At 37.2% G+C, this 288,358-nt stretch overlaps 1 protein-coding gene and 1 non-coding gene across 3 annotated transcripts; both read left to right on the top strand.

Annotated features, from left to right (window-relative positions):
- Positions 1-70,738: 70,738 nt before the first annotated feature.
- On the top strand, positions 70,739-256,731 carry SPTA1 (spectrin alpha, erythrocytic 1). 2 transcript variants are annotated; one of them, XM_036015014.1, is made up of 52 exons: positions 70,739-70,954; positions 72,107-72,346; positions 73,437-73,562; positions 75,198-75,338; positions 76,160-76,306; positions 78,705-78,838; positions 79,593-79,737; positions 83,193-83,347; positions 84,279-84,414; positions 84,515-84,616; positions 86,290-86,427; positions 87,058-87,168; positions 119,987-120,064; positions 120,204-120,359; positions 123,988-124,192; positions 126,635-126,816; positions 129,005-129,248; positions 130,490-130,612; positions 136,279-136,496; positions 148,466-148,558; positions 150,492-150,629; positions 169,759-169,910; positions 170,698-170,884; positions 173,106-173,207; positions 174,207-174,298; positions 175,381-175,525; positions 176,333-176,514; positions 178,223-178,322; positions 178,410-178,607; positions 180,626-180,769; positions 182,463-182,566; positions 182,830-182,992; positions 183,248-183,379; positions 183,875-184,012; positions 184,197-184,301; positions 187,266-187,474; positions 210,957-211,077; positions 211,865-211,986; positions 213,049-213,181; positions 213,593-213,691; positions 214,683-214,845; positions 215,431-215,507; positions 229,770-229,979; positions 231,150-231,287; positions 232,189-232,301; positions 233,445-233,462; positions 233,944-233,995; positions 252,760-252,947; positions 254,113-254,166; positions 254,866-255,012; positions 255,763-255,907; positions 256,527-256,731. In XM_036015014.1, exons 1-52 carry the CDS (start codon positions 70,952-70,954, stop codon positions 256,650-256,652), a joined length of 7,074 nt encoding a protein of 2,357 aa, XP_035870907.1. In that variant the 5' UTR covers positions 70,739-70,951; the 3' UTR covers positions 256,653-256,731. The 2 variants fall into 2 exon arrangements, with proteins under 2 accessions (XP_035870907.1, XP_035870906.1); XM_036015013.1 differs by having other exon boundaries at positions 231,150-231,446.
- Positions 131,757-131,858, top strand: LOC114512199. Its single transcript, XR_003685778.1, has one exon. It is a non-coding gene; the product is annotated as a U6 spliceosomal RNA (small nuclear RNA).
- Positions 256,732-288,358: the final 31,627 nt, after the last annotated feature.

Genomic DNA, 288,358 nt, shown 5'->3' with positions numbered 1-288,358 from the left:
TGTGCAGATCTTTTATCCTGAGGTGGGCCTCTTGTAGACAGCATATGTGTGGGTCATGTTTTCTTATCCAATCAGCTATTCTATGTCTTTTGATTGGAGCGTTTAATCCATTTACATTTAACGTTATTATTGATAGGTACTTATTCATTGCCTTTTATGTACATGTGATCCTGTCTCACTCTCTCTTTTCCTTTCTTTCCTTAAAGCAGTCCCTTTAGCATCTCTTGCAGAGCTGGTTTAGTGGAGGTGTATTCTTTTAGACTTCTTTTGTCTGAGAAGCTTCTTATTTGGCCTTCTATCTTAATTGAGAGCCTTGCTGGGTAAAGTAGCTGTGGTTGCAGGCCTCTGGTTCTCATTACTTGGATTATTTCTTGCCATTCTCTTCTGGCTTGGAGTGTTTCCATTCAGAAGTCAGCTGTTAGCCTTATTGGGGCCCCCTTGTATGTTACTTCCTGTTTCTCCCTTGCTGCCTTTAAGATTCTCTCTTTGTCTTGAAATTTTGCCATTTTAATTATGATGTGTCTTGAGGTGGGCCTCTTTGGGTTCCTCTTGATTGGGACTCTCTGTGTTTCCTGTATTTGTGTGACTTTTTGTCTCATCAAATTAGGGAAGTTTTCCATCATCACTTGTTCAACTAGGTTTTCTATCCCTTGTTCTTCTTCTTCTCCTTCTGGTATCCCTATTATATGGATATTATTACGTTTCATATTGTCTTGCATTTCTCTCAATCCCTCTTCATTCTTTCTGAGACTCTTTTCCTTTTCTTGCTCTTTCTGGGTGTTTTCTTCTAGTTTGTCCTCTAGCTCGCTGATCCGATCTTCTTCTTCATCGATCCTGCTTTTCATTCCTTCTACTGTGTTCTTCAGTTCAGAAATTGTATTCTTCATTTCCTCTTGGCCCTTGTTGAGAGTTTCTATTTCCTTTTTTATGCTGATGTTGTTTTCATTGAGTTCGTTGTAGCTTCCCTGTAGTTTCTCGTAGCTCATTGTGAGCTCATTGAGCTTCCTGACAATCACTGCTTTGAATTCAATATCTGATAGTTGAATTGCCTCTATTTCGTTTAGCATTCTTTTTGAGGCTTCCTCCTTTCCTTTCATTTGGGGATTATTTCTTTGTCTTCCCATTGTTTGTGATACTCTTCTTGTTCGCCTCAGCTTCTTATATTGATCTGTTCTGGCTCCCTGGGTTTATGTTGTGAACTTCTTTAGTAGAATAGCAGTGAGTTTCAATGGTGCTGTTTCCTTGATCCCCCAAGCTCACTGGTCTTGGGCTGTGGTTTAAGTTGGCTTGGTGTTTGCCTTTGGGTTTTGATTGTTGTTGAGTCTTTCTTTGGTGGTTCCTTCCCACCAGCTGGTTAAATGAGGGTCACTCTGTCCACCACCTTCTGTATTTTGTTGTGCTGGTGAGGGCAGGTTGTGTTGAAGCTGGATCTTTTGTGTGTACAAGGTTTAAAGAAATCTTGTTCAGTTGTTTGTATTGGGTACTGTCTCTACTGTTTAGTTGTATTTTCAGATAAGTCCTGGATTGTGGTTTGTGTGGTTACTACTCCCTCCTTCACCTTCTTCTGCTGTTATCTGTTAGTGGTTCCTTTGTTGTTGGGTTTCCTCTTCCAGTGGGTATCCTGGTGTTCACCTCCTCCACCTATTCTTTTTTGTCATCAGTTGGAGGGGGAAGGTAACATGGTTTAAGACAACAACAGAGAATTCTATGCTATTTACAGTAGTAGCAAGTAGGGAAGATAAAGGAGATCCTTTCACTATGTATAGTGCTAACCATGGTCTTCCACCCAGCTAGCTGATTTTTAGAAAGGATGGAAAGAAGATAAGACTCTTGTTGGGGGAGGAAGGATTGTGAGTTGGATCTGTAAAGCAGGGAGGTTGTGGGAGGTCAGATTCTGGGGTAAGGTGAGAGTAAAGGATAGTAAATAGGTGTAGTGTGTGAGAGAATAGAGTTAACCAGTACAGTAATAGAGTTCAGGAAACTTTGAAATGGGCTAAGATCTGGGGGCGGGGGTGTTGTGAAGTAATTACAATTGCATGGAACAGCAGTTATTTACAATACTATTATGGCAACATTCATATGGCAGAGTCTATGAGATCTAGGTAACAAGAATAGGGAGTACAGAACATCGAGTAGTGTGCTGATGGGACACAGGTGAGTTAAAGGACAGTAGATTAGTAATACAGCATAGAAAGAGATATCAGGGGAAAGCTGTCAGGTTATACAATATATCCAGCCTAGCAAAGCAGGCTATACAAAAAGAAGAGGGATATAAAAATACTGTTAAAAAAAGGATGTAGGAACACTGGAAAAAAAATAATGATACAAATATGCAATAACTTGCGGGTTCTTTGTAATAGCAGAGTGACTTTTATCTCACTGTCCCAGCTGTTGTGATGCCCCTTCTTTGGGTTCAACTTTGGTGTTTTCACAGATCCAGGATTTTGTCTCACTTGTAGGTATTTAGGAAAAAATTTAAAAAAGTAAAAAATAGAAAAGGCAGATGAAGGAAGGAAGAAGAGACAAAATTGGAGGACAGGAAGTAGGAAGGAATAAAACAAGAAATCAGGTAAGAGAGGAAAAAGAAATCAAAAGAGAATAAAAACAATAAAACTTAAAAAATTAAAAATTGTTAAAAAAATAGAATCAAATTAAAAAGTCTCTTGATTTCAAAGTGGCCAAACCGGTTTTTCTGCTCTTGCTGGTTTAGGCAGACTGAAGGGTGATTTGTTTGGCTTTTCTTCCTTGGCCAGTGGAGTTCGCACTGGCTCCTCAGCTTTGGGCCCTGGGTGTGGGAATCAGGTCTTTCCCCAGGGTTACTGCTGTGGGCTGGTATGCAGGGATGCTCTCCTTGCAGGCGTGCTCCCGTGCGTGGGTGTGGCCCATCCGCTGGTGGGCTGGTGTGCGGGTGGGCCAGTTCCCCTGTGCCTGCACACTCACAGCTGGGTAGCAGACAGGCTGGAGCCACTGATCACTTTAGGAGAATTCCCCAAATAGTGTCTGTGTCTATTCACTCCTTCCTCTTGGGAAATTCCTCCTGTTCGAGCCCGCAGCTCCTCACAGTGGCCTGGCTTCTCCCACCGCCAATGCTCCAGCCAGACCGGTGACCGTGGGAGGGTCCGCCGCGCGACTCGGCTCTGGTGTCCACTGCCTCCAAAGCTGCTCACCACCCCGGTGTGTTTGCCAGCACCTGGATTCCTCCGCTCAGACCTTGCTCAGCTGGGGAGGGAGCAGTTCACCTGGCTCTCTCCCAAGAACCCTATGGTAAACCCAGCAGCGGCCCCCGGGCCTGGGGCTGCAGCCCCGGGACCACACACTTGTCCTGGGACCCTACCTTGTTGCAGCACTCCCCTTAGGATCCGTTCTTTGTTCTTTCGGTTCTGCCACAATCCTTGGTCCTCTGTTTTCAAAAATTCTGAAATATGTTGGTTGCTTGCCTTTCTACTCCATAGATCGGTCAGGATTCTCTCCCCTGAGCAGAGGAAAGCCGAATCTGCTCCTTCCTACTCTGACACCATCTTCCATTTCTGATCAAAACAATTAAGCTTGATCATGCTTTATGGGATACAGTTAGCTCTGGCAAAGAAGGCCTGAAAAGAGGGCTTTTGTTTTATTATTTCCCCTTCTAGTTTTTGAGATAGCTTTATTCTTAATGACCTGGTCCCATTCTTGTTCTGTGGAATAGGGACAAAACTCTCATGTGGAACTCCTTCAGATGGGTTATGGACATAGAGTTGTCCCTGCCTATGGGTTATGAAGGAGAGGGTAGAACTGAGCAGCCCAAATAGTGAGAGCTGTGGCCAGAGGCAATTTGTGGAGAAAATCTCCTAGAGTCTGGATGCTCAGTTGAATGAAGAACATGAGATATTTGAGAAGACATGACTCAAAAGCAAGAATAAAAAATGGTTGTTGTAGGTTTTAAGAAGGGAATTAGCCAAGAGAAACCAGGTGTAGATATTGTTCTAAAATTTCAAAAAGGGAGAGGAGGGAGAGAAGGTACATTCTTTAAGGCTGACCCTGCATCAGTAGCTCTCAATAATTTCAAGTCAAGAGAAGAAAGCAAAAATAAACATTAGCTTGAAAGAAAAGGAAAAAAGGTAGGATTCAATTCAGTTTTATTGGTGACAACTGGACTTTGTGATTTCCATTCAAACACAGTTTCTCTCCCTAAAATCACCCTCATTTTATTAAAGAGACTGTATTAAGTCCAGTGTCAATTTGGCCTGGTTATTTACATGAACACAACAAGCATAGTAATTGATCATATGAGCCACAGATGGCAAACACAAGGCCCATGGGCCAAATCTGGCCCTCCACCTTGTTTTATCTGGCAGCAGCACTGAGTTCTCGCTTAACTGTTAAGGGTAGTTACATTTATACAGTCCTAAAATTACATTCAGCCTTTTGAAGGCAACCACAAGGCTGATGTGGCCACCGGTGAAAATGAATTTGACACCCCTGATGTAGGCTCTTTCAAATTTACTTTGCTGGAATTTTACAAGTACCCTTCACAGTGAGTTTTAGACAGCTTCTCAGGAAAAAGAAACAAAGCCACACAGTTGCCATATGGCTTTACCTCGAATCCCTAAAAGTTTGGGTGGATTTCTCAAGTTCTTGAGATCCCCAAAATGTCTTTAGGCCCATTCCTTGACATCTTTCAGGAAAGCAACCACTGTTCCTTACCTGGAAAGACTTCCATGAACCACATGACTAAGCAAGATACAAGGCCATTTCTCCAAGGGGCTCTTATGGGCCTCAAAAGTCAATCTTAGTTCCTTAAGACTTTCTGGTGACATCCAGAGTACAAGCATGACTCTTTCAATCATGACATTCTGGACAAAGACTTCACTAATAAAACCACATTTGCAAACATGCTATTGTAAACAGAATAGATTCTTACTGGATTTATGAAAACAAACATATTGCCATGAAAATAATAGTATTCAGAGTTGTTGAATTCTGGAGGGGTTAGGTAGGGAGAAAAACATAAATGCTTCAATTATTGCTTATAAGAGTGCAATTTACTAATTGTTCAAAGAAAAAATAAGTTTCTGTATTTATAGAAAATAAAAAAAATTAAAATTAACAATATTTTAATCAATTTTCTTTGTCTTGATTATTTGCCTGTATTTACATGAATCCAGTTATTCCTTAGGGTTCCCAAAATTTTTACTTCAAATATATGACTTGTTTAGAACCTGTAATTTGAAGTAAGTCAGAGTTCTTTCCATGAACCTTTCCAAAGATATATTTGCAAATGCATTAGCATAAAAAATGAGTATTTATGACAAAAATAAAAGTGATATGGTTGTAGATTTGATTATAATGCAATTACAAAGTTCATACAAAAACTTTGCTTCTTTTTACAATATAACATTTCCAAGATAACATTTCCTTGGTAAGTAATAATTACTATGTAATGACATAAAAGAATAGTGGGTCCATATTTTTATATTTAACACAAAATCTCAGTATATGTAAAGACCAAAGAGTATGCAAGATTTTAAAATGCTGTACAGAACTTATCAGAAGTGTACACTGAACACTGGAAACAATAAATTCTCAATGTTTGGTTTAGAAATATCCAGAGTACCATGCCTTGATGTACACACAGAGAACCAACACCTTTGTTTGTCTGGTGTCACTGACAGGACACCTGTTACCCCAGAGAGTTTCCCATTTGAACCTGGCTTTAAATTTTTGCAAATTTCTTTCCAGTGCAGGTTGAAATGTCTAGAACATCTATTTTGTTAAAAATATATACATATACACAAATAGAACATAGTTATTATTATTCTGCTTGGTAAACCTTCCCATGTAATTTAGGCTTATTAAATAGGCCTAATTAGTTCAAAACCTTCTCTTTTTTATGTATTTTTAAATTTTATTTAAATTGTTGTTGCACTACAATTTTCTATCTTTTACTCCCATCCCAACCCACCCACCCAACCCTCCCCTCCTCCCTCCCATTTCCACCCACCCCTAGTTTTTATCCATGTGTCCTTATACTTGTTCCTGTAAACCCTTCCCCTTTTCCCCTGAAATTCCCCTGAAATTCCCTCTCCTCTCCCCTCTGAACTCTGTCAGTCTGTTCTTTATTTCAGTGTCTTTGGTTATATTTTGCATGTTTCTTTGTTTTGTTGTTTAGGTTACTGTCAAAGGTGAGATCATATGGTATTTGTTTTTCACTGCCTGGCTTATTTCGCTTAGCATAATACTTTCCAATTGCATCCATGCTGTTGCAAAGGGTAGGAGCTCCTTCTTTCTTTCTGCTCTATAGAATTCCATTGTGTAAATGTACCATAGTTTTTTGATCCATTCATTTACTGATGGGTATCTAGGTTGCTTCCAACAGTTGGCTATTGTAAATTGTGCTGCTATGAACATTGGGATGCATAGATTCTTTTGAATTGGTGTTTCAGGGTTCTCAGGATATAATCCTAGCAGTGGAATTGCTGGTCAAAAGGAGGATCCATTTTTAGTTTTCTGAGAAAATTCCATACTGTTTTCCACAGTGGTTGTACCAGTCTGCAGCCCCACTAACAGTGCACTAGGATCCCCTTTTACCACAACCTCTCCAACACTTGCTGTTTGTTGCTTTGTTTATGATTGCCATTCTGACTGGTGTGAAGTGGTATCTCATTGTGGTTTTAATTTGCATCTCTCTGATAGCTAGACATATGGAGCATCTTTTCACGTGTTTCTGGATCCTCTGTATTTCCTCCTTGGAGAAGTGTCTGTTCAAGGGCTTTGCCCATTTTTTAATTGGGTTCCTTGTCTTTTTAGAGAGGAGTCATGAAAGTTCTTTATATATTTTGGAGATTAAACCCTTGTCTGAGGTATCATTGGCAAATATGTTTTCCCATATGGTTGATTCCCTTTTTGTTTTGGAACTGTTTTCTTTAGCTGAGCAGAATCTTTTTATTTTGATGAGATCCCATTTGTTTATTCTTTCCTTTGTGTCTCTTGCTCTGGGGGATGTATCAGTAAAAATGTTGCTGTGTGAAATATCTGAGATTTTCCTGCCTATGTTCTCCTCTAGGACTTTAATGGTGACATGGCTTATATTTAAGTCTTTTATCCACCTTAATTTATTTTTGTGTATATGTAAGTTGGTGCTCGAGTTTCATTTTTTTTTGCATATAGCTGCCCAGTTTTCTCAAAACCCTTTGTTGAAGAGACTGTTTTTACTCCATTTTATGTTGCTGCCCCTTTTGCCAAATATTAATTGACTGTAGAGACTTGGGCTGATTTCTGGGTTCTCCATTTGTCCATGTGTCTGTTTTTATGCCAGTACCAGGCTGTTTTGATTACAGTGGCCTTGTAATAATACAGTTTGGTATCAGGTATTGTGATCCTTCCTACTTTGCTTTTCTTTCTCAAAATTGCAGCAGCTATTTGGGGTCATTTATGATTCCATATAAATTTTTGAAGTGTTTGTTCTATGTCTGTGAAATATGCCATTGGTACTTTAATAGGTATTGCATTGAATCTGTACATTGCTTTGGGTAGTGTGGACATTTTGATGATGTTAATTCTTCCAGTCCATGAACATGGTATCAAAAACCTCTCTTTTATATGAAGAGAGGATAAATCATTGAGGTATTCTGGGAACCATCAGAAAAACACAAAGTCATTTCTCAGTTAAAAGTTCTTTTAAATTTTAAACTTTGGGAAGATTGTCAAACAAGCTTAACTAAATGATTATAACATGACCTTGTTGTAAAAAAATTAATAAAATTTAAGACCTTTTTTATTACTTTTTCTTTGTTCAATTAAAGTTGTCTGCATTTTGCAGACACCGCTCCCACCCACCCCAGACAAACCCATCTCCCTCCCTTCTTCCACCCTCCCCCTTGGTTTTGTCCATGTGTCCTTTATAGCGCTTCCTGAAAACCCTTCTCCCGACTGTTCCTGCACCCCTCAATTCTGGCTGTTGTTAGATTGCTCTTAATTTCAAGGTCTCTAGTTCTATTTTGTTTGCTTTTTTCTTTTGTTGATTATGTTACAGTTAAAGGTGAGATCATATGGTATTTGTCTTTCACTGCCTGGACTATTTCACTTACCATAATGCTCTTCAGCTCCATAGATGCTGTAGCAACAGGTATAAACTCCTTCCTTCTCTCTGCTTCACTGAATTCCATTGCATAAATGTACCAGTCCTTTGATCCACTTATTTGCTGATAGGCGCTTAGGTTGCTTCCAGCACTTGGTTATGGTAAATTGTGCTGCTATGAACATTGGGGTGCATAGGGTATTTTGGATTCCTGTTTAAAGGCTCTTAGGGTATAATCCCAGCAATGGAATTCCTGGGTCAAAAGGCAGTTCCGTTTTTAGTTTCTGGAGGGAATTCCATAATGTTTTCCACAGTGGCTAAACCAATTTGCATTCCCACCAACAGCGCACTAGGATTCCCTTTTCTTCTCAACCTTTCCAACACTTGTTTGTTGATTTGTTCATGTTGGCCATTCTGGCCAGTGTGAGGTAGTAACTCATCTGGTTTTGATTTGCATCTCTATGATGGCTAGTGATGCTGAGCATCTAATCATATGTATCTGGGCCCTCTGTATGTCCTCCTTGGCGAAGTGTCTGTTCAAGTCTTCTGCTCATTTTTTAATTGTTTATTCTTGTCTTCCTGGAGTAGAGTCATGTGAGTTCTTTGCATATTTTGGAGATTAAAATCTTATCTGAGGTATGACTGGCAGATATGTTTTCCCATATAGTCAATTCTCTTCTCATTTTAATGCTGTTTTCTTTAGCCATGCAGAAGCTTTTTCAATGAACTAGGTCCCGTTTGTTTACTCTTTCCTTTATGTCCCTTGCATTAGGAGACATATCTGTGAAGATGCTGTGTGGAATGTCTGAGATTTTCTTGCCAATTTTTTCTTCTAGGACTTTTATGGTGTTATGATTTATATTTACGTCTTTTATCCACCTTGGATTTATTTTTGTGTACGGTGTAAGTTGGTGATCGAGTTTCACTTTTTTTTTTTGCATGTAGCTATCCATGTCTCCCAACATCATTTGTTGAAGAGGCTATTTTTGCTCCATTTTATGCTTCTTCCCCATTTGTCAAATATTAATTGACCATAGAGACTTGGGTTTATTTCTGGGCTCTCCGTTCTGTTGATTGGTTTACGTGCCTGTTTTTATGCCATTACCAGGCTGTTTTGATTATAGTGACCTTGTAATAGAGTTTATTGGCAGATATTGTGATGCCTCCTGCTTTGTTCTTCTTTCTCCAAATTGCCACAGATATTTGGGGTGGTTTATAGTTCCATATAAATTTCTGAAATGTTTGAAGTGTTTGTTCTATATCTGTAAAATGTATCATGATACTTTAATAAGGATTACAGTGAATTCATAAATCGCTTTTAGTAGTACGGCCATTTTGATGATGTTAATTCTTCCAATCCATGAACATGTTATATGTTTTCATTTGTTTGTGTCTCTCTTGATTTCTTTCTTCAGTGTTGTATAGTTTTCTGAGTACAGGTCTTTTACCTCCTTGGTTAGGTTTATTCTTAGATATTTTGTTTTTCTTGTAGATACGTCAAATGGGTTTTTTTCTTGAATTCTTCTTCTGCTGTTTCCTTGTTGGTATACAAAAATGCCTTTGATTTCTGGATATTGACTTTGTATCCCCCTGTTTTGCCAAATTTGTTTATTAGGTTGAGCAGTGTTTTGGGAGAGTCTCGACTCCCTCCTGCTTCATTGCCATCTCAATTGAATTTCTTTAAATTTTTTGAAATAATATTTGAAGCATAGGGGTTAGCTCTCCCTTGAATGCATTGTAAAATTATTCTGTGAAATCATCTGGTCCAGGGTTTTTATGTTTCAGAAGCTTTTTGAATACTGTTTCAATTTCATCAGGTGTTATTTGTTCAGGTTTTCTGCTTCTTCTTCATTGAGTTTTGGAACATTTTATTTTTGTAGAAATTTGTCCATTTTTTCTGTTTATAAATTTTTTGGCATATAGTTCTTCATAGTAATTTCTTACAATTCTTTGTATTTCTGTGGTATCAGTTGTAATCTCTCCTGTTTCATTTCTGATTGTGTTTATTTGGGTCTTCTCTTTTTCTCTCAATGAGCCTGCTTACAAGCTAGTCAATTTTGTCTATCTTTTCAATGAACAGCCTCCTGGATTTATTAATACTTAGAATTGTGCTTTTTGTCTCAATGTCATTTAATTCTGCTCTGATCTCGGTTATTTCCTTCCTTCTACTTGCTCTGGGTTTTCTTTTTGTTGTTCCTTCACTTGTAGGCATAAGGTTAGAAAGTTTACTTGAAATATTTCTATGTTTTTTAGGCAGGCCTGTTTCACTATGAACTTCCATCTCAGGACTCCCTTCAGTGTGTCCTATAAGTTTTGAATTGTTGTGAGTTCATTTTTGTTTGTTTCTAGAAACTTTTTGATTTCTTCCCTAATTTCATTCTTGACCGATTCATTGTTTAATAGAATGCTATTCAATCTCCATGAGTTTGAGTGTTTTGGGGGTTTTTCCTTGACGTTGGTTTCTAGTTTCATTCCCTTGTGGTCAGATAAAATGCTTGATATGATTTGAATTTTCTTGGATTTACTGAGGCGTGTTTTGTGTCCTATTATGTAGTCTATCTTTGAAAATGTTTTGTGTGCATTTGAAAAGAATGTGTATTTTGCCTCTTTGGGATGAAAGGCTGTATATATTTCAGTTAAGTCCATTTCATCTAGAGCATTGTTCAATGCCACAATATCAACAAATATCCTTGTTGATATTTTGCTTGGAAGATCTGTCCATTTTTGACAGTGGGGCTTTATAATCTCCTACTATAATCATGTTTCTGTCGATATCTTTCTTGAAATCCTCCAACATTTTATGTATTTGGGTGCTCCTGTGTTCGATGCATATATATTTACAATGTTGATCTCTTCTTGATGGATTCTACCCTTGAGTATTTTGAAATGACATTCTGGGTCTCTTTTTATGGCCCTTTTTTGAAGTCTATTTTGTCTGATTTGAGTATTGCTACCCTGACTTTTTTTTCCTGTCCATTTGCTTGGAATATTTGCTTCCAGCCCTTCACTTTCAGTCTGTGTAGGTGTTTTGTTCTGAGGTGGATCTCCTGTAAGCAGTATATGTGTGGGTCATGTTTTCTTATCCATTCTGCTTTTCTGTGTCTTTTGATTGGGACATTTAATTCATTTACATTTAAGGTTATTATTGATAGGTACTGATTCATTGTTAGTTTTTCATTCCTGTCTTCCCTCTCTTTCACTGTTCTTCTTGTTCTTAAAGCAAACCCTTTAGCTTCTCCTGTAGAGCTGGTTTGGAGGAGGTATGGTGTCTGAGGCTTCTTTTATATAGGAAGCTCTTTATTTGGCCTTCCATTTTAATTGAGAGCCTTGTTGGATAAAGTAGTGTTGGTTGCAGGCCTCTGGTTTTCATTACTTGGAATATTTCTTGCCATTCCTTTCTGGCTTGAAGTGTTTCCACTGAGAAGTCAGCTGCTAGTCTCATTGGGGGGGGGGCCTTGTACATTACTTCTTGTTTCTTTCTGCCTTTGGGATTCTCTCTCTTTTTGGAATTTTGACATTTTAATTATGATGTGTCTTGAAGTTGGCCTCTTTGGGTTCCTCTTGATTGAGACCCTCTGTGTTTTCTGGAATTGTGTGACTTTTTCTTTCATTACATTAGGGAAGTTTTACATTGCTACTTTTTCAAGCAGGTTTTGTATCCCTTGCTGTTCTTCTTCTGCTTCTGGTATCCCTACTAGATGGATATTATTACATTTCATGGTGTCCTGAATTTCCCTTAACCCCTCTTCATTCTTTCTGAGCCCCCCCCTTTTTTTTCTTGTGCATTCTGGGTGTTTTTTTTTCTACCTCATCCTCCAGCTTGCTAATCTGAGCCTCTTCTTCATTGAGCCTGCTTTCATTCCTTCTACTGTGTTCTTCAGTTCATAAAATGTATTCTTCATTTCTTCTTAGCCCTTGTTGATAGTTTCTATTACCTTTTTCATGTTGATATAGTTTTCAGTGGGTTCATGGTAGTTTCTGTGTAGTTTTGGTAATTCTCTGTGAGCTCATTGAACTTCTTCATTACCATTACTTTGAACTCAATATCTGATAGTTGACTTGCCTCTATTTCCTTTAGCATTCTTTCTGAGGCTTCCTTCTTTCTTTTTGGGGGGTGATTATTTCTTTGTCTTCCAAATGTTTGTGAGACTCTTCTTGTTAGCCTCTCCTCTTAAGTTGATCTGTTCTGACTCTTCGGCTCTTTGGGTTTTTGGTCTGAACTTCTTTTTTTTTAAGATTTTTTATTTATTTATTTTTAGAGAGGGAAGGTAGGGAGATAGAGAGATAGATAGATAGAGAGAGAGAGAGAGAGAGAGAAACATCAATGTGCGGTTGCTGGGGGTTATGGCCTGCAACCCAGGCATGTACCCTGGCTGGGAATCGAACCTGGGACACTTTGGTTCCCAGCCCGCGCTCAATCCACTGAGCTATGCCAGCCAGGGCTCTGAACTTCTATAATATAAGATCTGTGAGATTCAGTGGTGCAGTCTTTTTAATCTCCTGAGCTTGCTGGTATTAAGCTGTCATTTTTGTTGGCTCTCTGTATGTCTTTGGATTTTGATTGTTGTTGGGTCTTTCTTTGGTGGGTCCTTTCTATCAGCTGGTTAACTAAGCACCACTCTGTCCACCACCTCTTGTATTCTGTTATGCAGGTGTGGACAGGTTGTTTTGAAGCTGGTTCTCCCGTGTGTACAAGGTTTTGAGGATTCTCTCTCAATCTTGTTCATTTGTTTGATCTGAGTAATTTCTCCACTATTTAGTTGTATTTCCAGATAGGTCCTGGGTTGAATTAGTGTGGCTTCCATGCCCTCCTTCACTTTCCTCTGTAGTTATCTGTTGGTGGTTCTTTCATTGGTGGGTTTCTTCTTCCAGCAGGTAGCCTGGTGTTCACAGCTTCCACCTACTCATATGATTTTTTCAATGTCCTCTACAATTTTCAGTTTCCAATCTTCATATGTGTTGGGGTACTATTGTCTGTTTATTCTGTTCCTCAGTAGATTGGCTAGGTGTTTCACCCATGTGCTGGAGGAAGTAGAATCTGCTCCCACCTATCTTGCCATCAAGATAGCAATATATCAAATAATATGTTCAAATGACAGAATCCTGCTTAATTTGCTTAGGCTAATAAAATATACCCTAGCTGTGCCATATGGAGGGAGAAAACATACCAGATGTAATTCAGAAACATGTTACATAAAGAGTACACACCTGAAGAGTGAACACAGAAAGATCATACTCATAATTTGAATTAATAATTTTTGTAGAGTAAGCACAACATTTAACCCATTTGTTTTTGACAAATTTTAAGAAAACTGGGAAAGGGTTTGGAAGGTTCTAAATACCAATCAAGGAGACCCATCAATACTCTCAATGAAAACTTTAAGGGCTGTGAATGAGTGGTGGAAAGAAAGTAAGTCTTGGCTTCAATCCATGAAATGAAACAGCATGGACGAGCTTGAGCAGTGCTGCTTTGTCCCCCTGAATGGTCAAAAACCTCATGACAGAAGATAAATGTTCCAGACAGAGGACTGAAGGTTATAGTAATGAAAACAACTCCAGGTCCCACCAGAGTAAAAGAATGTCACCAGAGAGAAATTAGGTAAAGGAAGGGGTACTGGTGCCTGACTGAAGCTTTTCTTCTCTTTATAATTTACAAATTTTACAAGCATTCACAAACATTTTTTATCCACTCAAAAATAACTATGTTTAGAATATTTTCAATCCTCATTCTTCAAAATTGCTTCATCATGGCTTATGACTTCTATTACTAAAACCATACAATTCCTTTCCAATTTGATTTGAACTTTTAACTTTTAGAAATCTCAATTTCCAATGATAAAAGGTATACAACTGGCATTCTCTAGATTAACTTTTATGAACACATTTCATGACTTTTAGAAACATGGGTTCCTCAACTATAAAGGACATATGGACGAAACCAAGGGGGGATGGAATCAGGGGAGGGAGGTGGGAATGGCTGGGATGGGGGGAGTGGTAGGGGGAAAGTTCAGACAACTGTGCTTGAACAACAATAAAATAAGAAAAGGAAACAGAGGTTCCTCTATTGGCCCACACACTCTTAGTTTCAAGAAATATACCTCCAACAAAGCACAAGACATTTATCTATAGCTACAAATCCATTTTACAGCCTCATGGTAATAAAAAACCAAAAACAAGTGAACTTAAGACTTGTCTAACAATCAATGTCTCAGTATTTCACGTTATTTGTTAATTACCTAGACACTCAATTACTAATCTGAATTTACTGATTTAGAAAGGAATAGCTAAAATAAATTAAATTGATTTGCTCAGACATAGCTAAGGTCCCCCCCCCCCTTTGATAAGAATTACCTCCCCAAAATTTGTATTTTAGTAGATGACCTAGACAAGAGTTCTTGAAGAAGACAAGGTATTTACATTTCAAAAATGTTAGGGAAAGAAAAGCAAGCTTCTAGAGAGATTTTAGTTTCATAAAACCAATTATCCATAAGATTTTTATAGATGAATAGAGGAAATTTGGGTAAGGTAAAAGGATTTAGTTCTGGAGCCACACCTCTGACCCTGTAAAGACTTTATTCATAAAACAAGCACAGTTATTTTAAATACCTCAACAGGTGGGTAGAGACTCAAATGTCTGTAAATGTTTACCTAGATATGGGCATGTACCCATGTCTGAAATGCTTTTTCTACCTGGGTACATTTTTCCAGTTTACTAACAGCATATAACCTAGAGTCATCTCTGCAAACCATAAAGTCCTAAATATATGGAACATCTGTTCATTTCCTGTGGGAATAGTAAAACAGGGCCAATTGCAAGATAGCATTGAAATTAATGGTGTCGTTGATTGGCTCAACCTTTCCATTGCCCACTTTATATTAGGGCCAGACCATGTCATAAAGAAGATTAGCCTTTTTCTTGAGGAACTCTGAATGAAATTCCTCCCAATCAGTTAAGTATGTACCCCAAAAGGGGATCCTCAAGGCACTGTGGACTGGTTTCCCATCTGTGGAGAGACAGATACATAACAAGCTGAGAGTTAGAGGCTTCCCCGTAAGTCTCTGGGCTGTTTTTTGCTATTCTGAGTAGGGCGAGGTACCCTGTTAAGCTGTCCCTAAAGCTCTCATGGAAGTTAATAATGAAGAAAAGGTTGTTAACAAACATCCAATCAGTCTCAGGATTAGTTTCCTCTTGGAGGTTCCTTTAAAATCATTATTTTCTCATTTGTTCCAATATCTTGCTTGCTTAGTTCTAAATACATTCTGTAAAAAGATTGGAATCACTGGTGTCAAGAAAGTCTCACCTTACCAGGTGATTTGGTGCAGATTTGGTTCATAGAAATATGTGTTGCCCCATAACATTTCCTAGCTGGAAGAAAATATGTTCTGATTTAAAAACAGACATTGGATAATTATCTGTACCATTTGTATAGAAGCTTACTCTGAGGGAGGGTGACATTTGTCAGAGGTAAAGGAAGATTAAGTGAGTAAGGTGAAGGGATTAAGAAGTACAAATTAGTAATCACAAAACAGTCACAAGAATGTCATATGAGAAGGTGGGATATTCAAACTCCTTTGTAAATGTAGCTGAAAAACATTTGAAAAACAAATGAACAAATTAACAAACAAACAAATCCCTGCCAAGTCTGACCTCAATTTGGGAGAGATATGACATTGAAAAAGGATCATGGACCTGAAAAATACATTTTGACCCAACATCCTAAGGGACCAGGAGTTGGATCACAGGTTTAGGGGATTTTTGAGGGGACAATGAGAACAGGAATGGCCAGGAAAAACCCAATCTGAAGGAGGTGAGTGGGAGAGGTCCAAGGAGAGGTATGGGGAAGTGACGAAGGGAGTGTTAAAGAGTCAGGTGAAGAAGGGGCAGAAATGAAGTTTGAGTTTAAAATGCCACTTTTTTTCTCTTCATTGAGAGGCAGGCCCAATTGTTCCCAGGATTTAGCAACTCCCATGTCTCCAGGAGGAGAATTCAGAGTGTTTTAAAGTCTGGGAGAGGAGCTGGTGGTAGAGATAGAAACAGAATGGCTGGGGAAAAAAAAAAACCTTCTGAGGCAAATTTGAACAAAAAAGCCATAGTTAGGAGAAAGATGCCTGGAATCCATCCTGAAGGTTAAAGTCTAATCTCCTCTTGAGAACTAAATCTAAGTAAGGAATCAAGATGGCAACAATAAAGGCTGAGTTTGAGGACAGTATTATAGTTAAGAGATCTAAGCAACAAAACAAACAAGCAAGCAAAATATAACCAGAGACATTGAAATAAGGAACAAACTGGACTTTTTTCCAGGGGGTTCGAAGATGGCAGCTTTACTCTAGGCAGCTTGTTTCTCAGCTTCTGTGAAGAGGAGGGAAACTCACGGTTCGGTGGAGAAAAAGAGCAAGTGGACTAGGTTACCAAACCACTTTTGAAAGCAGGACATCAAAAATTATTGCGATCATTGAAAAATCAGATGGTAAGGAGACTGCTTCAGGACAAAAGGGTCTCAGGGATCAGCGTGGGGACTAGGGGTGTGCAGTCCCCAGGCCCGGTGCTCCCGGGTCTGCCTCAGGGATCCCAGAAGAGGTGAGTTGCTGCTCCCTCCCCCGAATACGGGGGTTGAGCAACTCCAGGGGAGAACTTGTTGCTTGAAGGCACAGATTGGCCAGTTGGACTGGGAAAAAATCGCCCTGGGACTATGAACACCCACCCAGAGACCTGGGAGAAGTGAGGGCCTCCAGCCAGCATGACTAGGGGCAGCCTGGAAGAGCACCCACACCCCTAGCCTGGTGGGAGTGCGTATTGGTGGAAAACCAGAGCCAGGAAGGCCTCGGGCGTTTTCAGGTCTCGGGAGCCAACAATTCTGATATGGGGAAGTGCGCATCCCATCGGTAATCCTGACTCACGCACTGTGATCCTGGAAGGGATGTGGCACTTAGTGCCTTCCTATAGTCCGAAACTCAAAAATTTCCAGCCAGCCCGATCAGGGGCGGCCGGGAAATGTGTCCTCACCCATATCCCAGTGGGAGTGTGGATCGGTGGAAAACCCAGAGCTGGGAAGGACTCGGGCATCCTCAGGTCTCGGGAGCCTGCAGTTCTGATCTGTGGAAGTGCTCGGCCCATCGGGAATCCTGACTCATGCGCTGTGAACCTGGAAAGGTCGTGGTGCTTAGGACATTCCTAGAGCCTGAATCTCAAAAGTTTGGTGGAGGGGTGTGCCCTTTTATGACTCCCAGGAAGGGCGCAGTGAATCCCAAAACTTCACGGGTGCCTCCTGAGATCATAGAGCTGGAACCCTGCAGGGATCCCGGAGTCTGGAAGAATGTGGCAGTGAGCTCCGGAGAGCGAGTGTGCTTGGTAGTGCCTAGGGTTCCTGAGAGACTTGCTGAGATCTGGCTGGGAAGAGAGAGAAGCATTTCAAAGGTCCCTCAGCCAGCTGAAGCCAGCAAGATCAGAAAAACTGGTCTGGCCAGTTAGAAACCAACAAGAGGTTTTTTTTTATTTTGTTTGGTTTGGTTTGGTTTGGTTTTTGTGGCTGTGGTTGGTTGATTGATTTTACCTTGTGTTTTAAGTGACATTTTATTTTTCAATTCTTACTATTTTTGTATCTTGCAATCCCTTATGTTTCTCCTCCATTCATCCTAATATTCTTTCCACTCCAAATTTCTCTCTCCCGCACTCCATCTTCTGCTTTTCTTTCCTTATTTTTTTTTAATCTTGCAAGTTACTGTAAATTTGTATTATCTTTTTTGTTGCACGTGGGTCACCGGCCAGCAGTGACCACAGAACGCTGCGGATGGCTTGCCGAAAACACGCGAGAAACAACACATGCACAGAGACAAACTAGTATCTGTGGGGAAGTAGGGACGAAATGGCCACCCCCCCTAGTGGGGAGCGTGACGATTTACCATCCATACCTGCTTTTATTGGGCTCATTTTGCATAATAATTCAGGTAAAGTACAGTACTCATCGGGGGAAGTAAGGAACTATAGAAAACAAGGAACTCTGCCAGTCTATTGAGTCGGGGTCAAAGAGCTGTAAGACTTTGAGGAACAAACTAACTTCCTCCTTGGACCCCTCTAATTCAACTGAGAGCATTCTAAACAAAGAAGGTTTCACAGTAATTTACATATTCTTTCTTAGGCCTGATCACCTGGGGAATCCGCCCTTTTCAGCACAGAGCTGCACCACCCTGTCATTGTTTCAGGCTTAGGTGGAGCAGGGGAACTAAGGCAACCAAGAGATAAGGAGATTTTCTCCCAGAGGATGAGAACTCAGGCTTTGTCAAAGCCGAGGAGCAAGGGTCCATCACCCCCTTTTGCTGCAGCCCCCCAAGTCCTTTTGGGGGGGCTCCCAAAGTGATCGTGCCTGTCTTAGGTCGTTTCTCCCTAGGGGAATCTTACCCGTCTTTGGCTAACCGACCAAGCTTTTGGGGGTTCAGTTATGAATAAAGCAGCAGAAGCAGCATTCCTGCCAGGGAGATAAGCTGCTGTCTCCTTGCTGGCTTACGGTTCCAAGGGCATTCCCTTAGTCTTAGTCTAGGCGGGGCTTTCAGCTTCTGATACCAGTCAGGGCAGTTCCCAATACTTTTTCTCACCTTTCTCACATTTTTTTATTTTAATAATATTTTGGTATTCTTTTTCTTTCTGTATAATCTTTGCTTGGCTGGTTATACTGTCATTTGATGGGTTACCCCTGCTATCTCAGTCACAGTGTGTTGATAATTTATTATCCTTCATCTGTGTTCCATTAATACACGTCTCAAGGCTCTATACTCTTTATTCTTGTTATCTAGATCTTATCGATTCTGCCACAAGACTGTCAATTTACTATTACTGTTAATAAGACCTAGTCCATACAATTGTAAATACTACTCAATACCCCTACCTGATCTCAGCCCACTTTGCAATTTCCTGACCTATACTATTGGGGGTGTTGTCTTTATTCTTTTACACACTACTCCTATACACTAATCTTTAATCCAACCCTACCTTAGAATCTGACCTCCCACAGCCTCACAGCTTTCTAGATCCAACTCTCAATTCTCTCGTCCCCAATAAGAGTCTTACCCTCTTTCCATCCTTTCTAAAACCTGGATAGTGGGGTGGAGGATCACAGTTAACACTATAAGGAGCCAAAGGATAACCCATCTCTTCTCTACTGGCTGCTAATGTAAATATCATAGTACACTGTCTTGCTGTTTTAAACCATTTTGCCTTACTCCTCCAACTGATCACAAAAAAAGAGTAGGGGGAAGCTGTGATCACCAGGATACACGAAGGAGATTGCACCACTGAATCTCACAGAAGTTCACACCATAATTGATGTGTGGGTCACCGCCCAGCAGTGATCACAGAACGCTGCAGATGGATCCACGAAACGCAAGAAAAAACAGGCACAGAGGCAGACTAGTTTCTGTGGAGAAGTAGGGACAGAATGGCCACGCCCTCTAGTGTGGAGCGCTGATTTACTGTCCAAACCTGCTTTTATTGGGCTCGTTTTGCATAATAATTCAGGTAAAGTACAGTACTTATTAGGGGAACCATAGAAAACAAGGAAGTCTGAGGGTCTATTTTGAGTCAGGGTCAAAGAGCTGTAAAACTTTGAGGAACGAACTGTTACAGGGTGCAGCCAAGAGGGGGGACCCCAAATAGGCATCTTAAAATGGTGTCCAGAACTTAAGGTGTCCAGGAGATTTTAAGATTTCTCCATCCCCCCCCCCCAGGGTGTGGGTTGGGGGAAGGGACAAATGGAGCAGGGCCATTGAGAGCTGTTTAGCATAGCAACAGCCTTGCAGCTGAGCTCTGGCGTGGTCGTTTGGCATATCTATAACCTTTGACTGGTTGCATAGATATGTTAAGTAGCTGTGATCAGCTCTAAGCCAGGGGAATGGAAGTAACTTCCCCACCCAGAAGTAACTTCCCCACCCAGATGTAAATGGAGGGTGGGTCCCCTGAGTTACAGCGCCGGTGTGGGAGCTCAGAGAGGATTGGCTCCAGGACATGGGGCCACACCTGCCCAGACTCAGGATGGCAGCCCACTAAAGCTGGAAGGATATGAGTTCTGGCATGTGAAGCTGAGTGTGGGAGGAGTCGGAAATGGGGCTGCAGAGGAAGATTGGCCGCGGGGATTTAAAACCCAGATTTGGTGGCCATTGAGATGGAGAACCATGCTGCTTTAGGAGGAGAGCCATGAGCAGCCCTGAGAAGGAGAACCATGCTGCTTTAGGGGGAAGAAGCACGCGGACTTGATGGAGTGTAGACTCCTGCAGCCTTGAGAAGAGAACCACGCGGCCTGGCAGAGTGGGGCCCCCTGCAGCTTTAGAAGGGGGAACCACCACCTGGTTTTAGCAGAGATCCCGACGACTCAGCCGAGGGTGTCGGGAACCCAGGGAGGTCTCCCAGTTGAGAGGGAGTACTAACTGAGAAGAACTAGAAGACTACCTAAGCCATGGACTTCTATTTCCTTTCTTGAGATACGGTACTCTGGACTGGGCAAAGGGGGAAGGAAGGAAGGACTGTGTGTTTGTGGGTGTTTTAAGGGACTTTGGGATTTTGGAAAAGACATTAGGTCACTACTTTAAGTTAGTATAGCATTAAATAAACGTTTCCTTTCCTTTTCACAAATCTCTGGCATTGAGAGACGTCTTTCCTCTGGCGGTAGACATAACGGACCTGGGGCCTTCTTTCAATAATAGTATATCATCCCAGGCCCCCCTTGTTGTGTTCTGTAACAAAACTAACTTCCTCCTTGAACCCATCTCATTCAACTGAGAGCATTCTTAACAAAGAAGGTTTCACAGTGATTTCCATGTTCTTTCTTAGGCCTGATCACCCAGGAATCCGCCCTTTTCAGCACATAGATGCACCACCCTGTCATTGTTTCAGGCTTAGGTGGAGCACGGGAACTAAGGCAACCAAGAGATGAGATTTTCTCCCAGATGATGAGAACTCAGGCTATGTCAAAGCCGAGGAGCTAGGGTCCATCACCCCCTTTTGCTGTAGCCCCCAAAGTCCTTCCTTTGGGGGCCCTCCATGTGGTTGTGCATGTCTCAGGTCGTTCCCCCCTTGGGGAATCTTACCCATCTTTGGCTAGCCAACCAAGCTTTGGGGTTCAGTTATGAATGAAGCAGCAGAAGCAGCACTCCTGCCAGGGAGATAAGCTTTTGTCTCCTTGCTGGCATACAGTTCCAAGGGCATTGCCTTAGCCTTAGCCTAGGCGGGGTTCACAGCTTCTGATACCAGGCAGGGTGGTTCCCAGCACATAATTACAGGGAACCAGAACAGATCAATTTAAGAAACAGAGGCTAACAAGAAGAAACCCACGAACAATGAGAAAACAAAGAAACAACCCCCAATTGAAGGGAAATGAGGAAGCCTCAGGAAAATGCTAAATGAAATAGAGGCAACTCAACTATCAGATAGTGAGTTCAAAATAATAATTATCAGGAAGTTCAATGAACTCACAGTGAGCCATCAGAAATTAGAGGGAAACTACATAAATCTCACTGCAAACTATATAAACATGAAAAAGGAAATAGAAACTCTCAACAAAGGCCAAGAGGAAATGAAGAATACAATTTCTGAACTGAAGAACACAGTAGAAGGAATGAAAACCAGGATCAATGAAACAGAAGATTGGATTAGTGAGCTAGAGGACAAAGTAGAAAACAACATCTAGAAAGAGCAAGAAAAGGAAAAGAGGCTCAGAAAGAATGAAGAGGGATTAGGAGAAATGCAAGAAAATATGATACGTAATAATACCATATAATCGGGATACCAGAGGGAGAAGAAGAACAGCAAGGGATCGAAAACCTAGTCGAAAAAGTAATGAAGGAAAACTTCCCTAATTTGATGAGAGAAAAAGTCACACAAATCCAGGAAACACAGATAGTCCCAATCAAGAGGAACCCAAAGAGGCCCACCTCAAGAAACATCATAATTAAAATGGCAAAATACCAAGATGAAGAGGGAATCTTAAAGGCAGCAAGGGAGAAAAAGGAAGTAACATACAAGGGAGCCCCAATAATGCTAACAGCTGACTTCTCAATGGAAACACTCCAAGCCAGAAGAGAATGGCACGAAATACTCCAGGTAATGAGAACCAGAAGGCTGTAACCAAGGCTACTTTATCCAGCAAGGCTCTCAATCAAGACAGAAGGCCAAATAAGAAGCTTATTGTCTTACAGACAAAAGAAGTCTGAAAGAATACACCTCCACCAAACCAGCTCTGCAAGAGATCATAAAGGGACTGCTTTGAGGAAGGGAAGGAGAAGAGAGAGAGAGAAAGGAACACACGTACGTAAAAGACAATGAATAAGACTTATCAATAATAACCTTAAGCGTAAATGGATTAAATGCTCCAATTAAAAGACAGAATAGCTGAATGGATAAGAAAAAATGACCCACATATATGATGTCTACAAGAGACCCACCTCAGGATAAAAGACCTACACAGGCTGAAAGTGAAGGGCTGGAAACAAATCTTCCAAGCAAATGGACAGGAAAAAAAAGCCGGAGTAGCAATACTAATATCAGACAAAATAGACTTCCAAAAAACGTCCATAAAGAGAGACCCAGAAGGTCACTGCATAATACTAAAGGGCAGAATCCACCAAGAAGACATAAATATTGTAAATATATATGCACCCAACATAGGAGCACCCAAATACATAAAGAAAATCTTAGAGGACTTCAAGAAAGATATGGACAGCAAGACAATTATAGTGGGAGATTTTAACACCCCACTATCAAAAATGGACAGATCCTCCAAAAAAAATCTCAACAAAGATATTGTGGCATTGAACAATACCCTTGATGAAATAGACTTTACTGATATATACCGAGCCCTCCATCCAAAAGAAGCTAAATACACATGCTTTTCAAATGTACACAGAACATTTTCAAAGATAGACCACATGATAGGACAGAAAGCAAGCCTCAACAATTTCAAGAAAATTGAAATCATACCAAGCATTTTCTCAGACCACAAGGGACTGAAGGTAGAAACCAACCCCAAGGAAAAAAACCCAAAACACTACAAATCATGGAGATTAAATAGCATGCTATTAAGCAATGAATGAGTCAAGAATGATATTAAGGAAGAAATCAAAAGGTTTCTGGAAACAAATGAAAATGAACTCACAACAACCCAAAACTTATGGGACACAGCCAAGGCAGTCCTGAGAGAGAAGTTCATAGTGATACAGGCTCACCTAAAAAAGTTAGAAACATTTCAAAAAAACACCCTAACCCTATGTCTACACGAAGTCAAGGAACAACAACAAAGACAGCCCAGGGCAAGTAGAAGGAAGGAAATAACCAAGATCAGAGCAGAATTAAATGACATAGAGACTAAAACCACAATTCTAAGGATCAATGAATCCAAAAGCTGGTTGTCCGAAAAGATAAACAAAATTGACGAGCCTTTATGCAGACTCATCAAGAAAAAAAGAGAGAAGACCCAAATAAACACAATCAGAAATAAAAGAGGACAGATTATAACAGACACCACAGAAATACAAAGGATTGTAAGAAATAACTATGAAGAACTGTATGCCAAGAAATTTGAAAACCTAGGTGAAATGGACAAATGTCTAGAAGAAAATAATCTTCCAAAATTCAATGAAAAAAGAAGCAGAAAGCCTGAACAAACCAATAACAGCAAAAGAACTTGAAGCAGTAATCATAAAACTCCCAAAACACAAAAGCCCAGGACCTGATGGTTTCACAGGAGAATTCTACAAAGCATTTAAGGAAGAGCTAACCCCTATCCTTCACAGACTATTCCAAAAAATCTAAAATGATTGAACACTCCCAAACTCTTTTTATGTGGCCAACATCATCCTAATTCCAAAACCAGATAAAGACACAACAAAGAAAGAAAACTTCAGGCCAATATCACTGATGAGCATTGACACTAAAATCCTCAACAAACTACTGGAAAACCACATCCAACAATACATTAAAAAGATCATACACCATGACCAAGTGGGATTCATTCCAGGGCTACAAGGACGGTTCAATATTCGAAATCAGTAAATGTAATACATCATATTAGCAAGAGCAAAGACAAAAACCACATGATCATATCAATTAATGCAGAAAAAGCATTTGATAAGGTACAGCACCCATTCATGATAAAAACACTCTGCAAAGTGGGAATACAGGAAGAAATCCTCAACATAATGAAGGCCATATATGAGAGACCTATAGCCAACATCATACTAAATGGGCAAAAAATAAATCTTGTCCAATAAGATCAGGAACAAGACAAGGCTGTCCACTTTCACCACTTCTATTCAATATAGTACTGGAAGTTTTAGCCAAAGCAATCAGACAAGAAAAAGAAATAAAAGGCATCCAAATCGGAAAGGAGGAAACAAAACCGTCACTGTTTGCAGATGACATGATAGTATAAACAGAAAACCCTATAGACGCCATCAAAAAACTGCTTGACCTAATAAATGAATTTGGCAAAATAGCGGGATACAAGTCAATATCCAGAAATCAAAGGCATTTCTGTACACCAACAATGAAACAGCAGAAGCAGAGATCAAGGAAAAAATCCCATTTGAAATAGCAAAAAGAAAAATAAAATATCTAGGAATAAACCTAACCAAAGAGGTAAAAGACCTGTATATAGAAAAGTACATAACACTCAGGAAAGAAATCAAGGAAGACACAAAGAAATGAATACATAAACTGTGTTCATGGATTGGAAGAATTAATATCATCAAAATGTCCATACTACCCAAAGCAATTTACACATTCAATGCAATTCCTATTAAAGTGCCAATGGCGTACTTCACAGACATAGAACAAACACTTCAAAAATTTATATGGAATGATAAACGACCCCGAATAGCTGCTGCAATTTTGAGAAAGAAGAGTAAAGTAGGAGGGATCACAATACCCAACACTAAACTATACTACAAGGCCACTGTAATCAAAACTGCCTGGTACTGGCATAAAAACAGGCACATAGACCAATGGAACAGCACAGAGAGCCCAGAAATAAGCCCAAGTCTCTATGGTCAATTAATATTTGACAATGGAGGCAGCAACATAAAATGGAATAAAAATAGCCTCTTCAAGAAATGGTGTTGGGAGAACTGGACAGCCACGCACAAAAAAATGAAACTTGAGCACCAACTTACACCATATACAAAAATAAATTCAAGGTGGATAAAAGACTTAAATATAAAATGTGACACCATTAAAGTCCTAGAGGAGAACGTAGGTAGGAAAATGTCAGATATTTCACGCAGAAACTTTTTTACTGACTTGTCCCCTAGAGCAAAGGACATAAAGGAAAGAATAAACAAATGGGACCTCTCAAAATTAAAAGCTTCTGCACAGCTAAAGAAAACAGTATCAAAATTAAAAGAGAACCAACTGTATGGGAAAACATATTTGCCAATGATACCTCAGACAAGGGTTTAATCTCCAAAATATATAAAGAACTTACACGGCTGCACTCTAAGAAGACAAGGAATCCAATTAAAAAGTGGGCAAAGGACTTGAACAGACACTTCTCCAAGGAAGACATACAGAAAATCCAAAGACACATGAAACGATGTTCAATATCACTAGTTATCAGAGAGATGCAAATTAAAACCACAATGAGATACCACTTCACACCAGACAGAATGGTCATCATAAACAAAGCAACAAACAGCAAGTGTTGGACAGGTTGTGGAGAAAAGGGTCCCTAGTGCACTGTAGGTGGGACTGCAGCCTGGTACAACCACTATGGAAAGCAGTATGGAACTTCCTCAGAAAACTAAAAATGGATCTGCTTTTTGACCCTGCGATTCCACTGCTGGGACTCTATCCTAAAAATACTAAAACACCAATCCAAAAGATCCAGTGCATTCCAATGTTTATAGCAGCACAATTTACAATAGCCAGGTGCTGGAAGCAACCTAGATGCCCATCAGTAAATGAATGGATCAAAAAACTATGGTACATTTACACAATGGAATTCTATGCAGCAGAAAGAAAGAAGGACCTCCTACCCTTTGCAATAGCGTGGATGGAGCTGGAAAACATGCTAAGCGAAACAAGCCAGGCAGTGAAAGACAAATACCATATGATCTCACCTTTAACAGGAACCTAAACAACAACAAAAAAGAAACAAGCAAAATATAACCAAAGACACTGAAATAGAGGTCAGGCTGACAGTGACCAGATGGGAGAGAAGAGGGAATTTCAGGGGACATTGGGAAGGGTTCACAGGAATAAACTTAAAGGACACATGGTCAAAAACTAGGGGAAGGATGGTAATGGGAGGGACGTGTGGAGGGGTTGGAAGTGGGGCTGGAGTGGCAGTAAAAAGGAGAAAACTGTATTTGAACAATGATTAAAATAACATTAAAAATAAAAAAAGAGAAGAAACTGATAGTAACTAGATGGCAGGGGAGAGAGATAATGGGGGAGAAAAGGGGATGGGTCATCTAGGAACATATATAAAGGACACATGGACAAAGCCAAATGGGGTAGGATTGAGGGTCGGAGGTAGAGATGGGTGGGGCAGGGGGTGTTGCAGGGGAAGTGGAGATAACTGTACTTGAACAACAATAAAAAATAAATGGTATAATTAAGAGATCTGCACATGGGAAAGACCTCATGCCCACCCAGTTTATATTGGAGCCAGGCTGAGTTGCAATAGAAAGTGAAGCACTTGAGCTTGATTTTGGCAAGTCCCAGAGCCTGCAACTTCTTAAGTAGATATCCCAGTGGGGAGTTCTTGGGTAGGGTCAATTGAGTATTGCCCATGGTAAAAGAGAAGAATATCTACATTCAAGCAATGTAGAAGTGTCTTAACAATAGAGATCACTTTGGTGATCATCATAAGGGAAAATGCAACTTGGATGATTTGGAATAGTTATTTTTATAAAATTATTTTATTTTATTATTTTTTAAAAATTTATTTTAATCATTGTTCAAGTACAGTTTTCTCCCTTTTACTCCCATTCCAGCCCACCCACTCATCCCTCCCCACTTCCCTCCCATTGCCACCCTCCCCCTAGTTTTTGTCCATGTGTCCTTTAAATTTGTTACTGTAAACCCTTCCCATTCTCCCCTGAAGTTCCCTCTTCTCTCCCATCTGGTCACTGTCAGCCTGTCCTCTATTTCAGTGTCTTTGACTATATTTTGCTTATTTCTTTGTTTTGTTGTTTAGGTTCCTGTCAAAGGTGAGATTATATGGTATTTGTCTTTCACTGCCTGGCTTATTTCTCTTAGGATAATGCTTTCCAGTACCATCCATGCTGTCACAAAACATAGGAGCTCCTTCTTTTTTTCTGCTGCATAGAATTCATTGTGTAAATGTACCATAGTTTTTTTATCCATTCATTTACTGATGGGCATCTAGGTTGCTTCCAACATGTGGATATTGGAAATTGTGCTGCTATGAACATCAGGGTGCAAAGGTTCTTCTGTATTGGTGTTTTAGTGTTCTTAGGATATAATCCCAGCAGTGGAATTGCTGGATCAAAAGGCAGATCCATTTTTAGTTTTCTGAACTAAAACCATACTGCTTTCCATAGTGGTTGTACCAGTCTGCAGTCCTACCAACAGTGCACTAGGATTCCTTTTTATCCACAACCTGTTGAACACTTGTTGTTTGTTGCTTTGTTTATGATGGCCATTCTGACCAGTGTGAAGTGGAATTTTATTGTGGTTTTAATTTTAATATTTCTGATAGCTAGCCACACTGAGCACCTATTCATGTGTCTCTGGATACTCTGTATGTCCTCCTTGGAGAAGTGTCTCTTCAAGGCCTTTGCCATTTTTTTTAATTGGGTTGCTTGTCTTCTTAGAGAGGAGTCATGAAAGCTCTTTATATATTTTGGAGATTAAACCCTTGTCTGAAGTATCATTGGCAAATATGTTTTCCCATACAGTTGGTTCTCTTTTTATTTTGATGCTGTTTTCTTTAGCTGTGCAAAAGTTTTTTATTTTGATGAGGTCCCATTTCTTTATTCTTTCCTTTACGTCCTTGCTGTAGGGGACATGTCAGAAAAAAAAAATCTGTATAAAATGTCTGAGACTTTCCTACCTAAGTTCTCCTCTAGGACTTTAATGGTGTTATGGTTTATATTTAGGTCTTTTATCCATCTTGAAATTATTTTTGTATAAGGTGTAATTTGGTGATCGAGTTTCATTTTTTTGCACGTGGCTGTCCAATTCTCCCAACTCTATTTGTTGAAGAGGCTATTTTTACACCACTTTATGTTGCTGTCTCCTTTGTCAAATTTTAATTGACCGTAGAGAATTGCATTTATTTCTGGGCTCTCTGTTCTGTTGATTGGTCTATGTGCCTGTTTTTATGCCAGGACTAGGCTGTTTTCATTACAGTGGCCTTGTAGTATAGTTTAGTGTCAGGTTTTGTGATCCCTCCTACTTTACTCTTCTCAAAATTGCAGCAGCTGTTTGGGGTCATTTATGGCTCCATATAAATATTTGAAGTGTTTGTTCTATGTCTGTGAAATAAGCCATTGGTACTTTAATAGATATTGCATTGAATGTGTAAATTGCTTTGTGTAGTATGGACATTTTGATGACATTAATTCTTCCAATCCATGAACACAGTATATGTGTCCATTTGTTTGTGTCTTCCTTGATTTCTTTCCTGAGTGTTATGTAGTTTTCTAAATACAGGTCTTTTACCTCTTTGGTTAGGTTTATTCCTAGATATTTTATTTTTCTTTTTGCTATTTCAAATGGGATTTTTTTCTTGATTTCTCCATCTGCTATTTCATTGTTGGTGTGCAGAAATGCCTTTGACTTTTGGACATTGAGTTTGTATTCCACTGTTTTGCCAAATCCATTTATTAGGTCAATCAGCTTTTTGCCTGAGTCTATAACATTTTGTATGTCCACTATCATGTCATCTGCAAACAGTGACAGTTTTGTTTCCTCCTTTCTGATTTTGATGCCTTTATTTCTTTTTCTTGTCTTATTGTTGTGGATAAAACTTCCAGTACTATATTGAATAGAAGTGGTGAAAGTGGACAGCCTTGTCTTGTTCCTGATCTTAGTGGAGAACATTTTAATTTTTGCCCATTGAGTATGATGTTGGCTGAAGGTCTCTCATATATGGCCTTTATTATGTTGAGGAATGCTCCCTCTATTCCCACTTTGCAGAGTGTTTTTATCATAAATGGGTGCTGTACCTTATCAAATGCTTTTTCTGCATTAATTGATATGATCATGTGGTTTTTGTCTTTGCTTTTGTTTATGTGATGTATTACATTTACTGATTTGCGAATATTGTACCATCCTTGCATACCTGGAATGAATCCCACTTGGTCATGATGTATGATCTTTTTAATGTACTGTTGGATGCGCTTTACCAGTAGTTTGTTGAGGATTTTAGTGTCAATGTTTATCAGTGATAATGGCCTGAAGTTTTCTTTCTTTGTTGTGTCTTTATCTGGTTGTGGAATTAGTATGATGTTGGCCTCATAAAAAGAGTTTGGGAGTGTTCAATCATTTTAGATTTTTTTGAATAGTCTGTGAAGGATAGGGGTTAGCTCTTCCTTATATTCTTTGTAGAATTCTCCTGTGAAACCATCAGGTCCAGGGCTTTTGTGTTTTGGGAATTTTTTGATTACTGCTTCAGTTTCATCTGTTGTTATTGGTTTGTTCAGGCTTCGTGCTTCTTTTTCATTGAGTTTTGAAAGATTATATTTTTCTAGAAATTTGTCCATTTCACCTAGGTTTTCAAATTTCTTTGCATACAGTTCTTTGTAGTAATTTCTTAGAATCCTTGGTATTTTTGTGGTATCAGTTGTAATCTCTCCTTTTTCATTTCTGATTGTGTTTATTTGGGTCTTCTCTCATTTTTTCTTGATAAGTGTTCTTAAACACTTGTTGATTTTGTTTATCTTTTCAAAGAACCGTCTCTTGGATTCATTGATCCTTAGAATTGTGCTTTTAGTCTGTATGTCATTTAATTCTGCTGTGATCTATGTTATTTCCTTCCTTCTACTTGCCCTGGGCTGTCTTTGTTGTTATTCCTTGTGTTCTTTTAGACATAGGGTTAGGTTGTTTATTTGAAATGTTTCTATTTTTTTACATAGCCTTGTATTGCTATGAACTTCCCTCTCAAGATTGCCTTTGCTGTGTCCCACAAGTTTTGCGTTATTGTGAGGTAATTTTTGTTTGTTTCCAGGAATCTTTTGATTTCTTCCCTAATTTCAATCTTGACCCATTCATTGTTTAGTAGCATGCTATTTAATCTCCATGATTTTTAGTGTTTTGGGTTTTTTTGGGGGGTGGTTGGTTTCTAGCTTCAGTCCCTTGTGGTTCAAGAAAGTGCTTGGTATGATTTCAATTTTTTTGAAATTGTTGAGGCTTGTTTTGTTTCCTATTATGTGGTGTGTCTTTGAAAATGTTCTGTGTACATTTGAAAAGAATGTGTATTTGGCTTCTTTGGGATTGAGGGCTTTGTATCTATCAGTTAAGTTAATTTCATGTAGGGTATTGTTCAATGCCACAATATCTTTTTTGAGATTTTGTTTGGAAGATCTCTGCATTTTTGGCAGTGGGGTGTTAAAATGCCCTACTATAATTGTGTTGCTGTCAATATCTTTCTTGAAGTCCTCTAAGATTTTCCTTATACATTTGGGTGCTCCTATGTTGTGTGCATATATATTTACAATGTTTACGTCCTCTTGGTGGATTCTTCCCTTGAGTGTTATGAAGTGATTTTTCTTGGTCTCTCTTTATGGGCCTTTTTTGGAAGTCTATTTTGTCTGATATGAGTATTGCTATCCTGGCTTTTTTTTTTTCCTTTTCATTTGCTTGGAAAATTTGTTTCTAGCCATTCACTTTTTGCCTGTGCAGGTCTTTTATCCTGAGGTGGGTCTCTTATAGGCAGCATATGTGTGGGTCATTTTTCTTATCCATTCAGCTATTCTATTTCTTTTGATTGGAGCATTTAATCCATTTACGTTTAAAGTTATTAATGATAGGCACTTATTTATTGCCGCTTATGCATGTGTCTTCCTCTCTCTCTCTCTCTCTGTTTTCCTTCCTTTCCTTAAAGCAGTCCCTTTAGAATCTCTTGAAGAGCTGGTTTAGTAGATGTGTATTCTTTTAGACTTCTTTTGTCTGGGAAGCTTCTTATTTGGCCTTCTATCTTGATAGAGAACGTTGCCAGGTGAAGTAGCCTTGGTTGCAGACCTCTGGTTCTCATTACTTGGAATATTTCTTGCCATTCTCTTCTGGTCTGGAGTGTTTCCATTAAGGAGCCTTATTGGGGCTCCCTTGTATGTTACTTCCCTTTTCTCCCTTGCTGCCTTTGATATTCTATCTTTGCCTTGAAATTTTGCCATTTTAATTGTGATGTGTCTTGAGGTGGGCCTCTTTGGGTTCCTCTTGATTGGGACTGTCTGTGTTTCCTGGATTTGTGTGACTTTTTCTCTCATCAGAATGGGGAAGTTTTCCATCATTACTTTTTCAAGTAGGTTTTCTATCCCTTGCTCTTCTTCTTCTCCTCCTGGTATTCCTATTATATGGATATTATTACATTTCATATTGTCTTTTATTTCTCTTAATCCCTCGTCATTCTTTCTGAGCATCTTTTCCTTTTCGTGCTCCTTCTGGGTGTTTTTTTTTTGTTGTTTGTTTGTTTGTTTGGTTTTTTTTTTGTACTTCGTCCTCCAATTCGCTAATCCGGTCTTCTGCTTCATTGATCCTGCTTTTGTTTTCTTCCACTGTGTTCCTCAGTTCAGAAATTGTATTCTTCATTCCCTTTGGCACTTGTTGATAGTTTCTGTTTCCTTTTTCATGTTGATATTGTTTGTAGTGAGTTTGTTGTAGCTTCTCTGTAGTTTCTGGTAGCTCATTGTGAGTTCATTGACCTTCCTGATAATCATTGTTTTGAGCTCAATATGTGATAGTTGAGTTTCCTCTATTTCATTTAGCATTTTTTCTGTGGCTTCCTCCTTTCCCTTCATTTGGGGATTGTTTCTTTTTCTTCTCATTGTTCATGAGACTCTTCTTGTTAGCCTTTGTTTCTGAAATTGATCTGTTCTTGTTCCCTGTGATTATGGTGTGAACTTCTGTGGTAGAATACCTGTGAGATTCAGTGATGTAGTCTCCTCAATGTAACCTGTTGTTCACAGCTTCCCTGTACTCTTTTTAGTGATCAGTTGGAGAAGTAAGGCAAAATTGTTTAAGATAGCAAGACAGTGTTCTATGATATTCACAGTAGCAGCCAATAGAGAAGAGATGGGAGATCCTTTGGCTAAGTATAGTGTTATCCACGATCTTCCACCTCAGTAGCCATGTTTTAGAAAGGATGGAAAGAAGATAAGACTCTTATTGGGGAGGAAAGTATTGTTAGTTGGATCTAGAAAGCTGTCAGGCTGTGGGAGGTCAGATTCTGTGGTAGGGTGGGAATAAAGAATAGTAAATAGGAGTAGTGTGTTAAAAGAATAGAGACAACCCCCACAATAATAGAGTTCAGGAAATTGTGAAGTAGGCTGAGATCTGGGAGCGGTATTGTTTAGTATTTACAATTGTATGAACTAGGTCTTATTTACAGTAACTTTATAGCAACAATCAAGTGGCAGAATCTGTGGGATCTAGATAAGAAGAATAAGGATTATAGAACCTTGAGTGGTGTACTATTGGAACACAAATGAAAGGCAGTAAATTGTCAACAGACTGTGAATGAGATAACAGGGGGAACCTATTAAATGACAGTATAACTGGCCAATCAAATAAGATTACACAGAAAGAGAAAGAATACCAAAATACTATTAAAATAAAAAAATGTCAGAAAAGTGAGAAAAAGGTAATACAAATTTTCAATAACTTGCAGGCTCAGAAGGAAATGGGAAAAGCAGAAGATGGAATACAGGAGAGATAAATTTGGAGTGGAAAGAATATTATTAGGGTGAATGGAAGAGAAACATAAGGAATTGAAAGATATAAAAATAATAAGAGTTAAAAAATAAAAAGTCACTTAAAAAACAAGATAAAATCAAACAATCAAACAACAACAACAGCCAATACAAAAATGAAAGCAAAAACAAAACAAAACAAAAAAACCTTTTGTTGGTTTCTAACTGGCCAAACCAATTTTTCTGGTCTTGCTGGCTTCAGCAGGCTGTGGGGCATTTGGAATGTTTTTCACTCTTCCCAGTCAGAAGTCGGTCAGTCTCTTGAGTACTGTCCCCAGGGCTAGCAGAGCGCTCTCCCAAGAGATGATCTGATGCCTTCCCTCAGGACCCTGGGTGTGGGTATGAGTGCTCCCAAGCCCATTCTCCAGAGCTCACTGCTGCAGTATCCCCAGCTCCGGGGCGCCACAGAGCGCCCTTATCTTTTCTGTGTTCACAGTATAAGCTCCGGATTCATGAAGGGTTGTGCCCTTCCCCCAAATTTCACTGCGGCAGGCTCTATGTTCTCTGGAAGCACCCTCATTGTTTCTGGATTCATGGTGTAAGCTCTGGAGATCGAGAGGGGTTGCGCCCCTCCCCCAGTTTCCCTGCTGTGGGCTCCAGGAACCCTGGAAGCACCATGTCCTTTCCAGGTTCACAGCGTGAGAGTCGGGAATCCCCAAGGGGTGCATGCTCCTCCGAGTTCACCACTGCAGCTCCAGAAACCTGCTAACACCAATGCCCTTCCCTTGTTCAGGGTTGTGGGGTCTGGGTCTTTTACAGAACCACACTCTCACTGGGTTGGGGTCACAGGTGTATGGCCAGGCCGCCCTTGGTCAAGCAGGCTGGGGCGCTCACCTTTCCCAGGGCTATGCGTGGATGCTCACAGCCCCTGTGTGACTATCTTCCAGTCTCACTCCCCTCTCTGTGCTTTCAAGCAACAAGTCCTCCCCTGGTGCTGCTCAATCCTTGTTGTCCCGGGAGGGAGTGGTGACTCAGATCTCTGATCTCCGGGGTGCCCTGAGGCAGACCTGGTGGCACTGGGCCCGGGGGCTGCAACCCCCCTGGTCCCAGTGCTAATCCCTGGGTCCTTATTATCCTGAAGCAGTCTCCTTACCATCTGGTTTTTCAATGTCCACTGTGATTTTTGATGTCCTATTTTCATAAATGTTGCAATACCCTAAGCCCCTTGCTCTGTTCCTCTGCAGATCTGAGTTTCTCTCCCCTGCATAGAGGAAGGGGATTATGCTCCCTCCAACAAAGCCACCATCTTCCCCTCTCTTATAAAATTATTTTAAATATAAATTGCACCCACTATACCTAAATAGCAAATTCTTGTGTACATTCTGGTAATGATCTATCTCAGGATGTTTGCATTTCTGAAGAGTATGAGTATGTTTTTTTTTTTTTAAGATTTGATTTATTTATTTTTAGAGAGGGGAAGGGAGGGAGAAAGAGAGGGAAAGGAACATCAGTGTGGTTGCCTGTCACCCATCCCCTACTGGGGACCTGGCAGGCAACCCAGGCATGTGCCCTGACTGGGAATCCAACCAGCAACTCTTTGATTTGCAGGTGAGCCCTCAATCCACTGAGCCATACCAGCCAGGGCTTATTATGTTTCTTTAGTTTTACTTTTAGTAAGGAACAGGCTAAATTATTTGATGTGTTGAAATGATAAATTAGTTAAAAGCAACAGAATCAATTATGTGACCCCTGAGGGGTGGGGCCTTGCTTTTCCTTAGGGCTCTGTCTGTTTTTGATTCTGAAAAATTCTGCTTCCTGATATCCAGGAGTTAGAGAATGCTCCCTTCATCTTCTTTCTCAAAGCTAATATTTGATGCCATTTTAATGGGAATAGCCACTTTTTTGTTTTATATCTGCAATGCTCTAACCACCAAAAAAGAATGTGGAATGTTCTTGAATGTATTATCTTGCAAGTTACAGTCATTTTTGCCATTCTGGTAGGTATATAAAATGCTAATAAATACACTGTTTTTTATTCTTTTTTCCCATTAAAACTGATGTAAAGTGTATAAAGATTTGTTATTCTAAATAGTCTCTCCTAAAAGTTTCTGGGTTGAAATAGCTTGCTGATGTTTCTAAAGAAATATTTTCAGCTTCAGCTATGGCAGCAGCAAGGAAAGTTTTCCATATTGGCTTTGAAGTTTGAAGAGATAAAAATAGCCAGAAATGGAGGTCTAAATTTTGGGTAGTTGCAGTCATACACGAATTGTTGTTTGGAAAGAATTTTCTGATGATGCTGCTGGATTGTACCCCAGGGTAGCTTTACTTTTATTTAATTGTATGAATTTGTCAGGACATGGTTAAAAATTAGCACTGTATTTTTTAGCTTAATGAAATATTTATGGACTCAACTATTGTGCATGTTTGTGTTCAAAACTAATTGAAATGTTTGTTCTATCTCTGGAAAATATACCATTGGTACTTTAATAGGGATTGTGTTGAATCTATAAATTGCTTTGGGTAATATGGACATTTTGATGACGTTAATTCTTCCAGTTCATGAACATGGTACAAAGTTCCATTTGTTTGTGTCTTCCTTACAAACAAGCAAGCAAAATATAACCAGAGACAGTGAAATTAAGAACAAACTGACAGTAACCAGAGAGAAGGTGGGAGGGGTTAATGGGAGGGAAAGAGGGAAGGGTTTTCAGAAACATGTATGAAGGACACGTGTACAAAACCAAAGCGGGGTACGATCAAGGGTGGGAAGTGAAGATGGCAAGGATGGAGGGGAGTGGAGGGGGAAAATGGAGGCAACTGTACTTGAACAACAATAAAACCTATACTTAAACAAAAAACTAATTGGAACTTATATGGAAACATTTGAAAATGATACTCTAGTGCTTTGCTATGTAAAATATAGCCTTGAGGTCCACCAAATCAACATCACCTGGATGCTTGTTAGAAATGCTCACTCACAGAGGATACAGTGCATTTGACCAAGTACATGTATTCATGCTTTTTTTCTGTGGGAGGGATAACTTTTCAGGCTCTTTTATTCTACTTTAAAGACTCATTACTTGCTTTTATGTGTCTTTAAGGCTCATGGATGTCATTCTGTCTTTTCACAGCACATGCAAAACTATTTTTCAGGACGTTTTAAGGAGGATATTATTTAGGGTGTAGAAGACTTTCAAAAATATTTTTATGCCAATCAGATACTAGGATGTAGTGTCAAATCCAAATAAATATTAACTTATAGCTTTTGTTCTTGCTTTATACCCCAAAACTGGTACCTGCCACAAACATGTGTAAATCAGGTAACAATTGCAACATACAAAATTGATGTCTAAGACTGGGTACTGCTAATTTAGTTTATAAGTTCAAGTCCTTAATGTTATACATAGTACTTGAATTTTTGAAATAGCCTAGTGATTTGGTACCACCTCATTAGTATACTATTGTGGTTCTCAAAGTTTGTTTCCTGGATCAACAGTATCACTTGTCAACTTATAAGAGATGCACATTCTTGGATCCTACCCCAAACATACTGAATCAAACACTAGCTTTGGGGACCAGTGATCTGCTGTTAACAAGCCCTCCTGGTGCTCCCGATGGCACACTAACATTTGGGAACTCCTGGAATTGTGATTCTGGTATATAAATTTGCAGTAAGTTTTCCATCACCAGTTTGAATGCAGTTCCACCTGATCAAGTTTGAAAATCTATGAATACTGGAAATGGAACACTAAAATAATGAAACCCAACTTTTATGCCTAGAATTAAGTGCACCTACAAACTAAGCCTGTGAATACTACAGAAATCATGTCATTTACAGTTGATGTAGTTCAGAGTTGTTCACTGTGTATGTTTGCAAGAATATTTATGAACTTTGTATAACCTCAAACTTTTTATAAAAGTACATTTTTTATAAGTATGCAAACTTGCAAGGTGAAAATAAAAATTGTTTCTCTGATACTTAAAAAAAAGAATATCTCTCACCTATAAGTAGAACCTGATCAAGAAAACAAACAAACCAGCAAAATATAACCAGACACTGAAATAAATAACCAGAGGGGAAGGGGGAGAGAAGAATGGGGGTAAAAGGGAAGGGTCACTCAAACATGTATAAAGGATGCATGGACAAAGCCAAAGGGGGTAGGCTTGAGGGGGAAAGACAGGGATGGGGTGCAGGTGGGGGTGAAAATGGAGATAACTATACTTGAACAACAATAAAAAAAATTTAATTAAAAATTAAAGAATACCTTGGGAATGAGAACAAATGGAGGGAGGAGAAGATTTGTGAAGGGTGTCCCCAACTTAAATGACCTAGAGATCTGCTGCTGGATTGAGTGCCCTCAAGCCTGAGGGCAGACCAACCCCAAAGATCTGTCTCACAGCCAGGCAGGCATCACTGGGCCTGGAGAACAGACCAAACCAGCAGGAAGATGGTAGGAGACATTTCATGGCTGAAACACTGAGAAAGTGATAGACCCAGTACAGGAATTTATGACAATGAGATGGTGGGGTTAAGCTATCACTTTTGATAAAATGAATATTTTCATTCTAAGATTCAGGGAGACTTGCTGATCTTTGGCTATGTTAGGGGGAGAGGAGGAGACTGTCCGCAGAATCAACAACATCAGAAAAGATTTACAGTCCTCTCTCCAAACCTCAGGGTTAGGGGGTTATCCCATGTCAAGCTTCCACTACCCAATACTCCCCTAGTTATAAATCTCAGGAGGCAGAGGAGAGTGAGAATAGAGAATGCCCCCATATGGGCCACCAAAATGTTAGGGTGGTCAGTGAAGCAGGCTGTGAAAAAATTCACAAGAGAAGAAAATGCAGAGAGAATTTTTTTTATTTTACTTTCCTAAGAGGGGAAAAAGGTTAGGTGCAGAGATATGCACCAGCCCTGAGGGGTGGGGGTCTTTTGAGCTTTTATTAGATAATTGGGGTAGTTGTAGAGCAGGATGTTTGTGTTGATCTTGTATAAGTTACATCTTGTTTTGATGTTATCTGTGGGTGCAGACTCTGGTTGTAGTGGTCTAGCATGTCCTATTTCAGAAGTTCCCAGAGCCTCTGAGCCTTCAGAGCACTTCCAGTAATTTTCTAGTCCTGAGGATTAAGGCTCATAAACCAATTGGTCATGAAAATTGATCAAGCTAGCTCTGGCAAAGAGAGCTTTTTGTCCTATTAACAAGAATTCCTTAGATTGACTTTTATAAATATATTTCATGATCTTTAGAAACATAGGTTCCTCTATCAGAAAACACACTTTTACTTTCAAGAAACACACCTCCAATAAAGCACAAGACATTCATCAATAGCTCCAAACAGCTTTTCTACAATAAAAAGCCAAAGGCAGGTGAACTTAAGACTTGTCTAAGCAATATGAGTTCAGCATTTTGAAATATCTAGATAGCCAATAACTTTAATGAAAATTCACTAATTTAGAAAGAAATTTCTGGAATAGAGAAAATTAATATGATCAGATACGGCTAAGGGTTTCCCCCCTCTATTTTCATAAGATTTACCTTACATAAGCTTACATTTTAAAAAATCTATATTGCATTTTTAAAGATAGTCCAGATAAGAGTTTTTGGAGACCAGGTATTTGCATTTCAAAGACAAACTTTGGTTTCTTTAGAAGGGAAAGAATGGAGTGCTGATGTTTATTAGCTTCAGAAAACTTCTTTTTCTTAAGACAGTCTTTAAAATTTCTTATTAACTTAAAAATAATGTAACTGTGTTTCTTGTAGAAGCTTCTAATTTCCAAACAAAGATATGTTTGTTCATATTAAGTTTAATTTTAGAGCCAGCATCTTTTAATTTTTCACACGAAAAAATCAATTTAGGTTCCAAAAGAAAACTGCATTTTGGCTATTTTAAGGTGATGACATTTCCAGTTAAATCTTCCCATTTCTCATCTGTGTACTTGCAAGTCAAGACTTCCTACCAGAAGTAGTAATGAGAACTGGGTCTGGAAGTTTGCAGCTTTGAAGGCATTATTTTCCATGTTAATTTTAATTTTATGTTTAGATCTGTAGAATCTGCACCTCATGCTCTCAGAAAGTGAATTTGATTGAAAAGCCAAAGTTAAAAGCCAGCCACCTATTCCCCCCTCCCCCTGCCCCAGTCTGGCTATAGCCTGGGTTTTGTCAACCCTTAACCTTAGTTTCATCTTGAGGGTTTTTAAACTCAGGGCTTCTTACCTTAAAACAGAAGTTTTGGAATTCTAGTTGAAACTCACTCAAGTTCATTCTTGACTAAACAAGGAACCAATGAGGTACAATGGGCCTCTGCTCATACCTAATATAGGTCCAGGTTTGCAGGGTGGTCCTGAGTGTGCTTCTTTGGAATTCTGCCACACTATGACAAGCAAATGACAATGTAAGAAATATTCAAATCTATTGAAAAATTTTGTAAGTTTATTTGAGTCAAACTGATGACAATTGATGGAAAGGTAAACTTCAACAGATTGAGGCCATGCTCCCCAAAATGGCCATTTTTCTCCTTATTTTATACATTATAATCAAAAGAGAAGACACAAATGGTCTACATTAAGTTCACTGGTTATAGATTAGGGAGGCAGGAGAAAGCAAAGTGGGGAAACCTTGGGGAATGAATAAATTGTAAAATGATAAACACTTCTTTTACATATGTAGGTATACAATAATTAATAGCTAATAAATAACAGGATAGCAATAACAATGTGGGGATTTTTAGTCTACCTTGTTGTAGTATCTGTGCTTCAAGGGGTTTGGAAAAGGAAATTTGACATCCAAAAGGTATGTTAATGCAGATTCGAAAAGGCAATGGATAGGCTTAAGGTAAAGATTGACTTTTGTCAGGGAAGATCCTGGCCTAGGACAGCACTACCTTCTTTGAACTGCTTTTAGTTAATAACTTTTAATTTCAGACCATTCTGCATGGTTACTTTAGGTCTCTGAGTTTGTAAGTCTAACAAACATTAATGTAAGTCTCACAGACATCCCCTGAGCTTGTCAGGTTTTGTATGTGGCTCCTTTTTTTCCCGCAAATATAAGGTCTGTCCATAAAATGTTCAGCCATTGTTAATATAATGAGAACAGTTTGCCCAATGTTGATATAACCTGGCAGCCAAGGACAGTGGACTGGAATATGTATGCATGAACAATGATGACTTCACTGTACTAGTCAATGGGGTGGTAGACATCATTGAGTGAGCATGTGTACTGTGTGGTCAATGCATTCAAAATGACTGAGCGAGAAAAGCAATGAATATGCATCAAATTTTTCATTAAGCTTAAACAATCCACCATGGAAACTATTCAGATGATTTAGAAGGCTGCAGCAATGGGCAACTGGTGATTGGGAACTTTACCATGTCAACATATCCATTCATGCATCATGTCTTACCATAGGCAAAACATCAAATTATCCAGGTGACTCAGCCCTTCTCCAGCCCAGATTTGGTGCCCTGGGACTTCAGGATTTTCCCAAAATTAAAATCACCTTTGAAAGAGAAGAAGTTTCAGACCATTGTTGAGATTCAGGAAGATACATCAGAGAAGCTGATGACAACTGGGAAAACTGTGTGAGGTCTCAAGGTGCCTACTTTGAAGGGGAATAAGGCATCATGGTCCTATGTACAAGTTTCTTGTATCTTGTTTGTTTGTTTTTAAGATTTTATTTATTTATGTTTAGAGAGGGAAGGGAGGGAGAAAGAGAGAGAGAGAGAAACATCAATGTGCGGTTGCTGGGGGTCATGGCCTGCAACCCAGGCATGTACCCTGAAGTTTCTTGTATCTTGTATAAGATACAAGATGCATTCTTTAATAAACGCCTCTATTTTTCATATTACATGGCTGGGGACACCTTCTGGACAGACCTCATAAATTACATGTGATTTAATTATCAATATTTAATATTTTGAAAAAGATACAATATTTATTTTTATTTTACAGTTACATTTAATATTATTTTGTATCATTTTCATGTGTACTACATAGTGACTAGACAATTGTGTTCTTTATGAAGTGTTTTCCCCAATATTTCCAGTATGCACTTGGCACCATACACAGTGATTACAATATTATGGACTATATTCTTTGTGCTGTACTTTACATTCCTCTAACAATTTTGTAACTACCTTTTTGTACTTCTTAATTTCTTTACCTTATTCACATACTTCCCAACAACCCTCCCCTTTGGCAACATTGAGTCTTTTCTTCGTGTCTATTAGTCTGCTTCATTTTTTAAAATTGCTCATTACGTTTCACATATGAGTAAAATCACATGGCATTTGCCTTTCTCCATCTGACTTATTTTACTAATTTTACTCTCTAGGTCTATCCATGCTGTCACAAATGGTAATATTTTATTTTTTACAGTCAAATAATATTCCAGTGTATATACCCACCACTTTTCTATCCACTTAACTATTGATGGGCACTTGGGTTGTTTCTATATACTGGCTATTGTAAATAATTCTGCAGTAAACAAAGGGGTTCATATATTCTTTTTTTTCCTTCAAAATTTTAAAAGATTTTTATTTATTTATTTTTAGACACAGGGGAAGGGAGGAAAAAAGGGAGAGAAACATCAATGTGTGATTGTTTCTTATGCACCCCCTACTGGACACCTGGCCCACAACCCAGGCATGTGCCCTGACTGGGAATTGAACTGGCAACAGTTTGATTCGCAGGCTGGCACTCAATCCACTGAGCCACACCAGCCAGGCCTCTTCAATTTTTACTATGGAAAATTTCAAATACATATAAAATTATATAAAACAATGAAATGATCTCCCATGTAACCACCACCAAACTTGCACAATTACCAACTCATGGGCAGTCTCCACTGCCCCACCCCGGATTATTTTGAAACCAATCCAGTATTATTTCATCCATAAACCAGCATGTTTCTCTAAAAGATAGACATTTTTTAAAAAAAATATCATAACTATAGTACTTTTATCACATCTAAAATATTTAACAATAATTTCTCAATTCTTGGCAGTTTCCTGTAGAGTATTCAAATAAGGTTCCAAGTAATGCCATGAATTGCCATTGGTTGACATGTCACTTAAGTCTCTAAATCCTCTTCTCTTCTTGCTCTTGCATTTTGTTGAAGAAACCAAATTATTTGTCCTGTATAGTTTCCTGCAGTATGGATTTTGTTGATTGTATTACTATGGTATCCTTTTAACATGTTCTGTCCTCTGTATTTATAAGATAAACCTACCCTCAGCCCTGGCTGGCATAGCTCAGTGGATTGAGCGCGGGGTGGGAATCAAAGTGTCCCAGGTTTGATTCCCAGCCAGGGTACATTCCTGGGTTGCAGGCCAGAACCCCCAGCAACTGCACATTGGTGTTTCTGTCTCCCTCTCTCTCTCTCTCTTTCTCTCTCTCTCTCTCTCTCTCTCTCACTTCCCTCTCTAAAAATAAATAAATAAATAAAATCTTAAAAAAAAAAAGATAAACCTACCCTCAAGAACTCTTGGGGTACTCTGAAATAGTTTATATAGGAAGGATGGGATAATTACTTACTTTTTTCTGTTTTATGAGTTTTCAGAATAATGAGCTGGGTTATTTTAGTATCATTATGAACCCAAGCATTCATACATGTTTGATGTTTTCTAATCCATTACATTTAAAATTATTGATGCTCAAATTGGTGTAGCTGTTTTTGTTTGTTTTTAATACTTTATTGATTATGCTATTACAGCTGTCCCATTACCTCCCTCCATCCCCCTCTGCCCTGCAAACCCTCCCCCACCCACATTACCCCCCTCTAGTTCATGTCCATGTGTCATAAGTTTTTTAGCTTCTACATTTCCCATACTATTCTTGCTCTCCCCCTGTCTATTTTCTACCTACCATCTATGTTACTTATTCTCTGTACCTTTTACCCCTCTCTCCTTCTCCCACTTCCCTGTTGCTAACCCTCCATGTGATCTCCATTTCTGTGGTTCTGTTCCTGTTCTAGTTGTTTGCTTAGTTTGTTTTTGTTTTTGTTTTAGGTGTGGTTGTTCATAATTGTGAGTTGGCTGTCATTTTACTATACATGTTTTTTATCTTCTTTTTCTTAGATAAGTCCCTTTAACATTTCATATAATAAGAGCTTGGTGATGATGAACTCCTTTAACTTAACCTTATCTGAGAAGCACTTGATCTGCCCTTCTATTCTAAATGAAAGCTTTGCTGGATAGAGCAATCTTGGATGAAGGTCCTTGCCTTTCATGACTTGGAATACTTTCTTCCAGTCCCTTCTTGCCTGTAAGGTCTCTTTTGAGAAATCAGCTGACAGTCTGATGGGAACTCCTTTGTAGGTGACTGTCTTCTTATCTCTTGCTGCTTCTAGGATTCTCTCCTTCATTTTTACCTTGGCTAATGTAATTATGATGTGCCTTGGTGTGTTCCTTCTTGGGTCCAACTTCTTTGGGACTCTCTGAGCTTCCTGGACTTCCTGGAAGTCTATTTCCTTTGCCAGATTGGGGAAGTTCTCCTTTACTTGCTCAAATAAGTTTTCCACTTGTTGCTCTTCCTCTTCTCCTTCTGGTACTCCTATAATTCGGATGTTGGAACATTTAAAGATGTCCCAGAGGTTCCTAAGTCTCCTCATTTTGTTGAATTCTTATTTCTTCATTCTTTTCTTTGTAGTTGTTTGTTTCTTCCGTCTGGTCCACTCCATTGACGTGATACCCAGCGTTCTTTCCATCACTATTGGTATTTCCATCACCTGTGTATTCTTCTTCATTTCACTTAATGTAGCCTTCATTTTTTTCATCTAATTTGTGACCAAAATCAACCAATTCTGTGAGTTTCCTGATCACCAGTGTTTTGAACTGTGCATCTGATAGGCTGGCTATCTCTCAGTTGCTTAAAAGGGTGGATTCTGGGGCTTTCATTTTTTCTTCTGTTTTAGCCATCTCTTTTTTTGGGTGGGGGGGTCTGTTCACTGTTATGTATGAGGGGCAGAGCCTTAGGTGTTCACCAGGGTGGGGCAACCTAGTTGCTGGGTTGTGATGCTATATGTGGGGATGGGATCTGAGAGAGAACAATGGCACTTGCTCCACTCTCTGCTGATTTCAGTCCCTTCCACAACTTTCCCCAAGCACACTGGACCCTTCTGGTGCTGATTCCCAGGTGGGTGGGTTTGTGCATGTTCTAGGACCCTGTGAGTCTCTCTAGCAAACTCTCCTGTGAAGCTGGGAGTCTCTCCCTGCACCTCAACCCTCACAGGAGTTTTCAATTGGTGCCCCAAGATTCTATTTCTTGGCACTTGGACCCTAGGATCACTTGGTCAGCCAGCCACCTTGTGAGCAGTGCCTTGCTTCACAATCACTGCCTTGCTGGGTCTGCCAGTTGCCACCCCTCGGCCAAGGTCTACCAGCCATGGCTTGCAAGCCCAGAGTCTGCCCCCTGCCGTCTTATGCACCCAGTCCCAATGCTCTTTGTGCCACGTGACCCTCTCTACCCAGCTTCCCAACTCTGCCCCTCCTACTGGGCTGGATGAATATGTCTATTTTAACTCCTTGGTTGTCCGACTTCCATACAGTTCAATTTTCTATCAGTTCTGGTTGTTATTCTGTTTCTAAATCATTGTTGTCCCTATCTTGGTTGTACAAGGAGGCACAGTGTGTTTACCTACACCTCCACCTTGGCCAGAAGTGGTCGGGGTTCATATATTCTTTAAAATTAGTGTTTGGGTTTCTTCTTATATATACCCAGAAGTGGAATCACTTCGTTATAAGGCAGTTTTGTTTTAATTACTTTTAATCTTCCACCAGGGATATGTTTTATTGGTTTTTAGAGATAAGGAAAAAAGGAGAAAGAGAGAAAGAGAGAGAAACTTTGATGTGAGAATCATCAGTCAGTTACCTTCTATAAGCACCTTGACCAGGTGTTGAACCTGCAGCTGAGGCATATGCGCTGATCTGGAACCAAACTTGCCAAGTTTTGGTACATGGGAGGATACTCCAACCAAATGAGCCAACCAGCCAGGGCCCACTTTAATTTTTAAAATACATTTATGCTGTTTATATTCATGTCTTCACCAATCTGCATTCTTATTAACATTAACAAGGGTTCTCTTTTTTTTCACAGTCTCAACAACACTTTGTTGGTTTATTGATAATAGCCATTCTGACAGGTGTGAGATTGTTTTAATTGGCATTTCTCTGGTGACTACTGATGTGGAGAATCTTTTTGTATGTGTATTGGCCATCTGTATGTTCTCTTTGGAGTAGTGTCTGTTCAGGTCCTCTGCCCATTTTTCAATTTGATTGTTTAATTTCTGGTGTCGAATAGTATAAGTTCTTTGTACAATTTATGTAGTAATTTCTTATCAGATAGAGCATTGGCAAACATCTTTCCTCATTCAATATGTTGTCTTTTTGTTTTGTTGGTAGTATTTTCTTTTTTGCTGTGAAAAAACTTGTTTGATGTAGTCTCATTTGTTTATTTTTTGTTTTGTTTCCCTTGCCTGAGGAGATATACCACAAAAAAAATTTCTAAAAAATATCAGAAAGTTTATTGTCTGTGTTTTATTTTTAAGAGTTTTAGAATTTTACATTTAAGAGTTTAGAATCCATTTTTAAAATGCATTACATTTTTAGAAAATGTTTAATTACAGTTGGCATAATATATATTAGTTTCAGGTGTACAACCCAGTAATTAGATATTATATAACTTACTAAATAATCAACCAATAAATCACATACTCATCTGACACCACACATTGTAATTACATTATTATTGACGTACTTTCTATACTGTACTATACATTTCTGTGACTATTGTGCAATGACCAACTTTTATTTTTCATATTTTTTAAAATACTTACCTGAGGATATGTTTATTAATTTTAGACAGAAAGGAAGGAAGAGGGAGAGAAATGAAAAGAAGCATTGATGTAAAATAAATATTTTTTGGTTGCTATCTATATGCATCCTGACCCCAATTTGTTTTCTTTAATTCCTTTACCTTCTTCACCCATCCCTCCAACTCCTTCCCATTGGGCAATTGTCAAAATGTTCCTTGTATATATGAGTGTGTTTCTGTTTTGCTTGTTTGTTTTTATACTAAATTATTGATATATAGTCATTTTATTAATTATTAATTATTTATTATTCATTTTGTCATTTTATTTTTCATATTATTCATTTTATTGTTATTTATTACTCATATTTATTGTTATTTTATTATTCCTATTTTTATCTTTTTTCTTCTTTCTAAAGAACACTTTTTAATATTTTATGTAGTACCAATTTGGTGATAATGAATTCCTTTAGTTTTATATTGTGTGTGAAACTCTTTAGAAGTTTTTTGATTCTAAAAATAGTTTTCCTGCTTTGAGTAATAGTGGCTTGTAGATCTCTACTTTTCATTATTTCAAGTATTTCTTGTCAATCACTTCTGGACTGAAATTATTCTGTTGAAAAATTAGCAGATAGCCTTATGGGAGCTCACTTGTAGGTAACTAACTGCTTTTCTCTTATTGCTTTTAAGATTCTTTGTCTTAACATTTGACATTTAATTATGATGTGTCTTGGTGTGAGCCCCTTTAAGTTTATTTTGTTTGGGACTCTCTGTACTTCCTAGACTGTTATATCTGTTTCCTTCACCAAGTTATGAAAATTTTCTGTTACTATTTTATCATGCACCATATTTTTCGGACTATAAGACACACCTAGGTTTTAGAGTAGAAAAGAAAAATAGGAGGCTCCTGCATCCTGTGGCCTTGATCCACCACTGCCCCCGCCAACAGTGAGCCAGGTAAGCTACATTTGGGTTATAAGACACACCCCCATTTTTCTCCCAAATTTGAGGAGAAAGTGCATCTTATAGTCCAAAAAATACTGTAAGTTTTCAATTCCTTGTTTTCTCTCTTCTCCTTCTGTCACCCCAATGGTGCAAGTGTTGGTATATTTGAAGTTGTCCCAGAGGCTCTTTATACTACATTCTTTTTTTGGGGGGTTATTTTTTTTCCTTTTCCATGTTCTAATTGGGTGTTTTCTTCTTCCTTATCTTCCAAACCTCTGATTTGAGCACCTGTATCATTTACTCTACTGTTGACTCCTTGTAATATATTCTTTATCTCAAATCATATACTTTTCCTTTCTGACTAGTTCTTTTTTGCTTCCTAGTTTTGTTTTTATGTTTTTTAATCTCTTTGTTGAATTTCTCATTAATTTCATCTACTCTTGTCCTAAGTTCATTAAGCATCCTTATAACTCTGCATATAGTCATTTGTTGGTCTCCACTTTGTTTAGCTCTTTTGTTTTTTTTCTGGAGTTTCTGTACTTTTGTTTAGGATATGATTCCTTGTCTTCTTATTTTGGCAGCCTTCTTGTGTTTTTTTTTCTATATATGTGATAAAGTTATTATGTCTCCTGGGTTTGGTAGAGTGACCTTATAGTAGGGTCCAGGGGGCACAGCCTCCTTATTTATCAAATCTGGGCACTCCAGGTTCACTCTCCTCAGTCCTCTGTGAAGGCTATATTCACCCTTCTGTTGCAGTTGAACTTGAGCTTCTGTTGGAATGTCAATGAAAGATATTTACTGCCAGGTCATCAGCTATAAGGACAGGCTGAAATCTCCATGGAAGATCAGTTGTGTAGGGGTCCACCCCACAGAGCAGGATCTACTTCAGAGGGGCTATGGTGCCAGCTGTGTCTGTCCCTTGAGGGTGTCACTCTTGAAGGTGGTTGCTTGGTACTCCAACATAGTCTGAAGTTTTCCACTTGGTGTTCTGGCTCTGGGACCTCCTGAGGAGCAGAATCCAAAGTCAGCCATGGCCTTTATTCTGCCTGGGATATTTGGCATGATTTACAAAGTGATCTGGAGTTGGCTACTACTTGTGCTAGGCTTGGTGCCAAACTGCAAACCAAAGCCAGTTCTTACTAATACTGGGCTAGGGGCCACTTAACAAGAGGTATGAGGCATGCCAAGTTGAAATGCTGCTTGCTCAAGAGATTTTTAGAAAAGTCTAAAACATGAGCCATGATAGGCCATTTGTATAAGAAAGCTACTATAAACTTCTTTGGTGGGCCCACAAACTGGGTGATACAGGGTCTTAGGGAATCACTGAGGTGGAGCAAAGAGTGATAGCCAAGTTGATGGATACTCAGATATGACACCTGCACACACTCAGCCCTCATGGAAGGAGAGCTCAGAAAAGAAACAATGGCCTTTGCCAGTACTTTTGTTTTGTAGAAAATTGTCTCCCCAGCTCTTGCCCTATGCAAGACAACTCAGTTTTCCTCTATACATCCCTGATACTTTTCAAGCTGCTGCTTCAGTGCTGGAGATCACAATGAGTTAGTCTAAGTATGTAAGCCCTTTACAAGTACTACCTGGGACTCCAGAAGCCCTTTGCCTCACTCAACCACAATCTCCCCTGGTTATTACACCCAGAAGTATAAGTGACTTCAGCTAACACTGGAACCCTTGGACGGGGAGCCTGGTATTCAGCTGGGGCACCTTACTTTTAAGGAAGGACCTCGACAGTCAAAATATTTCTCCTAATTTTTATCTGCCACATGTGGGTGTGAAAAGAGCCCATTTGCATTTCTGCCCCTGCTACCAGTCTCAATGTGCCTTGTTCTTTTTATCCTTAGTTATAGGACTTCTACTCAGATAGATTTCAAGTTGTTCTGAGTGATGGTTTTTCTGTAGGTTAGTTGTAATTCTGATGTGGTTGTGGGAGAATGTGAGGACTGCATTTACCTAAGCTACCATCTTGACTGGAAAACCCAAAGTAATCATTTACCTTAGTTCATTTTGAGTTTATTTTGTATATGGTATATTTTCATGCATATATTTAGTTTTCCTAAAAGTTTTTTTATTGTTGTTCAATTACATTTGTTCCAATCCCCCCACATATGGCTTCCTTCCCTGCCGTGCCCAAAGCTTCTTTACCACATTGTATGTTCTTTCCTTCCTTGTCATAGGTTAACTGACCATATAGATGTGAGTTTATTTTTGGGTTCTCTGTACAATTCCATTGATCTATGCGTTGGTTTTTATGTCAGAACCATGCTGACATATTACTACATAATTATCATAGCCTCATAGTATAGTTTGATATCAGGTAACATGATACCTCTGATTTTGCCCTTATCTTTAAGATTGTTGTGGTTATTCAGGGTCTTTTTGGTTTAATATAAATTTTTGGATATTGGTTATAGTTTTATAAAATATACCATTGGTATTTTGATAAGAATTACATTAAATCTATAGATTTATTTCAGGTAGTGTGTGGATTTTAATGATGCTAATTTTCCCTTTTCATGAGCACAGTATATGTTTCTAATAATTGTATCTTCTTCAATTTTCTTCCTTCAGTGTCTTATATCTTTTCCAAAATACAAGTCTTTATTTGTCAAATAAATTAAAATGATTGCACATGAAAAAATTAGAATAAATAACACTAAACAAAAATAAGCTGAAAAAAATGTCAATATAAATTTAGATGTAACGTTTTTACAAAAACTCATGCAATCAGTGTTATGTACACTTGTTTTTTGTGTTGTTTATTTTGAAATTTTGGGGGGATTAATAAACAAACAAATGAATCTCAGGAATGCCTGCCTCCTTATTTGCTCAGTATCTCTGAGTAAGAAGATGGCACATCAGTTCTGGCTCAACCTTTATCTAAAGATGGAGATGTTTGTAAACTAGATTAAGGTGTTTCATCTACAACCTGAGCCATCCCTGGCACTTGACCTCTGTCACCCCTCAACTACAAATGGAATCTCCATTATATAAAACCCCTAGGAAGCCTCCAAAACTACAATAGCTATGAATGGGACCACTTCCTCTGTGACCACAAAGATGCAAGGACCTTAGCCACTTTCCTTGATAGGAACAGAAGAGGGGCAGACACCAGGCAAAATGACTGGGGTTTTTTATAATAAATCTCCAAACTGAACTAGTGTTTAATACCTCTGGTTGCTTCTAGCACTTGGTTATTATAAAGTGGGCTGCTATGATCATTGGGGTGCATAGGTTCTTTTAAACTAGCGTTTCAGTGTCCTTAGGGTATAATTCCAGCAGCGGAGTTGCTGGGTCAAAAGGCAGTTCCCTTTTTAGTTTGCTGAGGAAATTCCATATTCTTTCACAGTGGCTGCACCAGTCTGCATTCCCACCCACAGTGCACGAGGGTTCCCTTTTCTCCATAACTTCTCCAGCACTTGTTTGTTGATTTGTTTATGATGGTTATTCTGACTGGTGTGAAGTAGTATTTCATTGTGACTTTAATTTGTATCTGCCTGATGGCTAGTGATGCTGAGCATCCTTTCATATGTCTCTGGGCCTTCTGTATGTCCTCCTTGGAGAAGTGTCTGTTCAGATCTGCTGCCCATTTTTAAGTTGGGTTGTTTGTCTTCCTGGTGTGGAGTCATGTGAGTTCTTTATATATTTTGGAGTTCAAACCCTTGTCTGAGGTATCACTGGCAAATGTGTTTTCCCAAATTGTTGGTTCCCTTTTCATTTTAATGCTGTTTTCTTTAGCCATGCAGAAGCTTTTTAATTGCATGAGGTCCCATTTGTTTATTTTTTCCATATGTCCCTTGCTTTAGGGGACATATCTGTGAAGATGTTGCTGCATGGAATGTCTGAAATTTTCCTGCCTAGGACTCCTCTAGGAGTTCTCCTCTAGGACTTTATGGTGTTGTGACTTATATTTAAGTCTTTTATACACCTTAAATTTATTTTTGTGTGTGGTGTAAGTTGGTGATCAAGTTTCATTTTTTTCCTTGTAGCTGTCCATATCTCCCAACACTATTTGTTGAAGAGGCTATTTTTCCTTCATTTTATGCTTCTTCCCCCTTTGTCAAATATTAATTGACTGTAGAGACTTGAGTTTATTTCTGGGCTCTCTGTTCTGTTCCATTGCTCTATCGTGTTTGTTTCTTATGCCAAATGCATGAAAACATTTAAAAGAAGAGCTTATTCTATATATGGAGAATGAAACATTCAAAGAAAGAATGGAATATCTTGTATCCTAAAAACAAGATTGCTTTCAAAAATATCTGGAGTAAAATATAAAAGAATAATTGAAAATATAAAAGACAACAATTAAAAATAAGTTTAAAGATCTGTATGTCCATAAGAGCACTAAAAAAATAGAGAAATTCAATGGGAAGGCTTTACAGGAACAAGTATAAAGGACACATGGACAAAAACTAGGGGTAGGTGGAAATGGGAGGGAGGTGGGGAGGGCTGGGGGAATAGGCTGGGATGGGAGTAAAAGACAGAAAATTGTGCTTGAACAACAATTAAAATAAATAAAAACATAGAGAAAATCAATTTAAATTATTTTTCTCTTTTAATGACTAATATAGGTGATTTGAACTTATTCAAACAAATATAACTTTTATAGGTAAATTATATGAAATTTAAATATCTGAGCAAATATCTATCCTTTCCCATTCAGTTTCTGTACTGGAAGGATAGGGAAATAATAGGGGCTTGTATATGGAATTGTAAGTTCACTTTTCATGTAATCTTGTATAATTGGCTAAATTCCAGCTTGTCCCTAAAGTGTATTGGTGACTGGAAAAGGCCTGAAGTTGTATTGGAATGTCCTTCAACAAATCTTTAGTCTCAATCTTATTTTCTTCTTGTGGAAGTTCCTTTAAAATAATTGTTTTCCTAATCATTCCAGTGACCAATTTATTTATTTCTAAATACATTTCACCCTTGTGAAAAAAGAATATGTCGCCATCACTGGTTTCAATTTACTCTTTGAGGTAATTGGGGAAAAATATATTTTTCCCTATAACTAGTTGGAAGTGAGCAGATTCTGATTTAAAAACAGGCATTGATTGATTAGATATCCTTACCCTTTGCTCAGAAGCTATAATCTGAGGGAGGAGGCAATTTAGTTAGGTGGTTAGGAACAAATAAAGAACGTCAGTATTTATAAGGGCTTTAGTAATTTTCCCTTTTTTATGGTAAATTTAATTTCTGTTAAACTACTAGCAGAGAGGAGGGGAAACATTTTGTTTAATCCTCAGAGAGGCCTATGCTTGCTTCTTTTTTTTTTCTCTTTCTAAATCCTATTTCAGTTTCCTGTAATCCTTCTTAAGATGAACAGACTACAGTACAGGAGTTTTTTCTCTAAACCCTATTTAGTAATTCTATTCCTTCCCCCCCCCCCCCCACCCACACACAGAAACTAGTAGGTATATTAACTGGAATAGGTCAGAATAGCCACAATTACATGTTCTAACAGTTAAGTTAATTTTTTTGTAAAACCATCTGGGTCCTGGAAAAAATGGTAGAAATTTTTAGGCAGATTTCTTACTTCTGTTCTAGTCCAAGGAACATATACAACTGCTGGTTTCCCTATGCCTAAAATGAACTTTTCTCCAAAGGAGGCTGCTAAAATTTCTGGATTATCCTTGTCTGAATTCCTGTTCTCATTTTCCCCTAGGTCAGTAGAAAGTGGTAGTAGAGGAGATTGAAAGAAAAGAAAGAAAGAAGGAGCTCCTACCCTTTGCAACAGGAACTGGATGGAACTGGACAGCATTATGCTAAGTGAAATAAGCCAGGTGGTGAAAGACAAATATCATATGATCTCACCTTTAACAGGAACCTAAACAAAAAAACAAATGAACAAGCAAAATATAACCAAAGACACTGAGATAGAGAATAGGCTGACAGTGACTAGAGGTGAGACGGGAGAGAATTTCAGGGGAAAGTGTTTACAGGAACAAGTATAAAGGACACATGGATAAAAACTAAGGGGGCTGGAAATGGGGGGAGGTGGGGAGGGTTAAGGGGTGGGCTGGGATGGGAGTAAAAGACAGAAAACTGTACTTGAACAACAATTAAAATAAAATTTAAAGAATAAAAACAAAAGAAAAAGAAAATAGAAAGGGAAGGAAGAATAGAGGAGGAGGTCAAGTCCAGACAAAGAAGCTCAGAGACCAAAGAATATAGTGGAGGAGCTGTAGAAGGGGGAAAAATGGGGTGGGGGCATACATATAGCTTCAAAAGCTAATTTAGTAGCTTTAAAAGCTAATTTAGTTCAGAGATAGTCTCTAAATTTTTTAACTTGAATTTGAGATTTATTTTTGTGAAATGTTTTATTATTTCCTTTTTTATTGTTGTTCAGTTACAGCTGTCCTGCCTTTTCCCCCATTGCTCTCCCCTGCCTTGCCCTCACTCTTATTAATTGATATTTTTAAATAATTTATTTGTGCTCCTCCTAGAAGTTTCTGGTTTCCAAAGCAAGATATGCTTCTTATTTATTCAGTTTACTTTTAAAGCCAGCATGTTCTAATTTTGCATGGAAATAAATTAATATAGGTGGCCAGCGAACAGGTGAGCCAATTGTTTAATTACAATTGAGTTGGAATTCTCATGGGGTTCCTGCATGTCATGAGGTGTTGTCCCCTGAAACTTCAACACAGATTCATAGTAACCTAAAAATATCTGAGATTCAGACTGGATGGGGGAAGTGCTGTTATAAAGTGGATCTGGTAAATGAGGAGGGACCTCTGAGGCAACACAAGAGCTTTCACAGGCCCCAGGAAAGGAAATAGTGAGAAAGTGCTAGAGGTAGTAGGATTGAAACAGCAGCCTGCATATGATATATTTCTACACATGAGGTAAGGATAAACCAACTAGTTCATCTTGTGATACAGCAGAAGGAGGCTTATACCAAGTATGCACAGGCTGAAAAGGTCACAGCACACATGTATTGTGCAGGTTAACATGGCAGCAGAAGGAGGCACCTGAATGGAACATGCAACAAGCTAGTGAAATGTTTGGACAGAGGAAAATAAGGCCCTCCTTCTTATTTCTGAAGCATATAGAATTTGGGGCTAGGATTTTTAAATGGAGAATTAGTGGAAATTTGAACCCTTTCCTTTCTTGTTTTCCATACTTTCCTGGTCAGGGACCAGAGCACTCCTGGACTGATGTTCCCTGGAGACTGTGTGGTCTGGCAGCATTCCTGGGCCCCACAACATAGCATGAGAAGTGGCAGTAGCATGGGTGACTGGTGTGGCACTATGCTACACAGTCCTGCTTGGCCATGTGTACAGCAAAGCTGACAGCTGGAGGGATGAGGTGCAGATGCTAAGCCAGCAGGCAGGAACAAAGGAAAGGGAAACATGCGGCAAATAGGACTCCAGCATATGCATAGACTACAAAAGATGTCTAAAGCTGGCCTGGATGGCCATGCTGCAGCCACCTGTGTTACTTAAAGGACAGTGTTTAGAAGGGAGAAGAAACTATAGGTGCAGCTTTGAATTAAAATGGCAAATAATGATGGGGTTGTTTGTCTTTGGGTGCTTTAGAGGGAATAGTCTCTGAGGGAAAAGCCTGCCATTCTTCCAAAATTACATAGACTTTGAGTAAAGACTCCTTGGACTTCCAACCAAGATGGAAATGGAAATGTACGTAGATACACATTCTTTCTTGTACAACAAAAAGGACAATGAAAATCTTAAAAACAAAAAATAATCAGAACTGCTAGAAAACCAAACTGTATGGAAATCCAATAACCAAGGAGGTAAGGAAGAAATATTCACTCAGACAGGTAGGAGGGAAGAGATGGGCAGCAAGGGCAGAGAGGGCATGAGGCAAGTGGGGCATTGGAGGACCAGGCAGGAGAGGTGGCAGCTCACAGAGTATATTGGGGAAGATGGCAGCTGCTGGACTTGGTGGTCCCACATTTGGGTGTGGATAAATGGGAAGGAACAACTGGGGAGTGAGATAGACCATGCAACCCAGGGTTCTAGCAGTGAGGAAACAAAGCCTCAAACCTCTGGCTGTAAAAATCGGTGGTTGCAGCAGTGGAAGAAACTCCCAGCCTCATAGTAGAGTTCATTGGGAAGACCCACAGGGTCCTAGAATGTACACAAAGTCACCTACCCAGGAATCAACACTAGAAGGGCCCAATTTGCTTGTGGGTAGCAGGGGAAGTGACTGAAAGCTGCCCCAGAGCTAAGCAAACATCATTACTCCCTCTCTGACCCCTCCTGCCATGTACAAAACCACAATGCAATGAAGTGAGATGTCCTGCCCTGGTGAATACCTAAGGCTCCACCCCTTACAATGTAACAGGTGCACCAAGAAAAAGAAATATGGCCTTAATGAAAGAACAGATCAAAGTTCCAAAAATAGAACTAAGCCATGAAAAGATAGCCAACCTATCAGACACAGAGTTCAAAACACTGATAAACAGGATACTCACAGAAATGGCTATGTATGGTCACAAAATAGAGGAAAAAGTGAAGGCGATGCAAAGTGAAATAAAGCAAAATATACAGGGAACTAACACTGAAGGGAAAGAAACCATCACTCAAATCAATAATTTGAAGCAAAAGGAAGAAATAAACATTCTACCAGAATAGAATGAGAAAACAAGAATTCAAAAAAAATGAGAAGAGGCTTAGGAACCTCCGGGCAACTTTAAAAATTCCAGCATCCAAATCATAGGGGTGCCTGAAGAAGAAGAGGAAGAGGAAGAAATTAAAAACTTATTTGAAAAAATAATGGAGAACTTCCTCAATCTGGTGAGGGAAATAGACTTCCAGGAAATCCAGGAAGCTGAGAGTCCCAAAGAAGTTGAACCCAAGGAATCACTCACCAAGGCACATTGTAATTAAGTTACCCAAGATTAAAGATAAGGAGAGAATCTTATACGCAGCAAGAGGAAAGGAAACAGTTACCTACAAAGGAGTTCTAATAAGACTATCAGCTGATTTCTCAAAAGAAATCTTGAAGGCAAGAAGGGGCTGGGAAGAAGTATACAATATTATGAAAGGCAAGGACTTACTTCCAGGATTAGTCTATCCAGCAAAGCTATCATTTAGAATGGAAGAGCAGATAATGTGCTTCCCAGATAAGATCAAGTTAAAGGAGGTAATCATCACCAAGCCATTATTATATGAAAGGCTAAAGGGACTTATCTAAGAAAATGAAGATCAAAAATATGAATAGTAAAATGACAATAAACACAACTATCAACAATCAAACCTAAAAAAACAAAAAAAACCCCCCAAAAATGTAACCAAAGGCACTGAAATTGAGAATAGGCTGACAGTGACCAGAGGGGAGAGAGGACAGAATTTCAGGGGAAAAGGGTGAGGGGTTTGCAGGAACAATTATAAAGGGTATATTGACAATAATGGGGCAAAGTGGAAATGGGAGGGAGGTGCAGAGGGCTGGCAGGTTGGGCTGGGGTGGGGGGAAAAGGCAGAACACTGTACCTGAACAACAATAAAAAAAATTTAAACAAACTAACTAAACAAACAACTAGAATAGGAACAGAATCACAGAAATGGAGATCACATGGAGGATTATCAGCAGGGAGAGGACATGGGAAGAATGGGTGTAAAGGTACAGGAGATAGGAAATATAAATGGTAGGTACAGAATACACAGGAGTGGTTAAGAATAGTATGGGAAAAATAGAAGCCAGAGAACTTATATGTACAACTCATGGACATATATTACAGTGGGGAAATGCTGGTGGGAGGGCAAGTGCAAAGTGAAAGGAAATAAAAGATAGAGAAAAATGAGACAACTGTAATAGGAAGTCAATAATATATATAAATACATATAGGTATATATTTATATATATTATATGTATAAAATATGTACATATTTATACATATAAATAAATATATTATGTACATAATATATGTATAAAAGATTAGACTCAAATCAGCAGGGGTCAAGAGGCCCAGAGGAAGGAGATTTAATGTTCTTCCAATCTTTGTTGGTGTCCAGATATTTGTGCTCTTCAATTACCTCTTGTGCCACCCGTTTTTCCTTCCTGTGACATAAAAGAAACCTGAACTTTGTTGAAGATGGATTTGAGAAACTGCAAGTGCCCACATCTTCTCAAGCTAGTGACTTACTGATTAATAAACCTTTTCTTTTACTCTTAAATTCTGATATTTTCAATTTTGACCTTTTTGAAGCATCGGGTACATGGACTTGGGATGGATAACAATATGAATCCCAGTCTATCTTACTTCAAAATCTTGTTCTTAACCACCATTCTACATTTCCTAATTTTGTGACTATATTTTTGAGAAAACAGAGAGATAGGGAAAACTTTTTTTTATTTAGCAATTTAAACAGCAGAGACAATCCCTGAAGTTCTTATTAGCACTATTGAAATACTTCATTTATTTCTTCTTTGTTCACTATTTAAACAACTCTGCACTTCACAATTTTTTTTCAGGCACAACTTTTTTGTTTTGTTTTAAATCCAGGAAGAAAAATACTGCATCCCAGTATTAATGGAGAATGGTACCCAATGTTACTAGCAATATTAGATCTGTCTTTGAGTTTGGCTGAGGAAGACTTTAGAGCCAAGAACTCTAATTATAAGAGAAAGCTTATTTAAAAAGTCACACAGGTAGGAAAACTGAGCCAAACAGGTTGTGTGGACTCAGGAAACAAGCTACAAAGGCAAAAGAAAGGCCCTTTGATTTCAGGAGAATTTAAGCAAAAGTACATACCTTGAGGAAAAAGGAAGGAAAGGTGTGGGCATGCAAGAGAGAGAGGAAGGGTGGGGGGAGAAAAGGGGCGCAGACTGAGAGAGAGAGAGAGAGAGAGAGAGAGAGAGAGAGAGAGAGAGAGAGAGAGAGAGAGAGAATGGGTCCTTTTTCTTGAGGGGTTTTAAGTGTTTTCCAAAGGTGGGGATTTTAGGGGAGGCCTCAGGGAGGATAACTTCACAGGTGTGTCCTTTCAGGGTCATTATCTCTCTGACTGGTTGGTGCTAGGGGAGGGAGTCATTAGTGCATCTGGTCCTGATGTCAGCCATGGCTTTATCTGGATTTGCTGCTTTTCTGAGCTTGAAGCTAAAGTAAAACTGAGGCCTAGTTGTTATCTCCAGTTTGACCTAAACTCTATCCCTATGGTTAGAAAATCCCTGGCTTTGTTCTTAAGGTTATTCCATGTGAGCCAGAACCTCATTGTCCTGAGGGCTTAATGCTTAAGGGAGTGGTCTTGCAAGGACTTGTTCGGGAGTCATATGACCTGGCCTTCTTGTTCCTCCTTTATGGGGGTCTATCACATGACTAGTAACAAACCAGGTATGAAAAGGTAGGGGAGAGTCTGAACCACATGACCAGAGATATAAAGGTCACAGGATATAAAATGCATGATTAACAACATGCAAGGGGAGGAAAGGTCACCCTGGGGTTGAGCTCCTACCTTACATTACTTGTTTTTTCAGTTTTGCCCACAGCTAGGCAGACAGGACTTTCTGCCTTGTTGACCTCCTGTACCTACCTGGCCTATCCTTCCTATTTGGCTTATATCTGCCTAACTGCCTACTCTATCACTATAACTTCAGAGATCTAGGCAGCAGCAAGTTGGTGGATTTAGCCTTTTTGTTTGTTTAAAATATCACACTGTTGGCACGTGAAATTAAGTACCATACATATTAATTATAGTAAAGGTAACCTCATCTCATCACAGGGGAAAACATACCTACTCTGGGAGATAATTTGATAATTTTCATTGAAATCTAAGTAAACTTTGTTAAATGGATTGTGACAAGATTATAAATGATATGAAAAATAATATTTTAACACTTTACCATCAACTTAAGGTAGTGGTTTGCCTATATAAATTTTTGTAATGTTTAATATAGTCTGCCCTCAGATTTAAAGCATAATGAGCAGAACAGAAAAGGAAAAAATAATGCAATTGAGTGGTAAGGAAAACATCTTGCCATAAATAGTAAAGGTAGAGTATATTGTAAATATCAGTGCATAATTTTATAGTGCTAACAAGGTTGCCCTTACACAGTGGAAATGGATCTTCTACATAGATTTTTTAATATGTATATCAAAGAAATTTCTAAAAATAGGGTTCCTGGGTCAAAATGAATACATAGTTTAAATTTTTTATGAATTTGAATTAAGAGGAACAGATGTTTAATGCCAGATGGTTGCAGTTAAATACTGATTCATCAGATCTCCTGAGTATGCGTGTATATGACCACCTATGTAGTTGACATATTTAATTAACTAATTAACTAATTAATTAATTACTGTTTGATCCTTTCAACCTATTTCTTCCCAAGGCCCCCCTGCTACTGCTGACAACCACCAATCTGTTCTCTGTATCTATAAACTTTCCTGTTGTTTTTAGTTTCCACATAGAGGAGAAATCACATAGTATTTGCCTTTCTCTATCTGACTTATTTCACTTAGCATAAGGCTCAGGTCCATCCATGTTGTTGCAAACGGAATGATTTTACTTATTTTTGATTTAATAGTATCCCATCATATATATCACATTTTTATTTTATTTTGCATTCTTATTCAACTATATTTTTAACTTTTTAAAATTTTAATTGTTTCTCAAGTACAGTTTTCTGTCTTTTACTCCCACCCCAGCCCACTCCCCCAGTGCTCCCCACCTCCCTCCCATTTCCACCCCCCCTCGTTTTTATCCGTGTGTCCTTTATACTTGTTCCTGTAAACCCTTCCCATTTTCCTCTGAAATTCCCTCCCCTCTCTGTTCTGGTTATTTTTAAATCTATTTTTCCAATGTTAGACACAGGTTGATTCCTTGTTTTGACTATTGTAAATAATGCTGCAGTGAATACAATGGGATGCATATATATTTTGAATTAGTATTTTTATTTTCTTCATATAATTATCCAGATGTGAAACTTCCTGTTTTCACTTATTTCTTCAAGAAACCTTGAAAAATTATTATGTACACAGGACATGTGATAAGTGTTACAATAATATTGGTACAAGTTACATTAACATACACAATGACATACTCCAGAGTCAAAGGAAGATGAATCAAGAATTTACATAGTCAGAAGACTGAAGCAAGAGGTTTCTTCATTCATTGCTCTTTTACTTTTACATATTTCTTTCACTTATTTCTTATTTCTTATTATCACTTATTTCTTTTTTCATTTTTCTTTTACTACTTTCTATTTTGACTCTTTCCCATGTTTTCAAAATCTGGACTATGGTGTGACCTAAGGACTTAATGAGGGAAGTATAGTTTAGACTCTAGAAAACCATTTCTAAATGCAAGTTGTTTTTCTTAACCAATCTTAAAAGGAATGGACTATTTTGTTTTGTTTTCATATTCAAAATATCCATATGGAAACTCTGGAAAAAAACTTTAGTAGAGAGACTCTAGTTACTTATAACCACTAAGAATTCCATGGTGGTGGTATGTGTTCTAATCCATTTGCCAGAAGACAGAAGAGGGTTCTAGACAGATGTGAGTATGAAATTTGATGTCAGAGAGCTCAAAGCAATACCATATACTATAGATAAAAGTTTTGTCCAACTGTAGCTCATCAACTATAAGATCCAGAACACTTTGACTAGGTAAAAAATGGCTTTGGCCAAACATAATGAGAAAGAAAAGAATATATATGTGTATGTGTATTTGGTGGGTGTACAAGATATGTAATAAGAATAAAATAAAATATATTTTTCCCTTTCACTTTGTAGGTTGCACAGTGGACAAATAACCAAAAACCAAACAACCAAAAACAAAGCCACACCTGTTAATATGGGCTTGAAGGTTTGGGGTTCCTCAGTCTTACTAACAAACTAGTATAATCTATATTATCATACCTATTGTGCAGATCAAACAAACTGAGGCAAATAGACATCTAAGGTCATGGAACTGGCTAGGACAAGTAACCAAAATGTGTCCAAACTTTATATTACATGTTTGTCTCACCACAATAACATGTAGTAGTGCTGTTTTATCATTATAGATCATGCTAAGCTTAAATTCATATAATGAACACATATTTTGTATTATTCATTCCTCTAAGGAATGAAGCTAAATAATGATTTTACTTATAACTAACATGAATTGAGTCTATGTGTAGGTATATGGTGTTTTTACACCTATTACTTTACTTCAGTGGTATCCTCATTTCTAGTTTGCAGTTGAAAACACTGAGACAAAGAACAGACAAATAACTTACTCATAAAAGTAATCAAATAAGGACTTGGACCCAAGTACTCTGACTACAGACTATAGGAAGTAACTTTCGTGAAGTGTCATTGCATTTTATCTATACCTCTCTTATGACACTACTTACTTTCTACTTTGAATTTTTTAATTTAAATTTTATTTTTTCAATTACAGCTTACACTCACTATTATTTTCTATTAGTTTCAGGTATATAACATAATGGTTATAAAATTACATGCTTTAGTTTTTGAAGATTTTATTTACTTATTTTTTAATTTTTATTTATTATTTTTTAAATTTTATTTTAATCATTGTTCAAATACAGTTTTCTCCTTCTTACTACCAATCCAGGCCCCCCCACCCCCCCTACTTCCCCCCCATTACCACCCTCCCCTTAGTTTTTGACCATGTGTCCTTTAAGTTTGTTCCCATGAACCCTTCCCACTGTCCCCTGAAATTCCCTCTACTCTCTTCTGTGGGCACAGTCAGCCTGACCTCTATTTCAGTGTCTTTGGCTACATTTTGCTTGTTTCTTTGTTTTCTTATTTAGGTTCCTGTTAAAGGTGAGATAATATGGTATTTGTCTTTCACTGCCTGGCTTGTTTCGCTCAGCATAATGTTTTCCAGCTCCACCCATGCTGCTGCAAAGGGTAGGAGCTCCTTCTTTCTTTCTGCTGCATAGAATTCCATTGTGTAAATGTACCATAGTTTTTTGATCCATTCATTTACTGATGGGCATCTTGGTTGCTTCCAGCATCTAACTATTGTAAATTGTGCTGCTATGAACATTGGGATGCATAGCTTCTTTTGAATTGGTGTTTTAGTATTCTTAGGATAGAGTCCCAGCAGTGGAATCGCAGGGTCAAAAGGCAGATCCATTTTTAGTTTTCTGAGGAAGTTCTATGCTGCTTTCCATAGTGGTTGTACCAGGCTGCAGCCCCACCAACAGTACACTAGGGTCCCCTTTTCTCCACAACCTCTCCAACACTTGTTGTTTGTTGCTTTGTTTATGATGGCCATTCTGCCTAGTGTGAAGTGGTATCTCATTGTGGTTTTAATTTGCATCTCTCTGATAGCTAGCGATATTGAACATCGTTTCATGTGTCTTTGAATTTTCTGTATGTCCTCCTTGGAGAAGTGTCTGTTCAAGTCCTTTGCCCATTTTTTAATTGGATTCCTTGTCTTCTTAGTGTACAGTCTTGTAAGTTCTTTATATATTGGAGATTAAACCCTTGTCTGAGGTATCATTGGCAAATATGTTTTCCCATACAGTTGGTTCTCTTTTAATTTTGATACTGTTTTCTTTAGCTGTGCAGAAGCTTTTAATTTAGATAAAGTCCCATTTGTTTATTCTTTCCTTTATGTCCCTTGCGCTAGGGGACAAGTCAGTAAAAAAGTTTCTGCGTGAAATATCTGACATTTTCCTACCTACGTTCTCCTCTAGGACTTTAACGGTGTCACGTTTTATATTTAAGTCTTTTATCCACCTTGAATTTATTTTTGTATATGGTGTAAGTTGGTGCTCAAGTTTCATTTTTTTGTGCGTGGCTGTCCAGGTCTCCCAACACCATTTGTTGAAGAGGCTATTTTTATTCCATTTTATGTTGCTGCCTCCGTTGTCAAATATTAATTGACCATAGAGACTTGGGCTTATTTCTGGGCTCTCTGTGCTGTTCCTTTGGTCTATGTGCCTGTTTTTATGTCAGTACCAGGCTGTTTTGATTACAGTGGCCTCGTAGTATAGTTTAGTGTCGGGTATTGTGATCCCTCCTACTTTACTCTTCTTTCTCAAAATTGCAGCAGCTATTCGGGGTCGTTTATCATTCCATATAAATTTTTGAAGTGTTTGTTCTATGTCTGTGAAATAAGCCATTGGTACTTTAATAGGAATTGCATTGAATGTGTAAATTGTTTTGGGTAGTATGGACATTTTGATGATATTAATTCTTCCAATCTATGAACACAGTATATGTTTCCATTTCTTTGTGTCTTCCTTGATTTCTTTCCTGAGTGTTATATAATTTTCTGAATACAGGTCTTTTACCTCTTTGGTTAGGTTTATTCCTAGATATTTTATTTTTCTTTTTGCTATTTCAAATGGGATTTTTTCCTTGATCTCTGTTTCTGCTGTTTCATTGTTGGTGTACAGAAATGCCTTTGATTTCTGGATATTGACTTTGTATCCCGCTGTTTTGCCAAATTCATTTATTAGGTCAAGCAGTTTTTTTGTGGAGTCTATAGGATTTTCTATGTCGACTATCATGTCATCTGCAAACAGTGACAGTTTTGTTTTCTCCTTTCTGATTTGGATGCCTTTTATTTCTTTTTCTTGTCTAATCTCTGTGGCTAAACTTCCAGTACTATATTGAATAGAAGTGGTGAAAGTGGACATCCTTGTCTTGTTCCTGTTCTTAGTGGAAAAGATTTTAGTTTTTGGCCATTGAGTATTATGCTGGCTCTAGGTCTCTCATATATGGCCTTTATTATGTTGAGGAATGCTCCCTCTATTCCCACTTTGCTGAGTGTTTTTATCATAAATGGGTGCTGTATCTTATCAAATGCTTTTTCTGCATCTATTGATATAATCATGTGGTTTTTGTCTTTGCTTTTATTTATGTGATGTATTACATTTCCTGATTTACAAATATTGCATCATCCTTGCATCCATGAAATGAATCCCATTTGGTCATGATGTATGATCTTCTTAATGTACTATTGGATGTGGTTTGTCAGTATTTTGTTGAGGATTTTAGCATCTATGTTCATCAACAATATTGGCCTGAAGTTTTCTTTCTTTGTTTTATCTTTATCTGGTTTTGGAATTAGGATAATGTTGGCCTCATAAAAAGAATTTTGGAGCCTCCCATCTTTTTGGATTTTTTGGAATAACCTGTGAAGGGTAGGGGTTAGCTCTTCCTTAAATGCTTTGTGGAATTCTCCTGTGAAACCATCTGGCCAAGGGCTTTTGTGTGTTGGGAGTTTTTTGTTTAATGCTTCAAGTTCTTTTGCTGTTATTGGTTTGTTCAGGCTTTCTGCTTCTTTTTCATTGAGTTTTGGAAGATTATTTTTTTCTAGAAATTTGTCCATTTCACCTAGGTTTTCAAATTTCTTGGCATACAGTTCTTCATAGTAATTTCTTACAATTCTTTGTATTTCTGTGGTGTCTGTTGTAATCTGTCCTCTTTCATTTCTGATTGTGTTTATTTGGGTCTTCTCTCTTTTTTTGTTGATGAAAACTCTTGCAGAGCTGGTTTGGTAGAGGTGTGTTTTTTTAGACTTCTTTTGTCTGGGCAGCTTTTTATTTGGCCTTCTATCTTGATTGAGAGCCTTGCTGGGTAAAGCAGCCTTCGTTGCAGACCTCTGGTTCTCACTACTTGGAATATTTCTTGCCATTCTCTTCTGGCTTGGAGTGTTTCCATTGAGAAGTCAGCTGTTAGCCTTATTGGGGCTCCCTTGTATGTTACTTGCTCTTTCCTTCTTGCTGCCTTTAATATTCTCTCTTTGTCTTGAAATTTTGCCATTTTAATTATGATGTGTCTTGAGGTGGGCCTCTTTGGGTTCCTCTTGATTGGGACTCTCTATGTTTCCTGGATTTGTGTGACTTTTTCCTCTCATCAGAATGGGGAAGTTTTCCATCATTACTTTTTGAAATAGGTTTTCTATCCCTTGCTCTTCTTCTTCTCTTTGTGGCATCCCTATTATATGGATATTATTACATTTCATATCATCTTGCATTTCTCTTAATCCCTCTTCATTCTTTCTGAGCCTCTTTTCCTTTTCTTGCTCTTTCTGGTGTTGTTTTCTACTTTGTCCTCTAGCTCACTAATCCGATCTTTTGCTTCATGAATCCTGCTTTTCATTCCTTCTACTGTGTTCTTCAGTTCAGAAATGGCATTCTTCATTTCTTCTTGGCCCTTGTTGAGAGTTTCTATTTCCTTTTTCATGTTTATATGGTTTTCAGTGAGATCATTGTACCTTCCCTCTAGTTTCTGGTAGCTCATTGTGAGTTCATTGACCTTCCTGATAATCATTGTTTTGAACTCAGTATCTGATAGTTGAGTTGCCTCTATTTCGTTTAGCATTTTTTTCTGAGATTTCCTCCTTTCCCTTAATTTCAGAATTGTTTCTTTGTTTTCTCATTGTTCGTGAGATTATTCTTGTTTGCTTCTGTTTCTTAAATTGATCTGTTCTTGTTCCCTGTGTTTATGATGTGAACTTCTGTGGTAGAATGCCTGTGAGATTCAGTGGTGCAGTCTCCTTCGTGTATTCTGGTGTTCACAACTTCCCCCTTCTCATTTGGTTTTTCAGTGTCCACTATAATTTTTGATGTCCTGTTTTCAAAAATGTTTCAGTAACCTAGGCCACTTGCTCTGTTCCTCCACCGATCCACGAGTTTCTGTCCCCTGCACAGAAGACGGGAATCACGCTCCCTCAAGCAAAGCTGCCATGTTTCTTGCGTCCAACTTTTTTGGGACTCTCTGAGCTTCCTGGACTTCCTGGAAGTCTATTTCCCTTGCCAGATTGGGGAAGTTCTCCTTCATTATATTTTAAAATAAATTTTCAATTTCTTGCTCTTCCTCTTCTCCTTCTGGCACCTTTATGATTCAAATGTTAGATAGTTTAAAGTTGTCCCATAGATTCCTAAGCCTCTCCTCATTGTTTGAATTCTTATTTCACTCTGGCCTAGTTGAATATTTCTTTCTTCCTTCTGCTCCAAACCATTGATTTGAGTCTTGGTTTCCTTCCCTCCACCCTTTGTTCCCTGTAGATTTTCTTTATTTCACATAATGCAACCTTCATTGCTGCCTGGGTATTTTTAATGCTGTTGAAGTATTGAGTGAGTTCGTGGAGCATCCTGACAACCAGTGTTTTGAACTGTGCATCTGATAGGTTGGCTATATCTTTGTCACTTGTTTGTATTTTTCTGGGGCTTTGTTCTGTTCTGTTGTTTGGGCCATTTTTTTTTTTTTATTTTTTGTCTTGGCACATCTGTTACATATTAAGAGGCAGAGCCTTAGGTGTTCACCAGGCTGGGGCACCCCATGTCACTGAGTTGTGATACTGTATGTAGGGAATGGGTCTGAGAGGGAACAGTGCCATGTGCTCTGCTCTCTGCCAGTTTTCAGTCACTTCCCCAGCTACCCACAATCACATCAGGTCCTTCCAGTGCTAATTCTTGGGTGGGTGCGTCTGTGTACATTCAATGACCCTGTGGATCTCTCCAACAAACTCTCCTCTGAGGCTGGGAGCTTCTTCCACTGTCTCCTCAAACCCCATGGGTGTTTTAAGTTAGAAGTTTGTGAGGCTTTATTTCCCCGTACTGGAACCCTGGGTTGCATGGCCTATCTTGCTTCCTAGTTGTTCCTCCTAGTTTACCTGCACTCAAATGTGCGACCACATAGTCCATAAGCCACCACCTTGCCCGGTCCACCAGCTACCACCTTGCCACATGTCCTCCCTGCCCAGCTGCCCATATCTGCCCCTCCTACTGGTATGGATGAATGTTCTTTAACACCTTGGTTATCAGACTTCCATACAGTTCAATTTTCTGTCAGTTCTGGTTGATTTTGTTTTTAAGTTTGTTGTTGTCCCTTTAGTTGTGCGAGGAGGCACAGTGTGTTTACCTATGCTTCCATCTTGGCCAGAAGTCAATATTTTGCTTTATTTCATTTTGGGTATCTTTCATTTTTGGACCAAGCTCCATCAGTTCTGTGAGCATTTTCATTACCAGTGCTTCAAACAGGTTGGCTATATCCTCATCGCTTACCTCTCTTTCTGAGATTTTGCTCTGTTCTTTCATTTTGGCCCCATTACTTTGTTCGATGTGCTTGTTAATTTGTAAGGTGATGGGACATTAGGTATTCACCCAGGCAGGGCAAACCTCCTTGCTGTGCTGTGGCACTGCCTGTTGGAGAGGGGCTAGATAGGGAACAATGCAGCTCTCCTGATCATCTCTAGTACACTTTTCAATGAACTCGTGTCATGCTGGGAGTTTCTCCCACTGTGGAAATCAACGTATTCCACAGCCACCTCTGAATCTCAGTTTCCCCTTAAGTCAGCCCCTCCCACTCAGCCTGCTACCTTACTGAAGCCAGCCCCATCCCTGTGGTCTTCTGCCTCATCGCTGTTTGTCTCCCTCCACTGCCTACTGGTCTGGTTGTTCTGTTTGATGGTATCTTTAATTCTATGGTTGTCAGAGTTTCATGCAGTTTGATTTTCTGGCACTTCTGGTTGTTTAGTGATTTTAGATTGGTTGTTATCCTCCTTTTGGTTGTGTGAGGAAGTGAAGGGTTTCTACCTATGCCTCCATCTTGGCTGGTGAAAGAATTGTTTTAATCAAGTCTATAGACATTGTACATGTTGTATATAGTTTCTTTCCAGGTTGCTGTGCTCAGAGATTATTATTGCATGGGAACATAAAAGAATTTTAAGTAAGATTTTCAATATATCTCTTTCTAATGATACATTGAAAACCATTCTTTAAAATATAAGCATTTAGCTTTGTGAACAATTATCCCATATCAGATGTCTGGTTTTTACATCCTGATTTTCAAAATTAATGAATCAGAATAAAATATATGACTTGAAGTAATTAAAATATGTATTTCTGGCTTTCTACACATCAGTTAACATTTTTTTCTGTTAAATCTGAAGTGTTTTTCAATCAACCATCTAAATTGAGTCATATAACAATTTCCTGGAATAGGTAGATTACTCACTACTATCCCCTGCATATACTCAATAAAATTTAAACAAATTTCCAATGATCACCTGATTATTAAATGGTAGAACTAAGACTTCAAATTACACACATCTGCTTAAAAAATAGCACACTCTCTATTATCTCAAGCTTTCTTTGTATTTCAATTGCATCCTTCACTGTAAAAAAATAATATTATGGGTTTTAGATTCTCTTATTCAATGTAGTAATACTAAATAAATAAAACAAAAACAAATAAAATTATAAAGATACAGTAAAAGAAGATAATGTGGAAAAACAGTTCTATTTTTTATTATAAGTTTGCACAATTTAATAATATATGATTTTTCAAATAGAGGTAGGGGGCAAATAACTTTAGAGAACTTGAAGTGGTAAGAGTTTATATAGATACAATAAACTGCAAAGTGTTTTTCTCACATTTTTGAATAATATTTTCTAATATTCTCACCCATTTAGGAGACAAAAATTAGATATATTTTAAAATAAGAACTAATTATGGAGAAACAAAAATAATATTTTAATAATGAAATAATGATGACCTCTCTTCCAAAAAAATAGTCTTGCATTAAAATTAACATATTGTTCCTGTTGTTAAATGAGCAGAGAAAATTGGTGTCCAGAAAATCTACAGTAAACATGAATTTTAATGATGCAAATTGAAAAGACTACAGAATTTTTTTTATATAAAGCATTTCTTGGAGTTTCCGAGCCCAGGAGAGGAAAATCTGATAACTAAGAAGAGGTTCAGGCAAGCTGGGCAATGCAGATTAAATTAGTGTGTGACAAACATATCTGCCCAGACCTGATAACCATGACCAAATACAGTTACCCTTCAAATTGCTCCCACTCTTGTAAAATTAAATGAAGACTTCTTTTTAGTGAAGCTGCCTGTGCTGAACTGAATCTTCCTCTATAGATTCTCAGTACTCATGGAGTGAAACAACATTGTTTTAACGATTTACATGAATCTAAACTTCCACAGCATCTGTTATGCATTCTTTACCTAACCTCCTCTAACCAGGTTTTCTGTGTCATGAGAGCCAATAAACATTCTTGTAAAACTATAAAAGTGGCAAGAGGTCAGAGGTCCAAGTATTAAGTCTCAAAGGTTTAAAATTTTCTCATTATGCCCTCCCATCTGTCCCAAGTATGCTCCCTGATACTCATACTGATAATGGTAAACAATGCTTAGAGACTGGAAAAACTTTGTCAGTCTAAAAGGACTGAGGAGATAGGGTGGTACTAAATTTTAAGTCAGCAGCTACCAAGATAATAGCCAGAGTGTTGTCAGAGAATTTTTTACCTTGAATCTTTTCTAGATACAATGACTGAAAATTCAAAGGACATTTCTTCATCAGTATAAAACCCCTCTTCTGACTCTGTCCTGTGAATATTTCCATTGTTACCGGCTTTAAAGACTATTATCCTTATCCACTTTTATTTTATTTCAGGATGGCCAGTCCTGATGATTGTACTCCATCTTTCATTTAATCGTAGGTTATCACATGGTTGGCACTCTTGGTAAGAAGATTGTGGAATAAGACACCCAGAAATGTTGATAGACTAAGAGAAGATTGACTAAAACAGGTGAAAAACATAGTGCCATGATGGTCATACTCACATGGATTTGATTTTTTTTTAAAAAACATACAAACCAGGTAACTGTGGAATGAGCTTACCTCTCAGAGACTACTTCTTTGTTGTCATAAAAATGGGAATTATGGCCATGGCTGGTGGGGCTCAATTAATGGAAAGGTTGCTGGTTAGATTCCTAGTCAGGGCACATGGCTGGGTTGTGGGCCAGGTCCCTAGCTGGGGGATGTGTGAGAGCCAATTGTATCTTGCACAAGTTTCTTTCCTTCTCTTTCTCACTCTCTTCCCCTCTCTCTAAAAGTAAATAAATAGAATCTTAAAAACAGGGATTATGGTGCTTGTTTTGAAAATCTTGTAAGGATTACAAACTAATGTAAAATAATCATGATGATATGTACATTATTATGGTAGAGTCTAATTAAAGATGGTTCTTCTTACCTGTTCAATACAGGCCAGGAATATTACCTCCTCACCCCAACTCCAGTCAGAAGTTCCTTGTTGTATGTGATGTAATGCATTCTTTAAGATTTGTGTTCCTGCCTTTAGTACTCAAATTTAACTTGAATATAATAAAACTATATGAAAAAGTAAAGTACTAAACTTATAAGGAAAGAATTTAAAGTTCTCTTGATTTCTTCCAGTGAGGTGATATAGGAATAAGGAAAACCATAAATGTAAAATATTGATACAATCTAGTAGATCATGAAAGCTAGATTGTTCAAATTGGATTTACACTGGAATGGATAGTACCACTGCTTTATAGGAAGATCTGAAACCATTCTACTATTTTTATTTGTTTGTTTGTTTGTTTAATTTTCATAAAGTTGCCTTAAAATCCATGCCTTTGTAAAAGAATTTTTACTTCTTTCACTCTCCATTAAAAATAGTTAATGAAACAGGAGGACTTTTATCTCACATTTTAGATCTCAGTCTTATTTTGAAATGATTTGTAACTTTGTTACTTTGTCAAATGAGGTACCCTAATTTTTGCTTTATGAAATACAAATAAACATATGTGTGTTAAATTCCTTTGTTCCTTCTGTTTAAATTATTAAGGGTAGATCTAAATCAGATTTTAACAATTCAATCTATAAGGACAGTAATTATTTTTTCTCTTTAGGCAAAGGCTCTACAGCAAGAATTAGAATTATCTTGTTGACATCAGGGATGTTAAAAATCTGCCCTGTGGTTTGTATGAAGTTGTTGAGTTGTATTTCCTAGCGATATACTGAAACAAGAACTTATGTATGCACTAAATTCTTGTAATTCTGCACAGAGTCTGAAAAATGGGGAACACAATATTTTTAATTTATGACTTTCATACAAAAATTTGAAACTAATAAAAGAAACAAAACACAACATAATGCAGCCTCTTTATCTTATAGCTATAACTTTTTTCTTTCTAATTTTCATCTAAAAAGAACTTTTCATTTTTTATAAAGTGCTACTGAGAAACTTTAAGAGCCATAATTCCTCAAAACAGCTGAGTCACTCAGCATCTGTGAACGTTTGCAACTGCCTCAGCTGAATCTGTCTCCTGAAGATAATGTAGGTTATAGCTGGTGGGATACTGAGTCCAAGCAAGAGGCTTTTCTTCCTCCCTCTGCCACATATGTAACATTTCTCTAGTCATTCTCTGAATTAGACTAGACAATTCCACTTGAATTCTCTTTCCCTCTCTCTCCATCTCTCTCTGTCTCTCTCCATCTCTCTCGTCTTTCTCTCTCTGATACATTTTATTTTCCCAGGTTTTAAACTTTTAGGAAAACTGGAACACCTTCCAAAGGAAATGGTGAGTACAGTTTGTCCCTAGTATAATTAGAAAAGCTACCTCCTTCGAACATTCTGTACTATCTTTGACAGGAAGAATAAGAACTGTTTTTTTACTCTTATTAAGTAGAGAAGTTAAATTTTAATTCTCACTTTTGTGAATGTCTCACTTTAAACAATGACCTTGAACTTGTGACTATACAGCACTAAAATCCATTATGAGCTATTTACATGGGTTTCCAGAGAATGACTAAGTAATGTGGAATAAAATGATGCACAATAATGATTTGAGTTTCCATAGAATGATTTAATTCTATAGCCAAACTAGTAAAAGCCACTAAGAATAGTAATTGTATTCAGAAAGAAAGAGAAAGAAGGAAGTTTTGAACTTTGTATTGAGTGCTCTGGTTCAGATAAGAGGGGAAACTGTGCCTTTATCCAGATGAATTAAGATGGACTCTGTGGACACTTTGCAGGATACTGTCACAAATGAGATTCCACTACAGAAAGAAAATATTTTATGTTGTTTGAAAGTACACTGTTTTATGTTTTAAAAGACAACTAAGATATTAAAAATGTGAAATTTGTGATAATTGGGTAGAAGAGAGGCTGAACTGGTTTGTGGTACTTATGAATTAGGCAAATAGGAGTAAAAAATATATGGGCTACATTTTTCAAGTAAGAAGCAGAAATATATATTTTTTCAAATATATATTTATTGATTTTTTGTATTTTTCAACATTTTAAAACTTTTTGTGTGTATCATTAGTGAATTTAATTGCAAGCTATTTTTACATCATTCATTAAATTGAGTTCAAAATGATTAGCACTTGTCAACGTTATTAACCTTTGAAAGCAGTAAAATTACATTTTTATCCATCTGAAACTGTGATTTTACTAATTTAAACATAACTTGTATTATTAGTCCAAATTCTATTTGGACTTAATAAATTCTGGCATAAGTTTATCTGAAAAGCCAGAAAGTGTTCAGGCTGATCAAGAATTATTAGCCTAGTGGTGCATATAAATGTACCCAGCCCTTCTAACAAGTTTTATGGGATTAAAAATACCTGAACATAAGTCCAACAAGAGTAAATACCTTGGGACACATAAAAGGGACAGCATACTAGAAATTTGAGAGCCAGAAATGGATACAAGCTATTTTAACTTGCAGGCTATGGACAGCAGTGGGCCAAAGGTGCTAGAAACAGCAGAAGAGATCCAGGAGAGGCGTCAGGAGGTGTTGACTCGGTATCAGAGGTTCAAGAAGTTGGTTGCTGAGAAGGGCCAGAAACTTGAAGAGTCCTATCACTACCAGGTTTTCAGAAGGGATGCAGATGACCTGGAGAAATGGATTTTGGAGAAACTCAAGATTGCAGGAGATAAGAGCTATGAAGATCCAACTAACATACAGGTCACTCAATTCCACTAACTTCCCCAGAACAGAGCAAATGATCTCTAAAAAGGGAAATATTCTTGTAATGTAAATGTGTATATGGTTAACTGTAGGAGGAGGATGTAATAGAAAGATAGACTATCTGTTAGGGACAGTAATTTTGCCCTTAAGTAGTCTATACCTTCAAATTAAAGTATGGGCTACTCAAGCTTCAGTGCCTCATTTACAAAGGAAAATCATTCTAAATAACATTCTATAAATATATTATTCAGCTGATGTTAAAATATGGACAAAGTAGTGACCAAGAATTTATTCATGTGACTTGAATATTTTGTGACATTAAGGATGGAACTGAGGTGAAGAGACATCAACACTTCGGAAACAATTGATTTCCACTCTCCTCAGAAAGACATGAGTTAACCTGGGTTTTTCCTAGTTTTCTGCAAATGGTTATTCATATCTCTAGTTAAGTCCAAATTAACTAGACTGAGATCCCAGGGGTAGAAGTTTAGGAAGGTTCTTACTCTTATATATGTTATAACATATAGCATAATCATGATCAGAAGAGTTACATGCCTAAAAGGGACAATAATTATTATTAATTATTTAATTTATAAATGAAATGTATTAATTTATACATGACAACAATAATATAATTTGATATGTATAATTTATGAAAAAGGCATTATTGTAAGTTATCTTCCTCATCGTTCTCTACTGCACTTAGTTTTTGTTTTCTAAAAAGGAATTTTTTTCTGAAGAGGAAAAACGGTGTTGCACTCTTTTATTTCCCCAGAAAACAATTGAGATTTTAAAATAATAAGGTATTGCATTGCATGGAAATTTCACCCCCCAAAAAAGTACATGAATAAAACCTTTCTCTATGATCACTGACTTTGAACCTGGGACCCTTTAAAAATCTGTGTGCTACCTAGAGTGACCATTTCTTTTAGGATGCAACCATTCCAGCTATGATTATAGGTGATCGCTCACTCTGAGATGAGCAACAAATAGTTCTGACTGAAAGTAAGAAGAGAACAAAGAGACCTCTTTATGGTTCATGTAGAGTAGGCTTCATTAGCTATAAACTCTGATTTCTAAACTTTAGGGAAAATACCAAAAGCATGAATCCTTTGAAGCAGAGATACAAGCAAAATCAAGGGTCATTCCTGAGCTGGAAGAAATCAGGAAGGTCCGATTTGCTGAGGGACATTTTGCCCATGAGGACACCAAGGTAAATATGTGGTGAAGCTCTCAAAAATAAGTTTCTAATTGTTGATTACTTTATCAGGGCTTTAAATGATTAAACTGAATATAAACTTTGATGTAGTTGGTTTGGAATTAGTGCTCTTGCTTCTTATCTTCTGTAAGGATGGAGTAAGAAAAATTATGGGATGTCCTTGTGTTCCTTGAAGCATGGAGAAGAGTTATGATACAAAAGCTGTTATTTTTGGCATCATATTCTTCCTTATGCCACTGCAGAATAAATTAACCCAAGATCAAGCCCACTTCAATCTGGTTCTACATTACTCAGATGAATTGACTTTCCCAAATGTCCTAATTATTTCTTCAGACTTCAGAGTCTTTGTCACCTAAACTTTGCAAAAAAATGATGCTCTCCATTTGAAATCTTTTTTGAAATATCCTTTTATCTATAATCCCTCTTTCTCTTCCTAGTCCACATGCTATGACTAACTATTATAAATCTTCAAACCCTCCTAATCACTTTGAGAAACTCTTAAAATCCCTTTTCTTCAGAAAATCCCCCTTGGAAATTGAAGGCCACTACCACCTTGGAACCCGCTAATAACATATCAGATCTTTTCTGATTTAATCTGTGAGCTCTTCCAACATATTTTTGTTAATATAATCAACTCAGGATCTTTTTATATATGTTTTTTACTGTTTATGCATTTTTTAAACTGCTAAAATATTTGTATCACATATTTAAAAATTAGGGCTGGTCTTCCTATATTTAGCAAAATCTCCCTTATGTTACTTGTCAACAAAATATAGTCAGGAAACACAGACTTTAACCAGAATAGAACCCTGTTGAAATAGAAATCTGTAACCATAAAATCTTAAATGTTATTTATTGATGTAAAATATAAATCATTTCTGCATTACTCACAGTTTTGTTTGCTATCAAGTTACCACATCAATAAAAATATTTGAGAAATGTTTAAAACATCTTATCTACCAAAATCACTAGGGTTTTGTCAGATTATATCATGAAGCATTTAGAGATAAATGTGGTCTACATACTATCTTGAACAGTGGAGTAGTTAGTTGTAAGACACATGATTCTTGAAGATATGACATAGAGGAGAACTTCAATTTTATGAGATATGTGTTATAGATTCTTCCAGTTAATCTTACATCAAAGATCTCAACTCTATGGTCTCAAATTTTCTTATTTCCTTGGTGTTATTGATTTTATTTTTGTAAGCCAGGAAGATATTTTTTTTGGCAAACAGTTCATTCTAAGTTTCTTATGTGACTTTGCACTGATTAGAAAACGCTCTGCCTATTATCTACCTGTTAAAATTTTGTTTCTCATGGTCCAGTTCAAGTAAGCACTCTTCAGTGAATTTCTGCTCCATCCTGTCTTAGTGTTTGTAATCCCTTTATCCTCTAAAACATAAAAGAATATCTCAAAGAAACTGTCTTATGGGAGATAATATCTGATTTAATTTAATATTTACTCCCACACACATCCCATTTTCTCTCTTAAATATTTATTGAGCAATTAATGCACAAGTGAATGGGAAGAAATATTTTTACCTAGGTCCTTCCCTGCACAAATGTCTGAGTCTGTGCCTACTCCACGGCCTCTGAAACTTAGAAGATTTTCCTTTCTTCCCCAAAGGTCCATCTGGAGGAATTACGCCGTCTGTGGGACCTGCTGATAGAGCTGACTCACGAGAAGGGCACACTCCTTCTCCAGGCCCTGAAGCTCCAGCAGTACTTGCAGGAGTGTGCTGACATCTTGGAGTGGATTGGAGATAAGGTATAAAACTAAACAGGTGCATTTAGGGCTTCCCACTTCTCTATCCCAGGTATCTAAACCAATTTAATATAAGCTATTAATTAAAAATAAAGTCAAGGTGTCTGTTTCTGGATTTTGTTCCTTGAAAGATGGATACATTTTGGCAAAGATTTAGAGGTATTCAGGATGTTTTTAACATTGTAGGGGAAGGATAAATCTAAATTATGACTCTGAATATGAAGAAGGAAAGACTTATACAAAAACTGTGCATTGAAGACAATCTAGACTTGTTCCCCTTTCACCTTCCGTGATATTTCACCCCCTTTTCTAGATTTTCCTTCTTACTGTAGGTCTAGGTTGACAGTATTTCCAGTTCTTTCCCTACCCCCTTGTCTATCAGTGCTTATAACTATGAAGTTTTCTTTTTTATAAATACTTAAAGGTTAATACTATAGTTAGAACTAAAGGTTTATACAAACAATGCTTAGCACAATGACTTTGTAAATATTTGTTATGTTGAATTTAGTAGAAACAAGATGAATTTATTTTTGTGCTCCATATTTATGTTTTATGTTCCAAGACATAAAAGGTGCTTCCAGAGGCTCTAACAATACCTGTGATACCTCTGAACAATCACCCCAAAGAGCACTGTCCCTTGGGTCATGGTGACACTTTAGGAAATATACTTCTGCTTCTGGCTTTTTCTAGAAGTGGTTCTCCCAGGCTCCACCTGTATCTTTTTTTTGAGTTATCCTAAGAAGGCAGGAAGGGATTTGAAGCCTTTTACCTGTAGGAATTCCTAAATCTTTTTGGTGATTCAATAGAGTTTTCTGTGTCTACAGGAAGCCATAGTAACATCAGTAGAACTGGGTGAGGATTGGGAACGCACAGAGGTACTGCATAAGAAATTTGAAGAGTTCCAAGTGGACCTGGCAGCTCGAAAGGGGAGAGTGGATGGAGTGAACCAATATGCTAATAAATGTGCTGAGGTAAGGTAGAGAGCAAAACTCAATTCAGGAATAGGGTTCTGATCTTAAAGAAGAATTTTTGGCCATTAATAGGTGGGACATGAGGTATATAGGGCATTCTGAGGAAACAGAAGGATGCATGTCCTTAGAGTAATGTGCTCAAATCAATTTCTTCCCCTATGTGGATCCATCCTTTGCTAGTCCTTGGGAATGGAAATGTGAGTGTGTGAGTATATAGAGAAATGAAATATACAATGAGATAGCTCCTTCACTGTGCAGTACACAAATTACTCTTATTTATGCAGCACTTGTTCTTTATGAAGAAGAATTACAATAAAGCAACAAAGAATATAAAGTAATGGTGGGCTACTATATGTATGTGTGCATATATATATATGATGCACTCACTATAGATGATTTTTATGCTGGGGTGGAGAGAAAGGAGGCAAATTTTACTTCAGTTGCTCAAGGAAATACTTAAATGAGTTTTCAATATCTGAGCAGACACATACTCAGTATAAATATAAAAAAAGCCCTATTATACACAATAAGTAGATAAATAAATAGCCTTATTTGTTTTATGTGTTGCCATATATAATGCACACCCATATTTTTGGCCTCAACTTTCAAGCAAATAATCTTGTTTCAAATTTTTAATTCAATTATTTATTTATTTATATTTAGATACTTATTTTTTTATTATAAATGAATTTTAGCATTTATTTTTGAACATGTTATGGTACAAGAAATTTTATGTAGCAAATAATTACAAAACACAAGATCAGAAACAAGGTCTTTCAGGTACTACCATGTAAAATGCACATCCTTATATTTCCCTAAAATATTTGGGCAAAAAGGTACACAATACATATGGCAAAATACAGGTATATATAAGAGAACTAGGAAGCCAGTCTGATTTTATGTATATAAAAGAAACTAGACACTCTAATAATTAGCTCTTATGCTTTTACATTTATGGTTTCATTATCACTGGAGTTTTATCACGGAAACTATTTTTCTGAGTTAATAGAACCAAAATTTCAGGATGTGTAAGTAGTGGTATGGGGAAAATAACCTGTTTCTCATTTTGTTTCTTCAGGCTACATATCCAACACTTCCTAAATTTTCTATGTTCACCATCCTTCTCTTGTAGAAATTTTTATCTATTGCCATCACAAACTCCAACAAAACGTAAAGCAACAAACATCTTATTTTTTAGATTCAATAACTCAGATTCACTGATTCATGATTCAGCAATTTAGCTGTTCATCTGGGCAGTTTTTGTGATCTCATCTGGTATTTTTAAGTTGCTGTAGTTATTTGGTGGTTCAGTTAAAGTGGAGGATCTAAAATGGTCTTGTTCCCATGTCTGGGACCTCAGCAAGAATAATGAAGGCTTTCTTCATATGATCTGCTATTTCATTATGCTATGCTTTTTTGTGTGTCAGTGTTCCAACAAGGTGAGAACAAAAGCTAAAATGCCTCTTGAGGTCTAAGTCCTGAAGCTAACAGAATACCATTTCTGCCATATTCTATTATTAAGCAAGTCACAGACCAACTCAGATCTAAAGCATGAGCAAATAGGGTCTGTGTCTTGAAAGGAGGATCTCATGGCAAAATAACATGGATACTTTTTCTTCATCTACCATAATAAGGATTAATCCAATACAGAGTTTATTCCTTGCTCTTTTGAAGTGGGGCCCAAACAGCTACGATACAAAGAGTCATACACTCAGACACAAGAATGTAGAAAATTTTGTCTGGAGAAGAGTTGGAATGAAAAAGGAAATTGGAAGAAACAGGGAGATGAGGACTAGGGAGGTGGCCATATGGAAACTACTCAAAATTTTCAAGTATCAAAATAGGCAGGTGCTGCTAAATTAATGTAGTGTTCATAAATCTCATTGCTTCAGATAGTTTGCAAACATGTATGAACTTTTCTGTAAAACTAAATGTGCATGCATTTATGTATAATTCTGAATAGAAGAAAATTTCTGTCATTTGATTTTTAAAGGTGTTAAGATAGATCCCAAAAGTTTTAAGAACTACAGAATTAGTTTTAAAATATTGTTATACTTCACAAAGGGAATATTTTTCTTTTTCTTTGTTTCCAGGATTTTCAGTGTATAGTTAGCAGGCATTGACAAGGTGGAGCTCTGAAAATAAAATCACAGTTGGCCAACTTGTGATGTTTTGCTCACGGCAGTCATGCTAGACAAAATCTGGCAGGTTGGATTTCTAGATTTTGGTGATGTAGATTAGATTAGAGCTAGGTAGCATGACTAACATAAATTTCAGTATCTTGCCATATAGTTATTCTTCACTTCCGACAAAGTATGAACCAGTGTGAAATGAGAGGTGTCTAAATAATGGAAAAATCTCACCTTTGCATAACTCTAGCATTTGTTTCCTGTCAAAGGAAAACCATCCTGAGCTGCCTTTGATTAAGTTAAAGCAGGAAGAGGTAAATGCTGCCTGGGAACGTCTCCATGGTCTGGCTCTCCAGCGACGAAAAACACTGTCCAATGCTGCAGACCTCCAGCGATTCAAAAGGTAGAAGTGACCAGAGGGGAGAGGGGAAGGAATTTCAGGGGAAAGGGGAAGGGTTTACAGGAACAAATATAAAGGACGCATGGACAAAAACTAGGGGAGGGGGATGGGAGGGAGGTTGGGAGGGCTGGGGGGGTGGGCTGAGATGGGAGTAAAAGACAGAAAACTATACTTGAACAACAATTAAAATAAAAAAAAGAATAAAAAAGAATAATCAGTATGAACACACACACACACACACACACACACACACACACCAAAAGGTACAAGTCTGGGCACTGAGTTATAGGAAACTGTAAGAGCATAATTTTCTGTCTACTGTTAGCAATTAGTAGCCAATATCTCAAAGAAAACCATAGGCTTGCCATTAAGGCAAGGCAAAATGTAACCCACTCTATAGCCAATTTTGTGGTGGCTAGAGTCCAAAGCAAAAGTAATGGAAACTCTGGAAAGGCAAGAAGAGCAGATTAAGACTTGGATGAGGGTGGAAGGTAGACTTGGGAAGAATAAAGACATTCATGAAGTGCTGACCCAAACATGGGAAGTATAACTGGAGACTCAATTATCAGGAAGCCCAGCTCTACATGTGAATGGAAACTATGAAAAGCAAGAAATCTTTGCAATACTTTTTTGCTAGGATGTAGGAAATAGGGTAATTTGCAACTGGGTAAACTAGATTGAACCTTTCTGTGTGACTCCTTTTGCCCTTGAATATCTGCTATGTTCTCTTATTGGAGCTCATGTGGATGTCTGGCAGGGATGTGACTGAAGCCATTCAGTGGATCAAGGAGAAGGAGCCTCAACTCACCTCTGAGGACTATGGCAAAGACCTTGTTAGCTCTGAGGCACTGTTTCACAGTCACAAGGGACTTGAGCGAAATCTTGCTGTCATGGATGATAAGGTAAGACATTGATGGAGGAATGATTGGTCTCTTGAACTAGAAGAGATATTTAGTGGCCACCTTACCTTTAAAGGACACAGTATATTTTCTCTTTCAATGAAATAGAAATTTTGTGGTCCTTGAATATACTTCTTCATTCTAGTTCATAACTTTCATTTGAATACTAGGTACACTTTATTTTCTAAAATTATTTTTTAAAAATATATAAAACTTACATTGCTTTAATATATGTAATATATACTATATAAGATATATATTATACATATTACATATAATATGCATGTATATTATATAATATGTACATGCATATAATATATAATATATGTGCACACACATATGCACACATGTATGGATATACGGCACACACCATATACATATATGTGTATATAATATAGACATATATGTTTATACATATAATATATAATGTGTAATATAACATATATAATATATAAAGCACACATATAAACACACATGTGTTTTATAGAAACACACACATATATGTATATATTATATATGCATATATATTATATACATGTGTATACATATGTGTGTGTGTTTTATATGTTATGTGCCATTGAATTGGCTCTAACTCCTGAACATCCTGTAAATGAGTATTGTCCACAACATCCTATCCTAAATATCTCTGCTCAGCTCATATAGACTCATGCATATGGCTTTTTAGTGGAGTCAATCCATTTATTAAATATATTATTTTATTGTTTTTCAATTATAGTTATCTGCATTTACCCCTCACCACTCCCCCCACCCAATCCATTCCATACTATTTTTGTTCTTCCTCTTTTGCTGTTACCTTCCATTTGCCTAGCATTACTGTATTTTCTAAAGAATCCTGCCTTCTAATATCATGTCCAAAGTAGGACATCTTCAGTTGAGTCATTTTTGTCCAGTGGTGTTTAAAGCTTAATTTGCCTACTTATTCATCTTTCTAGCATCCCAGGGTATTTGTAGAGCTCTCCTCCAATGCCATATTTTAAATGAATCAAATTTTCCTTATAAGCCTTCTTTAATATCCAGCTTTTACATCTACACATAGTAATTGGGAATATGAGAGGTGTGGGTGATTTTAGACCTGGTCTCTAGTAACACATCTTTGTTTTTGGTAATCTTATTGAATTTTTTCATTGCTACCCTCCTGAGTATCAGCCTTATCTTAATTTCTTGTTTGCAGTCTCCATTTGAATTGATGACTGAATGAAGATAAGCAAAATCTTACAATTTCAATGTCTTCATTGTCTATGTTAAAGTTGTGTATTTATGCTGTAGTCATGATTTTTTCCTTGTCCAATTCACACACAGTTTCACTTTCACACCTTCTTCATTCACTTTCACCAAAAGTTTTTTCAAATCATTGCCACTTTCCATAAATTAGAGGATGCTATCTTCATATCTTAATATTGATATTCTACCAACTTTCACTCTTGCTTACTCTGAATCCAGCCCTGTTTTTCATATATCTTCTGATCACAGGTTAAACAAATAGGGAGAGAAAATTCACCCTTGTTTGACATCTTTTCTCATAAGTAATCATTCTGACTTTTCATATTCTGTCCTGTCAGTTGCTTTCTGTCCATAATACAGGTTATGCATCAAGACAGTGATGTGCTGAGGCATATCCATTTCTTTCAGAGCAACACATAGCTTCTAATAATCCACACAGTCAATGAAAATAAAATATTTTTTGCATGCTGGATTGATTTGATTTGATTTTTTAATTTATTTTTTAAAATTACTTTATTGGTGAGGGACAAATACCATATGATCTCACCTTTAACTGGAACAAAATCAAACAAAATATAACCAGAGACATTGAAATTAAAATAAAATAATTTTTTAAAATTATATTTTGTTATTTAAAAAAACATGTTACAACCAAGAATATTTGCTTAATTTCACTCAATACCCTGTGGTCCGAGTCTTTTCTTTCATCTAGCCATACTTTTTTTTTGTTGCAGCTGAATACTGTTTCTTTTTGTCCATCACTCAGTAGATAAGGAAAAAAATCTATTTTACCCTTTTTGTAATAAATGCAAAGACACCGGAAGCACATTACTAAATCTACCTTTGGATTCTCTTTTAAAAAATGGAAAACCTCAGCTCCAACACTATGAGAGTAGACATAGGCGTGCTAGATTTTGGAGCACACCTGTAGTCTTCAGTGATTCCCATCTTTACTTCCTTTCCTTGTGACTTTAACCATAACTTAAACCCTTACTCTCAAGTGTCTACAGCAGAGTCAGCTTGCAGAAAGATCCACACTTGCTCTATTTTAGTAATAGATCTGTCCTTGGGTATCATTTCCAGAAAATATTCCATCATTCTTCTTTTTTTATTCCTGTTAATTTTGTTTTTGATATTTTTATAATAATGAATAATAATATTTCATGTTTGGTGAAAAATGAACCAGTGATTTTTAACTTTTTTCATCTCATGGCACACACTAATTATTAAAATTCTGTAGCACAACAAAAATTATGCTTTTTGATGATCTGACAAAAATAGGTATAATTTTAATTGATTTATAAAAATAATAATAGTAATTATGCACCCTTTTTTCTCTACAGTGACTTTTTTAAAAATCAGGTTTCTGTATTTGTATATAAGGATTTCTGTTACCAAGGATTAACTAATCAGACACAATTTTATTATGTGATGTGATCAGGAAGATGCAATTCAATTGTATGACCTATGTATTATGGTGTAATATAGGGCATTCACACTAAACAGCTATTGTGTATGCTGTTTTCATTTTTTTATTTGACAATCTAAAACAAAAGAGGTCAATGCCCCTGACTAAATAGTCAACTATTGTATGTTTTAAAAATTCTTGTGGTATACTGGTTGAAAAATCACTGCCTTAGACAATACTTGATTTTAATTAGGTTTAACTACAGGACTAATAGTAACATGGAGAAATTCATCACATCCACAGTTCTTGCCTGATAACCCTGCTTCTCAGGAATTGTGCTGAAACTGAACTAAAATTATTGGCATTTATTGTCCTCTTAAGCAGAAGTGTCTTTCTGCTTCCCACCATAATAATTATGGAAACAATACAGAGGTTGCTGAAGGACAAACTTAAGTCCAAATCTTGTTTCTGACACTTACTAGCTCAGCGATCTGGAGCAAATAAAATACTAATCTCAGTTTTCACATAAAAGGCTACTAGGAATAGTTTTTAATTTATTTTATTATTAAAGACTAAAACTGGAGAAATGCATGTGAAATATTTTACACAGTGAGAGACAAGAAGTGCTCAGCAAATTATTATTAACATAGTGCATGAATATATTAATATAAATATATCAATAAATATGTATTAATAAATTATTATTATTTATATGGTTGGGGTTTTCTTTTGCTTCACTCCAATAGAACTTTGCCAGGAGAAATCAGAGTGCTTGGATTTCCCATTTGATTTCTTTTTCATCTTAAAGGTTAAGGAGTTATATGCCAAAGCAGACAAGCTGAAGCTTTCCCACCCTTCAGATGCACCTCAGATCCAGCAGATGAAAGAGGATCTAGTCTCTAACTGGGAGCACATTCGTGCCTTGGCTACCAGAAGATATGCAAAGCTGCAGGCTTCTTTTTGGTGAAGAATCCCTTCTCTCTATTATTCTATTTATCTACAGGATCCAGGCATAATACTTAAAGCAGAAATAAAAGCATGAATGTGGTAAAACAATGACTAATCCAGATCTCCTGCCTGCTCAGTAGAGACCAAAAAAGTTTTAATTTGCCAAGGAAAGTCTTTTGTAAGCTGTTATAATACTTAGCATGTCACCTCTGCTCATCTGTGCACCTTTTGTCTACTTCTGTTTGTTCAGTTGTAAGATGCTATGAAATGGCCCGGGGAGCTAGGCCATTTCAAGCAGCTAAAGAAATGTCAAAATCCTGTCTCTAACCAAAGAACACAAAGAAATTTCCAATCTAAATAGCATAAAAATAAATCTAGATTTATTTCCTGAGTATGGGTTGGCTTGTCATAAACTGACATCATTTCAGTAATTAATTTTATGGTTAGTCATTAAATCACCAGAAACTACTATGTCAAAATTAATGGTGAAGATCTAACTTTTTAAATAGTATTGTTGGTTTTTGTTTTTATTAATAGGTTAAGGATGAACTAAGTTACATAAGAACTCCTTACCCTAACTGTAGTCCCCACTTCTCACAAGGTACTTTCTATCATTTATATATTATGTGCTTATTTATTACCCTCATTGGGAGAGCTTTACTTTAAGAATCCCTGGGGTTGACATGACTTTATGGTGTTTGATATGTGATGCCTACATGCCTCATCACAAAATGATATATCTACATAAGAAATACACAACCTAGAATAAAGGACTTTCAAAGCTGCACAATAAAAGGAACCGGAAGTACATGTGGGGGAAGAAGGGGTAGAATCAGGGCAAGAAGCATGTTGTACCTTTAACTCAACCCAACCCTAACTGTTCATCTTTCAAAGTCAATTTACATCTGTTTTCTCCTTCCTGGCCTTTACCTTGCCTTTCCCACAGGTACCAGCGTTTCTTATCTGACTATGATGAACTCTCAGGCTGGATGAAGGAGAAGACTGCTCTGATCAATGCTGATGAGCTGCCCACAGATGTGGCTGGTGGGGAAGCCCTCCTGGACAGGCATCAGCAGCATAAGGTAAAAAAGAAAAGTTCTCACCAATATGAAAAAAAAGAGGTGCCAAAAATGCCAGAATGTTTCTTGCTGCATGTTAAGACATTTTGTCTTGTGACCACAGCATGAGATTGACTCTTACGATGACCGATTTCAATCTGCTGATGAGACTGGTCAAGCCCTGCTGGATGTCAGACATGAAGCCTCTGATGAAATTTGGGAAAAGGTAATCAGTTTAAAAGAATTTTTGAAATTTTGATCACAGTTAGCCCTCACTTAATCTCATAATACAATAATCTCTGAGTGGGAAGAGAATAGACATCATATAAAGATATTAGTAATGTGAACTCAACTTAAACACGGCTTCCTTAACATTGTTTTAGCTACACTGAGTAATTGAAATTCTCAGGACACGATGTGTGCTTTGTTACCTATGAATTTTTATTTCATCAACCTATATAATTTCATCAACATACATTCTACTGAATATGAAACCTCCATACCGTTTTCCCTTGTCACATATAATCTGTTTCATTACTTTCCCATGCTCATCTCTAGACTGTGAATTCTATGAGGATTGACCTCATTTATCCTTGGGTTCCCTAAGGTGACCAGCACAGGGCTTTTTCTTTTCTCCTCCATACAATCTCAAATCAAACTGATTCTCCTCTTTCTGTGTTTTTAAAATTCACATTAAATAACAGAAGCTGAGATTGGGTGACTCAGTTAGTTGGAGTGTTATCCTATACACCAAAAAGGCTGTGGGTTCAATTCCTGTTCAGGACACATATCTAGGTTGCAGGTTCAATCCCCGTTAGAGGTGTGTATGGGAGGGAACTGATCAATGTTTCTCTCTCACATTAATCTCTCTCTCTTCCCCTCACTCTAAAATTAATTAAAAACACCATATCCTTGTGTAAACACTAAAAACTTAAATAACTAGGAATCTTTGAATATTCAGAATTCCATTAATTAAAGAGTCAGGTTTGCCATCATTCTAACTTCCTGGATCACAGGGGCTCATCTTAACTCTCTGACTCTTGGGAGGGATTTTGCTCCAGTCAAAAAATTAAAGGAACTATTGGGGTAATAATTAAGATACAATTCACAGGCTTCTTTGCCTCCAGTGTTATGTAATTGATGAGGGTAAAATAACCATAATTTGAATTTCCCCAGTACTTTATGGAAACATTATAATATGGATTTTATTATTAACAATTTTTTTGCCAAAGGACTAATAGGACCCTAAGTTCTTAAAAACCTACATATTATCCTGGAATTCTAAGAAGTTTTGCTGCTTTTTTGGTGGAGTTTATGTAGAAGTTGTAATAAGCTAGAATTTCTTGGGTAAATGGTTGGGCAAAAACAGGCTTTTTATAGGTTTGATAATGACACTTTTCTCTTTTCTTGATGGATCTTATTCACTTTCAGAATAGAACACAAACTTCTGAGTTTAATAATTTAAGTGCTCTGTGAATTTGAAATTTATCAAATGTCTAATTTTTTAAGGCATGTCACTTTTTTGGAGCATTTTATGTAATATAATAATTATTTGGAGTAATTACTTATTTGTGGCATTATGTCCTCCTATAATTCTGATGCTCCCCATCAATTTTGAAATATCTGTTTGGTGTATATACTTGCCACAATTCTACTCTTTGTTCTTTTCATCAAAATTAATGTTTTTGTTAATTTATACATATTAAATGTACTGTACTTTTTTATTGCATTTATCCTATTTTTCTTATTCTATGGTTGTTTTCTTAGATGTTGAAGCCTAAATAGAAAAGCCCATTTCCTATTCATTTTTGTATCCTTTGAAAGGCCTTGCACTTATTAAATGCTTGGCAATGTAGAATAAGATAAACTTGTTAAAAATATATATCTTCCTTTCCAAAGATGGAAATACTTGCCAACAACTGGGATGCCCTCCTGAAACTGTGGGACAAGCGTCAACATCAATATGAGCAGTGCTTGGACTTGCACCTATTCTACCGTGACAGTGAGCAAGTGGACAGTTGGATGAGTAGACAAGAGGTAACAGGAAGTGTTCAGCAAGTGTCTAGAACTATTTCTCCACCCCTCATTTACCACCATTATTATTATCAACACTCTCACAACCACTTCTGTGGTCCTAAGCTTGTTCTAGGAACTGAAGAGTGAACTACGAAGAAAGATAAACCCTTTCTATAAGAATCTTACTATTACCTCATGGACAAATATATGAAAAGATACCTAAACATAGTATAGAGAGTCTTTAACCTCTAATGAACATAAGGAAAATTAATATCAAATTGCAAAGGGGTTAAAAAGAGAAAGTTGTATCAGTCAGGCAGGGTTAACCAGAGATTTTCTAGAAGATATGAGTGGTCCTCTTGAGGCAGCTTTGAGAACTCAGAATGCTGCCTACATTGGTTGGCCAAATTCTATGTGAATAGACCTAGACACAAAGGTAGTAAAGTTGTATGCAAGGGTTAGGAGGACAGTCTGAAGCTGCTGCTATTTGAGGTTAGTCCCTGTCTAATATACTTTTTGTATTAATTATCACTTTTTCTCCAACTCCATCACCTCCTTCCTTAACTAGTCCTTGTTTCAAAGGGATATTCCAGAGGATTTTTTTTTTAACTAATGAGGCAAAGCTGATGTGTGTTTTTCTGTCTTCTACAGGACTTCCTGGAAAATGAGGACCTGGGAAACTCCCTAGGTAGTGTAGAAACCCTTCTTCAGAAGCATGATGACTTTGAAGAAGCTTTCACTGCCCAGCAGGAAAAGATCACAGTAAGAAATGAGTCCTTGTTTGGGCCTTGGCTTCATCTTTGTATATATCATATTATCCAACACTTACCCTTGTAACTATTGGACATAACATAGGGATTATTATAATTTTTGGGCTGCATGGTTTATTCTTTTTTTATTATTGTTCAAGTACAGTATTCTCATTTTTCTCCCCACCCCTCTCCCCCACCCCAGAGCCATCCCCACCTCCCACCTTCGATCCTATCCCCCTTTAGCTTTGTCCATGTGTCCTTTATATATGTTCTCTGAAGACCTTTCTCCCCTTTTCCCCCATTAATCTCCTCCTTCTGCCTACTGTGAGTGTATTCTTTATTTCAATGTCTCTGGTTATATTTCCTTGCTTATTTGTTTTGTAGATTAGTTCTAGGAAGTATTCTTAAGAGAAAACATTCAGAAAAATAACATACTAATTTCTACCAATATGTTTTTTATTCCACAAAGAATATTTTTATCCTATTCCCCTTGGCTTTGTCCATATGTCCTTTATACATTTTCCTTGACAGCCCTTCCCTTTTAACTCCATTATCCCCCCTACCCCCACATATCTCCCCTCTGGTTACTGTCAGTTTTCTTAATTTCAATGTCTCTGGTTATATTTTGCTTGCTCGTTTGTTTTGTTGATTAGATTCCACTTAAAGGTGAGATCATATGGTATTTGTCTTTCACTGCCATGCTTATTTCACTTAGCATAATGCTCTCCAGATCCATTCATGCTGTTGCAAAGGGTAGAATGTCCTTCTTTCTTTCTGCTGTGTAGTATTCCACTATGTAAATGTATCACAGTTTTTTGATCCATTCATTTACTGATGAATACTTAGGTTGTTTCCAGCACTTGGCTATTGTAAATTGTACTGCTATGAACAATGGAGTGCACAGGTTCTTTGGAATTGGTGTTTCAGGATTATCAGGGTATAATCCCAAAAGTGGAATTGCTGAGTCAAAAGGCAGTTTCAATCTATGAAGAATACATGGGAAAACCAAAGGTGGGTATGGTCAAAGGTGGAAGTGGGGATGGCTGGGGTGAGGGGGAATGCTTGGGGGGGAAATTGAGACAACTGTACTTGAACAACAATGGAAAATGTTTAAAAAAGGCAGTTCTGGTTTTTGTTTTCTGAGAAAATTTCATACTGTTTTCCACAGTGACTGTACCAGTCTGCATTCCCACCAAGCATGTACTAGGGTTCCCTTTTCTCCACAACCTTGCCAGCAATTGTTTGTTGATTTGTTTATGATAGCTATTTTAACCAATGTGAAGTAGTATCACATTGTGGTTTAATGTGCATCTGTCTGATTGCTAGCGATGCTGAGCATCCTTTCATATGTCATTGGGCCCTCTGTATGTCCTCCTGGGAGAAGTGTCTTTTCAAGTCCTTTGCCCATTCTTTAATTGGGTTGTTTGTCTTCTTGGAGTGGAGTCATGTGCATTCTTTATATATTTTGGAGAACAAACCCCTGTCTGAAGTATCACTTGTAAGTATATTTCCCAGATGGTTAGTTTCCATTTCATTTTGCTGATGTTGTCTTTAGCTATGCAGAAACTTTTTATTTTGATGAAGTCCCATTTGTTTATCCTTTTATTCATGTCCCTAACACTAGGGGACATATTGATGAAAATATTGCTCTGTGAAATATCTGAGATTTCCCTGCCTAGTTCTGCTCTAGGACTCTAATGGTGTCATGACTTATATTTAAATATTTTATTCATCTTGAGTTTATTTTTGTATATGGTGTAAGTTGGTGGGCTGGGGTGTAGACAATTATACTTCAACAACAATAAAAGAAGAGAGAGAAAACATAATCAGAATTGAATTTGTAAAATGAATGTAAGATGAGCAGGTGGGCTGATTTATAAAATTTTAACCCCATAACCTGGTTTGTAATGAAAATGTTATAATCAGCTGAAAAAAAAGAATATTTAGAATTCTTTTTCAAGATTTAGTGACTTTTTTTTGGTAAAGTAAATGATTGTTTTTTATTCTGTATAAACAGAAACTATCTGATCCATGTTTGGTGTAGTATTGTTACTTAAAAGTTTGAAAAGTACTATTTTTAAGGTTTTTCCTTTCTAGTAATATCTGTAGTTTGCTCTAAGAATAACTAAGTAATATTTATTATGTTCCATTATAAGCATATCTTCATCTCTGTTCCACAATTAATGCATATATATGCACACACACACATATATGTACACATATATATGTATAGCCAGCCTTAAGATATTGTATAATATCCAGCAGAGCCCAGAGAAATGTAAGAAAAAAGTGATTAGTTCAATATGTTGCATGTTTTTGGCTCTCTCCTAGGATGGTACTGGTTTATTTTTTTTCATAAATTACTTCATTGTTGTTTAATTACAGTTGTCTGCATTTTCTCCCCACCACTCCATGTCCCCAACCAAACTCACCTCCCTTCCTTGCTTCCACTGTCCCCCTTGGTTTTGTCTATGTGTCCTTTATAGTGGTTTCTGAAAACCTTCTCCCCATAGTCCCCTCCCACTCCCCTCTGGCTGTTGTTAGATTGTTCTTAATTTCAATGTTTCTTGTTTTATTTTGTTTGCTTTTTTTCTTGTGTTGATTATGTTCCAGTTAAAGGTGAGATCATATGGTATTTGTTCCTTACCAGGTGGACTTATTTCACTTAGCATAATGCTCTCCAGTTCCATAGGATGGTACTGGTTTAAACCCACACACAGGCAAATGTGAAATCATCATTGCAACAACAAAAATAACCAAATTCTAAGTCTTCTCTATCAATCTTCAGCTACATATTTTTTGTTTGTTTCCATTGGTAAGAGCTAATGGTGTAAAATAATGTTATTGCTTATGAAATGCTGTCATTTATTTTAGATCATTTTATTAATCTCAATTAGTTAATCCATCTTCAGCTTTAGAGATTTGGAGGATCCATAATTATATGAATATGAGTAAAAATTTACCTCTACAGACATATGAGCAACTAGCTGGTGACAGTTGATCTTGGGCCTTTGGACCCAAGATCCTGGACCTTTGCTGACCTGCCTCAGACTTGATACTGGTAACAGCTATCTACAGTTTACAGTGTGCCCCCTTCCACATGCATTAAGGACCAGCACAGGCAACTTCCAACCACAGATCACTTTGTAGTTCCAAACAGGTACTGATCTGCACTGAAGTCCCTCCAAAGAAGACACAGAACTACCACATTTAGTAGCCAGCTTAATATCACAACAAAGCACCACCCAATTAGCTGCACAAGTGGCACACAACAAGGAGGTCTTTACAGGCACAAAATTCCACTGGGGCAAATCTCACCCCCTAAGATCAGCCCCTGAACAGAAGCTACTATTCTGTGGTCATGACCACTTCTAAAAGCCAGGCAGTCTGAGGCCCATTCCAAACCAATGACATGCTGCCTGCAATTGAGGGTCAACTAGAACAAAAGGGTATGAAAACCCACACAAGGAACAATCCTGGAGCACCTGGCTCAGGTGATCAGAGAGACTGCATCACTAGGCTCCAAAGAACACCAAATGCATAAGGTCACCCAGCTAAGAATGAGAGATATAACATATCTGTCTAATACATAGAAACAAACACATAGAGGAGCTAAAATGGGGAAATAAAGAAATATGTCCCAAATGAAAAAACAGAAAATATCTCCAGAAAAGGAACTAAATAAAATGGAAGCAAACAATCTACTATATATGGAGTTCAAAACACTGGTTATAAGAGTGTTCAAGGAACTTAGGGGAAAAAATAGAATGATTCAATGAAAAATTCAGCAAAGAGATAGTAAACATAAAAAAGGATATATCAAACATAACCATAAGAAAGAAACAGTCAGGAATAAAGAATACAATAACTGAAATGGAGAATACTCTAGAAGGAATACACAAAAGACTAGATGAAACAGAGCAGTGAATCAATAATTTGGAGCACAAGGTAACAAAAATGACCTAATCAGAATAGCAAAAAGAAAAAGATAAAAGGATGCAAAGAAATGAGGATTGTTTAAAAGACTTTAAAAAATCAAACACAACAATATAGCCATAGCCATACTTTGCCATAGCCATACCAGAATAAAAGAGATAGAGCAAGGGACTGAGAATATGTTTGAAAAAATAATTACTGATTTTTTTTAGTCTGGTGAAAGAAAAACATATACAAATCCAGGAAGCATAGAGAATTTCCAAGAAGATGAACCCAGAGTGGCCCATATCAAGACACTTCATAATTAAAATGGCAAATATTAAAAACATAGAGAATCTTGAAAGTAACAAGAAACAGATAGTTACCTACAAAGAAGATCTCATAAGACTGTCAGCTGATTTCTCAACAGAAACTTTTCAGGCCAAAAAAAATAGGTAAAAAATATACAAAGTGGTGAAATCCAAGAACTTACAACCTAGGCCATGTTACCAAGCAAGGCTATTATTTAAAATTTAAAAAAGAAATAAAGACCTTCCCAGGAAGAAAAACCTAAAGGAGTTTATCACCACTGAACCAGTATTACAAGAAATGTTAAAGAAAATTCTAGAAGAAAATAGAAGAAGAAGGAGTAGAAGGAGCAGGAGAAAGAGAAAAGGAATATGAATATGAATAATAAAATGACAATAAGTAATATCTATCAATTGTCAATCCAAATGTAAATAGATTAAATACTTGAATCAAAACATATAGATCAACTAAATGCAGTAGAAAGAAAGAAAGAGCTCCTACCTTTTGCAACAGTGTGGATGGAAGTGGAGAGCATTATGCTAAGTGAAATAAGCCAGGCAGTGAAAGACAAATACCATATGATCTCACCTTTAAGTGGAACCTAATCAACAAAACAAACAAGCAAGCAAAGTATAACCAGAAACATTGAAATTGAAAACAGCCTGACAGTAGCCAGAGGGGAGGTGGGAGGGTATAATGGGAGAAAGGAAGGGAAGGCTCCAGGTATATCTATAAAGGACACATGGACAACCAAGGGAAGTGGAATCATGGGAGGGAAGTGGGAATGGCTGGTGGGGGGATTTGAGGGGGGGGGGGAAATGCAGACACTTGTACTTGAACAACCATAAAAGAAAAAAAAGAAAACAATATCCATATGTGTGCTTCTAGAAGAAAACCACAACGACTGATGTCAGAGAAATAAGACATGAGAAGTGCCCTTAGTCTTCCCCCTGGAAATTTCAACAATCTGAACAACTATAATTTAAACAGAGATTCCCTGTTTGACACACAAACATGTCTGAGATATTTGTGCACAGAAACTTCCAGAGGTGGGCAAGTGGGAGTACACCAGGTAGGTGGGAAGGGAGAAGGCCAAGATGGTGCCAGGGACACAGTCTAGATATTGCAGCTCAGAGCTCACTGTGGGTCTCAGCCAAGTGAGGAGAGGAATCAGATTGCTGCTGGCAATCTCTTTATCCAGGAAGAGCATAATGACATAACTAGCATTCCCAAGGGAATGGTCAGTATGCAGTGTAGCTAACCCCAGGGACCTGGACAGGAATGAAATACAGAGCCGTGGCCATAGTTGTCTGGCAATTGCCATTACCAGAGGGAAAAGCAAAGCCACAGAGCCTGGCCAACTCACTTCACCCTCCCAGAGCTACCATCTGATCCCAGAAAAATCTGTACCAGTGAGTGTCCGGTTATACATTATCTGCTAACTTGAGAACTAGAACTACAGAATTTTTCCTCTAAGGAAAAATTGCACTCTCTGACTAATCCCACAGAAAGATGGAGATATAGAGTAGGGGTTGCTGAGGTCTGCCAGTCACCATTATTGGGAGAACAAAGCCACAAAGGCATTGGCCAACCTCCTAAAGCTTGCTGCATTTCCACTCATCACAGCAGCACTACCAGCAGCAAATAGCAGCAGGGACAGCACTGGGGGTTTATTGTTTTGGAACCCAATCAAGTACCATATTCCCCTGCTGGGTTGGTGCCCTGAGGCAAAGGAGACCTGATCATAGAGAAGATGTACACCCTCCCACAGAACAAAGAATATCTTCCACTACTGCACAGAATTATGAAAAACCAGAGTAGTGTAAGAGAAACAAAAACTACTTGTGCTTCAGCCCCACCTACTAGAAAAGAGTAGAAAGACTTCTTATAAATCTACTAGAAAAGTGCTATTTATACAGAAATGTGTAGACAGAGAAGAAATCCATCAACTCCAAGGCTGAACAAGGTAATGAAGGAGCTCAGAAAGAAAATTAAAAATCTCCAGGAAATAAACTGAAATATATGGAAATGTGTGACTTAAATGAAAGCAAATTCAAAGTCATAGTTCTGAAGAAAAATTAACAAGATTCAAGAACACACAGATAAATAGTTTAATAAAGTCAAATATAAAATCAATGAACAAAGCTAGTACTTTGCCTAAAAGATTGGAACTCAAAAAATAGAAATTTTTGAGATAAAGAACCTAATAAAAGAGATAAATAATGAACTAAGGAGCTTAAGAAATAGAGCTGAGCAGATGGAGGAAAGAATTCATAATATTGAAGGTAGACATCCAGAAATGCTGCAGATGAAGGAATAAAGAAACATTGGCATAAAAACTAATAAAAGAACTCTATGAGAACTGACTCCCTCAGAAAGAATAATGTAAGAATAATAGACACCAGAAAAAGTAGCAACAAAGAAGGGAACAGAAAGTCTATTCAAACAAATAGTAGATGAAAACTTTCCAAATCGATGGAAAGAGCTAGATCCTCAAATCAAAGAAACAAACAGACCACCTAATTATCTCAATTGAAAAAGACCTTCTACAAGGCACATTGTATTAAAACAGCAGAAAATTAATGATGAAAAAAGAAGCAGCCAAGGAAAAGAAGACCTTAATGTATAAAGAAAATCCTATTAGATTATCATTAGATTTCTCAGCAGAAACCCTGGAACTTAGGGTAGAGTGGAATCAAATATCAAACTACCGAAAGACAGAAATTACCAGCCCAAAACAATATATTTAGAAATGTTATCCTTTAGATATAGAGGAGAAATAAAGAGTTTTCCAGATACACAGAAGCTTAGGGTATTCAACAACAGAAGACCTCCATTTCAGGAAATACTCAAGGATGTTATTCTACCTGAAACAAAGAAAAAAAGGACACAAACTGTAAGATCACCTTTTAAGCAGGCTATTACAACCCTTTTTTAGAAGAGAATACTATACACATAATTATCACATAAGGGTTGAAAGAGGTTAAAACATTTAAAAAAAAGAGAAAGGAAGGATACAACTGCTACTGAAATTTGGAAATGAACTCACAGCATATATAGAGATGATTCATGACAATAAAAATGTAAAGGGAAGAATATAAAGGTATGAATTTCCAATGGTTTTGAAGATAAGATTCATTTAGAAGAAAAAAGTCTACTGAATATTGGAAACATTCTTTTTTAAATTTTATTATTTTTTTCAATTATTGTTCAGGTACAGTTATTTCCATTTTCTCTCCACCACTTTGCCCTGCCCCACCCACCACCAACACACATCCTCAATCTTTCCCCTCTTTGGCTTTGTCCATGGGTCCTTTATACATGCTCCTTCATGACCCTTCCACTTCTTTCCCTTGTTATCCCCCTAACCCTACCCATCTTATCACTGTCATTTTGTTCTTTATTTCAGTATCTGAGGTTATATTTTGCTTCCTTGCTTGTTTTGTGGATTAGGTTCCACTTAAAGGTGAGATCATATGATATTTTTCTTTCACCGCCTGGCTTATTTCATTTACATAATGCTCTCTGTTCCATCCATGCAGTCAAGAAAGGCAAGATCTCCTTCAATGTTTTAACTGTGCAGTATTCCATTGTGTAAATGTACCATGGTTTTTGATCCACCCCATTACTCATTCACTGATGGGCATTTAGGTTGCTTCCAACATTTGGCTGTTGTATACTGTACTACTATAAACATTGGGGTGTATAAGTTCTTTTGAATTGGTGTTTAAGGATTCTTAAGGTATAATCCTGGAAGTGGAATTGTCATGTCAAAAGGCAGTTTCATTTTTAGTTTTTTGAGGAAATTCCATACCACTGTTTTCCATAGTGCTATACCAGTCTGCATTCCCACCAACAGTACACTAGGGTTCCCTTTTCTCCACAACCTCTCCAACACATGTTGTTTGTTGATTTGTTTATGATTGCCTTCTGACTGGTGTGAAGTGGTATCTCCTTGTGGTTTTAATTTGCATCTCTCTGATGACTAGTGATGCTAAGCATCCTTTCATATAACTCTGGGCCCTCTGTATGTCCTCTTTTGGAGAAGTGTCTGTTCAGGTCCATTTCATCTTTTTTGTTTATTTCATCATTTGTCTTCCTGGAGTGGAATTGTGTGAGCTCTTTACGTATTTTGAAGATCAAACCTTTATCCACAATAACATTGGCAAACATATTTTCCCATACAGTTGGTTCCCGTTGTATTTTGCTGATGTTTTCTTTAGCTGTGCAGAAGTTGTTTTTTTTTTTTTTATGAAGTCTCATTTGTTTATTCTTTCCTTTATGTCCCTTGTTCAAGGGGACAGATTGGTGAAAATATTGCTTCATGAGATATCTGAGATTTTCCTCCCTATGTTCTTCTCTAGGAATTTTAATGGTATCACAATTTACATTTAAGTGTTTTTTTATGTCTAATTTTTATTCTGAAATGTAAAGCTTTTCTCAATTAAAGTGCAGTTGAAATACAATATTGTAGTAGTTTCAGGTATAGAACATGGTGAAATTTAACATTTATATACCTTAAAAAGTGACCACCACAAGAAGTCCACTATCCATCTGTCACCATACAAAGTTATTGTGATATTGATATTAATAATCCTTATGTTGTATTTTACATTCCCATGACTTATTTACAAGTTTGTACCTTCTAATCCCCTTAGCATTTTTGCCCACCACCCAACCCTCTGGCAATTATCAGTTTTTCTATATCTATGGGTCAGTTTGTCCTGTTTATTCGTTTTAGTTTTTTAGATTCCACCCCTAAGTGAAATGATACAGTATTTGTCTTTCTCTGACTTAATTGCACTTAGCATAATACTCTATAGGTCAATCCATGTTGTTGCAATGGCAAAATCCATTTCTTATTATGACTATGTAACATTCCAGTGTATTGTGTGCATGTGCATACACACATCCACTTCTTTATCCATTCATCTAGTGATGAATGCCGGGGTTGCTTCAATAACTTGGCTACTGTAAATAATACTGCAGTAAACAGAGGTCCATGTATTTTTTGGATTGTTCCACTTCTGGGGGCTTATCTGAAGAAAACAATTGCTGGGTCCTTCTTTGTCTCTTGTTTTAGAGCCTTTGTTTTAAAGTCTTTTTGATATAAGTATTGCTACTCCAGCTTCTCTCTCTTTTTAATTTCCTTTTAAGTGAAATATCTTTTCCATTAATTTATTTCCAGTCTCTGTGTGTCTTTCAATCTGGAGTCTCATGTAGGCAGTATATGTAGGGACGTTTTTTAAACCATTTAGTCATCCTGTTTTTGCGATGGAGCACTTAGTTAACTTCAACTGAAGTAATTATTGATAGGTATGTGCTTATTGCCATTTTAATTGTTTTCATACTACATTTATAAGTGGTTGGTCTACTATCTTTACTATATGTTTGCCTTTGCCAGAACATATTTTTTCATCTTATTTCTAGTTTTGGCCTTTTCCAATTAAAGAATTCCCTTTAACATTTCTTGTAATGCCGGTTTAGTGGTCATGAACTCCTTTAACTTTTGCTTGTCTGAGGAAATCTTGATCACTCCTTCTAATCTGAATGATAACCTTGCCGAGTAAATTATTCTTGGTTGTAGGTTTTTTCTTTCATTATATTGAATATATCATGCCACTCCTGTCTGACCCGCAAAGTTTCCGTTGAAAAGTCAGCTGACATTCTTATGGGAATACCCTTGTACGTAACTAGTTGTTTTTCTCTTGCTGCTTCTAATATTCTCTCTTTATCTAACTTTCAACAACTTAATTATAATGTGTCTTGGTGTGGGTCTCTTTGCGTTCATCTTGTTTGGGATTCTCTGTGCTTCCTGGACTTGGATAACTGTTTCTTTTGCTAAGTTAGGAAAGTTTTCAGCCATTATTTCCTCAAATAGGTTTTCTGTCTATTTCTCTCTCTCTTTTCCTTCTGGGACCCCTATGATTTGAGTGTTAGTGTGCTTGATGTTGTCCCATAGATCTCTTATGCTATCTCCATTCTTTTTAATTCTTTTTTCTTTTTGATCTTCCAGTTGAGTGACTTCCACTATCCTGTTTTCCTGATTGCTGATTCATTCTTCTGTGTCATCAGATCTGCTGTTGATTCCCTGCAGTGATTTTTTTTTTTCATTTCAATTGTTACGTTCTTCAGTTCTGTTATATCCTTTCTTAGAATTTTTAGGTCTTTGTTTGACATGCTGAAGTTCTCACTGGGTTTCTTTGCTTGTCTGCACAGTTGAAAGAACATCTTCATGATTGTTATTTTGAATTCTTCATCTAGTAGACAGCTGACCTCAGTTTCATGTAGTTCTTTTTCTGGGGTTTTATTCTGTTTTTGTTGTTGTTGTTGTTGTTGTTTGTTTGGAACATATTCTTTTCTATCTCCATTTTGCCTGTTTGTTTTTATGTATTGTATTAGGTAGTTAAGCTAAATCTCTTGGTCTTGAAAAAGTGGCCTTAGTTTCCCATGGGGCCCTAATTTCAATGTCTCCCTTGTTACCAGAGCCAGGTGGCCTAGAGGGGGGACTAGTATAGCCTCCTGTTGTGGCTGGGCCACAACTTCTGTGGACACACTAGCAGACAAGGCTGCTATCTGGCCTGCTGGATGTGCAGGCTCACAACTATTGCAGGCTCACTGATATGCAAAGCAAGGCTCTGATGTGATGGGCTGCAAAGCCCACCCCCACTGTTGCAGACACATTGCAGTGTTCTGGTGCTGAGTGATGCTGCCCACTGTGTGTGGCAGGGCAGGAAGTTCTTTGGAGGGGTGCTACCCTGGGTAGGCCCTTAGGGAAATGCCAGGGTGGGGTGAACAGTGTAAGCAAGGTTAATGGACAGCGTCAGACCAGCCAGGTTAAAGGAAGGGGGAAAATGGTACCCACCAGCACCTGTGGCATGAGCAAGTTCCAACAGATCCCTGTCTCACCAGAACACACCCTAAAATTAGTCAATGAATCACCTTCACATATGACCTAGCTGCTTTTTAAACTGCTCCCTCTGTGCCAGAACTTGGAAAGAGCACAACATGGGCTTCCTACAGGCCTTCGGCTCTCTGAGATGTAAGCCTTGCTGGTTTTCAAAGACAGATGTTATGAGGACTCCACTTCCTGGTTCAGGTCAACCAGTTTAAGTCTCAGACCCTTCGCACTTCAGGGACAACCTCTGAGATTGCGATAACCATCCCACTTGTGAGTCACTGCATGAGGAGTAAAGAGTAGGGTAGGTGCTGACTAGGCTTAGTCTCTACCCATCATACCCTTTTCAATGTGGCTTTTACTTTATATCCATAGTTGTAGAAAATATGTCTTCTAGTCTTCAGGTGGTCTAAGAAATAGTTGTTCTATGTGTAGTTGCAGTTTTGGTGTCAATGAGAAGAGGTGAGGTCAGGATCTTCCTACTCTGCCATCTTTAACTTGAAGCCAGGGGCCTTCTCTTGAATGTGAATTTAACTTGTCCAAGAAAACCCATTCCCTGTGGTTGGTACACAGACCCTGCAAGAAACTTGCCTCCGGACCAGACCGCCTGAGTCACTGTCCCCACTCCTTTCTATATTTAAGTCTTTTTCTCAATTAAATTGTTTTTAATATATTCATAAAGTTGTATAATCATTAATAAACTAATGTTAGACATTTTCATCACCCTAGGAGAAACCACATACCCATTAGCAGTCACTGACACTTTTGCCCTATATTTAATTATTTTACCCATCTGGAGTTTATTTTAGTGTACAGTGTGAGTTGCTGTTGTTTTTTTGCATGTAGTTGTCCAGAATTGCCAACACCATTTGTTGAAGAATATATTTTGACTCCATTTTATGCTTCTTCACCCTTTGTAGAATATTACCTGACCATAGAGACTTGGATTCATTTCTGGGCTGTCTATTCTGTTCCCCTGATCGCTGTGTCAGTTCTTATGGCAGTACCAAAATGTTTTCATCACCATAGCTTTGTAATATAATTTGATGATGGGTATGGTGATCCTTCCTACTTTGTTCTTTTTCTTCTTTTTTTAAAGATTTTATTTATTTATTTTTTAAAGAGGGAAGGGGGGAGATAGAGAGAGAGAGAGAGAGACAGAGACATCAATGTGTGGTTGCTGGGGGTCATGGCCTGCAACCCAGGCATGTGCCCTGACTGGGAATCGAACCTGCGACACTTTGGTTCACAGCCTGCACTCAATCCACTGAGCTACACCAGCCAGGGTTCTTCTTTCTTAACATTGCTTCAGTTGTTTGGGCTCATATGGTTTCATACACATTTTTGAGATTTTTTCTTTTTTTTAAAATTATTGTTCCAGTACAGTTTTCCGTCTTTTACTCCCATCCCAGCCCACTGCCCCCTACCCCCAGTTGAGATGTATTTTCTGTGAAATGTCATTGGTATTTTAGTAGGGATTGTGTTGAATCTATAGCCTCCTTTGGGTAATATGGACATTCTTCTGATGTTAATTCTTCCAATCCATGAACAAGGCACATGCTTCCATTTGTTAGTATCTTCCTTAATTTTATTCTTCAGTGTTGTGTAGGTTTCTGAATACAGGTCTTTTACCTCCTTGGTTAGGTTTATTCTTAGGCATTTTATTTTTCTTGTTGGTATAGCAAATTGGCTTTTTATCTTGATTTCTGTTTTTTATATTTCATTGTTGGTGTACAAAAATGCCTTCAATTTCTGAATATTGACTTTGTATGCAGCTGTTTTTCCAAAGGCACTTAGCAGGTTGAGTAGTTTTTTGATGGAGTCTATAGAGTTTTCTATGTACACTATTATGTCATCTGTAAACAATGACAGTTTTACTTTCTCCTTTCCAATTTGTATGTCTCTTATTTCTCTTCTTGTTTGATTCCCATGACTAAAACTTCCAATACTATGTGGAATAGAAGTGGTGAAAGCAGACATCCTTTTCTTGTTCCTCTTCTTAATGGGAAAGCTTTTAGTTTTTGTCCATTAAGTATGATGTTGGCTATAGGTTTTTCATATATGGCCTTTTCTATGTTGATGTATGCTTCCTCTACTCCATTTTTGCTGAGTGTTTTTTATCATAAATGGGTCTGTACCTTATCAAATGCTTTTCTGCATCTTTTGATATGATCATGTGATTTTTCTCTTTCCTTTGTTTTATGTGATGTATTACATTTACTGATTTGTGAATAGTGTACCATTTTGCATCCATGGGATGAATGCCACTTGATCGTGGTGTATGATCTTTTTGATGTATTGCTGTATGCAGCTTGGCAGTATTTTCTTGAAGATTTTAGCGTCTATGTTCATCAGCAATTTTGGCCTGTAGTTTTCTTTCATTGTTGTGTCTTTGTCTGCTTTGGGGATAGGATGATGCTGGCTTCATAAAAATAGTCTGGGGGTCTTCTGTCTTCTTGGATTTTTTGGAATAGTCTGAGAAGTATAGGGTTTAGCTTTTCCTTAAATGTTTTGTAAAATTCTCCTCTGAAACCATTCAGTCCAGGGCTTTTGTGTGATGTGAGTTTTTAATTATTACTTGAATTTTATTAACTGCTTTCAGTCTGTTCAGGCTTTCTGCTTCTCCTTCAGTTTTGAAAGATTATATTTTTCTAGAAATTTGTCCATTAAACCTAGGTTTTCAAATTCCGTGGCATGTAGTTGTTTGTAAAAGTTTCTTACAATCCTTTGTATTCTGTGGTAGCAGCTGTAATCTCTCCTCTTTCACTTCTAATTGTATTTATTTGGGTCCTATCCTTTTTTTTATTGATGTGTCTGCTTAAAGGCTTCTCAATTCTGTTTATCTTTTCAGTGAACAGCCTTCTGGATTTATTGATCATTAGAACTGTTCTTTGAGTCTCTATGTCATGTAATTCTGCTCTGATCTTGGTTATTTCCTCCCTTCTGCTTGTTCCGGGCTTTGTTTGTTGTTTCTCTAGTTCTTGTAGATATAGAATTAAATTGTTTATTTGAAATGTTTCTATCTTTTTTAGTTAAGCCTCTATCACTACAAAGTTCCATCTCAAGACTTCCTTTGCTATGCCCTGTAAGTTTTGGTTTGTTGTGTTCTTCAATTCATACATTGTATTCTTCACTTCCTCTTGGCCCTTGTTGATTGTTTCTATGTCCTTTTTCTTGCTAATGTAGGTGCAGTAAATTCCTCATAGCTTTCCTGTAGTTTTCAGTAGTTCTTGCTGAGGTCATCGAGCTTCCTTATGCTCATTGTTTTGAACTCAATATCTTGCCTCTATTTCATTTAGCACTCTATGAGGATTCCTCGTTTCTGTTGATTGATGGTTGTTTCTTTGTCTTCCCATTATTTGTGAGGCTATTCTTATTTGCTTCTGCTTCTTAAATTTATGAGTTTTGACTCCCTGAGTTTATTTTCTGAATTTCTATGGTAAGAGACTTATGGGATTCAGTGGTGCAGTCTCCTTGATCTCTTGAACTTGTTGCTCTTGGGATGCTCTTTATGCCATTTATATTGGTTGTCTGGATGTAATTGGGTTTTGATTGTTATTGTGTCATTCTTTGTTAAGTCCTTCCTTCAAGCTGGTTGACTGAATATTGCTTTGCCCACTATATTTTGTATGCTGTTGTGTAGGTGCAGCCAGGATTTGTTGAAATTGGTTTTTCTGTCTGAGGTTATAAGGCCTCTTTCTGGCTATTGTTCAGTTATGGGTGATTTCTCCATAATTTGGTTGTAATTCCTGACTGGTCCTGTTAGGAGGTTAGTGTGACTCCATTCACTCTTCTGCCATCTTGCTAGTCCAGGACTGGAAACTTTATTTTGCATAAACATAGTGGTGACCACACACACACACACACACACACACACAAATCTGAGACACAAAACTTTAAAAAAACAAAAGGGAGAGTTATAGAATACCACCAAACTGAAATAGTAGACAGAAAACAAGGGCAATGGGTCATTGGAAGCACAGAGATGCAAATGATAGATAAAATGGACTAAGACATCTTCATACATCAATAATCACCTTAGATGTAAATGAAATAAGCTCATCAATAAAATGGCATATAGCAGATTGGACTAGAAAACAAAACCAAATCATAATATGCTTTTAGGAGACATATCAAAGCTGCAAAGACAAATATAGACTCAAAGTGAAAGATGGAAAATGAGTGTCTAAGCAAATGAAATCTACAGAAAATCAGGTGTAGCCATATTTATGTCTGACATAATAGATTTCAAGGTAAAAATCATAACAGACAAAGACAGAGAGGAAGACATAGCACTTTGCAATATATATACAGCCAAGTAGGGAACACTGAAATATATAAAGGGGCTACTGATGGAACTAAAGGCAAAAATTGACAAAAACACAATCATAATAGGGGAACTAAATACCACATTGAGAGCTATGCATATATATTAAAAAATCAATCAATAAATATTGGCCTTAATTGGCACATTATGCCAAATGGACATAATTAACATTTACAAGACATTTTATACCAGAACACCATATTATACATTTTTCTGTAGTACACATGTAACATTATCAAGTTTAGACTCTACTGGGGCACCAAAGAAAGCAGAGAAGACCACAAATATGTGGAGATTAAACAGCAGGCTAATAAAAAATGACTGGGTGAAAAAGAAATTAAAGATGAGATTAAAAGGCATATAGAAACAAAAGGGCATGACAATACAACATAACATTTTTACTGCAGCAAAACTAGTAAAAAAAGAAAGTTTATATCATTTCAGGCCTATTTCAAGAAACAAGAAATATCCCAAGTAAAAACACCTAACATTACATCTTAAAGAACTCTGAAGAAAAGAAAAAGCAACCAAAGATAGAAGAAAGGGAAATAATAAAAATTAGACCCAAATTAAATGAAATAGAGGGCAAAAATAAGATTGAAAAATGGGCAAAGGACCTGTATAGGCAATTCTCCAAGGAGGACATACAGATACTTCATAGGTATATGAAAATATGCTCAACCTCAATAGCCATGGAAGAAATGCAAGGTACAACCACAGTGAGATATCACATCACACCAGTCAGAATGGCCATCGTTAATAAATCTACAAATAGCAAGTGCTGGTGAGAATGTGGAGAAAAGAAAACCCTAGTGCACTGTTGCAGGGAGTTCAGACTGGTGCATCCACTGTGGAAAACAGTGTGAAATTTCCTCAAAAAACTAAAAATGGAACTGCCTTTTGACCAAGTGATTCCACTATTGGGAATATAGCCTAGGTATTCTGAATCATGAATTCAAAAAAACTTGTGTACTCCTATACTCATAGCAGAATTATTAATAGTCAAGTGCTGGAAATATCCTAAATTTCCACCAGTAATGAGTAGATAAAAAAAAAAAACTGTGACACATTTATACAATCGAATACTGCACAGCAGAAAGACAGAAGTAACACCTTCTACCTTTTGTGACAGTGTGGATAGAACTGGAAAGCATTATATACAGTGAAATAAGCCAGGCGGTGAAAGACAAATACCATATGATCTCACCTGTGAGAGGAATCTAATGAATAAAATAATGAACAAAATAGAACCACAAGTATGGGGTGGAACAGACTGACAGTGACCAGAGGGGAGGGGAGAGGGGGATAATGCTGGAAAGAATTGAGAGGACTATCAAAGAATCTGTATGAATGATCCATGGATATGGACAACAGTGAGGTAATTCACTGAGGAAGGTGGGTGGGATGGATGGAACAGGGGAAAAGGGGAAAAAACCCTTTTAACCCAACTATAATAGAATAACAATAAAAACTTTAAAAATGCAACAAATAACATTTTTTCTTTTTTTCCTGATCTGTAATTCTTTTTTATTATTGTTGTTCGATTACAGATGTCTGCATTTCTCCACAACCCTCCCCCAACCCCAGCCAAAACCACCTCACAACCTTGCTTCCACCCTCCCCCTTGATTTTGTCCATGGATCCTTTATAGTAGTTCCTGAAAACACGTCTCCCCAATGTTCCCTTCCTGCTCCCCTCTGGCTACTGTTACATCGTTCCTATTTTCAATGTTTATGGGTACATTTTGTTTGATTTTTTCTTTTGTTGATTATGTTCCAGTTAAAGGTGAGATCATATGGTATTTGTCCTTCACTGCCTGGCTTATTTGAATTAGCATAATGCTCTCCAGTTTCATTCATGCTGTTACAAAGGCTAGGAGCTCCTTCTTTCTCGCTGCTACATTGAATTCAGTTGTGTAAATGTACCAGAATTTTTTGATTCACTCATTTGCTGATGGGTATGTAGGTTGTTTCCAGTACTTGGTTATGGTAAACTGTGCTGTTATGAATATTGGGGTGCATAAATTCTTGTGGATTGGTGTTTCAGGCCTCTTAGAATATAATCCTAGCAGTGGAATTGCTGGGTCAAAAGGCAGATTCATTTTTAGTTTTCTGAGAAAGTTCCATACTGCTTTCCACAGTGGCTGCACCAGTCTGCATTCCCACCAACAATGCACTAGGGTTCCCTTTTCCCTGCATCCTCTCCAACACTTGTTTGTTGATTTGTTTATGTTGGTCATTCTGACAGGTGTGAAGTGGTATCTCATTGTGGTTTTAATTTGCAACTCTCCGATGGCTAGTGATGGCTAATGGCTTTGTTTTGTTGTTTAGGTTCCTGTTAAAGGTAAGATCATATAGTATTTGTCTTTTACTGCCTGGCTTATTCCCCTTAGCATGCTTTCCAGTTCCATCATGCTGTTGCAAAGGGTAGGATCTCCTTCTTTCTTTCTACTGCATAGAATTCCATTGTGTAAATATACCATAGTTTTTTTATCTATTCATTTACTGATGGGCACCTAGCTTGCTTCCAACACTTGGCTATTGTAAATCATGCACTGTTGGTGGGATTGTAGACTGGTACAACCACTATGGAAAACAGTATGGAATTTTCTCAGAAAGCTAAAAATAGATCTACCTTTTGACCCAGGAATTCCATTGCTAGGATTATATCCTAAGAACCCTGAAACATCAATCAAAAGAACCTATGCATGCCTATGTTCATAGCAGCACAATTTTGCCCATTTTTTAATTGATTTTTTTTGTCTTCCTGGAGTGGAGTCATGTATTTATATATTTTGGAGATCAAACCCTTGTCTGAGGTATCGTTGACAAATATGTTTTCCCAAATAGTTGGTTCTCTTTTCATTTAATGCTGTTGTCTTTAGCCATGAAGAAGCTTTTTAATTTCATGAGGTCCCATGTGTTTATTCTTTCCTTTATGTCCCTTGCTTTAGGGGATATATCTGTGAAGATGTTGCTGGATGGAAGGTCTGAGATTTTCCTGACTCTAGGACTTTTATGGTGTTACACCTTATATTTAAGACTTTTATCCACCTTGAATTTATTTTTGTGTATGGTGTAAGTTGGTGATTGAGTTTTATTTTTTTGCATGTGGTTGTTCAGATCTTCCAACAAAATTTGTTGAAGAGGATATTTTTGCTCCATTTTATGCTTATTCCCCCTTTGTCAAACATTAATTGACTGTAGAGAATTGGGTTTATTTCTGGGCTCTCTGTTCTGTTCCATTGGTCTATGTGCCTGTTTTTATGCCATTACCATGCTGTTTTGATTACAGTGGCCTTGCAATACTATTTGATATCAAGTACTGTGACTTGTCCTGCTTTGTTCCTCTTTCCCAAAATTGCTGCAACTTTTCAGGGTCGTTTGTCATTCCATATAAATTTCTGAAATGTTTGTTCTATATCTGTGAAATACGTCATGGGTATTTTAATAGTGATTGCATTGGATCTATAAATCACTTTGGGTAGTATGGTCATTTTGATGATGTTAATTCTTCCAAACCATGAGCATGGCATATGCTTCCATGTGTTTGTGTCTTTCTTAATTTCTTTCTTGAGTGTTGTATTGTTTTCTGAGTACAGGTCTTTTACCTCCTTGGTTAGGTTTATGCCTAGGTACTTTATTTTTCTTGCTGCTCTATCATTGGAATTTTTTTTTCTGATTTCTATTTCTGATGTTTCATTGTTGGTGTACAAAAATGCCTTGATTTCTGAGTATTGGCTTTGTATCCAGATGTTATGCCAAATTCATTGATTAGGTCAAGTAGTTTTTTGATGGAGTCTATAGGATTTTGTATGTATACTGTCATTTTATCTGCAAACAATCACAGTTTCGTTTCCTCCTTCCCAATTTTCATGTGTTTTATTTCTTTTTATTGTCTAATTTCTGTGGCTAGGACTTCTCGTATTATGTTGAATAGGAGTGGTGACAATGGGCATCCTTCTCTTGTTCCTGATCTTAGTGGGAAAAATCTAAGGTTTTGTCCATTGAGTATGATGTTGGCTCTAGGTCTGTCATATATGGCCTTTATTATGTTGAGAAATGCTGAGTGTTTTTATTATAAACTGGTGTTGTATCTTAGCAAATGCTTTTTCCACATCTATTGATATGATGATGTGATTTTTGTCTTTCATTTTGTTTATGTGGTGTATTATATTTATTGATTTGCAAATGTTGTACCATCCTTGCATCCCTTGGATGAATCATACTTGATCATGGTGTATGATCTTTTTAATGTATTGCTGGATGTGGTTTGCAAGTATTTTGTTGAGGATTTTAGCATCTATGTTCACCAGCAATATTGGCCTGAAGTTTTCTTTCTTTGTTGTGTCTTTATCTGTTTTGGGTATTAGGATGATGCTGGCTACATAAAAAGAGTTTGGGAATCTTCCCTCTTCTTGAATTTTTGGAGTTATCTGTGGAGGATGGAGTTAGCTCTCCCTTAAATGCTTTGTAAATTTCTCCTGTGAAACCATCTGGTCCAGGGCTTTTGTGTGTCAGAAACTTTTTGATTACTGTCTCAATTTCATCAGTTGTTATTGGTCTGTTCAGGTTTTTTGCTTCTTCTTCATTGAGTTTTGGAAGGCTATATTTTTTAAGAAATTTCTCCATTTCATCAAGGCTTTCAAGTTTCTTGGCATATAGTTGTTTACAGTAATTCCTTACAATCCTTTGTGTTTCTGTGGTATCAGTTGCAATGTCTCCTCTTTCATTTCTGATTGTGTTTATTTGGGTCCTCTCTCTTTTTTTCTTGATCAGCCTGCTTAAATGCTTATCAATTTTGTTTATCTTTTCAAAGAACCAGCTCCTGGATTTATTGATTCTTAGAATTGTGTTTTTAGTTTCTATGTCATTTAATTTTGCTCTGATCTTGGTTATTCTCTTCCTTCTACTTGCTCTGGGCTGTCTTTGTTGTTGTTCCTCGAGTTCTTGTCAATGTAGGGTTAGATTGTTTATTTGAAATGTTTCTATCTTTTTTAGGTAGAGCTGTATTACTGTGAACTTCCCTCTCAGGAATGCGTTTTACTGTGTCCCATTTGTTTTGGCTTGTTGTGAGTTCATTTTCATTTGTTTCCAGTGACTTTTTTATTTCTTCCCTAATCTTATTCTTGACCCATTTGTTGTTTAATAGCATGGTATTCAATCTCCACAATTTTGACTGTTTTGGCATTTTTTTTCTTGAGGTTGGTTTTTAGTTTCCCTCCCTTGTGGTCAGAGAAAATGCTTGATATGATTTGAATTTTCTTGAATTTTTTGAGGCTTGTTTTATGTCCTATCATGTGGTCTATCTTTGACAATGTTCCATGTACTTTTGAAAACGATGTGTATTTTGGTTCTTTGGGATGAAAGGCTCTCTATATATCAGTTAAGTCCATTTAATCTAGGGCATTTTTCAATGCCACAATATCTTTGTTGATATTTTGTTTGAAAGATCTGTCCATTTTTGACAGTGGGGTGTTAAACTCCCCTACTATAATTGTGTTGCTGTCAATATCTTTCTTGAAATCATTTGAGATTTTCTTTATGTATTTGGGTGCTCCCATGTTTGGTGCATATATATTTACAATGTTTATGTCTTCTTGGTGGATTCTTCCCTTGAGTATTATTAAGTGTCCTGCTGGGTCTCTCTTTATGGCCCTTTTTTGGAAGTCTATTTTGTCTGATATGAGTATTGCTACCCTGGGTTTTCTTTCCTGTCCATTTGCTTGGAATATTTGTTTCCAGCCCTTCACTTTCAGTCTGTGTAGTTGTTTTGTTCTGAGGTGGGTCAACTGTAGGCAACATATGTGTGGGTCATGTTTTCTTATCCATTCTTCTATTCTGTGTCTTTTAATTGGGGCATTTAATCCATTTACATTTAAAATTAATATTGATAGGTACTTATTCATTGCCATATTTTTGTACCTGTGTTCCTCTCTCACTGTTTTTCCTTTCTTAAAGCAATCCTTTAATATCTCCTGCAGAGCTGATTTGGAGGAATTATTTTCTTTGAGACTTCTTTTGTTTGGGAAGCTTCTTATTTGGCCTTCCATTTAATTGAGAGCCTTGCTGGATAGAGTGGTGTTGGTTGCAGGCCTCTGGTTTTTATTACTTGGAATATTCTTGCCATTCCTTTCTGGCTTGGAGCATTTTCATTTAGAATTCAGCTGCTAGTCTTATCAGGGCTCTCTTGTACATTACTGCCTGTTTTTTTCCTTTCTGCCTTTAGGATTCTCTCTTTATCTTGGAATTTTGCCATTTTAATGATGATGTGTCTTGAAGTGGGCCTCTTTGGGTTTCTCTTGATTGGGGCCCTCTGTGTTTCCTTTATTTGTATTATTTTTTTCTGTCATCGCATTAGGAAATTTTCCATCATTACATTTTCAAACAGGTTTTGTATCTCTTGTTCTTCTCCTTCTGATGTCCCTATTATATGAATATTGTTACATTTCATGTTGTCCTGCATTTCTCTTAACCTTTCTTAATTCTTTCTGTGCCTCTTTTCCTTTTCTTGCTTATTCTGGGTGCTTTTTTCCACCTCATCTTCCATCTTGGTGATCCAATCCTCTGCTTCATCTAGTCTTCTTTTGATTCCTTCTACTGTGTTCTTCAGTTCAGAAATTGTATTCTTCATTTCCTCTTGGCCCTTGTTGATAGTTTATATTTCCCTTTTCATGTTGATATAGCTTGCAGTGAGTTCATTGTAGTTTCCCTGCAGTTTGTAGTAATTCTCTGTGAGCTCTTTGAGCTTACTGATAACCATTGCTGTGAACTCAATATCTGATAGTTGAGTTGCCTCCATTTTATTTAGTATTCTTTCTGGGGCTTCTTTCTTTCCTTTCATTTGGGGTCGTTTCTTTGTCTTCCCATTGTTTTTGAGACTCTTCTTGTTAACCTGTGCTTCTTAAACTGATCTCTTCTGACTTCCTGTGTTTATGGTGTGAACTTCTGTGGTAGAAGACCTGTGAGATTCAGTGGTACAGTCTCCTTTATTTCCTGAGCTCTCTTGTCTTGGGCTGTCATTTATGTTGGCTCTCTGTATGTCTTTGGGTTTTGATTGTTTTTGGGTCTTTCTTTGGTGGGTCCTTCCCACCTGCTGGTTAGCTGATGGTTACTCTGTCCACTACCTCTTGCATTTTATTGTGCATGTGTGGGCAGATTGTGTTGAAACTGTTTCTTTTATGTGTATGAGGTTTTGATGATTCTCTCTTGTTGTTGTTCAGTTGTTTGTATATCTCCACTATTTAGTTGTATTTTCAGAAAGGTCTTGGGTTAAGTTAGTGTGGCTTCCACTCCCTCTCTCACCTTTATGTTCTTTTGTTATCTTTTGGTGATTCCTTTACTGTTGGGTTTCCTCTTCCAGCAGGTATCCTTGTGTCCACAGCTTCCATATACTCATTTTTGTGATCAGTTAGAGGGGAAGGAGAAATGGTTTAAGACAGCAAGAGTATATTCTATGATATTTAATGTACCACCCTGTAGAGAAGAGATAGGCGATCTCTTGGATATGTATAGTGTTAACCATGATATCTCACCCAAGTAGTCACTTTTTAGTAAGGTGGAAAGAAGATAAGACTCTTGTTGGTGGGGGAAGGATTGTGAGTTGGATCTAGAAATGATTGAGCTTGTGGGAGGTCAGATTATGAGGTATAGTGAGAGTAAAAGATAGAAAATGGGTGTAGTGTGTGAGAGAATAATAATATTAACCACAACAGTAATAATGATCTTATTACTTAGGAAACAGTGAAGTGGGCTAAGATTTGGGAGGGGTGCTGTGGAGTATTTATAATTGTATGAAACAGCTATTATTTACAATGATAATGGAGCAACAATCATATGACAGAATCTATGTGATCTGGAAAACAAGAATAGGAAGTATAGGACCTACAATAGTGTGGTAATGGAACACATGTGAAGTGAGAGACAATAAATGAACAATACAGTATGAAAGAGAGAACAAGGAAAAACAGCCAAACAATGCAATTTACCCAGTCAAGCCAAGAAGACTAAACAGAAAGAAAAGGAATATAAAAATACTAATACAGTGAAAGATATAAGAATAATAAAAAAATAATAATACATGTATACAATAACTTGTAAGTTCTCTGGAGTAGCAAAGTGAAATTTGTCTCACCATCACAGTTGTTGGGATGACTTTTCTTTGGGTCCAACTTCAGTCTTTTCATAGCTCCAAGTTTTATTGTCTCACTTGTGGGAATTAAAATAGATAAATATGTAAATAAAGAATTACTGGAAAAAGAAAAGCCTCCTGCTGGCTTCAAACTAACCAAGCCAGTTCTGCTGGCCTTCCTGGCAGCAGCAGGCTGAGAGGGGATTGGTTCTGATTTTTTCCCTTCCTGATTGGCTAGCCTCTAATCTAGTTCCCCAGCAGCCTCCAGTCCCACAGGTTCTGGCACACACTGTCCCCAGGCTTCTGGTATAAGCATGGGGCCTTCCATGCCACCTCTGGAGTGCTGCACAGCTTGATGAGGAGGAGGCCGGAGCAGCTGCTGCAGGAGAATCCCCTAAACAGCCCCCAAGTGTCTCTTTTTTCACTTTTTATTTTTGAGAAATTCCTCCTGCCCAAGCCTGTCCCTCCATACAAGGGATTGTCCTCTCACACCACGCACCTCTTAAACTAGACTGGGGAATATCTAGGTCAGGGAACATCATGGCCCAACTCTCAACTCTCCCAAGCTGATGTCCACAGTCTCCATGGGTGCTCACAGCCCCTGTGTGTTTGCCACTTCATCCTTATTCCCATCTCTGCACCTTCCAGCAACCCATTCTCTCCTAGTTTTGCTCAAACCTTTTTGGCAGGGGAGGGAGCGATTTACTGGCTCTCTTCCAAGAACCCTGTGGCAGACCCGGTGGGTGCCGGACATGGGGCTGCAGCCCTCCTGGTCCCTGTGCTGTCCCAAGGACCTTATTGTCCTGAACCACTCTCCTTACCATTTGATTTTTTAATGTCCTCTACAATTTTTGGTCTCTAATCTTCATATATACTGGTGTACTGTTGGCTGTTCACTCTGTTCTTCACTAGATCGGCTAGGTGTTTTACCTGTGTGCAGGGGGAAGTGGAGTACACTCCCACCTATCCTGCCAACATCTTTGATCTCTTTTATTTTTTAAGTTAAGAGAGAGACAGTGATTGGTTGCCTTTCATATGAACCCCAAATGGGGCTAAAACATACAATATAAGTATGTGACTTGAATGGAGATCTAACCTGCAACCTTTTGGTGCACAGGATCACACTCCAACCACCTGAGTCACCCAGCCAAGGATAGAGCTGATTCTTTTAAAAAGTTCCCTCTAGAGATAAAGAGAGAGAAGGAGAGGAGAGGAGAGGAGAGGAGAGGAGAGGAGAGGAGAGAGAGATTGATTCAAATTACCAAATTCAGAAATGAAAGAGAATTTACTGTAGACACCACAGAAATACAAAGGACCATAAAAGAATATTATGAATTACTATATGGCACAAAATTCAATGACCTAGGAGAAATAGATAAGTGCTTAGAAATATATAACCTTCCTGGGTGAATCACAAAGAACTAGGAATTCTAAATAGATTGATCAACAGTGAGAAAATTGAAACAACCATCAACAGCCCCCCCAAAGTAAAAGTCGAGAACCAACTGGCTTCACTAGTAAATTCTACCAAACATCCAAAGAAGTTTTGATATCTATTCTTTTTTATCTCTTTCAAATATATAGAACAAGAGACAATATTTCTTTACACATTTTATGACAGCTACATAACCCCGATACCAAAACCTGGCAAGGATAACACAAAAAATCAAAATGAATATGGATGCAAAAAAAACCTTGAAGAAAATCTTAGCAAATCAAGTACAATGATAGACACAAAAATCATACATTACAACCAAAGTGGGATTCATTTCAGGGGCACAAAGATTGTTCAACATGCACAAATCAATCTATGTAATACATCACATTCACAAAATAAGTGATGAATGATATAATTATATCAATAGATGCAGGAAAAGCATTTGATAAGTTAAAATATCCCTTTGTGCCTTGGCCAGTGTAGATCAGTTGGTTGGAGAGTCATCCCATAACAGAAATGCTGCTGGTTTGATTCCCGGTCAGGACCTAGATTAAAGGCTCAGTCCTCTGTTTGAAAGTGTACAATCCCAGTTCCAGCATGTCCGATCCTTGGTCCAGGCATGTACAGGAGGCAACTGATTGATGCTTCTTTCTCACATAAATGTTTTTCTCTTCCTCTTCCTCCTTCTCTTTAAAGAGTAATGACAAAAAATTTTCTTTGGGTGAGGGTAGAAAAAAGACATCCATTTATGATTAATACACTCAGTAAAATGGTTATAGAAAGAATGTATCTCAACATAATAAAGGCCATATATCCACTTTCACCAATGATGCTTCTCATAAGGTTTTAATCTCCAATATATACAAATAACTAATACAATTCAACCAGGAAGAGAAACAACCCTAAACAACACAACAAACAAGCAAGCCAAATATAACCAGAGACATGGAAATAAAGAACAAACTGACAGTAACCAAAGGTGAGGGAGGAGGGGTATGATGGAGTGAAGAAGGGGAAGGGTCATCAAGGAACATGCATAAAGGACCCATAGAAAAAGACAATAGGGGGAGGATTGGATGTGGGAGGTGGGGGTGGATAGGACAGGGTAGAGGAATGGGGTAAAAATGGGAACAACTGTAATTGAAGAACAATTAAAAATAGAAAAAAAGAATAAATAGGTAAAAAAACCTAAATAGACACTTCTCCAAAAAAGAAAAACAGAGGACCCATAGACATAGAAAAATGTTCAACACCACTAATCATCAGAGAAATGCAAATTAAAACCTCAATGAGATATTACTTGCAGAATAGCTACTATCAATAAATCAACAAACAACTACTATTGGCAAGGGTATGGAGAAAAGAGAACCCTAGTGCACTATTTGCAGGCGATGCAGTCTGATAGAGCCACAGTGGAAAACAATGTGGATATTCACAACAAATAAAAAAATACAATTCTCTTTTGACCTGGAAATTCCACTTCTGGGAATATATCCTAAGGATCTCAAAACACCAATACAAAAAATATACATGCCTGCATACATATGAAAAGTATATGTACATGTTCATAGCAGTGTTATTTACAATAGCCATGATATGGAAACAGCCTAAGTGCCCATCATTAGATGAGTGGATAAAAAAATCCCTGGTACATTTGCATAATGGAATACTATGCAGCAGTAAAAAAGAAGAAACTCTTACATTTTGCAACAGCATGGATGGACCTGGAGAATATTATGCTAAGTGAATTAAGCCAGTCAGTAAAAGACTAATACCACCTGATCTTACATATATTTGGAATCTAATGAACACAATAAACTAATACACAAAACAGTAACAGAAGCTCAGATGCATGAAACTGACAGCTGCCAGAACAGAGGGAGAAATAGGATGAGAGGTGGTGAGGGGTTAACCAAAGAATATTTATGCACAACCTGTGGACATGAAAAAAAAATGGGGGATAACTTAAGGAGGAAAAAGGATGGGACTGGATGGTGGTAAGGAAAGGAAAAAAAATGCAAGCAACTGTAATAGCATAAACAATAAAAATAAATAAATATAAAAATTAAAGGGCATATATGACAAACCCTCAGCTAATATCATAATTAATGGTGTAAAACTGAAAACTTTTGCTGTCATATATGTAACTAGAAAAGTATATCTACTCTCACCACTCTTATTCAATATAGTGTAGAGCAATCAGGCAACAGAGAGAAAGAAAAGGCATCCAAATTGGGAATGAAGAAGTAAATTTTCACTTTTCACAGATGAAATGATCCTTTATATAAAAAACCCTAAAGATTCCAATAAAAATCTATTAGAAACAATAAACAATTACAGTAAAGTTGCATAATAATAATAATAACAATCAGTGTACAAAGTGCCATTGCATTCCTATGTTAAAAATGAAATTTCAGAGAAAGAGTGGAAAAAAATATTCTATTTGCAATTGCAATGAAAAGAATAAAATACCTAAAAATAAACTTAACAAAACATGTAAAGGAACTAGATATTGAAAGCTACTAAGCATTAGAAGAGATTGAAAAGAGCACAAAGAAATTGAAAGATATTTCATGGTCATGGACTGGAAGAATAAAAATAGCTAAAATGGCCATATTATCCAAAACAATATGCAGATTTAATTCAATCCCTATTAAAATCTCAATAGCATTTTTGAAGAATAGAGCAACAAGTCATAAGATTTATATAGAACTACAAAACACCTCAAACAGCCAAACAATCATGCAAAAAAATATCAAAGACAGAGGCATTACACTCCCTGACTTCAAAATATACTGCAAAGCAACAGTATTCAAAACAACCTGGTATGGGCAGGAAAACAGACACACAGATCAATGGGCCACAAATGAGAGGACAGAAATAAACCCACATGAATATGGGCAAATAATTTTCAACAAAGAATCCAAAAAACATACAATAGAGAAAAGTCTACTGTTTGTCCCCATATACAAAAATTATTTCACAATGGATCAAACACCTAACTATAGGAACTGAAAGAATAAATTACATAAAAAGCGTAAATATTAAATTTATAGGCTTTGGTCTTTGAAAAGATTTTATGAATTTGACCTCAAAAGCAAATAAAGCAAAGGCAATAGGGACTCTATCCAACTAAAAAGCTTCTGCACAGTAAATGAAACCATCAACAAAATAGAAAGGTAACCAACCAAATTGGAGAAGATGTTTTAAAAGAATAGCTCTGACAAAGGGTTTATATACAAAATATAAAAATAACTCTTTCAACGAAGAGCAAACAAATAAATGAAGCATATACTGTGCTTAAAGAGAGGAAGAATTAACATTATTAAAATGTTCATACTACTCAAAGCAATCTATAGATTTAATACAATTCCTATGAAGATACCAATGGAATTTTTCAGAGAACTAGAACAAATAATTCCAAATTTATATGAAACCACAAATGATCCTGATCAATAACCACAGCAATCTTGAAAAAAAAGGGACAAAGTTGTAGGTATACCACTTTTTGATATTAAACTGTACTACAAAACTATAGTAATCAAAACAGCATGGCACTGGTATAAAAATAGACACATAAATCAACAAAACAGAATACAGAGCCCAGAAATGAACCCACACCTTCATAGTCAATTAATATTTGACAATGGAGTCCAGAACATACAATTGGGAAACGACTCTCTATTCAAAAAATGGCGTTGAGAAAATTGGATGGGTACATGAAAAAATTTAATCTATATCGCCCTCTTACACTATATACAAAAATAAATTCAAAATGAATTAAAGAGTTAACTGTAATATTCAAAACTATAAAACTCTCAGAATAAAACATAGGCAGTAAAATCTCTGACATTTAATCTAGCTATATACTTTTTGCTGATATATCTCATTGTGCAAGGTAAACAAAAAGAAAAATAAATAAGTACATCAAACTAATTTTAATATAGTAACAACAAAAAGGCAGCCTTCTGAATGTAAGACAATATTCTGTAGTAATGCATTTATCAGGGTTAATAACCAAAAGTTATAAACAAGTCATATAACTCAACACCAAAAAACAAAGAATCCAAGTAAAAAATGGTAAAGGACATAAATAGACACTTCTCCAAAGAAGACATACAGATGTCCAATAGACATACGAAAGCTGTTCAAGATCACTAATCATCAGAGAATTCCACATTAAAAGTATAATAATATATCACGTCATATCTGTCAGAATAGCTGTCATCAACAAATCAATAAACAAAATTTGGCAAAAATGTAGATAAAGAAATTGAAAGATATTTCATGGTCAAAAGAAACTCTGCTGCACTGTTGGTGGGAATGCACATTGGTGCAGCCACTATGGAAAACATCATGGAAGTTCTTAAAAAAATTAAAATAGAACGATTGTATTTCCTGCCAAAATGGAAGCAGAGGTATATACACTTCACCTCCTCACACTAATATAAGAAACATAACAACCAATGTGAAAACAAAAAACAATCAGAAATGCCAGAAAATCAAAGCATGTGGAAGTCCAGCAACCAAAGAGTTAAAGAGGATATATTCATCAAGATAGGTAGGAGGGGCAGAGACAGGAAGCAGGGGCAGAGAGGACACAGTGTGGCATGGCAAGACAGCAATGAGACAACAGTGGTGGTAGCTGGCAGAATGGGTGGTCCCACGTTCATGTGCAGTGGATAAAAACTGGGAGGAACAACGGAGGAGTGAGCAATCCCAGGCTCAGGCCATACCACACAGCCCAGGATTCTAGTGCCAGGTAAATAAAGCCTTATAACCCGAGGCTATAAAAACCTGTGGAGGCTGGGGTAGCAGCTTCCCACAGAAACTGCTGGTCCCTCAAGACAGTCTGTTTAAAGGGTCCACAGGGTCCTAGACATACACAAACTACCCCCCACTCAGGAAATCAGAACCAGGGCAGCAGTGAGAAGGGTGCCAGTTGTTTATGGGAAGTGGGGGAAATGACTATAAATGGGGTGAGGGCCGATCAAGCAGCATTTTTCCCTCTCTGACCCCTCCCCCACACAGTACCACAAAGCAGTGAAGTAGATTTCCCCACCCTGGCAAATACCTAAAGCTCTGTCCCTTACAACATAACAGTTGTGCCAAGACAGAGTCAAAGCAGCACTACCTAGTACACAGAAACAAGGGAGGCTGCTGAATAGAAAAGAAAAAGAAATATGAGCCACACCAGCCCTAGCTAGTGAGGCCCAGTGGACTGAGGGCTGGTGTTTGAACCAAGGGGTCACCAGTTCAATTCCTAGTCAGGGCACATGCCTGGGTTGCAAGCCAGGTCCCCAGTAGGGGACATGCAAGAGGCAACCACACATTGATGTTTTTCTTACTCTCTTTCTCCTTCTTTTCCCCTTTCTCTAAAAATAAAATCTTTTAAAAAGAGAAAATAAATGTGGTACAAATGAAAGAACAGATCAATACTCCAGAAAAAGAAATAAGCAACAAGAAGATAGGTAGCCTATCAGATGCAGAGTTTAAAACACTGGTGATCAGGATGCTCAGAGAAATTATTGAGGATAGCCACAAAATAAAGGAAGAAGTGAAGGCTATACAAAGTGAAATGAAGAAAAATATAAAGGGAACCAACAGTGAAGGGAAGGAAGCTGGGATTCAAATGAACAATTTGGAAAAGGGGAAGACATAAACATTCACCTGGAACACAATGAAGAAAAATAATTAAAAAAAAATGAGGACTGGCTTAGAAAAATGAGGACTGGCTTAAAGATGTCTGAGACATCTTTAAACATATCAACATCTGAATCATAAGGGTGCCAGAAGGGGAAGGGGAAGAGCAAGAAACTAAAAACTTATTTGAACAAATAATGAAGGAAAACTCTAATTTGGCAAAGGAAATAGACATACAAGTCCAGGAAACTCATAGAGTCCCAAACAAGTTGGAATCAAAGAAGTACACACTGAAGAACATCATAATTAAAATTCCAAACATTAAAGATAAAGCAAGAATCTTAAAAGCCTCAAGAGAAAAGCAGAGCGTTACCTATAGGGGAGTTCCCATAAGACTATCAGCTGATTTCTCAAAAGAAACCTTGCAGGAAAGAAGGGGCTGGAAAGAAGTATTCAAGTTATGAAAAGGAAGGACCCACATCTAAGATTACTCTATCCAGCAAAGCTATTATTTAGAATGGAAGGGCAGAAGAAATGCTTATCAGAGCAGGTAAAGTTAAAGGAGTTCATCATTACCAAGGCTTTATTATATGAAATGTTAAAGGGACTTATGTAAGAATAAGATCAAAACTGTGAACAGTAAAATGACAAACTCACAACTATCAACAACTGAATCTAAAAAAAAATAAAAACAAAGTTAAACAAACAAAACAGGAAAAGAATCATAGAAATGGAGATCACATGGAGGGTTATCATTTGGGAGGGAGAAGGGGAGAATGGGGAAAATGATACAGGGAATAAGCATCAAACTTGGTAGGTACAAAATAACTCAGAGTGTTAAATATAGTATGGGAAATGGAGGAGCCAAAAATCTCATATGTACAACCCATGGATATGAACTAACTGGGGGATCCCTGTAGGGAATGAGGGTACTGGGTGGATAGGGGCAAAGGAGAAAAATAGAACAACTGTATTAGCATAATTAATAACACATACTTAATTAAAAATAAAGTAAAATAAAATAAAATAAAATAGAACTATTGTATGATCCAGAAATTGTATGATTCCACTTCTAGGTGTATATATATGAAGGAACTCAAAACACTAATTCAAAAGAACATATGCTCTTTTATATGGACTTCATAATTATTTACAATAACCAAGATATAGAAGCAACCCAAATGCACATCAGTAGATGAGTGGATAATGAACACTTGGTTCATATATACAATGAAGTATTACTTGTCCATAAAAAATGAAGTATTACCATTTGCAACAGCATGGATGGACCTAGAGTGTATATTGCTAAATGAACTAAGTCAGTCAGAGAAAGACTGACCATATAATTTCACTTATGTGTGGAATCTAAAGTACAGAATCAATAAACAAACAAATTTGATACAAACTCAGAGATACAGAGAACAGACTGATGATTGCCAGATGGGGGAGAGATAGGGAACTAAATGAAAAATTAAAGAGATTAATAAATACAAATTGGTAGTTACATAATGGTCATGGGGATGTAAAGTTCAGCATAGTATAGATAGTCAACAATATTTTAATAAGTTTGTATGGTACCAGGTGGTTACTACAATTATCAAGAGGTAGTACTAGAATTATCTTTGTAAATTATATAACTGTCTAATCATTATGCTGTACACTTGAAACTAATACAGCATGATATTAAATGTTGACTGTAAATTAAATAAATATTTTAAAAATTACCTTTACAATTTTGACTCCTCTATTCATGTAGGTAGGAATATAGATATAGATATAACTATACTACTAGATATAAATGCATATATACATGTTAGATCATAGATAAATAGATAGATTGATGGACTGACCATTGGACATGGCTATATTAATAGTACTTGCTTTTAAAAATGTAAGAATAGATCACATATTCACCTTGTGACATCAGAATTAATCTGCTATTATGTGTGTACACACACACACACACACACACACACACACACAGAAAAGGTAACTGACTTACCTGAAGTCTACATTTTGAAATACAATTCATAACAGAAATTAGAGGTAGGACCTCTTCAACTATACCATGAGTCCTTCTTCAACTACCTTCCCAAACTGTGGCCACAAACTCAGCAGTTGCTGAAGTAAAACAACCCTGTTTTGTCTTGTTTTGTTTTGTTTTTCAGACATTAGACAAGACTGCAACCAGGCTGATTGGGAATAATCATTATGATTCAGAGAATATTGCTGCTCTCCGGGATGGGGTATGTTCAATAGCTCATATGTGCCCGTCTGTGCATTAGTGTTAAGGAGAGTGTTGAGGGTACCTTGACCAATATGAATAATGAATCTCATATGTCCTCACTTTGTTTAGCTGACAATGAGTTTGCTCATGTTTTGTAGCTGTTGGCTCGGCGGGATGCCCTACGTGAAAGGGCTGCCACTCGACGAAGATTGCTGGAGGATTCATTGTGTCTACAGCAACTGTATCAGGACTCAGATGACCTGAAGAACTGGATCAACAAGAAGAAAAAGTTGGCAGATGATGAAGATTATAAGGTACGTAGGGTTTTTTAACCCTTGGCATATCCATCAGAACTTAGTTTCATGGAATTACAGTCTTTAAGCTGAAAGGACCATAGTGTTCAGATAGTAAACCTCATTTTATAGATGAGGAGACAGAATCTCAGAGAAGGGCAATTATTTCCCTAAGGCAATATCTAGTTAAGAGCCAAAAACCTAGTTTCTGGTTTTCCTATACCCTATCCATTATCCTCCCCCCCCACCCCCCGGCACAATTTCCAATGGTCCTTAAATAGAATTGGGTAAGAGAGGGACTACTCCTTATTTAGCTCTTTGTTGTCCCTTCATCACTTTTTCTGCTCCCCTCTACACCCTTATAGTAAAAAGACAGTGTGTTTAATTACAACATACACTTAAATTTACTGGAAGTTACTAAAACTAAAAAGCAACATAAGGGATTGGTATAATATAAATTTATAAAACTTTGTAGCTGGAAAGGAACAACTCCTAATTTTATAGATGAGAAAACCAGGAATGTAAATTGTGAAATCAGCTGTCCAAAGTTAACCAATTATTTAGAAGGCAGTTTAACGTAAGTGGATTAGATACATGAATTATTGAAAAGGTGAATGTGGGTTTAAATTTTCTCCATCTTCTTTTAGTTTGTGTTACTTGGGAACTTCTTGAATTATCATTTAGTCTTAAATGTATACCTCAGACCCTTTTGTAATGTATCATTATAGAACCATGAGAACTACTATTTTATATTTACTTTTTATTATTTAAGATTAGCACTATCTGCTTGTGTTCTGTAAAGGAGTTACAGTTCCAGTGTATTTAGGGTATGCAGATCTTCTCTATATGGGGCAAACAGATGGATGATAGCTATACTAGGATAGAAATTGAATATAATTTTAATTCTTTATGATAGCTCTGTTATTTCTTGTATGAGGTGCCATGTTTAAAATGATCTTCAGGAAATATCCTGGCTTGGTAAAAATAAAAACAAGGCTAGATTATCCACATCTGGCATGTGTATAGAAGGAAGAGTTGTGGAGAAAAAGAAACCTTAGTACACAGTGGGAAGGCAGACTGGTGCAAGCACTGTGGGAAACAGTATGTGAATTCTGGCCAAGATGGAGGTGTAGGTGGAAATGCTTCACTTCCTCACACAACCAAAAGAAGGATAACAACCAATTTTAAAATAATAAACAAACAGAAGTGCCAGAAAATCAAACTGCATGGAACTCTGACAACCAAAGAGTTAAAGAAACATTCATCCAGACCACTAGGAAGGGTGGAGATGGGAGATGGGCAGCTGAGCAGAGAGGATATGCAGCAAGGCAGCAGACTGTGTGGGTGAGGTGGGCCTGGCTGAATGGGAAACTAAAGACTCAAAGGGGGTTACCATGTGGGAGAAATACTGTGGGAGTTGCCACATAAGAGAAAGTACCAGTCTCATAGGAGAGTTCCTTGGAAAGTGGGGCTAGAACATAGTAAGCAAGCAACATTGTTCCCTTTCTGACCCCTCCCCTACAGACAACATTGTGCATAGCACAGAGGGTTGCCCTGCTCTGGAGAATACATAAGGCCCCTCCCCTTGCAACTTAACAGGTGCAAAGAAATATAGCACAAATGAAAGAACAGATCAAAACTCTAGAAAAAGAGCTAAGCAACAAGGATATAGACAACCTATCTGATGCAGACTTAAAAACACTGGTAATCAGGATGCTCACTGAATTGATTGAGCTGTGTCACAAAATGAAGGAAGAAACAAAGGCTATCCAAAGAGTAATAAAGCAAAATATAGATGGAGTCAACAGTGAAGAAAAGGAAACCAGGACTCAAATCAAGGATTTAGAACAAGAGGAAGAAATAAACATCCAACCAGAACATAATAAAGAAGTAAGAACTTTAAAAAATGACAAGAGAATTAGAAATCTATGGGACAACTTTAAACAATCTAACATCCAAATCATAGGGGTGACAGAAGGAGAAGAACAAGAGCAAGAAGTTGAAAACATTTTAAAATAAATAATGAAGGAAAACTTCCCCAATTTGACAAAGGAAATAGATTTCCAGAAAGTTCAGGAAGCCCAAAGACTCCCAAAGACATTGGACACAAAGAGGAGTACATTAAGGCACATCATAATTACATTACCCAAGATTAAAGATAAGAAGAGAATCTTAAAAGCAAGAAGAGGAAAGGAAAGAGTTACCTACAGAGTTCCCCTAAGACTATCAACTGATTTCTCAAAAGAAATCTTGCAGGCAAGAAGGGGCTGGAAAGAAATATTCGAAGTCATGAAAGGCAAGGATCTACATCCAAGATGACTCTATCCAGCAAAGCTATCATTTAGAATTGGAGGGCAAATGCTTCCCATATAAGGTTAAGTTAAAGAAATTCATCACTACGAAGCCCTTATTATATGAAATGTTAAAGGGAGTTATCTAAGAAATAGAAGAAGATAAACTATGAACAGTAAAATGACAACAAATTCATAACTACCAACAGCTGAACATAAAAACAAAAACTAAACAAACAACTAGAACAGGAACAGAACCAGAGAAATGTAGAGCACATGGGGTATTTTCAGTGGGAAGGAGCAGGGGAAGAATGGTGCAAGGGGGAGGTATGGGCAATAAGAAGCATAAATGGTGGGCATAAATAGATGGGGAAAGGTTAAGAATTGTATAGGAAATAGAGAAGCCAAACAACTTACAGGTGTAACCCATGGGCATGACCTAATGAGGGTGAGGCTGGAGTCCTTGGGGGTGCAGGGCAGAGGGGGGTAAAGGGGAGAAAAAAAATTGCCAAAACTGTAATAGCATAATCAATAAAATATACTTTAAAAGAGAAAACAGTATGGAATTCCTCAAAAAAACTAAAAATAGGGATGCATTGTGAGCTTACAATTCCACTGCTCGGATTATACCTTAATAATCCTGAAACACCAATTCAAAAGGACCTATTCACCCTAGTGTTTATAGCAGTATAATTTACAATAGTCAAGTGCTGGAAGAAACCTAAGTTCCCATCAGTAAATGAGTGCATCAAAAACCTATGGTATATTTACACAATGGATAACCACACAGCAGAATGAAAAATGAGCTTTCTATCCTTCACAACAGCAAGGATGGAACTGGAAAACGTTATGTAAATGAAATAATCCATGCAGTGGAAGACAAATACCACATTATCTCACATATAAGTGGAACCTAATCAACAAAAGAAGCAAGCAAAATATAGCCAGAAACTTTGAAATAAAGAACAAACTGACAGTAACCAGAGGGGCGGGTAGAAGGAATAATGGCGAGGGGAATGTTGTAGTGTCATCAAAGAACATGTATAAAGAAAACATGAATGAAAGCAAAGAGGGGCAGAATTGAGGGTGGGAGCTGGGGATGTGTGGAGTGGGGTGGTGGTGGAGGCAAGATGGGGACAGCTGTACTTGAACAATAATTTTTTAAAAAAGAAGAAAAAAAAGAATTGGTCCTGTGAGTTTGCTAAGTATTCTCTGTCTCTATACTTACAGAAAGATAGTTCTGCCTTTTATCTTCTTCTTAGTACACAGTAAGAAATAACTGCTGTTTTTGAAATGTTTTCCCCTCATTCTTCAAGTAATGGTTTCCTCTTCTTTCTTTTTTTTCCATCTTGTCTTAGGATACACAAAACTTGAAGAGCCGGGTTCAAAAGCAGCAAGTCTTTGAAGAAGAACTGGCAGCTAATGAGATCCTACTCAATAACCTGGAAAAAACTGGTCAGGAGATGATTGAGGGTGGTCACTATGCCTCTGACAGTGTGGCTGCTCGTGTGAGTGAAGTTGCCAGCCTCTGGAAAGAACTGTTGGAGGCTACAGCACAGAAAGGTTAGAAGCAGAGGCTTTGTTGAAAGGCTAATTTTTAGATTCTGAAACCTAACCACTTTCACCTTTATCACCTTCAATTTACCTGGTGACCTCAATGAGAGAAGATGCTTCTTAATTGCTTCCCTGTGTCTTCTTCCATTGGTCATGATGTTTTTGAAATTCAGCCTAAATTTATAACACTATATATTTACAAAATTTTAGGTTTTCTTCATACATGTAGTATTTTTTTACTGAAATTACCTCTGTTTTTTTTTCCCTTTAACTTTTTATATTATTTCTTGAATGAATATACAACAACCATTCTGTATTGCCTATGCACCTTAAACTAGTGTCCTTAAATTGTTTTACATATTTTGGCTCCATAAACATGACAAAATATAATGACCCAGGTAAATTAAACATTAAAATAAGATTGTCAGTGCCACATGTGATGTTCCCACAATATTTAGCTTTTATAAATTGTGCTTGATGACTCTTTTCCTTTTTTGAAGTGCTCAGGCTGTACTGTAAGCTCTTAAATTTGTTTCCACATATGACTGGAATGTTTCTACTAATATATGAACTCACTTCTTCCAGTGGATAATTAATAATAACACAATTAACATAAATAACACAATTAACACAAATGATGAGGTTCTCCTGTTAATATTTTCCCTATTCTAAACATCCTCTGTAGATATGACTTTGCCCTCATTATAGAATAGGTATAGCATATTGATTTTGTTTGATGACTTTCTGATTTTTGGTTTAGGAAAAAAATAACTTGACTATAACAATAAGAAATTTCAACTATTCACCACCATGAACAGATACAGTAATTGCTACACAGAAATATTGTAAATCATTCCTATGATATCATAGAATAACAAGTTTTGGAACAGTGTACATAATCTAGAAATTTTTGAAAGAAAAAATTTGTGGGCATGTTTTGTGATGAAGAATAAAAACTATGAAGGGGCTAACAAAGTTGTGAAAAAAATCTATAAAAAGAGAATTCAACATTTTAAATTGAACTAACCCTAAGTTTTATACTTATCTTGGAAAGTGCAGTATTTGGATTTGAATCCCTTTGAAAAGGAGGTCTAAATATAAAGCAAGAAATGTCATGTGAAAATACCCAGTCTGTTTAAAATCAAAGACAACAGCACTGTACCTCACTGGGAATGAACTGACTGGGTTTTTCTGTTTGTTTGTTTTTTTGTTTTGAGAACACTACTTTATCAAAAACAAATACCACCAAGCTGTACAAATTTAAGTTGGCTTCTTGTATGATTACATATGATAGCTAAACATTTTCACATTGGATTATCAAAATATTAAATTTCTCAAGTTTATGGAAGGTATATTAATTTGTAATTAGAAGTAATCATGGCACTTCTTCAAGGAGGACATACAGAGGATCCAGAGACACATGAAAAGATGCTCAGTATTGCTAGCTATCAGAAAGATGCAAATGGAAATCACAATGAGATACCACTTCACACAGGTCAGAATGGCCATCATAAACAAAGCAACAGACAACAAGTGTTGGAGAGGCTGTGGAGAAAAGGGAACTCTAGTGCACTGTTGATGGGATTGCAGACTGGTACAACCGCTGTGGAAAACAGTATGGAATTTCCTCAGAAAACTAAAAATAGATCTGTCTTTTGACCCAGCAATTCCACTGCTAGGATTATATCATAAGAACCCTGAAACACCAATCCAAAGGAATCTATGCACCCCAATGTTTGTAGAGGCACAATTTACCATAGCCAAGTGCTGGAAGTGACCCAAGTGCCCATCAGTAAATGAATGGATGGAAAAACTATGGTACATTTACACAGTGGAACTCTATTCAGCAGAAAGAAAGAAGGAGCTCCTAACCTTTGCAACAGCCTGGTTGGAACTGGAAAGCATTATGCTAAACAAAATAAGGCAGGTGGCGGAAGACAAATACCATATGATTTCACCTTTAACAGAAACCTAGTCAATAAAACAAACAAACAAACAAAATATAACCAAAGACACTGAAATTGAGAACAGGCTGACTGTGACTAGAGGGGAGAGGGGAGGGAATTTCAGGGGTAAAGGGGAAGGATTTGCAGGAACAAGTATAAAGGACACATGGACAATAACAAGGGGGCAGTGAAAATGGGAAGGAAGTGGGAAGGGCTGGGAGGGTGGGCTTGGGTAGGGGTAAAAGGCAGAAAACTGTACTTGAACAACAATTAAAATAAAAAAAGAATACATTAAAAAACACATGAACAATAACAAGGGGGGGTGGAAATGGGAGGAAAGTGGGGAAGGCTTCAGTGGTTGGAGGGTTGGGGAGAAAAGGCAGAAAATTGTACTTGAGCAGCAATAAAAATAAAAAATATTTTAAAAAATAAATGACAATTAAAAATAGAATAAGAAAAAAGAAGTAGTCATGGTACCTGTCTTATACTTAATGTCTTCTCCCAGGGACCCAGTTATATGAAGCTAACAAGCAGCTGCAATTTGAAAATAATGCAGAAGACCTTAAGCACTGGCTTGAGGAGGTGGAGTGTCAGGCTACCTCTGAGGATTATGGGAAAGGCCTGGCTGATGTACAGAATCTACTCAGGAAACACAGCCTCTTGGAATCTGGCGTGGCTACTCGTCAGGTTTGTTGCTAGCTCTTTGACCAGATGTAGGCCAAAGCAGTTATATATACTCTGAACAAACTCATAATAAGTAATTATTATTAAAAGAAAGAGAAAAACAAAATAAAGACTACCTGGTGTCAGAACCCCATGGCTGATATAACACTTTATTGACTTTTCTTAATACTGTACACTCAATCCAGAAATATGGATTTTATATATAGTCTGTCAATTGCTAGTTTTCTGATCTTTAGTGAATCTTTTACCTTTTCACACCTTTATTTCTCCTATAAAATAAAGGTTTGGATGCAATTGCCTCTTCTTTTTTTTTTAAGATTTTATTTATTTATTTTGAGGGGGGGAAGGGAGGGGGAGAGAGAGAGAGAGAGAGAGAGAGAGAGAGAGAGAGAGAGAGAGAGAGAGAAACATCAATGTGCGGTTGCTGGGGGTTATGGCCTGCAACCCAGGAATGTACCCTAGCTGGGAATCGAACCTGGGACACTTTGGTTCCCAGCCCGCGCTCAATCCACTGAGCTATGCCAGCCAGGGCTCAATTGCCTCTTCTTGTTTGAGCATTCTGTGATTCAAAGCTTGAACATATCTTTAATACTACTATATTTTGTTGATTTGTTCAGAAATTTGAAACCTGTACAAGTGAAGCAACTTCACAAATTAACACCAGGGACAAATCTGTGATAGAGATGTCTAGGCTCTTAGTTTGGGTTACACTCCTGGCATGCTTCCACCAGACTATTATTTTAAATAAATTTATCCAGTAAGTTTCTATAAATACTAAATATGATTTTTTTTGAAACCTCAGTGGAAATCTACTTCAAGTTGACTCAGTTTCTCAACCCTATGAATCTTAGCTTCTGTTTAAAAATGACTCTGCTCTTTCCTAGGTCTCACTAATATTTCTTGTTAGAAAGATTACACTTTCATGATATCTGATTTTTGGTCACTTTGGATGAAATAGAACAGACAGAGTAATCTAGAGAACACAGAGCAAAAAACCTCATTATATAGCTCTAAGAACAACTTGAAGGAGTTTGGAGTAAAGTAAAAGACTGAGGTAGAAAAGCAAAATCTATATAAAGTCTTTTATCTTCGGGGCATTTTGGACTACATTACAGGTTTTCAAATAATGCATCAATCCATAATGATGATGATAATTATGATGTTTCAAAATCACTCTATTACACTACTATGTTTTCCAAAGTTAAAGTGCCCTAAGAGATGAGAACAGTTGGCTAGTGAGAGATATTAATCTTATTTATAGAGACTTTAATTTTTTTATGGAGAAGTGTGTATATGTTTTGAGAAGCTGTTGATGGTTAATATTTTGTTCCAATTTGAGAAAAGATACATCAAAACATTTATAGGTTCAGAATTAGATATCAAAATAGAATAAGTGAAACCAATGCCTATTGTCCACCTATCTTTCGAAAGAACTTTTATTTACTGCTTTCCCTTACCCCAACAAATAGATGAAACAAGCAGACAAATAAAAATCCTACATAATTTTTTCTGCAGACCATCCATATTTTACCTCACTAATAAGATGGAATACATCTTTTGTGCCTATTTTAGCATATAGAAATACAATTAACGTTTTATTTCCAGGAAGAGTTTTGAAACTCTGTTTCTGTATTTCTTCTTTATTATATAATGGCCCAAATGGGGACTGTGATTTATTCCCATTCACACAACTAGGTATTGACCAAGGCAGCGCCTTTAAATTTCTTTGACATTTGTTTTGTGACATCACATTTCATCTCATAGGCATTGTTCCTGCTATGCAACTAACCAAAGCCCCAGCAGCGTCTATGGTATTTATAATTGTAGTTCATTTTAAATGGAGAGAAAGAGGATGAAAGGTGAACTGAGACTGAAACTTCTTCTTGCCATTTTCCTTAGGGCCACAACAATTAAGGTTCTGTAGTTCTGATATTTTTTATTTCTTTGGCATGCTCTACAAATATTTTTTTTCCTCCTGGAATATGTTTTGAAAGCTACTTTCCCATAAATAACTCTTAGATTGATGAAATGGTTCTCAATCTAACAACCCCTTCCATTTTATTTTACTGATTTGAAGTTCTAACACTACATATGGGAGCTGATTCTCTCTCCATGCCCTCCCTACACCAAACTGTCATCTCTTTCTACTAAATAACATGATTTCTTGACACCCATTCAATTTCTTCCTTAGGAACAGGTAGACACCATCACAGACCTGGTGACATATTTTGAAGAAACAGATCATCCTGATGCTGGAAACATACGGGCAAGACAGGAATACCTGGTGTCCAGGTTTGAGGCTCTGAAGGAACCACTGGCTACCCGGAAAAAGAAGCTCATTGACCTTCTTCACCTACAGCAGATTTGCAGAGACACAGAGGATGAGGAGGCCTGGATCCAAGAGACTGAACCTTCGGCAGCTTCTACCTTCCTTGGTTAGTACAAACTGAGCAAGTTGAGCCCTAAGGAGAGCTCCAAGTTCTGCAAATTGAGAGATCTGAGATAAGAGTATTGGTGGAGCAAAGTTTGCTCTTTTCAATCTTCCATGAGAAATTTTTCTTAAATATGTACTTGAAAGTTTACTTTCTAAAACCAGACTTGACTAGTGCCATGAATTTCAAGCTTTTGAGAAAAGCTAGAGTGCTCTGATCTTGGCTGCTTTCTCTAATTTATGTTATTGCCAAGGTCCTTGGTTGAGTGACCATAGTTAGTGTTTGAGGTAACAAGAGTTTTAACTTATATTCTTGGGGATCTCTTTTATAACTATATGATATATTATAAGTATAAAGGAGGTAAAGTAACAGATAAGGTACATGTTTTTCTTTTCTTTGGAAGTTATCAGTTTACCATTGTCAGTGCCAGGACATTTGCATTGAAACAGAGAAAGAAGTGCATATAAATATAATGTAAACTTAATATGAATTTATTGAGAACAGCTATGAGGGTTCAGACAATGGTGATAATGAAGAGCTTAGTACAATTAAAACTCCCTGGAAGAGAAAAAGATCTCTTTGAATGGTGGATGGACACAGAAAGTTTCTGGAGAGACATTTACTGTGAAGTATAGGGAAGACATTTTTGGAAGTAAGATAGGTGAAGCATAGATGGGGACAAGAAGGATGCACTGGGGATCTAAAAAGATGGAGAAAATAACAGTACATAATATTTGTTATATGCTTATTAATGTTAAGCAATGTGTGAGGCACATTTTATAAATTATTTCTAATCTTTACAAACAAAAGTTCAAAACATTGTGCCAATTCCATGGTGAAAAGCTCTAAATTTAGAGGATTTAATAACTCCTTGACATCTAAAGAAATTAGAAGTGGAAGGTCCTGATTTTTGTACAAAAGTATTCTAAAAGAAAATTGGTGGCAAAATATTGAAAACTTAAGCTGGAAAGTTACTTGCCTTTCTATCTGTCTTCCAAAGAGAACAGTACTTTATTTATCATCTTTTGTAAGATAAGGAATTGAATTTTCTTAGTACAAAGATGCAAGGAAAATAAGAGCTAAGCAGACTTAATTCAGACAAATGGTATACATTTCAGGAAGTTCACTCAATGATTAGGATGTCAAAAAGAACTTGTAGGTCTGAGAGTTAGGAAGGAGTAGAGTAACCTCTTCTTATTCCTCAAACTAGAATACCAGACATTGAAATTACTTTTCATCTGTAGGCAAGGACCTGATTGCCTCAAAGAATCTTTTGAATAGACATCAAGTCATCCAGGCTGACATTGCAAACCATGAGCCACGAATTCACATGATAACCGAGAGGGGAAACAAAATGGTAAAGGAAGGTATGTATGATTCAGATTGAGTTGAACAATCAGCTTTATGCCAAACTTATTGGAAGAAAGTTTACTCAATTTTAGGGTTTTAAGAGAATTTAAAGATATCTGATCTATGTTACCATCCAATGAAGGAATTCCCCTTGGGCATTTCTGACAGACCAATGTTTGTATATTCCAATAACAGGAAACTCCCTGCCTCATGAACCAATCATTTCTATTTTTATGTAAAGCTGAAATTATTAAAATAAAATATATTATCATAATAATCAATGTGATTTTCTGTAGAAGTTATAAAATTCAGAATTTAAATTACAAAACTACATAAAACAAATCAAGTTCTTTTTTCCATATTGGAAGTTCCAAATCTGTGAAGACACATTTGAAGTTTCCAATATCTTGTAATCTTTATGGTAAATAACACTGATTCTTTAATTTTTTTGGTGGTTTAATACTCTCAATATCTCTCCTCTTATTGTTCTCTCATCTTCAGAAACCACATTTGGTTAAATGTTGTTCAGAACCAAATATCATATACCAGGTGTGGTAGAACCAATGCAGATTATATTGGGATTTTTCCCTCTGTTGATGCCAGCCAGTATCCAGCTATCAAAAGTATAATTTAAAATTCAGATTGCTGAAAAAAAGTTCAGATCTCAGTTGAGTAATTCAAGCCTAAAAATATTTATTTGAGATGCCTATTTCAGTATAGCGATTCATGTTATTTCTTTTTTTGAAATCTCCAGATGTAATTATGGATTTTATCTATTCCTCTTTTCATTTCTTTTATTTTTCATTTTATATTTTAATAGTTCATTTTTATTGTATTTTACATGATCATTTATTGCCCCATACACTCTTCTACCTCCACTCGCCCCTCGCCCCACAATCACCATACTATTGTCTATGCCCCCCTTTAGCTCTTTTAGTTTCATGCATGTTGAAGCCCTGTTGCTGCTTATATATTCAGGCTTATCTTATTGATGAATTTAAATCTTTAACATTATGATATAGCTCTGATGATATTCTAAAGACTACTTAGTACAACATTAACATAGTCACTCTGTGTTTGACTCATGTTTGCATGATATGTATTTCTCCATCCTTTTGCTTTCATTATTATTTTTTACATTTAAAAGAGATTTCTTATTATGCTTGCTTCAGCAACTCATACACTACAATTGAAACAATTCAGAGATTAGCATGACCCCTGTATAAGGATAATGAACAAAAAAAGAAGATTTATTATAGATAGCATAAACTCAGACTTTGCTTTTATTTTATGCAATCTGGTATTTTTTCCCTTTTAACTGTAACATTTAAACCACATACATTTAAAGTGATTATCAACACAGGTAAATATAAATCTAACACTTTGGGTGTTTTGTTGTCACTATTGTTCATCAGTTTCTGTTTTCTTCGGATTAACTGTGTACCTTTTAAGTACTTTATTTATCTATTTTTAGAGAGAAGGGAGGAGGGAGAAAGAGAGGGAGAGAAACATCAGTATGTGGTTGCCTCCCATCAGCCTATACTGGGGACCTGGCCTGAAACCCAGGCATGTGCCCTGAGTGGGAATTGAACAAGCAACCCTGTGGTTCACAGGCCAGCACTCAATTCATTGACCCACACCAGCCAGAGCAACTGTGTATTTATTACACATTGAAATAAAGAACAAACTGACAGTAACCAGAAGGGAGGAGGAGGGGGATAATGGATGAAAAGAAAGGGGAAGTGTCTTCAAGGAATATGTATAAAGGACACATGGACAAAAGCAAAGGGGTGTAGGATCAAGGGTGAGAGGTGGGGATGGATGGGTGGGTGGGGCAGAGGGGAATGTGGGGAGAGGGAACGGAGACAACTGTACTTGAACAACAATAAAAATTAATAAAGTGCTTAAAAAGTATCAGAGAAAACAAAAATATATATTTACTTCTTTTTGCTTTTTTTGAAAATTTTTAAATCTTTTTTTTATTGTTGTTCAAGTACAGTTGTCTCCTTTTCCCCACCACCACTCCTCTCCACCCCAGGCCTCCCCACCTCCCACCCTCAATTCTACCCCCTTTTGGCTTTGTCCATGTGTTCTTTATACATGTTCCTTGACAACCCATCCTCCTAATCCACCCAATATTCCTTCCCACCTCCCCTCTGGTTACTGTCAGTTTGTTCTTAATTTCAATGTCTCTGGTTATATTTTGTTTGCTTGTTTATTTTGTTGATTAGGTTGCACTTATAGATGACATCACATGGTATTTTTCTTTCACTGTATGACTATTTCATTTATCATAATGTTCCTCATATCCATCCCAGCTGTTGCAAAGGGTTAGGAGCTCCTCCAGTGAAGACTGGTGCAGCCACTATGGAAAACAGTATGGAATATCCTTAGAAAAGTAAATATGAAACTGCCTTTTGACCCCGTAATTCCATTGTTGGGACTATACCTTAAGAATCCTGAAACAACAATTCAGAAGAACCTATGTACCCCAATTTTCATAGCAGCACAATTTACAATAGCCAAGTGCTGGAAGCAACCTAAGTGTCCATCAGTAAATGAGTGGATCAAAAAACTGTGGTGTATTTACACAGTGGAATGCTATTTTTTTTTAAAATAATCTTTAGTCCTGGCTGGTGTGGCTCAGTAGATTGATCTCTGGCATGTGCATTGAAAGTTCACTGGTTCAAGCCCTGGCTGGCGTAGCTCAGTGGATTGAGCGCGAGCTGGGAACCAAAGTGTCCCAGGTTCGATTCCCAGCCAGGGTACATTCCTGGGTTGCAGGCCATAACCCCCAGCAACCGCACATTGATGTCTCTCTCTCTCTCTCTCCCTCCCTCCCTTCCCTCTCTAAAAATAAATAAATAAAATATTAAAAAAAAAAAAAGAAAGTTCACTGGTTCAATTCCCAGTCTGAGCATATGCCTGGGTTGAGGGCCAAGACCCAAGTTGGGGGTATGTGAGAGGCAACCAATTGACATTTCTCTCACATATTGATTTTTCTCTTCCTCTCTTTCTCCCTCCCTTCTCCTCTTTCTAAAACTAAATTAATAAAATATTTAAAAATAAAATTTAATCTTTATTGTCTTCTTATATTATCTTTTAGTCCTCTTATAACCCCCTCCCCACAGCAATCACCACACTGTTGTCCATAAGCTGTTTTTCCTTTTTGCTCAATCTCTCCAACCCATAACCTCCTTACCCATTAGCTGTCTTTCTCCTCTTCATCTATTAGTCTGACTCCATTCTCCTTGTTAGTACAGTTTGTTCATTAGATTCCATATATGAGTGAAATCATATAGTATTTGTCTTTCTCTGAGTGGCTTATTTTACTTAGTATAATGTTCTCAAAGTCCATCCATACTGTCAAAAAGGATAAAATTTTCTTCTTTTTTACAGCTAAGTAGTATTCCATTGTGTAAATGTCCCATAGTTGTTTTTTATTCACTCATCTATTGATGGGCACTTGGGCTGCTTCCATATCTTGGAGATTGTAATAACTTTACAATGAACATGGCAGTGCTTATGTTCTTTTGAATTAGTGTTTTGGGTTCCTTCAGATATATTCCCATAAGTGGGATTGCTGGGTCAAAAAGAATATCCATTTACATTTTCTGAAGTATCTCCACATTGCTTTCCACAGTGGCTACACCAGTCTGCATTCCCACAAACAGTGTAAAAGAGTTCCCCTTTTTCCATATCCTTGCCAGCACTTGTCATTTGTTGATTTATTGATGATAGCTGTTCTGACAAGTATAATATGCTACCTCTTGTGGTTTTAATTTGCATTTCTGTGATGATTAGTAACATTGAATATCTTTTCATATGTCTGTTGGCCATCTGCATGTCCTATGTTTTTTATTAGCTATAGTTCTATGGTGTGTGTATACACATGCATGTGCATTTATTCTAAGGTGGTGATTCTCTAACTTTTGTTTTGTGGTTTTCATAATGATGCAAAGATATTTGCTTTTTTGATGCAGATGCTGGCAAGCAGTGTCTGTGGCACTTTGGATGAGATACGAGACAAATTCACACAGACTACTGAGTCCTGTGGAGGAAAAAGGATGGCATGGCCACTCTCTCAAGAGGAGAGCATGCCTACCCTTGCCTTGGCAAGCATTTTTTGCTTTTCTGGGCACATTACATTGAGGAGGGCCCTCATTTACTGTGCTCTGGTTCGCTTTAGGTAGTTACCTTTTACAGAAAACAAAGGACAGAATGATGCCAATTACTTCAAAGAGAATGTTGTTGCAGGCCCAGGGCAGAAGTGGTTGAACTGGTTACATTCCATAAAGGGGAGGTTTAGCACAGACTTTAAGAAGTTATAGTAAGCATCTGCTGCCTCAATTCAGGGTGAGGGAGTTTTAGCAAAAAGCAAGTCTCAAAGCAGCCTACATACAATGCAGGCCTGATTGCCCATGGGAGAACCTATCCATGGGTGTGCATCCTGTGCATAGGACCTCACTTTCCACTGGCCTTTCAGAGTGGGAGCTGGGCTCACACCACTCAGAACAGTCTCCTATACTTTTTCACACTCACTCTTTCATAAGTGTACAGTGAAGTTTCTCAAGGTCTACATGATATGTGATAAGGCCATTTCTCTAAGCAGGGGTATCCAAACTTTTGGCAACTCTGGACCACACTGGAAGAAGAGTTGTCTTGGGCCACACATTAAATACACAAACACCAACAAAAGCAAAAAAGTCTCATAATGTTTTAAGGAAATTTATGATTTTGTTTTGGGCTACATTCATAGCCCTCCTGAGGTGCATGCAGCCCATGGGCTGTGGATTGAACACCCTTTAATTGTTAATGGAATAAATACTTGTGTATATATTTAAAATTTTTCTGTTTCATTTTCTGATATGTTAACTATCCATACAGATATCACCATTTAAGGAAAGCTTGAAGTGATCCCTAGTAATATTGAAAAATTATAAATAATCCTGGGATTAAAATTTTTAAAGCAATCAATAGAGTATTCTTTGCATATATTTGCATATATTAGAAGCTCCATCTTTGTGTAACACTTTTCTCTTCAGTACTCAATTCCACAAGCTCTACCTGCCTTATCTTCCCCAAAATCTGATTTCTGTCTCCTCAACTCAGTGTGATTGATAGGTCTTTTTGGGTTAATCCTCCTAGCACTACAGCCTAGAAACTGCCCCAGATATAAACTGTGGCAATGATAGGACACACCTCACTTCTTTACCTTCTCTTGGGATTCATAATCCTCTCCCTAATTTCCGAAAATACTGCATTTCATAGTTTCTGGTCCATAGTTTCTGTTTTCAATTGTTTAGGTAGAGAGAGATTTATATAGTAATAGGTCCTTCATGAAAAGAAATGGAAATCTGTTAGAAGTTCTGTTTAGTCCAAAGAATACATGTTTTTGAAACTTTCAGAAGCACCCTCATGTAGGTATTTTGTTTTCAGGTCTGTATAACAGAATATACCATCCAATTAACTACCACCCAGACACACTTATACTACTGCCTATATGTGCTTATCCCTCATTAGCATCCATCATTTCAATTTCCAGGAATTTAGGTAAAATGTCACACTGAGTATAAGCATCATCCTCATGCCTCCTTTTCTCTCCCCGAGGTCATCAAAAGAATTGAATTGTAGTGAATGTTAACCAGAGTAACAATTACCTTTTTTAATAACTACTCCATAGGACACTTTGCTGCAGAAGATGTGGCCTCTAGGGTAAAGAGTTTGAACGAGAATATGCAGTCTCTACAGGCTCGAGCTGCTAGGCGGCAAAATGATCTAGAGGCCAATGTCCAGTTCCAGCAGTACCTGGCTGACTTGCATGAAGCTGAAGCATGGATTAGAGAGAAAGAACCTATTGTAGACAACACTAACTATGGAGCTGATGAAGAAACAGCTGGGGTAAGGCAGAGATGGAAATAGACATTGTCTAGTACTCACCAAATGGTACTGGAATAATTTGTGGGGCATTTACAAGTCCTGATAGGTTATTTGGGGTTTCTACAGTGATATGATAGTCTTTGGACTTCATTTTCTGGGATACGCCCACAGTTGGCAGAGATCCCAAAAGATACATTATATTTTCCTAATCCCACAGAAATCCATAGATTCCCTAGAGAGTATGTAAAGTCAGAAAGGCATGAGAAATTCATGCTTGTCTTGGTCTCCCATTGTAAACTTCCCAGAGTAACCTTGAGATTTCACAAAACAACCATATAATCTCCTTAAATTATTTTTTTGAAATAAACTCAGACAGACATGTTGGAACAAGCAGAATACCCAAGGTCATAATAGCATTTATAGCCACTTCTTTGTTTTGCTCATTGTCATATGGGAAGATGATACAGTATTTCATAAACTTTCAGCACCAGAAATAATTAAAATGACCATCTAAATGTATGTGAATGTTTAATCTCACAAAGTACCATGATCAGCAGCAGCTACTTTTAGCTATGGTGTGTGTTGATAATATGCTTGTGTACTTTTGATTTTGTGCTGATTGAAGAAAATATATATAAATTGTTATTTTTTACAGATAATATATATTTTATTGTGGTAAAATATTTATGAGATAAAATTTTCCATTTTTACCATTTTTTATTGTTGTTCTATTACAATTGTCCCAATTTTCCCTCATTGTTCTCCCCTGCCCTCCCACAGTCAATCCTCACACTGTTGTCAATGTGCATGGTCATCCATACACATTATTAACTAGGCCCTTATTTATTAACTAGGCCCTTCCACTTCTTTCCTCCCATATCCTCATTCTCCCCTCCCATCTGGCCTGTGCCAGTCTGTTCCTTCTTTCCATGCCTCAGGTTCTATTTTGCCTGTTTGTTTTTCTTTTGCATTTCACCACTGAATTTTTTCACTTAGCATAATATCTCCAATCCATGTTGTCCTAAGAGTAGTAGATCCTTATTTCTTTCTGCTGGGTAGTATTCAATTGTGTAAATGTAACACAGCTGTTTGATTGACTCATTTACTGATGGACACTTAGGCTATTTTTCAGCACTTGTCTTTTGTAAATAAAGCTGCTATAAACATTGGGGTGTGTAGGTTCTTCTGAATTGGTGTTTTTTCAGGATTCTTAGGTATAATCCCACAGTGGAAGTGACAGGTCAAAAGGCAGTTAATTTTTTATTTTATTTTATTTTTTTTTGAGGAAAGTTGTTCTGTTTTCTACAGTGGCTGCACTGATCTACATTCCCACCAACAGTGCACTAGGGTTCCATTTTCTCCACATCTTCACCAGCACTTGTTGTATGTTGATTTGTTAATGATGGCCATTCTGACCAGTGTGACAAAGTATCTCATTGTGGTTTTAATTTGCATCTCTCTGATGGCTAGTGATGCTGAGCATCTTTTCATATGACTCTGGACCCTCTGTTTGTCCTCCTTGAAGAAGTATCTCTTCAAGTCCTTCACCCATTTTTAATTTGATTGTTTGTCTTCCTGGCATTGAGTCATATGAGTTCTTTGTATATTTTGGAGATCAAACCCTTGTCTGAGATATTGTTGGAAAATATGTTTTCCCCTACAGTTCATTCCCTTTTCATTTTGATAATGTTTTCTATAGCTGTGCAGAAACTTTTAAATTTGATGTAGTCCCATTTATTTATTCTTTCATTTCCCTTGCCTTAGAGGATATGTTGGTGAAATTATTGCTGTGTGGGATATCTGAAATTTTACTACCTATGTTTTCCTTTAGGACCTTTATGGTGTTGTGGCTTATGTTCAAGTCTTTCATACATTTTGAGTTTATTCTGGTGTATGGTGTATGTGGGTGGTCAAGTTTCATTTTTTTTAATGTACTGTTTCTGATATCCCAGCACCATTTGTTGAAGGGGCTATTTTTACTCCATTTTATGCTTCTCCACTTTGTCATGTGTGAATTGACCATAGAGATTTGTATTTATTTCTGGGCTGTATATTCTGTTCCATTGATCTGTGTGTCTGTTCTTATACCAGTACCAGACTGTTTTGACTACAGTGACCTTATAGTATAGTTTGATGTCAGGTATTGTGATCCCTGCTACTTTTTTCTTTCTCAAAATTGCTGATGTCATTCAAGGTCTTTTATGGTTTCATATAATTTTTTGAAATGTTTGTTCTAAATCTGTGAAATATATCATTGGTATTTTAATAGGGACTGTGTTGAATCTATAGATTGCTTTGGGTAGTATGGATATTTTAATGATGTTGACTCTTTCAACCCATTAACATGGCATATGCTTCCTTTTGTTTGTCTTCCTTAATTTCTTTCTTGTTTTCCACAGTTTTATGAATACATGTTTTTTACCTTCTTGGTTAAGTATATTCTTAGGTACTTTATTTTTATTAACTATTTTTTATTGTTGTTCACGTACAGTTGTCTCCATTTTTTCCCTACCACTCTTCCTCACCCATGCTATCCACACTTCCCACCTTGATCCTACCTCCCTTTGGTTTTGTCCATGTGTACTTTATAGATGTTCCTGAAAACCCTACCCCTAGCCCCCCTCATTATCCCCTCCCACCTCCCCTCTGGTTACTGTCAGTTTGTTCTTCATCTCAACGTCTCTGGTTATATTTTGCTTGCTTGTTTGCTTTGTTGATTAGGTTCCACTTACAGGTAAGATCATATGGTATTTGTGTTTCACTGCCTGGCTTATTTTACTTAGCATAATTCTCTCCAGTTCCATCCATGCTGTCCCAAAGGGGAGGAGCTCCTTCTTTCTTTGTGCTGTGTAGTAGTCCTTCATCTGAATATACCATAGATTTTTGACCCATTCATTTACTGATGGGCTCTTAGGTTGCTTCCAGCACTTAGCTATTGTGAATTGTGCTGCTGTGAACACTGGAGTGCATAGGTTCTTTTGAATTGGTGTTTCAGGGTTCTTAGGGTATAATCCCAGCAGTGGAATTTTTGGGTCAAAAGGCAATTCCATACTGTTTTCATTCATGGCTGTACCAGCCTGCATTCCCAGCAGCAGTGCACAAGGATGCCTTTTTTTTCCCACATCCTCCCCAATCCCTGTTGTTTGTTGTTTTAAACAACAAAATGACGGCCATTCTCACTGATGTGAAGTGGTATCTCATTGTGGTTTTAATTTGCATCTCTCTGATAGCTAGTGTTGCTGAGCATCTTTTCCTACAGTACATTATTTTTCTTGTTGCTCTAGTAAACAGAATTTTTTTCTAGTTTCTGTTTCTGATATTGCGCTGTTGTACAAAAATGCCTTCAGTTTCTGAGTATTGACTTTACATCCTTCTATTTTGTCAAATTCATTTATTAAGTCAGAGAGTTGTTTGGTGTAACCTATAGGGTTTTCTATCTTTACTGTCATGTCACTGCAAACAATAACACTTTTATTTCCTCCTTTTCAATTTGTAGGCTTGTTATTACTTTTTCTTGTCTGACCACTGTGGATAGGACATCCATATTATGTTGGATAACATTTGTGAAAGCAGACATCCTTCTCTTTTTCCTGATCCTGGGAGAGCTTTTAGTTTTTGCCTGTTGAGCATGGTGTTATCTCTAGATTTTTCATATATGGTCTTTATTATGTTGAAGTATTCTTCTTCTATTGCCACTTTTCTGAGTATTTTTATAATGGATGGGTGCTGTATTTTATTAAATGCTTTTCCAGAATCTATTGATATGATCATGCAATTTTTGTCTTTCTTTTTCTTTATATGGTGTATTATGTTTGTTAATTTGTGAATATTGTACCATCCTTGCATCCCTGGAGTGAATCCCACTTGATCTTGGTGTATGGCCTTTTCAATATATTGCTTAATCCAGTTTGCCAATATTTCATTGAGGATTTTCACATCTGTATTCATACACAGTATTGCCCTGAAACTTTCTCTCTTTGTTGTGTCTTTTCCTGGTTTTGGAATTAGGATAATACTGGCTTCATTAAAAGAATTTGGCAATCTTCCTTCTTCTTGAAAGTTTGGATTAGTTTGAGAGAGATAGGAGTAAGCTTTACCTAAATGTTTGGTATAATTTGACTGTGAAGCCATCCACAGGTCTTTTATATGCTAGGAATTTTTTGAACACTGCTTCAATTTCACTAATTGTTATTCATTTATTCAGGCTTTCTGCTTCTTCTTGTCTTTGATTTGGAAGATATATGCTTCTATAAATTTATCCAATTTTCCCAGAGTATCAAATTTCTTGGAATTTTGTTGTTTATAGTAATTTCTTACAATCCTTTATATTTCTGTGGTGTCATTTTTAATTTATTCTCTTTCTGTTCTGATTTTATTATTTGGGTTTCTTTGTTTGTTTGTTTGTTTGTTTGTTTGTTTCTTTCTTTCTTTCTTTCTTTCTTTTTCTTTCATGAGTCTGGTTAAAGGTTTATTGATTTTGTTTATCTTTTCAGAAAACTTACTCCTGGATTTATTGATGCTTTGAATTTTTCTTTTAGTCTCTATGTCATTTAATTCTGACCCCATCTTGAATATTTCCTTTCATCTATCCTCTTTGTACTTTGTTTGTTGTTGTTCCTCCATATTTTTGTAGATGTAGGGTTATGTTGTTTATTTGAAATGTTTCTAGCTTTTCTGGGTAGTCCTGTATTGCTATGAACTTCCTTCTCAGGACTGCCCTTACTGGGTCACATAGATTTGGGGATGTTGTATGTTCATTTTCATTTGTTTGCAAATTTTTTTTGTTTCTTCCTATATGTAACTTTAACCCATTCATTATTTAATAGTCAGTTATTCAGTCCCCATGGATTTGAATGTTTTGGGGTCTTTTTCAAGTTTCAAGCCAGTGTGATGTGAGAAGATACTTGGTATAATTACAATTTTACTTAAGATTGTTGAGGCTTCTTTTGTGACCTACCATGAGGTCTAGCTTTTAAATTGTCTCCTGTGCATTTAAAAGACTGTATATTTTGCTTCTTTTGTTTGAAAGTTTCTGTATATATCAATGAAGTCTATTTGATGTAGAGTGTTGTTCAATGCCACAATATCTTTGTTGATTCTTTGCTTAAAAGATCTACCCATTGTTAACAATGGGGTGTTAAAATCCACTACTATGAGTGTGTTTTTGTTGATATCTTTCTTTTTTTGAATATATTTTATTGATTATGCTATTAGAGTTGTCCCATTTCCCCCTCTTCACTTCCCTCCCTCCTGCACACCCCCTTCCTCCCATATCTCCCCCACCTTTAGTTCATGTCCATGGGTCGTACATATAAGTTATTTGGCTTCTACATTTCCTATACTATTCTTACCCTCCCCCTGTCTATTTTCTACCTACCATCTATGCTACTTAGTCTCTGTACCTTTTTCCCCTCTCTCCCCTTCCCACTCCCCTGTTGATAACCCTCCATGTGATCTCCATTTCTGTGGTTCTGTTCCTGTTCCAGTTGTTTGCTTAGTTTGCTTTGTTTTTGTTTTAGGTGTAGTTGTTAATAACTGTGAGTTTGTTGTCATTTTACAGTTCCTAATTTTTTATCTTCTTTTTCTTAGATAAGTCCCATCATCATTTCATATAATAAGGGCTTGGTGGTGATGAACTTTTTTAACTTGACCTTATTTGAGAAGCACTTTATCTGTCTCCATTTCTAAATTAAAGCTTTGCTGGATAGAGCAATCTTGGATGTAGGCCCTTGCCTTTCATAACTTGGAATACTTCTTTCCATCCTCTTCTTGCCTGCAGGGTCTCTTTTGAGAAATCAGCTGACGGTCTTATGGGAACTCCTTTTTGTAGGTAACTATCTCCTTTTTTCTTGCTGCTTCTAAGATTCTCTATTTTTAATCTTGGGTAACCTAATTATGATGTGCCTTGCTGTTCCTCCTTGGATCCAACTTCTTTGGGACTCTCTTAGCTTCCTGGACTTTCTGAAAGTCTATTTCCTTTGCCAGATTGGAGAAGTTCTCCTTTATTATTTGTTCAAATAACTTTTCCACTTGTTTCTCTTCCTCTTCTCCTTCTGGTACCCCTATAATTCAGATGTTGGAATCTTTAAAGATGTCCTGGAGGTTCCTAAGCCTCTCCTGATGTTTTTGAATTCTTGTTTCCTCCTTCTTTTCTAGCTGGATGTTTCTTTCTTCCTTCTGGTCCACACCATTGATTTGTGTCCTGGTTTCCTTCCCATCATTATTGGTTCACTGTACATTTTCCTTTATTTCACTTATTGGTTAAATTCAACCAATTCTGTGAGCATCCTGATTACCAGTGTTTTGAGCTGTGCATCTGATAGGTTGGCTATCTTTTCATTGCTTAGTTGTATTTGTTCTGGAGCTTTGATCTGTTCTTTAATTTGGGCCATTTATTTTGTCTTGATGTGCCTGGTACGTAGTGAGGGGAAGAGCCATAGGTGTTCACCAGGGTAGATTAACCCACATTGCTGTGTTGTGATGCTGTGTGTGGGGGTGTTGGTCCAAGAAGTAACTCGCACTTGCTTTGCTCTCTGCCAGCTTTCAGTCACTTCCCCTGCTTCCCACAAGCAAATTGGGCCCTTCTGGTGCTGACTCTCATTTGGGTGGGCTTTTGTACATTCTAGGACCCCATGGGTCTCTCCAACAAACTCTCGTATTTGGAGAGATTGAAACCCCACAGGTGTTTTCAGTGGTTTGAGGCTTTATTTCCCTGTGCAGGAGCCCTGGGTTTTGGGGTCTGTTTCCCTCCCTAGTTGTTCCTCCCGGTTTATCTGTGGGCGAATGGGGGACCACCCAGTCCACAATCTGCCATGTGGCTGGGTCTTCTAGCTGCTGCCTTGCAGGCCAGCTGCAGCCTTTGCTCCCCACTCCACTACCTGCTGCCTCACTGGATCTGCTGCCACCACCTCACCTTCCCCGGTCCTCTAGCCACTGCTTTGCCATGAGTCCTCTCAAACCAGCTTGTCTCTGCCCCTCCTACAGGTCTGGATGAATATGTCTTCTCTAACTCCTTGGTTGTCAGACTTCCACACAGTTCGGTTTTCTGTCAGTTCTGGTTGTTTGTTTGTTTGTTTGTTTGTTTTTAAATTGTTATTGTCCTTTTGGTTGTGTGAGGAAGCACAGTAAGTCTACCTATGCCTCCATCTTGGCTGGAAGTCCTGGATATCTTTCTTGAAGGCCTCCAAGATTTTCCTTATATATTTTGCTGCTTCTATGCTAGGAGCATATAAATTTACAAGGGTTATAGCTTCTTGTTGGATTTTTCCCTTATGTATTATATAGTATCCTCCATTGTCTCTTTTTGTGGACTTTGTTTTAAATGCTGTTTTGACTGATAAATTATTGCTACCCCAGCTTCTTTTTTTCAGTCCATTTGCTTGAAATATTTTTCCAGCCCTTCACTTTCAGTCTGTGTAGATCTTTTGTTCTGAGGTTAGTAACTTGTAGACAGCATATATGAGGATCATTGTTATCCATTCATCTACCCTGTGTCTTTTGATTGGAGCATTTAATGTATTTACATTTAATGTTATTATTGATAGGTACCTATTCATTGCCTTTTTTCCTGTTGTACCTGTCTTCATCGCTCTCACTTTTTCTTCATCTTCTTAAAGCAGTCCCTTTAGCATCTCTTATAATGTTGTTTTTGGTGAAGATGGGTTCTTTTAGCTTTTGGGGAGGGGGGTGGTTCCTGAGAAGCTCTTTATTTTGCCTTCCATTTTAAATGTGAGTCTTGCTGGGTAGAATAGTCTTGTTTGCAGGACTTTGCTTTTTTTACTTTTAATTTCTTGCTATTCCCTTTTGGCTTGTAGGGTTTCTGTTGAATAGTCACCTAATAACATTTTCAAGGATCCCTTGTATTTTACTAGCTGTCTCTCCCTTGGTGACTTTAATATTCTTGCTTCATCTTTAAAATTTTCCATTTTAATTAAGATGTGTCTTGGAGTGGGCCTCTTTGTGTTCATTTTGATTGGGAACCCCTGTGTTTCCTAGACTCACATGATTTTTTCCCTCATCAAGTTAGGGAAGTTTTCTGTCATTACTTTTTTAAACAGGTTTTCTATGCCTTGCTCCTCTTTTTCTCTTTCTGTTATTCCTATGATATGGATATTACTACATTTTATATTGTCTTTCGGCTCCCTTAAACTCTTTTCATACTTTTTGAGTCTTTTTCATTTTGTTGCTTTGGGAATTTTTTTTCTCCCTTGCCTTCCATCTCACTGATTTGATCCTCTGCTTCAAGTAGCCTGCTTTTAACTCCTTCTACTGTGTTCTTTAACTCAGAAATTGTATTATTAATTTTCTCCTAGATCCTATTGATTGTTTCTATGTCTTTTTTTATGCCAATGTATTTTTCAGTAAGTTCCTTGTACCTTCCCTGTAGGCTTTGTAGTTCTCACTGAGCTCATGAGCATCACTATAACTATTATTTTGAATTCAGTGTCTGATAATTTACTTGCCTCGATTTCATTTAGCACCCTTTCTGGGGGTTCCTCCTTTCCTTTTGACTAGGGTTATTTCTTTGTCTTCTCATTTTAGCGGGTACTCTTCTTGCTAGCCTCTGCTTCTTAGATTGATCTGCTCTGACTCCCTGTCTTTCTGGCATGAACTTCCACAGTAGGAGACCTGTGAGATTCAGTGGTGCAGTCTACTTGATCTCCTGGGCTTGATGCTCTTGGGAAGGCTTTTTGCCATTTATGTAGGCTTTCTGATTGTAATTGAGTTTTGATTGTTGAGTCATTCTGTGGTTGATACTTTCCTCTGGTTCTCTGACTGAGAGTCACTGTGCCCTCTACATCTTGCATGCTGTTGTGTGGGTACTGCCCAATCAAAACCACACAAATCAGGTAACAATTTCAAACCCTCAAAAATAAACCGCACCCACAACCACACTATCAACAGCGAATGAGACAGTATTAATAAGGGTGTAAATAGGTTAAGATTATTGTAATAAAGGAAAAAAGAATATGAGATAACTAACTCAAAAATGATTTGGGGAGGGTAGAGAGAATATCAGTAATAAGAGCAGGAAAGTGGAGGCAGACACAGAAATAAAGATAAATTTACATCATAAATAAAAAAGGGAATGAAGAAGGTGGAATGGAGCAAGAGAAGGGGATCATATAGCATTAGGTTTAAATGGAAATAAAAAAATAAAGTGAGAGAGAGAGAAAGAAAAAGAAAAAAAAGTAAGCAAATAAATAAAAATATATAGGAACCAAATTGGATAAAAAGATCCAGCACAGAACCAACAACATTAAATGAACTAACATTAAAAAAGTTATTGTTATTTAAGCACAGTTGTCTCCATTTTCACCCTACCATGCCCTCTTTTGCACCCATCTCCACATCTTACACTTGAATCCAACCCCTTTGGCTTTGTCCATGTGTCTTTCATACATATTTTTTATGGCCCCCCACATTATCCCTTATTATCCCTCTCCCTCCTCCTCTAACATTCGTATAGGTGTGATGGGAGTAAGAGGGCAAAAACAAAGTAGGAAAAGCTTCAGAGATTTGTAGAGGAAGGGGAATGATTTTGAGATGATAGTGGGAGAAAGAATAGTGAGTGAGGAATAAAAACCAAGATTAGACAAGGAAAAATTAAAATTTGAGACAAAAAAAGAAAGTGCAGGAGGAAGGCAGAATGGAGTAGGAGAGGAGAACTGTAAAATTTGTGATTTGAAATACCAAAATGGTGAACATCTAGAGATAAAATTAAATAAATGCAATAAAAAACACTCTTCACAAAACAAACAAACAAACAAACAAATATTGATAAAGATGGAGAAAGAACACAAATATTTTAAGGGCAGGAAAAGTAATGTGAGATGAGCAATGAGAAGAAAAATGGTTTTGAGAGGCTGGAACAGGGAGAAATACTAAGGGTGCTGAATGAAAACAAGTTGTAGCAAGAAAGAAAACAAAATGTAAAGCAGAAAGGAGAAGACAAAGTGAGGAGGGGCAATGGGGTAAAATAAAGGAGAAGCAAAATAGGAGATTTGAAATAAACTATAATATAAAATCTAGTGACTTAACATGCACAAACTTGAAGGATAAGAAGTGGGTGTTAAAAACTATGCAAGAGAGAAAATATCACAAATCAAAGAAGTAGACCATGGTGGATTTCTTCTCAGTAGCATCTAATATTTACTACTTTTTTTTTCTTTCTGTTTCTGCCTCTGGTGATGTCAGGAGGTGTCCCAGTTTGACCTTAGGTAGCCTGTTCAAGACTACCAGGGATCCACAGTCTATGGCTGACTTCTTCAGTTGTCAGTCTAGTCACTCTGTAATCAGCAGTTAGGCTTAAGCACCACAGGGTGGGGATGAGTAATTTCTGTGGGTGAAGCTATTGCTTCCCCTCAAGCTGATGCCACTAGGGCGGGGGGGGGGTGTTCTCCCTGAGCAAGAGGGCTCCCACAGTATGGGGGATGGCTAAGCACCAGGATCCTGGCCACTGCTCTCTTAGTTCTCTCCTCAAATCCACCAGCCCAAATCTCCCTTCAAGTGTCTATTCCTCTTTGCCCTCCCTTTTCCAGAGCCCAAAGTAAGTGGCTGCAAATTAAAATTTATGCATTGGCCCTCTAAAAGAGCCTTTGCTTCTCCAGCTGTTTGTCCCTGGCAGAGAGAAACTCTGCTGCTTTTCACCATTGGATGCTATCTGAGTACTCTTCCAGCTCTGGTGCTATAGGCTGGGGAGGCCAGCTTGGGGTTCAGAATCCACATTTCTCAGGGGCATCCCCCAAGCCACTGAAATATTTTTCCAGCACTTCAGCTGATGCTCATGGAAGCCTATTCAGCTCTCTATTCTGCACTCTGTACCAGTCATGTGGTGAAGCTGTTTCTTCTGTCTGTTCATGGGTATAAGTCTTCTCTCTTGCTATTGTTCAATTGCTTATTCTGGATTTCTCCACAATTTAGTTATAATTCCAGATTGGTCCTGGGAGGAGGTTAGTAGAGCTTCCACTTACTCCTCTGCCATCTTTGATCTCTCCCATTTTAACCATTTGTAAGTGCACAGTTCAGTGGCATTAGGTACATTTACACTGCTGTGCAACCACCACCATAATTCATCTCTAAAACTTTGTCATTAAAATGGATGGAATATAATAACTATAATTCAATACTTGGCTATCAATCTAAACCTCTTATTAATAGAAAAACAAGTTCAGAATATCATTAGTCCTTAAATGCAGAGAATATCATTTACTATCATATAATGAATATACAACATTGGATCAAAACTGACCCATGCTCTCCTACAAGACCCAGATTTTTTTCACACTGTAAGTTCCTAGTGCCTCCAAATCTAAACCCTTAAGAGTTCCACTGCTATCTAATCAACTAATACATGTTAAGTCATTTATTACACATTTTTGTATTTTCATTATTCCTTATTTCAGAACTTTAATGCTTTGTATTATCTCCATGAACACTTTTTTAATTGTTTAAACTATTAAGTTGTTCCCACTGTTTCTCCCTTTCCCCACATCTTCCTAGTCCCGTCCTCTTGCCTCACCAAGTTGATCCACACATGGTTGTCCATGTCTATGGGTTGTGAATAATTATTCTTTGGATAATCCTTTTACCACCTTTCATCCCATTCTCCCACCTCCTTTCTGGCAGCTGTCAGTCTGTTTTATGTATCTAAGCTTCTGTTTCTATTTTGTTCATTAGTTTATTATGTTTATTTGATTCCACATATGAGTGAGATCATGTGATATGTTTCACTGACTGACTTAATTCACCTAGCATAATATTCTCCAGGCCCAATAATCCTGTTGCAAAATGTAAGAGTTATTTATTTTAACCTCTGTTTTCTTCATATTTATAAATATAGGATTAAAATATTTATATTAAATAAAAATATATCTCTTACCAGGGATTAGGACAACTAGAATAATCCAAAGTAATACTTGGAGCATCCCCCAGGATGCTTACTGATTTTTCTAGATTGTTTCTGATGATCTTTCCATCAACAAATCCAGGTACTTGTAAAGAAGCATGAAGCCTTCCTAGTGGATCTTAATGCATTTGGAAACACTATGCAAGCTCTACGGGATCTGGCAGAAACCTGCCAGGTAAGAAAAACTTAGAAATAACAAGAATCACAATCCCCATAACTAAGAAAAAATAATTATCTTTATTACTTATTTTTATTTTCTGTAAACCAGGATACAGTTGTGAAGAAAATAGTAAGTTCTGTGATCTTTTGAAATATTTTATTTTTATTATTTATTTTTAGAGAGGGAAGGGAGGGAGAAAGAGAGAGAGAGAGAGAGAGAGAGAGAGAGAGAGAGAGAGAGAGAGAGGGAGAGAAACATCAATGTGCGGTTGCTGGGGGTCATGGCCTGCAACCCAGGCATGTACCCTGACTGGGAATCAAACCTGTGACACTTTGGTTTGCAGTCCACGCTCAATCCAGTGAGCTACACCAGCCAGGGAGTTCTGTGATCTTTACATGCAGAAATTGTAGCATCTTCATGGCATCCAAAGAGATTTAGTACACAAGAATTTCTAAATAAGTGGTATTTTTGCTTTCTTTTTTCTTCCTTTTATATTTTCACTATTCTTTATTATTTCTTTAATTTGAATCTCTCCCTCATATATTCCATTTTGATTCCTTTCCTTCCTTTCTTATTTTTTATATATAAACATTTGTGAAATATCTACCATCTACAAGCATGAATAAAAATAATCCTGATTTGCATGAAAATTACAGTCTGTAGAATATCACAAATTTAAATAAGTGCATATAATAGATATATGAACAGGAAAAAGGGTGTCAAAGAAAATAGTATTTCATTTTTCTGAAATAAGCACTAAAATATTAGAAAATTTTAATGTCACTTTATCTGAATTATTTTTTTAAAGGTGGTTTACTGGGCAGACAAGCAGAAGGATTTTTTGGGTCAATAAAATAAGAAAGAAAATGAACCAAAGCACAAAATAAAGAAGTATATTTGGGATATAGGAAATGCAAATGGTTAAGAATGTGAGAACGGTTAGGGTGCAAAGTGAAAAGTAATATCTTGAAGAGCAAGGAACCTGGAATCACTAAATGATATCAGTGTTTTTTGTGTGTAGATGGAAAAGAGAAACACTTCTTATACTGAAATGATTCTTCCCACTGAGAAGCTCGAAACTTATACACTGGGAGTAGAAAAAAGACATAAACTCACTCTGTCAAGTCACTATACATTGATGGAACTTCTTTGCCAAGCTGTGCACAATGGGTACCTAAACAAGAACAGATACATTTAAGCACTGCTTGTTATGAGAAAACACCATACTTGAATGATAAAAAATCAGAGGATTCTGTAAGGGGTGGTACACCTGTATCACTAATCTGAATGTCTGGCCATTACTTATGTAATGTTTATTTTGTTCATTCTCTCAGAAATATGATATTTGCAGAAAATAAAATTCAGGGGCTACCTTGAAGAGCAGGTTGCTTGCTAAAGGGAGATACAAGATATATTTTATCTCAGCTCATGTTATCAATTTTTAAAATTCTGTGACCTTTCTTGTGCTATATATCATCCATGTCTAAAAGGAAAGTCCACTGTTCATTGTTATATAATATTAAACATTAACAGGTTAGAAGGATTACTTGTGGAGGCCCAGGAAATGGAAAAAGTGATGAGAGGTAGATAATGGGCTTTTAACTTTCTCAAACAATATTCTGAAACATTGACGTGTATAATCATTTAATACCTGTTTTAAGAGCTGGTGGCTTAGAGCATTTAATGTATTTCCAACAAAGTACATACTCACTTGCTCACTCTGTATTCTTACTGCTCAGCCTTCGTGTCCCCTGAGAATTGTTAGGATGGAGCAGCATCTCTGAAAATGACATGTTGTGATCTCTCATTGTTACTGTCAGCCACTTAAGAATCTCTAGCCAGAGATTCCTTTCTCTGTGAGGACCAGAGACAGCCCCCCACTGTTAGGTTCTATAGAGAGATGTTTCCAGTGGGTGACTTACATGGTCTTCTTCCTGTTTTTATTTAGCAACAACAGGCTGTACCAGTGAGAGGAGTAGCTCAAGAAGAGAGAGTTATGGCTTTATACGACTTCCAGGCCCGCAGCTCCCGAGAAGTTACCATGAAGAAAGATGATGTCTTAACTCTGCTTAGTTCCATCAACAAGGTGAATCTGCCCTCTAACATTCTTCCAATTAATAAGGTGGTTCATCCACAGTCATCTCTCCCAATCTTGCCAGATATCCATATTTTGGTCAGTCAACATTTTTCTGTTGTTCTCTCTTAAATAACCAAAATACATTAAAACTATCTTTTCTCCAGATATTGTGTAGATTGCTGTACATATAATTTGATATTACAATATTAATTAAAATTAATAAAATGAAGACAAATAGTTTTAGGCTTTTTGCATCTGTCACTTTTGATATTTATTTATTTTGTTCTTATTGTTCAAGTATAGTTGTCTCCATTTCCCCCCCACCAAAACTACACCCACCCCAGCCATCCCCACCTCCCACCCTCCATCCTACTCCCCTTTGGGTTTGTCCAAGTGTCCTTTATAGATGTTCCTGAAAACTCTTCCCCTTTTTCCCCCTGTTATCCCCTTCTCCCTCCCCTCTAGTTACTTTCATTTTGTTTTTCGTTTCAGTGTCTCTGGTTATATTTTGCTGGCTTATTTGTTTTGTTGATTAGATTCCACTTATAGGTGAGATCATATGGTATTTGTCTTTCACCACCTGGATTACTTCATGTAGCATAAAGCTTTCCAGTTCCATCTGTGCTGTTGCAAAAGGAAAAAAGCTCCTTCTTTCTTTCTGCTGTGTAGTATTCCTTCATGTAAATGTACCATAGTTTTTGATCCATTCATTTACTGATGGGCACTTAGGTTGCTTCCAGCTCTTGGCTATTGTAAATTGTGCTGCTATGAACATTGGGGTGCATAGGTTCTTTTGAATTGATGTTTTAGTATTCTTAGGGTATAACCCCAGCAGTGAAATTGATGCATCAAAAGGCAGTTCTGTTTTCAGTTTTCTGAGGAAATTCCATGCTGTTTTCCACAGCAGATGTACCAGTCTGCATTCCCACCAACAGTGTACTGGGTTCCTTTTTCTCCACATCCTCTCCAACACTTGTTTGTTGCTTTGTTTACGATGGCCATTCTAACCAGTGTGAAGTGGTCTCTCAGTGTGGCTTTTATTTGCATCTCTTTGATGGCTAGTGATGCTGAGCATCTTTTCATATAAGACTCAAATATTTTAAGTAATTAACCTCGAAACATATAAGCAATAAATGGTAGTTTTCTAATGTATTTAAAGGATTAAACAGTGCCTCTGTTGCATCTGTTGTCTTGTTCCACTTCTATGCCAATGTTCTTAGCAATGGAAAGACAGTGGCTGGGGTTAGAATAAGCCTGAGCAAGGTAAATGTTTGTCAAGTTTATTTTCTTTATTTTTTTCATAATGAAACTCAAATGTATTTGAAGTTGAACAATAATAAAATTAAATGAGAATATTGGGGTTACAGCTAAATTTGGTAAGGAAGTTTGAGGTCTTAATACTTATACAAGAAAACAAAAAAGACTGAAAATTGATAACCAAAGTATTTATTTTTTAAGCTGTCACCACAAGCATCTTTTATTTTTAAATATTATTATTCAAATACAGTTGACATTCAATATTATTTTATATTAATTTTAGGTGTAGAGCACAGTGGTTGGACAATCATATATTTACAATGTAATTCCCATGATATTTCAAGGACCCACTTTTCACCATACTTAGTTACTAGAATATAATTGACTATATTCCTTAGGCTGTAATATACATTCACATGACTATTTTGTAAGTACCACTTTGTACTTCTTTTTTCAATTTTTAAACATATTTTTTATTATGCTGTTACAACTGTTTCATTCTTTTCACCCCTGTATTCCTTTCCTCCCTGCACCCCCTTCCTACCAGCATCCCCACCCCTTAGTTCATGTTCATGCAAAGTACATGTAAGTTCTTTGGCTTCTCCATTTCCTATACCATCCTTAACCTCCCCCAACTATTTTGTATCTACCATTTACCCTTCATATTCCCTGTACCTTTCCCCCCTCCTCACTGATAACCCTCCATGTGATCTCCATTTCTGTGATTCTGTTCCTGTTCTAGTTGTCTGCTTAGTTTGTTTTAGTTTTGTGAATTTCTTTAGGTTCAGTTGTTGATAGTTCTGTTATCATTTTACTGCCCATAGTTTTGATCTTCTTCTTTTTCTTAGATAAGTCCCTTTAACATTTCATATAATAAGGGCTTGGTGATGATGAATTTCTTTAACTTGACCTTATCTGGGAAGCACTTTATCTGCCCTTCCATTCTAAATGATGGCTTTCCTGGGTACAATAATTTTGGATATAGTCCTTGCCTTTCATGATTTGAACACCTCTTTCCAGGCCCTTCTTATCTGCAAGGTTACTTTTGAGAAATCAGCTGAGAGTCTTATGGGAACTCCTTTGTAGGTAACTGTCTCCTTTTCTCTTTCTGCTTTTAAAATTCTCTCCTTATCTTTAATCTTGGGTAATGTAGTTATGATGTGCCTTGGTGAGTGCTTTCTTGGGTCCAACTTTTTGGGGATGTTCTGGGCTTCCTGGACTTCCTGGAAGTCTATTTTCTTTGCCAGATTGGTGAAATTCTCCTTGATGGTTTTTTTTTTTTTTCAAATAAGTTTTCAATTTCTTACTCTTCCTATTCTCCTTCTGGTACCCCTATGATTCAGATGTTGTAACTTTTAAAGTTGTCCTGGAGTTTCCTAAGCTTCTCCTCATTTTTTAAAAATTCCTGTTTCTTCATTCCGTTCTAGTTGCATGTTTATTTTTTGCTTCTGCTCCAAATTGTTGATTCAACTGATGGTTTTTTCCTCTTCACTGTTGGTTCCCTGTATATACTTTTTATTTCACTTTGCATAGCCTTCACTTTTTCCTGTATTTTGGGACTGTACTCCGCCATTTCTGTGAACATCCTGCTTACCAGTGTTTTGAATTCTGCATCTGATAGGTTGGTTATCTCTTCATTGCTTAGTTCTATTTTTGTAGCTTTTATTTGTTCTTTCATTTGGGCCATATTTCTTTGTCTCAGCACACCTGTTACATTGTAAGGGGCAGAGCCTTAGGCATTTGCCAGGATGGGGGAACCTACTTCACTGCATAGAGGTTCAGGGGACAGAGGAAAGAATGCAGGTTGCTTGGCTCTTGCCAGCTTTCAGTCACTTCGTCCACTACCACAAGCATATTGGGCCTTTCTGGTGCTGATTCCAGGATGGGTGGGTTTGTGCACATTGTAGAGCCCTGTGGGTCTCTCCAAAGAACTCTCCTGTGGGACTGGGAGTTTCTCCTGCTATTACAGCCTCTATAGGTCTTCACTGCCAGAGGTTTTGAGGCTTTCTTTTCCCATGCGGAACCCTGGTGTGAGTCCACATAACTCCTCAGCTGTTCCTCCTTACTTATTTGCATGCAATATGGGAATGCCTGGTCTTCCAGCATCCACTTTGACTGTTCTGTTGTCCAGCAGATCCCTTGCTGCATGTCCTCTGTGCCCTGGATGCCTCTCTCTGCCCCTTCTCCCAGTCTGAATGAATATTTCTTCTTTAACTTCTTGGTTGTCAGACTTCCATACAGTTGGATTTTCTGACAGTTCTGGTTATGTTCTGCTTTTAAATTTGTTGTTGGCCTTCTTTTGGCTGTGTGAAGAGGCAAGGATATTTTGCCTCCCACACCTTCATCTTTTTAATCCGGTTCACCAAAACTTCCCCTCTGGCAACCATCAGTTTGTTCTCTGTATTGATGCATTTGTTCCTGTTCTGTTTGTTCATTTGTTTTGATATTTATATAAATTAAACAATGTGGTAATTGTCTTTCCTAGTCTGACTTATTTTACTTAGCCTAATAAGCTGTAGATCTAATCATGTTGTCATAAATGATAAGATTTCATTCCTTTGATGGCCAAGTAATATTCTATTATATACATAGTGCAGCAAAAGTGGGTTTATAGATGTGAGTATACCAAACACAGTTTATTATTGTATTATTGTTTATTAATTATTGAATGTTCCATATGAGAAATTGTAAACCTACTTTTCCCCTACCCTGTGTGTACACCACATTTTATTCATTTATCTATTTTTTATATTTTTATTTTTATTTGTTTTCATAAAATATTTTTAATTTATTGTTATTCAGTTGCAGTTTTCCCACATTTTTCCTCATTTCTCAGCCCTACCCCATCCACCCCCACTCCCACAGTCAATCCCTTTCATTGTCTGTGCCCATGAGTTCTCTATTTGTGTTTCTTTGCTTGCCCCTTCAACTGTTTTCCCCTTTCCCCTCCTCTCTGGTCACTGTCAGTTTGTTCTTTATTTCTAAGTCTTTGGTTCTTTTTTACTCATTTGTTTTCTTTTATTAGGTTCCACTTATAGCTGAGATCCCATGGTATTTCTCTTTTACCACCTGGTGTATTTCACTTAGCATAATGCTCTCCAGTTACATCCATGCTGTTGCAAAGGGTAGGAACTTCTTTCTTTCTGCTGCATAGTATTCCATTGTGTAAATGTGCCATATTTTTTTTATCCACTCATTTACTGATAGGCACTCAGGCTGCTTCCAGCACCTGGCTATTGTAAATAACACTGCTTTGGACAGAGGGGTATATAAGTTCTTTTGAATTGCTGTTTCGGGATTCTTTGGGTATATAGGAGCAGTAGTGGGATCACTGGAATGAAAGGCAGTTTTATCTTTAGTTTTTTTTAAGGAAATTCCATGTTGTTTTCCACAGTGGCTTCACCAACCTGCATTCCCACCAACAGTGTAGTAGGGTTCCCTTTTCTCTACAACTTTGTCAGCCCTTGTTTTGTTTTGTTTTTTTTATTTGTTTATAATGAACATTCTGATGGGTGTGAAGTGGTATCTCATTGTGATTTTAATTTGTGTCTCTCTGATCACTACTGATGCTGAGCATACTTTCATAAGCCTCTGAGCACTCTCTATGTTCTCCTTAGAGAAGTGTCTGTTCAGGTCCTTTGCCCATTTTTTACTTTGATTGCTTGGCTTCCTGGTGTGGAATGGTGTGAGTTATTTATATAATCTGCAGATTAAACTCTTTTCTGATATCGTTGGCAAATACATTTTTTCTATATGTTTGGTTCTCTTTCCATCTTGTTGATGTTTTCTTTAGCTGTGCAGAAGCTTTTTAATTTGATGTTCCATTTCTTTATTCTTTCCTTTATAGTCCTTGCTCTAGGGGATGTCTTGGTTAGAATATTGCTGAATGATATCTAAAATTTTTCTGCCTAAATTTTCCTCTAGGGCTTTCATGGAATTTGTCATTATTTTGTAGTAGTTTCAGGTATACAGAAAGGCTAGTGGCTAGACAGTGATATACTTTAAAATGTGCTCTTTTATATGTCCACATTCCACTAAGCACCACACACTGCAAAAAAACAAATGGAAACAAGGGTGCACATATCTTTTTAAATTAATGTTTTGTGTTTCTCTGGATGTATACCTAGAAGGGAAATTGCTGGGTCATAAGGAAGCTGTATTTTTTTTATTTGCCAAGGAACCACCACAACATTTTCCATAGTGGTTGCACCAATTTGCATTCCCACCAACAGTGCAAGAGACTCCTTTTCTCCACATTTTTGCTAACCTTTTTCATTTGTTGATTTATTGATGATGGGCATTTTGATAGATCTGAGGTTATATTTCATTGTTTTAATATGCTTTTCTTTGATAATTAGTAATGTTGAGCATCTTTTCATATGTCTATTGGCCATTTGTATTGGCCATTGTCCTCTTTAGAGAACTGCCTATTCAAGTCCTCTGCCTATTTCTTAATATATTGTTTGTTTTGGTGGGGATGAGTTGTCTGAGTTTTTTATAAGTTTTGGATATTTACTTTTCACTAGATGTATCATTGGTGAATATCTTCTCTCATTCAGTAGGTTGTCTTTTTGTTTACTTTCCTTTTTTGTGTGAAACTCTTCTAGTTTGATGTAGTCCTGTTGCTTATTTATCTTTTGTTTCCTTTGCCAGGAAGATATATCAGAAAAAAATATTGCTACTAGAAATGTCAGAGATTTTACTGCCTATGTTCTCTTCTAGTTATGGTTTCAGTTCTTACATTTAAATTTTAATCCATTCTGTATTTAGTTGTATTCTTTTTAAAATTTTCTTTCTTTTTCTTTCTTTTTATTGTTGTTCAAGTACAGTTGTCTCCATTTTCCACCCACCACTCCCCCTCACTCCAGATATCCCCACTTGCCACCTTTGATCCTACCCGCTTTTGGCTTTGTCCATGTGTCCTTTATACATGTTCCTTGACAACCCAACCACTTTTAAAACCAGTATCCCCTCCCGCCTCCACTCTGGTTACTGTCAGTTTGTTCTTCATTTCAATGTCTCTGGTTATATTTTGCTTGCTTCTTTGTTTTGTTGATTTGTTTCCATTTATAGGTGAGATCATATGGTATTTCTCTTTCACCACATAGATTATTTCACATAGCATAATGCTTTCAGCTACCATCCATGCTGTTGCCAAGGATAGGAGCTCATTTTTTCTTTCTGATGTGTAGTATCTCATTGTGTAAATGTATTATACTTCTTTTATCCACTCATTTATTGGTGGGAACATAGGTTGCTTCCAACACTTAACTATTGTCTATTGTAAATTGTGCTGCTATGAACATTGGAGTGTATGGGTTCCTTTAGATTGGTGTTTCAAGATTCTTAGGGTATAATCCCAGCAATGGTATTGCTGGGTCAAAAGGCAGTTCCAGTTTTCCAGTTTTCTGAGGAAATCCCATATTGTTTTCCACGTGGCTGTACCAGTTTTCATTCCCACCAACAATGTACTAGACTTCCCTTTTGTCCATAACTTCTCCACACTTGTGTCTTGATTTGTTTATAATGGCCATCCTGATCAGAGTGAAGTGATATCACATTGTGGTTTTATGTGCATTGCTCTGATGCCTATGATGCTGAACATCCTTTCATATGTCTCTGGGCCCTCTGTATGTCCTTCTTTGAGAAGTGTCTGTTCAGATCTTTTGCCCATTTTTTAATTGCTTGCTTTGTCTTCCTGGACTGGAGTCATGTGATTTCTGTATATATTTTGGAGATCAAACCCTTGTCTGAGATATCATTTGCAAATATATTTTCCCATATGGTTGATTCCCTTTTCATTTTACTGGTCTTTTCTTCACTGCTTTTTATATTGATGAGGTCCCACTTGTTTATTTCTTCCTTTATGTCCCTTTTTTCCCTTTATATTCCCTAGGGGATGTATCAATGAAAATATTGCATATTGCTGTATGGAATATCTGAGAGTTTCCTGCCTATGTTTTCCTCTGAGACTTTTATGGTGTTGCAACTTACATTTAAGTATTTTATCCACCTTGAATTTAGTTTTGTGTATGGTGTAAGTTGATGATTGAGTTTCGTATTTTTTTGCATATAGGTATCCAGCTTTCCCAACACCATTTCTTGAAGAGCCTATTTTTACTCCATTTTATGCTTCTGCCATCTTTGTTGAATATTAATTGGCCATAGAGACTTGGGTTTATTTCTGGGTTCTCTATTCTGATTCTTTGAACTGTATGTCTGTACTTATGCCAATACCAGACTGTATTGATTACAGTGGACTTGTAATATAGTTTGATATCAGGTAATGTGATTCCTCCTACTTTATTCTTCTTTCTTATAATTTCTGAGACTATTTGGGGTCATTTTTTGTTCCATGTTAATTTTTGAAATATTTTTTTCTATACCTGTGAAATTCCATTGATTTTTAATAGGGATTGCATTGAATCTATAAGTTGTTTTGGGTAGAATGAGCATTTTAATGATGTGAATTCTTCCATTCCATGAACATGGTACATGCTTCCATTTGTTTGTGTCTTCCTTATTTTCTTTCCTCAGAGTTCTGTAGTTTTCTGAGTACAGATTGTTTACCTTCTTGGTTAGGTTTATTCCTAGGTGCTTTATTTTTCTTATTGCTATAGCAAATGGGATATTTTTCCTTACTTCTGTTTCTCATGTTTCATTTTTGGTGTTCTGTGGGGAGCTTTGTCCAGCAAAGCTCCTCCACCCATTGTGAATAAGAATAATTCTACCAAGACATGATCTGCTTGGGGAAGAAAGGTGTCCAGTCTCTCAAAGATGAAGGGCCTTGAGTCTGTTCCTCAATGGGCTTTTCTTGGGTTTAATTTGCATAGGAATACAGGGTGTATAGGTAAAGCTCATCAATCATTGTCAGGCAGCAGGGATCAAACAATAGATAGCATTCAAAGAACTATGTGGGCTTATTCTGAGCCAGGGTCAGATAGCCAAAGGGCCATAAAAAGAAAACCCACTCTACTTTGGGGAAACAAACTCATTTTATGCTTGGATCCTTATCATTTAAATTGAGGGTATTCTAGCAAAGCAGGTTTCACAGGATTTTGTGCATTCTTTCTTAGGTCTGATTGCCCCCAGAAACCCACCCTTTCTAGCACAGGGCCACACTCACCTCTGGCATTGTTTCAGGCTTAAGTTAGGTGGAGGATGTGAGCAGCCAGGGGATTAGAAGACTTCTTACAGCTAGAGTGAGGCCACACACTATGACAAGGCCCAGTGGTAAGGGTCCACCACTTCTTTTGTATAGTCTCCTAAGTCCTTCCCTGATGGCTCCTTCATGACCATGCCTGTGTTAGGTCATCCCTCCCTTGAGGAATCTTACCCATCATTGGCTAACTAGCCATCTGCTTGGGGACAAACAGGGTGAAGTAAAGGGGGCAGAGGCTGTGCCCCTACTGATAGAATAAGCTTTGTCTCCTTAGTGTCTTTTTTTTTCCACTCTTTTGGTTTTATTTTCTTTTTGGGTTTTTTTTTTTGTTTGTTTCTTTGTTTTTTATTTTTGAGTCTATATTTTTTTATTTTAATCATTGTTCAAGTACAGTTTTCTCCCCCCTACTCCCATTCCAGCCCACCCACCCAACCCTCCCCCCTTTCCCTCCATTACCCCCACCCCTAGTTTTTGTCCATGTGTCCTCCGAATTTGTTCCTGTAAACCCTACCCATTCCCCCCTGAAATTCCCTCTTCTCTCCCTTCTAGTCGCTGTCCTTAGTGTCTTATGGTCCTAAAGTCTTTTACTCAGCCTTAGCCATGGGGGGGTTATAACTTCTGAAACTAGGTAGGGCAGTTTCCAACAGTGCACAAAAATGTCTTTGGTTTCTGAATATTGACTTTGTATCCAGTTGTTCTGTCATATTGACTTTTTAGGTTGATTAGTTTTTTGGTGGAGTCTGTAGGGTTTTCTCTGTACACTGTCATGTCATCTAAAAACAGTGACAGTTTTACCTCCTCCTTTTCACTTTGTGTGATTTTTATTTCTTTTTCTTAACTGATTGCTGTGGCTAAGACTTCCAATACTAAGTTGAATAGGAGTGGTGAAAGCAGACATTCTTATCTTATTCCTGATCTTAGTGGAAATTCTTTTAGTTTTTGCCTGTAGATTATGATGTTGTATGTAGGTTTCTTGTATATGACCTTTACTTGTTGAGGTATGGTTCCTGTACTCCAACTTTGTTGAGTATTTTTATCATAAATGAGTAATGTACCTTATCAAATGATTTTTCTGCATCTATTGATCTGATCACATGAATTTTGTTTTTCTTTTTGTTTACATGGTGTATTACATTTATTGATTTATGAATATTGTACTATCTTTGCATCCTTTGGATAAATCCCACTTGATGATGGTGTATGATATACTCAATATATTGTTGGATGCAGTCTGCCAATATTTTGTTGAGGATTTTATCACTTATGTTTGTCAGTGATATTGGCCTGTAGTTTCCTCTCTTTTTTGTGTCTTTATCTGGTTTTGGAGTTAGGATGATGCTGGCTTCATAAAAAGAGTTTGGGAGTTTTCCTTTTACTTGGATTTTGTGGGATAGTCTGAGAAGTTTAGGGGTTAGCTTTTCCTTAAGCATTTTGTAAAATTTTCCTGTGAAACCATCTGGTCTGGGGTTTTTGTCTGCAGGAAGTATTTGATTACTGCTTCAATTTCACCAGCTATTATCAGTCTGTTAAGGCTGTCTGTTTCTTCTACATTCAGTTTTGGAAGGTTATATTTTTCCAGCAATTAGTCCATTTCACCTAGGTTTTCAAATTTCTTGGCATATAGTTATTCATAGTAATTTCTTACAATCCTTTGTATTTCCTGGTATCAGTTGTAATCTCTCTTCTGTCATATCTGATTTTATTTATTTGGGTCATCTTTCTTCTTTTTTTGATGAGTCTGCTTAAAAGCTTGTCAATTTTATTTTTTTAAAGAACTAGCTCCTGGATGTATTGATCCTTTGAACTGTTCTTTTAGTCCTTATGCCATTTAATACTCCTCTGATATTGGTTATTTCCTTTCTTCTAGTCAGTCTGGGCCTTGTTTCTTGTCATTCCTCCAGTTTCTAGATGCAGGGTTATGTTGTGTATTGGAAATGTTTTTGTCTTTTTTAGGTAGACCTGTGCAGCTATGAACTTCCCTCTCAGGATGGCCTTTGCTGTGTCCCATAATTTTGGGAGTGTTTTCATTTTCATTTGTTCCTAGAAACTTTTTGATATCTTCCTTGATCTTATTCTGAACCCATTCTTTATTTAATAGCATGCTATTCAATTTCTATGAGTTTGAATGTTTCTGTGTTTTCTCCTTGAGGTTGGTGTCTAGTCAGGCCATTGCAGTCCAAGAAAATGTTTGTTATGACTTCAATTTTCTTGAATTTTCTGAGGCTTGTTTTGTGTCTTATTACGTTTTTTTTTTTCTTTGAAAATATTCCATAAAAAGAGGCCAGGCTGACAGTGACCAGAGGAGAGAGAAGAGGGAATTTCAGGGGAGAATGGGTATGGTTTACCGGAACAAATTTAAAGGACACATGGACAACAACTAGGGGGAGGGTGGTAATAGGGGGGAAGTGGTAATAGGAGGGTTGGGTGGGTGGGCTGGAATGGGAGAAAAAGGGAGAAAACTGTACTTGAACAATAATTAAAATAAAAAAATTAATAAAAGAAAATATTCCATGTGCATTTGAAAAGAATGTGTATTTTGCCTCTTTGGAATGAAAAGATACATATATAATCAGTTATGTCCCTTTGATCTAGGGCATTGTTCAATATGGCAACATCCTTGTTGATATTTTGTTTGGAAGATCTACCTATTGTTGAAGTTGGGTGTTAAAATCTCCTAGTGTTAAGTTTGTTGCCATCTGTATCGTTCTTGAAGGTCTCCAAGATTTTCCTTATATATTTGGATGGTCCTGTTTCAGGTGCAGATATGTTTACAATGTTTATGTCTTCTTGGTGGATTCTTCCCTTGAGTATTATGAAGTGTCCCTCTGTGTCTCGTTTTTTGGACTTTGTTTTGAAGTCTGTTTTGTCTGAGCTAAGTGATTCTACCCCAACATTTTTTCCCTGTCCCTTTGCTTGAAATATTTTATTCCAACCCTTTTCTTTCAGTCTGCATATATCTTTTTTTTCTGAGGTGGGTCTCTTATAGGCAGTATATGTGTGGGTCATGTTTTCTTATCCAATCAGCTATACTATGTCTTCTGATGGAACATTTAATCCATTAATATTTAAAGTTATAATTGATAGTTACCTATTCATTTTTCTCCCTTACTACCTATGTTCCTCTTTCTCACTTTTTTCTTCCCCTTCTTAAAGCAGTCCCTTTAGAATTTCTTACAGTGCTGGATTAGTAGTGGTGTATTCCTACAGCCTACTTTTGCCTGGGAAACTCCTTATTTCACCTTCAATATTAATTGAGAGTCTTTCTGGGTAGAGTAGTCTTGGTTACAGGCCTTTGATTTGCATATATTGAAATATTTCTTGCCATTCCTTTCTGGCTTGTAGTGTTTCTGTTGAGAAATCAGCTGCTAGACTTATTGGAGCTCCATTATTTGTTACTTCTAGTTTCTCCCTTGATGCTTTAAAGATTCTCTGTGTTTAAAATGTGGCATTTTAATTATGATATGTCTTGAAGTAGGCCTCTTTGGGTTCATCTTGATTGGGATCCTCTGTGCTTCCTGAACTTCGGTGGATTTCCTCTTCTCCTTGTTCAGGAAGATTTCTTTTATTGTCTTTTCAACAATGTTTCTGTCCCTTTTTCCTTTTCTTCTCTTTCTCGTGTTCAGATGATTCAAATGTTGTGTTTTATTTTGTCTTGCAGTTCCCTTAGGCTATCTTCATTTTTTTAGTCTTTTTTCATGCAGCTTCTCTACCCAGGTTATTTCTTTATACCTTGTCTTCCAGCTCAGGAATTCAGTACCCTTATTCATCCAACCAGCTTCATCCCCCTACCTCATAAACAGTCTGAACCACTATAGAACTCTTATTGATAAATGTGAAGATGGTTTGCAGATATTATATGATATGACAAAACAAATATGAGATGATTAGAAATGGGAACATGTTGTTGTGTGGTAAGAGGAAGGAGAGGTAATAAGAGTTGGTGTGGAACCAAGGCAAAGAAAGGAATAAAGCAAAATTTACAACATAAGTCTAATACAAAAGGGCAATGGGAGCAATGGGGTAAGAAGAGGGAAGAGTATACTATTAGGTTTGACATAAAGTTTGAAAGGTACTAGACAAATGGGAACAAACATTCAGGTAACCTACAGCAGGGTCAATAGTAAAACCAGTTGAATATAGTTTAATAAAGGTGAAACAGGGATAAGAATATTGAAGAAAACAAAAAGTGAATGTGAGATGTCTGCAGTAAAGAAAAATAATTCTGAAAGGATAGGGGAAGCAAACTAATAAGACTAAGAAGTAAAACCCAGTTTGAGATAAGGGAAAAAGGGAGAGAGAAAAAAAAGAGAAAGAAAAAAATGAAATAAAATTCCTTACTCAACTGATCAAGGGCAGGCCAAAGTTGAAATGGAGTAAGACAGTAGGAGAGCATTCTATGGGATTTAGAGTACTAACAACAAATGAACAGATAGGAATTCTTTTGTGGAAGCACAGCAACAACCATGATATTTCACCCTACTAGCCATTTTCATAAAAGGTGAAAAAGTGATGACTCTCATTAGAAGGGAAAAAGAATGTGAGGTGACTTTAGAAAGCAGAGTGCTTATGCAAGATTAGATACTGAGATATGGTGAGATTAAGGGATAGAAACTTGGCATAGTGTGTGAGAGAATAAAGTTAACTACAACAGTAATAAAGCTCAGGAAGATGGCAAAGTGGATTTAGACCAGGGAAAGGTGCTGTGTGAGATTTGGAATAACAATAATATGATAAAAAATATATAATCTGTGTCCTGGCCAAGATGGAGGCTTAAGTAGGCACCCTTTGCTTCCTTACACAACCAAAAGGAGAATAACAACCAATCTAAAAACAATAAGCAACCTGAAGTGCCAGAAAAATCAAACTACATGGAATTCCAACAACCAAGGGGTTAAAGGAACATTCACCCAGATTGGTAGGAGGGATGGAGATGGGCAGCCAGGCAAATAGAGAGGACCCATGGCAAGGGGGCAAACTGCGTGGGTGAGGTGGGGCTGCCTGAATGAGAAATTAAAGACTCAAACTAGCTATAACTACCATGGGGGTTACCATGGCGGGAGAAACTCCTAGTCTCACTTGAAAGAATTCATTGGAAAGTGGGGTTAGAGCCCAGCAAGTGACCCACATTGTTCCCTATCCAACACCTCTCCCATAGACTGTCACAATGCAGCAAAGAGGGTTGCCCCATCCAGGTGAATTCCTAAGGCTCCACCCTCCTACAACATAACAGGTTTGCCAAGACAAGGAAATATGGCCCAAATGAAAGAACAGATCAAAACTCCAGAAAAAGAGCTAAGTGATGAGGAGATAGACAACTTATCTGATGCAGAGTTCAAAACACTGGTGATCAGGATGCTCACAGAACTGATTGAACTCAGTCACAAAATGAAGGAAGAAATGAAGGCTACCCAAGTGAAAAAAAGCAAAATATACATGGAACCAACAGTAAAAGGATGGAAACCAAGACTCAAATCAATGACTTGGAACAAAAGGAAGATAAAAACATCCAACCAGAATGGAATGAAGAAACAAGAATTCAAAAAAAAAAAAATGAGGAGAGGCTTAGGAACCCATGGGACAACTTTAAATGATATAACATCCGAATCATAGAGGTGCCATAAGGAGAAGAACAAGAGCAAGAAGTTGAAAACATATTTGAACAAATAATAAAGAACTTTCCCAATCTGGCAAAGGAAATAGATTTTCAGGAAGTCAAGGAAGCCCAGAGAGTCCCAAAGAAATTGGACCCAGTGAAGAACACATCAAGGCACACCATCATTAAATTACCCAAGATTAAAGATAAAGAGAGAAACAAAGGCAGCAAGAGAAAAGAGAGTTATCTACAAAGGAGTTCCTATAAAACTCTTGGCTGATTTCTCAAAAGAAATCTTACAGGCAAGAAGGGGCTGGGAAGAAGTATTCGGTCAAGAAAGGCAAGGACTTATATCCAAGATTACTCTATCCAGCAAAGCTATCATTTACAATGGAAGAGCATGTGAAGTGCTTCCCAGAGCAGGTAAAGTTAAAGCAGTACATCATTATCAAACCCTTATTATATGAAATGTTAAAGGGACTTATCTAAGAAATAGAAGAAGATAAAAACTTATGAACAGTAAAATGACAATACTCACATCTATTAACAACTGACCCTAAAAAAAAAAAAAAAGCTAAGGAAACAACTAGATCAGGAAGAGAATCAGTGAAATGAACATCACATGGAGGGTTTTCAGTGGGGTGGGGGCGAGAATGTGGGGAATGTACAGGGAATAAGAAACATAATTGGTAGGCATAAAATAGACAGGGAGAAGTTAGGAATGATATAGGAACAGAGAAGTCAAAGAACTTATATGTACAACCCATGGGCATGAACTAAGGGGGGGGGGATGCTGGAGGGTTGGGGGGTGCAGGGTGGAGGGGGATAAAGGAGGAAAATTGGGAAAACTGTAATAGCATAATGAATAAAATATACTTTATATAATCTGAATAAAAATTAAAAATAAAAGACCAAGAATAGTGTGCTATTGGAATATGAGCGAAGTGAAAGAGGAAAAACTAAAATGAAATATGAAAGGGAGAATAAAGAAAACAAATCATGAAGTCAAACAAACCAACAAAAACTAATTAAGTAGAAAGAGGAAAATTTTTTTTAAAAAATGTAAGTTCCAAAGTCCTGGCTAGCATAGGTCAGTGAATTGAGTGCAGGCTGTAAACCAAGGCATTGCAGGCTCGATTCCCAGTCAGGGGACATGCCTGGGTTGCAGACCACGGCCCCCAGCAACCGCACATTGATGTTTCTCTCTCTCTCTCTCTCTCTCTCTCTCTCTCTCTCTCGCTCTCTCTCTCTCTCCCTCCCTCCCTTCCTTCTCTAAAAATAAATAAAAATAAAAAAAAGTAAGTTCCGAAGGACAGCAAAGTGATATATGTCTTAGCTGCTGGTGCTCATCTGATTTCTTTCTAAATCTGTCTTTGGTCTTCTCACAGCTCCAAATCTTGTCTTACACTTGGAAAAAAAAGCCTCTTTCTGACTTTAAATCTGACTAGAGGGTTTTGCTGGTCTTCCTAAATGAAGCAGGCAGAGGGGGGCTGGGATCTGTTTTTTTCCCCTTTCCTGTGGTTCTTCCACACAAATAGGTGCTCATTTTGGGCTACAATATTCTAGTCACATGTGTCCAGTTTCCAGCTCACACCCTCAGAGCACTGTGTGGCTGACACTGTCAACTCTGTGCATATGCACCAGGCTGGTGTCTATAATCTACCCCATTGTGCAACCAACACTTTGATTAGTCTGTGAGGTACACTGAGTGGAAAAAAAAATCTCACTCCTCCTCCTCCTTCTTTGTTGACCTGGGTGCTATGTACGTGCAAAGTTTCTTCAGGGCAGCTCAGCTCCCCTACTGGATTAAGTCTCTCTGGGCACTGCTACCTCTTTGTACCCACACTGCCCTCCTTTGATCAATCTGTGAGCTGCCCTGAGTGAGAGCAAATTGTGTCCCCACTCCTCCCTCTTCAATGGTCCTGCCACTGCATATAAGAGGTCCTTGAACAGTGGCTGACATTCTCTTTTTTAAAAAATATTTTTTCATTGTTGTTCAAGTATAGTTGTCTCCATTTTCCTGCATGCAACCACGTTCCTTAGCCCCATCCACCCCCACCTCCTACCCTCATTCCTACCCCACTTTGAGTTTGTCCATGAGTCCTTTATACATGTTCCTTGATGACCCTTCCCTTTATTTCCCCCATTATCCCCCTCCTCTCTCTCCGCTGGTTACTGTCATTTTGTTCTTTATTTTGTCTCTGATTATATTTTGCTTGTTTGTTTTGTTGATTAGGTTCCACTTATAGATGAGATCACATGGTATTTATCTTTCACTGCCTGGCTTATCCTCTTCTGAGCAAGTTCCCCTTGTATCTGGTCAGCCATTCCTAACAAGTGCCAGACTTTCTACACAGACCAACTCTTCGACCAGTCCAGAGACTATTTGGGTCACTGCCGGTTGCAGCCAATCTTTTCTCCCATCTCTAAGTGTTGCCCATCTCCCCAGTTCCTCTGGTACTGTCCCAGTAAGTTACTGCTGCCCCAGATGGCAACTGCTGTCCTAGCCAGGGTACTCCTCTGGCTGTGTGTCTCTTATTGCATTTTATCACCACCAGGTCTCTCTTGGCGCAGGTCTGTGACTTCCCTGGTCTGGGAGAGGAGGAGCCTCTAAGTTTCAATCACTGACCTGGCTGTCCTCCAATGCTCCTGCCACAGCCGTGGTCTCTGGGACAGAGCCCAGGGACCTTCCCCATCAGCCTACAGAATCTCCTTACTATCTGTTTTTAAGTGTCCTCTGCAACCCTGGTCTTCCAAACTTAATATTAGCTGGGATTCTGTTGGTTGTTCACTATGTTCTTCAAAAGACTGGCTAGGTGTCCCAGTTGGGTGCACAAGTAAGTGGGTTCAACTCCCACCTACCTGGCCACCATTATCTCCAGAAGAATGGTCTTTGCTTATTATCACTTTGAATATTTTGTGCCAATTTCTCTGGCCTGAAATATTTCTATTAAGAATAAGCTGACAGTTTTATGTAAGCTCCCTTGTAGATAACTATCTTTTTCTTGCTGCCTTTAAGATTCTGTATTCATCTTTAACTTTTGCCATTTTAATTATTCTCTATCTTGGCGTAGGCCTCTTTGGGTTCAGATTCTTTGTTACTCTGTGCACCTTGGGCCTGTGTCTTTTTTCTTCACTAATTTAGGGCAGTTTTCAGTCACTATTTCTTCAAGTAAATTCTCAATCCCTTGTTCTCTCTTTTCTCCTTCAGTACCCCTATTTTGTGGATAGTTGTTACACATATTTTGTCCCAGTGATTCCTTTAAACTATTTTCTTTTCTTTTTTAAAAATTATTTTTCTTTTTGCTTCTCTGATTGAGGATTTTTTGCTACCCTGTCTTCTAGATTGCTTATTCAATCTCTTATTTTATCTAATCTGCTATTGATTTCTGTTTTTGGAGTAAAATGCTTGTTTTGTTGTTTTGCTTTGTTCCTTGATATTTTCTGCCTCTCTGTGTGTTGTTTCCATGTATTATGTAGATCTCCCATGTCTCCTTGTCTTGATAAAGTGTACTTATGTAGTTGGTGATCTGTTGGTTCCAGTAGCAAAGTCTCCCTGTTCGCCTGAGCTGGTGCTCCAGGAGTATCCCTTGTGTGGGTTCTTTGTGCCCTCCTGTTGTAGTTGAGCATTGCTTGCTTTTGGCACATCTGTGGGTGGTTTACCCTCAGGACAACTATGTGTGAGAATTGGCCATGATCACAGTGTACCATAATCACAATGGCCATGATCGCTGTGTGTGGGCTAGCCCTACTAAATGGAGTCTACCCTAACAGTATCTGGTGCCTGCCGAGATCTCCCTTTGGTTGTGCTGCTTTTTGAACTAATTAGTTTGCCTCTGTTTTTGTCTGAAGCCAGACTCTTGGGATGGATTCTGTTGCAGGTCAATATCAGACACTGCCTGTGAGTGGCCTTGGTTTACCTGTTAAAAGCTTCAAACTGATCCATTGTTGATAGCTGCCTGTGCTGGGGCTGTGTGCACATGGGAGGGTCTAAGGTGTATTGAGGCCAGGTGCCACCAGTACCAGAGTCAGCAAAAGGCACAAGGCACCTCAAAACCCACCATTGTATTTTGTCTGCCTGTTAGACTCTGCCACTGAAAGACCCTGGAGCAGTACACAAATTGTGTAATGCAGGTTCTCAGCAAGTCGGCAGATAGAGGCAAATTGCGTTCACTAGTTTAATAAAGGTTTAAACTCAGCAAAAGTCTCAGAGTACACTAAGGCCAGCCACAACCTGCCTGAGGCCTGCAGAACTTTGTTGTGCAGCAGGGTCTCAGGGAGTGTTCAGGATGGAACTACTAGAGTCTATCAAGCTAAAAAAGAGTAAGATTTGGCTTCAAGGAGGGAGGCCCAGTACTGGGACACTGGCTCTTATTGAAGCTCAAGTAATTTTTTATATTCTAATACTTGATTAATCTCCACAAGTAATTGGGAAGAGAAGAATAGAGGTTGGAATATTGTTAATCTGAGGGCAAGTAAATTTTTTAGAGAAGCAACAAGTTTTTTTATCAAATAAATTGTGTGTCAGTCTCCCCTTTTTTCCCCCTTAGAGTTCTGCATTTCACCACATTATTTTCTGAGATTAACTTCAGAGTGCTTAGTATAGCACAACATCCAAAATACTCCATGGTGATCATAATTATATTTAAGCAGAAAACATTCACATAAGTGAATTTCAGGGTAACACAATTTTTTGGATTTCTGGGGCAAGAATAGGGTAAGAAAAGTTATTATACAGTTTTTTCATACATAGATGCTCCACCACCAAGAAGATCAATTTAATTTAGGCACCAGGTTTTTTGTTTGGTTTTGTTGTTGTTGTTTATAATTTCTAGTGGATAAGTTGTACCATGATTAAAAGAACGTTATTTGGTTTTTGAAAACGTCATCAAAGTTAAAGGTCTAACATTAACTGTCTTATTTCTTGATTTCAGAAGCTTATTTCTGCAATTCCTGACACTCATTATTTATATTCTTTTTAATATGTGGCAATTATAATGCTCTTCCTATAAGTGATGTTTTGCTTCTCTTGGTCACAAGTTTGTGCTTAGAGAGTTAGTTGAACTCTTTCCTATTTGTGGCTTTTCCAAGAACTAAAAAAGAGTTGGGATCTGCTCTCCCTTCAGGACTGGTGGAAGGTGGAAGCTGATGGTCACCAGGGTTTTGTGCCAGCTGTCTATGTCAGGAAACTGGCCCGTAATGAGCTTCCTATGCTTCCACAACGCTGGCAAGAAGAACCAGGCAACATTACCCAGCGTCAGGAACAGATTGAGAGCCAGTAAGTTCTGGAGGCTGGATAACTGGACAGATGTTTGCCTAAACATTTCCTATTGTTCAAAGACACTTCTCATGACTGCCCCTGTTAAATTAGAGGAGCTAAAAGTAAACTTCTGGTCCTGTAAATACTTCATTTTTTCACATAGGGATAGGAAACCCTAGCACCATTAAGTCAATTAACTGAGGTTAGACTTAATAGACTCCTTGCCCATCATTCTTTCAAGGTTTCAAAAAGGTATTCTGACTTCCATATGAATTTTGTTTATTCTACCAGGCTGTTTCATATCCAGTTATCAGCAGGTATGTCAATATCTCACTTCTGTAATATGTTGCTGGTCACACTTGGAACAATGACATTTTTATGATTTTAAAATGGGATAATGGCCGTGGCTGCTGTGGCTCAGTGGATTGAGTGCCAGCCTGCAAACCAAAGGGTTGCTGGTTTGATTCCCAGTCAGGCCACATGCCTGGGTTGTGGGCCAGGTCCCCAGTAGGGGGTGTATGAGAGGCAACCACACATTGATGTTTCTCTCCCTCTCTTTTTCCCTCCTTTCCCCTCTCTCTAAAAATAAATAAATAAAGTCTTTAAAAAAGTGGGACAATGTATGTTTGTTTCCCTGGTTTCAATGCTATTTTTCTTCTATGTGTGCATTTCTTTTCCCCTTTACTATTTTCCTATTGATTTTCTCTTTTCCCCCTTTCATTCTCTCTCTTGTCCTGCTTCTACTTTTCTGTGTTTCCTCCATCCCTTATTTTACCTTTCTAATTCTCTTCACTTGTACACCTAGGTACCACTCTCTCCTTGAACGGGCAGAAGAACGCAGACGTCGTCTATTACAACGTTACAATGAGTTTTTGCTGGCCTATGAGGCAGGCGATATGCTGGACTGGATCCGAGAGAAAAAGGCAGAAAACACAGGCATAGAACTAGATGATGTTTGGGAGCTGCAGAAAAAGTTTGATGAATTCCAAATGGTGAGAAGAAATAACCATCTCCTTCAGATAGTTTTGTGAGGATTATAGTTATTTCCTTTTCTCCCATATCTCCTCCTAAGTAATTACTTAACTTCAAATTTAATAAATGTCTTCCCAAATCTACTGAGAGTTCCACATTTTAAATCTTTCTCTGACTGTTGTAGGTGCAAGGAGAATGCAGAGGAAAGTCTCTAATTTTGCAGCCTGCAGTTGCTGCTGTTCTCAAGTACTCACCCTAATTTTGCAGCCTGCAGTTGCTGCTGTTCTCAAGTACTACATGGAGTAGCGATCTCCCTGGGTTCTTCAAAACTTGGCCTATACTGTGCTGTGTTCCTAATGCCCAGACTGAGATGGAACATTGTGGGACTCTACGTAAAGTCTAACTATGGGGCAGAAGTTGGGTGGGAAGATGAAAAGAATAACCTGACTTTAAAGCTAGGCAATTTCCAATTTTCCACCTACTTAAAACCCTTACTTTCTCCTTTTTTCTTTCAGACTCATTTTATTATTTTAACTAGTAGTTAGAATAACTCCTTTCTTTTTTAATGATAAATTATAATGAATTTCAAAGTGATAGATGATAGCTAGATAGATAGATGTAGAGATTATATTTTATTATTTAGGGATATGTGAAAGAATGGAAAAAATGAGTAAAATTATAAAATAACACCAAGGATGAGACTTCCATAGGAAAACTCACTGAAAATTTATTGTATAATATAAGGAACAATATTGTCACTGTAGAAATTATGATAAACTTCCTAGAGCTGTTTCTTACAACATACCTTAATATAAGCAGATTGCAACTCAGTCAATGAAATTCTGTAGAAGGTATAGGAGTTTATGTTGGTAGAAGATGTGGCCAGACATAGATTCCCCTGATGGTGTTACTTAATCCAGGGAGGGATTTTTAAGAGACCTAGGAAGAATAAATTCACCCGGTGTTTTCTTAATACTTATATAAATTTAGTTTACATTTATATCTTGATTATTTGTAGTTTATTACCTAATATGGTGTGAGGTATAGCTCAATCTTATCTTTTCCCCAACTCACGAATTAATTTTTGCAGCATCATTTACTAAAATGTGCAGTATTGCCTTACTTATTTGAGTTACTACCTTTATCATATAGCAAAGTTCCATATGTACTTGAAATTATTTCTGTAAATTATTTCTGATTTTTCTATGATAGACTTGATAAGCTATGGAAACCTAACTATTCATGTGTTACCATACTGTTCTAATTACAGAATTTTTGTATTATGTTTTTAATGTCTTGTAGAAAAAGGCTACCTAACTATGACTTAAAATTCAGATTCACTGAATGTACTAAGTAAAAATATTGATAAATTTCACTAAAATATGCAAGGAAACCTGTGGTTTTGTATTGGCAAATATCACCATAAATTAAATCATAATAAAATCAACACTGGGAGAAATGTTTGCAAGATATATTATAGATAAAGGGACAATATGCCAGTATATAAGTTCCTTAAAAATTGGGGGGAATTTATTTTGTTCATTACATTTCATGTATAAGTGAAATCAAAGTGTAAATAGATCCATGAATACAGAGAACAGACTGACAGCTTTCAGAGAAGAGGGATTTGGGGGTTGGGTTAGAAGGGTAAAGAGATTAAGCAAGGTAAAAAGAGACTCAAGGACACATACAATGGTAAGTTGAATGGTGATTGACCCAGAAAAGGAGGGTGGGGAAGAAGAGAATAGGGTAAAAGAGAGTTAAATGGTAATGGAAGGAGACTTGATTAGGGGTGGTAAATAAATACACAGTGCAATATACAGATGATGTTCTGTAGAAATTGTATACCTAAAACATAAATTTATTAACCAATGTCATCCCAATAAATTAAATTTTAAAAAAATTTTAAAAAGTTGAGGAAGAGACATAAAAACTGCCAACAGATAAGAACAGGCAATTTAAAAGTATAAAGGGAAATTTAAAAAACTAGGAAAATGGATATACTCCATACCTCAATTAAATAACAGTGCCGTTGGGCAGTTTCTGATAGTCACTGGATATTAGGAAGATAAAGGTACTCTTTTAAGTGAAAATTTGGAGGACAGCAGCTTCTTATGCATTGAAAGTGAGGATAATTATAGGTTTTAATATTTATTCATGTCAAAGCAGAGATGAGTAAGCAAGTATGAAAGATTCATAAGAAAGTGATCTACGCTACTTTGGATAAATTTTCCCATATAGGATTTGAAGACCAATGAGCCTCGACTGAAGGACATCAACAAGGTGGCTGATGATCTTTTATTTGAAGAGCTCCTAACACCAGAAGGAGCTCAAATACAGCAGGTAACTAAGGCTCCTTCCATTTCTCCTCACTTCTAAGTTGAGCTTTGGGAGTCATCATTTAACTTAAATATACTCAACTTCATATTCTACAGATCAGCTAGAACATGAAGAAGGTAGTGAAAATACGGAGCTGGCCACAGGAAAAGTCAAAGACAATAGTCCAAATAGTTCAGCCTTTTGAACTGATCTAAAGTCCTTAAATCACAGCATATACTCACCTCTCCCTATTACCACAGACACAGAAATTAAGTGCTCAAATACATAAATACAAAGAAAATGAATATGAAGGAGTCATGATAGTGGGAGGGGAAAATCAAGAAAACTTACTGGAAGAGATAGGTCCTGATAAAATCTGAGGAAAGAAGGAAAAAATATATGTCAGTAGAGATGAGGGAAAAGGTATTCTAAAGCTGATTCAAATTTGTAACTATGATTTAATAAACTAATGAACATTAATGGAATGTCTAGTTCAGCTCTTCTGTGTTGTAATAAACTAGTGAGGATGAGTTCCCTGTTGCTTTTTGTGGTGCTTGACATGGAGTCAAAATGGAAAGGATTGTTCATAAAAGCAATTTACTTAACCTCTACAAAAAAAGTAGGACTCTAAGAGGTTATTTTGTTTCATCAATTCAGGATTCAGAAGTATACTACATATCTCCTAGAAAAAAAATGGAATAGCTTCTAACTACAAATGCAATGCTTTCCACTAATTTTTCAGAAGATGTAATATAGTCTGTCACAGGAAACATCAATTGCCACTTCACGGTTGATGTTTCCACCCTTAAACATCAGATTGGGAAAGAAAGTAGCTCCTTTTATAATTGCTCTGGAGTAAATGAGGCCCAAACTCAAGCTATCCAAAAAAGACATGTCCCTATGCAATTTGTGAAGTGGATATAATGAAATCAACCATGATTTAAGCCCCATCTAGTCTTTAGGAACCACTAAGCTATCTGAGTCAGCTCCTTACCTGAAGTATAATATGTCTGACTCTTTTAGGAGTTGAACACCCGCTGGGGATCCTTGCAGAGGCTTGCAGAGGAACAGCGCCAACTGCTGGGCAGTGCCCATGCTGTTCAAATGTTTCACAGGTGAGAATTTTAACCCTAACAAGCTGTGCTATATAACCTGCTCAAAACCTTCCAAGTCCATTATAGTGAGCCATAACTATCAGTATAATCCTTCTTCCTTATATAGAGATAATAGGAGAACAGGTGTTTCAGTAGTATATTCCTCACTTCAAATTTTTAGTGCCTAGGCTTGGTCCTTTGTACATAATAGCAGTCCATATATGTTGTCATGACAGTGAATAAAACAAAGTAGAAATAAGAGGTTTAAGTAAAATTTCTGAACTAGATGTAGTAGTAGTAGACAATAACAGATATCATAGTCATTTTCATAGTCATAGTCAGTGTTTCAACAACTTATTTATGATTTCTAACTCTGTTGCTATAGTAAGAAAAACATACATAACTAAGTGAACAAATGAAGAAATAATTAGAAATCCAAACATCTTCACTGTGTAAAAATGTAATTTTGAATATCCCAAGAAAGTAAAAGTGATTTCCAGATTATTATGATTGTTTAGAATGATTTAAGATGGAATACTGTGAAATATAATAGCTAAGCATGTAGCTCAGCAGTCAGGCCACCTAGTTCAAACTAAGACTCTGTCATTTAGCAGTAGTATAGCTTAGAAAAATTATACTTAGTATTTTTAAAGCTCAGTTTTCTCATAAATAATGTAAGAATGATAATAATAACTATGTCCCAAGTAGTTGCTGTGAAGACTAAATGAGCATAACTTCTAGCACATTAAAAATGATGATGGGTGCTGGCTGGTGTAGCTCAGTTGGACTGAGCATGGGATGAGAAACAAAGGGTCACTGATTCAATTTCCAGTTAGGGCACATGCCTGGGTTGCCAGTCAGGTCCCCAGAGGGGGCCATGTGAGAGGCAACCACACATTGATGTTTCTCTCTCTCTCTCTCTTTCTCCTTCCCTACCCCTCTCTCTTAAAATAAATAAATAAAATCTTTAAAACAAATAATAAAAAGGATGATGGTGGTGATGATGATGATGATGTGGTGGTAGTGATGACTTCATTGTGAATCCAGGTAGTCTGCTTCTGGTGTACATTCTTATTACTAAAATCTTTACTTTCATTTTCCAGGGAAGCAGATGACATGAAGGAGCAGATTGAGAAGAAGTGCCAGGCCCTCAGTGCTGCTGATCCTGGCTCAGACCTGTTCAGTGTTCAGGCCCTTCAACGACAGCATGAGGGATTTGAGAGAGACCTTATACCGCTGGGAGAAAAGGTAAGACATGAGCTTCCAAATTTTTCTAACATTTTTCTCTTCATGTTTGTAACTATCAATGCCCTCTTTTGTGGTTTTGTTTTCCAGTCTTTATACTTACATTTACCTTTTTAATACTCATACTTTTTTTTGTATCCTATCTCTAAAGCACTACTAAAAGAACATGCCCCAGTTCTATTAGTATAAAAGGAAAATGTATGGGAAATGTACCTCCTGTCCAAGTACCTATTTAATGGGTTACAGTAAGCAGAACTTACAGAGGTTAGTTGCAGGGCAGAAGCCTAAGATCAGTAAGAAACAGTCATAATCAAGGTGGCCAGGCCTATGTCTGAGCATGGTGCAGAATTTTCTTCACAAGTAATTGAATGAGCTTAATCCTACTCCAACTGAAAACTGAAATCTGTAGCTTGCCAGATAAACTCTGGCATAAATCAGAACCATCATACAGCATGACATTAACATGTAGAACAAAAGGAAGCACATAAATGCTTACATTGGAAAGATATTCACAATAAAAATCAGGGTTCTTGGGTTCCCTAATGATGCTGCCAGTAACCAGTATTTACTTAGGCACTCTCCTTAACAGCCTTTTTTATCTTAAAAAGAATAGTCATGTCAGTGTTGACTACTTTAGAGGGTTATCATGTGTACCAATAGAGTTATTATTTTAGTTAAGAAAGTAGCTAGATATCCTTGTACCTCACTGATGTCTATTGGAGGAATAAGCACCCTCAGGACTCAAGATTTTTCTTTTTCTGGGATCTAGGTATGCCTAGAATGATGATCAGATCTCTTACACCTCCCCAGGTGACTATATTGGAAGAAACAGCAGAACGACTGAGTGAGTCCCACCCAGATGCCACTGATGACCTACAGAGGCAGCAAGTGGAGCTGAATGAAGCTTGGAACAGCCTGCAGGAGCATACAAAAGATCGTAGGGAGAGCCTAAATGAGGCCCAGAAATTCTACTTGTTCCTCAGCAAGGCCAGGTAAATCTCAAAAGGCTAAGAAACATGGGAGATTTCATGCCCAGACCCCAAGGAGAGCTTCTAGGAACAGTCTGGGTACAAGGACTCTTCACTGTTGGGTTTGAGGGCATCTCAATGTCCAGGTAGTATCTCTGGTAAGGCAAAAATTTCAAGTTCAGTACTTTAAGCCACAAAATATTGCAGTTTGAAGGAGTGTGAGACTATATATGCAAATTAGGTAAACTTCAGTAGAGTGTATACTATACATATATTGGGTGCTATGTCAGGAGCTGTAAGACATGGGTATTTTCATTGTACTAGAAAGGTAGAGAAGAATACTGATAACCTTGGATGAATATAATTCAGCCCAAAACACTCATCTTAACAGATAAATGAAACTATACAAACAAAGGCATAAGGATAAGAAAGGGGCATCATATTCATGAAACAGGCAGGGATAGTTAGAGCATGGATTTTGTATCTCAGAGAAGTAAAGAGAAGAAGCAAGAAATAAACTTAGAAATGTTCAGATCAAATTATAGATAATTGTCATTGCCTTGCTGAAGAGTCTACACATTATTACAATTTAGCAAATATATACTTTGGGAACAATTCCCACATTCTTCCCCATCATATCAGTCTGACAGAAGACACACAGATGAGTGTCCAAGAAGTAGTGGCTCACAATGTAATACTTTTGGAGAAAAAAATGGAGAGGACTTTGGGCAAATGATTGTATCTGCTTTTGACAACAATCACCTCAATCCAGCACCTCTGGACAGCTATAGTTTTTATACAGTAAAAATAAATAGCTACCATACCCATTTCTTCAAAAATTTTTTTGCTCATAGATGATGATAGATGATAGATAGATGATAGAAAGATGGGAAGATGATAGATAGATAGAGATAGATAGATAGGTAGATAGATAGATAGATAGATAGATAGATAGATAGATAGATAGATATAGACAGACTGATTCTACCTGGATTTCAGATTCCAAATCAAATGTTACCCCTTTCCATTTATGAAATACTACTGTTCAATGTTGTGGAAGTAATATTCTAAGCCTCAGAGCAAATCTATATAATACTGTATTTTCCTGTTTTATGACACTTTTGCTTTTCATGTTTAGGTAAGCTCCTAAATACACAAATGCATCTTTTTCACAATATTTGGTACTTAATAAGCACCACAAAAATTTAATTATTTGAATAAGTAAATAAATGAATTTATACAAGAGGATAGTATTTTGTACTAGACATGCCTTCCTTGAGATATCATAATAACACAGATTCTGAAACCTAAGAAGCTTTAAAGAAACAAGAATCATAAGGAGTAATGGAATATATACTGGTCCTGAACTCCAGTGTCTAGATTTCAATCCAGATGTCTGCTGTTAGTTACATCAATGAGAAAAATGATTTGTTATTCTCAAAACTGACCTACTCATCCCCAAAATGAAAACAAAATAAGTCCCTGAATTATATAAAAGATTATTGCAGGATTTGAAAGAGATGATATATGCGAAGAGACTTTCAGTGCAAGGGATTGTTATTATTAAGTCATGTGGTGAAAACTACAAACCTAACATTTGTGAAGCATATAAAGCCAGATAAAAGAAATTTACCTAGAAACATGTTTTTAGAGAAGAGAAAGCTCAAAGATAGATACCTCTGTAGCAAGTTGCAAAGTTTTGTTATACATTTCAATTTGTCTATTTCTTTAGAGACTTACAGAATTGGATCAGTGGCATTGATGGCATGGTATCATCACACGAGATGGCTGAGGACTTAACTGGTACTGAGATCTTGCTGGAGCGACACCAGGTACAGCTACAAAAGCCATAGCCACTGGTCACATAACTTTGGTGAAATGTCATTGGCCTAACCAGTCTCTTCCCTTTTTCCCCACAGGAACATCATGCTGACATGGAGGCTGAGGATCCTACCTTCCAGGCCTTAGAAGATTTTGGTGTAGAACTTATAGGTAGTGGACACCGTAACAGCCCTGAAATTAAAGAAAAGCTTCAAGCTGTCAGACTGGAGAGAGATTATTTAGAGAAAGCTTGGAATCAACGCAAGAAATTGTTAGATCAATGTCTGGAGTTTCAGGTACAGCAAATCTACAGTCATTGAGCAGGATTAGTCTGTTTCTTCTATGCAAATTTACATGGTTAGTACAGGCATTAATTTCATTTCATTGGTCTTCCCATGCTATAAGCAAGCACAAAGGCAACACTTGATTATCTGACATTGTATCCTCTGCTTTATAGACTAATCAAAGTCATATTCATTGTTCTCATCTTTGTTAAAAGAGCCAAATAAGATGAGAGTCATTTCTTGCCCTGCGTTGGGGAGATTATAATTTATATATTAATTCAAGTGTTTTTTTTTTACTTTTGATATTTATTGTTCTTCAAGTACAATTTTCTGTCTTTTACACCCACCCCTCCCCACCCCCTCATCCATCCCCAACTCCCTATCCTGTTTGCACCCTCCGCTTGTTATTGTCCATGTGTCCTTTATAGTTGTTCCTGAAAACCCTTCACCCTTTTCCCCACATTATCCCCTCCCCTCTCCCTTCCGGTTACTGTCAGCTTAATCCCAATTTCAATGTCTTTTGTTATATTTTGCTTGATTGTTTGTTTTGTTGATTAGATTCCAGTTAAAGGTGAGATCATATGGTATTTGTCTTTCGCTTCCTGGCTTATTTCACTTAGCATAAAGCTCTCCAGTTCCATTCATACTGTGGGAAAGGGTAGGAGCTCCTTCTTCCTCTCTGCTGCATAGAATTCCATTGCGTAAATGTACCGTAGCTTTTGGATCCATTCATTTACTGATACTTAGGTTGCTTTCAGAACTTGTCTATGGTAAATTATGCTGTTATGAACATTGGAGTGCACACATTCTTTTGAATTGGTATTTCAGGATTCTTAGGATATAATCCCAGCAGTGGAATTGGTGGGTCAAAAGGCAGTTCCATTTTTAGTTTTCTGAGGAAATTCTATACTGTTTTTCACAGTGATAGCACCAGTCTTCAATCCACCAACAGTGCACTAGGGTTCTCTTTTCTCCACATCCTCCCCAACACTTGCTGTTTGTTGATTTGTTTATGATAGCCATTCTGACCAGTGTGGGGTGGTCTCTCATTGTGGTTTTAATTTGCAGCTCTCAATGGCTACTGATACACTGCATCTTTTTATATGTCTCTGGACCACCTGTATGTTCTTTTTGGAGAAGTGACTGTGGAAGTCCATTGCCCATTTTACAATTAGTTGTTTGTCTTCTTAGAGTGGAGTTATGTGAGTTCTTTATATATTTTTGAGATCAAACCCTTGTTGAGGTATCATTGGCAAATATATTTTCCCATGTGGTTGGTTCTGTTTTCATTTTGACGCTGTTTTCTTTAGCTGTGAAGTAGATTTTTATTTTGATGAGATCCCATTTGTTTATTCTTTCCTTTATGTTCCTTGCTCTAGGGGACATATCAGTAAAAACATTGCCACGTGGAATATCAGAGATTTCCCTGCCTATGTTCTCTTGAAGGACTATTGTGGTCATGACTTACATTTAAGTCTTTTATCCATCTTCAATTTATTTTTGTATATGGTGTAAGTTGGTGATCAAGTTTCATTTTTTTTGCAGGTAGCTGTCCAGCTCTCCCAACACCATTTGTTAAAGAGGCTATTTTTGCCCCATTTTATGCTGCTTCCCCCTTTGTCAAATATTCCTTGACCATAGAGACTTGGGTTTATTTCTGGGCTCTCTATTCTGTTCCGTTGGTCCATGTGTCTGTTCTTACCATTGATAAGAACCATGGTACCATTAATACCATGAAAGTTGGTGTAATAACTAAGATCTGTAAGTGACTAACATTTGGAAGATATACAATAGCATGGATACATTGAGTAAAGGGATGATTCATTTTCCAGGTGTAACAGAGCAAGATGGCAAGAGGTCTCATTACTCTACTCAGAATAGCTCATAATTTAAAACTTATTATTTTTTTCTGGAAATTACCTGTAATAGTTTCTGACCACTGTTGACCTCAGGTAACTGAAACTGCAGAAAATGAAACTGTGAATAGGGATGATTAATTTTCCACATACTTCTAACATGATTCCCCATAGTTGTTCCAAGGCAACTGCGATCAGGCTGAGAGCTGGATGGTGGCACGTGAGAATTTCCTGAGGTCAGATGATCAGGGCTCCTTACACAATCTGGAGGCCTTGATGAAAAAACGTGATGATTTGGACAAAGCAATCACTGCCCAGGTAATAACAACTAATATAAGAGTTCCAAAACAACTTTTAGTAACAATAACAGAAATCCTACATATGCATGTGGTTTTATGATTTAAGAGTATTCCCATTTGCTTCTTACAGTAAACTAAGGTAGGCAGGGTAGCTTTATACTTTGTTTTAGTCTAACCCAATTCAGATATAGCACTGGACTTTCTTACTTTACATCCAACTTTTGAAAACCTGAATTTTAGTTGGAAGGGATTTTTAAAAAAAGGTGTTATGTATTTATTTTTACAGAGGGAAAGAGAAGGAGAAAGAGAGGGAGAGAAACATCAGTGTGTGGCTGCCTCTCACATGCCCTGCACTGGGGACCTGTCCCATAACACAGGCATGTGCCCTGACTGGGAATCAAACTGAAGACCCTTTTGTTCATAGGCTAACACTCAATCCACTGAGCCATACCAACAAGGCATGGAAAGGATGTTTTGTACTGTCTATTCCAATATCCCACCCAGTTCAGGAATTACTCTCTACAATGCCCATGGGAAATGTCAAAGAAAGAAACTCACTACCACACAAGTAGCCCCTCTCAGTATCATTATTAATGTTTGTTCTCTTGTCGATTTTAAAATTTACTTCCCTGTAATGTGTTTACTGTGGGAGTCTCCATCCAGCAGAGTCCTCCCAGCTGTCGCAGATGAAATGAGACTTCCAAGACAAGATCTTCTTGGGGAGAAAAGTTTGGCTAATCTCTCAGAAGATAAGTGCCTTGAGCACTCCTTTCCCTGGGTGTTTATTGAGTTGGCTCACACAGAGATATATAGTATGCATGAAAATCTCATCAATCAATGTCCAAAAAGCTACAGTCATAAAAAACTGACATCATCTACAGATACTAATTGGAGGAACTCAGGGATTGTCTCTGGTCAGGGATGGTGAGATATGCTGACTCCAAAAGGTTATTTTCAGTGTGTACCATGAAGTAGGGAGCTTCACTCCCTACACTTTGAGCTCAGTCATCTGGTTCATACCAACAGGGTTATCACTCAGCAGAGCAAGTCTCAAAGGAAACAATGTACATTCTTTATCAGGCCTGATTTCCCCCTGGGAGCCATCCATTCTAGTGCAAGGCCACAGTTGCCTCTGGCATTGTTTTCAGGCTGAGTCAGGTGTGGGGAGCAAAGTAGCCAAGAGATTAGGAGACTTCTTACAGATAGAATTAGAGCTCAGGCTATGACAAAGCTGAGGGGTGAGAGTCCTTCTGCCCCTTCTCTATAGTCCCCTAAGTCCTTCCCTGATGACCCTATTTGCAGCTGTGCCTGGTTTATGTTGTCCCTCCCTTGGAAATGTCAAAGGGATCTTACCTGTCATTGATTAACCAACCATCTTTCAGGGCCAAGCAGGGTAAAGTGAGGGAGGCAGGGACTGCGCTTCTGCCAGGAGGATAGGTTTTATCTCCTTAGTGGCTCATGGCCCCAAGGCCTTTTCACTCAGTGCTAGCTATGGGACCCTTTTGTTCATTAATGAGGCTACAGTTCCTGAAATCAGGCAGGATGGCTCCCAAAAGTTTATCCTTTGGTCCTGGTTTTGTTTCTCTTCATGAAGTCAAAAAGAATATTTGTTCTTTTTTAAGAGAGTCTGAGATTGTACCAGGATCTAGCTAACAGGCATATGGTTTCTCTCTCTCTCTCTCTCTCTCTCTCTCTCTCTCTCTCTCTCCTAGGAAAAGAAGATCACTGAGCTACAACATTTTGCTGAACAGCTCATAGCTGATGACCACTATGCCAAGGAAGAGATTGCTACTCGGCTCCAAAGGGTGCTAGGCAGGTCAGGCCTGAACAATTGTTTTCTGAGATATAGTAAAAGATGCAGCAAAGTGATCTGTCTGTTCTCACTGAATATAGGTAGATGATAGATGATGATGATGATGATAGATAGATAGATAGATGATAGGTAGATAGATAGATAGATGATAGATAGATAGAAGAAAGGACAGATTGGCAAATGAGAAAATTCATGGATATGCTATTAGAGCTTGAGGGAAGAATAGAGGGATAGAGCACAAAGAGTGATCTAGCCCCCTCTTTCAGATGGAAGACTCTCAAAGCTCAGCTGATTGGTGAGCGGACAAAACTGGGCTACTATGCTGACCTAAAACAATTCTATCGTGACCTTGAGGACCTGGAAGAATGGATCAGTGAGATGCTGCCCACAGCCTGTGATGAGTCCTATAAAGACCCTACCAACATTCAGGCAAGCTCAAAATAGGAATATTGAAGAACTTCAGCATGCCCAGATTGTTAGATGAATGGTCATCTCATTATATTGAAGACTTTTTTTTATTGCTGAGATCACTGCTTCAGGGACTTCTAAGTCTAATGTGGAGACTTCCACAGAAGCCATTATCATTTTGGTTATGACAGAAATATTAACTCTTCTTTTAAATAGAAGTTACCTTCTCTTGCTTCCCTAAATGAGAATGTAATTAAGTTTCTTCTTTTCCTTCAGAGGAAATACCTGAAGCATCAGACCTTTGAAAATGAGGTTCATGGCCGTGCTGAGCAAGTACAAGGAATCATCAACTTGGGGAACTCTCTAATTGAGCAGAGGGAATTCAATGGCAGTGGAGAGACCATGAAGGTAGAAATTCTTCTCAGTATGGATTGTGGGCTACAAAGTCACATGAAAACATATTTTTACCCTTTTACTACTTCCATGTGTAGGGATGAAATATGTTCTCTGGTTAATAGTCTTTTCACTGATTGTTGCACAAGGAAAGAGAAAAATAGTGATGTGCAGCCCTTATTGCTCCTACTACACTTAATACCTAGAACTCCAGCAAAACTTTAGGCTTAATATCTAAGCATTATACTTGTTTTATATTTCTATCCCTACTGCCAAGAGTCTTTGGCATTTAGACATCAGCCTCTGTAAACAGTCTAGTACCCCTTCTTCAAACTTCTAATATCTTCTATTATTTTCCCAAATTAAGCATACTGATTTAAAACATATGATAATCAAGTACTGAAAAAGTTTTATTAGTCCCTACCTTTATAGCATTCCTATATCTCTTCAAGTTCTTGTAGGACCCAGGATTCTAAAGATTATAATAACCTCTCAATTTATTTCTGTTAGGGTCAACTGGAAGAGCTGAAGAAACGCTGGGACTACCTGCTTGAGAGAACAACTGACAAAGGGCAGAAGCTCAATGAGGCCAGTCGCCAACAGAGGTTTAACACAGGCATCCGAGACTTTGAGTTCTGGCTCTCAGAGGTAATTGCAGCTGGAAGTGGTGGGAGCATGGGAGTTTAATAAATGCTTATCAGATAATCGGAGTTATGCACAAATTATTTTCCTGGCTCTTCTTAGGGAAGGTTTGGGGATACAGTTACTAATCTTGTTCTTCTTAAATATAGTTTTAATCTGGCATCTTTATTGCTTATTCTTCTATTCCCAGGCAGAGACACTGCTGGCCATGAAAGATCAGGCCAGGGACTTGGCTTCTGCAGGAAACCTACTCAAAAAGCATCAGTTATTAGAAACAGAGATGTTGGCCCGAAAGGTAAGTGGTTTTGGAATCCCACTCCTCTGGAACGTCCATTACAAGAACAAAAATGTTTCCTGTCATAGCGAATCATTTGAAAATACAGTCTTGCTAAATTGACTTTCATGTTCTAAGGCAGCATTCATTATAACTATGTCAAATCCATGGGCTACAGAAAGGTTGCAACAGTCACTTTTAATCAATGATCATTAAACAATAGATTCTAAGACTCTAGGAAGTGGATTCTAAAAGCTATCTTGTTTACTTTTTTAACTAATCCATTCATATAAACTCACTATCATTCTAAGTTGCATATCTCATCTGGTCTTTGAAAGGAAATAGAAGTTTATTTTATAGAATTAGAGAGAGAACAATAAAATCAGATGAGAACATATGCAGTAAAGTTAAACTATACACTATAAAATTCAATGGATATTCCAGTAGCAGAGATTTGTCCTTGTAGCAGAGATAAACATGCTGGCAGGTGTTAACTTCATATTGGAGAATTTTATATTATCAGTTTTATTTGATAATACAAATAGCTACACAAGATACAAGCAGTAAAAATCTTTCTTATTGAATTTACTGGAGTGACATCGGTTAATAAAATTATATAGGTTTCAGATATCTAATTCTATAATTACCTGTATACTGTATTGTGTGTTCACCACCCCAAGTCAAGTCTCTTTCCATCACCATTTATCTCCCTTTACACTCTTCTACCTCCCTCTTTTCCCTTTCTCTCTGGTAATCACCATACTGCTGTCATTGTCTATGAGTTTCTGTTTTTGCTTAACCCCTTCACCTTTTCACCCAGCCCCCTAACCTCCTTCCCCTCTGACAGCTGTCAATCTGTTCTCTGTATCTATGAGTCTTTTTTTTATTTTGTTTGTTAGCTTATGTGGTTCACTAGGTTCAACATATAAGTGAATTTATGTGGTACTTGTTTTTCTGTAACTGGCTTATTTCACTTAGCATAGTACTCTCTGGGTATGTTTATGCTGTCACTAAATATAAGATTTCCTTCCTTTTTATTGTTGAGTGGTATTTCATTGTGTAAATGTACCACAATTTTTTTAATCAACTAATCTACTGATTGGCACTGGGCTGTTTCCAAATATTGGCCATTTTAAATAATGCTGCAATGAACATAGGGGTGTATATACTCTTTTAAACTAGTGTTTTGGATTTCTCCAGATATATTCTCAGAAGGAATAGCTCAGGCATAAAGCCAATTTAATTTGAAAATTTTTGAGCTAACTCCATACGGTTTTCCACAGTGGCTGCACCAATCTGCATTTCCACCAATAGTGCACAAGTGGTTTTCTTTTCCTCCACGTTTTTGCCGACATTTGTTGTTTGTTGATTTATTTATAATAGCCTTTCTGACAGGTGTGAGGTGGTATCCCATTTCTCTGGTGATTAGTGATGTTGAGCATGTTTTCATATCTCTACTGGCCATCTGTATATCCTCTTTGGACAAGGGTCTATTCAGGTCCTTTGGACATTTTTTAATTGGATTGTTTATTTTTTGGTGTTGAGTTGTATAAGTTCTTTATAAATTTTGGATACCAAGCCCTTATCAGATACCATATGGCAAACCCATAGCCAACATCATACTTAATGAGCAAAAACTGAAAGTGTTTTCCTTAAGATCGGGAACAAGAAAGAAATGTCCACTTTCACCACTTTTATTTAACTTAATACAGGAAGCCTTAGCCACAGAAATCATATGATAAGAAAAAATAAAAGTCATCCAAACTGGAAAGGAAGAAGTAAAAGTGTCATTTTTTGCACATGACATTATACTTTATATGGAGAACCCTAAAGATTTCACACAAAAAAACACCTACTAGAACTAGTAAATTCAGTAAAGTAATAGAACATAAAATATGTAGCCAGAAGTCACTTTCATTTTTATGCACTACTAATGAACTATCAGAAAGGGAAACTTAAGAAAACAATCCCATTTACAGTTGTATCAAAAAAGAAGTCAAAGCCTTGGCTGGCATAGCTCAGTGGACTGAGCGCACGCTGGGAACCAAAGTGTCCCAGGTTCGATTCCCAGCCAGGGTACATTCCTGGGTTGCAGGCCATAACCCCCAGCAACTGCACCTCTCTCTCTCTCTCCCTCTCTCTCTCTCTCTCTCTCTCTCTCTCTCTCTCTCTCTCTCTCTCTCTCCCCCTCCCTTCCTTCCCTAAAAATAAATAAATCTTAAAAAAAAAGAAGTCAAAATCTTTCTAAGTTTTATATTTCAGAACTTGATTATATGCCCTGTGGCATCACTAGAGGGTGAAGATTTTGACTGAAAAGAGACACAGAAGAGGCTGTAAGTGTTCTGTGGCCAACTTAAGAGTAGTTCTTTTGAATATTTTAATAAATCAATCTGCATCAGATTCATTACTCTATAGAAGACAGTCCTGTTTGTGGACAGAATGCTTGCTCACCAAGATCTTACTTACTAGTTGGGAAGAGAAAGGAAATTCAAGGTTAAAGATAAGAAGAAAAAACAGGACACATATGGGAAAATGTGCAATTTGAGTAATGTAGTGATGCTATCCATGTTTCCCCTTGATCTTGCCCTTGTCCAATCAGGGTTAAAAGAACATAATGTCAAGTTTACTATCTTCAAAAAACAATCTCTTTGACATATTCTTTTTAGAAACATTTTATTTATTTATTTATTTTTAGATAGAGAGGAAGGGAGGAAGAAAAAGAGGAAGAGAAACATCAATGTGTCATTGCTTCTCACACACTCCCCACAGGGGTCTGGCCTGCAACCCAGGCATGTACACTGATGGGGGATCAAACTGGTAACCCTTTGGTTTTCAGGATGGCACTCAATCAACTGAGCCACACCAGCCAGGGCTCTTTGACACTGTCAAAACTTGACATCTTTAAATTTAACATCACTAGTTAAATTTGGGAGTCTAGTTGACATCTGTATTGTACTATTCACTGAGTATACTTGGGCTTTCTAGGATGCACTCAGAGACCTGAATGAGTTGGCTACTGATCTGCTCTCCAGTGGGATGTTCAATGCTGACCAGATTGTGAAGAAAAGAGATAATATCAACGAACGCTTCCTAGGTGTCCAGAATTCAGCAGCCGTACACCATGAGAAGCTGAAAGAAGCCTATGCCTTGTTCCAGTTCTTCCAGGACCTAGATGATGAGGAATCCTGGATAGAGTATGTACTACCAACTCACATTGCATTGATAATTCAAGAGAGTAGATAATCCACCAAACATGTTTGTATTTGATGCTGAAATGAAATATGTAATGTTTCTTGCTGTGGGTATTACTCCTTAATCATGTTTTCCTCAGCTTAAAGTTAACAATGATTTTATTTTTTCTCAATATGAAAGCAGAGGGAGGTAAGAATAAAGGGAATGCAGAGCAGTTCAAATATAGTCTGGGAACAAAATTAAGAAACCAAGCATCCATAAGTAGATGAGCGGATGAAACAACTACAGAACATTTATGCAATGAAATACTACTCAGCTGTAAAAAAGAAAGTTTTACCCTTTGGAACAGTCTGAAGGGACTTGGAGAATATTGTGCTAAGTGAAATAAGCCAGTAAGAGAAAGAAAAATGCCATATGATTTCACTCATATGTAGAATCTAGTGAAAACCTGAACTAACAAGGAAAATGGGAACAGACTCATAGATGGAGAGCAGAATGACAACAAGATGAGGAAGGAGGTTAGAGGGTGGAGGGATTGAGCAAAAAAGAAAAAAAAGAATCATGGATATGGACAACAGTGTAGTGATGCTGAGGAGAAGTGGGTATAAGAGGACTAAATGGTAATGAAAAAAAGGCAATAAAATTAAATTTAAAAAAAAGAAATCCTTAAGATTTAAAATCTTGAGAGTTGTTTTCATTTGTTTCCAGAAATTTTTGATATCTTCCTTGATCCCATTCTTAGCCCATTCATTGTTTGATAGCATGCTATTCAATCTTCATGAATTTGAATGTTTTTGATTTTTTCCCCTGAGGTTGGTTTCTAGTTTCAGTCCATGTGGTCAGAGAAAATGCTTGATATGATATCAAATTTCTAGAATTTGTTGCAGCTTGTTTTGTGTCCTAGCATGTCATCTGTATGTTAAAGTGTTCCAGGTATATTTGAAAACAATGTGTACTTTGTTTTTTGGGGATGAAAGGTTTTATATATATCAGTTAAGTTCATTTCATCTAGGACATTGTTCAATGTCACAATATCTTTGTTAATATATATTTTTAAATATTTATTTATTTATTTTCTTAATTATTTATTTATTATATTTTATTTTTAAAAGATGAATCATTTACTCTTTAAGTACATTTCTCTGACTTCCCCCCTCCTCAACCTCTCACTCCCATCCCATCCATCCCCACCTCTCTCTCCTGATTCTACCGCCACTGGTTTTGTTAATGTGTCCTTTATACTTGTTTCTGAAAATCCTTTATCCTTTTCTCCCAATTATGTTTTCCAGTCTCCCCTCCCAAATCATTACTGTCCATTTGTTCTTAATTTCAATGTCTCTTGTTAAATTTTGTTTCCTTGTTTGTTTTCTTAATTAGGTTCCACTTACAGGTGAGATCTTATGGTATTTGTCTTTCACCACCTGCCTTATTTTACTTAGCATAATGTTCTCCAGTTCCATTCATGCTGTAGCAAATGGTAGAAGCTCCTTCTTTCTTTCTGCTGCATAGTATTCCATTGTGTAAATGTACCATAATTTTCTGATTCATTCATTTATTGATGGACACTTAGGTTGTTTCCAGCACTTGGGTGTTGTAAATTGTGCTGCTATGAACTTTGGGGTTCATAGGTTCTTTTGTATTGGTGTTTCAGGGTTCTTAGGATATAATCCCAGCAGTGGAACAGCAGGTTCAAAAGGCAGTTCCATTTTTAGTTTTCTGAGGAAATTCCATACTGTTTTTCATAATGGCTGCACCAGTCTATAACCCAGCCAACAGTGCACGAGGATTCCCTTTTATCCACATCCTCCCCAACATTAGTTATTTGTTGCTTTGTTTATGATGGCCATTCTGACCGGTGTGAAGTGATATCTCATTGTGGATTTAATTGGTGTGTCTGATGACTAGTGTTGCTGAGCATCTTTTCATATATCTCTGGAACATTTGTATGGCCTCCTTGCAGAAGTGTCTGTTCAAATCTTTTGCCCATTTTGTAATTGGGTTGTTTGTCTTCCTGGAGCAGGGTTGTGTGAGTTCTTCATGTATTTTGAAGATCAAACCCCTGTCTCAGGTATCTTTGGCAAATATGTTTTCCCATATAGTTGGTTCTCTTTTCATTTTAATGCTGTTTCCTTTAGCCATGCAGAAGCTTTTTATTATGATGAGATCTCATTTGTTTATTCTTTTCTTTATGGCCCTTGCTCTAAGGAACATATCAGTGAAAATATTACTGCATGGAATATCTGAGGTTTTCCTGCCCATGTTCTCCTGAGGACTTTTATGGCGTCATGACTTATATTTAAGTCTTCTATCTACCTTGAATTTGTTTTTGTGTAAGGTGTAACTTGATGATCAAATTTCAATTTTTTGCATGTAGCTGTCCAGCTCTCCCAACACCATATGTTGAAGGTGTTTTTACTCCATTTTATGCTGCTGCCCCCTTTGTCAAATATTCCTTGACCATAGAGATGGGTTTATTTCTGGGCTGTCTGTTCTGTTCCATTGGTCCATGTATCTGTTCTTATGCCATTACCAGGCTGTTTTGATTACAGTGGTCTTGTAATACAGTTTGATATCAGGTATTGTGAGTCCTCCTAATTTGTTATTCTTCCCCAAAATTGCTGCAGCTATTTAGGGTCATTTGTGGTTCCATATAAATTTTGAAGTGTTTGTTCTATGTCTGTGAAATATGTCATTGGTACTTTAATAGGTATTGCATTGAATGTGTAAATTCCTTTGGATAATATAGACATTTTGATGATGTTAATTCTTCCAATCCATGAGCATGGCACTTTCTTTTTTTTTTTTTCTTTTTTTTTTTTATTTCAATCATTGTTCAAGTACAGTTTTCTGCCCCCTACTCCCGTTTCAGCCCCTCCACCCAACCCTCCCCCCTTCCCCCCATTACCCCCCACCCTTAGTTTTTGTCCATGTGTCCTCCAAATTTGTTCCTGTAATCCCTACCCATTCCCCCCTGAAATTCCCTCTTCTCTCCCCTCTGGCCACTGTCAGACTATCCCCTATTTCAGTGTCTTTGGTTATATTTTGCTAGTTTTTTGTTTTGTTTTGTTTTGTTGTTTAGATTCCTGTTAAAGGTGATATCATGTGGTATTTGTCTTTCACTGCCTGGCTTGTTTCACTTAGCATAATGCTTTCCAGCTCCATCCATGCTGTTGCAAAGGGTATGAGCTCCTTCTTTCTTTCTGCTGTATAGAATTCCATTGTGTAAATGTACCATAGTTTTTTGATCCATTCATTTACTGATGGGCATCTAGGTTGCTTCCAGCACCTAGCTATTGTAAATTGTGCTGCTATGAACATCGGGGTGCAAAGGTTCTTTTGTATTGGTGTTTTAGTGTTCTTAGGATAGAGTCCCAGCAATGGAATTGCTGGGTCAAAAGGCAGATCCATTTTTAGTTTTCTGAGGAAGTTCCAAACTGCTTTCCATAATGGTTGTACCAGTCTGCAGTCCCACCAACAGTGCACTAGGGACCCCGTTTCTCCACATCCTCTCCAACACTTGTTATTTGTTGCTTTGTTTATGATGGCCATTCTGACTGGTGTGAAGTGGTATCTCATTGTGGTTTTAATTTGCATCTCTCTGATGGCTAGCGATATTGAACATCGCTTCATGTGTCTTTGGATTTTCTGTATGTCCTCCTTGGAGAATTGTCTGTTCAAGTCCTTTGCCCATTTTTTAATTGGGTTACTTGTCTTCTTAGAGTGGAGTCGCGTAAGTTCTTTATATATTTTGGTGATTAAACCCTTGTCTGAGGTATCATTAGCAAATATGTTTTCCCATACAGTTGGTTCTCTTTTTATTTTGATACTGTTTTCCTTAGCTGTGCAAAAGCTTTTAATTTTGATGAGGTCCCATTTGTTTATTCTTTCCTTTATGTCCCTTGCTCTAGGAGACAAGTCAGTAAAAAAGTTTCTGCGTGAAATATCTGAGATTTTCCTACCTACGTTCTCTTCTAGGACTTTAATGGTGTCACGCTTTATATTTAAGTCTTTTATCCACCTTGAATCTATTTTTGTATAAGGTGTAAGTTGGTGCTCGAGTTTCATTTTTTTGCACGTAGCTGTCCAGTTCTCCCAACACCATTTGTTGAAGAGGCTATTTTTATTCCATTTTATGTTGCTGCTTCCTTTGTCAAATATTAATTGACCGTAGAGGCTTGGGTTTATTTCTGGGCTCTCTGTTCTGTTCCATTGGTCCATGTGCCTGTTTTTATGCCAGTACCAGGCTGTTTTGATTACAGTGGCCTTGTAGTATAGTTTAATGTCAGGTATTGTGATTCCTCCTACTTTACTCTTCTTTCTCAAAATTGCAGCAGCTATTCGGGGTCGTTTATGGTTCCATATAAATTGTTGAAGTGTTTGTTCTATGTCTGTGAAATATGCCATTGGTACTTTAATCGGTATTGCATTGAATGTGTAGATTGCTTTTGGTAGTATGGACATTTTAATGATATTAATTCTTCCAATCCATGAACACGGTATATGTTTCCATTTGTTTGTGTCCTCCTTGATTTCTCTCCTCAGTGTTATGTAGTTTTCTGAATACAGGTCTTTTACCTCTTTGGTTAGGTTTATTCCTAGGTATTTTATTTTCCTTTTTGCTATTTCAAATGGGATTTTTTTCTTGATTTCTGCTTCTGCTGTTTCATTGTTGGTGTACAGAAATGCCTTTGATTTCTGGATATTGACTTTGTATCCCGCTGTTTTACCAAATTCATTTATTATGTCAAGCAGTTTTTTGGTGGAGTCTATAGGATTTTCTATGTACACTATCATGTCATCTGCAAACAGTGACAGTTTTGTTTCCTCCTTTCCGATTTGGATTCCTTTTATTTCTTTTTCTTGTCTGATTGCTGTGGCTAGAACCTCCAGTACTATATTGAATAGAAGTGGTGAAAGTGGACATCCTTGTCTTGTTCCTGTTCTTAGTGGAAAAGATTTTAATTTTTGCCCATTGAGTATAATGTTGGCTGTAGGTTTCTCATATATGGCCTTTATTATGTTGAGGAATGCTCCCTCTATTCCCACTTTACTGAGTGTTTTTATCATAAATGGGTGCTGTACCTTATCAAATGCTTTTTCTGCATCTATCGATATGATCATGTGGTTTTTGTCTTTGCTTTTGTTTATGTGATGTATTACATTTACTGATTTGCGTATATTGTACCATCCTTGCATACCTGGAATGAATCCAACTTGGTCATGGTGTATGATCTTCTTAATGTACTGTTGGATGCGGTTTGCCAGTATCTTGTTGAGGATTTTAGCGTCAATGTTCATCAGCGATATTGGCCTGTAGTTTTCTTTCTTTGTTGTGTCTTTATCTGGTTTTGGGATTAAGATGATGTTGGCCTCATAAAAAGAGTTTGGTAGTCTTCCATCTTTTTGGATTTTTTGAAATAGTCTGTGAAGGATAGGTGTTAGTTCTTCCTTAAATGCTTTGTAGAATTCTCCTGTGAAACCATCTGGTCCAGGGCTTTTGTGTGTTGGGAGTTTTTGGATTACTGCTTCGATTTCTTTTGCTGTTATTGGTTTGTTGAGGCTTTCTGCTTCCATTTTATTGAGTTTTGGAAGGTTATATTTTTCTAGAAATTTGTCCATTTCATCTAGGTTTTCAAATTTCTTGGCATACAGCTCTTTGTAGTAATTTGTTACAATCCTTTGTATTTCTGTGGTATCTGTTGTAATCTCTCCTCCTTCATTTCTGATTGTGTTTATTTGGGTTTTCTCTCTTTTTTTCTTGATGAGTCTGCTTAAAGGCTTGTCGATTTTGTTTATCTTTTCAAAGAACCAACTCTTGGATTCATTGATCTTTAGAATTGTGCTTTTAGCCTCTATGTCATTTAATTCTGCTCTGATCTTGGTTATTTCCTTCCTTCTGCTTGCTCTGGGCTGTCTTTGTTGTTGTTCCTCGAGTTCTTGTAGATGTAGGGTTAGGTTGTTTGTTTGGAATGTTTCTAACTTTTTTAGGTGGGCCTGTATCGCTATGATCTTCCCTCTCAGGACTGCCTTGGCTGTGTCCCATAAGTTTTGGGTTGTTGTGAGTTCGTTTTCATTTGTTTCCAAAAACTGTTTGATTTCTTCCCTAATATCATTCTTGACCCATTCATTGTTTAATAGCATGCTGTTTAATCTCCACGAATTTGAGTGTTTTGGGTTTTTTTCCTTGTGGTTGGTTTCTAGTTTCAGTCCCTTGTGATCCGAGAAATTGCTTGGTATGATTTCAATTTTTTTGAAATTGTTGAGGCTTGTTTTGTGTCCTATCATGTGGTCAATCTTTGAAAATGTTCCATGTACATTTGAAAAAAATGTGTATTTAGCTTCTTTGGGATGGAGGGTTCTGTAAATATCAGTAAAGCCCAGCTCGTCTAGGGTATTGTTCAATGCCACAATATCTTTGTTGATGTTTTGTTTGGAAGATCTGTCCATTTTTGATAGAGGGGTGTTAAAATCCCCCACAATAATTGTGTTGCTGTCCATATCTTTCTTGAAGTCCTCTAAGATTTTCTTTATGTATTTAGGTGCTCCTATGTTGGGTGCATATATATTTACTATGTTTATGTCTTCTTGGTGAATTCTTCCCTTGAGTATTATGAAATGACCTTCTGGGTCTCTCTTTATGGATCTTCTTTGGAAGTCTATTTTGTCAGATATGAGTATTGCTACCCCGGCTTTTTTCTCCTGTCCATTTGCTTGGAAAATTTGTTTCCAGCCCTTCACTTTCAACCTGTGCAGATCTTTTATCCTGAGGTGGGTCTCTTGTAGACAGCATATGTGTGGGTCATGTTTTCTTATCCAATCAGCTATTCTATGTCTTTTGATTGGAGCGTTTAGTCCATTTACGTTTAAGGTTATTATTGATAGGTACTTATTCATTGCCTTTTATGTACGTGTGATCCTCTCTCACTCTCTCTTTTCCTTTCGTTCCTTAAAGCAGTCCCTTCAGCATCTCTTGCAGAGTTGGTTTAGTGGAGGTGTATTCTTTTAGACTTCTTTTGTCTGAGAAGCTTCTTATTTGGCCTTCTATCTTAATTGAGAGCCTTGCTGGGTAAAGTAGTCGTGGTTGCAGGCCTCTGGTTCTCATTACTTGGATTATTTCTTGCCATTCTCTTCTGGCTTGGAGTGTTTCCATTGAGAAGTCAGCTGTTAGCCTTATTGGAGCCCCCTTGTATGTTACTTCCTTCTTCTCCCTTGCTGCCTTTAAGATTCTCTCTTTGTCTTGAAATTTTGCCATTTTAATTATGATGTGTCTTGAGGTGGGCCTCCTTGGGTTCCTCTTGATTGGGACTCTCTGTGTTTCCTGTATTTGTGTGACTTTTTGTCTCATCAAATTAGGGAAGTTTTCCATCATCACTTGTTCAACTAGGTTTTCTATCCCTTGTTCTTCTTCTTCTCCTTCTGGTATCCCTATTATACGGATATTATTACGTTTCATATTGTGATGATGTTAATTCTTCCAATCCATGAGCATGGCACTTTCTTCCATTTGTTTGTGTCTTCCTTAATTTCATTCTTCAGTGTTGTATAGTTTTCTGAGGACAGGATTTTTGCAAACTTGGTTAGGTTTATCCCTATGTGTTTTATTTTTCTTGTTGCTGTATCAAATTGCATTTGTTTTCTGATTTCTGTTTCTGATGTTTCATTGTTTTTATACAAAAATGCCTTTGATTTCTGGTTATTAACTTTGTATCCCACAGCTTTGCCAAACTCATTTATTAGGTCGAGCAGTTTTTGGTGGAGTGTATAGGATTCTCTATGTACACTACCATGTCATCTGCAAAAAATGACAGTTTTGTTTCTTCTTTTCCAATTTGAATGCCTTTTATTTCCTTTTTTTCTCTGAGTACTGTGGCTAGGACTTCCAATACTATTTTGAATAGAAGTGGTAAAAGTGGACAGCTTTGACTTGTTCTTGATCTTAGTGGGAAAGTTTTTCCTTTTTGCCTATTGAGTATGATGTTGATTATAGGTATCCCTATATGACCTTTATTATGTTGACGAATGCTCCCTCTATTCCCACTTTGCTGAGTGTTTTCATAGTAAGTGGTGCTGTACCTTATCAAAAGCTTTTTCTGCCCCTACTGATATGGTCATGTTATTTTTGTCTTTGCTTTTGTTTATGTAATGTATTACGATTATTGATTTGCAAATATTGTACCATTCTTGCATCCTTGGGATGAATCCCACTTGATCACAGTGTGTGATCTTTTGAATGTATTGCTGGATGCAGTTTGCCAATATTTTGTTGAGGATTTTACTGTCTATGTTCATCAGTGATATTGGCCTGAAGTTTTCTTTCTTTTTCATATCTCGATTTGGTTTTGGGATTAGGATGATGTTGGCTTCATAAAAAGAGTTTGGGAGTCTTCCATCTTCTTGAAATTTTTGGAATAATCTGAAGGATGAGGGTTAGCTATTCCTTAAATGCTTTGCAAAGTTCTCTCTTGAAACCATTTGGTCCAGGGCTTTTGTATGCCAGAAGCTTTTTGATTACTGCTTCAATTTCATCATCTATTATTGGGTCTGTTCAGTCTTTCTGCTTCTTCATCATTCAGTTTTGGAAGAATATATGTTTCTAGAAAGTTGTCCATTTCACCTAGGTTTTCAAATTTCTTGGCATATAGTTCTTCATAGTAATTTCTTATAATCCTTTGTATTTCTGTGGTATCAGTTGTAGTCTCTCCTTTTTCATTTCTGATTGTGTTTATTTGAACCCTCTCTCTTTTTTCCTGCTGAGCCTGCTTTGAGGCTTGTCGATTTTAAAATTTTTTTTCAAAGAACCAGCTCCTGGGTTTATTGATCCTTAGAATTGTGCTTTTAGTCACTATGTTTTTAAATTCTGCTATAATCTTGGTTGTTTACTTCCTTCTACTTGCTCCGGGCTGTCTTTGTTGTTGTTCCTCAAGTTCTTGTAAGTGTAAGGTTAGGTTGTTTATTTGAAATGTTTCTATCTTTTTTAGGTAGGCCTGTATCACTTTGAACTTCCCTCTCAGGACTGCCTTTGCTGTGCCCAATAAGTTTTGTATTGTTGTGAGTTCATTTTCATTTGTTTCCGGAAACTTCTTGATTTCTTCCTTGATCTCATTCTTGACCCATTCACTGTTTAATAGCGTGCTATTCAATCTCCATGAGTTTGAGTGTTTTTGAGTTTTTTCCTTGAAGTTGGTTTCTAGTTCAGTCCCTTATGGTCAGAGAAAATATTTGATATGATTTCAATATTCTTGAATTTGTTGAGGCTTGTTTTGTGTCCTATCATGTGGTCTACCTTTGACAATGTTCCATGTGCATTTGTAAAGAATGTTTATTTTGCTTCTTTGGGATGAAAGGCTCTCTATATATCACTTAAGTCCATTTGATCTAGGGCATTGTTCAATGCCACAATATCTTTGATGTTATTTTGTTGGAAGATTTATCGATTTTTGACAGTGGAGTGTTGAAATCCCCTACTATGATAGTGTGGCTGTCTATATCTTTCTTGAAGTCTTCCAAGATTTTTCTTATGTATTTGGGTGCTCCTATGTTGGGTGCATATATAGTTACAATGTTTATGTGTTCTTGATGGATTCTTTTCTTGAGTATTATGAAGTGTCCTTCTGGGTCTCTTTTCATGGCCCTTGTTTTGGAGTCTATTTTGTCTGGTATGAATATTGCTACCCAGGCTTTTCTTTCCTGTCCATTTGCTTGGAGTATTTGTTCCCAGCCCCTCACTTTCAGTCTGTGTAAGTCTTTTGTTCTAAGGTGGGTCTGTTTTTGGCAGCATATGTGGGTGTCATAATTTCTTATCCATTCAGTTCTTCTATGTTTTTTTGCTTGGAGCATTTAATTCACTTATGTTTAAGTTTATTATTGATAGTTATTTGTTCATTTTTTCCTCTTGGTACATGTGTTCCTCTCTCTTTCATTCCTTTCCTTTGTCTTCTTATAGTAGTCTCTTCAGTAAATCTTTTAGGGCTGGTTTGGTCAATATGTACTCTTTCAGCCTTCTTTTATCTGGCAAAATGCTTACTTTACCTTCCATTTTAATTGAAGCCTCACTGGGTATAGTAACCATGGTTGCAGACCTTTGTTTTTCATTATTTCTTATATCTCTTTCCATTCTGTTCTGGATTGCAGTGTTTCTGTTGAGAAATCAGCTGCTACCCTTATCAGGGACTATTTGTATGTTATTTCTGGTTTCTCTCTTGCTGGTTTTAAGAATCTTTGTTTTTAATACTTGGCATTTTAATAATGATATGTCTTGGCATTGACCTCTTTGGGTTCATCTTGATTGGGACTCTCTGTGCTTACTGATTTGCATGTTGTTTTTCCTCTCTAGTTTTGAGAAGTTTCCTGTCATTATTTTTTCAAACAGGGTTTATATCACTTGTTCCTTTTCTTCTCCTTCTGGTGTTCCTATGATTCAAGTGTTGTTGCATTTCATGTTATCTCAGAGTTCTCTTAAGTTATCTTCATATTTTTTTGAGTCTTTTTAGTGCAGATGCTCTACCTTGGTGTTTGTTTCCACCTTGTCTTACAGTTCATTAGCTCAGTCCTCTGCTTCATCCAGCCTGCTTGTAATTCCTTCTGGTGTGTTTTTCATTTCTAAGATTTTATTGTTTATTTCTTCCTGGTTTTTGTTTATAGTTTCTATTTCCTTTTTCATATTGTTGTAGTTCTCACTCAGTTTCTTGTAGGTGTCTGTGAGTTCCTTGGGCATCTTTATAATCATTATTTTGAATTCTATATCTCATAGTTTGCTTACCTCCATTTCATTTAGCTTTTTTAGTGGGGAGTCTTCCACTCCTTTTGATTGCAGATTCTTTTTGTCTCTCCATTTTAGATGACTCATTTTGTTTGTTTCTGTGTTTCCTGAGGTTTGCTTTGCTTGCTGTCTTTGTAGGGTGAACTTCTATAGTAGAAATTCTATGGGATTCAGTGGTGTGGTATTTTTGATTTCCTTGTCTGGAGACTCTAGGGTTGACCTTTATTCTGTTTGTGTGGGCTCTTTTGTTGTACTTGGTTTTTTACTTTTTGGTGGTTCCCTTATTGGTGGATTCTCTCCTTCAGCAGGTATACTTATGTTCTCAGCTCCCACCTATTCTTGTGTTTGATCAGTGTCAGGAGGTAGGCAAAATAAATTAAGACAGAGGGAGAGTATTTTAAGTTATTAAAAGTATCAACAAGTAGAGAAGAGATAGGATATTCTTTGGATAGGTATAGCATTAACTTTGATATTTCACCCAACTAGCCATTTTTTAAAAGGTGAAAGAGAGATGAGACTCTTGTTAGAGGGGAGAGAGGAGGATTGTGAGCTGAATCTGGAAAACAGCGTGCTTGTTTAAAGTTAGATGATGATATATAGTGGGGGTAAAAAATAGAAAGAAGGTATAGTATGTGAGAGAAGAGAGTTAACTACAACCATAATGAAGCTCAGGAATAAAGTCAAATCAGCTAAGATCAGGAAGTGGTGCTGTGTAGTACATATAACTGTATGGAACAACAGTTATTTACAATAGGACTGGAACAACAATAATATGACAAGACGTATGTGATTTGGATAACAAGAATAGAAATTACATGATCAAGAGTAGAGTGTTATTGGAATAGGAGTGAAGTGAAAGCAGGGAAATTAAAATACAATATGAAAGAGATAGTAAGGAAAACCAGTCAAAAAATGCAACTAAACAGATAAATAAAACATAGAAAACTAAACAGAAAGAAGAGAAATTAAAAAATACTAATAAAATAAAAGAAATAAAAATAATGAAATAATAATAATAATAATACAAATAAACAATAAAGGCAAGTTCTATGGGATAACAGAGTGAAATTTGTCTCAGTTTCTGTTTTTGGAATTAGCCTTGTATTCCCCTTTGGATTTGTCTCTGGACCTTTCACAACTCCATGTTTTATTGTCTCACTTGGGGGAAGAAAGAAAGAAAAAAAGAGAGAGAGGAAAGCAAGAATATAAGACTCCTTCTGAATTTAAACCTGCTGAGTGAGTTCTGCTGGTCTTCCTGGATACCACAGGAACAGTGGGGCTGGGCTTTGCTTTTCTCCAGTTTTATGGGTTTGTGAGAATGGGGGCCAGATCTGGGCAGCAATATTCATAGTTGTGTAGCCTTCAGCCCAGGTCCTCTGTGAGATGCTGGTCACGATCAGGTCTGTGCCTTTAATTCACCAGTTGCACCAAGATCCATGTGTTGCGCTTCCTCTTTGCTCTTTGCAAGCACATGATGGCTGGAGCACACTGCCAGGCAAGCAGTGCCAGTTAGCCTCCAGGCGCTGTGCCACTTGGCCTCCAGGCCAGCAGCATGAATCAAGCTCGGGCACACAGCTCAAATCAGTTTCGGGATGAGTGGTTCCACAAGCAGCCAGAATCAGCCTCAGGGCAAGCATCACCAGTCAGCCCGGGTGAGTTGCATGACTTAGCTGCCAGGCTATCTGCCAAAGTCTGGTGTAGGCAAGCAGTTTGATTAAGCCTCAGGGTGAGCAGGGCGAATCAATTGCCTGTCAAAGTGTAGGAATCAAGTGCCAATGTGGCTTGAATCCACTGTCAGGCCAGCAGACTAAAGGAAGCATGGGCATGTAACTCAAATCACCCTCTGAGCTGTGAGCCTTTTTTTTTTTTTTTTTTTTTTTTGAGTTAAAGCCTCTTGTTTAAGCCTGCTGTTAACAGGCACAGAGCTTTTTTAAAAATATATTTTATTGATTATGCTATTGCAGTTGTCCCATTACCCCCCCTTCATTTCCCTCCACCCTGCATACCCTCTCCAACCCACATTCCCCCCATTAGTTCATGTCCATGCGTCATAAGTTCTTTAGCTTCTGCATTTCCCATACTACTCTGCCCTCCCCCTATTTATTTTCTACCTACTGTCTATGGTACTTGTTCTCCATACCTTTTCCCCCTCTCTCCTCCTCCCATTCCCCTGTTGCTAACCCTCCATGTGATCTCCATTTCTGTGGTTCTGTTCCTGTTCTAGTTGTTTGCTTAGCTTGTTTTTGTTTTTCTTTTAGGTGTGGTTGTTAATAATTGTGAGTTTGCTGTCATTTTACTATGCATGTTTTTTTATCTTCTTTTTCTTAGGTAAGTCCCTTTAACATTTCATATAATAAGGGTTTAATGATCATGAACTCCTTTAACTTGACCGTATCTGAGGAGCACTTGATCTGCCCTTCCATTCTAAATGAAAGCTTTGCTGGATAGAGCAATCTTGGATGAAGGTCCTTGCCTTTGATGACTTGGAATACTTCTTTCCAGCCCCTTCTTGCCTGCAAGGTCTCTTTTGAGAAACCAGCTGACAGTCTGATGGGAACTCCTTTGTAGGTGACTGTCTTCTTATCCCTTGCTGCTTCTAGGATTCTCTCCTTCATTTTTACCTTGGCTAATGCAATTATGATGTGCCTTGGTGTGTTCCTCCTTGGATCCAACTTCTTTTGGACTCTCTGAGCTTCCTGGACTTCCTGGAGAAGGGAGATGAGTTGGGCCATGTCAGACCCTGACCCAGCTAGGGGTTAGAATGTTGGACTGTTGGAATGTTAGAATGTTGGACTGTGTGAATAGCTCTGTGCCTATTTCCTTTGCCAAATTGGGTAAGTTCTCCTTCTTGGCAAAGGAAATAGGCACAGAGCTTTTCACACAGCCCAACTTTATAAAAAGTCTGGAGACTATCCAAGTCAGGGTCTGACACAGCGCAACTCTTCTCCCTTCTCCAGGTGTCACCTGCTCCCCAATTTCTCTGATGATGATCTAGCTGATGTCCACAGTACCTGTGGGTGTACAGCACCTCTATGTGTCTCCCCCTTCATCTCTATCCACCCCCCAGCAACTTCAAGAATTCAGGTCTCTCCTGGTCCTTGGATGCCCTACCAGCTCTGGTAGGGATGGGAGCTGGTAATCTAACTTTCCTCCCAGTATCCTGCAGCAGGTGCCAGGCAGGGGGCCACAGCAGCTTATGTCCCTGCAGAGATCCCAGGGACCTTAGAGTCCCAATGCAATCTCCTCACCCTCTGTTTGTTCAATGTCCTGTACAATTTTTGGTCTCCAAATCCATACAATCTGAGATTTCATTGGCTGTTCACTCTGTTCCTCAGAAGACTGGCTAGGTGTTCCAGCTGGGCACAGGGAGAACTGGGCTCTGCTCCCACTTACCTTGCCACCACCTTCAGAAGCTCTTAATATTTTGTTTGAAAATCTATCCATTTTTAACAGTGGGGCTTTAAAATCCCCTACTATGTGTTGCTGCCTATATCTTTTTTGAACTCCTCCAAGATTTTTCTTATGTATTTGAGTGCTCCTATGTTGGGTGCATATATGTTTATGTTTATATATTCTTGATGGATTCTTCCCTTGAGTATTATAGGGTGTCTTTCTGGTCCCCTTGTTATGGCCCTTGTTTTGAAGTTTCTTTTGTTTAATATGAGTATTGCTACAAATTCAAGGTGGATAAAAGACTTAATTATAAGTCATGACACCATAAAAGTCCTACAGGAGAACATAGGCAGGAACATCTCAGATATTCCATGCAGTAATATTCTCATCAACATGCCCCCTAGAGCAAGGGACATAAAGGAAAGAATAAACAAATGAAATCTCATCAAAATAAAAAGCTTCTGCACAGCTAAAGAAAACAGCATTAAAATGAACAGAGAACCAACTGTATGGGAGAATGTTTGCCAATGATACCTCAACAAGGGTTTGATCTCAAAAATATATAAGAACTCACACAACTCCACTCCAGAAAGACAAAAAACCCAATTACAAAATGTGCAAAAGATTTGAACAGACACTTCTCCAAGGAGGACCTACAAAGGGTCCAGAAACATATGAAATGATGCTCAGCATCACTAACTATAAGAGACATGCCAATTAAATCCACAATGAGATGCCACTTCACACCAGTCAAAATTGCCATCATAAACAAAGCAACAAACAAGTGTTGGAGAGGATGCAGAGAAAAGGGAACCCTAGTGCACTGTTGGCTGGATTGTAGACTGGTGCAACCAGTATGGAAAACAGTATAGGATTTCCTCAGAAAACTAAAAATGAAACTGCCTTTTGACCCAGCAATTCCACTGCTGGGACTATATCCTAAGAACACTAACACACCAATCCAAAAGAACCTATGCACCCCAATGTTCATAGCAGCACAATTTACAATAGCCAAGTACTGGAAGCAACCTAAGTGCCCTTCAGTAAATGAATAGATCAGAAAACTACAGTACATTTACACAATGGAATAGTGTGCAGCAGACAGAAAGAAGGAACTCCTACCCTTTGTGGGAGTTTGTATGGGACTGAAGAGCATTATGTTAAGTGAAATAAGCCAGGTGGTGAAAAACAAATACCATATGATCTCAACTGTAAGTGAAACCTAATCAACAAAAAATGAGCAAAATATAACCAGAGGCATTGAAATTAAGAAAAAATGACAGTAACCAGAGTAGAAGTAGGAGGGGATAATGGGGGGGGAGGGTTTTCAGAAACATGTAAAAAGGACATAGGGACAAAATAAAGAGGGATAGGATCAAGGGTAGGGAGTGGGGATGGCTGGGTTGTAGGTGGAGTTGTGGGGATAAAATGGAGACAACTGTACTTGAACAACAATTAAATTTTTATAAAAAGGAAACAAAAAAGAAAAACATCATATGTGTCTGTTCTAGATAGTTCATAGAATGAGTGATGCTCATTCTTAATGATACAGCTGGACATTTACAGCTTAATCAACTGATGAGAACATTGGCATTATTCTTTTATTCTGTGTATCTAATATGACACTGAAATGGATACTGAACTGGGAATGTTATACATCACCTACCATGGTTTTATTCCTAATTAATTCTTCCTTTGTTGTAAAAAATTAAATTGGCAAGAACCATATGATTTCACTCATGTGTGGTATGAAACTGAAAGCAACAATGCCTCTGGGAAGTGGGGGTGGCTGGGGTGGGGGTAAAATGGGTACAACTATACCTGAACAACAATAAAAAATGTGAAAAAATCTGAAAGCAATAAATAAAACTCATAGATACAGACAATACTATAGTGGTTACCAGAAGGAAGGGAGTTTAGGGTGTAGAATGGTAAAGGGAACCAAATAAATATATGACAGTCTTCTTCTATATATAGAAGATTGACTTTGGGTGATGAACACACAATGCAATATACAGATTATATATCATAGTATTGTACACTTGAAACATAATTTTATTAAACAATGTCACCCAAATAAATTTAATTAGATTTTAAAATGAAACAAAATTAAAATATTATTAATTATTTGGAAATACAATTAGGAATATACTAGCAAATCAAATTATTTTGTTTATTTCCTATTAATCTGCCTCATCATGTTTCTCTTCAACAAACATGCTTCTTCTTAATAAGCATGGGAAACAGCATTGTACATGGGACAATAAATAAATGAATTAGGAAAACAACTTTGTACATAGGACAATAAGTAGGATAGTTTAGAAACATTTTTAAAAGCAGTAATATAATATAATCTTGCCTATGTAGTTTTATACTGTACTTAACAGTGAAATTCAAATATTTTACACTCAGAACCAATCCAACTGCTATTATTTCCATTATGTCAATGGAAAGCCACCTCTTTATAACCTCTTTTTGTTAAAAAGCCACCTTTTTAGGTATAACTCATTCTACCTAAATATATTAGTAGATAAAATTAATAAAGGCCATGAAGTTTATGTATGTATATATGTGAATGTGTATATACATATAATTTTCACTTTTATTGAAAGAGAAACATTAGTTTATATTCTTGAGCAAAGAAGAGAATATACAGTGGGGCAGCTGTGAATGTATACTTAGCTTGTGGACACCTGAGACAAGCCTGGCTCCTGGAGACCACACCTAGAAGCTCTTTTCTCCAAATATACTGGAGGACTCCTAGATTGCTGTTCTCAGGATGAAATGTGTCTGGCTCCCTGTGTTCAGGATGAACATAGTGCAATCTTGTACATGAGTGCTCCTGGCTTTCTGGACTTTGGACTTGGACTAACCATCAGCTCCCTTGAATCTCAGAGTTTAGACCCATACTGAATTAATACCACCAGCTTTCCTCATTCTGATGTATATTCATTTTCCCATTCTTAAAATCCTCTTATTCTCTATCCACCTTTATCAATTTTTGCCTGTTTGTTGTGGATATGGTGGTGGTAGTGGCATTTCTTCAATTTTATTTCTAGACCTTTACTATTTTTGTGTTTTAAACCTCAAATTTTATTGTTTCCCTCTCCTACTTGATTTTGCCTTTCTCTTGTTCTTTTTTATTTTAAACTTTAAATTTTTCCCTGTATTAGCCTTGTTTTATTCCTCCCTCTTAGTATTCCTTTTCCCTCTTTCCTCTCAAAATCATTTCTCTTTCCTCTAGACATCATCATTTAAGATTTTTTTCTGTCTTCTTGCCTTCTTATTTCCACTTCACCTATATTAATCTTTTCTCATGCATTGTTGATAGTGCTGTGGTGAATTTTTTTCCCTTAAATATTTTTCCTATATTTTTCTTTCTCTTATCATATATGTATAAATTTCTGTTTAAACCTAATACTATATGCTTCTCTTCTCTTACTCCATTCCCCTTATTCCCTACCTTTTTTACTTATGATGTAAAACTTTCTTTCTTTCTTTCTTTGCCTTGTCTCTATTCCCAGCTCTTATCATTACCCCTCACTTTACCCTCTCATAAGCATTTTACTTTCAGTCAGTCATGTCACATTTGTTTTCCCTTTCTTATAATAGTCTTAATCTCTTTACACATTTATTAATATTGGCTTCCTTGCTGTTGATAGTGTGATTGTGGGTGGGGGATATTTTTGCTGTCGTAGGTTTGTTTTCTGAGCTGCTTAATTTTGTTCTGGCAGCACATGTACAACAGCATACAAGATGTGCTGGGCAGAATGACTCTCAGTCAGCAAATCAGAGGGAAAGACCTACCAAAGAATGACCCAACAACAACCAAAACCCAGTTATGGCCAGAGATCCAAAATAAATAGCATAAAGGACACCCAAGAGATCAGGAGATCAAGGAGATAGCACCACTGAATTCCACAAGTCTCTTACCACAGAAGGTCACACCATAAAGACAGGAAGTCAAAGTAGGTCAATCTAATAAACAGAAACAAACAAGAAGAGTCACCTAAAATGGGGAAACAAAAAGGCCTCAATTGAAAGGAAAGGAGACATCCTCAGAAAGATGGTTAAGTGAAATAGAGGCAAGCAAACTATCAGACATTGAGTTCAAACTAATAGTTATAAGGATGATCATGAGCTCAATTAGAATTGCAAAGAACTCCAGGGAAGCTACTGGGAACTAGCTGCAAACTACAACAGCATGAAAGAGGACATAGAAGCTATCAATAAGAGCCAGGAAGAAAGGAAGAATACAGTACCTGAAATGAAGAATAGAGTAGGAAGAAAAGCCGATTAAATGAAGCAGAGATCAAATCAGCGAGCTATAGAAAAAGGTAGAAAAAAATTCCCAGACAGAGCAACAAAATAAAAAAAAATATTCAAGAAAGAACACAGATAATATAAGGGAGATTCAGGACAACATGAAACATAATAATATCTGTATCATAGGAATACCAGAAGGAGAAGAAGAGGAGTAAGATATGGAAAACTTGTTTAAAGAAGTTATGACAACAAACTTCCCTAACTTAATGAGAGAGAAAAGTTACATGAGTCCAGAAGCACAGAGGGTCCCAATCAAGATGAACTCAATGAGACCTACTCCAAGACATATCTTATTAAAATGGAGAAATTTAAAGTTAAAGAGAGTATCTTAAAGGCAGAAAGGTGAGACAGCTAGTAACATACAAGGGAAGTCCAATAAGGCTAGGTGATTACTCATCATAAACTCTACAAGCCAGAGGGAATGGCAAGAAATATTCCAAGTAATGAAAAGCAAAGGCCTGCAACCAACTACTCTACCCAGTAAGGCTCCCATGTAAAATGGAAGGAAAAATAAGGAGTTTCCCAGACAAAAAAAAAAAGGTAAAAGAATATATATCCACCAGACCAGCATTGCAAGAGATACTAGAGGGACTGCTTTGAGAAGATGAAGACAAAGGGTGGAAGATGGGAACAAAGGGTGGAAGATGGGAACAAAGGGAAAAATAGCAAAAATAAGTTCCTATATATAATAACCTTAAATGTAAATGTATTAAATGCTTCAATTAAAAGACTTACAGTAGTTGAAGGATAAAAAAAGAAAGAAAAGAAAACATGACCTGTATATATATACTGCCAAGAGGAGATCTACCTGACAACAAAAGATCTACACAGGCTGAAAGTGAAGGAATAAAAATTTTCCAAGCAGATGGACATGAAATAAAATCTGATGTAGCAATGCTTATATCAGACAAAACAAATTTCAAACAAGGGCCAAAAAAAGGAAACAAAGCAGAACCTGCATAATACTGAAGGGAATAATCCATCAAGTAGATATAACCCCTGTAAACATATATGCACCCAAAAGAGGAGCACCTAAATATGTAAGAAAAATCTTGGAGGACTTCAACAAAGACATCAACAGTAATACACTCATATATCGGGATTTTAATATTCCATTATCAACAATGGATAGATCTTCCAAGCAAAGATTCAACAAGGATATTTTGGCATTGAACAACACTCTAGATCAAGTGGATTTAATTGGTATACACAAAAATTTTCACCCTAAAGAATCAAAATATACATTCTTTTTAAAAGCACGTTGGACATTTTCAAAGATAGATCACATGGCTGGACATGAAAAAAAACCCTCAACAAATTCAAGAAAATTGAAATCATGTCAAGCACCTTCTCAGATCACAATGTCTTGTAACTAGAAACCAATCTCAAGGAAAAAAACTAAAAAATATTCAAATTCATAGAGACTGAATAACATGCTATTAAATAATGAATGGGTTAACAATAAGATATAGGAAGAAGTCAAAACGTTTCTGGAAACAAAGAAAATGGACACACAATAGTCCAAAACCTATGGGAGACAGTGAAGGCAGTACTGAGAGGGAAGTTCATAACAATACAAACCTCCCTGAAAAAGAAAAAAATCAAATAAACAACATAACCTTCATCTACAAGAACTAGAGGAACAACAAAAAAAGCCTAGAGCATGTAGAAGGAAGGAAGTAATCAAGAACAGAGTGGAATTAAATGACATACAGACTAAAAGAATAATTCAAAGATAACATAAGTAAAATTGGCAAGCCTTTAACTAGACTCATCCAGAAAAAAAGAAAGAGGAGTCAAATAATAAAATCATAAAAGAAAGAGAATATATTAAAACTGATACCACAGAAATACAAGGTATTGTAAGAAAATACTATGAGCAATAAAATGCCAAGAAACTTGACACCCTGGGCCAACTGGATAAATTTCTAGTAGTATATATCTTACAAACCTAAATCAAGAACAAGCAGAATGCCTGAATAGACTGGTATAGTGAACAAAGCAGTAATCAAAAAAAAACTCCTGTCACACAAAAGCCTTGGATGAGATGGCTTCACAGGTATATTTTACCAAACAATTAGGGAATCACTAACTCCTATCTTTCTCAAACTATTCCAAAGAATTCAAGAAGACAGAAGACTTCCATATTTTTTTTATGAAGCTGGTATTATCCTAATTCCCAAACCAGAAAAAGACACAAGAGATAAAACTATAGGTCAATATTGCTGATAAATATGGATGCTAAAATCATCAACAAAATATTGGCAAACCAGATCCAGCAATATATTGAAAATGTTATACAACAAATAGCAAAAAGAAAAATAAAATATCTAGGAATAAACCTAACCAAAGAGGTAAAAGACCTATATTTAGAAAACTACATAATACTGAGGAAAGAAATCAAGGAAGACACAAACAAATGGAAACATATACCGTGTTCATGAATTGGAAGAATTAATATAATCAAAATGTCCATACTACCCAAAGCAATTTACACATTCAATGCAATTGCTATTAAAGTACCAATGGCATATTTTACAGACATAGAACAAACACTGGAAAAATTTATATGGAATCATAAACGACCCTGAATAGCTGCTGCAATTTTGAGCAAGAAGAGTAAAGTAGGAGGGATCACAATACCTGACACTAAACTATACTAGAAGGCCACTGTAATCAAAACAGTCTGGTACTGGCATAAAAACAGGCACATGAACCAATGGAAGAGAACAGAGAGCCCAGAAATAAACCCAAGTCTCTACGGTCAATTAATATTTGACAAAGGAGGCAGCAACATAAAATGGAGTAAAAATAGCCTCTTCAACAAATGGTGTTGGGACAACTGGACAGCTACATGCAAAAAATGAAAGTGGAGCACCAACTTACACCTTATACAAAAATAAATTCAAGGTAGATAAAAGACTTAAATATAAACCATGACACCATTAAAGTCCTAGAGGAGAACATAGGTTGGAAAATCTCAGATATTTCATGCAGAAACTTTTTTACTAACATGTCCCCTAGAGCAAGGGACATAAAGGAAAGAATAAACAAATGGGACCTCATCAAAATAAAAAGCTTCTGCACAGCTAAAGAAAACAGTATCAAAATTAAAAGGGAACCAACTGTATGGGAAAACATATTTGCCAATGATACCTCAGACAAGGGTTTAATCTCCAAAATATATAAAGAACTTACATGACTACACTCTAAGAAGACAAGTAACCCAATTAAAAAATGGGCAAAGGACTTGAACAGACACTTCCCCAAGGAGGACATACAGAAAATCCAAAGACACATGAAACGATGTTCAATATCGGTAGTTATCAGAGAGATGCAAATTAAAACCACAATGAGATGCCACTACACACCAGTCAAAATGGCCGTCATAAACAAAGCAACAAACAACAAGTGTTGGAGAGGTTGTGGAGGAAAGGGGTCCCTAGTGCACTGTTGGTGGGACTGCAGACTGGTATGAGCACTAGGGAAGGCAGTATGGAACTTCCTCAGAAAACTAAAAATGGATCTGCCTTTTGACCCAGCAATTCCACTGCTGGGACTATATCCTAAGAACACTAAAACGCCAATCCAAAAGAACCTATGCACCCCAATGTTCGTAGCAGCACAATTTACAATAGCTAGGTGCTGGAAGCAACTTAGATGCCCATCAGTAAGTGAATGGATCAAAAAACTATGGTACATTTACACAATGGAATTCTATGCAGCAGAAAGAAAGAAGGAGCCCCTACCCTTTGCAATAGCTTGGATGGAGCTGGAAAGTATTATGCTAAGTGAAACAAGCCAGGCAGTGAAAGACAAATACCATATGATCTCACCTTTAACTGGAACCTAAACAACAAAACAAAGAAACAAACAAAATATAACCAAAGACACTGAAACAGAGAACAGGGTGACAGTGACCACAAGGGAGAGAAGAGGGAATTTCAGGGGAGAGTGGGAAGGGTTTACAGGAACAAATTTAAAGGACACATGGACAAAAACTAGGGGGAGGGTGGTAATGAGAGGGGAGGGGGGCGGGTTGGGTGTGTAGGCTGGATTGGGAGTCAAAGGGAGAAAACTGTACTTGAACAATCATTAAAATAAAAAAAATTTAAAAAAGAAAATGTTATACAACAAGATTAAGTGGGATTCATCCCAGGGATGCAAGGATGGTATAATAATACTTTCAAATCAGGAAATATAATACACCACATAAACAAAACGGAAGATAAATATTACATGATCATATCAACAGACACTGAAAAAAACACTTGATAAAGTAGAGCATCCATTTATGAATAAAAAATCTCAGCAAAGTGGGAGTAGAAGGAGCATACCTACACGTAACAAATGCTGTACACAATGGAATGCTATGCTGCAAAAGGAAGGAACTCCTACCTCTCACAGCAGTGTGGATGGAACTGGAGAGTATTACTAGAAGTGAAGTAATCTAGGCAGCAAAAGACAGATACCATATGATCTATCTTATAACAGCCGCCTAATTATCAAAATAAATAAATGATCAAAATAGAACCAGAGGCATGGAGACAAGAACAGACATAAAGTGACCAGGTGGGAAGGGGAATGGTTATATTGAGGAAAGAAACAGAAGTGTCTAGTCAAGTAAGAGGTATAAATAACCCATGGATGTGGACAACAGGGTGGGGATTCACTGTGGAAGTGAGTGGTTTCAGGGCAAGGAGAGCAAGGGGGGAAATTGGGGCAACTGTAATAGAACAATAAATAAAGAAGAGAATGTACATAACTAGACAGGCAAAGGAAATAAGTAGAAGGCTGTTACATCTGTGCATATGGTAGAAATCAATATATTATTTTAATTGTGTAAATCAGAAATTTTGCTGAAAGCCTTTGGTACTAATTATCTTTGTGATTACTGACACCAGAGTGTTACCACCTCCTCAACCCCAGCCATGCACACTCTCAGAAAACCATTTTTCTAGAATTCCTCTGAGGTTTAAACTCTGTTTTTTATTCCTCATTTGCAGAGAGAAGTTGGTACGAGTGAGCTCCCAGGACTATGGGAGAGACCTACAGGGGGTTCAGAACTTACTGAAGAAGCACAAACGTCTAGAAGGGGAGCTAAAGGCACATGAACCTGCCATCCAGGTAGGAATAATAAAATGTGAAAACTAGAAGGGCAGAGAAGTCTAATAGGCCTTCACGTTATGGACAAATAGGATGATTCTACAAAATGTGAAATTGGCATGTCACCCAGAGTTAGTCATGAAGTGTTATTCAAGTGTACCTTTCTCCTCCACATTTTGTATCCTATAAATAGAAGAATTCTACATAGGAAGCCCTGCTCTTTCCTAGAAGGAGCAATTTTAACACTCCAGGTCTCAACTGTTGACAGGATGCAGGTTAGAACATTAGGAAAAGCTGTACTTAAGCTGAGCCATATTAAAAAAAAAGGCAACTCTGGTTCTGGCTTGGCAGCAAGGTCACACTATGAGTATGAATAATCTATGAGGCAGAACATGCAGAGTATCTTAGTACAAATGCCAATGTATGTTTCCAAATATTTGCGTTAGTTTAGCATGATAAATGTTACTACAGCTTTTGTTATTCTTCCAGGATTTTTAAGACCACCCAATTACCATAGAGTTAAAAAATAATTTGGCTATAAAGGACCCATGGACAAGGACAGCGGGGAGGAGGATTGAATGTAGGAGAGATGGGGTGGGTAGGGCAGGGAAGAGCATGGGGGAAAATGGGGACAACTGTAATTGAACAATAAAAAAAGCTTAGTATAAAATATAGTAATAAAACTAAGAAATGTTTTAAGCATTTTTTAAAAAAAAGAAATAACCTAATTAGGTACTTTGCCAGAGAACTGTATATAAATTGGGAGAGGTTGTGGGATAACACAACATGGGTGCGGGGTATTCTTCAGAATGTGCTGAATATGGCAGAGGGGCTGGGAGACAAGGCTGCTGTGGAGCGAGAGGAGATCCAGGAGCGGCTGACTCAGTTTGTTCAACACTGGGAAAAGCTCAAAGAGTTGACTAAGGCTCGGTGAGTTGGGTATTGGAGTCAAAATTCTCTTCCTGTGTTGCAAGTATTGTTCTATTGTTGAGGAGAATACTTAAGTGTTTCCTCAGCATTTCTCCCTAGCTACATATCTCTATCTTCCAAGTCCTTCCTCAAATGCAGTCTTCCTTGAAGCTTTCTCCCATTTAGACCCAGGTAGAGTGATTGCTGCCTTTGTGTTCTAAATATACCTCTACTCCCTACACTTACTTGCAATTGTCTTTTCTCATTATTGGCCTAAGTATGTTACCCTTTATACTAGGTTATTTGCCACATGTCTGTTTCTTATATTGCCCCCTTTTTAGCATTGTGTGCAGCACTTAAGAGTAAAAGGAAGATTTTCTCCTTTATAGCCATGCATTTAAAAATAATATATAACCAAATAAATAATTTCTTCCTAAAATTTCATGTATGTTGGTAATAGAAAGACATTTCTTCCTGGGAAATAAGCACTTTGTACTTTGCACTTTGTAGAGCCTATGTTGTGTAAAAAGAAAGACAGTTTTAGAGTAGTAAGAGACTCTGCTTCACTGTTATTATTCTCCAACTCCAAAGTCTTGGCATTTTTTTACTTTTTTGTTGGCTTCTTTTTTTTAAGATTTTATTTATTTACTTTTAGAGTGGAAGGGAGAGAGAAAGAGAGAAAGAGAAACATCTATGTGTGGTTGTCTCTTGTGCGCCCCCTACTGTGGATCTGGCCTGCAATCCAGGCATGTGCCCTGATTGGAAACTGAACCAGCGACCCCTTGCTTCATAGGCCAGCACTCAATACACTGAGCCACACCAGCCAGGGCTGTTTGGACAAGATTTCCTTTACCCCACAAAGAATCCTAGAGAGTAGATGAGGCCACAAAACTGAACTTGTGGGTCAAGGGTCTTCCCCTGTCCAGAGATGATCATCACAGCTGACTAGCAGACACTTATGTACTCACTTGTTCTGTGGTCCAGTTCAACTGCGGCTGCCTTGAGAGATTGTGACCTTTGGCTCCACTTCCACTGCTTGCTAATTTTCTCTTATCTTTATTGGGGTGTACTGCTCTGTTATAGAGGGCTTCGGTTGGAAGAGTCCCTAGAATACTTGCAATTTATGGAGAATGCTGAGGAAGAGGAAGCTTGGATCAATGAAAAGGAAGAAATGGTTGCCCAAGGGTATTCTGGAGACACATTGGCTGCTACTCAGGTGAGCAATAGGCTGAAGAGATTCATTTTCTTTTCTTTAATATGAACCTCTTCTTAGTCAGTGTTTTTACCTTTAAAATTAAAAGCTCCTAGTGGGACAAAAAGACTTCAAGGTAAGCTCTTAATATAAGATGTTCTTGATACATGATATTTCTCTGGTAGATGTAGTATTTCATAGAAATGTATACATTTCAATCTGGACAAACCCTTATGTATTACCTTGATCAACACTCTTATTTCAAAATCCAGAAGACCATAGGGTTATATGGTAAGTTAGAAACAATGTTGGCATATTCTTTTGACTCTTTTTCTGGTAAGTTTGTCATTTTTGAAAAGTGAAGAATTTTGGGAACAGATTATTAGTGGGATAGATTATCCAGATGTTTTGATTCTCACTTATTCATTTATGCAGAGCTTGCTAAAGAAGCAGGAAGCTTTGGTTAATGATTTTGCTGTCCATGAGGCCCGAGTGCAAAATGTGTGTGCTCAAGGAAGAGATATCTTGAATAAGGTGAGAGACTACAGGGATTTCAGGTCAAATTTTTATTTTCAAAAGGGATTGGCCCAAATATAGATTCATGACCAGTGCTAAAATTATATGTAGAATTTTAATTATCTTATTTAAGTTGCCCCTTTGTTATTATTGTTTTGGTTCTTAGCAAATTTATTTAATTATGGTTTTCTAAAAATTATATTTTCAATGTCTTAATAAGAACAACCTTCATATTTATTTAGAATTAGTTGTTGAGCCCTGGCCAGGTAGCTCAGTTGATTATAGCATTGTTCCAAGGCACCAAGGTCAAGGGTTCAATCCCTGGTCAGGGAACATACAAGGGTCAACTAGTGAATGCTGACTGGATGCAGTAACAAAATGATGTCTGTTTTTCTGTCTTTCTTTCTCTTTCTCTTTCTCTCTCTCTGCCTTTCTTTCAAATCAATAAAATACCAATAAGATACATATATATACCCACATATATTTATATACCTGTATAGATATATGAAAGTAAGCCTTATTGATAAATTAGCTGTTGACACACTCATCCCATGCACAATATGGTATTTATGAATATTTTATAAATGACTCACTTTAGTCATAGAATATTGTAAGAATGTAGAAAAATTCTATGTAAGCCTCTAGGGAGAAGGACCATTTGGAAACCTACTTGTAATCTGAGTATCATTCTTTTATTTAAATGCTTGTTTTTACAAAGTGTCACTGATGTAGGTGCTATAGGAAGAACCCTAAACAGAGATGACTTCATACCTTCTAGATGCATACACCTACTAAGATCTCACTTACATGAACAAGCTTGAGAAGATTATCTAAATGATGTGTTGGAAATAACCATCTGGGGCATAAAGGGATAATAGAATAAGTTCACTAGATCTAGATGGTGTAGTTATAGAGTTTCAAAGGGAGAGATAACAACTTTTTAGTAGTACTAAAGAATTCACATTTTTTGCCTTAATGTCTCTTTCTCCTATTACTATTGGTGCTGCAGGAGGAAAGTGAGTACAAGGAAAGGATTTCTGTCAAGATAGAGACTCTGAATGAAAAGACACCTTCTCTGGCCAAGGCCATAGCTTCTTGGAAGTTGCAGTTGGAAGATGATTATGCCTTTCAGCAGTTCAACTGGAAGGCTGACTTGGTGGAGGCCTGGATAGGTATGATACATGAAGGCCCTGGTTCTGAGGTTTCAGAAACAATGATAATTTTTTTATAGAATGGTTTCTGGGGCTTTTTCATTTACCATGTAAAGAAACATGCTCCCTTCATTACTGACACCTGTCCTTTCAAGACACAATTACAATCACACTCACATATATGAAAATACACACACACACAGAAACATGGTGGGGGTGTGACTAACTACCAGAGAACATCTTTTTGAGAATTAGTGATTTCATATGTGATATTCAGAAAGATAGGACCATTACAAAGCATTCTAAGAAATAAACTGTTTGATTTAATTGTAATTTATGTCTGATATGTAATTTGTTTTGTTCTATGAAACACTCTGAAATTATCTTGACCCTGGCTCTGTTTCAGTCAGTTTTATCCTGAACAAGTTTATAAAAACAATCCATTGATTTCTAATGCTCTCATAGTCCACTGAATCACCAACTTTGAGAGTCTGGAGGTTCTCTTGTGACCTGTTCCTTTTCTTGTGACATATTCCTTTTCTCCTTACCAAGACTAATACAAGACCAAGTATCTTTCCCATCTTATTAATTATCTTTCCTTTTTAGCTGAGAAGGAAACAAGCCTGAAGAGCAATGGCAATGGTGCAGACCTCACTTCCTTCCTCACCCTCCTGGCAAAGCAGGTAAGAGCACTGTTGCATTTAATTGATGCCAGTGAGGGCCAACACCCATATCACACAGAAGCTGAACAAATAAAATTATTCCATTCCTAAATTTTGCAGTTTATTTTCTGTAGGTACTATAATATTATTCCTCTTCCTTCCTGATGTTGATAATTTGCTAGTTTTTTTGTCACTCTCTGTCTCTCCCTCCCTATTCTCTCTACTTAATCTTGCAATAGGTGTTTATAATTTTTATTGGGGAACCAACTTGTGTTTTTTTAATTTCTCTCTGTCATAGTGTGAATTATATTCCACTAATAACTGTTTACTATCTTTATATCTTTATCATCTTCTCTAACTTTCCTAAGGATAACTTCATTTAATTTTTTAAGATGGATATTGGGATTATCAAATGTTTAGCCATTGTCTTCTTAGAGTAGAGTTGTATGAGTTCTTTATATATATTGGAAATCAAACCCTTGTATGAAGTATCTTTGGTAAATATGTTTTCCTATATAGTGGGGGGGAGTAGTGGGGAGAAAAGGCAGACAACTGTAATTGAAGAACAATAAAGTAATTTATAAAAAAAATTAAAAATATAGTATAAAAAACTTATCTCAAATGTTTAGCCATTGTTCCATTCTAATATGTTGATTTAAGGATATAACATTTTTAGTAAAGCTTAACTGCATCTCACAAATATTATATATTATTTTCATTATCATTCAGTTAAATATGTTCTTCCCAACTTAAATTCTTTTTTAACATATATAATCTTTTTTGTTGTTGTTTAAGTACAGCTGTCTCCATCCCCCCCCCACCACCACTTTCCCCAACCCCACCAACTCCCACCTCTCACCCTTAATCCTGCCCTACTTTTGTTTGTCCTTGGGTCCTCTATACATGTTCCTTGATGACCCTTCTCTTTCTTTCACTCATGATCTCCCTCTCTCCTCCCCTCTGGTTACTGTCAGTTTGCCCTTTACTTCAATGTCTCTGGTTATATTTTGCTTTCTTATTTGTTTTGTTGATTAAGTTTCACTTATAGGTGAGATTATAGGGTATTTTTCTTTCACTTAATTTCTCACTTGATCCATTGATAATTCAGTAGTGTATTATTTAATTTTCAAACATTTTGGAAGTTTTTAATTACTGTTGTGGTATTTATATTTGATTTATCTCATTTTATTTTTTAAAAATATTCTAGAATATTTAGGAACTTGATTTATAGTAAATGAGAACCATCATGTAATCTGCTGAGAAAAGCAATAAAAGTTTGTCAAGGCAAGGGCTGAGGCTTTTTCTTCTCTTGAGAGAGAAGCTGCACCATCCCTTTTCTTCCAAAGGACTCAGTAGTCCATGTGAATTTGTCATGTATTATCCACAATGTCGTGGACCCCACTGGCTGGGGTCCACACCATAAAATGGCCTATTTTGGTGAATAGTTTTTGTATAACGTTTATACATATTAACATAGCCAAGTATAAATAATGACAATAAATAAAGGTAGTTAATTTACAAAAAAAGAAAGAAGGTATATTTTTCAGTTAATTATATCACCTATTAGATTTTGTTAATTATGTTGTTTAAATGCTTATTAATTTTACATATTTTGAGTCTAGGTTAAAAGTTGTATTATTTTGCATTATGTAAACGTCTTGAGAAATTGATGCTTTTCATTATGAAATGTTCATCTTTCTTTTTTAAATAAATGCTTCAAGATTTACTAGATATATCTAGAACACAGCATACTTTCATTTTTGAGATACTTTTTTGATGCAGACCGTGACTTTGTGGATGAAACATGAAAAATTCACATGGACTACCGAGTCCTGTGGAGGAAAAGGGATGGTGTGGCTTCTCTCTCAAGAGGAGAAAAAGCCTTGACCCTTGCCTTGACAAGCTTTTATTGCTTTTCTGGGCACATTATAATATGGTCCTCATTTACTATGCACAGGTTGGCTTTTGGTGGTTACCTTTTACAGAAAACAAAGGAGATGCTACTGCTAATAACATCACAAAAGAAGGATACTTGCAAATGAAAAGGGAAAAGTGGTTGAACTGGTTACATTCCATACTGGGGAGTTTTAGCATGGATTTTAGGAAGTTACAGTAAGCACTTGCTTTCTTGATTCAGGGTGAGGGAGTTTTAGCAAAAGCAATCCTCATAGCAGTCTAGGTATAATGTAGGCCTGATTCCCCACAGGAGAACCTATCTGTGGGCGTGGGTCCTGTGCATCTCCAAGTGGGAGCTGGGCCCATGCCACACAGAATGGTCTCCTATACATTTTTCAGTTTACAGAATAGAAAGTAATCATAGAAAATGTGATAAATGTGGAAAAGCACAAAGAAGAAATAAATTGTCGACTACTCAGATATAATCCTTATTAATATCTTTAGAATATCTTTCCAGTCTTATTTTTTTGTAGGTATGTGTATACACACTCCTTTTTCACATGAAATATTTAAAATCATACTGTAAGTATCTTTTACAGTCTATATTATCATTCCCTATATCATCAAGTATTCTTCCATACTACAGTCCCTGGAACAGAGAAACTATTGAGTAAATGAGCAGTTAAGAAATACATTATTTTTTAAACTTGATAGTTCTTTTTTTTTAAATTACTTTATTGTTCAGTTACAGTTGTCTGCATTTTCCCCACACCATTCCCACTCCACACCAGCCAAACTGACCTCCCTCCCTTGTTTCCATCCTCCACCTTGGTTTTGCCCATATGTCTGTTATAGTAGTTCCTGAAAACCCTGCTCCCCATAGTCCCCTCCCCACTCCCATTTGCCTATTGTTTGATTGTTAATAATTTCAATGTCTCTTGTTCTTTATTGTTTTCTTTTTTCTTTTCTTGATTATATTCCAGTTAAAGGTGAGATCATATGGTATTTGTCCCTCACTGCCTGGCTTATTTCACTATGCATAATGCTTTCCAGTTCCATCCATACTCTTGCAAAGGGTAGGAGCTCCTTCTTTCTCTCTGCTGCGTAGAATTCCATTGTGTAAATATACCATGGTTTTTGATCCACTCATTTACTGATGGGCATGTACGTTGCTTCCAGCACTTGGCTATTGTAAATTGTGCTGCTATGAACATTGGGGTGCATAGGTTCATTTGAATTGGTGTTTCAGGGCACTTAGGGTATAATCATACCAGTGAAATTGCTACATCAAAGGCAGATCCACTTTTAGTTTTCTGAGGAAATTCCATACTGTTTTCCATAGTGGTTGTACCAGTCTGCATTCCCACCAACAGTGCACTAGGGTTCCCTCTTGTCTGCATCCTCTCCAACACTTGTTGTTTGTTGCTTTGTTTATGATGGCCATTGTAAGGTGGTATTTCATTGCGGATTTAATTTGCATGTCTGTGATGGGTAGTGATGCTGAGCATCTTTTCTTTCTTTCTTTTTTAAGTTTTATTTTAATTGTTATTGCAGTACAATTTTCTATCTTTTAATTTTATCTCCACCCACCCACATAGCCCTCTCCTCTTCCCTCCCATTTCCACCCGCCCCTAGTTTTTATCCATGTGTCCTTTATACTTGTTCCTGTAAACCCTCCCCCTATTCCCATGAAATTCCCTCTCTTCTCCCCTCTGAATTCTGTCAGTGTGTTCTTTATTTCAGTGTCTTTGGTTATATTTTGCTTGTTTCTTTTTGTTCTTTAGGTTCCTGTTAAAGGTGAGATCATATAGTATTTGTCTTTCACTGACTGGCTTATTTCACTTAGCATAATGATTTCCAGTTGCATCCATGCTGTTGCAAAGGGTAGGAGTTCCTTCTTTTTTTTCTGCTGCATAGAATTCCACTGTGTAAATGTATCATAGTTTTTTGGTCCATTCATTTACTGATGGGCACCTAGGTTGCTTCCAGCACCTAGCTATTGTAAATTGTGCTGCTATGAACATTGGGGTGCATAGGTTCTTTTGGATTGGTGTTTCAGGGTTCTTAGGATATAATCCTAGCAGTGGAATTGCTGGGTCAAAAGATCCATTTTTAGTTTTCTGAGGAAATTCCATTCTGTTTTCCATAGTGGTTGGACCAGTCTGTAATTCCACCAACAGTGCACTAGGGTCCGCTTTTCACCACAACCTCTCCAACATTTGTTTGTTGCTTTGTTTATGATGACCATTCTAACTGGTGTGTAGTGGCATCTCATTGTGGTTTTAATTTGCATCTCTCTGATAGCTAGCGATATTGAGCATCTTTTCATGTGTTTCTGGATCCTCTATATGTCCTCTTTGGAGAAGTGTCTGTTCAAGTCCTTTGCCCATTTTTTAATTGGGTTCCTTGTCTTCTTAGAGTGGAGTAGTAAATGCTCTTCATATATTTTGGAGATTAAACCCTTGTCTGTGGTATCATTGGCAAATATGTTTTCCCATATGGTTGGTTCTCTTTTCATTTTTATACTGCTTTCTTTAGCTGTGCAGATGCTTTTAACTTTGATGAGATCCCATTTGTTTATTCTTTCCTTTATGTTCCTTGCTCTGGGGGACGTATCAGTGAAAATGTTGCTGCGTGAAATATCTGAGATTTTCCTGCCTATGTTTTCCTCTAGGACTTTAATGGTGACATGGCTCATATTTAAGTCTTCTATCCACCTTGAATTTATTTTTGTGTGTGGTGTAAGTTGGTGCTCTAGTTTCATTTTTTTTTTTTTGCAAGTAGCTGTCCTGTTCTCCCAACACCCTTTGTCGAAGATACTGTTTTTACTCCATTTTGTGTTGCTGCCCCCGTTGTCAAATATTAATTGACCATAGAGACTTGGGCTTCTTTCTGGGCTCTCTGTTCTGTTCTGTTGGTCCATGTGCTTTTTTTTATGCCAGTACCAGGTTGTTTTGATGACAGTGGCCTTGTAATACAGTTTGGTATCAAGTATTGTGACCCCTCCTACTTTGCTTTCCTTTCTCAAAATTGCAGCAGGATTCGGGGTCGTTTATGGTTCTGTATAAATTTTTGAACTGTTTGTTCTGTGTCTGTGAAATATGCCATTGGTACTTTAATAGGTACTACATTGAATCTGTAGTACCTATGGGAAGTGTGGACATTTTGATGATAATTCTTCCAACCCATGAACATGGTATACGTTTCAATTTGTTTGTATCTTCCTTGATTTCTTTCATCAGTGTTGTGTAGTTTTCTGTATACAGGTCTTTTACTTCCTTGGTTAGATTTATTCCTAGGTACTTTATTTTTCTTGTTGCTATATCAAATGGGATTTTTTTTCCTGATTTCAGTTTCTGCTGTTTCATTGTTGGTATACAAAAATGCCTTTGATTTCTGGTTATTAACTTTGTATCCCACAGTTTTGTCAAATTTGTTTATTAGGTCAAGCAGTTTTTTAGCAGAGTCCATAGGATTTTCTAGGTACAATATAATGTCATCTGCAAACAATGACAGTTTTGTTTCCTCCTTTCCAATTTGTATGCCTTTTAATTCCTTTTCTTGTCTGATCGCTGTGGCTAAAACTTCTAATACTATATTGAATAGCAGTGGTGAAAGTGGACAACCATGTCTTGTCCCTGCTCTTAGTGGAAAAGATTTTAGTTTTTTCCCATTGAGTATGATGTTGGCTGTAAGTCTCTCACATGTGGCCTTTATTATGTTGAGGAATGCTCCCTCTATTCCCACTATGCTGAGTGTTTTTATCAAAAATGGGTCCTGTACCTTATAAAATGCTTTTCCTGCATTTATTGATATGATCATGTGATTTTTGTCTTTGCTTTTGTTTATGTGATGTATTACATTTACTGATTTGCGAATATTGAACCATCCTTGCATCGCTGGGGTGAATCCCACTTGGTCATGGTGTATGATCTTTCTAATGTATTGTTGGATGTGGTTTGCCAATATTTTGTTCAGGATTTTAGCGTCTATGTTTATCAGCGATATTGTCCTGAAGTTTTCTTTCTTCGTTGTGTTTTTATCTAGTTTTTGGATTAGGATGATGCTTGTTTCATAAAAAGAGTTTGGGTGTCTTCCAGTATTCTGGATTTTTTGGAATAGTCTGTGAAGGATAGGGATGAGCTCTTTCTTAAATGCTTTGTAGAATTATCCTGAGAAACCATCCAGACACGGACTTTTGTGTGTTGGGAGATTTTTGATTATTGCTTCAATTTCATCTGCTGTTATTGGTCTGTTCAGGCTTTCTGCTTCTTTTTTATTGAGTTTTGGAAGATTATATTTCTCTAGAAATTTGTCCATTTCCCCTAGGTTTTCAAATTTCTTGGCATACAGTTGTTCATAGTAATTCTTACAATCCTTTGCATTTCTGTGGTGTCGGTTGTAATCTCTCTTACTTAATTTCTGATTCTGTTTATTGGATCCTTTCTCTTTTTTTTTTGATGAGCCTGCTTAAAGGCTTGTTGATTTTGTTTATCGTTTCAAGGAACGAGCTCCTGGAATCATTGATCTTTAGAATTGTGCTTTTAGTCTCTATGTCATTTAATTCTGCTCTGATCTTGGTTATTTTCTTCATTCTGCTTTCTCTGGGCTGTCTGTGTCATTTTTCCTCAAGTTCTTTTAGATGTAGGGTTAGGTTGTTTGTTTAAATGTTTCTGTCCTTTTTAGATAGGCCTGTATTGCTATGAACTTCTCTCTCAGGACTGCCTTGGCTGTGTCCCATAAATTTTGGATTGTTGTGAGTTCATTTTTGTTTGATTCCAGAATATTTTTGATTTCTTCCTTTATTTCATTCTTGACCCACTCATGGTTTAATAGCACGCCATTCAATCTACATGATTTTGAGTGTTTTGGATTTCTTCCCTTGGGGTTGGTTTCTAGTTTCAGTCCCTTGTGGTCAGAGAAAATGCTTGGTATAATTTCAGTTTTCTTAAATTTGTTGAGACTTGTTTTGTGTTCTGTCATGTGATCTATCTTTGAAAATCTTCCATGTGCGTTTAAAAAGAATGTTTATTTTGCTTCTTTGGGATGAAGGGCTCAATATATATCAGTTAAGTCCACTTCCTCTAGGGCATTGTTCAATGCCACAATATCTTTGTTGATATTTTGTTTGTGAGATCTGTCCATTTTTGACAGTGGGGTGTTAAACTCCCCTACTATAATTGTGTTGCTGTCAATGTCTTTTTTGAAGTCATCTGAGATTTTCTTTATGTATTTGGGTGCTCCCATGTTGGGTGCATATGTATTTACAATGTTTATGTCTTCTTGGTGGATTCTTCCCTTGAGTATTATGAAGTGATTTTCTTGGTCTCTCTTTATGGCCGTTTTTTTGGAAGTCTATTTTGTCTGAAATGAGTATTGGTACCCTGGCTTTTTTTTTTTCCTGTCCATTTGCTTGGAAAATTTGTTTCCAGCCCTTCACTTTTAGTCTGTGTAGATCTTTGGTCCTGTGCTGGGTCTGTTGTAAGCAACATAATTATGGGTCATGCTTTTTTATCCATTCAGCTATTCTATGTCTCTTGATTAGAGAATTTAATCCATTTACATTTAAGGTTATTACTGATGGGTACTTATTCATTGCCATTTTCATACCTGTGTTCCTCTCTCTCTCTCTCTTTCTCTCCCTTTCTCTCTCTCTTCCTTCTTTTCCTTAAAGCAGGCCCTTTAGCATCTCTTGCAGTTTTGGTTTGGTGGAGGTGTACTCTTTTAGACTTCTTTTGTCTTGGAAGCTTCTTATTTGGCCATCGATCTTGATAGAGAACCTTGCTGGGTAAAGTAGTCTTGGTTGCAGACCTCTGGTTCTCATTAGTTGGAATATTTCTTCCCATTCTCTTCTTGTTTGGAGTGTTTCCACTGAGGAGCCTTATTGGGGCTCCCTTGTATGTTACTTCCCTTTATCCCTTGCTGCCTTTAAGATTCTATCTTTGCCTTGAAATTTTGCCATTTCAACTGTAATGTGTCTTGAGGTGGGCCTCTTTCGCTTCCTCTTGATTGGGACTCTCTGTGTTTCCTGGACTTGTGTGAGTTTTTCTCTCAGCAGATTGGGGAAGTTTTCCATCATTACTTTTTCAAATAGGTTTTCTATCCCTTGCTCTTCTTCTTCTCCTTCTGGTATCCCTATTATATGGATATTATTACATTTCATGTTGTCTTGCATTTCTCTGAATCCCTCTTCATTCTTTATGAGCCTCTTTTCTTTTTCTTGCTCTTTCTGGGTGTTTCTTCTACTTTGTCCTCTAACTCACTGATCCAGTCTTCTGCTTCATCAATCCTGCTTTTGCTTCCTTCTACTGTATTCTTCAGCTCAGAAATTGTATTCTTCATTTCCTCTTAGCCCTTGTTGATAGTTTCTATTTCCTTTTTCATGTTGATATAGTTTTCAGTGAGTTCTTTGTAGCTTCCCTGTAGTTTCTGGTAGCTCATTGTGAGCTCATTGAGCTTCCTGGCCATCATTGCTTTGAACTGAGTACCTGGTAGTTGAGTTGCCTCTATTTCATTTAGCACTCTTTCTGAGGCTTCCTCCTTTCCTTTCATTTGGGGAGTTTTTTTTTTTTTTGTCTTCCCATTGTTTGTGAGACTCTTTTTGTTAGTCTCAGCTTCTTAAATTGATCTGTTCTGGCTGCCTGGGCTTGTGGTGTGACTTTCTGTGGTAGAATACCAGTGACTTTCAGTGGTGCAGTTTCCTTGATTTCCAGAGCTCACTGGTCTTGGGCTGTCATTTAATTTGGCTCTGTGTCTGTCTTTGAGTTTTCATTGTTGTTGGGTCTTTCTTTGGTGGTTCCTTCCCACCAGCTGGTTAAATGAGGGTCACTCTGTCCACCACCTCTTGTATTTGTTGTGCTGGTGAGGGCATGTTGTGTTGAAGCTGGTTCTTCCGTGTGTATAAGGTTTTGAGTATTCTCTCTTGTTCTTGTTCAGTTGTTTGTATTGGATACTGTCTCTACTGTTTAGTTCTATTTCCAGATAGGTCCTGGATTGAGGTTTGTGTGGTTTCCACTCCTTCCTTCACCTTCTTCTGTTGTTATCTGTTAGTGATTCCTTTGTTGTTGGGTTTCCTCTTCCAGTCGGTATTCTGGTGTTCACCACTTCCACCTACTCTTTTTTGTGATCAGTTGGAGGGGGAAGGCAAAATGGTTTAAGATAGCAAGAGAATATTCTATGATATTTACAGTGGCAGCCGGTAGAAAAGAGATAGGAGATCCTTTGACTATGTATACTGTTAACTGTGATCTTCCACCCAGCTAGCTGATTTTTAGAAAGGATGGAAAGAAGATAAGACTCTTGTTGGGGAAGGAAGGATTGTGAGTTGGATCTAGAAAGCAGTGAGGTTATGGGAGGTCAGATTCTGAGGTAAGGCAAGAGTAAAGGATAGTAAATCGGTGCAGTGTGTGAGAGAATAGAGTTAACCACTACAGTAATAGGGTTCAGGAAACTTTGAAATGGGCTAAGATATGGAAGGAGTGTTGTGAAGTATTTACAATTGCATGGACCAGCACTTATTTACAATAATATTAGAGCAACAATCATATGACAGAATCTATGAGATCTGGGTAACAAGAATAGGGAGTACAGAACATTGAGTAGTGTGCTAATGGAACACAGGTGAGTTAAAGGACAGTAAATTAGCAATACACTATGAAAGAGATATCAGGGGAAACCTGTCAGGTCATACAATATAACCAGCCTAGCAAAGCAGACTATACAAAAAGAAGAGGGATACAAAAATACTATTAAAAAACAATGTAAGAATCCTGGAAAAATAATAATACAAATATGTAATAACTTGCAGGTTCTCTGTAATAGCAGAGTGAAATTTGTCTCACTGTCTCAGCTGTTGTGATGCCCCTTCTTTGGGTTCAAGTCTGATCTTTTCACAGATCCAGGATTTTGTCTCACTTGTAGGTATTAAAAAAAAAGAATAAAAAAGGCAGACAAGGGAAGGAAGAATAGATAAAATTGGAGGAAAGAAAGGAGGAAGGAATAAAACAAGAAAGCAGGAAAGAGAGGAAAAGAAAGTAAAAGAGAATAAAAATAATAAAAATTAAAAAATTAAGAATTGTTAAAAAAAATAGAATAAAATTAAAAAGTCTCTTGGTTTCAAAGTGGCCAAACCATTTTTTCTGGTCTTGCTCACTGCGGTAGGCTGAGGGCTGATTGGTATGGCTTTTCTTCCTAGGTCAGTGGCACACACTGTCTGGGAAGCTATCCTGGCTCCTCAGCCCTGCGCCCTGGGTGTGGGAATCAGGCCTTTCCCCAGGGTTACTGCTATGGACTGGGGAGTGGGGATGCTCTCCCACGTGAGTGCCTGCATGCCCTCAGCCAGACTGCCTCACCTTTCCCAGTGCTATGGGGGTGTGCAGGGTCCTCCACAGAAGCACACCTTCCTTGCAACCTTGGGCTTGCTGCCCAGCTGGGTGGCAGGTAGGCTGGAGCAATTGATCACTTTAGGAGAATTCCCTGAATGATGTCTGTCTTTTCACTCCTTCCTCTTGAGAAATTCCTCCTATTCAAGCCTGCCGCTCCATACAATGGCCTGGCTTCCCCCGCAGCCCAACTCTCCAGCCAGACTGGTGACCATGGGTATCAGGGCCCATTGCACGACCCAACCCCTGGTGTCCACAGCCTCCAAGGGTGCTCACAGCCCTTGTGTGTTTGCTAGCAACTGGATTCCTCCCAATGCTACTCAGACCTTGTTTGGTTGGGGAGGGAGCAGTTGTCCCGGCTCTCTCCCAAGGACTCTGTGGCAAACCCAGCAGTGGGCGCTGGGCCTGGGGCTGCAGCCCCTGGACCCGAGCTGGTCCTTGGGACCCTACCGTGTTGCAGCACTCCTCTCAGGGTCTGGCTTTTCAGTTCTGCCACAATCCTTTGTCCCCTATTTTCACATATGCTGAAGTATGTTGGTTGTTTGCTCCTCTACTCCATAGATTCGCCAGGATTTTCTCCTGTGTGTAGAGGGAAGCCGAATCTGCTCCCTCTTACTCCTACACCATCTTCCTTCCCCTGTGTCCTGAGCATCTTTTCATATGTCTCTGGGCCCTCTGTATGTCTTCCTTGGAGAAGTGTCTGTTCAAGTCTATTGCCCACTTTTAATTTTTTTTTTCGTCTTCCTGGAGTGCAGACATGAGTTCTTTATTTATTTTGGAGATCAAACCCTTTTCTGAGGTATCGTTGGCAAATATATTTTCCCCAATAGTTGATTCTCTTTTCAGTTGAATGCTTTTTTCTTTAGCCATGCAGAAGCTTTTTAATTTCATGAAGTCCCATTTGTTTTTTTTTCTTTTTTTTATGTCCCTTGCTTTAGGGGACATATCAGTGAAGATGGTGCTATGTGAAATGTCTGAGATTCTCCTGCTGATGTTTTCCTCTAGGGCCTTTATGGTGTCATGACTTATATTTAAGACTTTTATCCACCGTGAATTTATTTTTGTGTATGGTGTACATTAATGATCAAGTTTATTATTTTTTGTTTTTGCTTGTAGCTGTCCAGATCTCCCAACATTATTTGTTGAAGAGGCTATTTTTGCTACATTTTATGCTTCTTCCCCCTTTGTCAAATATTAGCTGACCATAGAGACTTTGGTTTACTTCTGGGCTCTATGTCCTATTCCATTGGTCTATGTGCCTATTTTTATGCCATCACCAGGATGTTTTGATTACAGTGGCCTTGTAATGCAGTTTGATATCAGGTATTGTGGTCCCTCCTGCTTTGTTCTTTCTCAAAATTGCTACAGCTATATACATTTCTTGATATAAAGTCTTTTTTATATACTAGAATACTACACCAGTTTTTTTGTTTACAGTATATATGTTTCATATTCTTGTTTTTACTCTTTCAATTTGTTTTTTCCTATTAAATATTTAATTTTTATGCTATTACAATCATCCCAATTTTCCTTCTTTGCCTCCTTCACCTACCCCAACCCCACAGTTGTCCATGTCCATGGGTCTTGCATATATATTCTTTGACTAAATCTTTCACTTTCTGTCAACCAGTCCCCACCTCCTGCCTACCCTCTTACAGCTGTCAGTCTGTTCCCTGTGTCTATGCCTCTGCTTCTGTCTTGCACATTAGTTTGTTTTGTTCATTGAATTCATATGACATTTGTCTTTCATTGTCTGACTTGTTTCACTTAGTATAACAGTCTCCAGATCTATCCATGCTGTTGCAAAAGGTAAGAATTTCTTCTATTTGTTTTACTGCTGCATAATATTTCATTGTGTAAATGTACCACAGCTTTTTTATTCCACTCATATACCGATGGGCACTTAGGCTGTTTCCGAATTTTCAGTGTCTTTATACTTTATTTTATTTTCATTGTTGATTTGATACATTTATAAATTGAAAATATTACCAACATAGAATCACATAACAACTTAAATCTGTCACATAATTATAATTTCTTTTTAATAAGAAAAGTTAAGGTTTACTCTCTTAACTTTAGAGAGATTTACTTTCTTAACTTTCAAGTGCATAATAGAGTATTATTAGGTAAATCACCATGTTGTGCATTAGATCTCAGAACTTGATTGAGAAAAGTTTCTACCCCTCCCTGGCCCCCAGTTCTGGGTAACCACTATTTTAGACCCCACAAATAAGTGATATAATACAGTACTTGTCTTTCTCTGTCTGACTTATTTCACTTAGCACAATGCCCTCAAATTTTATCCAAGTTGTTGCAAATAGGAGGATTCCCTTCTTTCTCATGACTGAATAATATTCCATTATATAAGTATGTGTGTGTGTATGCATGTATCTGTCTCCCTATATGGCATATTCTTTATCTGTTTATCTTTTCATGGACTCTTAGGTTGTTTCTGTATCTTAGCTATTGTGAATAATGCTGCAATGAATACAGAAATGCAGAGTACCTTTATATTTTAAATGTGTCTTTTATAAATATCATATAGTGAGTTTTGTTCTATTTGATTGTTTTATTGGAACAGTGAGTCCATTTACATTAAAGTAATTCATTTATAAGTTTTGACTTAAGGCTATAAGTTAACACTCCCATTTCACATTCAACTCCTACTTTTTAGCCAGGGGTTGAACTGCTTCAAAGCATATTTTAGGGTTTGTTTGTTTGTCTGTTTTTGAAAATTAGCCTTTTTTTCAGTTTGCTTTCACACTTGGGGTCTTTTCACTTAAATCTCTTACTAGAGCTGCTCATACCTAATGTGCCCTGAACTTGGTATTATGTAACTACAGAAAACTCTACTTAGCATTTTAGATTCATAACTACTGTTTTCTGCTTAGCTTCTAGAACTTGTGTCCTACACAGTAACCAGAAGGGAGGGGTAAGGGATAACGGGGCAAAGAAGAGGAAGGATCATCAAGGACCCATGTATAAAAGACCCATGGGCAAAGACAACAGGGAGAGAGGATTGAATGTGGGAGGTGGGGGTGGGTAGAGTGGGAAAGAGTAATGGGGAAAAATGGAGACAACTGGACTGAACAACAGCAACAAAAAAATGAATCTATAAGTGCTTTGAGAGGAAAATGCAGGAAGAATATTACACCTATTTCATGCAGTTCCCTTTCCTGGCTCATCAAATCCTGGCTGCCCCAGTTTCCTAGAATTCCAGTTCTTGTCATTTTAGATCCTTCAGATTATCTAAAGCTCTGATCAGCTGCTTTCTCCTCTTACCCTGTATAATTTATATTTCAAAAGTAATAGAGAATATTACTCTTACCACATTCCCATTCCCTCCTCTCTAAAATTTTAATCCCTGAGTTATAGCTACCTGAGTTGCATTCTAATCCCTTTCAAACAGCTGCTTTTTGTATTTTTACCCAGTGGTTAAAATTATCCTCAAAGAGACAATGGTCCATATACAAGCCACCCTGTTAGATTTGGAAGTGGAACATCCTTATTCTGATGAATATACCTTGTGATTCTGATATCATCATCTCCACAAAAATATCATTTGTATATTATAACATCTGTAGGAGGTCTTTTGCTAGTTTGCATACTTCCAAGCTCTTTATAGCACACTGCTAGTAATTAGAACACAAACTCTAACAAGTGATATAAAGACTCTTACAAAGGATGTGAACTATGGGGAAGATTTAGTTTTTATTTAGAATATTTAGAATATGTAATTTTCCAGTATTTCCTTAATCATCATAGTCCACATAAACTAAAATCTAATCGTAAAATGTAAATCCACTGGAACTTGACCATAATCCCAATCCCAAATGTTCACTTAAGTCTCTAAACCATATCTATTTCTTTATCCTTGGTCATCATTCTAAATCCTTTCTAGTTCTTACCTTGTTCATGATAAAAATATGCTGGAACCCAGGTGTAAATGACCCTTTGGAATCTACATTATTTCTCTGTTCAGTGCTTCTCTATGGATCTTTCTCAGGACACGCTGGATGTCAGTATGCAGAGCTTTCAGCAAGACAGACTGTCCAAGATAACTGATCTAAGGGATCAACTGGTGGCTGCTCAACACAGCCAGACCAAAGCCATTGAGGAGCGCCATGCTGCTCTGCTGAGGCTCTGGGAACAGCTTCTGGAAGTCTCTGCAGCCCACAGACAGAAATTGCTAGAGAAACAGTTACCCATCCAGAAGGTAAATTTTAGTAATGATAAGGCATGGTAAGGCCTTGATTACATATTAACCATGAAATCTAGAAACAAATAGTAGAAACTCTGTTGAATAGAAACTCTGTTGAACTCTATCTATAGAAATTTGGGTCAGTACTTTGAAAAGGATCAGAAAGACATTTTTACTGAGCAAAACTATTTTAATTGACAAGAGATTTTTTAGACTGATTTATCAGTTACCCAGCTGACTTGAGATGAAAACTAGGCTGCTGGTAGTGGAAAAGGTAGGTGGGACAAACAAGTGAAAGATCTTACTGTAAAGAAGACCTAAAACTGACAGGCAGGAGCAAAGGTCATCCTTGTCCTTTGTTTAATTCAAATAAAAGGAAAACTAGACAAGTAAAACTTTTGTTTTCATCATTCTAGCTGGGAAAATTCACACTTGTCACTTAACATCTGAACCTTTACTCCTGTACTTATGAAGTAGGATAAAGTTATTGCCATGTTTTGCTGTTCTCTTTCAATACTATTAAAAGAAATAATGCATCTGAAAAATTCAGTGTAAACCACTAAGTTATATATGAATATAAGTGATTAAAATGTTCTTTCTAATGGTGGTTGCTAAAGTATTAGGTGTTAATAATTTAAAAAATGCTATTAAAGAGAAATCAGATAGTCAGTGAAATTACATAGCACTCCTATACCATAACAGTATTAACTTGTTACCTTAACAAGTTAAGGTAGTTAGAAAACAAACACACAAATAAAAAACAGTCCATCTTGACCCTTAGTTAATTTTTACTCTATTGAAGCATATGAAACATATTTTTAGGTGACAAAAATGAGTCAAGTAATAGAAAACTATATATATTATGGTTTTTTAAGGTTCCAAAGTGACCTTTGCCACTTTTGGAACCTTAGAGCTAAAATGACTGTAGACATTATTCAACTTTCTTATTTGTAGATGATGGAGAATCTGACCAGTGTCACATAACAAGATGCCAAAATCAGAGCTTATGCCTGTAACTCAAACATCCATCCATCTTATTCTGTAGTACCTATTGGTTTTAGTTCTGCCCTCTTAGATTGTTGGCCCTGAAAATATTTGAAGAAAGTTATTTTTTTATCCTCAGTCTTTTCTTCTACTCTTCTGTTTCTACTGGTAAAAATGAAGATATCTTTTTTTTCTCTATAGGCTGAGGAGCTATTCATGGAATTTGCACACAAGGCTTCATCTTTCAACCACTGGTGTGAGAATGTTGAGGAGGACTTGTCAGAACCCGTGCACTGTGTCTCCCTAAATGAGATTCACCAGCTTCAGAAGGATCACAAGGTGTTCTTGGCCTCCTTGGTCAGGGCCAAAGAAGACTTCAACTATTTGCTAGAGCTAGATCAGCAGATTAAGACCTTAAATGTGCCCTCCAGCCCTTATACCTGGCTAACAATGGAGGTGCTAGACAAGATGTGGAAGCAAATACATGATGCCATCAAGGTAATTTGAGGCATAGCAGAGACATTTTTTGACTATAGTGATCATGGCCAACTTATTATCCAATTTGGGGGACTTTTGAAAAAGAAAGGAACAAGATTAATTGGGACAACAGTTATAAACTGGACAGTCTAAGAAAAATTTGGAAATATGTCCACAATAAATATAGACCTATGCAACATAGTTTGGACAGCTTTATGCTTCTAGATGTAAAATAGTGATTTAGGAAAGCAAACACAAGCTCCTGGAGGTGACTCTGAATATAGATTATAAAAAGTTTACAAGGCCGGTATATTTGTTTAGTCTATATATCACCCCATCCAAAATATTTCCTATTATATACACACTTCCAAAGGTACATTTAAATGTGGTTGCATTTAATTTTTGTCTGTCTATAATGACATTCATTATAGAAATGATGGAAAATATTTTAAAAGTTCATTATTAATTTCAGTGTCTCTGGTTATTTTGTGCTCACTTATTTGTTTTGTTAAGTTACACTTATAGGTGAGATCCTATGTTATTTTTTTATTGCCTGCCTTATTTCACTTAGCATAATGCTCTCCAGTTCCATTTAAGATGAGAAGAGGTGGGCTGGAAGAAATATGAATACTTAGGCACATGCCTCTGGGATATAGGTTAGATTTGGGAGAGTTAAGATGTACAGCTCAGCCTGGAACCAGATATTTTACTTTGAAGAATGGTCTTTAATGTGCAATCCACTATCTGTGATTTTGGTTTCTAGGAACGGGAGCAGGAGCTGCAAAATGAGGAGGCAAGACAGATCAAGAACTTTGAGATGTGCCAGGAGTTTGAACAGAATGCCAGTGCCTTCCTTCAGTGGGTCTTGGAGACCAGGTGTGCTGTGATACCTCAAAACCTATGATCTTTGTGACACACTCTCCATTCCATTAGGATGAAGAACATAAAGGTGGTGGGAGGAGGGATTCCTATGGCATTTATCCTGTCCTAAAATCACCAAATCTTATTTGAGCTTTATATTTATAGTTGATTACTTTCTGTAACAATCTTTACAAAATTGAGAAATGAGAATTTCAGCCTTATATGCACTGTGTACCTTTCAATTTTTTTTCTTGATACTTTCACTTTTTTCTTGTTGGCTGTAGTTACAGTACAAAAAATAATAACAGTTCCTTATGTTTGTATACCACTTGGCACCTTATAAAGTACTTCTATGTCCATTATGTCACTTAATTTTTAGATCACCCTTGAAAAGTATACAAAGATGATCTTATTACCTGTGTCCAAATGTGTAAAGAAGTTCAGTAGATAAATGGACTTGGTCAAAGTTACATATGTATTTATTAACACAATAAAAAGCAGAGAATATCATACACAAATAATATGAAATTCTTATGTTGCCTAACAACTAAAGCTGTGATGAGAATCAAGTGAAATAATATATGCTAATCAGTTTTATTGAATGCAAATTGTTCTGTATGTGAAAATAACACTTGTCACATCTACTGGAGCAAATAAGCTGAAAAAGAGGAGACTTAGAAGGTGTAGCACATTAGAATAAAGGTGTAAGTTGGTAGAGTGCATCCAGTAAATGGGTCAGAATTGTATACAAACATTGATACTGTTTGTATACACCAGTAACAAAAATAAATCACATAATTAACAAAAAGAAAATCTGTATCATGGCTAAAAACATATGAGAGAAAACAAAGGAAATGTAGTTCATCCTTCTCTCCCTTTGGTTTTGGTTCCCAATCTTCTGGCATCATTTGCTGAACACTGATTATACCACCTCACACCCATGCTCTTCATACATCAGCAAGTAGCTGAATGAAAGGCTTTTAGCCCTCAGTGTGAAAGAGACTTTGGTAACAGTGGGTGGAACATGTCCATATGTTTTTGGTTACTAATGATTTAGAATGTTTTATAAATCTGAAGAAAATATTATTAAAGTAATCAATGTTAACACACAATTTCCCTTTTTCTTTTCTGATTCCTGTTCTGGAACCCCACGACCAGGGCCTATTTTCTGGATGGGTCAGTATTTTGTTATCATGTTTGTTTTGTTATACCATTCTGGAATAATTAATTAAGGAGACCTTATTCCTGGGTCATCTTTGCCCCATCTCAGTCTGATGATACCTAAATGAAAATGTTGAGTTAGAAAGAAAAGCATGGTAAATGTCAGTCTGCCTCCACACTTCATTAGGTGGAGTCTTGCTTACACATTAGGTTGAGGATATGTTTGAGAATAAGAGCTGGGATGGAGGTCTGGAAGCCATTTCATAGGCAGAAAAGAACTAGAAATACACCTAAGTTATCTTCTCATATATCTGTCAAGGTTGCCAATAAACAGAAGATTTGGTTCCATGAATATTTGGTGTTCTGAAAATTTATTTCAGAGAGGCCAAATAACTTGGAATAAGTACCAGTAGAGAAATGTAGAAGCTTTGAATTTGTGTGTATGAAATATTGACCTCTGATATTATGAGTAACTTTTCCTCTTGTTCTTAACTAGATCTTTGCTCAAAGAGACAGGAACTCTGGAATCCCAGTTGGAAGCAAATAAAGTAAGTAATGTTTATTCATTAGCTTAGGATATTTCCAGAATTACAATGAGTGAAAAAAATAAAAACTACTTAAAGAGAACTCTTAAATAAACACATTTACATAAATTCTTTGGCATGAAAATCAAGAGCCTAAGTCTGTGGTGCCAACTCTGCCAGAATGTCATTCTAACCATTGGCCATCATTTAATGGACATTATTTTCCTTAAATCTCTAAACTTCAATTTCTGTACTTATACAATAAGCTTAATAATAGTTATATCATAGAGTTACTGTTATTAAGTAGGGAGCAAATGCAAAGCTCCTATTCTACAACCTGAAACATTGACAAATTTCTTTTATTATTTGATAATGACAATTATGTGATAATACAATTGAATCTAGATGATCTTTTAACAGTTGAGGGAAGCGATGGGCTGCAGTTCTGTTTCTTAACATTTCTTTTCTTTTATTGACTTCTCCAGGAGAAAATTTTATTAATTAAATTGTATACCTTCCTAATGAGAGTATTTAAAAACTAAAGACTAAGACAGTGTCAGATAGGGAGTTGCAGTCAAGAAAGTGGAGTAGGTAAATTCTGTGCTAGCTTCCTCCTATGACCACATCAAAATCACAGCTAACTTATGGAATAACAAACCTGGACAACCACCTGAATACCAACTGAACAGAAGTTCTATAACTAAGTATACAAAGAAGAAGCCACATTGAGATTGGTAGGAAGGGTGGAGCGATTCAAAGCAGGCTGGACCCACACCCATGCATGACAGTTGAAAATTCTGAGTGATATTTCAGATGCAGTAGTCCCCCATGAAAAGCAAAAGGGATCCCAGGCCCACACTAGTCTCCCAAGCCATATTACCAGTGTTGTAAAAGGAGCCTCAAAGACATTTCCTTCTGAAATTCAGCTGGTAATTTGTCCATCTGAATGAGATAAAGCTTCTGGAGACTCACAGGGTTATCTTAAAGGGCCCATGAACTGACTCACTCACTCACAGGACCTCTTCCCAAGCTCTGGAACAGAGAGAGCAGTGGCTTGGAGGAAGCCAAAACCATACAGAGAGAAGCTTAACTGTGTGGCTTCAGAGTAAGCACTGGAGGGACAGCCCCTACTGTTCCCGTGTTGAGCCATCCTTCAACACAGCTGTGAGCAGTTGCCATTTTTCATTTGTTGAGCTCTCCCACCACATGGTCAAATCTGAATCTACATTAACCTGGTGAACACTACTCAGCCAAACACGGTGGCTCCCCAAGAACCTGACTCACTCAAATCACATACTGCTTGGCACTTTTACAGTAGCTGAGACTTACATAGCCACAGCCCTTGGGGTGCCTTGTGCCATTTTCTAAATGACCCCTGGCCTAGTAATGGTGGCAGCCTATATATTAGTTTGCAGCATGCCCTCTCCCATACACCTGCAAGCACATGACAGGCAGTTACTAATCATGAGTCACATTGTATTTCCTACCAGGTAACATTGGGTCATTCATAGGCAGCAGCTAATGTGGGCCTGCACCGGACTCTTCCCAAGTGGCCCCCGAACCAAGAAACCTGTGTCAAGATTCAAACCACAACAGAGCACCACATGATTAGCCCAACAAGTGACATACTCAAAAAGGGTAATCTCCTTAAGGCAAATCCCATTCCATGGGGTCAGGTCCTTCACAGTAGTTTGTACACTATGATTCCTGTCAATACTCACAGACAGTCAACCTGAGGGCTAACCCCACTCACAGAAATGCCAACAGCAATCTAAGTTCAAATACAACAGCAGGTACATGCAATACAAACTAGACTCAATAGACACCTTGCTCAGGTGATCAGGAAGACTCTACAACTGAGCCACACAGGACACCTACTATATAAGGCCACCATGTCAAGGCTAGGAAACATAACAGATGTACCTAATAAATAGAAACAAAAAGAGGCAGAAAAAATGAGGAGACAGAGAAATATGTGCCAATAAAAAGAACAGTGAAATCTCCAGAAAAGGAAGTAAACACACAGGAGGTAAGCAATCTGCCAGATAGAGTTCAAAACACTGGTTATAAAGAAGTTTGATGAAGTTAGGGAGAAATTCAACAAAGAGATAAGCATAAAAAAGAATATTGAAATCATAAAAAATATCCAGTGAAAAATTAAGAATCAATAACTGAAATGAAGAACACACTAGAAAGAATCAACAGTATATTATATGAAACAGAAGACTGAATCAATGATTTGGAGTCAAGCTCACAGAAAAGCCCCAATAAAAACAACAAAGAAAAAAATAATTTTTAAAACATGGATACAGGTTAAGGGACAACATCTAGCATAACAACATTCACATTCTAAGAGTACGAAGAGAAGAAGAAATAGAGGAAGATATTGAGAGCCTATTTGAATAAATAGTGACTGAAAATATTTATAACCTGTCAAAGAAAATACATGTATGAGTCCAGGAAGTGCAGAGCCCCAAGTAAGATGCAGCCGAAGAGATCTACACCAAGACACAGCATAAGTAAAATGTCAAAGGTTAAAAACAAAGGGAAAATCCTGAAAGCAGTAAAAGAAAGAATTACCTACAAGGGAACTTGCATAAGACTGTCAGCTATTTCTCAACAGAAATTTTTCAGGTAAGGCAACATTAGCACCTAATGTTCAGGGTGATGTAAAGGAAAGACCTAAAACCAAGACCACTCCATCCTCAAAGCTATCATTTAGACTCAAAAAAGGGAAAAATAATTTCTAAGCCAAGAAAAAATTAAAGGGGTTAATTACTACCAAACCAGTATTACAAAAAAATGCTGAAAAAGAAGGAACTCTGTGAGAAGAAAATGGAAGATAAATATGAATGATAAAATAACAATAAGTATACATCAGTCAGTAATAAATTTAAATGTAAATGGATTAAATGTTCCAATAAATAGACATAGGTGGATAAATGCATAAGAAAACAATACCCAAATAAAAGGGGTCTGTTGAGAAAGTATCCTGTCATGCCATATGAAAAACAAGGGTATTTATTAAATAAAATACAAGAGACATTGAAATAAAGAGCAAACTGACAATAATCAGAGGGGAGGTGGGAGAGGATAATGGGGGGAGAGGGAAGGGACATCAAAGAACATGTATAAAGGACATATGGACAAAGCCAAAGAGGGGGAGGATTGAAGGTGGGAGGTGGGAATGATTGGTGTGTGGGGAAGTGGTGAAGGGGAAATGGAGACAACTGTACTTGAACAGTAATAAAGAGAGGGGGGGAGGGGGGAAGAAGAAGAAGAAAGAAGAAAGAAAAAGAAGAAAGAAGAAAGAAGAAAGAAGAAAGAAGAAGAAGAAGATATAAGAAATATTGTACACAGGACAATGATGCCTAAGTCCTCCTTCAAAGTAGACACCATCAGACCTCACACAGTTCTCCCAATCACCATCAGCTACACCATTATAGTTTTCTGAATCTCATAGTCTGAAATCTCTTCCTTTTAAAAGGTGATATTAGTTTTGAGAAAAACCAGAAGTTGCAGGTTACAAATCTGGGTTCTAGGGGTGGCTGAGCCACCTAGCTGATTTGATGTTTCACCAAAAAGAATCTGCATGAGATGTGATGCATGAGCCGGCATGTAGTCATGATGAAACTTCCAATCGCTTGTTGCCCATGGTTGTGGCCTTGTGAATTATCTGAATAGTTTCTGTGGAAGAATGTTTAAGTTTAATGCAAAACTGGTTGCAGATTCATTGTTCTACTTGCTCAGTCATTTTTAATGTAATGGCCACACAGTACATGGGCTCAATCCAAGGCATCTACTGCCACCACTGACTAGAATAATGAAGTTGTCATTGTTCATACACATTCCAGTGCACTCTAATTGGCTGCTAGGTTACATTGATATCACACAAACCATTCTCACTATATAACAATAGTTGAACTTTTCCCACAAATACATCGAATAGTGTCTGAGAGAGACCTACTTCTGATTAAAAAAATACAGACAGACTGAAAGCAAGATAGAAAAAAAAGATATTATATGAAAATAGAAAAGGAAAAAAAAGAGTAATGATACTTCTATAGAAAATAGACTTTAAAACAAAGGCTATAATAAGAAACAAAAAACATTTCAAAAGGATAAGGGATCAATCCATCAAGAGGATATATACTCTGTAAACATTTATGCACCCTACAAAGGATCACCAAAATATATAGAGCAAATAATGACAGACATAAAAGAAGAGATTGACAATAATACAGTCATAGTAGGGACTTTAGCAGCCCATTGACATCAATGGATCTATCTTTCAGACAGAAAATCAGCAAGGAAAGAGTGGCCTTAAGTGATACATTAGACCAGATGGAAGTTTTTTTTAATACTAACCCAAGGGTACAATTAATTTGAGAGAGAGAGAGAGATTGGTTTCCTCCCATACATGCTACAGCCAGAGGTCAAACTTGCAACCCAGGTATGTGTCATGACCTGAAATCAAATGGGCAATCATTTAGTGCAAAGAATAATGCTCCAACCAACTAAGCAACACAGCCAGGACTAGACCAGATGGATTTAATTGATATTTTTAGAGCATTTCACCCCAAAGCATCAGAATATACATTCTTTTCAAGTGACCTGGAATACTTTCCAGAATAGAACACATGTAAGGCCACAAAACAAGTCTGAATAAATGTAAGAAGATTGAAGTCATATCAAGCTTCTTCTTCAGATCCACCATTATGAAACTAAATGTTAACTAAGAGGAAAAAAACTGGAAAACATAGAAACAAATGTATGCTAAATAAAATCTATGAAACAATAAATGGATTAACAATGAGATTAAGGGAGAAATCAAAAGACATCTTGATACAAATGAAAATTAAAACAATACAAAATCCATAGGAGATAGCAAAAGCCGTACCAACAAGGAAATTCAGAGCAATATGGGCCTACCTCAGGAAGCAAAAACAATCTCCAATAAACAATCTAACTTTATACTTAAAGGAACTAGAAAAAGAACAACAAGCAAAGCCCAAAGTGAGAAGGAAAGAAAGAACAAATATCAGAGCAGAAATACATGAGATAGATTCTAAAGAAATAATACAAAAGATCAATAAAACCAAGAGCTGTTTCTTTGACAAAATAAACAAGATTAATAGTCTTTTAACCAGACTCATCAATAAAAAAGAAAAAAGACCTAAATTAATAAAATCAGAATGGAAAAAGAGAGGTAACAACTGGCACTACAAAAATACAAAGGAGTATAAGAAAATATTATGAACTATATGCCAAATATTTGGATAACCTAGAAGAAAATCATAAATCTCTAGAAACATGCATTCTTCCAAGAATGAACTTAGAAGAAACAGAAAATGAAACAGACCAATTAGTACTAACAAAATTGAATCAGTAATCAAAAAAATTTTAACAAACCAAAGTCATAGACAAGATGTTTTAATACGTGAATTTTACCAAACATTCAAGGAAAAATTAATACCTATTCTTTACATTCCAAAAATTTCAAAAGGAAGGACAGCTCCTAAGCCTATTTTCCGAGGCAACCAAGACCATGATCCCTAAATCTGACTTAGAAACTACAAAAAAATTGTTGACCAATAGTCCTGATGAACATATATACAATAATCCCCAACAAAATCTAGCAAATCAAATTCAGAAATAAAAATAAAAAGATAACACACCATGACCAAGTGGGATTTATTTTTGAGATGTAAGTTTGTTTTAATATTCACAAATCATTTAATGTGATACACCACATAAAAGTGAAGGATAAAAATCATATGATCATAGAAATAGATGCAAAAAAGGCATTTGACAAAATCCAGAATCCATTTATTAAATGAATGCTCAGCAAAGTGGGAGTACAGGGAACATTTCAATATAATAAAGGCCATATATGACAAATGCACAGGTAGCTTCATAATCAATGGGGGAAGGCTAAAACTGTTTTCTTAAAGTCAGGAAAAAAACAAGGATGTCCACTTGCACCACATATTTTCCTACATAGTATTGGAAGTTTTAGCTACAGAAATCAAAGGTAAGAAAAACATAAAAAGTATCTAAATTGAAAAGAACAAATAAAAATTCTCATTATTTACAGGTGACATGTTACTATATATAAAGAACCCTAAAGATTCCACTACACACCACTAGTACTATTTGGGGTCCTTTATGCTTCTGTATAAATTTTTGGAGTATTTGTTCTATAACTGTGAAACATGCCACTGGTATTTTGGGTTTTTTTTTTTTGTAAATTTGTTTCTTTGTTTTTATTGCTGTTCATGTACACTTGTCTGCCTTTTCCCTCAGAACTCCCCCACCAACCCAGCCATCCCCACCTGCCTCCCCTGATTCCAACTTCTTTGGTTTTGTCCACCTGTTCTTTATAGTTGTTCCTGAAAAGGAACAACACAGAGGAAGCCCCATGACCACCCCCCCCCATTATCCTCTCATACCTCACTGCTGGTAACTATCAGTTTGCTCTTAATTTCAATATCTCTAGTAATATTTTGCTTGCTTGTTTGTTTTGTTGACTAGGTTCCACTTAAAGGTGAGATCATATGGTATTTGTCTTTCACCACCTGGCTTATTTCAAAAGGCAGTTCCATTTGTACTTTTCTGAGGAAATTCCATACTGTTTTCCACAGTGGCTGCACCAGTCTGCATTCCCACCAACAGTGCACTAGGGTTCCCTTTCATCCACATCCTCTCTAACACAATGTTAGAATGTTTGTTGATTTATTTATGATGGTCATTCTGGCTGGTGTGAAATGGTATTTCATTGCAGTTTTAACTTGCATTGCTCTGATGATTGGTGATGCTGAGCCTCTTTTCATATATCTCTGGGGCCTCTATATGTCCTCCTTGGGAAAGTCTGCTCAGGTCCTTTGCTCATTTTTTTACTTGAGTTGTTTGTCTTCCTGGAGTAGACTCATGTAAGCTCTTTATATATTTGGAGATCAGACCCTTGTCCAAGGGATCATCAGCAAATATGCATTCCCATATAGTTGGTTCCCTTTTCATTTTACTTTTGTTTTCTTTAGCCATGCAGAAGCTTTTTATTTTGATAAGACCCCATTTTTTAATTCTTTCCTTTATGTCCCCTACTCAAGGGGACACATTGGTGAAAATACTGTGCACAGAATGTCTGAGATTTTTCTGCTTGTGTTCTCCTCTAGGACTTTTATGGTGTCATGACATATATTTAAGTTTTTTATCCATCTTGAATTTACTTTTGTGTATGGTGTTAGTTGGTGATCGAGTTTTGTGGTATATATATATATATATATATATATATATAACTGTGTAGATCTCTCAACACTATTTCTTGGAAGAGGCTATTGTCACTCCATTTATGCTTCTGCTTCATTTGTCAAATATTAATTGACCATAGAGAGTTGGGTTTATTTCTGGGCTCTGTTCTGTTCCATTGGTCTAAGTGTTTGTTTTAATGCCAGTACCAGGATGTTTTGATTACCATTGCCTTGAAATATAATTTGAAGATGGGCATGGTGATCCATCCCACTTTGTTTTTCTTAATCAAAATTGCTGTGATTATTCGGGGTTATTTATGGTTCCATATAAATTTTTGAAATGTTTGTTCTATATCTGTGAAATATGTTATTGGTACTTTAATAGGTATTGCATTGAATCTATAAATTGCTTTAGGTAGTATGGATATTTTGATTATGTTAGTTGTTCCAATCCATGAACATAGTACATGCTTCCATTTGTTTGTGTCTTCCTTAATTTCTTTCTGCAGTGTTGTGTAGTTTTCTGAGTACAGGTCTTTTACATCCTTGGTTAGGTTTATTCCTATGTACTTTATTTTACTTGTTTCTGTATCAAATGGGATGTTATTCCTGATTTCTGTTTCCAATATTTCATTGTTGGTGTACAAAAATGCTTTCAATTTCAGAATATTGACTTTGTATGGCACTGTTTTGCCAAATTCACTATTAGGTTGAGTAGTTTTTTGGTGGAGTCTATAGAATTTTCTATGTACACAATCATGTTATCTGCAAATAATGACAGTTTTGTTTCTTCTGTTCTAATTTGGATGCCTTTTATTTATTTTTCTTGTCTGATTGTTGTGGCTAGGACTTTCAATACTATGTTGAATAGCAGTGGTGAAAGCAGACATCCTTGTCTTGTTCCTGTTTTTAGTGGGGAAGCTTTTAGTTTTTATCCATTTATCTCATGGATAATGTTGGCTTTAGGCCCCTCATATATGGCTTTCCTTATGTTGAAAAATGCTCCCTCTATTCCCACATTGCTATTTTTTATCATAAATGGGTGCTATACCTTATCAAATTCTTTTTCTGCCTCTTTTTCAGATATGATCATGTGATTTTTGTCTTTGCTTGTGTTTATGTGATGTATTATGTTTATTGACTTGTGAATATTGCACCATCCTTGCATACCTGGGATAAACCCCACTTGATCATGGTATATGATGTTTTTAATGTATTGCTGGATGCTATTTGCTGATATTTTGTTGATGATTTTAGAATCTATGGTCATTAGTAATATTGGCCTGTAGTTTTCTTCTTTGTTGTGACTTTCTCTGGTTTTGAAATTAGGATGATGCTAGCTTCATAAAAAGAGTTTGGGTGTCTTTTATCATCTTGGATTTTTTCTTGTAGTCTGTGTATGATAGATACTAGCTCTCCCTTAAATGCTTTTTAAAATTACCCTGTGAAACTATCTGGTCCAGGGCTTTTGTGTACCATGAGTTTTTTGTTTTATTACTGCTTTGATTTTGTCAGCTGTTATTGGTCTGTTCAGGCTGATTCTTCTTCATTGAATATTGAAACATTATATTTTTCTAGAAATTTGTCTATTTCACCTGGGTTTCAAATTTCTTGGCATAGAGTTCTTCATAGTAATTTCTTACAATCCTTTGTATTTCTGTGGTATCGGTTATAATCTTTCATTTCTGATTGTGTTTATTTGGGTCCTCTGTCTTTTTTCCTTGATGAGTCTTCTTAAAAGCTTGCCAATTTTGTTTATTTTTCAAAGAACCAGCTTCTGGATTTATTGATCCTTAGAATTGTGATTTTAGTTTCTATGTCATTTAAATCTGCTATCGATTATTTCCTTCCTTGTACTTGCTCTGGGCTATCTTTGTTGTTATTCTTTGAGTTCTTGTAGGTGTAGGAATAGGTTGTTTATTTGAAATGTTTCTATCTTTTTTAGGTAGGTCTGTATCACTGTGAACTTCCTTCTCTGGACTGCCTTCACTGAGTCCCATAAGTTTTGGGTTGTTGTGAGTTCATTTTCATTTGTTTCCAGAAACTTTTTGATTCCTTCCTTGATCTCATTCTAAATCCATTCTTTGTTTAATAGCATGCTATTAAATCTCCATGAGTTTGAGCATTTTTTAATTTTTCCTTGGGGTTGGTTTCTAGTTTCAGTCACTTATGGTCTGAGAACATGCTCAATATGATTTCAATATTCTTGAATTTTCTGAGGCTTGTTTTGTGTCCTATCATGTGGTCTATCTTTGAAAAAGTTCCATATGCATTTGAAAAGAATCTCCATTTTGCCCCTTTGGGATGAAAATTTCTATGTATATATCATTTAATTCCATTTCATCTAGGTTATTGTTCAATGTCACAGTATCTTTGTTGATATTTTGCTTGGAAAATCTATCCTTTTTTGACAATAGGGTGTTAAAATTGCCTACTATAATTGTGTTATTGTCAATATCTTTGTTGAAGTGCTCCAAGATTTTTCTTGTATATTTGGGTGCTCCTTTGTTGGGTGCATATATATTTACATTGTTTATGTGTTCTTTTTAAAATTTATTTATTTTATTTTAATTGTTGTTCAAGGACAGTATTCTGTCTTTTACTCCCATCCCAGCCTGACAGTGACCAGAGGGGAGAGGGGAGGGAATTCCAGGGGAAAAAAGGAAGGGTTTACAGAAACAAGCATAAAGGACACATGTTTGTGTGTTCTTCATGGGTTCATCCTTTGACTATTATGAAGTGATCTTCTGGGTCTCTTTTTATGATTCTTATTTTGAAGTCTATTTTGTCTGAGATGAGTATTGTACACAGCTTTTTTTTCCTGTCCATTTGCTTGGTATATTTGTTTCCAGCCTTTCACTTTCAGTCTGTGTAGGTCTTTTGTCCTGAAGTGGGTCTCTGGTAGGCAGCATATATGTGGATCTTGATTTCTTATCTATTCAGCTATTTTATGTATTTTGATTGGAACATTTAATCCATTTATGTTTAAAGTTATTATTTTAAATTGTACCTTTCAATTGCCATTTTATTTCCTTTGCACCCATGTCCTCTCTCTTTCACTCTTTTTCTTCCTTTTCTTAAAGCAGTCTCTTTATCATGTCTTACAGTGATGGTTTGGTGGAGATGTATTCTATGAGCCTTCTTTTCTCTGGGAAATACCTTATGTCATTTTCCATTTTAATTGAGAGCCCTGCTGGATATAGTAGTCTTGGTGGCAGGCCTTTCTCTTTCATTACTTGGAATATTTTTTGCCAATTCCTTGTGACTTGGAACATTTTCATTGAGAAGTCAGCTGCTAGTCTTATTCAAACTCCCTTGTATGTTACTTGCTGTTTCTCCCTTACTGCCTTTAAGATTCTTTATTTGTCTTGTAATTTGACATTTTAATTGTGAGGCATCTTGAAGTAGGCCTCGTTGGGTTTCTTATGATTGGGACTCTGTGTTTCCTGGATCTATGTGCCTTTTTCTCTCATCAAATTAGGTAAGTTTCGCATCATTACTTCTTCAATCAAATTTTCTATCTCTTGCCCTTCTTCTTCTTCTTCTTCTTCTTCTGCTGCTGCTGCTTCTTCTTCTTCTTCTTCTTCTTCTTCTTCTTCTTCTTCTTCTATCCCTATTATATAGATATTATTACGTTTCATGTTGTCCTGCAGTTCCCCTAACACCTCTTTGTTCTTTATGAATATTTTTTTCTTTTTCTTGCTCTTCCTGGGATTGTTTTTCTACCTTGTCCTCCAGCTCACTCATTTGATCCTCTGCTTCATCTAGCCTGTTTTTGATTCCTTCTATTGTGTTCTTAATTTCAGAAACTGTATTCTTCACTTCTTCTTGGCTCTTGTTGATAGTTTCTACTTCCTTTTTCACATTGATATAGTTTGCAGTGAGTTCATCATAGTTTCCCTATAGTTTTTGGTAATTCTCTGTGATTCTCTGTAATTCTCTCATTGAGCTTCCTTACAACAATTGCTTTGAACTTAATATCTGATAATTGACTTGCTTCGGTTTCATTTAGCATTCTTTCTGAGGCTTCCTCCTTTTTCATTTGGAGATTGTTTCTATGTCTTCCCATTGTTTGTGAGACTCTTCTTGTTAGCCTCTGCTTCTTAAATTGATCTGTTGTGACTCCCTGGGTTTGTAGTGTGAACGTCTATGGTAGGATACCTGTGAGATTCAATGGTGCTATCTCCTTAATTTCTTGAAATTGCTGCTGTTGGGATGTTGTTTGTCTTGGCTTTCTGGATGTATTTGGGTTTTGATTGTTGTTGGGTCTTTCTTTGGTGGGTTCTTCCCTCCAGCTGGTTGACTGAGGGTCACTCTGCCCACCACAACTTGTATGTTGTTGTAGTGATGTGGACAGGTTGTGTCGAAACTGGTTCTCCTATATGTACAAGGTTAGGAGGCTTCTCTCTCGCTACTGTTCAGTTGTTTGTTCTGGATAATTTCTCCACCAGTAAGTTGTAATTCCAGATTGGTTCTGGGTGGAGGTATTATGGTTTTCACTCACTCCTCTGCCATCTTCCTTTATTATCTGTTGATGGTTCCTTTGTTGATGGGTTCTCTCTTCCAATAGGTATTTTTGTGTTCAGAGCTCCCACCTATTCTTTTATGTGAACAGTTGGAGTAGGGAGGCAAAATGAATTAAGACATTGGGAGTGTGTTCTATGGGTTTTACAGTACCAACCTGTAGAGAAGAGATAGGAGATCCTTTGGATAAGTATAGTGTTAACCATGACATTTCACCCACCTGGCCACTTTTTAGAAAGAATTGAAAAAAGATAAGACTCTTGTTGGAGGGGGGAAGGTGAGCTGAATTCAGAAAACAGCTTGTGGGAGGTCAGATTATGAAATATAGTGGGAGTAAAGGATAGAAAATAGGTATAATGTGTGAGAGAATAGGGTTAACCACAGCAATAATAGAGTTCTGGAAGACAGTGAAATAGGCTAAGATCTGGGAGGGGTGCTGTGTAGAATTTACAATTGTATGGGACAATTATTTAAAGTAGGACTTGAACAACAATAATATGACAAAAATATATGATTTGGATAACAAGAATAGAAAGTACACAGTCAAGAGTAGTGTGTTATTGGAACACAAGTGAAGTGAAAGAAGAAAATTAAAATACAATAAAAAGATAGAACAAGGAAAACTAGTCAAACAATGCAACTAGAGAAATAAAATGAAGAAAACTAAACAGAAAGAAGAGAAATAAAAAAATACTGATAAAACAAAAGAAGTACAAATAATGAAAAATAATAATACAAGTAAACAATGACATTCCAGTTCCCTGAAATAGAAAAGTGAAATTTGTCTGTTTCACAATTCACCCTGTGATGCTTCTTTGGGCCTGTCTCTGGACATTTCACAGCTCCAGGTCTTATTGTCTTACTTGGGGGGCAGGGGAAAGAAAAAGCCTCCTGATTTAAAAATCAGCTAAGAAAGTTCTGCTGGTCCTCCTGGATGCTGCAAGCTGAGTGGGTTGGGCTTCACTTTTCTCCCTTCCTATGGTTTTACAAGGATTGGGGCCAGGTCTGTGCTGTACTATTCACAGTGTGCAGCCTCCATCCCAGTTCTACTAGTCATTTCCAGGCCCCCACTGCCTCTCTGCACCAGACTGGCACCTTCCATGCACCTGCTGTGCTGTCATTCAGGTGCACTAATTAGAGGCAACTCACACACCACCTTCTCACTCCTTGCTATACTAGGTGCTAGGCACTCTCAAGGTTTCTTCAGGGTAATTCAGCTCCCCCATTGAGTTAAGTCTTTTGGAGACTGCTAACTCCCTAAGCCCTACCGCTCTTCTTTGTGGGGTGGGCCTCCTCCTTTCTCTTAGCAAGGCAGCCCAGCCACCCTACAGTGGCAGGGGCAGAGTTGTGGCCAAGGTTGTGGCTTTAGCAGCAAGTGTTTGGCTAGGGCAGCTAGTAGTGGCCACTGTGGCAGACTTCCTTGAACTGTGACCAAGAGCCAGTTTTTTAACAAAAACCTTCTGTTTAAGCCTGCTGCTCCCAACAAGCACCTGGTCTCTCACACATCCTAACTTTTCAACCAGACTGGAGACAATCCGTGTCAGGTTCTGTCATGATCCGCTCTTCTCCCTTCTCCAGACATCACCTGGCTCCCCAGTTTTTCTCATAATTACCCAGCCGGCATTCACAGTCTCAGTAGATAAACACCTGCCACTGTGTGTCTCCCATTTCATCTTTATTCCCTCCATCAACTTCAAGCATTTAGGTCCATCATGTGTTTCTCTATCCTCCTTGTTTGGCAAGGGAGGGAGCTGTTGTTTTGGCTCTCATCCAAGGATCCTGCAGCAGGTGCTGGAAGGCACCAGGCCAGGGGCAGCAGCAGTCCTGGTCCCCACACTGTTCTCAGGGACCTTCCTGTCCCAAAGCAGTCTCCCTACCATCTGTTTTTCAATGTTTTCTATGCTTTTGGCCTGCAACCTTCATATATGCTGGATTCCATTGGTTGTTCACTCTGTTCCTCAGAAGACTAGCTAGGTGTTCCACTTGTGCACAGGGGGAAGTGGGCTCTGCTCCCACCTATTTCATCACCATCTTCCAACTCCACCATTGGCATTTTGATATGGATTTAACTGAATCTTTATATTGCTTTGGGTAGTATGGACATTTTTATATTAATTCTTCCTATCCATGATCAAGGTATATGCTACCATTTATTTGTGTCTTCCTTAATTTCTTTCTTCAGTGTTCTATACTTTTCAGAGTACAGGTTTTTTACCTCCTTCATTAAGTTTATTCCTAGGTATTTTATTATTTTGTTCCTATTGCAACTGGGATTTTTCTAGTTTCTGTTTTTGATATTTCATTGTTGGTATACAAAATTGACTTCGATTTCTGAATATTGACTTTGTATCCTGTTGTTTTGCTAAATTCATTTATTAGGTTGAGTAGATTTTTGGTGGTCAGTTCATCTACAAACAATGAAAGATTTAATTCCTCCTTTGTGATTTGGGTGCTTTTATTTATTTTTCTTGTCTGTTCACTATGACTAGAACTTCCAATACTATGTTGACTAGAAGTGAAAATAGACACCCTTGTCTTGTTTCTGATCTTAGAGAGAAAGCTTTTGGTTTTTGATCATTGAATGTGGTATTGGCTGTAGATTTCTCATATATGGCTTTTTTATGTTGAAGTATACTTTCTCTATTCCCACTTTCCTGAGTGTTTTTTTTTTATCATAAATTGGTGCTGTAGTTTATCCAGTGCTTTTCAGTATATATTGATGTGACTGTGTGGTTTTTGTCTTTTATTATTTTATGTGATGCATTACATTTCAAACTGACAGTGACCAGAGGTGAGGGGGAGGGGGAAAATGGGAGAAAGAAGAAGTGTCTTATCAAGGAACATGTATAAAAGACCCACAGTAATGGACAACAGGGTGGGAACTGACTGAGGGAATAAGGGGTGTGGTGAGCAGGATAGAAGAAAGCAATGGGGGGAATTAGGACAACTGTAATTGGAAAAACAATAAACTACTAGTGCTTATAGATGAATTCAGTAAAATAATAGAATACAAAATTAATATTCAGAAATAAGTTGCATTTTTACACCAAAAATGAATTAGTTGAAAAGAAAGTAAGAAAAATATTCCATTTACAGTGCATCAAAACAATGCAATGCCTGGAAGAAATTTAGCCAAGGAGGTAAAGGTCCTATACTTGGATAAGTTATAAGACATTGAAGAAGATCCAAATAAATGATGACATACTCATGGATAGGAAGAATTAGCATAATTAAAATTCCCATTATACCCAAAGCAATCTATATATGCAGTGAAATTCCTATCAAAAGACCACTGGCACTTTTCACACACACACAAAAAATCAAATATATGGAACCACAAAGACCTGAATAACTACAAAACTCTTGAAAAAAAGAACAAAGTTGGAGATATCATACACCTGATATAAAATGATGACAGAAAGCTATAGTGATCAAAATAGCATGAAGCTGGCATAAAAACAGACATGCAGGGGTGGGTATAAGTAGATTTACAATTGTTAGCATGGAAAAAGACATGCAGGTAATGATTACTATGATAGCTTTATTAACTCAAAATAATATCACAGTGACATGAGATTTTACCTAAATACACTGTGTCACACCTGTATAGATAAATGGAAGAATAGAAAGCCCAGAAATAAACACACACCTATATATTCAATTAATATATGAAAAATAATGAAAAAAAACATTTGATGGGGTAAAGACTGTCTATCAATAGCATTGACATATTTGGACAGATACATGCAAAAACTAAAACTAGATCATCTTCTTGTACTATATACAAGAAGAAACCCAAAATGGATTAAAAACCCAAATGTAAGACCTGGGACTATAAAACACCTGGAAGAAAACACAGGAACTAAACAATCTGGCATTGCACTTAGTAATTTCTTTTCTGATAAATCTCTTCAGGCAAGGGAAACAAAAGAAAAAATATACTGCTGGGATTACATCAAACTTAAAAAATTTACACAGCAGAGAAAACCACCAACAAAACAAAATGATAACCTACTGACCAGAAAAAGATATTAATCAATGATAGATCTGATAAGTGGTTAATACCCAAAATCTATAAAGAAGTCATACAACTTAGCATAAAAAATAAACAATCCAATTAAAAGGACACAAATAGATACTTCTCCAAAGAGAACATACAGATGGACAACACATCTGTGAAAAGATGTTCAATGTCACTATTATTAAAGAAATGCAAATTAAAATTACAATGAGAGTTTTACCTCATACCTTTCAGAATGGCTATCATCAATAAGTCAACAAACAACAAGCATTGGCAAGGATGTAGAGAAAGGTAACACTTGTGCATTTTTAGTGTGACTTCAAGTTTGTGCAGCCAAGTGGAAAACAGTTGCACAAACTGTTTCCAGTTTCCAGTGGAAAGTTTCTCAAATAATTTAAAATATAGCTATTATATGACCAACAATTTCACTCTGGGTATTTATCTGAATAAATCCAATATACTAATTTGAAAACATGTATGCACTTCTATATTCACTGCAGAATTATTTACAATAGCTAAGATATTGAAATATCTCAAGTTTCCATTAACAGATGACTGGATAGGGAAGATGTGGTACATATATCCATCTAATAGTACTTGGCCACAAAAAAGAATAAAATCTTACTATTGTAACAACATAGATGGAACTAAAGGATATTATGCTATGTGAAAAATTCAGGCAGAGAAAGACAAATACCATATGATTTCACTTTTATGTGCATTCTAAAGGACAAAACAAGATCAACAACAAGAACAACAACAACAACAACAACAGGGCTCTTAGGATATAATCCCAGCAGTGGAATTGCCAGGTCAAAAGGAAATTCCATTTTTAGTTTTCTGAGGAAATCCCATGCTGTTTTCCATGGTGGCTGCATCAGTCTGCATTTCCAGCAACAGTGCACTAGGTTTCTCTTTTCTCCACATCCTCTCCAATACTTGTTTGTTGATTTGTTTATGATGTCCATTCTGAGTGGTGTGAAGTGATATCTCATTGTAGTTTTAATTTTCATCTCTCTGATGGCTAGTGATGCTAAGAATCTTTTCATATGTCTCTGGGCCCTCTGTATGTCCTCCTTGGAGAAGTGTCTGTTCAGGTCTTTTGCCCATTTTTAATTGGGTTTTTGTCTTCCCGAAACACCAATCCATAAGAACCTATGCAACCCAATGTTCATAGCAACATAATTTACAATAGTCAGAACTGGAAGCAGCCTAAGTGCTCATCAGTAAATGAATGGATCAAAAAACTATGGTACATCTGCATGATGGAATATCATGCAGCAGAAAGAAAGAAGGAAATCCAACCCTTTGCAACAACATGGATGGAACTGGAGAGCATCATGCTAAGTGAAATAAGTCAGGTGATGAAAAGCAAATAGCATATGATCTCACCTTTAAGTGGAACCTAGTCAACAAAACAAACAAGCAAGCAAAATATAACCAGAAACATTGAAATTAAGAACAATCTGATGGTAACCAGAGGGGAGATGGGAAAAGATAATGGAGGGAGGGGTGAATGGATTTCAGGAACAACTATAAAGGACACATGGACAAAACTGGTAAAACCAAGGGGGTGTGGAATCAGGGGAGGGAGGTGGGGATAGCTGGGGTTGGGGGAGAGTGCTGGGAGGAAAATTCAGGCAACTGTACTTGATCAGCATAAAATAATAAAAAAATAGAGATAGGGAGAATAAAATGGTGGTTGCCAGCTTCGAAAGCAGATGGGAACCTGGGTAAAAAAAATGGTGAGGGGGTTAAGAAGTATGAATTGGTAGTCACAAAATAGTCATGGGGATGTAGAGTGTGGCAGAGGAAATATAATCAATAATATTGTAATAACTATGTATGGTGCCAGGTGGTTACTAGACATATTGAGGGAATCACTTTGTAAATTATGTAACTGTCTAATCACTATGTTGTACAACTGAAACTAATATAAAATAATATTGAAGATCAACTATAATTGAAAAATTAATAAAAAAGGAAAATGGGAAAAAAACCCTGATGTTAGAATTGATCTTTGTAGAACTGCAAGCCTTTGTAATATCTAATGTTGTTTTACCAACCTTCACTATTATAACCAATTCAAGTCTCCCCTCTTTAGGACAAATTATCTCTCAGTTGAAAAACCTTGACCTTGATACCAAAATTGGTATATAATGTGTCTGAATGACAGGGACATTTTTTAAACTTTTCTCAAGCTAGTGAAGGAGATCCAAGAGTTAACAATACTGAGCTTAGGTAGGCCTTATAGCTCAACCCCAATCAATAGTGCAGATAATTCATGATGCAAATTTTTTATTTGCAGTATATAACTAGTACGTCTGTGATTTACATGTTACAGAGTACTAGAATGACTGAGACCATATCACTTAACCTTCCCACCATTTTTTAAGTATTTTATTTATTCATTTTTAGGGAGGGAGAAAAAGGGAAAGAAACATCAATGTGTGACTCCTCCCAAGTGCCCCAGCTGGGGACCTGGCCCACAACCCAGGCATGTTCCCTGACTGGGGATCAAACCAGTGACCCCTTGCTTTGCAGGCTGGCACTCAGTCCACTGAGCCACACCAGTGAGGGAATTCCCACTATTTTTATAAGTGAGGAATCCAGAAGTGAAATTATTCTGAGTAATTTATGTCTCATGGAGGATAGGAATATTCCTGAAAATAATAGAAAAGAAGGAAGTAGAGGAAACTTCAACTCCCCTGCTATTTTTTTGTTTGTTTCTTTAACTTTTTTCTTGTAGTTCAAGTACAGTTGTCTCCACTACCCCCACCCAAGCCATCCCTGCTTCCCACTCTTGATCCTATTTCCCTTTGGTTTTGTCCATGTGACCTTTATAGATGTTCCTGAAAACCCCTCCCCCTTTTCCCCCTGTTTTCCCCTCCCACCACCCCTCTGATTACTGCCCACTTGTTCTTAATATTTCACTCCTATCCCTAGGTTTGGAATTGGTGACCTGGTTGACTGTCTCTCTTCTCTTTTTCTAGAGGAAGCAAAAGGAGATCCAGGTGATGAAGCGTCAGCTGACCAAGATTCAGGATCTGGGAGAAAACTTAGAAGAGGCTCTGGTTCTGGACATCAAATACAGTACCATTGGGTTGGCACAGCAGTGGGACCAGCTCTACCAACTTGGGATGCGAATGCAACACAACTTGGAGCAACAGATCCAAGCCAAGTATTGAGAACCTAGGGAAAGGGCTGGGAAGGGTGTGGGTATTATCAGGTTTTAGGAGCTCAACTCTAAGGGCTATAGTTTGGGGTAAAGGTTAAAAGTACTGCTTCAGAGGCAGTATCCTCATGATGTTTAGAACCAATATTCACTCTCTTTACCGACCCAGAAATGACTGTTTCTTTTTATTCTATTATGCAATCAGAGACAGTGTCAACATCTAATTCTAAAATTTTCCTCACCATCTTATGTAATTTCTCCAGAAAGCATTCCCTTTTGTAAAATTTTCTCCAAAGTGTGTAGAATGAATGAAACAGTCAAGACATAGAGCAGAAGAACATAACTCATTTTTTCTAAATAAGTTAATTGTCTTAAAACATTTTAGTTTTCCAGCCCTGGCTGGCATAGCTCAGTGAATTGAGCACGGGCTTGAACCAAAGTGTCGCAGGTTTGATTCCCAGTCAGGGTACATATCTGGGTTGCAGGCCATGACCCCCAGCAACCACACACTGGTGTTTCTCTCTCTCTCTATCTCCCTCCCTTTCCTCTCTAAAATAAAATAAAAATAAATAAATAAATAAATAAATAAATAAATAAATAAAATCTTTAAAAAATTTTAGTTTTCCATAGATTTTGGCAGTGTTATCTACATCAGAGATAGGCAAACTTGTTCTGTAAAAAGTTTGATAATAAACACATTAATCTTTGTGAGCCAGATAGTCTCTGTTATAACTACTTGATTATCTTGTGGAGATAAATGAGTTACTATAATTTATAAATGACTGAGCATGGACCTGTTAAAAAATTTTATTTACAGACATTAATATTAAATCTTATATAATTTTATGTATAATAAAGCATTCTTTTTTATTGTTTTTAACCATGTAAAAATGTAAAAACCATGAATAATGCTGCAATGATTTAACAAATCATTTTAATTTTTTAACAAATGTCACTCCAATACATTCTATTAAAAAAATGTAAAAACCATTCTTAACTCATTGACTGTACAAAAGCAAGTGACAGACTGGATTTGATCCATAGACCATAGTTTACCAATCCCTGAAGTAGATGACTCAAATGGCATGCTTACTAAAATTTCTATTTCACATGACATAGCTTTTCTTCTCTTTGTTTTATTTCATTAGCTAATTAATGTTTTGCCTTTTAGAGACACCATAGGTGTGAGTGAGGAAACACTGAAGGAATTTAGCACCACCTATAAGTGAGTATAATTTCATAGTTGATTGGTTGTTTTGATTTTCAGACCATTGAGAATAAATTTCCAAATAACATTTTACCCTTCAGTGTGTCTTGGTAGGATATTATGTGAAGATCCACATATGTTATTTATCTTTGATTTGTGGCTTATAATGTGTTTATGAGATTCCTGAACTTTAGAAAATACATTCTTTTATATTCAATGTTTTATGCTTTTTCCTGCCCTCTGTGACAGCATGGGTGGACCTGGAGAACATTATGCTAAGTGTGATAAGCCAGGCAGAAAAAGACAAATGCCATATAATTTCACTCATATGTGTAATCTAACTGAACAAACTGAATTAACAAGCAAATGAGAGACAGAATCATAGATCAAGAGCTGGCTGATAGCTCTTGGGGTGTGGTAGGTTGCCAGGGAGGGATTGAGCAAAAAAGACAAAGAACTAATGGACACAGGAAACAGTGTGGTGATTGGAGGGGGGAGAAGGTGGAAGAGGGTATAAGGGGAGTGAATGATAATGGGCAAATAAGTAAATAAATAAATAAACAAATAAATAAATAAGAAACACAGGCAAGCTCTCCACTCAATTCTCTGATAAGTTTATGGCACACTAATAAATCCCCAGTGGACACAACAAAGTTTGTTATTTTGTGTTGTAATCTGGTTCTTTATTGAATTTGATAAGATGTTTTTATTCTTTAGACACTTTGATGAGAATTTGACAGGGCGCTTGAGTCACAAAGATTTCCGGTCCTGCCTGAGAGGACTCAATTACTACTTGCCCATGGTGGAGGAGGGTGAACCTGAACCAAAGTTTGAGAAGTTCCTGGATGTCGTTGATCCAGGCAGGTAGGAAGAAGACCAATGGCCAGGCCATAGTGAGAATGGAGCTTGAGGGGATAAACACAGAGAGTAAAATGGTCTGTAAAACATGAAATTTAACTCATCTTGAGAATAGGAAGATACAGACGATGATAAATGAATTGGGAAGCTTTTGCTTTTTCAGGATTAACTCAGAAGTTCATGGCACTAACTCCAACTCAGGCACCAGTTCTTCAATTTGGTCAGTTCCTCATTCATGTTTGACTCTAACTTCTGTTGGTTCTGAAAATTGAACTTGAGAGAAGAATCCTTTTATGTGAACAAGGTCTTATGAAAAGGATGACTAACTTGTGGGGGTGAAGTTGTTATATGCTTATGAGGGTAGAGTAGAATCATAGGGGGATCACGTTATTGTTAGGAACTAATTCTTTCTAATACCAAGATCAAGCAAGACTAGATATAGAGGTCTTCAACTCAACTTGAAGAGTTTGAAGTACCTAGATACTGGTGCTGATAGGAAATATCCAAATTCTATATAGTGTGTCATGCTAAAAGGCCCATGAGGAAACAGAGGTTGAAACTTAGGAAACTGTTTATTTGGTTGTAAGGACATAAGGAAGAGGGCCAAATAAATCATAGTCTTAGAGAACTGAGTGGAAAGAGGCACTTGAAAAATTTAGCTTTCTTCTGTCTTTGAGACACTGAGTAGAATGAGAAAAGGACCTGTTTTCTCCTTTGTGTTGAAAGGGCACAGTTTCTAATCTATTTATCCCACAGGAAAGGCTATGTCTCACTGGAGAACTATACCTCATTCCTGATTGATAAGGAATCAGAAAACATCAAGTCCAGTGATGAAATAGAGAATGCTTTCCAAGCCTTGGCAGAGGGCAAAGCCTGTATTACCAAAGAAGACATGAAGCAGGTCAGATTCTAATTTTATCCATTCTCATGATGCTCTTATCATAATGATTTTAATCATCTCAAAGGCAAACTACCTTATCCCCAACTACTTTTTTTTCAGATATTATCGTTCTCTATATATTATTTGCTTTGATTACTATTTTATGTCATGATCAAAACCTAAAGTCAATCTCTAACAACTACCAGGGTCAATCCCAAAACTGAAACTCAGTTTTCAAGAATATCTCTTATCCCATTTATTTAATAAGACAAATAAGGGAATGGGTTAAATAGTGTAGTCGAGTGACATGGAACTCTTAAAAGCTGAGTTAAAGAGATTGTTGGTCTCATTAGAAATTATGTACTTTTGTGAAAGGTATGTGATATGGATGGTACTAGCTTTTTCTCTTCTTTTTCCAATCATTAAATAATATTTTTATGAATTTTTAATTGTCATTCAAGTACAATTGTCTCCATTTTCTCTCCACCACTCTCTTTTGCCCCACCAACCACCACTTTTCACCCTCAATCCTACCCCCTTTGGCTTTTCCATTCCCTGAGTTTAGGGACTATTGGAATCCCAAAGTAATCGGCTATTTTGAATTCCTATTACTATATATATAATTTTTTTTTTGTTTTAGGCCCTAACACCAGAACAAGTGTCGTTCTGTGCCTCACATATGCAGCAATATGTGGACCCACGAGGCCGAAGCCACCCTGCTGGCTATGACTATGTTGGATTCACCAATTCCTACTTTGGCAACTGATAAGCATCTATTATTGGATTGTATAAAATCTTGGCATGGCGGGAAGTATTGGTGAATAAAAGAGGCAGGTGAATAAAGAGGGTGGGAAGATAGTGTGCATGTGTGTGGGTGTATTACATTTATTGCAGGACCTGAAAAACAAAAACAAGCTTGGGTGATATAATGCATTAATAGAGTTGGAGAAGAGAAGATCAGGGGCTTATGTGGAAATGAAGCCCTACTGAGGTGTGTCATGTTCTTCATTTTTTCTTTTTAGTTAAATGTATTGAGGTGACATTGGTTAATAAAATTATATAAATTTCAAGTATACAATTCTGGGATACATCATCCATATATTGCATTGTATGCCCCCTACCCAAAGTAAATTATTTTTCCATCATCATATATTGACCCTCTGTACCTTTTACAAACCTACCACCCTCCATACTGTTGTGTGCATCAATGAGTTTTGTTTTATGTTTGTTCATTTGCTAATTTCAGTATTATATCTCACATATGAGTGAGTTACATGGTTCTTGACATTTTCTGTCTGACTTATTTCACTTGGATTAATATTCTTAAAATTTGTCCATATTGCCACAAACGGCAACATTATATTTTTCTTATAGATTATGTGAGGCATAAATAAACTAGAATAATAGTCAAGTTTCCTATTTTTATTTGCTGAGTTCTACATGGATTCTTTTTTAAAGAAATTTTATTTATTTATTTTTAGAGAGAGAGGAAGAGAGGGAGAAAGAGAGGAAGAGAAACATCATTGTGTGGTTGACTCTCACGGGCCCCCAAGTGGGGGCCTGGCCTGCAACCCAGGCATGCGCCCTGACTGGGAATCAAACCAACAGCCCTTTGGTTCACAGGCTGGTGCACAATCCACTGAACTACACCCACCAGTGCCTACATGGATCTTATGTTTAAATTTTTATTGAATTTATTGGGATGACAATGATTAATAAAATCATGTAGGTTTCAAATGAACAATTCTATAACATATTATTGGTATATTGTATTGTGTATTCACACCCAAATTCAAGTCTCCTTCCATCACCATTTATCCCCATTTTCCATTTTTGCCTGTCCCCACACCTTTTTCCCTCTGGTAAGTTGTCTGTGTCCATGAATTTTTATGTTTTGGTTTTATTTTTTGCTTAATCTCTTCAGCTTTTTACCCACCACCTCAATGTTCCTCACCTTTAAAAGCTGACAGTCTGTTCTGTGTATCTCTGTCTTTTTCTACTTTGTTTTTGTTCATTATAGTCCATATGTAAATGATATCATATGGTATTTTTCTTTGTCTGACTGGCTTATTCCATGTAGCATAATATTTTTCCAGGTTAATTAATGCTGTCACAAAGGTAAGATTTCTTTTTTTATTTTTTTTATTTTTATTTTTTAGCTAAGCAGTATTCCATTGTGTAAATGTACCACAGCTTGTTTTTGTTTTTACCCACTCATCTGCTGATGGGTCCCTGAGCTGCTTCTACATTTTGGCTATTGTGAATAATGCTGCGATGAAGATAGGGATACTTATTCTTTTGAATTAGTGTTTTGGGATTCTTTTTGTTTGTTTAGTGCTCTAGGAAATTTGTTTATTTTATTTTTCATTGTTTATTCTATTATAGTTATCCCTATTTATTTTCCCCTTCCCCCCTCCACCCAAGCCCATTTCTCTCTCCCACAGTCAATATCCTCTCCAGTGTCCATGTTCATGAGTCATTCATACATGTTCTTTGGCTAATCCATTCCCTTTCCTTCCATCATACCTCACTCTCTTCTCCCCTTCTACAACTATCAGCCTGTTTCAGGTTTCCATATTTCTGGTTCTATTTGTCTGATTGGTTTATTTTGTTCATTAGAGTCCAGTTATAAGTGAGATCATATGGTATTTATCTTTCACCAGCTGGCTTATTTTCCTTAGCATAATAGTTTCCAGTTCTATCCATGCTGTCACAAAAGGTAGGACTTCCTTCTTTCTGCTATGTAGTATTCCATTGTGTAAAAGTACCACAGTTTTTAAAAACTATTGTTTTTTAATTAAATCCTTTTTTATTGTTATTCTATTACAGTTGTCCCAATTTTTCCCCCTTTGCCCTCCTCTGCCCATCCCACCCTCTGGTCCCATGGTCAATCCCCACATTGTTGTCCATGTCTGTGGGCCATTTATACATGTTCTTTGTCTAGTCCTTTCTCCTTCTTTCCACCATTATTCCCCTCCTCCACCCTTTCTGGTCACTTTCAGTCTGTTCCATGTTTCTTTGTCTATGGTTCTCTTTTGTTCATTACTCATGTACTGAATGGTAGTTGGGCTGTTTCTAACACTTAGCTGCTGTAAACTGTGCTGCTATGAACATAGGAGTACATAAGTTCTTTTGAACTGGAGTTCCAGGATTCTTCAAAAATATTTCCAGAAGGGGAATTACAATGTCATAAAAGAATTTTACTTTTAATTTTTCAGAGAAACTCCATACTGTTTTCAACAATGGCTGCGCCAATCTGCATTTCCAACAACAGCGCATCAGGATTCCTTTTCTCTACATCTTGGCCAATACTTGTTTGTTGATTTATAGATGATAGCCACTCTGATAGGTGTGAGAAAATAACTCATTGTGGGTCTTTTTCTGGTTGGTTAAGGGCATGAGAAGTTGCTTCTTCTTTAAGATTTTATTTATTTACTTTTTAGATTGGGGAAGGGAGATAGATAGAGAGGGAGTGATTACCTCTCATGTGCCCCCTACTGATGACCTGACCCACAACCCAGCCATATGCCCTAGACCAGGAATTGAACTGGAGACCCTTTGATTTGCAGTCCAGCCCTCAGCCACTGAGCCACGCCAGCCAGGGCATGGACATGAGAAGTTTTATTAATGGACAGAAATAGTTTTAGCCTCAGCAATAAGATTAAGTCTGGACCTAAACTAACTAAGGTGTTTCAGTTTTTCCATGCTATTGCTTGTTATAAAATTAGAATTTCCATTATACATAGCTGTCCTTTTCTTTTTGAGTTAAAGTTATTCTTTTTTAAACTTTTTGTTGTTGTTGTTCAAGTACAGTTGTCTCCATTTTCCCCCTACCACTCCCCCCACCCGAGCCATCCCCACTACCACCTTAGATCCTACTCAACTTTGGTTTTGTCCATGTGTCTTTTATAGATATTCCTGAAAACCCTTCCTCTTCCCCCCCATTATCCCCTCTCAAATCCCCTCCCTTCTGTTTACTGTCAGTTGCCTCTCACATGCCCACCCACCCCCACACTGGGGACCTGGCCTGTAACCTGGGCATGTGCTCTGACTTGGAATTGAACCAGCGATCTCTTGGTTCACAGGCCCACACTCAATCCACTGAACGACAACAGCCAAGTAACAAAATGTCTTTCTTAAACTTCTAATTTCTGTTCTCCTCTAAACTCTATTATATGCTTTCTTGAGGGAATGAGAAAATAGGGTGTATTGGGAATTGCACCAAGGCAAAAATGTGTGAAACTAACAGTTCTTACCTAATGTGATAACATACCAATATTTTAAGTCATCCCAAATTGTTACTTAAATTTATCACTTTCTAGTGAATTCAAGTAAGTATTGTTAATATTTTACCAATGTTTAATAGTTTTTATTTGTAAAAAGAATCAATGGATATTCTCACACCACTCTTAATTTTTCCATTTTATTCCAGGCTAAACATCCCCATTCACCCTAATTCTAGTTAAATATTTTAAACATTCTACCTATGATTTAAATAAAGAGGATTGGCTTATATAAACTGTACCAATAAAAGCATATCCCTCCTGGTTACAGCATTTGTAAATGTGATGTTAGCTGCATGAAACCAGGTTAGCAAATATTTCATTTTTATTTACATAACATGGTGAAAGTAGAAAACGCAAATGTAATATATTATTTCTAGCTTAGTAAAAACAAGATCTCTTTACAGTTGTGAAATACAACTAAAGATTGATTAAAGACAAATTTATAGACTTAAGTATTTTTATTTTTTTAATGTTATTCAAGCACAGATGTCTGCATTTTCATTCCACCATGCCCCCACATCCCACACATCCTCATTTCCCACCCTCAAAACTACCCCCTTTGGCTTTGTGCAAGTGTCCTTTATACATGATCCTTGATGGCCCTTCCCCTGTTATCCTTCTCTTCTCACATCTCTGGTAACTGTCAGTTTGTTCTTTATTTCAATGTCTCTGGTTGTACTCTGCTTGTTTGTTTGTTTTGTTGATTAGGTTCCACTTATAGGTAAGATCATATGGTATTTCTTTTTTTTAAAATTTTATTTTAATCATTGTTATTTCTCTTTCACCACCTGGTTTGTTTCACTTAGCATAATGCTCTCCATCAATGCTGTAGAGAAGTGTAGGAGCTCCTTCTTTCTTTCTGCTACATACTATTCCATTGTGTAAATGTACCACAGTTTTTTAATTCACTCATTTACTGATGGGCACTTAGGTTGCTTCCAGCACTGGCTATTGCAGATTGTGCTGCTGTGAACATTGAGGTGCTTGGTTTCTTTTGGATTGGTGTTTCAAGGTTCTTAGGATAGAATCCCAACAGTGGAATTGGTGGGTCAAAAGGCAGTTCCATTTTAAGTTTTCTGAGGAAATTCCATACTGTTTTCCACAGTGGCTGCACCAGTCTGCATTCCCACCAACAGTGCATTAGGATTCCCTTTTCTTTGCATCTTCTCCAACACACGTTTATTGATGTGTTTATGATGGTCATTCTGACTGGTGTGAAGTAGTATCTCATTGTGGTTTAATCTGCATCTCTCTGATGGCTAGTGATGTTGTGCATCTTTTCATATGTCTCTGGACCCTCTATATGTCCTCCTTGGAGAAGTGTCTATTCAAGTCCTTTGCGCATTTTTTAATTTGGTGGTTTGTCTTTCTAGAGTGGAGTTTTCTGAGTTCCCTATGTATTTTGAAGATCAAACCCTTGTCTTAGTTTGTCATTACCAATATGTTTCCACAAGTGGTTGGTTCTCTTTTCATTTTAATGTTGTTTTCTTTAGCCTTGCAGATGCTTTTTATTTTGATGAGATCCCATTTGTTTGTCCTTTTCTTTATGTCCCTTGCTCCAGGGAACATACCAGCAAAAATATTGCTGTGTGGAATATCTGTGATTTTCCTGCCTATGTTCTCCTCTAGGAACCTTATGGTGTCACAGCTTATATTTAAGTATTTTATGCACCTTGAATTGATTTTTATGCATGGTATAAGTTGGTGATCGAGTTTCTGTTTTTCATGGTCTCCCAACACCATTTGTTGAAGAGGCAGTTTTTGCTCCATTTTATGCTGCTGCCCTCTTTGTCAAATATTGACCATAGAGACTTGGTATATTTCTGGGCTCTTTAATCTGTTCCATTGGTCTATGTGTATATATGGCCTTCATGATGTTGAGGAATGCTCCCTGTACTCCCACTTTATGGAGGGTTTTTGTTATTATAAGCGGGTGCTCTACCTTATCAAATGCTTTTCCCACATCTATTGATGTGATCATGTGATTTTGTCTTTTCTTTTATATGAAGTATTGCATTTATTAATTTGTGAATAATGCACCATCCTTGAATCCCTGGGATGAATCTCAATTGATCATAGTGTATGATCTTTTTAATGTTTTGTTGGATATGTTTTGCCAATATTTTGTTGAGGATTTTAGTGTTTATGTTCATCAGTGATATTGGCCTATAGTTTTCTTTCTTTGTTGTGTCTTTATCTGGTTTTGGGGTTAGGATGATGCTGGCTTCATAAAAAGAGTTTGGATGTCTTTTATCTTTTTGGATTTTTTTGGAACAGTCTGAAAAGGATAGCAATTAGCTCTTTCTTAAAAGTGTTGTAGAATTCTGCTGGGAAACTGTCCAGTCCAGGGTTTTTGTGTGCCTGGAAATTTGTGATTACTGCTTTGATTTCATTAGCTGTTATTGGTCTCTTCAGGCTTTTTGCTTTTTCTTCATCCTGTTTTGGAAGGTAATATTTTACTAGAAAATTGTGCATTTCATTCTGGTTTTCAAATTTCTTGGCATGTAGTTGTTCATAGCAATTTCTTACAATCCTTTGAATTTCTGTGGTATCGGTTGTAATCTCTCCTCTTTCATTGTTGATTTTGTTTATTTGGGTCCTCTCTCTTTTTTTTTTTCTTGATGAGTCTGCTTAAAGGCTTGTCGATTTTGTTTATCTTTTCAAAGAACTAGCTCCTGGAGTTATTGATCCTTTGAATTGTTCTTTTAGTCCTATGTTGTTTAATTCTGCTCTGATTTTTATTTCCTTCCTTCTACTCACTCTATGCTTTTTTGTTGTTGTTCCTTAAGTTCTTGTAGATGTAGGGTTAGGTTGTTTATTCGAAATGTTTCTATCTTTTTTAGGTAGGCCTATATCACTATGAACTTCCCTCTCACAGCTTCCTTTGCTGTGTACCATAAGTTTTGGATTGCTATGTGTTTATTTTCATTTTTTCCAGAATCTTTTTGATTTCTTCATTTATCTCACTATTAATCCATTCATTTTTTAATGTCATGCTATTCAGTCTCCATGAATTTGAGTGTTTTGGGTTTTTTCCTTGAGGTTAATTTCTCTTTTCAGTCCCTTGTGGTATTAGAAAATGCTTGATATGGTTTCAATTTTCTTGAATTTGTTGAGGCGTTTTCTGTGTTCTATCATGTGGTCTGTCTTTAAAATGTTCCATATGCATTTAAAATAATGTGTGTTTTGATTTTGGGGGGGGGTGAAATGTTCTATACATATCAGTAAATCCCATTTGATCTAGGGCATTGTTTAATGCCACAATTTCCTTGTTGATGTTTTGGGTTTTTTTTTGGAAAATCTGTATTTTTGACAGTGGTGCATTAAAATCCTCTACTATAACTGTGTTGCAGTCAGTGTATTTCTTGAAGTCCTCTAAGATTTTCCTTATATATTTTGGTACTCCTATATTGTATCCATATGTGTTTATGTTTATGTCTTCTTGATAGATTCTTCCCTTGAGTATTAATCAGTGTCCTTCTGGGTCTCTTTTTATGGTCTTTGTTTTGAAGCCTATTTTGTCTCATGTAGGTATTGCTACCCCACTTTTTATTTCTTTCCATTTGCTTGGAAAATTTTTTATCCAATCCTTGATTTTCAGTCTGTGCAGTTCTTTTTTTCTGAGGTGGGTCTCTCATGCGCAGCATATAAGTGGGCCATGTTTTCTTATACATTCAGCTACTCTATGTCTTTTGATTGGAGCATTTAACCTATTAACATTTAAGGTTATTATTGGTAGGTACTTACTCACTTTTCCCCTTTGTACCTTTGTTACTCTCTTTCCCCCATTTCCTTCCTCTTCTTAAAGCTGTCCCTTTAGTATATCTTGCACTGCTGGTTTGGTAGAGGTGTATTCTTTCAGCCTTCTTTTTTTCTGGGAAAATCCTTATTTTACTTTCCACTCCTGGTTTCTCCCTTGCTGCTTTTAAGGTTCTCTCTTTGTCTTTAAAACTTGGCATTTAAATTATGATGTGGCTTGGAGTAGGTCTCTTTGCATTCATCTTGATTCCTAATCTTCCTTCTCTTTTTCCCTCTCCAGGTTTGGGAAGTGTCCCCTCATTATTTTTATTTTATTTTATTTTTTCAAACAGGATTTCTATCCCTTGCTTCTCTTCTCCTTCTGGTGTTCCTATTATTTGAATGTTGATGTGTTTCATGTTATCTTGCTGTTCCCTTAAGCTGTCTTCATATTTTTTTAGTCTATTTTTAGTGCAACTTCTCTACCTTTGTGTTTCTTTCTACCATGTCTTAACCTCACTAATTCAGTCCCCTGCTTAATCCAGCCTGCTTTAATCCCTCCTAGGGCATTTCTTTTTAATTTCAGGAATTATATTGTTCATGTCTTCCTGGTTCTTGTTTATAGTTTCTATTTCCTTTTTCATACTGTTGTAGTTCTTACTCAGTTCCTTGGAGTTGCCTGTGAGTTCCTTGAGCATCCTTATAACCATTCTTTTAAACTCTATTTCTGATAGTTTCCTTTCAGATATGTATTTATCTATTGTAGTAGGGGATCTTACATTGCTTTCTATTGCAGGTTCTTTCTTTGTGTCCTCATTCTAGGTGACTCTTTTTGCTTGTTTCAGCAATTCCCAGTTCTGTGCTTTGCTAGCTGTCTTTGTATGGTGAACTTCTATGGTAAGAGTTCTGTGGGATTCAGTGGTGTGGTCTCTTTGATCTTCTTGCCTGGATGTTCTAGGGTTGCTCTTTCATCTGTTTGTTTCTGCTCTCTTGTTGTATACTTGAGTTTTACCTGTTAGTGGTTCCTGTGTTGATGGGTTCTGTCCTCTAGTGGATTTACTGGTGTTAACAATTCCCACTTTATCTTGTATGTGATCAGTGGCAGGGGATAGGCAAAATGGATTAAGACAGTGGGCAAGTATTCCATGGGACTTAAAGTACCAAGAAGTAGAGAACAGATAGGAGATCCTTTGGAGAAGCATAGTGATAACTAATATCTCACCCAACTGGCCACTTTTTATAAAGGGAAAAAAGGTAAGACTCTTTTTGGAGGGGAGAAGGAATGTGAGCTGAATCTAGAAAATAGAGCACTTTTGAGAGCTTACATGGTGAGATATACTTGGAGTAAAGGATAGAAACTAGGTGTAGTATGTGAGAGAATAGAGTTAATGACAACAGTAATAAAGCTCAGAAATATAGTGAATTGTCCAAGACCATAGAGAGGTGCTGTGTAGTATTTGAAATAATATGGAACAACAATTATTTACAATAATACAGGAAAAACAATAATATAACAAGAAATATATGATCTGAATAAAATAGAAAGTAAAAATCAAGAATAGTGTATTATTGAAATACAAGTAAAGTGAAAAAGAAAAATTAAAATGCAATATGAAAGAGAAAATGAGGAAAACCAGTCAAACAGTGCAATTAAACAAGCAAAATAAAGAAATCTGAACAGAGGAGAAATAAAAAATTATAATCAAATAAAAGAAATACAAATATCTCCCCAACTGCTGTGTCTCAGTGGATTGAGTGACAGCCTGTGAATCATGGGATTGTAGGTTTGATTTCCAGTCTGGGGCACCTGCCTGGGTTGTGGGTCTGGTCACTGGTTAGGGGTGCACAGGAGGCAACCACACATGTGGTTGATGTTTCATTCCCTCTCTCCTTTCCCTTCTCTAAAAGTAAATAAATAAAATAGTTAAACAAAGAAATAAAAATATCAAAACAAAATTAAAATAGTCAAATGCTGGTTCTATTGCATAGCAAAGTGAAATTTGTCTGTTTCTCAGTCATTGGTGTTAGCCCTGTGATCCTTCTCTGGATTTGTCTTGGTTCTTTCACAGCTCCAGGTCTTATTTTCTCACTCTTGAAGAAAAAGAAAATGCCTCCTGCTGACTTTTAACCCAACAAGCTAGCTCTGCTGGTCTTCCTGGATGCCATACACAAGTGGGGGCTGAGCTTCACTTTTTTCCTTTCCAGTGTTTTTGTGAAGATTGTTTTGCAAGGATGGTTTTGCAAGGATGGTTTTGCTAGGTCTGAGCTGAAATATTCACAGTTGCCTAGCCTCCAGCCCAGACCTTCAGAGTGCTGCAGTGCCCCCATTGTCCATCTACACCAGGACAGCACTTTTAATCCGCCATGTTGTGCTGTCAGGAGGTGTACTGATTAGGAACAACTTGCACCTCACCTCCTCCCCCTTTGCTGGCCTGGATACTGGGCATTCTCAAAGTCCTTTCAGGGCAGCTTAGTTCCCCGATTAAGTCTCTCTGGGGAAGAGTACTACCCATCTGAATCCCTGCTGCCCGTTATGGTCAGTCCATGAGGTGCCCTGTTTAAGAGCAAATTGTGCCCTTCCTCCTCCTTCTTCCCTGGCCCCACTGCTGTGTGAGGGTTCCTTAAACAGTGGTTAGGAGCCTTTTTTGAGTAAGTTCCTTTTGTTTGCATCTGTCATTTTTAAGCTCTTGGCTTTTCACATGGCCCAACTCTCTGACCAGTACGCAGGCTATTCCTGTCAGAGTCCATCACAGCCCAACTCTTCCGCCTTCTCCTACACCCAACTCCCCAATTTCTCTGGTAATGATCACATGTGGTCCTAGCTAGTGACCAAAGTCCCAGCATGGGAACACTGCCTGCATGCACCTCCCACTGTGTCTTTATTTCCCCCAGTGACTTCAAGCATCCAGGTGTCTCCTGGTGCAGGGCTGCCTTCCCTACTCTGGTAGGGGAGGGAGCTGTGGAGGTACAATTGCTGATCTGGCTCTCCTCCAAAGGTCCTGCCACAACCACCTACCCTGGTGCCTGGTGCCAGTTTGGGGACTGGAGCAGCCTTGGACCCCGAGTCAGTCCCAGGGACCTTACCATCCCAATGCAATCTCTTTACCATCTATTTTTCAACATCCTCTACAATTTTGGCTTCCAAACTTCATATAAGCTGGGATTCCATTGGCTCTTCATTCTGTTCTTCAGAAGACTGGCTAGATGTTCCAGTTGGGTGTACTGGCAGTGGGTTGAGCTCCTAACTACATTGCCTCCATCTTCTCTGGACTTAAGTTTTTATACAAGAAAAGAAGTAAGTATTCAAAGCATAATCTGTGTTTTTAAATAAATTTATTGAGGATGACTTAGGTTCAATTATACAGGTTGAAATGTATAATTCTATGATACATCTGTATATTGAATTATGTGTTTTTTAAATGTAAAGTATTTTTGGTAATAGATAAAATTAACCAAAAAGTAAAAAGCATAAAGACCATAATAAAAATGTTAGTGGTAAACATAAATAATGTAAAAAAATATTTTTTAAAGATTTATTTATTTATTTTTAGAGAGGGAAGGGGGGAGAGAGAGAGAGAGAGAGAGAGAGAGAGAGAGAGAGAGAGAGAGACATCAATGTGCGGTTACTGGGGCTGTGGCCTGCAACCCAGGTATATGCCCTGGCTGGGAATTGAACCTGCGATACTTTGGTTGGCAGCCCACACTCAATCTATTGAGTTATGCCAGCCAGGGCAATGTAAAAATTTTTTAAAGCTAGCAGTACTAGAATTTGGGTGTTTAAATTCTTAAAGAAATAAATAAATTCTTAAAAAGGATGAATTAGAAATAAAAAGAGAAAACAGTTTTTAAAAAATGAAAAAGAAAATATTAGTTAAGATCTTACAGATGATTAGAATATGATAATATAATGTGAGTAGGTTAATGCCAATGAAGTTTAAAAGCATATTAAAAGAAAAAATGTTATTAAAAAACAGTATATCAGGGACTTCTGGTCAAGATGGTACAGTAGGTAAAAGCTGGGATTGCCTCCTCATACAACTACATAAAATTACAAATAAATTGCAGAATAACAACTTGAGGACCACCTGAAATCTACCTGAACAGAACTCCTGTAACTAAGGATATAAAGAAGAACCCAAATTGAAGTGTTAGTAGGGGAAATTAAGTAAAATGGTCTGGTCACACACGCATGTGTGGCAGTTATAAAACAGGAGGGATAGCTTGGCTATGGAGGTACCCCTTAAGGAGCAAGGGGTTCCAGCCTGACACCAGTCACCCCTGCCCAAAGAACCAGTACTTGGAAGAGAAGTCTTCACAATATCTGGCTGCTAAAATCAGGAGGAATTTTATCCAGGAGAAAAAACAGAGCATTTGTAGACTTATGTGTGTATGCATACACTAAGTTCTAGCAAAGACACTACAGCTCAAAAGTATCAGGAACATATAGGAAACAAATGAATTACCTGGTTTCAGTAAAATGGTTAGAGGGGCAACTCTTTCTGGGACAGAATTGTTGACAGGTACCATTGTTACCTTGTTGAGCCCTCCCCCTCCCCAGAATTCAAGTTCAGGCAGGTGCCATATATGAACCTTTATTACCCTGGCTAATACCATTAAATCTATCCTGATAAATTCTCTGAGACCTCACTCCATCCAGAACACACACAGTCCTGAAATTTCTTCAGCAGCTATTCCACACAAGTGGTCATCCTTGGCCCAGGTTGTAGACCTTCCTAAAGTCTCTTAAAAAGTACAAAACCCTAAATAAGCATTGGCTATGCTTTGTGTATCCTATACCTTTTACTATGCAGCCCTTGGCCCTGAACAAGAGGCAGCTAACCTCAGTTCACATCATAGATTAACCTAGGTACCTCCAAGCCCAACATGGGCACTCACCAACTTTAAATCATTTGTAACTCCTACCAAATGGCTCAGGACCACACAAAGGCAGCAGCTTACCTTGGACTGCTGTAGCCCCTCCCAAGAGACTCAAAAACCAAAATCCCTGGTGGCTGGTTTCAAATCAACCCCAAACACCATACTGTTAGCTGCAAAAATAACACATCCAAAGGGTGCACTTAGTAGGCACAAGAGGTCCACTAAAGCAAATCCAACTCTATGTGATCAGCCTCTGCACAATAGCTTGTCTGCTATGGCCAAGCCTCACAGCCAGTAAGCCTAAGGGTCAATACTACCCACTTATGTGCCAATAACAATCAAGGATCAACTACAAGAGGAGGACACACAAAACCATCACAAAAGACACCCATGGTGCACCAGGCTCAGGTGATATGAAAGACTCTGCCATTAGGTTCCAGGGGATACCTACTACAGAAGATGACTATGTCAGACTGAGAGATACAGTAGATCTATGAAACACAGGTGAACAAACACAAGGAAGCAGCCAAAACAAGAGACAAAGAAACATGTTCCAAATGAAAGAAGAGAAGAAAACCACAGAAAAATATCTAAAGAAAATGGAGGTAGGGAAAATGGGGACAGACTCATGGATGGAGAGCAGGATGATCACTAAAGGATGTCAGGTGTACAAAAAAGGTGGAATGATTGAACAAAAAGGAAAAAGCACCCATGAACATGGACAGTAGTGCAGTGATTGATGGGGGGAGGGAAGGAAGAGAACTAAATGGTAATGAAAAAAATACAAAAAAAGATTAAATATTAAACAAATAGAGGCAAGCAATCTATCAGCTACAGATTTCAAGCCACTGGTTATAAGAATGTTCAATGAACTTAGAGAAAGAATAGGTAAACTCTATGACAACTTACACAAAGGGATAGAAACCATAAAAAAAAAAACATCATAAATGGGGGACACAATAAGTGAAACCCAGAATACATTATACTGAATCAACAGCAAATTAGATAAAGCAGAGGACTGAGTAGCTGATTTGGAAAAGCAAAAATAAAATAATAAAATAAAATAAAATAAGGATAATTTAAGGGACTACTGGAACAATATCAAGCGTAACAGTATTCACAATTTATGGTTACCAGAAGAGAGAGAGAGAGAGAGAGAGAGAACAAAGAACTAACACCTATTAAAAATAATGACTTCTGAAAACTTCTGAAACAGAAAAAGAAAGCAGACATACAAATTCAGTAAGGGCAAAGAGTAAAAAACAAGAATAACACAAAGATGCCCTTTCCAAGAGACAACATAATTAAAATACTAAAGTTAAACACAGAGGGAGAATACTAAAAAGCAACAAGAGAAAATCAGTTTATAATCTACAAGGGAGCTTCCACAAGACTTCCAGCTAATTTCTGAACAGAAACATGCAGGTCAGAAGGGATTGGCATAAAAAATGAGAATGATAGAAAGCAAGGACCTACAACCAAGATTACACTCCCAGCAAGGTTATTATGTAGATTTGAAAGTTTAAAAAAGTATTCTCAGACAAGAAAAATCTGAAGGAGTTCATCCTCACCAAACCAGTATTATAAGTCTCTGCAGTCAATTAATATTTGACAAAGGGAACATGAGCATACAGTGGAGTAAAGATAGCCTCTTCAATAAGTGATATTGAGAAAAAATGGACTGGGAGATGCAAAAAATAAAACTTGATCACCAAGTTACACATACCAAAATAAACTCAAAATGGATAAAAGACTTAAATATAAATTCTGACACCATAAAGGTCTTAGAGGAGAATATAAGCAAGGAAATTTCAGATATCCTTTGTAGCAATATTATTTTTTTTGGCAAAATACCTGCTAGGACAAGGGAAATAAAGGAAAAATAAAGGGGACTGCATCAAACCAAAAAGCTTCTGCATAGCTAAAGAAACCATTATTACAATGAAAAGGGAATCAATTTATGGGACAACATATTTGCCAATGATACATAAAACAAGGGTTTGATCTTCAAAATATATAAAGGACTCACACAACTCCACTCCAGAAAGACAAACATTCCAGTTAAAAAATGAGAAAAGGACCTAAACAGACACATGTCTAAGGAGGACATACAGAGGGCCCAAGATGTATGAATAGATCCTCAGCATCACTAACCATCAGAGAGATGCCAATAAAAACCATGACGGCATATCACCTCACACCAGTCAGAATGGCCATCATTAATAAATCAACAAACAACAAGTGCTGGCAAAGATGTGGAGAAAAGTAAACCCTAGTGCACTATTGGTGGGAATGTGGACTGGTGCAGCCACTATGGAAAATGGTATGGAATTTCCTTTAAAAAACTAAAAATGAAACTACCTTTGACCCAGTGATTCTGCTGCTTGGAATATACCCTAAGAATCCCAAATCACAGATTCAAAAGGACTTACTTACCCCTATGTTCATAGTGATGGTATTTACAATAGCCAAGTGCCCATATGTAAATAAGTGGATGAAAAACTGTGGAACATTTACACAATGGAATATTATGCAGCAGAAAGAAGAAGGAACTCCTACCCTTCTCAACAGCATGGATGGAACTAGAGAGTTTTATGTTAAATGAAATAAGCCAGGTGGTGAAAGACAAATATTATATGATCTCACCTATAATTGGAACTTAATCAACCAAACAACCAACCAAGTAAAATTAGAACCAGAGACATGAAGATAAAGAACAAACTGGCAGTAACTGGAGGGGAGGGGGATAATGGGGAAAAGAAGAGGAAGGGTCAAGTCAAGGAACATATTAAAGCACCCAAGGACAAAGACCACAGGTTCGGGGGAGGATAGAATGTGGGAGATGGGAGGTAAATAGGGCAGGGGAAAGTACTGGGGAAAATGGTGACAACTGTAATTGAACAATAAAAACATTTTTTTCAAAAGTAAATCCAGCAAAGAAAGTGATACATTACATAAAAAAATAAACAAAAAAATCATATGATCATATATAGATGCACAAAAAGCATTTGATAAAATCCAGCACCCATTTATGATTAAAAACACTTAGAAAAGTGGGAATAAAGTATGTGTACATCAACTTAATAAAGGCCAAATATGACAAACCTGCCAACAAAATACTCAAATGGCAAAAATTAAAAGCATTTCCCTTAAGATCAGGAACTAGACAGAGCTTTCCACTATCACCACTCTTATTCAGCTAATATGGTAAGTTCTAGACACAGCAATCAGATAAGAAAAAGAAATTAAAGGCATTCAAGTAGGAAAAGACAAATAATGTTGTCATTATTCACATATGACATGATATTATACATAAAAAACCCTAAGGGCTCCGCAAAAAAAACTACTAGGCCTAATAAATGAATTTGGCTCAGTAGCAAGATACAAAGTCAATATTCAGAAATCTATGGTATTTTTATACATCAACATTGAACTACCAGAAAGAGAAACAAAGAAAACAATCACATTTGCTACTGGAAAAAAAAAACTAGAAATTTAACTACATCAAGCTCCTGCCCTTTGATCTTTTTTAAAGCATGACAATCTCTACTAGCCTAACTATGATGACTCTCTGAGAACCCGCTCTACCACAAAGGTCCTCAGGCCCCAGGCAGGTGGTGCTTGTCTTTTGTATACCATGAGACATTTGTTGAGTGACCTCAGAACCAGCACTGGTGCCAAGTTTTAATCTGTAATCAATCTTATAAACACCACTACCCCCCTACCTGGTGACTCAGAATATGTCTCAAGTAACTTTGGTAACACCAGAGGCTCTTTCCGTAACTGAGCATAACTGGAAGCCAGCAGGCAGGGATGGGGGAGCCAAATCTTCAGTTGTCTAGACCTTTTTCTACCATGACCCAGGACTGGTATTGGTAGAAGCCAGACTTTCTACACAGCTTGTTTCCTCCCTCATGCATCCAGGACCAGAAGAGGCAGCCACCAACTGTGGATGGCTTTGTAGCTCTCAATAGGTAGCCCAAAGCAGGTCACAGGCAGCATCAAACATTGACATTTACCAAAGTCTCTCCCAAGATACTCCAGAACCAGCATACCTGTAGCTTCAGACTACACCAGAGCATGACACAATTAGATTCACAAGCAGCATATCCAAATGAGATCTTGGCAGGAACCAGGCACTTCTTGAGTAAATTCCATTTTGTGATATCAGCCCACTCATAATAGCTTGTACACTGAGGTAAGGGTCTATACTCTCATTCAGATAGCTTTAGGGCCACCCCTACCCATGACGGGCCAAGATCAAGTAAGACTAAACTACAACAGAAGAGGTCTCATAACCCACATGAAAAGCATTCCTGGAGCACCTAGTTAATGTGATCAAGGAGACTGAACCACAGAGATCCACAGGACACCTATTACATAAAATCAGCCTATCAATACTGGAATGTAGCAGATCTACCTAATACACACAAACAATACAGAGAAGCAGCCAAAATGGGGAGAAAAAGAAATATGCCCCAAATGAAAATAATATAGAAAAACCTCCCTTTTTATATCATGTGATGCTACTGCCTGCCTGTTTTTCCTCTAGAATAGATGCTATGATGGTTTTGTCTAGTAAATATTGAATACAGAAAGTTATTTTCTCTTAAAACGTGTCAAATAGTTGGTCTGACCTGTGTTATGGCAATGTCTAGTCACCTTTATCATCCTGGACGCATACTGAAACAGATATTTATTTGGGAATCCATTTAAAGCTGTATATTTAATACATAAAATGATCCTTATGAACAGATTGGGGAACTTTCGTACAATTTTAGGAGTTTGCAGAGTAATGAAACCTCCTTATGGAACCAAATATTAATGATCGTTTTTCTGTTTTTTTTTTTAAGATTTTATTTATTTATTTTTAGAGAGATGGAGAGAGAGAGGGACAGAAACATCAGTGTGTGGATGCCTCTCACAAGTCCCCTACTGGAGACCTGGCCCAAAACCCAGGCATGTGTCCTGACTGTGAACAGAACCAGTGATGTTTTGGTTCACAGGACAGCATTCAATCCACTGAGCCACACCAGCCAAGGCTAATTATTGATGATTCCTTTTCTAATCTTCACCTGATGATATGTTTATTAATTATACAGAGAGAGGAAAGTAGACACAGAGTGAAAGAAAAATGTTAATGTGAGAGAGAAACATTGATTGGTTGCCTCACCCTGACCAATGATCGAAACCACAGTCTACATGTGTCCTATTAGGAATTGCACCCTCAGTCTATTAGTGTATGAGACAATGCTTCAACCAACTGAACTACCTGGCCAGGGAAATTATTGGTGACTCTTGATTCTGGCCAAACTTATCTGAACCACTTAACTCTATTTTTATTATTATATATATATATATAAAATAATAAATATATATTTATATATAAATATATATAATATAAATATATATAATATATAAAAATATATATAAAATAAATATATATATATTTAAATCTTTTTATATTTTAATAAAAGTTTATGTATAATATTATATTCATTTTAGGTGTAAAACCTAGTAATTAAGCATTCATGTAACTTAGGTAGTGATTACCCATATAAATCTAGTACCCCTCTTGAAAAATACATTGTTATTACATTATTACTGAATATATTCCCTATGCTATACTTTTCATCCCAGTGACTATTTTGTAACTATCAGTTTGTGCTTCTTAATCTCTTCTCCCTTTTCACTCATCCTCTCAACATCTTTCATATATTAAGCTATCAAAATGCACTCTGTGTCTATAAGTCTGTTTCTGTTTTGTTTTCAAGTAAGAGAAAAAAAGCTGAGTAAAGAAAATGTGCCAACTATGGTAAAAAAAATAAAAATGTTCATTTAGAAATAAATAAAAATAGATTATTTGGAGGAAACTATTAAAGCTTTTAATATTTTATATCCCCTAAAATTGGGGTGTTGCTTCAAGACTTTGATATATGTCATCTGAGACAAAGGAATATAGTACTATTGACTATAGTACTATAGTGACTATAGTGACTGGTACTAAATCCCAAATATATATGTACTATAGTACTATTGACTATAGTACTATTCAATGTATAGTACTAGTCAATATATATATATTGACTATAGTACTATTGTGACTATAGTGACTTTAGTGACTGGTACTAAATCCCAAATATATATGTAGGAGTTTGTGGCTATTGGCATGATGTACCACAACAGAGAAAACGATGTCTGCATTTTCATTGACTGTTGTGGCAAGACTGTACAGAATTTTATTTTAGATCAGATACAGGCCATAGGAAAAAAGTCATTCTGGAATCACTTAAAACTGATTTTTCCCAATAAGGCCTTCAGAAGAAATATGGCCCAGAAAAGCAACTGATTCTCAGAATTCAAAGAAGCAAGTTTAAAACTGTCACTTAGAGGCAGTTGCAATCATGTCATAACTAATATAGTAAAAACTCCTAGTAGGGGATTATTTCCAATTCCCAGGAAATCTCCACAAATAAGAAATACTCAGTATACATCTCTAAAGCCCTGAGAGTATATCAGAGCATGGCAACAGTCAAATATAAATGTTCTTCCATTCATTTACTTCTCATCAGTGCAATCCTTGATGTGCCAGAAACTGAAATTAGCAGAGAAAAATGTGATTGCTGTAAGAGCTATTATATAAGTCAACCTCCATTGCTCCCAATGTAGGCTTCATAACCAATACCAGAAGAAAAGAACATTTTTAGCTTTAAATATAATTTAGACATTCAGTTATTGAACTACACTGAGCATTTAAATTTGAGGAGCTTCCTGAGGTTTCTTCTGAGAAACTAAAAAAAATATTATCCTGTAGATTAGAATTAAATGAATAGTGAGGAGAAAAACATATTTTATGGTATGAATCTTATAGGGTTTTCTTTCAAAGGCTCATGTACAGGTATAATATATATAATAAAGAAGTATTAATTTTCATAATCTAAAATATAATAATATTTAATTATATAATTTTAGAGATTCTCTCTTGTCCAACATTTTTATATAGGAGCATGGGCCTTCTTGTTTCTGAGACTATACACCATGAGATTTATTAATGAAGTGACAATAGTGTGCATCACCATTACAATCCTATTCTTGTTGGACACAGAATTTGCTACTGGTCTCAGGTATCAAACAGTGAGGTGAGAGGTATAGTCGAAAAAAGCTTCCTTCACCCGTGAAGGGGATATCTTCAGAATAGTCATGAGAATACTGATATAAGAAACACAAATAAACAAAAATAGGACCACAAGTACAAGAACCATGAGCTAAATATGACAAATTCATGAATAAGTCCTTCCATTGTTTCCATGCTCTAAGGGACCTATTGATGAAAATATTTGTATTGATACAAGCCAGACAAATGATTGGTGAGATGTCACAAAAGCAATAGTTGACCTTGGAAGCGGAATCTAAATTTATTGTGAAAACAAAAATGTTCCATTTCCACAGGAGCTGCAAATTTTCTACACACCTTTTGTTCAATAAGGATGAAATAATGCAGATGGTGAAAGTGGCAATATAAAAATTATAACCCATAACCACCAAAAGCAGACAATTAGTAAAACGAAACCATGAAAGAAAATATTTGATTGGCACAACAGGTAAAGAATATTATTCTGGTTACACAAAGAAGATTTATAAGCACATTGGTAGAATGACAAGACCTAAAAAGTCTCTGATATTGAGAGACTGTCAAAGAAGTATATTGGTGTGCAGAAGCTTTGATCCAGGCAGATGACACAAAAAATAATAGCATTGCTACTGAGAATGACTAGGCACAAAAAGAGAAGAACTGAAAAGAGGATAAAGTGAATTTCATCAAGGCTAAAAAAAGCCCCAGCAACACATGAATGGACACAGACAACAATATGGCAGTTGACTTAGGGAGCAAAGAAGGTGAGACAAAGGTGGTAGTTGAAAAAGGGAGAATAGATGGGAACAACTGTAATAGATAAATAATAAAAATAAATAAAATTTTAAAAATTCAGCAAGAGAAACTCAGTGACAATGCAGAGGTACTCCATCATCCCCATGGAGAGAAGAGAAATAAAACATATTCATGTACATGGATAAAAGAATCTGGGATATTCAGGCTTGTGTTCATTTCTGCTGGTGCTAAGAAAGATTCTTGCTTTTTACTTGCCTTTTTAAATTTCTCGAGGCCATCTACATTTATTGGTTCATCATTTCCCTCCTCCATCTTTTTTTATTACATCTTTTTTTATTGCTGTTCAAGTACAGTTGTCTTCATTTCCTCCCACCATTCTGGCCTGTCCCACCCACCATTCCTAATTTGGTTTTGTCCATGTTCGTTGACAACTCTTCCTCATTTCCCCTTGTTATCACCATCCCTCTAGTTACTGTCAGCTGGTTCTTTATTTCAATGCCTCTAGTTATATTTTGCTTACACATTTTATTTATTAGGTTCTGTTTATAGGTATTTGTTTTCACCACCTGGGCTTATTTCACTTAGCATAATGCTCTCCGGATCCATCCATGGTGTCGTGAAGGGTAGGAGCTCCTTCTTTCTTTCTGTTGTGTAGTATTCTATAGTGTAAATGTGCCATAGATTTTGATCCACTCATTTACTGATGGACACTTAGGTTGTTTCCAAAACTTGGTTATTGTAAAGTATGCTTCTATGAATATTGGGGTATATAGGTTCTTTTGAGTTGGTACTTCAGGATTCTTAGGGTGTATACCAACCAGTGAAATTGGTAGATCAAAAGGAAATTCCATTTTCAGTTTTTTGAGGAAATTCCATACTGTTTTCCACAGTGGCTGCACCTTTCTGCATTCCCACCAACAGTGTACTAGGGTTCCCATTTCTCCACAACCTCTCTAAAACTTGTTTGTTGATAAGTTTATGATGGCCATTCTGACTGGTGTGAAGTGGTCTCTCTTTGTGGTTTTAATTTGAATCTATCTAATAGCTAATGCTGCTGAGCATCCTTTCATATATCTCTGAGCCCTCTGTGTGTCCTTCTTGGAGAAGTGTCTGTTCAGCTTATTAGCCCATTTTTTTTTTAATTGGGGTGTTTGTCTTCCTGGAGTGGAGTCATGTGAGTTCTTCATATATTCTACAGATCAAACTCTTGTCCAAGGTATCATTGGGAAATATATTTTCCAATAAAGTTGGTTCCCTTTTCATTTTGCTGATGTCTTCTTTAGCCATGCAGAGCTTTTTTTTTTTATTTTGATGAAGTCTGATTTGTTATTTTCATTGTTTCCATGCTCTAAGGGACCTATTGGTGAAAATATTGTTGGGTGGAATATCTGAGATCTTCCTGCCTATGTTCTTCTCTAGGAATTTTATGGTGTGGCAACTTATATTTAAGTCTTTTATCCATCTTGAATTTATTTTTTGTGGATGGTGTAAGTTGGTGGTCAAGTTTCTTTTCTTTCTTTCTTTTTTTTTTTTTTTTTTTGGCATGCACCTGTCCGGATCTCCCAATATCATTTGTTGAAGAGTCTATATTTACTACATTTTATGCTTCTGTCCTGGTTGTCAAGTATTAATTGATCATTGATGGGCTTATTTCTGGGCTCTCTATTCTGTTCCCTTAGTCTATGTGTCTGTTCTTACACCAGTACCAAGCTGTTTTGATTACAGTGGACTTGTATAGTTTTATATTATTTATTGTGATCCCTCCTACTTTGTTTTTCTTTCTGAAAATTACTGCAACTATACAGGGTCATTTATAATTCAATATAAATTTTTAAAATATTTGTTCCATATCTATGAAATATGTCATTGATATTTTATTTTATTTTTATTAATATTTTATTATTTTTTAAATTTATTTTAATTGTTGTTGCAGTACCATTTTCTATCTTTTACTCCCATCCCAACCTACCCACCCAGTCCTCCCCTCCTCCCTCCCATTTCCACCTGCTCTAGTTTTTATTCATGTGACCTTTATATTTGTTCCTGTAAACCCTTCCCCTTTCCCCCTGAAATTCCCCTGAAATTCCCTCTCCTCTCCCCTCTGAACTCTATCAGTGTGTTCTTTATTTCAGTGCCTTTGGTTATATTTTGCTTGTTTCTCTGTTTTGTTGTTTAGGTTCCTGTTAAAGGTGAGATCATATGGTATTTGTCTTTCACTGCCTGGCTTATTGATATTTTAAAAGGGATTGCACTGGATCCATAAATTGATTTGGGTAGTATGAATGTTTCAATGATGTTATTTCTTCCAGTCCATGAACATGTTACATGCTTCCATTTCTTTGTGTCTTCCTCAATTACTTTCTTCAGTATTGTATAGTTTTGTCAGTACAGGCCTTACTTCCTTGAATAGGTTTATTCTTAAGTACTTTATTTTTCTTATTGCTGTAGCAAAAGGGATTTTTTTCCTGATTTCTGTTTATAATATTTCATTGTTGGTGTACAGAAACCTTCGACTTCTGGATAATGACTTTGTGCCCCACTGTTATGCAAAATTCAAATATTAGGCCAAATAGTTTTTTTGGTGTAGTCCACAGGGTTTTCTATGTACACTATCATGTCATCTGCAAACAATGACAGTTTTACTTCCTCCTTTCCTATTTGTATGCCTTTTATTTCCTTTTCTTTTCTGATTGGTGTGGCTAGGACTTCCAATACTATTTTTAATAGAGGTGGTGAAAGCAGACATTATTGTCTTTTTCCTGATCTTAGTGGGAATGCTTTTAGTTTTTGTCCATTGAGTATGATGTTGCCTGTAAGGTTTTCATAGATGGCCTTTATTATGTTCAGGTATACTCCCTCTACTCTCACTTTGCTGAGTGTTTTTATTGTAAATGGGTACTGCACCTTGTCAAATGCTTTTTTCCCTTCTATTGATATGATCATTTGATTTTTCTCTTTCCTTTTGTTTATTTGATATGTTGCATTTATTGATATGTAAATATTGTAACATCTTTGCATCTCTGGGATGAATATCAGTTGATCTTGGTGTATGATCTTTTTGACATATTGCTGGATGAGGTTTGCCAGTGCTTTTTTGAGTATTTTAGCATCTATGTTCATCAGCAATATTGGCCTGTAGTTTTCTTTCTATGTTGTGTCTTTTTCTGTTTGGGGATTAGAACGATGCTAGCCTAATAAAAAGAATTTGGGAGTCATCCCTCTTCTTGGATTTTTTGGAATTGTATGAGAAGGATAGGGGTTAGCTTTTCATTAAATGTTGTGTAAACTTCTTTTGTGAAACTGTCCAGTGCAGGGCTTTTGTGTGTTAGGAGTTTTTTGATTACTGCTTGAATTTCACCAGTGGTTATCCATCTGTTTAGGCTTTCTGCTTCTTCTTGGTTCAGTTTTGGGAGACTATATCTTTCTAGAAATTTGTCCATTTCACCCAGGTTCTCAAATTTCTTGTCATATAGTTGATCATAGCAATTTCTTACAATCCCTTGAATTTCTGTGGTATTAGTTATAATTTCTCTTTCACTTTTGATTTTATTTATTTGGGTCTTCTCTCTTTTTTTCTTGATGAGTCTGCTTAAAGGTTTGTCAATTTCATTTATCTTTTCAAAGAACCAGCTCCTGGATCTACTGATTCTTCAAGTGGTTTTTCAGTCCTATGCCATTTAATTCTGCTCTGATCTTGATTATTCCCTTCCTTCTATTCTCTCTGGGCTTCCTTTATTGGTGTTCCTCCAGTTCTTGTAGTTGTAGGGTTAGGTTGTTTACTTGAAATGTTTCTATCTTTTTTAAGTAGGCCTTTATTACTATGAACTTCCCTCTCAAGACTCCCTTCCCTGTGTCCCATAGGTTTTGGACTGCTGTGTGTTCATTTTCATTTGTTTCCATAACCATTTGACTTCTTCCTTGATCTCATTATTTACCCATTAATTGTTTATTTAATAGTATGGTACTCAGTCTCCATCAGTTGGAATATTTTTTGAATTTTTCCCTTAAGTTTGGCTTTGCATTTCAATCCCTTGTAGTCACAGAAATTAGTTGATATGATTTGAATTTTCTTGAATTTGTTGCTTCTTTTTTGTGTCCTCTCATGGGTCTATCTATGAAAATGTTTCATGTTCATTTGAAAAGAATGTGTATTTTATTTCTTAGGAATTAAAGGTTATATATATATATATATATATATATATCCATATATATAACCATATCTATCTATATCTATACCACCTATATCATCTATATCTATATCTATATCACCTATGTCTATATAATCAGTGACGTCCATTTGATCTAATGCATTGTTCAGTTCCACAGTATCCCTGTTGATATTTTGTTTGGAAGACCTAACCATTTTTGACAGTGAGGTGTTAAAACCCCCTACTATAATTGTGTTCCTATCTATACCTTTATTGAAGTCCTCCAAAAACTTCCTTATAAATTTGGATGTGCCTATTGTGAGTGCATATAAGTTTATAATTTTTATGTCTTATTGATGGATTCTTCCTTTGTGTATTATGAAGTGTCCTTCTGTGGCTGATTTTATGTACTTTGTTTTGAAGTCTATTTTGTCAGATATAAGATTTACTATGCTGGCTTTCTTTTCCTGTCCATTTGCTTAGAATATTTTTTCCAACCCTTCAAGTTCAGTCTGTGTAGGTCTTTTGTTTTGAGATGGGTCTCTTGTAGGCTTATATGTGTGGGTCATATGTTCTTATACTTTCAGCTACACTGTGTCTTTTGATTGGAGAAGTTAATCCATTTAAATTGAGGTTATTATTGGTGGGTACTTATTCATTACTGTTTTACTCCCTTTGTACCTTTGTTCTTTTCTCTCTCACTGTTTTTCTTCCTCTTCTTAAAGCAGTCCCTTTAGCATATCTTGCAATGCTTATTTGATGGGGTTGTATTCCTTTAGTCTTCTTTTGTCTGGGAAGCTTTTTATTTCACCCTCCATTTTAATTGAGAGCATTGCTGGATAGAGTAATCTTGGTTTCTGGCCTTTGCTTGCCATTATTTGGAATATTTCTTGCTATTGCCTTCTGGCTTGTAAATTTTCTGTTGAGAAGTCAGCTTCTGGCCTCATTGAGGCTCCCTTGTATGTTCCTTAATGTTTGTCCCTTGCCATCTTTAAGATTCTCTCTTTGTCTTGGAATTTTGCCATTTTACTTTTTTAAAAATTATTTTATTTTAATTGTTGTTCAAGTACAGTTTTCTGTCTTTTACTCCCATTCCAGCCCACTCTCCAGCCTTCTCCACCTCCCTCCTATTTCTAACCCCCTAGTTTTTGTCCATGTGTCTTTTATACTTGTTCCTGTAAACTGTTCCCCTTTTCCTCTGAAATTCCCTCCCCTCTCCCCTCCAGTGACTGTCAGCCTATTCTCTATTTCAGTGTCTTTGTTTGTTTTGTTGTTTAGAAATTTTGTCATTTTAATTATGATGTGTGTTGAAGTGGGCCTCTTTGAGTTTCTCTTGATTGGAACTCTCTGTGTTTCCTGTATTTGTGTTATTTTTTTTCCTCATCACATTAGGGAAGTTTTCCATCATTACATTTTCAAACAGAGTTTGTATCCCTTACTCTTCTTCTCTTTCTGGTATCCCTATTATATGGACATTATTATGTTTCATGTTACTCTGCATTTCCTTTAACCCTTCTTTGTTCTATTTGACTCTTTGTTTCTTTTGTAGCTCTTTCTGAGAGTTTTTTTCTACCTTGATCTCCAGCTCACTTATTCAGTCCTCTGCTTCATCTAGCATGCTTTTGATTCCTTCTACTGTGATCTTCAATTCAGAAATTGTATTTTCATTTCCTCTTGACCCTTTTTGGTTATTTCTATGAGCTATTTGATGCTGATATAGTCTGCAAAAGTTCCTTGTAGTTCCCCTGTAGTTCTCAGTGAACTCATTGAGCTTTTTTATAACCATTGCTTTGAACTCAATATCTAATAGCTTACTTACATCTATCTCATTTACCATTATTTCTAAGGATTCTTCCTTTCCTTTCATGTAGGGTTTGTTTGTTTGTCTTCCAATTATTTTTGAGATTCTTCTTGTATGCTTCTTCTTCTTAAGTTGATCCATTTTGACTCCCTGAGTTTGTGGTGTGAATTTTTATGATAGGAGGCCTGTGAGATTTAGTGGTGCAGTCTCCTTGATCTCCTGAACTTGATATTCTTTGGGTGCCCTTTATGCCATTTATGTTGGCTCTCTTGATGTAATTGTATTTTTATTATTGTTAGGTCTTTCTTTGGTGTTTCCTTTCCTCCTGTTGGTTGACTGAGGGTCACTCCACCCACCATGTCCTGTGTGCTGTTGTGTAGGCACTGCCAGAGCAAAACCACAAAGCCCAGGAAAGAAACCTACATATCCAAAAGGAACTCCCCTCCACAATCCTGCTATCAATAGCAAATTAACCAGTATTAATAAGGGTGTGAAGAGATTAAGACTATTATAATAAAGAAGAGCAGATATGAGATGACCTTCTATAAGAAAAGTGACTTTGAGAGGGTAGAAGGAGGAGCACTAATAAGAGTTGGCGTTGGAGCATTGGAAGGAGGAAAGGCAAAATTTACATCATGAATTAAAAAGGGAATGAACAATATGAAATGGAGGATGAAAAGGTAAGCATATAGTATTAGGTTTAAACAGAAATTAAAATACTATAAAATAAAATAAAGTGAAAGAGATAAAAAGAAAGGAAATAGTAAATAATTAATAAAAATATAGGAGCCAAATTGGAGAGAAAGGCCACCATAGTACTATCAACAACAGATGAGCTATAATTAATATAGCTGGTATGGAAATAAGAAGAAAAAAGAAACAAAGAAAAGTCTATGGGATGTTTATAGGAATGGGAAGTGATTTTGAAATGATAGAGGGAGAGGAAATACTAAGAGTGAGGAACAAATACCAGCTAAGAGAGTTAAAAATTAAAATTTGGAATATAAGGAAGAAGAAAAAAGGAGATTAAAGAAAAAGAAAAGTTCAGGATGAGACATAAATAGAAGAAAGCAAAAAAAGAAAAGGAAAAAGATAGGCTAAGAGAGGAAAAAATTAAAATTTGTGATGTAAGTAAAAAGAAAAAAGAAAAAAATGAGAATAAAGAAAAATAAAGGGGAAGGATGAAAGAGAAATAGAAGACCCCCCCCCCCGCCAAAAACAACAACAAGCTAAGATGGAAAAATTAAAATTTGAGACTAAAAAGAGAGTAGGAGAAGGCACCAGTAAAATTTGAATTTGAAATACAGAATTAGTGAATCTCTAGAAATAAAATTGAAAATATAATGCAACAAGTTGCATTAAGTGGCCAATAACCACAACAAACTAGCAAAGATTGTTAAAGGTGGTTAGACAACATGGGTATTTTAAGAGCCAGGCAAAAGGAGGTGAAGTGATCCTTGAGAGGAAAATTGATTTTGTGTACCTGGACAGGGGAGAAATAGTAAGAGTATGGAATGGAAACAAGTTATAGTAAGATAGAAAACAAAATTTGAAATGCAAATAATGTCAGGAAAGAGGAAGGTAAAATGGGCTAGGAGGATGGAGGAGCCAAATATAGTGAATTAAAATACACTATAGTATAAAATTTAGTGACTTAATATGTACAAACTTGCTGAACAAGAAATGAATGTTAAAAAGTTGTGCAGGAAAGAAAATACCACAAATCATAGAGAAAACCACAGTGGCTTTCATCTCAGTAGCTTCTTGTATTTACCACTGTTTTTTTCTTCTTGGATCTGCCTCTGGTGATGTCAGATATTAACCCTGTCTGACTTTAGGCAGCCTGTTTGACACTTCCAGGGATCTTCTGTCCCTTGCTGTCTTCTTCAGTTGTTAATCTGGTCACTCTGCACTCAGCAATCAGGTTTAAGCACTTTAGGGCAGGGCCCAAACCCTCTTGGGGTTGGGGCTGTTGTTTCCCTTCAGGCTGCTGCTTCTTAGAGGTGAGTGGTCCACCTGACAGGATGGTTGCTGCCATGTGGGGTTTGGCTCAGCACTGGGATTCCAGCTGCTACTCTCTCAGTTGTATCCCCAAGACCTCCATCCCCAGTCTCTCCTCAAGTCTCTCTAGTCTGCTCTGCCCTTCCCCTTTACCAGGGATCTACTGTTTGTGGCTATCTCCTTTAGTTGTTAATCTAGTTACTCTGCATTGAGCAGTCAGGCTTAAACACCACAGGATCAGGTCAGAGACCCTTCTGGGTTTGGAGCTATTGTTTCCTATCAAGCTGCTGCTGCTCAGAGGGGAGTGGTCTTCCTGAGCATGATGACTGCTGCTGTATGGGAGGTGACTCAGCACCAAGATCCTGGCATCTACTTTCTCAGTTCTCTCCCCAAAGCTTCAGTCCTTAGTCTCTCCTCAGATGTCACCTGACCACTCTGCCCCTGCCTTTGCCAGAGCCCAGGGTAAGTGGCTACAAATGAAAATTTGCACGTTGGTCTTTTAAATGACTCTTGCATCTCCAGCCATTCATCTCTAGCAGAAACCAACCCTGCAACTTTTCACTGTTTGTTGTTTTCTGTGTACTTTTTGGGCTCTGGTGCTCTAGGCTGGGAATCCTAGGTTAGGATTTGGACTTCATTCTTCTCAAGAGAATCCAACTGGCCATTTAATTATCCATTTGGCCTTGATGCCTCTGGGTGCCCAGCCAGCACTCTCAACAGGTTGTGCCAAAGCTGATTCTTCTGTCTGTCCAAAGTTATATGGCTTCTCTCTCACTATTGCTCAATTGTCTGTTCCCGGTGATTTCTCTGCAATTGACTTGTAATTCCAGATTGTCCCTGGGAGGAGAGTAGTGTGATCTCCATTCACTCCTCCTCCATATTCTCCAGATTAAATGCACTTTAAAAAATAATGAAAAAGGAACATAAATGTATATAATAAAACAATAAATACATACCTATTAATCATCACTGTAAATGGAAATGAATTAACTCCTTCAGCCAAAAGACATAGAGTAGCTGAATGAATAATAAAACAAGAACCATACATATTCTGCCTCTAAGAAACCCAGTTTAGATGGGAGGACCCATGGATAAACTAAAGGAATAAAAAAAATATTTTATTAAAATGGAAACAAAAAATGCTAGGGAAAAATATTTATATTAGAAAAAATAGACTTTGAAACAAAAACTATATAATAGGAGTCAAAAAGGGGCATTACATAATAAGAGACTAATCGAACTAGGGGATATAGCCATTGTAAACATTAATGCACCCAACACAGAAGCACAAAAATGTATAAAACAAATATTGAGGGACCAAAATGAGACATCAACAGTAATAGAGTCATAGTAGACAAATTTAACACCTCATTGACATGAATGGATAGATCTTCCAGACAAAAATTTACAAGGAAACTGTAGCCTTAAATGACACAGAAGACCCAATTGATTTAAGTGATATTTTTAAAGTATGTAAGCCCAACTCAGCAGAATATACATAATTTTTAAGTGCACATGGAAAATTTATTGTTATACTATATGTTAAGATACAAAACAAGTCTTAATAATTTCAAGTAGACTGACATCAATAATTTCAAGACTGACATATGTGGCATTTTCTCTAATCACAATGATATGAAACTTATAATCACTTACAAGAAAAATAAAACTGGAAGACACACAAACACGTAGAAGATAAATACATGTTACTAAACAATGAGTGGGTTAACAATTAGGTCAAAAGAGAATTAAAATATACCTTGAGACAGATAAAATAAAAAGAAAACAAAATTATCTATGGAACACAGCAAAAGCAGTACTAAGAGGATAATTTATAACAATATATGTCTAACACACAAAAAAGAAAACACTTAAAAAACTAATTTTAACCTACAATTAAATGGACTAAATAAAACAAAAAAGGAAATAATAAAAATCAGATAATAAATAAACAAGTCTAAAAATCCAAAAAAATCAATTAAACCAAGAGCTATTTTTCTTAAAAGATAAACAAGATTGATAAACCTTTGACTGGCTTCTAGGATGACTACCAAGTAGGCAGAAGTTATACTTCCCTCCTCCAGCACCAAATCAAATTTATATCTAAATTATAGAACAATAAAACTTAATAATAACTGAAAGTTAGCTAACAGACATATTACAAAAAAAAGATTTACAGAAGAAGTCACACTGAGACTCGAAAGAAGGGGCCAGTTGAAGAAAGAGCTTTCTCCTTCACCCATGTGTGGTGGTTGAGAATCCAGAAAAATAGCTCAGCTTCAAGAGTTGCTCCTGACAAGTGTGGTATCTCAATCCCACACCAAGTTCTCTAAACCAGAACACCAGAGCCAGGAAGAGGAGCCTAATTAGCATAAATGGTAAAATTCAGCAGGGATTTAATCTTCCTCAAAGAAGGGAGTTTTCTAGAAATCCAGTTGCCATCTTCTCAGTGTTAAGCACTATTCTTACAGAATCTGCTGGGAAAGTGCATTAGTCTGGTCCTCCAACTACTGGCAACACCACCCTCCAACTACGGATAAGCTTAAGTCCTGAAGAAAGATCTGTTGGCCACACCCAATGGGAACCTCTGGTATAATTTTTATAGAGAAGCTCTTGATAGACTCAGTAATTGAGCTGTGTAGCTTTGGAACAGGGGCCATTCTTCTTCACTTAACCCAAACAGCAGGTATTTCTCCACCTCCTGTCGATTTACTTGGCCTATTATTTGACTCCAAGTGGGCTCACCCTGCTGAGCTCAGTCCTTTGGAGGCATTGAAGAGTTGTGCAGAGCTGGGAACTTCACAGGTAGTCTCTCTGGGAAGCTCTAGTCAAGGACTCAAACTGGTGCTGGGCTCTTAAGGTCTAGCTGCTGAGGGGAACACTCTTACCCCCACTGCAAGTGAACCCATGCTGTTCCACCAGTGTGAAGCTAATCTGACTTCAGATATCCAAATGTTCTGTCTTTCAGGGGAATCAAAGTGGTGGACAGAGCTGGAACCTCAGCTCTGGAATTTCAGCACTTTTCCCTGGGAGGATTTTGTCAGGGATTTAGACAGGACTGAGTTGCACAACTACCTGTGCATAGGAGACATTCTTATCTACCTTACAAGCTCAGCTCTTGCCACTCCCCCAGTGTGAGACGCATTTTTCAACACCCAGAGATCCTGCCCTGCTCAGCTGGCTCCTGCAGAGGTGCTGGCTGGCTGCATCCAACCTGAACCTGTGATGAACTACTTCTATGGAAGGTAGGGTTAAAGATTCAGGTAAAGAGTGAGTAGTACGTCTCTGGAGTAGAAGCCATTTATCCCCTTTTAGTGCCTAACTACACTGCCCTCAAGCAGGAGACCTATTAACCTTGTCCTCCTGAAACAAATCACCCCATTTTTATTGAGCTGTGTCTTGTGAAAAGGTCTGTGCATTGTAGCCAAGCTTTTCCCACTCTAAGCCTCTCTATAGGCTTACCAGGCAACACCACTGAGTGGTGGAATGACCAACAGGAGAAGGAAGACATCAGGGTGCCTTGGTCCTTTAAGTAATCTGCCCCAGCTCCATGCTGAAGACACCTGATCCCAGTACATAGATTGGCCCCTCCTACACACACCCTGGCTTTGTGGACACAGCTACAAAAAGCAAACTCTGTGGTAGTTCCACACAGGTAGCCCAAAACTGTTTACAAACAACATCCGTCATCAACCTGCACTGAACCTAATCAAAGTGGACCCAGAATCAACA

Source organism: Phyllostomus discolor, chromosome 14, assembly GCF_004126475.2.
Source record: "Phyllostomus discolor isolate MPI-MPIP mPhyDis1 chromosome 14, mPhyDis1.pri.v3, whole genome shotgun sequence".
Lineage (NCBI taxonomy): Eukaryota > Metazoa > Chordata > Mammalia > Chiroptera > Phyllostomidae > Phyllostomus > Phyllostomus discolor.
This window is presented reverse-complemented; position numbering and strand designations above follow the sequence as displayed.

Coding starts and splice junctions, on each gene's coding strand:
- SPTA1 (XM_036015013.1), top strand. Junction 120,065..120,203: donor TTGCTGCTCTCCGGGATGGG/GTATGTTCAATA, acceptor CATGTTTTGTAG/CTGTTGGCTCGGCGGGATGC. Junction 184,013..184,196: donor TTGAGTTCTGGCTCTCAGAG/GTAATTGCAGCT, acceptor TTCTATTCCCAG/GCAGAGACACTGCTGGCCAT.